Genomic DNA, 243,793 nt, shown 5'->3' on the forward strand with positions numbered 1-243,793 from the left:
AAAGGTGGCATGTTGTTCATAAAAATTGATGCAAGAAAATAAGTCCTGCCATTAACAGGTATGTGGATAAGAAATGGTATTTCCAACACAATTTGAATTCTTATGCAAAAGAAAAGCAAAATTGAGAAAACAGTCAAGTGGCTACGAACTTTGGACTCAGAAGTTGTTCTACAGAGCAGATATCACTGCAATAAGTTTCCAGTGCCTGACACATGTCAATAGTGTGTCGTTTGGCCTGGCGTCTCAACAGATCAGCAATTTTAGACTTGGCAAAACCTCAAAAAGGCATCCTGACGTTAGGCAGACGTAGAGGCTGGATATACAAATCAACCCACTGATGGATTTCCAGCATCTCTGAAAAGAACAATACCAAACTAACAGCTATGAGGAATGGAATGACAAATAAATGGGGCAGTGTAGGGCAAGCTAGATAGATGTCCTGAGTTTGGTGGCATTCATCCGTAAATTTGAATTAAGCAATCTTCTACCTGTCACCATTACAAATTAGAATATTCATATTTTCAAAAAAATCAGAAGACCCGATTCACAGACAAGTTTGCTTTACCAAAGTTTTTATTTTGAAAGTGGAGCTTATAATAGGATGAAGAAAGACACTGAGCTCTCCAATCCCCCTTAGGAGACTGAAATTTGAAGAATTTATGTTTAGGTGGGATTCTAACTTAGAGGTGTTCTGTTATAATTCTATTGAAGGTAGCTTTGCACCATTAGCTCCTCAGCCAAGGACATCCTGGTTCAATGAGGACTGCAGAAGGACATGCCGAGAGTAGCACCAGACATTCTTAAATGATGAGATTCCAAGTAATAAAGCTGCAATACAGGACATCGTGTACATAACAAAAAAAGTGTGCTATGCGATCTCACAAACAGTTCAGATTGTAGATCTACAGCCCTACCACATCTAGTTGTAAATGGTAATAGATAGTTGAACAACTAACACAGAGAGGTAGCTCCAAGAATATCTCCATCCTCAACGATGCTACGGCCCAGCATATGACTGGTGAAGAAAGGGTGAAGTATTCACAAACATGTTCAGCCAGAAGTGTCAAATAGCTGATCCATCTCAACCTCCTTGTGACACCCACCTTCATAGAAGCTAGTCTCCAGCAAATTTGATTCAAGAGAAGCCACAGCTGGAGTACTGCATGGAGTCCTGGTTGCCACACTTTAGGACAGATGCAAAGGCACTGGACAGGGTGGAGGGAAGATTTACCAGATGTTGCCTGGGATGGAACGTTTCAATTATGAGGAGAGGCTGGATTTGTTTTACATGAAGCGAAGCAGACTGGGGAGGGACCTAATCGGAGATGCACAAAGTTATGAGGGGCATAGATAGGTGGATATTGAGAAACTTTTTTCCCATAATGAAGATGTCTAAAACAAAAAGGCATAGTCTTAGAGTGAGGAGCAAGAGAGTTAGATAGGATCTGAGAATTTTTTTTATAAGAAACTTAAGAGTGGCTGCAATCTGGAATGCACCACTTCAGAAGGTAGAAGCAGATACTCTCACATTTAAGAAGTACCGAGATGAGCACTTGAACCACAAATAGAAGGCTATGGACCAAGGGCTGGTAAATGGGATTAGTGTAGATGGGTACTTGAGGTCAGCATTTATATGATGTGATGAAAGGCCTTTTATGTGCTGTATGGTTCTCTTAATGGCTAAGAGCACTAGATACAGCAAAGACTATGGAACCAGACAACATCACAACCATAGTACCGAAGATGCATGCTGCAGGATTAAAGGTGCATCTGGATAAGCCGCCCTAGTACAATTATAACATGACATCTAACCAAGAATGTGGAAAATTGCCCAATTATATCTTGCTCATATGATGAATGCAATCTGGCTAACTGCCACCCAGTCAACTCTCAATCACTGCATCAGGATAGTTTATATTAAACTTTTTAAAATTTAAAAATGTATTTACAATATCAGCGAAACTGAATTAAAACATTATTCTCCCCAGCCAGGCTGTACTCAAAAGCCTGTCTGTGCCCACACATGCCAGTGGGCCTCTAGAGAGCCTGTGAACCCACCCCCCCCATGCTCTCTTTCCAAAGATAACCAGGTATGAAAATAACCAAAGAGGAAGCCCCCCCCATATCAATTACTCAACAGGGACTGAAACCTCATGCTGTTAACAAGAAAGGATCACTTATGTAAAGTTATAGTTTTCTGATAATAAAATAATGGTCAAAATCACAGACACAATGGCAAAGAAAAAATACTGCACATCAGAAATGGCCTTAAGTACGTTTTCAAGAGGATTATTAGACGCTGGAATTAACAATTAAAATGGAAATCAGTACAATGGGTTGAAACTTGTCCCAGTTCTGGATGTTAAGAGTGCAAAAAGCCACAATGAAAGATTTTAAAAATATTTAGAAGAGGAATTAAATTTTTTTTTCTTTCTATTTTAAACCAACTTGTGTATAATCAGTTAGAGTAGGAATTTTTGAATCCTACCATGATACATTATTTTTAAAACAGGACACAATATAGACCTTTGTAAATAGATTTTACATCACATTCCTCCCAAGGATACATCTATCTGAAATTTAAAAAATCATATACGTCAGTTCTTTATCGACTATTTGTTAGTGTTGTTAAAATACCTGCATTAGGGAACTCAAATTTACAACAATATTGTCTGGCATTAGGATAAAGTACTCAGATCTGTTAGCAGCAGAGGATTCCCATTTTTACTAGGAAACTTGATTTAAGATTCAGACACCCAGGTTTGCAAAAAAACATCGGCATAAGAATGTTCTTATATATTGTCTATTTGAAACACCTCCGCCACCATCACTTTAAACGAAGTCTTTAAAACAGTCTCTTTAAATAAAATCTATAGTGTACACAGAAAAGGAAATAAGCATAATTGTAGAATATGTAACATTCAAAAGGTACCTGGACAGGTACATGGATAGGAAAGGTTTCTAGGGATAGGGGCCAAATGAGACTAGCTTAGATGGAAATCTTGGTGAGCATGGACCAGTTGGACCGAAGGGCCCATTTCCATGCTGTGCGACTCTATGACTGTTCACTGAAATAATTAGAACTGGAAACAATTAATTTTCAGTCACCCAAGAGGGACCTGCATTGTGGGGAGCTTTTGTTTCTTGCTAACAGTAGCCTCTCTGTCACTGAGCATCTTTCCATTATCTATGGATATATACTCGAAAGACCCACCTGCCTCCTTATCCATATTTTTAATGGAAACCTCTAACTCCCTGAACCACTTAGTGCATTCAGGCATCAAATCCTGGATACACCAAAACCTCCAAATGAATTTCCGTAAAATTAAAGCTATCATTTTTCATCTTTGCCACAAACTCCATCTTTCTGCCATCCTGTGTTCTTCAGCTATATTTGTTTCCTTCCCATGTTCTTCATTTCTTTGATTCAATCTTCTACTCACAACGATGGTATGGGAAAGGTTCCCAAAGCCCAAAAGCTTTGCAGCTATAAATGCTTTCATAAAATTCTTTCACAGGTATCCAAATGTCTCAAACAAAAACCTAGCTGTTTTTGAGCATCATGTGGCTAGAGTGTTTAAGGTCAGGGAAAAGTGTCTCAGGATAAGGAGTAATCTAGTACTCCAATTAAGTAATAATTTCTTAATAGGTTTCATTTTTTATGGAATTCTCTACTCCACAGGGATGCGAACAATAAAAGGAAAGTTTGATAGGTTTTTGGTTTGGACAGTAATGTCAATCATCTACTGAGTTGCAAAAAAATTTAAGAGTATACCTATTTATACCTGAAAATGAGTTTCCAATCTCAGAAAATTTCATAGTTAACATTTAGTCTACTCCAACATGTCACCATCGAAATAAGCTGAGAAAATGCTAATAAGGTATCTTCCTCTAAGGGCATGCAAAGTCTGGATATTTTTAAGGCAGGGTTAGATACATTCTTGGTAGGCAAGGGTGTGATAGGTTACCAGGAGAAGGCAGGAACGTGGAGCTGAAGTTACAACTGGACCAACCACGATTTAATTGAATGGGCGATAGCATAATTCTGCTCCCAATTTGTACATCTGGGATACTAATGTTCCTCAATTCTCTGGTTCAAATTCTATGGATAACACAATAATGGAATAGTTAAAGAGGGAGGAAATTTCAGTATAAATTAATGTTACGTTCTTGTTCAATGATAGATTAAGACAGTATGGTTAACATGCAAGGAAGGAGATTTCAAGAATACCAACTCCCACAGATGAGTGTCAAACCTGCATTGGTTCATAATCTCCAGGTATTACAGGGAAAATTTGACCCTTTCAATATGCACAAGTTTTAAGCATATGCCAACTCCCTTATTGGAACTCCTCCATGAGAAATCTATATTTGGATACATGGCTTAAGAGGAAACATATTATACATTATTAATGAGCTGACTGACATGGTTGGATCCATGTCACACACTGCTCCATTCCAAGTTAGGAAGCTTAGGTTACTCACTCCCAGCACTACTTAGTATCATACTAGCAATGTTAACAGGGGATAAGAAAACAATTAAACACACATATGACAAGCCTACCGAAGCAATCTGTCAGTACAGTATGTCTGCATACTAAAAGGCTTGCAGAAATAGTGGAGTGCTGCAATTAAAAACCGTATTCCGTTAAACTTTAATAAAATCAAAACCAAAAAAGGGAAATAGCACCAACAGATTTTGTACAAAGACTAGCAAAACTAGGTCATACACAAGTAAAATCCATTCACTGCAAGTCAGTAAAGGTCTTTAATTGGTTTGCTCTACACTTACAGCAGAGTACCTTTCACATTGCCGCTAATCAATAGCGGGTTAAAAATCCCAACCTACAAGAATAACTTCTTTACAATAAAACTGTACTAGCTTTCCAAACATATGGCAAACTCTGTATACATGGATTTAACCATAAAGGAGCAACAATGGAATAGTAAATATGGACCTAATTGATTAAAATAAAGCAACACAAATATTTCAAAGATTTTCTCCCTACGTCACATGTTTTCAAATAATACCCCATCATTTGCCACCAACTGTTTATCTCCTCTCAACAACTGACAAGAACTAGAACAGACCGCTGGCGATCTTGTGCTTTATATCAGGATTAGCTTCAGACCATGCATCAAGTCATTACCAAGAATGCCTATTTCCTCCCTTGCACTGCCAGAATGCAAACACAGACCGTTGTTGCCTCTAGATTCAGATCTTCATACACACTCTTCCTTATACAGCTCTCCAGAAACCAAGGCATTCAAAACTGCTGTTGATGTCCTAACATGCCTGGGGCAGTCACGATAGTGTAGCAGTTAGCATAACACTATTACAGCGCGGGCAACCTGGGTTCAATTCCAGCCACTGCCTGTAAGGAGTTTACACGTTCTCCCCATGACTGCGTGGGTTTATTTCTTTTAATTTGGTTCTTAAACTTATCCCTTTCACCAAAGTTTTGATCAACAGCCCTCACATCTCCTTGTGGCTCAGCATTAATATATTATCACTAACAGTCCTGTGAAGATCCTTGAGAGATGTTTTAATGAAATTAAAAGCTCCCATATAAACAATTGCTATTTTATTTTGACCTTTCAGTCTTCAGATGTGCAACTTTTTATTATCCAATTATAGTCGTCAACTTTGCATAGTGATCAATTCTGATTGTCTGATCCCTTAGTCTTGGTATGGCAAAATTCATTTCGCACAATGATTAATTTCTACAAATTGCAGAGATAGGGAGGTGGGTGGAGAGAACAGAAGGAATGCCTGAGATGGATGGAAAAGAAAACTAGTTGAGTAACATTTCCATTTCTAACTAAACCAAAAGTAAAAGAAACAAAAAAAAACATGTTGAACTGTAAAATGCAGAATTAGCAGCTGCTAGAAATTTGAAATAAAACAGAATGCTGGAAATATCCAGATCAGGCAGGATCTGAGAAGAGAGAAAAACTTAAGTTAATATTATAGGTGGATGACCTTGCTAAGAAGTGGCCAGTTTCCTCATGTACAGTATGTCCTTACAGATCATGGAGGAATAGTCCATCACTTTTCTGACTTGAACCTGTACCAGCACAGACTTAAAAGCCAACTGCCATCTTCAACGTTGTTACTTTTTTTTGCAGCATCTTCTTCATTCATTATAACATTCTTGAAACATTAACTCTTTTTCTCTCTCCACAGTTGCTGCCTAGCCTGAGGAATATTTCTAGTATTTATTATTTCAGATTGCCAGCATCTGCAGTTATTTGATTTTCAATTAGTTACTGCATCTTCAATTACCTCTACCTAAGTGAAGGAATTCCCTCACTAAAATTATGTGTTGCTACCTCTCCCCCTTAAATATACCCATCTTTAGTCATCTATCTTAATGTTCCAGTGTAATGCAGTGTCAAATTTTGCTTTCCACATTTTGCTACATTGAAGGCACAATACGTGTTAATTATGGCTGTTTTCACCTATTACTTTAACCACTGGAAGATTTTCACTTTCAACTCTAGAAAATGTTTTCAGTACCTCACTGACATTCAGTAAGGTGTTGAAGTTTCTTTGAAACAGTGCAAGAGACCAAACACAGGTCAGAGTAGGATGGAAAATTAAAGTGACAGGCAATTGGAAGCTCTTACACACTGGAGATGTTCTGCAAAGAGGTCATCCAACCTGCATTTAGTTTCTCTAATACAGAGACCACCACAATGTGATCACTGAATGCACATAAGAAAATAAGTACCTCCAGAGATCTAGCCTCCACAACCCACCCAGGTAAAGAATTCCAGAAATACACCTCTGCAAGAAGAAATTCCTATGTACCTCAGTTACAAATAACTGCTGCTTGTTCAAGAATTTTCCATTGGTTGAAACATCTCAACATCTATCCTATCATGTTCTCCATAGGATCTTCTGTGTTTTAATAATATTGCTTTTCATTGATCTAAACTCCAAAGAATACAGATCTAATTATTTTAGCCATGTGTTGCAAGGCAGCCCTCTCATACCATTAGTCCAGTAAATCTCTTCTAGATTGCCTCCCTAGCTAGTAAATCTTCCTGAAGGGGGTGAAATTTGCACATGATACTCCAGGTGCAGCTTCACTGGCACCATGTACAATTGCAACAACACTTTTCCATTTCTAAACTCATCCCCCTTTGCAATAATGGCAAATATGCCATTTGCCTTCCTACTTGCTGCACCTGTTTACAAACTTCTTGTGATTCATGCAAAAGAATATCCATACACCTCTACTTGACTCATACCCAATAGCTCTCCATTTAGGTAATAATCTGCCTTTGATTCCTCTTACTGATGTACATGACCTACCACTTTCCCCACATTAACCAATCCTTAGGGCAGCCCACAAGTTACAATTTTCCAGTCTCAAAAAAGAAACATTTATTCCTACTCTATCTTCTATGTGATACCCAGTCTCTAATTCAGGTTAACCAACTTTCCCACCGCTGTGAGCTCTTACCTTGTGTATCTGCCTTTTCTGTGGCACTTTTTTCAAATGATTTCTGCTTACTCAAATACATAACATCTTCAGGCACTCCTCTACAACTCTGCTTGTTATATCCTCAAAGTACTTCACAAAGTTGTAAAACTTCATTTTCCTTTCCCAAAACCATGCTGACTTGGTTTGATTGCATTAAGCTTCTCTGAAGGGAACGTAAATTTGCAGATGACACCAAGATTGGTGATATAGTAGCCAGTGAAGAAGGTTATCTAAGGTTACAAATGGGAAGTGGACAAGGGAATGGCTGACGGAACTTAAATCAGACAAATGTGAAGTGATGCATTTGGGGAAGTTAAACTAGACCAGGACATACACAGTGAAATGAGAGGCTCTGGGGAATGTTATTGAACAGTGAAACCTTAGGTACAAAGTACACAATTCCCAAAAGTGGAGACACAGGTAGACAGAGTGATGAAGATGGCATATGGTATGCTTGTCTTTATTGACCAAAGCATTTAGTTTCGGAGTTGGGCCTTGTGTTAAAGTTGTGCAGATCGGTTAGTTGTGCAATTCTGGTCACCATTCTATAGGAAGGACGTGATTAAGCTAGGGAGGGTGCAGAAAAGATTCATAGGAATGTTACAGGAAGGCTTGAGTTATAAGGTGAGACTGGATAGGCTGGGACTGCTTTCACTGGAGTGAAGGAAGCTGGGGGTTTATAAAATTAGAGGTTTATAGAATTATGAGGGGCATACACAAGGTAGATAGTCATTGTCTTTTTCCCAGGGTAGGGGAGTCTCAGACTAGACAGGATAGGGCTAAGGTGAGAGGAGTAAGATTTAAAGAGGATCTGAGGGGCAAATTTTCCATAGAGGGTGGTGGGTATATGGAACAAGGTGGTGGTAGAGGTGCGTACGATTACAATGTTTAAGAGACATTTGGAAAAGCACATGGATAGGGAAGGTTTAGAAGGATTTGGGCCAAATGCAATTCGCGTATATAGGCACATTGGTCAGTATGGATGAATTGGGCCAAAGGGCCTTTTTCCGTATTGCATAACTGTTATGAATCTATATTTTCCTTGATTAAAGATTTCAGCATCTTTTCAACAAATGTTAAGCTAACTGGCCTGTAGTCTCCCCACTTTTTGATTCCCTATCTTTAACAAGGGAAACGTATTTACATTTTTCCAACCCTGCTGAAACATTGACTTTTGAAAAACTTCAACCAATGGCTCTACTTTTACTGCAGCCTCTTCCTTTAAAACTCTTGAATGCAAGCCTTCAGGTCCTGGCAACATGTCAGCCATTCATCCCATTCATGTTTCCAATACCTTATCCCTTACGATAGGGATTGTTACAAGTTTGAGACAAGAGGGAAATGGACAGTCGACACAAGAGACTGCAGATGCTGGAATCTGGTGTAACACAAGATGCTGGAGGAACTCAGTGGGTCAGGCAGCATCTATAGAGTGAAATGGACAGTTGACATTTTCCATTTGTTATCCTTGTGATATTTGCAGCGTCTTCCACCATGAGGACTGATGCAAAGCATAGTGTAAATTACCTGTGAATTCCTTGTTTCCCATTAACAATTTCCTGTTCTTCCTCGACAAGGATCCCATACTTAATTTAGCTACATTCTTCCATCTTAGTATCCATAGAAGCTCTTCCTGTTTATTTTGATATTACCTGCTAGCTAACTGTCATGATCAATTTTCTGTCTTCTTAGCAACTTCTCAGTCTGCTGCTGTTGGTTAACCACAAATGTTCATGTCTCTAATTGGGTCCCTCTTTCAAACTGCAATAAATTTCTACCCAGTATCACAAAATATATGCAAAGTATAAGTGAATGGCTGCTTCACGTGGATGGACTGCTTTGCTCCCTTAGTGGGTAGGAAAGAGGTCGGAAAAGGCAGTTATTGTACCTCCAGCAGTTGTATGGGAAAGTGCCGACAGACAGGGAATGATTGGGGGAGGTGGAAGAGCATTGCGGGAATTGCAAAGGGAGTGATCTCTTTGGAATGCTGATGGGAGAGTAAGTATGACCTAGTAGTGGAAACCCACTGAAAGCAATGGAAATTGCAGAAAATGATCCATTGAATGCGAAGGCTATTGGGATCAAAGGCACGGACAAGGGGAACCTTATTCTTATTCTGTGGGATGAAGACAAGGTTTCTTTATTAATCACATGTACATCAAAACAGTGAAATGCATCTTTTGCGTGGAGTGTTCTGGGGGCAGCCCTCAAGTGTCACCACGCTTCCGGCGCCAACATAGCATGCCCACAACTTCCTAACCTGTATGCCTTTGGAATGTGGGAGGAAACCGGAGCACCCGGAGGAAACTCATGCAGACATGGGGAGAACATACAAACTCCTTACAGACAGCGGCCAGAATTGAACCTGGGTCGCTGGTGCTGTAATAGCGTTACGCTAACCGCTACACTACTGTAGCTGCCGAGAGGGAGATGAGAAAAGTGCAGCAAATAGGTCTCTCAACCACATCTCTTCTATCAACAATGGTAAAGATAAAGCCATAGCTGAGGAAAAGGAAGACATCTCAGAGACACTGTTGAGGAAAATCTCATCATTGGAAGTGATATGACAGAGCTGGAGAAACTGAAAGAATATAATGAAGTCCTTATAAGAAGCAGGTTGAATGGAGGTCTTGTCAAGATGGCTATGGAAGACTGTGGGGTTGAAGTGGATACTGGTCTCCATCTCTACAAATAGACAGAAGTCAAGAAAGGGAAAGGAAGAGTCAGATATAAACCACATGTAGGAGACAGGACAAAAAATCTGAAACAAAAAGAATTCTCCTGGCTGAACTTGCATTCGTACAAAGCTTGAAAATTTTGTTTTCACCTTGCTCTCACTTTCATGTCTGACTCTCCACAATTTAAAATGTTTGTTTTCAAGTTTTCCAGTTCTGAAGAGGATTCATTATCTGAAATACTGAATCTGTTTCTCTCTCCACAAATGTTGACTGACTTGGTGAATGTTTCTTCAATCCAACCAACATACCAGCCTCACCATAAAGTGGCGGCACTATGATAATACCACAAAGAATCTTCAACATCGAATCCAGACCTCATTCAGTCCCATGATATTGTTAAACCTCCTCCTGATCATATCCTCCTTCAAATGATAAATTGGCACTGTGTGTTGAATAAGACTTGGAAAAATGCACTTACAATTATCAAGAACACAGAAAGTACTTTGGATGGGGCATTCAGTGCTTGTCACCAAAACTGGCTTGATAGCACAACCACTGGCTATGTCCTGAAGGACATAGTTGGGTCTGAGGTGAGTTATGAGTAAATCAACAAGGATAAACTTAAAAAGCTGTCTTCATCAATCAACCTGCAACAGAGGTGCAGGCATCTGTTCACAACTGCACTGGTAGAAGCAACTAGCACACAAATCATTCACCGTGTTCCAGTGCAATTGTACAAAATAGGATAGACTGAAGATCAACCTGGCTCTCAAAATTGGTATTCATAAGGTGCTATGAGCAGCAGCAATAAACATCACCGCCATCTGTGACCTCATGGCTTGGCATATCCTTCACTCTACCAATACTCTCTAGCCAGAGAATCTTGGTTCAATCTGGAGTGCAGAAGGGCATACTGTGACACCACGGGAAGACCTAAACATTAGGTGCCAACCTGAAGTTGCAACACACAACTACAAACATTCTAAACAGCAAAAACAGTATGCAATGAACTGAGCTAAGTAATTCACAACCAACAATCACATCAAAGCTCTACAATCCTGCCAAATCTACTCCTGAATGGTGAACAATTAAACTGCTAGTGGCAGGAAGTGACCCCAAAAACATCTCCATTTTCAACACAGGCCTCAGCATGCTTTAACAAAAAGGCTGTGAAGCATTGAAAGTAAGCTCAGCCAGATGTGTCCATTGGTGCTTCTTCTTGAAACTGTCTCCAGAAATAGCTGCTCCTCTGGATAACCTGTTACAATATAGCTATAACACTGGAATTTATCTGAAAATATGGAAACCTGCCAAATATGTCCTGCTTTTTGGGTGAACACAGCGAGTCCAAACAGGCTAACTACCAGCTGATCAGTCTGCTGTCAATAATCAGCAAAGTGGTGGATGATGCCATTGACAATGCTATAATGCAGCACTTACTCACCAATTAATCTGGTTACCAATGCACAATTTGGGTTTCACCAAGACTAATCAGCTCTAGACCACCACACAGCCTTGGTCCAAACATGGGCCAAGGAGCTGAATTTCCAGAAGTGAGCGAGAATGATTGCCTTTGATATCAAGGGATCACTTGACAGAGTATAGCAGTAAGGAACACAGTAAAACTTAAAATTAATGGGCACTGGGGAGAATACATTCATTGGCTGGAGTCATACCTCATACTAAGGAAAATGTTTGTTGTTGTTGGAGGTCAATCATATCAGCCCCAGGAAATGCTGCAGGAATTCCTCAAGGCACGTCTTATAGTTGTTTCATCAATGACCTTCCTTTCATCACAAGGTCAGAAAAGGGGTTGGTTGCAGATTATTGCATTATATTCAATTCCATTCACAACTCCTCAGCAATGTGCAGCAAGACCTAGACAACATTCAGGCGTAAACTGAAAAGCAGTTAGTATTATTCATCAGAAAAAGCATCAAATAATGGCCATTTCCAACAAAGGAGTATCTAACCACCTATCATCGACATTCAATGGCATCGTCATTACCAAGACCCTCCACCATTAACATTCTAGGGATCATTATTGACCAGAGGCCCAAATGAACCAACTACCTAGGTAATACATTCACTCATTTGTGGTTCCATTACTTGCCACAGGCTGGGCGTCCTGTGGCAAATGACCAGCCTCTTGATTCCACAAAGCTTTTCATCATCTACAAGGCAAAGTCAGTAGTATTTTGGAATTTGTCTGGATGACTGCAACTCCAGCAACATTCAAGAAGCTCTACACCATCCAGGACAAACCAGTCTACTTGATTGGGACTCCTTCCACCACCCTAATTAATTCATTCCACCAGCAATACACAGTGGATGCCGGGCATGCCAACAACAGAACGCACTGCAGCATCTGCCTTGGCCACTCGACTTCTATCACTGAGGACACTGGCTTCAGGTGCATGAAAATAACACAACCTGCAGGTTCCACTCCGTTCTACCTTGGTGACAATGAAGTTAATGCAATTTATTTCTGTGTCTAAATTATGGAACTTCCTAGCGAACAGCACAGTGGGAGTACTTTTGCTAGAAGGACGGTAATGGTTCACAACCATCTCAAGGGCAATTAGGGATGTGTAGTAAAATGCCAGCCTTGCCCTAAACCTGAAAAATTAATAGGAAAAGCAACACAGGAAGGTACTCACTGCCTCTTATCAGGGAATCTTGGTTCAATCAGAAGCGCAGCAGGGCATACCGCGACACCATGGGAGGGGAAAAGATAGGAACTTACAATGCAAAATCTACAGTGGGCAATTCCAAAGCAGCTGAAGGCAATGGCTGATAAAACAAGCAGATGTAAACTCACAGCCCAGCTTGAGGAATGACTTTAACCAGTATAAATATCAAGCTGGAAAAAATAAAATGCATTAAGAATCAAAAATCATATTCAAAAGCACGAGAAATAATTGCACTGGTGCAAATTTTCAATTTTAACAAATCATCCATTACGTAGTTGAAAATAAAAAACTGCAGATGTTGGAAATCTGAAATAGAAAATGCTGAAAATACTCAGGTCAGGCAGCATTCTGTGGAGAGGGATACAGAGTTAACATTTCAGATCAATGACTGTTCATCAGAACTGGAGAATTCTTCAGATCTCAAATGTATACTTCAGTTCTACTTCATTTCTGACGAAGTATAAATAACTTGAAAAATTTATACTTTCTTTCTCCACAGAATACTTCCCAACCTATTGAGTATTTCTATTACCTTGTTTTAATCCATTATAATTCATGATAGGTCTGCACTAACAATCTAAATTCTTGCCTAAATGCAGTAGCACTTAGTACCCAAGATTCCCTGCTTCCTATCAGGAACCAAGCATCTACTCAAGCATGAAGTGTTGATACACCAAAGATCAGAAACATACCACAAGGTGAACAATAAAAGACAGTAGAAAGTGCCCAAAACCAATTTGTTATATCACCTAATACATGCTTAAACTTATTGGTCAAATGTAATTTCACTTAAAATACAGTACAATTTTTTCCATCCAATACTAATAAAAATGAATTACTACAAACCACCACAGTCCTAACTGATCTCAATTAAATCAGAATACAACACAATATAATTTTTCAGGTGTAGGGGCATTGGCAAGTTGACTGTCAGAAGTTGTCACATTCCACCACTCTGTAATATACTGAATTTGAATATTGACCACATACAAATATACACTTCCTTAGAAGCTATTCAGATGCTCTTTAGTGACAGTTGGTAATAGAGTAGAAAATGCAGTAAAAATCCAGATGTATGAAAACTTTCACAGTATTCTGCAAAAGGTGGCATAATTACTTTTGTCTTCCTGTATTGTGATTTGGGTGCAAATATGGTTAAAAATGTTAAGTTTACAAATATTTAAATATTTCTTCTTAAATTTACTCACTTATTTATTATCACTGGCAAGACTATAATTTATTGCCATAAATGGCCTTGAACCGAGTGGCTTATTGGGCCATCTTAGCAGACAATTAAGAAGCAACCAAGTTGCTGTGATTGTCAAGTCACAAACTGGCAGCTTTCACTAAGGAATATTAGTGAATTAGATACAGTTTTAAGAACAATCTAGTTATTAGTTAGCATTACTAATACATCTTTTATCCCAGACTTATTTAAGCAAGCACAAAAGCCTTTTCCACTGCCAAGATTTGAAAGTGAACTTCCCAATTACCAGTCGAGTAACACAATCACTATACTACCATAACCCCATATAACGTTTTCCAGATCAGTGCAGTTTCAACGTACATTATATGCTGCCAATCAGAACAGGGAAGTAGGCAAACTTATAAATTTATGAACAAAATTAACGCACACTTGATAAGTCTGTCTGTCCTAAAAAGATATTCTCCTCAACCATTTGAGTTCTTACCGGTAAATGTACCTCATTTACTTTAGAATTCGAACGTTAATTGCGTCATAGCATAGAAGTTCCAATTTGAATTACTAAAGGTTACTGGCCTTTAAAGTTTAACTCTCGTTCCTCTCTATTCCCTCCGTAGATGCTTCCTGGAGTTCTTTGTATTTGAATTCAAAACTTTTAAGTTATTCTTTATACATGGACCAACCAATCTGACACACTTCATCAAATAGTGGCGGGTGGCGGCAACCTTCACTAATAGTTCATGTACAACTCTGAAAGGAAATTTCCTAGTGTATTAAAACTAAACCCCGCGAAGTATGCACTCTTCCACAGATTGTTACTAGTAGCCAATAAACCGAATAATTTATATTAAATTCGCAAGAACACTCCCCACTACAATCTTAAACTCCTTCACATCTGCGAAGAGGGCATATTTAATCCGATCCACTCCAGTATTAAATGATGAGATTAACCCGAATAAAATACGAGGGCCATGAAACCGTGACGGGAGGGGGTGGGGAGGCTTAATGGAGATCTATCCCCGTCTACGCCGTGGCCTATTTACGCCAAACAATCAGTATAAAGGGGCAGCAGTCTCCTGGGTGACCCACACTCCACCACAAGCCCACCGAAGCGAACAGCGAGGCCCGCGGCTCGGGCCGTTCCCACACTGCGTTGTCGCCGGGCCTGCGCGCGGCCTACACCGCGCCCAGGCGCCTGCCGCCCTATTCCATGGCCCCGGGACTACTCACCTTATCTCAAAATGCTCCCACCGTCCGCTTCACTACACTCCGTGTTGTGCTCCCGGATAGCCCGCAGCTCCAGCCTGGTCCGCGGTCACCTTCGACACGCGGCCACGGCCAACACCGAGCTCAACCGGGCAATCAGCGCCATTCCACGCAGCGCACGTGACCCGCAGGCGCCGCACGTAACCGCCGAGCTCTGGGAGGGATGGTGAAGAGCGCACAACACCCCAACTCACCTCACTGCAGCAACAGCAAAACACACACCAACTCCAGCATCTGGGAATGCTCAGTAATATCAGCCTGCATACGGGCAAGGAAAAACACGCATCAGGCAGAAGACCTACAGATTATTTCAAACATTTTCTTTTGCTACAGATTTTCAGCATGTGCTCAATTTGCTCAGGGTAAAACCTCCCCACAAACACCGGAATTCTTGACTGCAGCCCGCTAAGCAAAGATATGTACGTACTAACAGCACCAAAAAAGTAATAAATCCGGAATAAAAACAGAAAATGCTGGAAATCTTCAAGTCGGGCAGTATCTGTGGGAAGAGAGAGTTACATTTTGGGCCTTTCCCTGAAACTTAACTTTCTCTTTCCACAGATGTCAACTGACCTAAGTGCTTCCAGCTTTTACTGTTTTTATTTCAGATCTCCAGCATCTGCAGTTTTCTGATTTTCATATACTGTAATAAATGCGGATAGGCTAGCTCAGTCAGATGATTTTTTGCACTAAATTTATTTAACGTCCACAGGTTAATCAAAAATTTTGAAATCCAGACGTTTTGGAACTACAGCTACTTAATTTATGTTGGTGGTGATCAGAAATTTCACTGGGAAAAGTGCCACAATGGACAGAAGGTCCTCTGAAACATTTATTGCTACAAGGAGCAGTTTTAGTCATTACTACCATTGATGAAACAAACGGCCAAGAAAGCTCACCAGCGCCTCTACTTCCTCAGGAGGCTAAAGAAATTTGGTTTGTCCCCTTTGACTCTCACCAACTTTTACCGATGCACCATAGAAAGCATCCTATCTTGATGTATCACGGCTTGGTATGGCAACTGCTCTGCCCAGGACCACAAGAAACTGCAGAGAGTTGTGGACACAGCCCAGCGCATCACGGACACCAGCCTCCCCTCCTTGGACTCTGTCTTTACCTCTCGTTGTCTTGGTGAAGCAGCCAGCATAATCAAAGACCCCACCCACACAGGACATTCTTTCTTCTCTCCTCTTCCATCGGGTAGAAGATACAGGAGCCTGAAGGCATGTACCACCAGACTTAAGGACAGCTTCTACTCCACTGTGATAAGACTATTGAATGGTTCCCTTATACAATGAGATGGACTCTGACCTCACGACCTACCTTGTTGTGACCTTGCACCTTATTGCACTGCACTTTCTCTGTAGCTGTGACACTTTACTCTGTACTGTTATTGCTTTTACCTGTACTACAACACCAATACCATCTGAAACAAACTTGAAATATTCAGCAGGTCAGGCATGCTAAATATTTCCAGTATTTTCAATTTTTATTTCAATGCAAACGGTCTAGGAGAGTGCTCGAACACCTTAGTGATTCGGACCTATTTACTGCAAAATTTAAAAGGGAGAAAACAAGAAAATACTGAGGGAAAAATGTTGGAATCTATAATAAAGGATATGATATCAACACGTATAAAATACTAACCTGATTGAGCAGAGTCAATGTGGAAATGCATGTAACAATAAGGATGCAAAGCAGCTTCAAGGAGATAGAGATATGCTCCATGGGTGGACAACACGGCAAATGAAATGCAATGAGGAAAAATGTGAGATTATCCACTTTGGTATAAAGAACCAAAGCTCTTTTCTTTAATGGCAACAGATCGAGAAATGTCTATCTTTGAAAGGACCCAAGAGTTCTTGTACAGTGGTGCTACAAGCAGTGCTGCTGTCTCACTGCTCCAGTGACCCACGTTCAATTCTGACCTCTAGCGCCGTGTGCAGTTTGCACATTCTCCCTGTTACCACATGGGTTTCCACTGGGTGCTCCAGTTTCTTCCCATCTCCCAAAGTGCTGGTTGGACAGTTAATTGGCTATTGTAGGTGGGTAGTAGGAGAATTAGGATGGAATTGAAAGGTATGTGAGAGAGAATAGGTTTTTAAAAAAATGAACAGGAGAATGGGTTTGATGGGATTGAGAACTGGCACAGACTCCCTGACCTGAATGACCTCCTTTATGTCATAAGAAAACAAGTTACTAAAGGTAAGCAGGCATGTGCTCAGCCAGTTAGGAAGGCAAATGGTACGTTGCCTTTTGCTGCAAGAGAGTTGAGAGTAAAGATGCCTTACTACAATTATGCAAAGCCACAGCTCAACCACATATGGAGTATTGTATATAATTTTGATCTCCCTACCTAGAAAAGGATATATTCACTATAGAGTGCAGTGAATGTTCACCGGGACTAACATTATGTTGGTGCACATTTTGTAAAGGCTCAATCTAATGAAGAGAGGAACTGAAATGAAAAGAATTGGAAAAATTAAAATAAGTCCTGGAATTGAATGCAACAAGAAGATTGCATTTATTGCCTATTACTAGTGCCTTGAGATGTCAGTATTGTGACTTCCCTTTTAACTAATCAAATATATTATTTTAACAGCAATAAATGTCTCTAAGGATAATAGGCAACTTGAAAATTTAAAGTGTTCCTACATTGCTGCTAGTCCTTGGTAAACCAAGTTAAAGAGATGTAACCTTAATGAGCAGGCTACCTGTATAGAGTAACAGCACCCCGTGGCAGAAAAGGAGATTATTAAGTTTGGAGCAGCAGTATTGAGCGGTCAAATTGATGAATCACTCCTGGAGAGTGTTGAGATTCTTATGTTCTTTCATATTACATTCATCCAGATCATGGAGGAAAACTCCATGTTTCTGGCTTGAACTTTGTGACTGCACATAACTGAAAATCCAGATGACTTCATTCAGCACTGCTCCCATTTTATGCAAAGACTTCTTCATTATCAGAAGAAGTATGAATGAGCAAAGCACTGTGAAATAGACTGGAAACAGCCAATGTTATAAAACACAGTTGATTGATAAATCAGCCGAGAACAAATCCAGCAATAATGCTTTTGGGCTGGGTTAACACCCAAACATCACAATCATCATCATGTCAGTCTAATAACAGCCTTTACCATTTGGGGAGATGGCTGTCCTACCTTCATTATACAATAATGATGCACCACAACCTAATCATTCCAAAATTTCTCTGTGGCTCAGTGACCCCCTTCCTGCCATACAATTCTTCTAGATCTCTGAACTCCTCAAATAATGGCATCTTTCACATTCCTGAATTTCACACTTGCACCATAAGTAACCATGCTAAAATAAAAATGGAAAAGTGCTAGAAATACAGAGGCAGCATCTGTGGAGAGGAAAACAAAATTAATGTTTCGGTCAACGTCAAGAGCATCAGTGCAGTTCAATCAAATTGATGAATCGCTGTCCTGCAGAATCAGAATTATTATCACCGACATGATGTGAAATTTGTTGTTTTGCAGCAGTAGTACAGTGCATTTTGAGTGTTGAGATTCTTGCATGTACGTCCATCCAGATCATGGAGGAATACTTCACATTTCTGACTTGAACCTGTGCTAGCACAGACTCAAAAGTCCAAATGCCTTCCTTAAATGCTATTACTATTCTGTGCAGGGTCTTCTTAATTCATTATAATATTGACCTGAAACTTTAATGCTACTTCTCTCTCTACAGTTGCTGCTTAACCTGCTGAACATTTCAGGTTTCCAGCATCTGCAGTTATTTGATTTTCAATTAGTTACTGCACCTTTAATTACCTATGCCTAAGGAGTTCCCTCACTATAACTATCTGCATTGCTACCTCTCCTCCTTAAATATACCCGTTTTCAGTCAATGTTCCATTATGAGGCAGTGCCAAAATTTGCTTTCCACATTTTACTACATTAAAGGCACAACATACGTGCCAATTATGGTTGCTTTCACCTATGACTTTAACCACTGGAATATTTTCACTTTGAACAGCAAGTGATCTTGATATTACTAAGACTCCTAAGTGCCATAATTTATCAAATATCCTTGTAGTGACGGCACATGTAAAGTTTAAAAAGCAGTTCAATTTAGCAATAATATTAGGTAATCCAAATTAATTTGACAGGATAAACTTGTTTATGACAGCAATCAGTCGATGTAAGACAAATAGGACCTCTGGAGGGTGACAAGCAGAATTGTACAAAAAAACAAAAGCATAACAGAAATGTTGAAGAGATGCTTTTCAAGGACTTTTTACCTTATACACCTGGTGAGAAATAAATCTCAAAACACTTTGCTCATCCTAAAAGGGCACAAGCTAGAAAACATTCTTTCCTAGAAATTGAATCACAGAGATTATTACTGCTGATGCTCCAGAACATATTTTCAATAGCTCACTGAAAGTTAGCAAGTGTTGATGACTGGATGAACTTGTCTATCAATGATGGATGAAGATGTTTTGTAAATGTGGAAAGTTGTACATTTTCAACACTTTGTTCAATTCAACCTTTGGTTTAAAAAAAATTACAACCCAGAAACAATGATTTAATGTCATCAACTTGCAACTTTTTAAAAAAACATTGCGTGAAGCCTCATTGATTAATAACTTTTGGAAGATTTTGTATATTAAGAAAAGAAATTACATTATGCCACTAAGGTAAAAACAGGAAAGGATCTTAATCACTGTAAATTAATCAACAAGATAACATTGTGTTTTTCATAATTTCAACCCTAATCTCCTTCAAATTACTGCAAGTAACAAGGATTTACCAGTTATATGGTTACATAATTTAACTGCAGGAACTTCCTGTCAGTCATGTCAGGTGTTACTCTGTGAAGTCACTTTCATGTTCATGTTTGGATTAATTTCACATTCATAAAACAAAATGTCAATGAAGGGAAAAATCTACAAATAGAAAAGGAACCTATATTAGTTTTCAGTGTCCTTTTAGCCACAATAAATCACTCTTGCCTCTGAACACGGAGGAAATTCTATCAAAGAAAATCCTAAACCAATCAATCAGATTTGCCTCTAAATTGTCTTGTGTTGGGATTGCCAACTTGAATGTTTCACCTAGCTAGAATTTCACAAGTAGAACAACAGAATCTATTAAATCTAGGCATGTGAAAGACAAAAGGTAAAATCTGAGCACACAGGAACAGGAATATTTAATCATTAAGGGCACTATTGTACTTTTTTTAAAAAAAAACAGGAAAGAAATATCAAATCTTTTCCCCAAAAAAATGACAAAAATCTCAAAACATAAAGGTAATTTTGCTTATATGGTCATTAAATATATATCACACACACCTTTGCTGTACAACAAAATACCCACCAATTTTGAATGAGCACCATCACAGCAACTTCTATTCAAATTACTGTATGTTGTAGGAGAAATTCAGAAACACCAAAAGTATTTTTTTCTGCTTAATACTTATTAAAAGAGCTGAGCTTGTGTGGTAGTAGTATCTTCAGAGGGGTTCACAATCACATTCATGCTACAAATTCAATTTTCTACATTGTTGTACTTGGGAATTTATTGCACTTTTTGAATCCTTTTGATTAGAACATTTACCTCTTTAAAAATCATCTGCAATAAGTATTGAAGGGTTTTGCTTTTGTTCTCAGTCCCTTCCCAATCCTACAGCTTGCTGAACTTCTTTTTGCTCTTGGATAGAAAACATCTGAGACTTTTTCTGTGAAAAGTGACATGAAAGATGTGTTTAACACATTACGAGAAACAAAACCAAAAAACTAAATTTTGTTAATTAACAATAACAAAATGTTGGAAATATACACCAGATCAGCCTGCATCTATAAAGGAAAAAAAGACAGGTTAGTGTGATAGGCTTACACATCGATTCTAATTTAGGTGATTATATACGATTGAGACTAGCTTGGAGATATGGTGAAATTACTCAGTTAATGAATAAAATAAACTTGAAATCACCATGGCGCAGTAGGGAGTGCTGCTGATTCACCACGTTGGTGACTTGGATTCAATTCTAAACTCTAGTGCTGTGTTGTGTGAAGTTTACACGTTCTCCCTATGACCTTATGGATTTCCCCTGGGTGCTCTATGGCTGGTAGGTTAACTGGTTACTGTAAAATGCCCCAGCATAAGTGGGTGGTAGGAGAACAAGGGTGATGTTAATAGGCAGGTGGGAGTCCTTGTTACAGGAATGGAATTGCTTTGAGAGCCAGACTCGGAAGCTAAATTCTCTACTTCTATGTTTTAAGAAAATATGAGAATATGACAAACATTAATAACTTCTGGAGGAAAGGAGCAGTTATGCTACAAAGGGGACCTTAACCTACAGAAGCAATCAACTTGCCAAGGTAAATAAATATTTATAAATAATAGGATTAAGGCATTCATAAAATTAAAAATACTATGGCTCATTTTCCTGGTCTTGTGCCACACACAACCTCATCAGCTCTTGGGTATAGTCAATAATTAGAAAAGCGTTACATTGCTCTATTGGAAAAGAGTTAGCATGTAAAAATATAAGGACACCAAACATGAAGTATTGTTTCATTTCCTAAATCAAGAGTATTTAATTGTCATTGAGCAGCTACAACAAAGGCTCACTCAGATTAGGGGATCATCCAAAAAAGACTGTGGAGAATAATCTCTGGAATTTAGAATGAGGAGAGATTTCAATGAAATATTTGAAACTCTTCAAACTTTTAAAAGATAGATGGTGAGAACCTAAAACCAGGGGTCATAATCTCAGGGAACAGGGCTAAGGCACAAGGTAATCTAAAACTAAACTGCCCATGTTCAAATTTATATTGTCTTGTTCTGGGTTCACCTTGTGTTCTGTCTTGCATTTGATTTTAACATTCTGGTCTTGTTTTCAAATCCCTTTACAGCAGGCAGCAATGTACCCATGTCCCCAGGCCCTCCTTCCTAACTACCAGCCTTCTGAGATATCTGAGGTCCTCCAGTTCTGGCCCCTTGCAGATCCTCAATTTTAATGGTTCTCCAGTTGGTAACTGTGTCTTCAGTGTGCCTACTTTTCTGTGGAAAAGTCCTTTTAATCCACCCAAGAACAGATGTGGCCTTGGTTTAATGTCTCAATAGTGCTAAAACTAATACAATTTTTTGTAGGATTCTCTGTAATCATATATCATATCAGAGTGCCTTATTTAGGTCAGGTTAGATTGCCCTTAGACTGAATTGACAGATTATTTGGTGGTTATTCTCAGGAAAAACTTTCCTAAAACAGGACAGTGAAGACCCTGAACTCACTGTCTATAAGGGTAACAGAAACAGAAGCTTTCAGAGGGAATTGGATATACACGAGGGAAACTAATTTGCAAGAAGGTAGGTTAACTGTAACAAAAACAGAATGCTGGAAGAACTCAGCAAGCATCTGAGGAGGCAGAAGGAAGTTGATATTTCCAGGTGAGCCCCTATATCAGTTTAATTGTAAGGGGTACCAGAGTGAACAAACTGTGCCAACTCCCTTTAGACCAGATTTGAAGGGACTAATAGCACCCTCTGTACCAATATAACTGGTAAGACAAAAAACATAAGGAATAAAGGAGGTAGACCATTCAGCCCCACATGGCTGCTGTAACGATCTTACCATTCAGTAAGACCATGATTGATACTACTTTTCTCTACCAACCCATATCCCTGGATTTCCTTGATGTCCAAATGAAGACCACCATAACGACCCATCATTGAGAAGAGGGTGTGGAGCTGGCCCCTATGTAGTGAAGGTGTGCCTGAGTTCCAGGACATGGAGGGACTACAGTTATTTCCCAGTCAGGATGCCACGTGGCTATTGTGAGGGGGTGGAAAGGAAATTTTGTGACTATGGATTTAGGTGCAGAAACATTTTAATCACCACGGGCTTCGGGCTGCCAGTATCAGGTGGCTCGGAGCCCGCCAGGTGAGGTGTTGCCCGTGACAAACCCAAACTTATTCACGCTTGAATGCACTTTTCAGTCACACTCATTTCGCCGCGTCCCCAAATAAACCAAAATCGTCTTGAGCTGATCGGCTTCGGCGAAGTTTTTAAACGGAGTCCGCAAAATTCCGGACAAACCTTGCGCACGGTCGCAAACAATCACAACATACAAAGTCAGCTTTGCACACTAACAAATTCAACCCATATTTTTAGTGTCCTTACCCGATGTACGAATAAGTTTACCTCATAAATACATGCATGTATATCTATAGCCCGTTTAAATTTAGACTGCGTCAGCGCGGCTCAAACCGCCTCGGTAGAACAACAAGCCCGACGACGAGCGCCCACCGCACCACGCATGCGCGGCGCTCAGGCGGGGCGGGGCTGGGCCGGGAGGTGACGGGCGATCAGCGGGAGGGAGGGAGGGGGCGGGGCCGGGAGGTGACGGGCGATCAGCGGGAGGGAGGGGGCGGGGCCGGGAGGTGACGGGCGATCAGCGGGAGGGAGGGGGCGGGGCCGGGAGGTGACGGGCGATCAGCGGGAGGGAGGGAGGGGGCGGGGCCGGGAGGTGACGGGCGATCAGCGGGAGGGAGGGAGGGGGCGGGGCCGGGAGGTGACGGGCGATCAGCGGGAGGGAGGGAGGGAGGGGGCGGGGCCGGGAGGTGACGGGCGATCAGCGGGAGGGAGGGAGGGAGGGGGCGGGGCCGGGAGGTGACGGGCGATCAGCGGGAGGGAAGGCGGGAGGGGGCGGGGCCGGGAGGTGACGGGCGATCAGCGGGAGGGAGGGAGGGGGCGGGGCCGGGAGGTGACGGGCGATCAGCGGGAGGGAGGGAGGGGGCGGGGCCGGGAGGTGACGGGCGATCAGCGGGAGGGAGGGAGGGAGGGGGCGGGGCCGGGAGGTGACGGGCTCAGCGCGCGAGGCGGGCCGGCTGGCCGTTGCTTGGGCGCCTTTTCAAACGGCGTGAGGGAAGGCGGGGCGGGGGGGGCGGAGCGCGAAGGCGCGGCGCCGCTGCTGATCGGCTGATCGGCAGCCCGGCGGGGGTGGGGAGGGGGGAGGAAGGGTGAAAGAGGCCTCGTCCCCCTCTTGTTATTTCAGTGGTCGGCGTTCGGCCCCTCTGGCTGTGGCGACCCGTGTTTTGTGCGGTGACATGGGCTGGTTGTGTGGGCAGCTCGCGGTTCTCCGGGGGTGAACCCGTGCCCGGGTGGACCGGGCGGGGGGTGTTGCCCGCCTCGTGGCTCGTTTGCTCCGTGTGTTCGCCACACTTTTCCCTCTCTGCAGATTTTATTTTAAATATATATGAGAAATAAGCCGCATCGAAGGTGCCTGGAAGGTTGAGCAGGGAGAGTGAGTGGGTCACCAGTACATGGAGGTGGTGGTGCACGACGGTTGTGTGTGTGCGTGTGACTTCACCATAGCTTCTGAAGGAGGGACATTATCCTAGGGTTTTGTATTTAAAGTTTGTGTTTCTGAAAATAACTTTAAACGTTATGGAAAGTGGATAGTATATTTGTTTTGAATTGTTTTTTCCCTTGGTGTCTGGTGTTAGTTTTGAGGGCGCCTATTGACTTAGATGGGTGAAGGTGGTGCTGTCAAAGTGTACCCTGCTTTGGTTTTTGCCGCCCTCAATCATTGTAGAAGTGAGCAAGTTTATTTTTTTACTTCTAACTGGATGATGCTTTCTTCTGAGGCCACGCCAGAGTCGCTCCATTCCCCATCTCATGATTCCAGGTCCTCGGAGCAAACCCCAACCACTTGTACCTCCACGTGCCCCTTTACAGAGCCGGGATTGAATTTCACCAACTCCGATCTTGGCCTCGTGGACATGAGCGAGGTTGAATACACCCAGCTACAGCACATCCTATATTCACACATGGAGTCGCAGTCAGGGGAAGGTGAACTGGAGACTCGTCTGAATCCTACTTTGTACCAGTCCACCAATCCTACCAACCAGGCTGCATTTTCAACAGCCAACTCAGTTAACCAGGTTCCTTACTCGACAACCAACTCTGCTAATCAGAATCTGCACCCTGTCACCAGTACTACGAACCCCACCTCAGATTCTCACTATGTGGGTAACAACCAATGTTTAGGGCACATTGATTTCCAAGAGTTAAAAATGATGCTTTTGAATGACCCTCCACTACCTATTAACAGCACTAATAATTTGCAAAATATGGAGAAATTCTCCCAAAATTCTTCTGCAGAAACCACCCGACCTAATGGACTAACACTGAAAAATAGAGACACAACAGGTAATTCAGACAGGGAGAAGATTTCTGGGGACAGCTCAATAACAGGACAAGAATCAAGGTGTAAAACTGGACCTAGAGTTCGTCTTGAAGATAGATTTAATGCAGTCCAAAACGAAAACCAGGAACGACAGGAGCTGCAGGATTCTGGAATTACTTTTAACAAGTGTGTTTCTTAAGTGTCAACATAAAGATATGCAATCTACTGGGTATTTAGATACCGGTTAAGAATTGTACAACGAAATGCATCCATAGCAAATACTCTCTCTTACTACAAATGCATGTCTGATTAGATAGTATTTAACATTTATTCCAGACAAGTAGCCACCATAAAATTAGATTCATCTCAAAGCCTTCTGATTGGTAGGGCCATAGTAAATTAAAGCATGCCATAGCAATAAATCATAGTAAATTATTCTGTTGGTAACTTCTCTCCATTTGAAGAAGTCCTTAAAAAAATTTCACAAATTTACACACAAGTTTTCACAACTAATATAAGTGTTTAAGTTTTGCAACATTTTCATTGATTAAGACATGCACATACCAGGGTGTAATATATATGTACAATTTGTGGACTTGTTAGATCAACCAATTGGCATCTTAATTAAGGTAACTGAATTTTTATGTGGGTATTATGATTAACATGTACTTGGACTTTTGTAAGGCCCTTGACAAGATCCCCACATGGGAGGCTGATCCAAAAGGTAAGGGCCTATGGAATCCAGGGAAATTGAACAGATTGGATCCAAAATTGGCTTGATGATAGAGGCTGAAGGTTATCTTGTTGGGTTGTTTTTGCATTTCGAAGCCAGTACCAGTGGTGCACCATAGGGATCAATAATGTGGCCCTTGTTTGTTGTATGCATTAAAGATCTGGATATGAATGTAGGAGATATGATTACTAAGTTTGCAGATGACGTGAAAATTCATGGTGGTATTGATGGTGAGGAGATTAATCTTCAGCTACAGTATAATATCAATGGGTTGGTAAGAATGGCAGAGAAATGGCAAATGAAATTTAATCCTGAAAGAAGTGAGGTAATGTAGTTTGGGAAGACTAATAAGGCTGAGATATACACAGTGAATGGTAGGACTCTGGGAAGTGCTAAGGAGCAGATGAACCTTGGTGCCTGTGTCCCAGCAGCACAGGTAGATAAGATGGTTAAGGAAGAGTATGGGATACTTGCTTTCATTAGTCAGATCTGAAATATAAGGCAGAAGGGTCATGGTACACCTGTATAAATTGTCGGGCCACAGCTGAAGTACTATATTGCCATTCTGGTTGCCACGTTATAGGACGATTGTAATTGCACTGCAGAGGGTGCGGAGAGGATTCACCAAGATGTTGCCTAGCATGGAGTATTTCAGCTAAGAGGTGAGACTGGATGGAGTGGGCATATTTTCCTTGGAGCAGAGAAAGCTGAAAGTTGACCTGATAGAAGTATACAAAATTAGGAGAGGCACAGCGTGGGTAGATAGTGAGAAACATTTCTCCTTGGCAGAAGTATCTATAGCTAGATGACATGACTTTATGTTAAAGAGTGAAAGATTCGAGGACTAATTTCTTTAGCAGACCATGTTTGAAATCTGGAATGTACATTTGGAGAGGATGGTAGTGGTAGCTACTTGCAACATTTATTTAGCTGATATTTGTAATACCATGGCGTAGGATACAGGACTGAGTGCTGAAAAATGGGATTAGTTTTGATAGATACTTGATGATTGCCATGGACATGGTGGGTTGAAGGGACTGTTTCTGTGCTCTATGATTCCTGATATTAAATTTATTCAGCAGAAGGTAACATATTTCAAATTTCATAAGATTTATATACCTGATTTTAAAAATTCATTTAATTAATCAAATGCCTAGAACGTATCCACCATGTAAAGCAAAGTTTATTTTGAGAACTGATGGTGACAACTTCTTTCAGTTTGTTAATGTTTGTTAACAACAACTGGGGAATCTTAATATTATAAGTAACAAACAAATAATAAACTATTTGTTAAAACACTAAATGGGTACTACCTAAACTAGTATTTTGCTTATTAGCCAATCCTTAGCTTTGCATTTCCTGTATGTTAAATCTTGTTTTAAGACAAGTGCTTCGTACTAAGGTTCATAGACCCTGAATCACTGTTCCACACTGCAGGAAAATATTTTCATACGTTTAAATTTAATCTGCAGTTTTAATTGTTGACAGAATGCTACATGTCACAAACATTATTACACCAATAAATACATTGTATATATTTTTATAATACATTGACAAACTTTAGATTGTTCTGTTAGCAAGTCTTTGTGATTTGTGATGATTAAAAAGCTTATGGGTTAAAATTTGTGGAATTTTGGGGAAATGTAATGCAGCCCATTACATGTCAAGAAATATATATACGTATTTTTCCCCCTTCATGTTTCTTTAGTTTGGTTGCTTTGATCCGGCATCCTTCAGAGTTGATGGGGATACCTCTCCATCCACAACAAAACAAATGTACTACTTTAGTCAAAAGCAAGACTGGGACTTCTGCTTTGCAATTTGCATACCCTTTATATACACCAAATACATGTACGCCAACCGGCAGTACTAGCTCTGGTCAAACTCAGGTAAGAAAATTGCTTAATTATATTGTTAAGATAAAATTCTCCTTATTGTTTCTGTAGAGCTTGGTTCAGTTTAACATAAGTCATTGGATTTAAAATTGCCCAATGCAATGCTCGTTTCTGGAGCTGTGGAAAAGAATAGTTTAATGAGTAGGCAATATAAAGCATTATAGCAAACAGTAGGATTTCCTGCATTATATACAGTAGTGTTTGTTATGTGCAAATTGAGCAGAAGCTGAGTCAGAGTGGGCTCTAATGGATCTATAACTCTAAATCTATTTGCTGCGGAGCAAATGTCAGATATTGGACTATTTTGCCTACTCTAGATATTGCTTTCCAATCATACCACCATAAAGTGTTTTATTACACTTTCTTTATAACAATCACAGAAGTCTTTCTGGAAAACACAGAATGATTTTAATAGTAATTATTTTACATAGTTCAGAATTACTTTCACCAATTAAGTTGTGCATTCTGTTTTTTTTTAATGCCTTGTTAATCAAAGTCATCTAACTTTTACAAACCCATGTTGGCTCTCCATAATTAAAGTTCTCCAAGTGCCTGTTAACTTTTTTCCACAATTATTGTTTCTAAAACTTACCCACCACTAATGTTAAACTAACTGGCCTACAATTAAGCAAAATGTCCTTGCACCATTCTGTGACAAAGGGTTTCACATTTGAGACCTGCAATAGGACTGAGAGTGTAGAGGGAAAATATCCAGTATGTAAAACTGAGAGGCTGGTAGATGATGGGTGGCAACATAAAAAAAAGAAAATTGTCAGCCAGTTGTAGGCAGATAGAACCAATCGGGGAAGATAATGAGTCTAAGCAATCAGTTGGAGAAGGATGGAACAGAGAGACACTGGGTGGACTGGTGGGAGCAGGAAAGGAACGTTAGGGGAGTGGGTTACCTGAAAGGGACTGGGTTTTCAGGCAACCCATTTTCCGTGTTCCTTTTTGACTCCCACCAGTCTAACAAATGTCTCTATACCTTTGTTCTCCTTTTCTGTCCTCCCTCCCACCCCCCGCCACCTCGTTACCTAAACTTGACACAGTCCTGTAACTGGTTCTATCTGCCCATCATCCACATTCCTATATACCTGGGTTTCTTCTCCCTTGGCTCGCGTTTCCTATTCATCCCCACCTCCCCCTCCCACCCACCCCCCCCCCCCCCAAACACGGTTCCACTGCCCATCAACCCTCCCTATTCTGGTTCCCTATTCTGCCCACCAACCCTCCCTATTCTGGAGTGTCTTTGTCTCCCCCTCCCCCCTCCCCTCTTCCCCCCTCCCCTCTTCCCCCCTCCCCTCTTCCCCCCTCCCCTCTTCCCCCCTCCCCTCTTCCCCCCTCCCCCCCTCCCCACTTCCCCCCTCCCCTCTTCCCCCCTCCCCTCTTCCCCCCTCCCCTCTTCCCCCCTCCCCTCTTCCCCCCTCCCCTCTTCCCCCCTCCCCTCTTCCCCCCTCCCCTCTTCCCCCCTCCCCTCTTCCCCCCTCCCCCCTCCCCCCCCCCAATCTGGTTTCATCTATCACCCAGCAGCCTCTGTCTCACTCCTCCTTCTCATTTCTACATCCTAACTCTTCCCTCTACAATCCCAGTCCTAATGAAGGGTTTCGACCCAAAACGTCGACCATCCCTTTGCCTCCCAAATGCTGCTTGACCTGCTGAGTTCTTCCAGCAGTTTATTGTTTGCTCCAGATTCCAGCAGTCTCTTGTGTCTCCAAAGATACCATATTTGCCATTGGTTGTCGAGTAACGAACCTGGTTAACCGAATTGGCTGTTGAAAATGTCGCTTTTCAATTCTCTGACAGCTTCCCTATACCTAGAGAAGATTGAAAGTTATCTTTCCAGCTATCTCCATGTGTGCTTCCTTTAACAGCCTGGGCTGAAAACTATTGGGCTAGTTGACTTAACCACTCTAAGCATAGCCAGCTTTTTCAGTACATTCTCCCTAAAAGATTTTACCCCATTTACTAACTTTACCATATCTAGTATCAGTATTTTGTCAGCATTTTCCTTAGTAAACATCAATACAAAATTACCTAAGTGTACATAACCTTCTTTGTCTCCAACAAGTTCCCTCCACTCTCTTGTTTCATTATTTTCATGCCATTAGAAGATTTTTGGGTTCGTTTTGTATTCATTGCCATTCTGTTTTCAGATTTTTGTCTTTGCTAGTCCTGTTTTCCTTTTCCCTTCTTGTTGTATTTAGACAGGTTGTCATTTGAAGAGTTCATCCATCATAAATCAAACCTACCATTTTTGACCACCATTAATTTTTTTTCCCATGTGCAATGATCAGAATAAGCTCTAGTTGTGAACAAGCAGTTGATAATACAGAGTTTTGGTTTAACTTGGAGTTATTTAACTGGTTATTTTAATTGGTTTAATAGGGCGCAGGAATCCAAACACATGTGCTAGAATCTGCCAGCCCACAGGAGCTTGCCCTGCCAAGAGCATTTTCTTTATGTTTCCAGCAGGAACTCCAATCAGCCAGGCAGGCACTGAGTAACTGCAACAGAAACAAATCTTTACCTGAACAAGTTTGGATTAAAGTAGAAGGTAAAGATGCAATTTAGTAAGCTTTAGCAGGTAACAGTATAATTAAATAAAGGCTACCGTGATAACTGTCCAGCTTGTAGGCAAGGATAACCAAGAGAATATGATTTGTCTAGCAATGTTTTTATTGTACTGGTGGTAAATATGATATGCAAAAACAAATTTTCTGTAATATGCTCCTTGATTGCTCAGGTTGTAAATGTCCAAGATTATGAAGCTGAAACATTTGGATTCAATCCCCACATTTCCCAAATTACATAATCTTAGCTGGAGCAGCACCATATTGGTTTCAGACTAATGAAAAGGAAGAACCAATTCCTTTTGAAATATGAAAATAAGTAAGACTGCAGAAGCTGGAAATATAGCAGGTCAGGGAGCATCTGTGGGGGAAATTGGACTTAATGTTTCAGGTTAAAGATAATCAGAAATGGAAAAGAACTTCTGAAGTGTCTTCAACCTGAAATGTTGTCTTCTTCTCTTTCCACAGATGCTGTCTGACCTGAGTATTTGCAGCATGTTCTATTTGTTTTTTTTGAAATATCATGGTCTGGATGTTAATATGATCTGCTTTGATTGATTCTCCAAAATTGAACAACCTGATGACAGTCATTCTCTGAGATCATACAAGATGGACACTTGCAGGAAATTCTGGAGTGTTGTGGGTACTGTTGGTGAAATAGAAACTTCAAGAAAAGATTGGCGAAAAGTATGGAGATGGGATTAAATTTATTACCATTAATTCTTCTCAATGGAACATCAAGAGCTGGTCTGAATTAACTGCTTAAGTAGGAGCCAAAATACAGATACAGGCTGATCAGACTTGATCTGTTTCTGTATTGTAAATTGTGAGATTTTAAATAAATAACAGTAGTTCCTTTTCCCTCCATAAATAAGAAATTTGAAGCTTTTTGAAGCAGGAAATTTAGAATTCCATTTTCTTTTCCAATGGAACTATGCAACTTATACTGACAAATCTGGCAACCATAAGCTAAAGAGTTAATCCATGAAAATTTTTTTCTGTACTAAAATGGACAAGTGGCAATCACACAGTAGAGTTCACCTGTTAATTTCAGTCATTCTGTAAACTGGTGATAATGGGGAAATTTCACATCTTGATTTTTTTTTAAACAATATGTCAACAGTGTCACGGGTGGTTAGGGTAGTTAAGAACACTTATGGGATGTTAGCTTTCATAAGTCGAGGGGTCGGGTTTAAGAGCCGCGAGGTAACGATGCAGCTCTATAAAACTCTTGGTTAGACCACACTTAGAGTACTGTGTCCAGTTCTGGTCACCTCATTATAGGAAGGATGTGGAAGTGTTGGAAAGGGTGCAGAGGTGATTTACCAGGATGCTGCCAGGTTTTGAGAGTATGCATTATGAGGAGAGACTAAGGGAGCTAGGGCTTTACTCTTTGGAGAGAAGGAGGATGAGAGGAGACATGATAGAGGTGTACAAAATATTAAGAGGAATAGATAGAGTGGACAGCCAGCACCTCTTTCCCAGGGCACCAATGGTCAATACAAGAGGGCATGGCTTTAAAGTAACGGGTGGGAAGTTCAAGGGAGATATCAGAGGGAGGTTTTTTACCCAGAGCGTGGTTGGGGCATGGAATGTGCTGCCTGGGGCAGTGGTGGAGGCAGGTATATTGGTCAAATTCAAGAGATTACTAGGTAAGCATATGGAGGAATTTAAAATAGAGGGATATGTGAGAGGAAGGGGTTAAATAGTCTTAGGTGAGGTTTAAAGGTTGGCACGACATTGTGGGCTGAAGGGCCTGTATTGTGCTGTACTGTTCTATGTAACAGTTCAAGGAGCTAGTACTAGACCTTGTACTCAGGAATGAGCCTGGCCAGGTGATTGATCTTTCAGGGGGAGCAATGATCATATTTTGTAAGTTTTAAGATAGTCATGGATAAGGATAAGACAGGTCCTCGGGTGAAAGTGCTAAATTTGGGGAAGACTAATTACAACAGTATTAGTGGCAACACGAGTGGATAGGATGATAAAGAAAGCATGTGGCATGCTTGCCTTCGTCGATCAGTTGATTATAAAAGTTAACAAGTCATGTAGCAGCTTTATTAAACTTTGGTTAGGCCACATTTGGAGTATCGTATACAGTTCTGGTCACTGCATCACAGGAAGGATGCGGAGACTTTGGAAAGGGTGCAGAAGAGGTTCACCTGAGTGTATTAGCTATAAGGAGAGGTTGGACAAACTTGGATTGTTTTCTCTGGAGCATCGGAGGCTGATTGATGACTTGATAGAAGTATATAAAATTAAAAGAGGCATAAATAGGATAGATCGTCTCAGGAGTCTTTTTCCCAGGATGGAAATGTCAAATACTAGAGGGTATAAGTTTAAGGTGAGAGGGGAAAGTTTAAATGTGACGTGCATGGCAAATCTTTTTTACACAGAGTGGTAGGTGCCTGGAATGCATTGCAAAGAGAGGTAGCAGAATCAGTTACAATAGCAACAGGCAGGGAATAGAGGGATATGGACCATGTGCAGGCAGATGGGATTAGTTAGATTGGCATCATAGTTGGTGCAGATACAGTGGGCCGAATGGCCTGTTCCTGTGCTATACTGTTCTATGTTCTATCATTTCACTGGTAGCAATACATATTTTTTGTAACATGGCAATTTTACATCAATTAGAGAGGTTTGAATATCCAAAAGGTGGAATTCCCACTATATTTAAAACCTTTGGCAGTTTACTGCCAAGTAGTATGTAGAAAATATATAAAGGACAGATACAAGAAGTTTCATAATTTTTTTCCCTGTACAGATGAAACTCTTCGTAAACAGGTAGTGAATAAACGCTGTCGTAGTCGCACACGGCAAGCCAGTGTAGAAATGGAACACAAAGTTCTTAGTGACCTTACCAACATGACAGAGAATCAAAATGCAAATATTGCCCCAAGTGGACAGTGGCAAACTACACATCCAACCACCCCTGGCCCAGCCCATGGAAACCAACAGGAACTGAGTTGCCAGCGCAGAGAGAGACACAACAGAATGGAGAGAGATCGCAGGTGAACCCTTGATGCGGTAGGGCAGATAGCAGTTTTTGTCAATGTGTCTTTAAAATTCAGGAAAAAGTACTAGGCATTTAATGTTTTTCCTTATTAACTAATATCTATATTTCATCTTTGTTTCATATTTTGGAAAAATGTAAAGGGATTTAAATTGGTCTGTATTATACCATCTTAAAATGGTTTTTATTCTGTCATCAGGACATGTGTTTTTACTTTACAATATGGAAAGAAATATCCCTTTTTCCAAAGAAAGGACTGTGGTGCAACATCTGTAGATTTTTTTCTTCTCTATACTAGAATGTCACAGCCCTATCCCCAGACCATTGTTGATTTATTACAACACTCTTGGCTAGTGAGAAAAATACTAACAAAAAGTAAAAAAAACAAAGGAAATGTTAAAATTTATCAGCTGAACAGTTTAGCAGTTACCCTGCTTGCTGAATGCAGCCATCTTGAATGTACTTTTCCGGTAAAAGAGAACACAGTAAGTTATTGTTGTCTGCCAGTGTTCACAAACAATCCTTGTAAGGTTAGCTATTCTACAAATATAACCAAGCTGAAGTCACACTCCTATAACTGTACACTTCTAATTAGAACAATGCTGAATTCCACCCGCAAAGAAACCAGAAAAGGGGGTCATAACATTAGTCAGTGTTAAATTATCAAGATTACATCAATTGAATATGGTGTTAGAAAAGAAATTTAATTATGACTGATAACTATTAACAGAAATTTAATAAACAAAAAAACGTAAAATGCCAAACTTAAACCCTCTGGCCAAAACAACTGAAATGCTTGCATTTAAGCACCTACAATCCATAAGGAAGAACTTAAGTGTTGGGATGGCTTGAAACAGGTGAGTGCCAGGTGGACATTGGATGAGATTTCAAGTTAGCTATGTAATTATCCAAAGAATTTTGAGGAATCCAGATAAGATAAAAGCTTCTAGTATGACCACCACTTAAGTTAATGCTGCAAAATTAACTTGTTCAAACTGCAGTTTGTTGGAGAAGATAAAGAGCGGGTTATGTACATGGGTGGAATGTCAAACACACTATACCTTAAAGGCAGCTTATGATAATGGAGAAAACCAGGAGTATCTTCACAAGAGGTTAAATGACCAACAACAGTGATGATCACAGCCAGCTGAGGATGGTTATTCAGATTTAAACACTGCAGTAACTTGCAAGTCATTCCTATCTGTGATGAACCAGTAAGCACTGTCAAGCCAGCAGTCCAGGAATACCCTGAAATGCTCAAAGACGTCATCAGGTGTAGCATCTATCCACCAACTCGTCTTCAATGTAAATGGGACAGGCCTTTTTTTAAGAAAAGGATCCCATCACATTCCTTCATCTCCCAAGAAGAAAAGTGTTAATCTGGACGTAACGCCACAGAGACATCAGACACTCCTGTAGGGGATAATGCTTTCGGGAAACCTTGTGCTGAAACCCATGTTGGTCTACTCTGCAGAAAATCTAAGAGCACTAAAGGAGTTTTCTGAAACGCATCTGGCTGTAATCTGGAAACAAACAAGAGCTTGAGTAACAGTTGCCACCTTCCAGCACAGGTTCCTTTCCTATTTTTGCCCAGCAGTTAAGCATTACTGTGAGGAAAATAACTTTTAACATAATGCACTGTTGGTGTTTGACTGTGGCTCAGGCTACCCCCTGCACCTTGATAGCCTCCTAACCTGCTTCCCGGTAGCGATGGTGTACTTTCTACAAAACACAATGTTTCTTATTTTGCCAATGCACCAGGATGTCATATCCAATTACAGGTCTTAATACCTTCAATGCATCTTCAAATAGATGGTTGGAAAAACAAATGGTCAAGATACGCAGTTAATAAGGGAATTCTGGAGGTCATACGACATTATGAAGGCCATTGTCGACATTGGTGCATCCTTGGAAGAAGTCACCAACATTTGTATGAATGGTGTCTGGCAGAAGTATTGGCCACAGGTAGGTGGTGATGATGTGGAATTTGAGGAGAGATAACAGGCGATTCCTGTATCATTGTCCAGGACTGGATGGAGTTTCTCTGACGATGTGGCAGAGCTTACTGCAATCTCGAGCAGATAGTCTAACAAAAGATGAACAGCAAGTTAGAATGTTCATATGGAGGGTGACTACATTGAAACAGTAGAAACTCCTGTTGAATGAACCCTAGCTTTTGATGGAAGGCTTTAGTAAGATTGAGGGGGGAATGGAGCTTTTTTTTTCCCTGAAAATAACCCAGAACTGGTGCACAACTCCTCAGCATAGGAAATTGTCTTTGATAGTATTTCCTAATACAGAGTAATACACTGTGAGAAGAGGCAGACAACACAGTTAACGCTGGATCTCTTTAAAAAGAGAGTCACAATCTGGCCCATCTTCCCAACAGGGCTCTCCCTTCTCTCCCCACCGCTCTGCCTGGCTGTACCCTTTTCCAATTTGTCCCCTACTCCTTCTGCTGCACTAATATATTTGAGTTCATTTTTGTCAGTTTACATTTTATTCTGTATTATCTATCATTGTATGTTAACCTTAGATAATGTTAATCTATTATTAATATATCCTCAATGAAACTCTCATGTTGTTCATTAGTCGAGAAGTATCGCTATCAGTTGCACATTTCCATATGTATAATGATATAATGACCACTTTTAGAGCTTGATTCAGCTACCACTCTGGTGCCCAGTAACATGCCTACCCTGCTGTGAATTTCCAGCACATTCTGTTTTTGTATTTGAAAATCACAGGTCTGCTATTACTACTCTCTTCAATTTTCTAGTGCTAATTTAGTTTCATTCATTGTTTTATCAAGTACTTTACATTCCTAAGTATTTAAATTAATTTGCAATTTTACTTGATTGCCTAATCCATTTAATTCCTTCAAAACTTCAACTATATCCTCTCCATATTGCTTTCATATTTATTCTGATCAGAAGGTTTGACAAACTCAAAGCCAAAAGAACTTGATTTGGATTCACATCACTTACAGTTACACTGAACAATAAGCCCGCTATGCACAGATGCATCAGGGGAGAAGATAAGCTATTTGATCTACTAGCAACTGGTATGAAATACATGAAAATAAGTGATTCTGTTGGTGAAGAGAACAGGTTTGGATGCATTTTAATTGCATTCCTAAATAAATAATGTTGATTGAAATGGCACATCATTTTAATCAACAGCTGATATCATACTTTTAAAATTATGATTATTGCATTAAGTATACTATGTTTGAGACAGCAATTATTTAAATACAGATAAAGGAGGAGTGAAGTATTCTCTTAATGTACATCAAATAACTCCTGATATGTAGAGATTTTTTAAAAAAATTATATAGTTGGAATTCACTGAAGCTTGCATTTATTTGCAGGCGCAGGATCCGTATATGTTGTGATGAGCTGAATTATCTTGTTCCCTTCTGCAATTCTGAAACTGATAAAGCTACAACGTTACAATGGACCACTGCGTTTCTCAAGTATATTCAGGAAAAACATGGCGATATACTAAAAAAGGTAGGTTAGGCCTTTTCCAGTCTCCTCCTCCCCCCCCCCCCCCCCCCCCCAAAAAGTATTCTTTACTAGTCTCTAGAAGACAGTGAATAACAGTAAAATATAATTACATGAACACTGCATAACTACCATACCTCTCCATAAGACCTTTAATCATACCTGAGCTGTGGCAGTTTGGTGCTGATGTACCCAAGCATCAGCACCAAAAGACCTTGATTCTTTCCTCTCAATCAAGCATACATTTTCATTACCAAGCACAGCCCACTGAAGAATTCTGATTTGGCTCAGCACTGCCTCGCAGGATGAGTTTATTTACAGGACCACTAAGGGCAGTAGTCTAACTGTGCTGAAGAAGAAAATGGTGACAAAATCAGAATATTAGAATAATAGATTCCATACTAAACCGCATGCGTTGACGTTCACTGAGATGCTGTCTCAAGTTTTCTCGTACATTGGGTCATGAACACGATTTGTACGTAATAATTTTGCTAATGAAATATTCTTAAATCTGTACAATCAAAAGTAGTAAGTAACATTTAAATATAAGAAAATTGAATGCCACACTCATTAATTCAGCTAAGCAACTGAACTATACTTATTGAAACCTAGATCATCAAGGATCCCACAAAAAAGCAGTTACACGGTCATAATTTTAGCTTTATTTCTAAACAGACTGAAAAATAATATATTATTCATATGTGTTCAGTGTGTACATAATTCAAAGCATTTGTAAGATAGGTAATTTTTTTAAAATGAAGCTCAGTGGGGAAAAAAATCAAGAGTTTTCATTCAGTTGTCTCCTTTGTTATCCCCATTCCCAGGTTGCATTTGTTTTCAGAAGCTTGTGGCTTGGGTTCAGCTGTTCCAAAGCTGAAATATTACTAGGGCTTGGGTGTGCAGAACATTTCTAGGAGTAAGGGAAAGTTATGTATATATCCAAGGAAGATAATTGTGGTGTGTTCCTGCAGTGCTCCTCCAGAACTATAATAGAACTTATAACAGCACAGTAACAGGCCTTTTGGCCCACTATGTCTGTGCCGACCATGATGCCAATTTATACTATTCCCATCTGCCTGCACGTGGTCTATATCCCTCCATTCCATGCCTGTTCATGTTTTTTAACATGATTTTTAATTGCTTTTAAATGCATTTTAAATGCTTTTTAAACGTTGCTTTCGTATCTGCTTCCAACACTTCCCCTCGCAATGCATTCCAGCCACCTACCACTCTGTGCTTTAAAAAAAAATTGCCTCGTAAATCTCCTGCAAACTTAAAGCTGCGACCACTTTTTCACCCTGGGGAGAAAGACTCTGACTATCTACCCTATCTATGCCTCTTATAATCTTATATACTTGTATAATACCCAAAGCATATATGCTATCCGTTAATCCAAGAAATAATAGAAGTAAGGTTATGTGAAAAGGATATTTTTGTGAATTGTTGTTTACTCTTTCCAGCTACGGAATAGGAATACTCAGAAAACTATGTATGGTACAACCTAGCAATAAGTTTGAAATAGGCATTAAGATTTGAGGCCCAAGAGGGCTTAAGAGATGTTCACAATTATGGGACACAAACAGGATGAATAAGGAAAGTTTTCTTCCTGTCACAACTGAATTTTGTAAAGTACACTGGAATCTTTAGGCAATCTTCTTGCTCTGGTTTGTAGACTTCAAATATTCTTATCAGTCTATACAATCAAAAGTGATCAGCAAAATCATTCATTGCAAATTGTGTAATTAATTTGTGCATGACCCACTATCTTTTTTATATATATATATATATATATATATATATATATATATATGTATATATAAAAAAAAAGATTTTTGGGAAAAAAATTACTTCCAAATATAATTAGGTGATTTTAAATATAAAGCAAGTTAAACGATGACCACTTTTTGAATGAAGAGAAAATTGAATTCAGTTGGTTAAAGTCAAAAAACCAAGTGAACATTGGAATGGTGGAACCACAAATATTTTGTTCATTGTCCCATAGCATCAAAATTCAGTTGCATCTGAGATCTTGTTTGCAAATTATTAGGAATCATGCATTTTCTTAGTCAAAAATGTGCCACCCAATCATCCCTACCTCCCCCAAGTTGAAGCTCAGGAAATTGGCCACAGGCCAATTTGGAGTTGAGCAGGTAGATGGTGAGGGGTTGGGGGCCTTAGATCAAGTTGTTGCTGGCTGCAGGGCTCTGGTACTGTCACCTTGTATTGTTCGGGGGTGGGGTGGGGTGGGGGGGGAACGTGCGGGTGATGTTACTTGAAGAAGGGCTTGAGGTTGCAAGAAAGGGCCCAGGCACACTGCTACTAGTGGATGGGAGGGAAGGGACTGGAGACACTGTGACTGGGAATTGAAGAAAATCAATCCAGCATTTGAGAGTTGGAGAAAGGTGGAGAGAACAGGTTGGCACGTTCTGGCAGATAGCTCCAGAGCAGGGCTGGGAGTAATGGAGAAATGGCAAAGGTGGAGCGCAAAATGTTACTATCAGGATTTAAGAGACTGGCTGAAAATTGGGATGGGATGGGGGGGAGGGAGGGTTTGTTATTTTAATGTGGGTTACCTGAAGATCTAGGTAGATACTTTACTTATCTGAAGCTCTACCAGGTTTTGTGTTAAGTGGATTACGACCAGATTCTCCTCAGAGTTCCTTACAATGGGTACCCTTCCCCCCCCCACTCCCCCCCAGGACAAAGTGGTCCATGTTCCCTTAAATGCTCCAGAAGGAGTATTTCAACAGGAAAGACATCAGAAACCATCAAGTTTGCAAGGGTGCCTCATGATAGGAAGTGCCTGATTGAATTTCACAATTGCTGTGATTTGACCTGCAAATCAGCAATGTAGAAGGAGGACCAGGTCTAGTTTTGATAACTTCATGGTATAGGCTAAATTTTAAAAAAAGGTAAAACTTCAAGCTGAAATAGAAGTGCCTCTTTATAGAAAATTCATATCTGGTCATTGGTGGAAGTCTGCAATTTGAACCACTGAAGTAGTTGTTGAGAAAGCAGATCAAGTAAATTGGTCAGAATAATAATGCAAATTAAGGATTAGGATTATTATTTTTAGAGAAAGTTAAATGTATGCACTAGAACCATTACTAGAGTAAGTGGTAAATATCCTTTATCTTCAAGGAATTTGAGAGTGTTTTCTGTGGGAAAACTGGCAGACGATTGAAACAACCAAGAGTAGAAGCACCAGTAGATCACACTGTAACTGCCAGTGTACACAATCATGGTGTGATGGATGGTAAATGAACTCCAATATGAGTGAAGTTACGGTTCCAGGAGAGGGACAAAGTTAGATACATCTCCCTGATGCACTACATCGAAAGTCAGGATCGAGAAACGGAAAAGGATAGCCAAACAGAGCAATAGACCATTTGTCATCCCAGCATAGTGGTTAGGTGGTATTATCACTGGCAATGTTCAGAACTCTAAACATGCACTGTAAAATCAAAGATGGTGGCAGAAAATTTGAGTCCACCATGATGTGTGCCATATAACTATTTCCCAGATCCCTAGAAGTCCAGGTGTCTCATTTAGCTGTCCATCATCTTTTATTTGTACTTTATTTCTCATTCAACTTTTTTTGTTGGAGGGAAGGAACATTCCACCATATGAGCAGGCCGATAAACGAATGCTGTTCTTGTTTGTTTTGTTCAGATATATGCTTATGGTGAATAACCTATCATCAGTGATGTTTAAGTTTGGCTGAGTTCAAGGCCCAAAATGATTATCAGACCACCCATGTAAAATTTTCAAAGTATTTTAGTGTGTGTTATAAATAATATAAATGTTTTAATACATGGTATTAAAGAAATCACAGTAGAATCATATTTTCCCTACCTGTCTTTGATATTAAATTGAATGCAGTTGGAGCAGTGATGTTGCCCAATTTTCAATGGTATGATATCTGAACATTGTATAAATGGATTTTTATTAACCAGAAACTGTTGACAACAGCAACTTTAACACACTGGACAACTCTACACCCAAATGCTGCTAATAAAGTGAAAATGCAGTTAGAAAGACAGTATCCATTTATAAATGATCAAACATCCACAACTACAAAAAGTTCTTGGTGAAAGCTAGACAAGCTAGGAGAAAGAGTGCATAAACGTATATGCTTTCACATACTGAAATGTCTTTTTTTATCACAGTACGAACGGTTTGAGAAAAGAAAAAGGTATTTTCACAAGACTGAAGCACTTTAATAAAGCATGCTAATAGGGTTGTTAAGTTTTATATGTCATCCAGTGTGTGGCAAAAAGAGGATGCTGTCCCTTTACTGGAAACTGATGGTTAACTACTATATAAGCTTTAAAATTTTGCAATATATTTAAGGTACAAGATATTTATAATCTTTAACAATACAAAATGATTCCTTACTCTTAAAAAAGAGGTTTTATTCATTAAATGAATCTGTTTGGTTTTATTTCAATGACCTGTTAATTGTTGATGGTGCTATTAATCTTTAAAATAAAGGATGACCAAATACTTAACTATAAATTTGTTTCATAATTAATAAACCATACATTGCCTATATCATTTAAGTACATTTAATATTTATGTTAAACTGGATAGCTTTTAGTTGATATGTTCAAAATAAATATACACAGTAATCCTTGAAGGGTTTTCTATCAATTTAAGCAGTATGTAAATAACAAAGCTAATGTATTAACGAAAGATGTTTCACAATACATTAAAGATTTCTGATTTTAAAAAAATCTATCAGTAATATTAAAAATTAAAACACATTATTTGTATTTTATCTTTGAGCTAATAAAGGTATTCATCCAATTATTTTTTTGTTGAATTTCTTTGAATTGTAGGGAGATGTCAAAAAATCTCTTAAATTATCAAATTTTTACACTAGTAAAATAAAACTCTGATAGTCTGCTATTTGGCAATTGAAAATCCTATGATTTGGCATCTGGCTCATCAGGTGCTGATATCTGTGTTCCCTTTCACAACACTGGGTGCCGGTACCCATGTATGCATCCTTTTATACACTGGTCTCAGGCACCTTTTGGCATACCGTCTCCCTGATTCCTGCAGTCCCTTTAAACTTACCGGGTTCACTGGAAACGTAAATAACATCCAATCTGCAAACCCAGCATTATCAAGATCCCAATTGTGCCAGCTTAACAAACTTTTACTGTAAATAGACTTAAGCCAATCATAACAGACTGCAATTATCATAATTCACCACTTTTAATGAGCAGAATATGGCCCTCTTGAATCTTTTAAGAAACAAAACTTCTGGAATAGCAGAAGGTTTGCCTTCATTATTCAATGGGGCACCATTTCCAAACAGCATGTTGCCAAGAAATAATGTTTAAGTGAGGAAGTTGGACCCAAAATAGATGTAGGGATAGAACTCCAGCAATAATGCTGCAGGGACAGGAAGAGACACCACTTCTGGAAGTACTTTAATTAAAGCTAAGTAAATAAGCGTAGAATGGAACAGGTTTAGTTCCACTGAACAGGAATAAGAGCAGGAGGAAAGGCATGGTGTGGTTAATGGACTGTCCCAGTGGTTGCAGAAAGGTCACAAAGGATAATGCAATAAAGTCACAGTTACTAAAGGCTGTCACCCATTACCTTGAGCTGTTCTGGTGTTGGACTGAAAGCAGCATTGGAAAAACTAGAACCAAATTATGGAGGAAGATGGGCACTAAAATGGACATCAAAGTTTCGTGGTTTATGATTGACTGAGTGGTAAACCTTGTTGAATTAAACCTTAGCATTAGATTGGATTGCCCACTATATGCTGATCGCTAACCTGTGTAACATGGGCTCACTTGTCTAGAGGATATGCCATTAAAGATAAAAAGCTTTGGCAATCAAAAGTATCAAATAAAATATATTGCTCAATGAATCAATCCTCCTGAGGCAGACTTAAAAATCTATATCATCTGAGCTGGGTGGGGCCTTATTCTTGGCTGACAAGTTACCCTAGCTCATTATTCGGGCTTGGGTTGGTTCTCGGGCCTGGAATTCTTCTCCCTTGGCTCCAAGTAACTTGGATCGATGTCTTAGCTATAGAATAAGTAGGAAGCTCGTCACCTGCGAAGATATGTAGTCTTAATTAGTTACATATCTGAATTCCTAAGCTTTAACTTTTGACATCCACTACCAATACTCTGGAAATCAAATATGTTATTCTTCAGTGGGAAAAAAACTTGCACTTTGCATCAGATAAGTCAAACCACACCTGCATTGATGTTTTAGCAGTGTGGCTTGTACACGGTGTATGGTTTCTACATGTCATGCATCTAGCTGAGAAAATGTTAAGTCAAGGTATTGCGAGGGAGAATTGATCCATCTGTAAAACCTTTTCCCTTTCCCTTTGAAAAGGGAAAAATATAATCATAACTTTTAAATGAAATTGGATAAATATTTTTGTTTTTCTAGAAGTTTACCACAAAATGCAAAGGAATAGGATTAATTGAATAACTTAAAGCCAGTACTGAGAAGATGAACCCAATGGCTACCTCTGTGTCCTATGGTAATTCAAAATAAAATGTACTTTAATTAGCCAACAAATAGTTTTACAGAATGTTCCTGCCGTCTTCTTTCTCCAACGTTTCAACTCAGTTTATTCTCAGGCAATGGTCAGGTGTAATGACAAACAGCACAGGACTTCCACTTGAAGAGAATTCATTGACCTCATAGATAACCATGCCCAAGCCTTGTCATTTATTACATTGGTAGAAATATCTATGGCTGAGAGCACTCTCCTTGCCTAGAAAAGAAATGTGTCATGACAAGTGACTCAATTAGACAGTAAATTCATGTGAAGAAGCACTGTAAAAAAAAACTGTCCATTCTTTCCAATTCTCTTTGCCATTGGATTATAGTAACTAAGTTTGTGCAATGATAGCTTAGCTGCGCCACAAAGCAGAATTGCGTTACCCTTGTATTTATGTAAGTGGAGTATAACTATTAGGAAAAAAATATTGTGTCTGTAGCCAGGAAAAATCTGTTGGTCTGTGGAACTGCTACAGTTACAGTTTGGTCAGTGTTGTATACTCCTAATCATGTAATTCAATTATTGAATAATTTTTAAAGCCCTAAATTCTCTCATTCCTGAGTTATTTTTTATTACAGTGTAATTATTAGAGATTTTTTAAATACTTAAAAAGAAACAGCTTTGAAATAGGAGTTGATTCTATTTGTTTGGCTCTGCTTATATATCGCTAATATAATTGTATGCATTATTATTGCATTAATCTGGTTTATTACTGTAGTCTGATATACTTAAAATGTGATCGTTGGTGTCAATCCCAAACTGTCCACAGGGGCACTGATACAAAGACTCAAACCATCTTGTTGGGTTTTTAATTTACATTCTCTTAATCACTGGTTTAGTAATAACCAATAACTTTGCAAAGTAATTTATATTTTTGCCATTGCTGCCTTAAACAGGAGGCACATTGGCATTGAGGTTATCTTAGGTCAAATTTAACCATAACTGTGCAGCAAATGGCATGTGGCTTGCTAAATTTGCTCGGATTACTTCCCCTTGCATTGCTGTAAACTCACTGCAGCTTTTTGGTCTGGTTTCCAAATGGACTTTTCAGCTCCCTGCCCAAAGATAATGGGGTTTTTCAAATTTTCATCTCAGGGTCTGACCATGTCTGGGACAGCTGATTGTGATTTTAGCCCTGATTTGAGCAGGAAAATCAATGCAACTTTCCAATCAGGATGAACCCAGTTAGAACTAGCAACAAGGCGAAGGGATGTTGATTAGGATGCATTTTACTCTTCTCTATTGGGACGTGGGGAGCAGGAGTGTTTCACTGAGTCCTGCATGCAAGGTTCAGGCCTCCTCTGTCCCACACTGATCCTCCCTACCAAAAAGGGAGTGGACCAAACAGGAGTTATAGTACAGGTTTGATTTCAGCCATGCCACCTACATAAAGTTAAAATCAGTTGAAATCTAAACCTATAGTCCAACCATCTTAATAAGTCTTCTCCAGACTCACCCAGTCCAGTTTGTAGCAATCAGAATCAGAAGGAAGACTCATACCTGGTTCAAATCTCTGCTGGACCACTGCCAATAATTCAGGATTGCTCTTAAATGTTTGTGGTATCCCAATATTAAAGTTTCCCATTTGCATGCTGTGCTCTGTTCCCAAAAATGATGCAATGCATACATCTTGAGAGCGTGTGTAGAAGCTGACAAAACGTATGCTAGCCATGCAAAACACTACCAAAGGTCAATGGTGACTGCCTTTTAGACAGCACGTGGTGTTTTATGAATGGTGTGTCAAGCTGGTGAGAGAGACCTGGTGGCATCTGATTAATAGGGTCATACACATCCCACAAAGAAAGCTCTCCAGTTAATCCCGCAGCCCTGCAAACCTTTCCTATCCAACTATTTATCCAATTGCTTTTGAATGTTATTATTGAATCTATTTTCCCCACTTTTTCAGGCAACACCTTCCAGATCATAATTAGCTGTGTTTACAAAGTTTTGCTCATCTTGCTACTGTAAACACTACACAAGCTGATCTGGTTGTGCAGAACTGCCTTCTTGTCTAAGCTGGAACTTAGTTCAGATTGGCAATTGCTGGGACTGAGTTAAATTGTATTTTTTTTCTGAAAAGTGGCTTTATTCATTATCTTACAACAGATGGTGGCAACAGCTTTATTTTACAGACAACAGGCACCCACAGAAAAATAAATATTTTAAGTCAAGGTTACAGCATCATATTTAGTGGATGCAGGAGTTTGACAGGGATTTATTCATTTATGGAAAATGTTACACAAGGGGAAGGAATAAGATAACAACAAGCCATAAATTGTTTGGTAGAATTTACAAAAACTATTGCAGTTTCTGTACACAAAATGTGTTAAACTAGGAGTAGCACACATTGAGGGGTAGGTATGATCAACCATACTTCTGTTCAATAAAAATGCACATGGGTACAAATGGTGTAAATCTCTTTTGCCCCTGACTTGGCATAAAATTGGGAGGTGTTCTTAAATCTGGACTTGGGTTACTATACAAAACATTGAGCGTTAAATTTATATCATATGTACAGTGTAACCCCTTACAGTTGAAATACTTTAACACCAAAAATTAATAAAGGGTGCTTCTTTGAGGTAAGCATTAATATTTGATAGTATTGTTTAACAGACAATGACAAGAAATAGTGTAACTGAATTAAAGGGACTGTTTAAAAAAATGTTAAAAAATTCTAACCAGACAAGACTAACTGCAGATAAATCTTTACATATCTCAAACAGAATTAAAAATGATCTAGAAACACAAGATTAAAAGTGAAGTGTCAGTTTTTAGCACCTTCTCATGAACATATAAGACACTTTTGGTACCAGGATCCGAAACATTGATCAATTGTCTTTTTTTTTGTTGTCTCTTTCTATTCATTCAATCTCAGGGCTGTGCTTCAAGTTTTCTTATTTGCTTCTGTGATCATCCACTTCATGATTTTTTGGAAGTTCCTGCTTTTACTGCCGCAACAGCTCCCTGACAGGCGGAGGTGTCGCAGATTCCTGGGGTTCCCATAGCGCCGTTCCTCCCGGGTCGTCCTGGCTCTCCTGGATAGCCTGGGTCTCCTTGTTGCCCATCACGACCATTTTTACTGAGTCCCATTGCGCCTGGGGGACCTAGAGACAGGAAAGAGATGGAAAGTCACAGAAAACACTAGGAATCAAACCCTTAGAATAGGTAATAGAGTAAAGGAAAATTTTTGCAAATTTACAGGTCATTTAAAAGTTGGTAACAAAATCAAATAATACCTATATTAGCAGCTTTCAAATGGGCAAATATTCCAATAACCAGTCAAATATCCCAGTCAACCAAAAATGGCCGTTACCAATTCCTTAAGGATAGACCCTAGCATGTTCCCTTCTTCTGACAATAGATTAACTGGTCCATAGTTTAATTTTCTTTTTACTATTCTTCCTTTCTTATGTAGAGTTCTATTTGTTACCTTCCAATCTGTGGGAACCATCTTAGGATCTATAGAATTTTGGAAGATGATAACCGGTGCATTTGCTATCTCCAAAGCCATCTCCTTCAAAATCTGGTCCTGGAAATTTATTGCCTTTCAGTCCCATTAGTACTAAATCTTTTACTAATACTAATTCCTTTGAGCTCCTCATTTACTCTAGACCTGTAGTTATCCACTATTTCAAGGAGGTTTCTGAGCCGTTTTCTATTTAGTAAGGCATTTGACAAGATCCCATGTGTAGGCTGGTCCCACATGTAGACTGGTCCAGAAGGTTAAAGAATGTGGGATCCAGGCCAAGCTGGCTGATTGGATCCAAAATTGGCTTGGTGATAGGAGGCAGGGGGTAGTGTTAGAAGGATGTTTTTCTGATAGGAAGTCTGTGAATGATGCTATTCTGCAGGGATCAATGCTGGGACCTTTGCTATTTGTGATATATATTAATGACTTAGATGTGATTGTAGGATGTATGATTAGTAAGTTTGCAGATGACACAAAAATTGGTGGTGGTGTGTAAGGAAGATTTTCTAAGTCTGCAGCAGAATATAGATCAATGGAAAGTTGGGTGGAACATTGGCAGATGGAATTTAATCCTGACCAGTGTGAGGTGATGTATTTTGGGAAGTCAAATCGGGCTAGAATGTATACAGTAAATGGTAGGGCACTAAGGAATGTTGATGGACAGAGAGACCCAGAGGTCCAAGTCCGTGGTTCCATGAAAGTGATAACATAGGTTGATAGGGTGGTGAAGAATGTATGTGGCATGCTTGCCTTCATACGTCAGGGCATAGAATATGAGAGACTCAAGAAACTGCAGATGCAGGAATCTGGAGCAAAAACAAACTGCTGAAAGAACTCAGCAGGTCAGGCAGCATTGTTGGGGGTGGGGGAGGAATTGTCAACATTTTGGGTCAAGACACTGCATTATAGAGAGTTGGGACATTAAGATGCAACTTGCAAGACACTGGTTCAGCCACACTTGGAGTATTGTGTGCATTTCTGGTCACCACGCTATTAGGAAGGATATGATTGTGCTCGAGAGATTCCTGTAATATTCACCAGGATGTTGCCTGGATTGAAGGACTTTGGTTATGGGAAGAGATTGGACAGGCTGTGCTTATTTTCCCAGCAGCGAAGGAGACTGAGGGGTGAGCTGATAGAGGTATATAAGATGAGAGGCATAGATATGGTAGATAGTCAAAATCTTTTTCTCAGGACAGGTTTAGCAAAAAAAGGTGGCACAATCAGATATAATTACTACATTAAGAGGCATTTAGACAGGCATTTTAAATGGGCAAGGCATTGGAGGATACGGTCCTAATGTGGCAAATGGGATTAGTGTAGATGAATTAAAAGGTCAGCATGGGCATGATGGGACAAAAGGCCTGTTGCTGGGTTATACAACTCTGTGACTCTAAGACATCAAATAATTGTTTAATTTTGCTGTCAGTTCCTTATTCCCCAGTGTAATGTTTCCTGTCTCAATCTGCAAGGGCTATCTAACACTAACTTTAGCTGATCTTTTCCTTTTTAAATATCTATAGAAGCTGTTACAATATGTTTTAATGTTACTCACTAGCTTATTCCCTCACTCCAGTTTCCCCTTCCATATCAATGCCTTAGTCCTCCTTTTCTGAATTCTGAATTTTTCCCAATCCTCAGGTTTACTGCATTTTTGTCAATGTGTAAGCCTTTTCCTTTGGACATAGAATTGTACTGCGCAGAAACAGGCCCTTTGGCCCACCAAGTCCATGTTGACCATTTTGCCCATCTACTCTGACCTCATTTGCCTACATCAGGTCTGTATCCTTTTACAGCATGACACTTTGATAACCACGTCTAGATTATAGAACATAGAGAACACAGAACAGTACAGCACAGTACAGGCCCTTCGGCCCATGATGTTGTGCCGACCTATATAAACATCTACTCCCCGATCAATCTAACCGTTCCCTCCTACACAGCCCATAACCCTCCCTTTTACTTACATCCATGAGCCTATCTAAGAGTCTCTTAAATGTCCCTATTGTATCAGCCTCTACCACCAGCCCTGGCAGTACATTCCAGGCACCCACCACTCTCTGTGTTTAAAAAAAAAACTACCTCTGACATCTCCCCTAAACTTCCCCCCTCTGAAAGAAAAGATCACTTTTCTTGACTGATTTTTTTTGCCTTAAAAGTTCATACATTATTATGTATTAATTATTTAAGTACAAGACATTGCTTGATTATTGTCATACCTTTTAATATATTTTCCTAATTTACCATAGCCAACTTTTGGTTAGGCCACACTTAGAGTACTGTGTCCAGTTCTGGTCGCCTCATTATAGGATGGATGTGGAGGCATTGGAAAGGGTGCAGAGGAGATTTACCAGGATGCTGCCTGGATGAGAGAGTATGGATTATGAGGAGAGACTAAAGGAGCTAGGGCTTCACTCATCGGAGAGGAGGACGATGAGGGGAGACATGATAGAGGTATACAAGATATTAAGAGGAATAGATAGAGTGGACAGCCAGCGCCTCTTTCCCAGGGCACCAATGCTCAAAACAAGAGGGCATGGCTTTAAGGTAATGGGTGGGAAGTTCAAGGGAGACATCAGAGGAGGTTTTTCACCCAGAGAGTGGTTGGTGCATGGAATGCGCTGCCTGGGGCAGTGGTGGAGGCTGATACGTTGGGCAAGTTCAGGACATTGTTAGATAAGCATATGGAGGAGTTTAAGATAGAGGGATATGTGGGAGGAAGGGGTTAGATAGTCTTAGGCGTGGTTTAAAGGTCAGCACAACATGGTGGGCTGAAGGGCCTGTATTGTTCTGTGGTTCTATGGCTTTGTTGTTTGCATTATTTAGATATACAAAATTAATGCAGTGAAGCTCATAGGGATATACTGGCATGAATTAAAATTGGTTGTCAGGTAGGAAACAGAAAATAGGAATACATGGGACTCTCCTAGGGTGGTAGGCAGCGATGCAAAACTGGATGGGGTTGTGAGTTCTAAGGAGGACGTAAGGGGGCTTCAAGGCTACACGGACATGTTGAGTGAGTGAGCAAATACATGACAGATGCAATATAATGTGGAGAAAATAGAAGTTAGAAACTTAATTGGGAAAAACAGAATGGAAATATTACTTAAGTGGTGATAAGTTGGGAAACGCTGATGTACAAAGGGATCTGGGTGTTGTCACTGAAAGCAAACCACAGGTGCACAAGCAATTAAGGAGGAAAATGCTATATTATTTTTCATTGCAAAAGATTTTGAGTGTCAAAGCAAAAGTATCTTGCTACAATTATACAGGGCCTTGGTGAGACCACACCTAGAGAATTGTGTGCTGATTTGGTGTCCTATGGATGTACTTGCCACAGAGGGAGTGAACAAAAAAACAATGGGAAGGTAGGACATATGAGGACAGATTGGGTCAACTAGGCCTGTATTCACTGGAGTTTAGATGCAACTCACTGAGACAACACCTTTCAAACCCATGAACTCCACCAACTACAAGGACAAGGGCAGCAAAAGCACAGGATCACCACCACTTAGAAGTTGCCCTCCAAGCCACACATCATCCTGACTTGGAAATATATCGCCGTTCCTTCACTGTTGCTAGGTCAATATCCTGCAACTCTCCCTAGCAACATTGTGGGTATACCCACACCTCAAGGACTGCAGCCTTTCAAGAAGGTAGACCATCACAACCTTCTCAAGGGCAACTAGGGATGGGCATTTAAATGCTGCCTCAGCCTGCAAAGCCCACACTCTGTGAATGAATATACAAAAAAAGAGTGAGAGAGAATCTTATGAAAACACGCAAAATACTGACAGGGCTAGACAGACTAGATGTGGGTAGGATTTTTCTCCTGGCTGGGGAGGTCTAGAATGAGGGGTTATGGTCTCAGGATCAGGATTAAGACATTTAGCACTAAGATGAGGAGAAAATTCTTCACTCAGTTGCCTTTTTAGTGTCTTGCTGCACCTTCATGCTGCCTTACAGTGACATGTTACATGGTTCCTTTGAACTTCAACATTATCGAATCTCTTACCACTTAAAACAAAATACTCTGCTTTTCTGTTTTGTTCATGAAAGTGGATAATTTTACAAGTTTCCACATTATACTTAAGTTAGGAATTTCTTTAAGAAAAGGAATTCCTAACTTCTGCCTTCCCACCCCAAGGACTTAAGGATGAATGTAGAGTTTAGCAAGATTTTGGGTCGCAGCAAGGTTCTCAGTTCAAATCCTGATCAGTGCCAAATTACTTTTTAGTCATAAAGTATATTTAAGACAACCTTTGGTCCTACATATACAAATGTTTCTCTTACATGTGCACCAGGCATTACTCACATTGACAAGCTATTATCAGTTGGATTTGACCCCTCAGATCAGGCACAGTCAATGGGAAATTTTCTCTCATTTTTAGCAGCTTGTTATGAGAAATTATCTGATCCTTTTATTGCCTTTGCTTTAAAATGAGCAACAGTCTTCTGTCATTTTTTTTAAAGGTCAGTATTAAAGATTGGCAAATATTCTAATGTAGTAGTCAATTGTAGATTATTCAACAATGAGATTACAACCAAGTTAAATGGAAATTCAAAAATGTTGTTGACGGATACAACCAAATTAATCTTGGCAGGAGTTAAACTCCAATCTTACAAGCAAATTTAAGATTCACTTTTAGATCTGCTCCAAGTAAACAAAGCTTTGGGTTTACAAACTTTGGAACAGGATGAGGCATTTAGCTCCTTGAGTCTGCTGCCTCATTCACTTATATACCAGCAGATCTGTTCCTTAATTGCATTTACCTTCCTTGGATCCATAACTCCTAACTCTTAACCAACAAAAACCTGTCAATATTAATCTTGAAATTTCCTGTGAAACTGCAGACTCAACAGCTTTTTGGGGGAGAGACTTTTGTGACCTTTGTGTTTCACTGTGGGAAATGCTGGAATTGTTACAGCCTCTACCACGAGTGATAATTACATTCTAAAGAACTGCTGTAATAATACCAACTATGTTAAGGTGTGATCACATGAAGATTCACTTCTAAAAGTACTGTTGCAACATTGGTCTCTATTCCTTTAGCGCCTTTCACAGTAAAATGCCCAAGGCACTTGACAGACAAAAACCGACACTGAGCTAGAAAAGGAGAAATGAGGACAGATGGCAAAAGCTAGTGAGAGAGGTGCGATCTAAGAAGTTCCTTAGAGGCAGATAGATTTCAGGAGAAAACTGCAGAACCTGGGGATCAGGCAGATAAAGGCACTGCCACCAGTGATGAAGTGAAGGAATTCAAGGAATATTCCGGAATTGTTCCAGATATTCCAGAAGGCGGTTGAGCTGGAAGAGGTTACAGAGATAGAAAACTATATTTATCTGATTTATTTTGTACATTAAATTGCATATTGCACATCACAGTAAGTACTTGTTCTTTAAACATTATAATGATTAATATAATAGCACTTTCTTTAATATATTAACAAACAGGAAAATTATACAGGGTCCACACATAATCTGTCGTTGGAGGAGAACAAAGTTCTTTGATTAGGAGTACAAATTTGTAATTTATTGCAAATAAAATAAATTTACGGCATACCTGGAGGTCCTTGAGGTCCTACTAAGCCATCAATTGCTCGGCCAATAACACCCTTATCTCCCTTTATACCAGGATCACCTTGAGATGAGCAAACAGAAAGACTCAGAGTGAGCACAGTTTCATTCAGCGGAGTTTTCAGAGGCTGAAAACAATTAATGATTACTACAGAAAGCAAACTGCTGGAGGAACTCACGGGTTGAGGAGCATCTGTAGGGGGGAAAGGAATTGTTGATGTTGAAAATGTTTTTAATCACAAAAAAATTAACATCTTCTGGACGTCTACCCCATAAACCTCTTCCTTAACCCCAATGAAGTCTGGTCAATCCTCAGCTCCCTCTTTTACAAGCAACAGTGATGCATGGTTGACAACACTTCAAGAATTCCCTCCTCCAACTTTCAGGGTAACTAGGACAGGCAGGAGATCTGAGGCTATGGTGGTGTAATGGTGCTGTTACTGGAACGGTTATTCAAAGACATGGACTAGCAATCCAGAGAACCAGGTTCAAATTTCAGGAATTGTGGAACTTAAATCCAATGATTTTTTTTACATTTAAATAATGAGCTTATATCAGAAATGATAACCATGAACATCGTAAAAATCCAAATGGATTTGGATTAAAAATGGAGAATGTTCTTACTCCAGTCTAATGAGATACAGTACCATCTCATTGGGACTTGAACCTGCAATGTTATGGCTCAGAGATGAGAACACAATCACTGAGCCAAGGCCAAAACATACTGGCTTCTGTAGAGGTTGTACACAGAGCCAGGGGTAGTGGTGGAAGCAAACAAGATAGTGGCATCTAAGAGGCATTTAGACAGGCACATGAACAGGCAGGGAATGGAGGGAGATGGACCATGTGCAGGCAGATGGGATGGGTTTATGCTGGCAGTCTGTGGTCCAAAGGGCCTGTTCCTGTGCTATACCATTCTATATTGTATAGGTTTAGTTTAATTTGGCACCATTGTCAACACAGATGTCATGGGCTGAAGGGCCTGTTCCTGTGCTGTACTGTTCTATGTTCTAAGTCACAGAATACACAGATTCAGGAAATCTTGCAACATGTACCCAGTGTTGTTGTGCTCTGGGTATGGACTCCAACTGTAGCTGGTTACACACACACACACACACACACACACACATATATTGTTGTTTGTTCTCTAACCTGTTCATAGATAAACGTACATTGTCACATAGAGGATAAATTGGACAGTTGGTCTACCTAATCCTAATCCACTGTATCTGAGTTTGAATATCTTTAAAGATAACAATAATATTTTCAGACTGAAGCGACTCACCGTCCGAGCAAGCGAACCGGCTCGGCGGTCGGGTCGCGCGTCGTTGAAGCGGCGAGGCCCTAGATGGCGATGGGCCTTCGTCTTCCCCGAGCGACAGGGAGAACCCGCACGCGGGAAAGGTTTGATGACGTGGCGTATACGTCATTGCCGTTTTGAGTGGGCAGGAACAGGCTCTCTTAAAAGGCCTGCACAAGGCGGGAAAATAAACCAGTTCTGTTCTGAAACTCTACGACTAGTGTCTTGTGTTCATTCCACAGTAGCAACTGCTACAAGACGGAGTTTGACCAAAAAATTTTAAAAATACATCAGGTTTTCTGCTTTTGATTATAAACCCCACAAAGAAAACAGAATCACCCAGTCTTTGGACTAAAACACCAAGAAGCACCAGAAGTCCCAAACTCATGGAAAGGAAGAACCAAAATAACTGTGGGTTATTGTGATCAAAGGGTGGGTGAGGGCAGGGTCAGGCACTACTTTCAGAAGGGAACTGGATAAACACTTGAACAGAAAGAAAATGCTGGACTGTGGGGAAGGAAAATGGGAAGGATAGCCCTAGCAGGGAGTGGGCTAAATGGCCTCCGCCTGCACTCTGAGAACGCCCCCATCAACCTAAAACCAGGGCCGTGGGCGGCTCTCACAGATTCCTCAGAGTGGATCCAAGAATGTGGCTCGCTTCAAAACACGCAACGTTGTCAAACCTTTCCTGATCACCTGGCTGGCTGGTCCGATGGCAAATGCTTCCCATTGTCTCTGACCTTATCATCTGTCAATAGGAGTCAACCAGTACTGTTGGGCTTAAATTTTGGCCATTTAGTCGAGGGCAAACTCTTTTGGTCATCAAAGTCCACTCTTCTTGATGGTGTAAAACATTACACTTGACTGGACCCGATATTCCCCCCTTCCATCACCGTCTCTCTGTGGGGACGGACACACCATCCTTCATCACCAGAATGACTGCATGATTCAAGAAGGTGGCTCACTACCACTTTCTCAAGGGCAATTAGGGATGGGGCGATAACTGCTGGCCTTGCCAGAGATGCCCAGATCCTGAAAAGTAAATAAGTAAGTAGCTTGCCATGTTATTTGAACAACATATCCATCCCCTGCATTCTCTTTCACTGAGGTGATCAAGGTCACAATATCTTGGGTCACTGTCATTTTCCATGGTGCTGAATGTACCCAGTAGCTGAGAATATTGGTTAGATTTTTGGACACTGAGGGAATCAGGAGGCATGGGGACAAGGGGGGGAATGGATGGGGGTCGGGATCAGCCATCTTGTCATTAAATGGAAGAGTGGGGCCTGAAGGCAGAAGGGGCCACTTCTATTCCTGTTTGTAAGCACAAAGCTGCAGCCAATGCTTTTGTATAGTTAGCGCAGGCAATCAAAGACAAGTTTCTCCCCCGTGTTATAACTTTACACATTTAGATTTGAGGTAGACTTGGGAACCCAAACAGTCAGACTCGACGTGAAGTTAAAGCCTTGCACCTTGCTCTTACCTCGAGGGCCTGTGTCACCGAGCTCTCCTGATGGTCCACTCAGTCCCGGTGAGCCTCGCCTGCCCGGGTGGCCAACTTGGCCCTTCGGCCCTGGCGCGCCTGGAGGACCAGGGGGTCCACGTCGCCCTATCATCCCAGGAGACAGTGGCCTCCGCAGGTTGTTTGCTAATAAGGCAATTTGACCTGGAAGAAGAAGTAATTAAAAACCATTGTTAAGTTTTCATCGTTAACTGAGCTTTACACGAAGTTCCTATGCTTATAGGTTGTTGGCATACGTCGGGAGTGTGAGGGAATATTCTCCACCAACAATCCTCAGGAAGCTCGACACCAGCCAGGTTGAAGCAGCTTGTTTCATCAGCACCTCATCCATCACCCTAAACATTCAGTCCTTCCATCACCAGCACACTGTGGTGATATACAAAATACACAGCAGCCACTTGCCCAGTCATCTACCCAACAGGTGTACGGAAATTCCACAGAATCCAAATTCCGTCCATGTCACAGAACGTACTGACTTGGAAATCTGTCACTGATTCCTCATTGTCACTGGGCCAAAACCTGGAACTCCTTGTCCAATAGGAGAGTGGGGCAAGCTTCAGCACACAGAATGCAGTGGTTCAAGAAGGTTGCTCAGCTCCACTCTCTCAAAATCTGGCCTTCCCAGCAATGCCCATATCCCATAATTGAATAAAAAACCTACTGTAAACATTTCTTACAATTCAGACTTTTCATTGTTGCAAGGTAGTTAAGAAGAATTATGTTACTGTAATCCCTTTCATATTTTCATTATGTCCGTAGTGCTTCACAGCCAGTTAACTAACTTGAAGTGGACTGTTATGAAGTGTGAAGTCTCCATTGTGCATATGCAATCCCGAGTTGCAACAACAGGATTGCAACGGAGAGACAGCCACCCTTCAGCTGATGGTGACTACTGTGGGGAAGATGTTGGCCAACTCATCCCTGCTCTTCTGTGAGCGGCGGTGTGTGATCTTTTACACCTACCTCAGTTTAATGTTCACCCAAAGGCAGAGTAACACTCCTTCGGCATTGCACGAGGTGAATGATGACTCCAATTGTGGAATAAGGGCTCGAACCCACAAATCTCATGGTTAGCCATGGCCATTGAGCCAAGACAGGCACTCAGCTTCACTGCATCAGTGCTACAATTTGGGATTAGCCTTGCATAACAGTTCAAAGTATTCTGTGTTAATCTGGTGGGTTTGTGAATCTCTGGGTTTTGGGTCATTGCTGATTATCACCAGACAGCAGAGAAGGTGAGGCAGAGTCTGGATGGTATCTGAAGTGCAGGGGGAACAAAGACCGAGGGAGGAGAGGGGTTCCGTGTTTGAAATCCTAACAATTACAGCAGGAGATGAAGAGCTGATTCTCATTTTCAATGCCTTCTTTATCTGGTTAGGAGCGCATGTCACATATTTGGACTTGAAGAGAACCTAGATAGTGGTCAAAGTCGAGTTTATTGTCATTTGCGCAAGTACGTGTGTGCACAGGTGCAATGAAAAACTTACTTGCAGCATCATCACAGGCACATAGCGTCAGTATAGGGTGAGACTGAACATCATGGTGGAGAGACTTCAATTTATTGTTAGTTCAGTCAGAATTTAAACCCTTGCTAAGTAATCTGAACTGTGTAAATCTGCCAATTAAATTGCATGGTTCTATAAAGTTATCCCAGCAGAACATTTCAAAGTGCAATGTTAGTTCTGAATTAGGACCAGTGACTAGACTGGGGCTTTATCACTGACTTCACTGGGAAGTTTCCCCAAGTACAGGGGAATAGTACTTCAAACTCTCAACAATGATTCTGGGCTGATGTGTTCTATAAAAACAATAACCTAATGTTTTAAAACCCATTTACACAATGCTACATTAATTTTCAAAATAATAACGTCAAGATATTAGGTTTTAAAAATGATGAAATAGTCGTGTGAAGTAGATTAATGTTTTAATTTGACAAATTCCCTCAGTAACTTGTGCAGAGCACATGGTATATGTCCATGTATCATATTTGCTGCTCACAAATAACTCCCAGTTACAGCAAAGTTTACCATTGTAAATGCCCAACATTTGCAATGAATTTTTGTCAAGTTAACCTGCACAATGTGGCTGGCCATTGGGTCCTCAGTGAAATCTTTACATATCTACAGGCTAGAAGGAGGTTATTCAGCCAAACATGCCCACCCTATTGCCCATGCTTCACACGATGCCCCTCTCATTCAAACATTTATTTACAACTTGCTGACAAAGTCCAAAGCTTCCCCCCCCCACCCCAAATAGCCATCTAATTGTATCTTAAAGAAAAAACATCCATCAAGTGACCATGAACAGTCTCACTAGTGAAAAATATTTTCATAAAAATTAATTCCATTGGCAAAACAAAGCAATTAGCAATTTGTAAGCAATGAGAAAAGATCGTGGAAGCAAAGAGAAGGGAGAACTATTCCTTTTAGAGTCATAGAGTCATACGGCATGGAAACAGGCCCTTCAGCCCAACTTCTCCATGGCGACTAAAATGCCCATCCAAACCAGTCCCATTTGCCTGCATTTGGCCCATATCCCCGTAAACCTTTCCTATCCCTGTACCAGTCCGAGTGCCTTTTAAATGTTGTTGTAGTACCTGTCTCAAACACTTCCTCTGGCAGCTCGTTCCATATACCCACCACCCTCTGTGTGAAGAAGTTGCACCTCAGGTCTCTTTTAAATCTTTCACCTTTCACCCTAAATCTATACCCTCTAGTTTTTGATTCCATTTTCATGGTAAAAAGATTGTGTGCATTCACCCTAGGTATGCTCCTTTTATAAAACAATAAAACAAACCTCACAACATTCTTATCCTCAATGCAAGGTACAGTCTTGAGAACCCACATTTGGGTGTCCATCAAACATACCTGTAGTATGAAAGGCCAGGGGTCAGATGACAGTGACAACACTACTGACCCCCATGGTCGGATGATAGCATTGCCTATCAGGTCGGAAGCTATACCACTGTCAATCAGGGGTCCGGCTCCGCCCCATTAGGTAAACACCTTTGTCTTGCTGCACCACTCCGACTGGTCTATGCGAGCACCTTTGTTCCTGGCCACATCTACTATTGGCCCGTTTAAAACACCTTTGTCCTTGCTGGGCTACCCAGCCCCCCAGCAGCATAAAAGTGCAGCATGTTTGGTTTGTCTCTCTCTTTTTCTGTGTCCAAGGATGTTGAGGTGAGCTGTGCACTACTCCAGGGCAGTTAGTTAAGGACTCCCGAGACCAAAGAGCCAATGTTTGTCCAGAATCAGGGTGTCCAAACATTGTATAGTTTATTCCTTGATCATTTGTACCCAGTTATTGTGTGTGTGTGTGTGTGTGTGTGTGTGTGTGTGTGTGTGTGTGTGTGTGTGTGTGTGTGTGTGTGTGTGTGTGTGTGAACCTCACCCTCTGTCACGATTTCCCTCCACATTCATGATCTCCTGCTTGAGAGTGTGCGAGTGTGCATCCATTCCCATTCATTCTGTCCTGCATTTGTCTTTGTTAATAAACCGTTTTCAAATTACAAAGACTGTGTGTCCAGACCTTTATCTTTAAGATACCAAAAGAAACTTTCTCACAACAATACCTCACCCATACTGAGGTTGGTGATGTTAGTTAGTTCGGAATTGCTGGGGTTCTGCACATCCATCAAAATTCTGACATTACATGCACACCCTGATGAAGGCCAGTGTGCCAAACACCTTCTTCACCACCCTATCCACCTGTGAGGCCGCTTTCAGGGAACTCTGCACTTGCACTCCTAGGTTCCACAACACTCCCCAGGGCCCTACCATTCACTGTACAAGTCCTACCACAATTTGATCTCCCAAAATGCAACACCTCACATTTATCTGGATTGAAAGCCATTTGCAAATCCTCAGCCCACAGACCCAGCTGATCAACATCCCCCTGTAATTTTTCATAACTTTCTACACTGTCTACAACACCACCCATTTTAGTATCATCCGCAAACTTACTAACCAGGCCTTGTACATTCACATCCAAATTGTTTACATAAATTACAAACAACAAAGGTCCCAGCACCGAGCCCTGTGGCCCACCACTGGACACAGGCCTCTAGTCTGAAAAACAACTCTTGGCCGTCGCCCTCTGCTTCCTACCACTGAGACAATTCTGAATCCAATCCGCTATCTCCTCCCCCAGGTTGCCATAGCCTCTGGTGCAACATTGAACATTTTAATTGATTTATTGCATCCGTGCAATGTGCACACCCCGTCCACACTCTGAGGTGGATGGAAAGGGTCGCTTGGCAGTATATACAAGCTCCTGGGCTGGTAGTTATCCCACACTCAATGTCACCAATTGCCTGGTCATTAACACGTTGCTGTGTTTGGGATCTCACTGTGCACAGGTTGGCTGTCGTTACATTACGTGAGACATGCAAGGCTAGACTCACCGTGGATGAGGCTGTGGCAGAGTTCCCGGATCCGCTGCTCACTCGCCAGCTTCCCCTGTAGGTCAATGAGAAGTGCGTAAAACAACTAGCTGCCAGTGGGCATAAGCAAAGAGATTGTGGGACAGTGAAGTACAAAGTGATGAGAGCATCTGTGGCTTTGTGGGTAGCATTCCTGCCTCTGAGACACAAGGTCCTGGGTTCAAATCCCTTTCCAGAACTCAAAAATCTAAATAGCACTGAGGGAATGTCATTCCCAGGCACCGTGTGCCCCAAATATATAAGATCCCATGGGATTATTTTGAAAAAGAGCAGCGGGGGGGTCCCTCTTGGATCAATAGTTGTCCCTCAACATTGCATTGTTAAGCCACAGAAGGAGTCCATCTACTGAGACATCATACATGAATGAAATGGTGGGAGAGATGGCGAATACATTGATGGTGATCACCACAATTCCCTGGAAGCAGAGGAGGTCCTAGAGGATTGGAAAATTACAAATGTAACATGACTACTCAAAAAAAAGGAAGGAAGCAAACATCAGGCCAGTTAACCTAACATCTGTCATTGGGAAAATGCTGGAATACAGTAAGGAGGTAAGATCAGGACATTCAGAAAATCACAAGAAAATCAAACACAGAAAACTTAGTTTTATGAAAAGGAACGTGTTTGACAAATCTGCTTGAGTTCTTTGAAGATGGAAGCAGGGTGGATAAAGGCGAATCAATAGATGTAATGTAATGAATAGAAGACATTCAATAAAGTGCCACGTAAAAGGTTACCGCAAACAAATAGTGTGAAGGGGATGGGTGGTGAGGGGGAATATGTTGATATGGAGAGGGGATTGGCTAATTGAAAGTAAGTAGAGGGTTGGGACAATGGGTCATATTCAAATCAGGAATCAGAAACTGGTGGGTGCTGCAGAGATCTGTGCTGAGGTCTTGACTACTTACAGTCTACATCAATGGCCTGGAAGGAGGAACCGAGTGTACTGGAACTACATGTGATGTTGTTGATGCAAGGAGACTAACGCACACAAAATGCTCAGCAGGTCAGGCAGCATCTATGGAGGGAAATGAACAGTTGACGTTTTGGGCCGAGACCCTTCATCCAGTCTTGGCCCGAAACATCGACTGTTCATTTCCCTCCATAGATGCTGCCTGACCTGCTGAGTTCCTCCAGCACATTTTGTGTGTTGCTCCAGATTCCAGCAACTGCAGTCTTTCTTGTTCTCCTTGATGCAAACAGAGGTGGGTTAGCAAGCTGTGAGTAGGGCACAGAGCTGCAAAGGGACGTGGATGGGTTGGCTGAGAAGCAAGAGGTTGGCAGATGAAGGATAACGATGGAAAAATCCAACGTCAGCTGACACTGAATTATCTTACAGAACATGTAGGTTACTAGTAGCCAAAGTACTGGACCACTGACTCAGAGACACAAGTCTGAATCTGGAATTAAAGCTAGCCTCAGTAATGGGAATGATTTTCAGCATGGTTAGCCACTGCAGGACTCTGTAAATTGTTGTCATCGATGGCAGTCAGTTACAGGCAAACTGCCTGGATTATATTGAGACAGTGAAGGCTAATCACAAGTTGTAGTCCCCAAGAATTTACATCCTGGGTCGGAGATACTGTGACTGAGTTTCTTGTAATGTTAACTGTAGTTTCTTAGACTGCTGGGGAGTGATGGAACCCTGCAAACATCATCACCACCCACAGGGAGGATGTCACGATAATCTCAGGGCAAGTTAGCTCACAGTTCTCACAAACTATTCCTCAAGATAAATGATCTGGGCAGTAGTTGGGTAGGAATTGAAGAAATTCCTCTTTTCACTCAGTAAGTTGGATCTAGAATACACTGTCTGAGACTGGAAGCAGGTATATCGGCAACTTACAAAAGGGAATTGGAGAAATGCTTAAAGACAACAACTTGTATTTGTATAGCACTACTAACTTAGTAAAACATCACAAGATGTTCATGTAAAATTTCGAACTGGACCACATACGAGTGCTTCACTAGCGGGAGAGTCAAGGGGTCATTGCTACAAGATAAAGGGTTGGTCATTTAAAACTGAGGTGCGTAGAAATGTCTTCTCTCAGACAGGGGTGAGTCTCTGGAATTCTCTGCCCCTGAGGGTGGTGGAGGCCGGATTATCAGATATACTTAAGGTGGAGATTGATAAATATTTTAACGATCGACAGATTGAGAGTGATGGGGACCTGGCACAGAAGAGGAGTTGAGGCCAGCATGAATCAGCCATGATCACATTGAATAATGGGGCAGGTTTGAGGGGCCTGGTGCTCCTGCTCCTGTTTTCTTATGATCTTGTGCTGGTGGAACAGTTCAACTGTTCTTTAAAAGAGCCACTGAAGAGCGATTGACAATGGAACCATCGGAATTGGGGATCACTAGAGAGCAGAATGGAGATCCTGGGAGCTGGAGAGGAATTTGATGTATGAGAATTTGGGAAGTGAGGTGAAAGAAGGAGTTTGCAGGTTCGAGGGATGGGAAGGGAGGTGTGGGGATGGTCTGGGCCATCACAGTTAACTGGGCTGAATGGCCTCTTTCTGTGCTCAGGGGTTTAATCACATCAGCAAAGGGGCACTGATGAGATAGGTCTTGTGACTGACTTATGGGTGAGCTTTATCGGAAAGTCTCTGTGTAATATGGGTGGCGTTACTTTCTTCTCATCAAACACTCTACAGTTGATAAAATTATGAGGGGCATTGATAGGGCAGACGGTCAGAATCTTTTCCCCAGGGTGGAAATGTCGAGTACTGGAGGACGTGCATTTAAGGCGAGAGGGGGAAAGTTTACAGGAGATGTGCGGGGCAACTTTTTTTACACAGAGAGTGGTGGGTGCCTGGAACGGGCTGCCAGGGGTGGTGGTAGAAGCAGGTATGACAGTGGGATTGAAGAATCTGTTAGATGGACACGCGAATATGCAGAGAATGGAGGGATGTGGATCATGTGCAGAGATTTGGTTTAATTCGGCATCAGATCCATGTTCGGCGCAGACATTATGGGCCGAAGGGCCTGTCCCTGTGCAGGACTGTTCTATGTTCCACTAGTGCCCGCCCCAGCTGTACTGCAGGTTACTCACCGGAGGACCCCTTTTACCGGTGACACCGGGGACCCCGCGCTCTCCGGTCAGGCCCATTGGCCCGGGAGGGCCTGGGACTCCATCTGCTCCAGTAATGCCGGCTGGCCCACTGTTCCCTTTGGGCCCCACCTCACCGCGAGGTCCTGGCTACAAACCGGAGAACAGGAAGAGGATTAGTGAAGGGTCCCTATGGGATCTGCCGAAAGATCCAAGGTCAGGGCCGCTGACATTGAATTATTTACCGAATATTTGACCTCTAAGTTACTGGACTAATAGCCAGAGTTCTGGACCACTGATCCAGAGACATGAGTTCAAATCCCACCTGGGCAGATAGGTGGGGAACCTAGGTTCAATTCTATAGAGAAACCTGGCATTCAAGCCATTTTTTGGTAACATTGACCATGGAACCACCAGTAGCTGTAAAAGGCCAGTGAGCTCGGCAATGTCCATCACTGAACACAATCTGCCTTCTGTACCCTGTCTGCTTTATATGTGACTCCTCACCCACTAATTCAGGGGTCATGGCTTTGCCAGTGAGTCACATCCAATAAGCAGATAAATAAGTAAAAAGTATATAAAGATTTCAACATATTCATTCTTTCTTCCCCTGTCCATCTGCTACACTGGTGGTCCCACCCCAATCCTGGACCATATTGGTGCTTCACAGAGGATAAGGGCACTGACTGCCCTTCGAGTCCCCAACTTGCCCGAATACTGAGGGTGAACAGAACGGGTCACCTTGGCTGCCCGACTGCCATCCATTCAATCCTTTCAGATGGATGGTAGGTGGACCTTGTCTGTGTTTTAGCGGAACAGTATCCGAGTCAGTGAAGACATGGTGTATGGTGAGTGTAGCAATGGTTAACATTCTGCCTCTCAAAGCTCCCCAGGGGAGTGTTGCCACTTCTCTGGTGACCTTACCTCTCCCTTCTGTCCCTGAGGTCCTGGCTGGCCCTGAAAGGAAGACAAAGAGAGTGGTTAACGTTCATTACATCAGTGAATGTTCTGATGGAAGATCATTGATATGAAAGGTTAACTTTGTTTCTCTCTCTGCCCAATACTTTCTATAACTTCCAGTTTGTATGTCCTAAATCCATAGTGTTTTACTTTAGTTTCTCAGTGGTCACCCCTCCAAGAGATGAAGTGTGTTTCTGGTGGTGAATGGCAAGGCCTTGGGGAGTGTTGTAGAACAGAGGGACATAGGGATACAAGTACATGATTCCCTGAAAGTGGCATCACAGGTAGGCAGGGTGGTGAAGAAGGCATTTGGCACACCGGCCTTCATCAGTCAGAGCACTGAGTATAGAAGTTGGGACATTATGTTGCAGTTGTACAGGATGTTGGTGAGGTCAGACCTTAAGTACTGTGTGCAGTTTTGATCATCCTGTTATGGGGAGGACATCATTAAGCTGCAAAGATGCAAAACACGATGATACTGGAAGAACTCAGCAGGCCAGGCAGCATCCGTGGAGAAAAGCAGGCGGTCAACGATTCGGGTCAGGACCCTTCCTCAGGACTGAAGATGGGAAAAGGGGAAGCCTATCTTCAGTCCTGAGGAAGGGTCCTGACCCGAAACGTTGACCGCCTGCTTTTCTCCACGGATGCTGCCTGGCCTGCTGAGTTCTTCCAGTATCATCGTGTTTTTTATCTAGATTCCAGCATCTGCAGTCCTTTGTTTCACTATTAAGCTGGAAAGATTGCAAAGAAGATTTACAGGAATGCTGCCAGGACTCAAGAGCCCAAGTCATAAGGAGAGATTGGGAAGGCTAGGACTTTATTCCTTGGAGTGTAGGAGGCCGAGGTGGATGATCTTATGGAGGTGTATGACATCATGAGGGGCATAGATGGGGTGAATGTGCACAGTCTTTTTTCCAGGAAAAGGGAATCAAAAACTGGAGGGCATAAGGTTTAAGGTGAGAGGTGAAAGATTTAAGAGGGGAAACTTCTTCATGCAGAGAGTGGTGTGTATATGGAATGAGCTGCCAGAGGAAGTGTTTGAGGCAGGTACAATAACAACATTTAGAAGATACTTGGTCAGGTACACCGATAGGAGTGGTTTAGAGGGATGTGGGCCAAACGTGGGCAAATGGTTCTAACTTAGATAGGCATCTTAATCGGCATGGACCAGTTGGGCAGAAGGCCTGTTTCCGTTATTCTGTGACTCAATGACTCTATGGTGGGGTAGCAGAAGCGAGCATTGTCTCGCACGAGCGCTCACACACCAGCTGCAAGCCCAGACAGCTGCCACTGGTAGGTGTCATGTGAGCATGGAGAAGATAACCAGAAGAACCTGACGCTCCATGCGTGTGAAGTAGGGAAGATGCAGAAGTTCAGCACGAGCATGCTCCCGTTGATTGTGCGTGCAGCGGGTCATTTGTCTGGATGTCTGTGCACTAATGGTAATGATCCCCACATTGTAACCAACTGCAGGAGGTGGGCAGGGGAGCTCAGTACTTGCTGGGCATGGAGAAGCTGGTTCTCACTGACACCCTGAACCTACAACCTTCTGCTCCTCAGAACCCTTGGTTTATGGGTGGCAGCATCACAATCTGACCACCTCGGCGGGCAAAGCTTCATGTCCCACTCGTGGGATTTCCACCCAGACATTTTCAATGCCAGAGCTGTGAAACAGGAAACCATTAATCCTGTCTCCACAAACGTTCCTGAACAACTAACCAGTGCAAATCGCGGTGTGCCAGACTCTTTCCAGATTGGGGTGTTCTGACCTGTTCAGTGCACTCCAGTCCCTCAACACCATCACAGCTGGCATTTGGATCAGAGTGTCTCAGGTCTGCAGTGTGTCTCCAGCAGAGACCTGTGCCCAGGACCCTGCCCCAGCAGCTCATCAGCACATTGCAACCAGCATTTCGTTATCATATTACATCAGCATCTCATCATCAAAATCAGCAGCTCAACATAACACAAGCAATACCTCTGTCTACACTTCTCGCTGCCTCGGTGAAACAGCCAACATTATCAAAGACCCCAGACATTCTCTCTTCTCCCCTCTCCTATTGGGCAGAAGATACAAAAGCCTGAAAGCACGTACCACCGGACTCAAGGACAGCATCTATCCCACTGTTATAAGACTATTGAATGGTCCCCTAGTATGATAAGATGGATTCTTGACCTCACAATCTATCTTGTCGTGGCCCTTGCACCTTATTGTCTACCTGCACTGCACTTTCTCTGTAACTGTAAAACTTTATTCTGCACTCTGTTACTGTTTTCCCTTGTACTACCTCAATGCACTGATATGATGAAATGATCTGTATGGACGGCATGCAAAACAAAGTTTTTCACTGTACCTTGGTACATGTGACAACAATAAACCAATTTACCAATTTATATTGTGGCCAACATATTGTCAAAATTAGTAGCACATTATCATAATATAAGTAATATTTCATTACCACAATACAACAGCAGTTAATTATCATATCATAACTATAGTTTAATGCCATAACACAAGTAGCATCTTATTGTCATATTCTAACTAGCATCTCATTATCATGTATAGTTATTATACAGCTAATTTCCAATTAGCATGTTACTATTAACACTTTATTATCATATTGTAACCAGTGCTTATTATCATTATACAATCCTCATTACCTTTATACAAGCAGCATCTTGTCATTAGATTACAACCAGCACCTCATTATTATAATATGTATCACCTCATTAGCATATTACATGGAATATGATAATATTACTTGACCAACATGTTCCAAATCAATCTATGCAATCAGATATATATTATAGTTTGCAAAAATTCTTTCTCAGATCATAACTGGAACCTCAATAAGGCTGGACAAACAAGAAAATATAAAAAAAAGATCAGTAAGACTAATTCCAGCAGTGATCATTATTGTTGCTTTAGTGATGGGTACATCACATGCGGGCTCACTCGATGCCTGCAGTGTGATGATCTGCACAGTATTGGTGTAATGGACTTACCATATCTCCCTTCTCCCCCGGTAACCCATCAGACCCTGCGAGTCCCTGTAAAACAGCACATTGCATAGGGCTGAACAACACAGAGGGAAGTTAAATGGAGAAAAAAGACTGTTAAAGATCAAAGGGAAATAATAATTGCTGGAAGCCAGGCAACAAGTGGTGGAAATGTCCAGCGAGTCACAAGTTATTTATAAAATGACAACGGTTTTGGGTCTTGATTGATTTATTGACTGGCATTTAAGCAGTGTTACATCTTGTACCATGTTCCCAGAAACATGGACCCTTGTTCTCTGTCCACCTGTTGGGTCTGCCAAAAGTTTTCTGTTTTTATTTCGGATTTCCAGTATCTACAGGATTTACAAATCCAGTATTAAACTTGGGTCAGAGTTTGCAGAAAGGGACGAGACCCCAAAAATGTGTCAGCCAGCAACATTTACGAAATAGTCCCAATTTTTACTCTGGAGAGACCATTTAGCCCTTCAAGCTAGTTCTACTAATTTAACTGGATTATTATTGATTATCTTCATTTAAAAGTAGAGGCAAAAAATTGGCAACAATTTTTAATTTTTAAAGGAGATAATCCCATTGTTAATCTTAGTGGGAACTTGTGAATCAAAGGGAGTGACTTGATCAGTGAACGGTTGGTGGGCTCTTGGCCTTTTACAGCTCAGTTTATTTCAGATTCCCACATGTGCTTGGACAAACTGAGAAGTCTAAAAGAAGCTGGAGGTCAGGTACTAGAGATGCCCAACTCCTGCCCCACACTTGGCTTGGCACTGAACCCAGCACCGCAGCACTGATGGACTGGACGTCCCAGTCCTGGTATACAGACATCGAGTCAAGTCAGTGGGAAAAGTTCTGTCTTTGAATTACTTTATTTTAAATTTTTGTAATTATTTGTTAACATTTTATGATGTTCTTAGTAATTTTTTTAATTTTAATCTTTCCAGAATTCCTCTGATTAAGGGGGATGGCCATTTCAGAATGAGATCAGGAGTTACTCTTTCCTGCACAGGTGGTAAACCTTTGGAATTCTGTATCTCAGAAGGAGATGGAGCCTTGGTCGTTGAGTTCATTCAAAGCGGAGATTCCTGGACATTAAGGGAATCAAGGGACATGAGTTCAGGATAGGAGACTGGCGATCAGCCATGATCTTGATGAACGGCTGCTGGGTTGAGCCCTGCTCCTAATTTTTACGTTCTTAGTTAAATCTATTTGAACTGTTTTTAAATGTCTCTGAGTATCGGAAATTTAAAAGCAGATGAAACGGCCCCAGTGCCCTGCCCACTTACGGGAAAAGGTAATGATGGTTGGAAAAATGATTCTGACTGGTTCATGAAGGGATGAGTGTGACCACAGGTCCAACTCTACATGGTCCAATTTTAGAGTTCTGAATGGTCCAGCCAGTTCTTACAGTCCAGTGACAAAACCCTGCTGTGTGGAGGCTGGCTCCCAGCTCCAAACACAACAGGATCTGCCTACGTGCCTTGTGTGCTGGTCTGGCTAGCTTTGAAAAGGTTGTGAGTGCAGGGACTGGGCTGTGATCACACTGGGTGGCACCAGCAGCTGTCCATCACCAGAGGATTGGGGTCCAAGTTCTAACAGCTGGACACAGGGACTGGGAACATTGCTGGGGGTGGTTGCGTGCATTCTGTGTGCCTGACCATGGCAGAGACTCATGGGGTTTTAATTTTCTGAACTCAACTGCTGCCCCAGCACCTCGATCTGAAGAAGAATCCAGGGGATGGTCAGTAAACAGCGGCCTGGACTTCCGCTTCCTCCCTTCTTGTAGGCAGTCCCTTGGTACTAGGATAATTTGCTCCCTCTCCGGTTCACTGTACCTGTTACACCCAACTCCACAGAACCCAACTGTTTGGTTTGGCATCAAATCAGGATCTTTTAACCCTTAAACCAACAAATGATTCAAAAACGAGGTCAGTCAGTTGCACGAAGTCTTATTGTTGGGTACATTAAGATGGCTGGGTCCATGAGACTTTGATCCAACTGGAGTTTTGGACAAAAAGTATTAAATTCCACACCTCCCAATGCAGATTTAAACAACCAGGCTGCAGAATTAATGAAGGAAACCTCACTGGTTCAACAGAGCTGATGTGAAAGTGTTCCGGATGGGAACAGGAGCTGGCTGTTCATCACCCTTTCCTGAGCTGTTTCAGTGCAATCGTGGGTTATCGGAGCTATAATTCCACACACCTGCCTCTCCTCCACATTCCTTAGTACCACTGGTTAACGTGCAAAGGCAAAACATTAACTTGGCATCAGCTCCTGCTGGTCTCAGCTACCCACCGCCCTGTGTGTGTCAAAGAGTTTCCCAACCATACTTGTGAAAGGCCTGCTCTAATTTTTAGACTCCCACCGCCACCCCCTCCCCCACCCCACTGTCCCAGTGGAAACAGTTTGTTCTCTCTCTCTACCCTATCCATTACTTTCTTGGAAACCTCAACACTAAACTTTATAACTTCAAGGCAAAACAACCCAACATTGTGGAAAGACTTTCAGGTGCAGGTACTACACTTAAGAGTCATTTAGACAAACACAAATAGGAAGGGCCTGTAGGGTACAGTCCTAATGCGGGCAAATGGGATTAATGTAGACGAGCAAACAGGTCAGCATGGATGTGATGGGCTGAAGGGCCAATGTCTGTGATGTACAACTCTATGACTCTACAAGCACGTTCCAGTGAATTATCTAGACTTTCATGTACAGGTAAAGAAATGTTAGCTCAATGCATTATAATGATACATGCTTGAGGAGAGTTTGGAAGGTTCTGGCCAAATTCAGGAAACCTTCGGAGAGAATTTTGGGAACGGTCCTACAGCTGAGGTGGACAACACATCCAGGTTGTCCTAGACCTTCCAGGGATGGGGAAGAGTCGGGTTTCCAATTGGGAAGGTGGGCGATGACTTACAGGAGCATGATAGACAGGTCCAGTGACCAGTGTGATAGTTGAAACAGAAAGGGCATGTGATAAAACCTCCGGAGATGCCAACATGACCTGAAACCGGGAGCTCGTGGTTGAAAGGAGCTGCAGTGGATGAAACCCTCTCCTTACCTGGTTACCTTTGGGACCGGATGGTCCAACAGGACCCTGAGGAGGCAAAAAAAAACAAGTTGTTAGCTGGTGGTGGTGAATTCACAGAGGCATCATCAGGTTCTGCAATCACCACCCGAGGTGGGACAATTGGTCCTTAGCATTGGGTCGTTGGTCACTACTTTTGTAGCACCAATTGTCCAATTATCAACACACCTCTCCATCGGCAAACCCTAAAATGGAATCTCACTGCACAAAACAGATCGTTCTACTGTTGAGCTACAAACAATCTGCTGGAGGGACTCAGTGGATCGAGCAGCATCTGTAAGAGGGAAAGGAACTGTGGACATTTGGGGTCGAAACCCTGCATCAGAACACCTCTGTCTGCAGTCTCCTGTGTCTCCATTCTGCTGCTGTGTTTGTGCTGCCTCTTTCAAACAGCTCTCCAAATACTCCCAATCATTGTCTTTCTAGTTTTCAAACAATCTTAACCCTGTGACCTCTGATTTCCAGCCCTTCCGCCAGCTAAAATACTTCATCACTATCCACCCAATTAAAGCTCTTCAAAATCCAATCATAGGATGTGGGCCTTGCTGTCAACATTTATTGACCATTTCTAATTGCCCTTGAGAAGGTGGTAGTGAGCTGCCTTCTTGAAATGCTGCAGTACTTTTGGTAAAGACGTTCCCAAGGTGCTGTTGGGGAGAGTGGATTTAGACCCAGTGTTAATGATGGACCAGCGATGCATTTCCTGATCAGGATGGTGTGTGTGCCACTTGGAGGGAACCTGCAATTGGTGGTGCTCCCATGCACCTGCTGCCCTTGTCATTATTAGTATAGAGGTCATGGATTGGGAAGTACTGTTGCACTGGCCTGGACGAGTACCTGCAGGGCAGTTTGTAGACGGGGCACTCTGCAGCCACTGTGACAAAGGGAATGGAAGGTTAATGGAAGAATAAATCTCCCCCTAAGCTGGGTCCAGTGCTGAGCGCTGGGCAGATCAACCTGCTGAGTTCCTCCAGCGTTTTGTGTGTGTCGCTCCCACTACTCTCCTCTCTTCCCTGAGGTATTGTGGGAGCGAGGGTTGGGAGTTGACTGCTTTGGCTTTCCTTTCTCCAATAGGTGCTGATGCCTGAAGTCAGCCTTGGAGGGCCACCAGCCGAGATAACTGGAGCACCACGCCTGTGAGCACATAGCATTGGGCGGGATATTCAGGAGACAGCGGCGAAGGGAGACTGGGGAGGTACCATTGTTGCAGAAACCACCCCGAAACGTACTTTGTCCCCGGTTGGGAAACAGTGATGCACCTTTGCTAAGAGACCAAGTCCTGGTCCACAGCTCCAGCAGAATGTCAAGCCTCCCCTTGGGCACCAGCAACAAACCTTGATGTACGTGTTGGGGAGGGGGGAGGTGGTTGCTGTGGGGTGGGTGTATTTGTAACAATCAATTAACAGGACTAGAATTTAAACCATCTGACAGGGGACAGTAAATAGTTTCTGGGAAGGCCCATGGTGACCTGGTAACCTGGCTGAGGCTTGGAGAACTGCTGCTCTGCTACTGGACAAATAAACCAGGGGTCTGGAGAAATACACTGGAGACATGAGTTCAAATCCCACCACGGTAGCTGGGGAATTTAAATGTGGTTAATTCATCTGGAATAAAAATCTAGATTTGGTGACCAAGAAATGGCCCTTCAATGAACACCCTTTGGTGAAGGAAATATTCTGTCTTCACCCAGTCAGGCCTTGTGTAGGTGAGTGGTAGAATCTGGAGGGAGTTGATGGGAATGTGGGGAGAAATAAAAAGGGTTAGGGTAGGATTAGTGTAAATGGGTGCTTGATTGCTGGCATGGACTGAGTGGGCCGAAGGGCCTGTTTCTGTGCTGTACCACAATGACTCACTCTCCTATCATCCAATCACGCAGTGAAGATTCTGCTTGTTTTCCAATTGGCTGCAGCAAGGGTTCTATGAAGATTGACATGTTGGGTGACCAATGATGGAACAGCAGGGGTGGGGCAGTTTTAGGAATCAGGTCACATGATGGCACTTCCAGGAATACGTCCAACTGAGGTTGCCAACCCTTGACTGCAGTGATTGTTGTCCCGGAAGCTTTGGTAACTGGATCACTTTTTCAAACAGCCAGCACCTGTATATTCGTGCAAACAGCCTTCTGTGGATGATTATAATGATGCTTCACTACTAATCTCTCTGAATAACTAGGAATTTGCAGCAAACTCCAGAGGTGCTCACCACCCAAGAATGAGCAAAAAGAAAAATAATCTTTTGATGTTATATTTTCAAACCTCTTTGCCCAGCTGCAAATAATTACCATGTAAAGAAAGTTTAAATGACCTTTTTCCCCTAAAATCTTCATCCCAACCCCTGTCAACTATTCCCACATCTCTTCCTTCCAACAGGAATCTGCCAAAGGGAATGTGTAAAGGATGCTGTAGGCTCCGGGGATAGAGCAGGGGGACTGGGGCTAATGGCCAAAGGTGTCAAGGGGCTACAATGGACTGAATGGCCTTGGATTCAGTGGGGTAGAAACATGTCTTTGGTTTTGGTGCTGACTGCTGGGGAGAACCACCAGCTCCAATCTGCTCCCCACGTTGAGCTGGGTTGAAGACAATGGAATCAGTAGAGTACAATGTGCAGCTGACGCTGTAAAGAACGGGCGTAGTTGACCAGAGGATTCACAGCTGAGATGATTCTGTGTTCACCATGTTGGACGGCCAAGGGTGAAGTTCATTAGGATCCAGGAGCAAGTGGACCAAGAGCGATAGATGTGGGTGTTGCTGGCAAGGACAGCATTTATTTCCCATTCCGAATTACCTCTGAAATGGGAGGCCACTACAGAGGGCAGTTAACACTACTGAGAGGTCCAGAGATTCGATGTGGGCAGCAGAATCCCTTCCCGACCATCCCAGATCCCGTGGTTTCTTCAGGAGAGAAGGTGGGGGAGGGATGTGTAGAACACGAGGAATGACTCAGAGATATTCCCTTCATTTTACCCACCCTTCCCCCATCTTCTCTCCTACTGAAAGCTAATAGATTTTCTCTTTCCCAGTTCTGTCCAAAGGTCACAGACCCCAAACATTGACTGTTTCTCCCTCCACTGATGCTGCCTGACCTGCTGAGTTTTTCCAGCATTTTCTGTTTTTATTTCAGATTCCCAGCATCTTTTTTGATTTTCAGTTACTGTGGTTTCTTCCTCACTTTTACCGAGACTAGTTTGATAATTCCAGATTTGTTTAGTTTTACATAATTTAAATCCCCAGCAGACTTGAACCCTTGATCAGGTTTTGGAGCTACTGCTCCCCTGCGCCACCATGCTCACCGCAGAGCAGCAACAGAAAACTTTAGTGTCCCCGTACATTGGTCCCACAACTGGCCTCAAGGATGCTGTCGAGGATGAGATGCATCGGGCAGACTTACCCTCTCACCGAAATCGCCGCGGATTCCCGTCGGCCCCGGCACACCAGGTTCACCACTTTCACCCTTCTTGCCCTGCAGGAAACCAGTCATTTCCATTAACAGGGGTGAGGCCGTGGAGAGGGGAGGGGAGGGGAGAGGAGGGGGAGCAGACAAGAAGGAGGAAGGAGGAGAAGCATGGACAGGAGGGTGGATAGTAGGAGGGAGGGGAATGAGGGGCAGCAGGGAGGGGAGGTGAGTGGGAGGAGGGAGGGGAGGAGGGGGGAGGGGGGAGGAGGAGAGTGGGGAGGAGGGGAGGAGGGAGGGGAGGAGAGCGGGGAGGAGGGGAGGAGGGAGGGGAGGAGAGCGGGGAGGAGGGGAGGAGAGCAGGGGGAAGGAGGGAGGGGAGGAGGGAGGGGAGGAGGGCAGGGGAGGAGGGGAGGGGGGGAGGAGGGGACGGGGAGGAGGGAGGGGAGGAGAGCGGAGGGGGAGGGGAGGAGAGCAGGGGAGGAGGGGAGGAGGGAGGGGAGGAGAGTGGGGGAGGAGGGGAGGAGGGAGGGGAGGAGAGCGGAGGAGGAGGGGAGGAGAGCGGAGGAGAGTAGGGGAGGAGGGGAGGAGGGAGGGGAGGAGGGAGCGGAGGAGGAGGGGAGGAGGGAGGGGAGGAGAGCGGGGGAGGGGGGAGGAGGACAATGAGCAAGAAAGGAAATGTGTGGATAGGAAACAAGAGTTAGAAAGAGCGAGAGGAGGCAAGGCGGAAGGGGAGCTGGCGGGGCAGGATAGGGGGAAAGGAAGATGTAAAGGGACGAAGGGAGGAGGGATGGGGGAAAGGGGCCGAGGATCGTGGAGAGTGTGAAGAGTGGGAAAAGTCTGAGGCAGAGGAATGGGAGGAGAAGGGAGGTGACAGGGCAGCGAGAAGCGAAGGGGTGGGTGAAACGTGTGGTGGGGGAGAGCTAATGAAAGAGAGGGGAGGCGTGCGAGGGGAGAGAGGACGAGCAGAGGGGGGAAGGAGGGGGACAGGTAAGGTCACGTGACAAAGGATGGAGTTGGAACTGGGAAGGGTGGGGGGAGATAGTGGATGGTAGAACGGGACCGAGGGGAGGGGGTGAGGAGGTGAGAAAGCCGAGGGAGAGGCAGAGTCCGGGGTGGGAAGTGGAGAAGGGAAGGAGAGAGGAAGTGAAGAACCGGAGACGGGGTGGGGAAGGTGCAGGGAGAGGTGAGGATGGACGAGCAAGACGAGAATGATTGCACGTTACTACAATGTTCTACAACTGCAAAACTTCCATGCAGAATAATTTTTATAACTGATATTATATTTAAACATGAGATCACCATCAAGATTTGTATATTTTGTCGAATCTCCCTTACATAAATCTATGGGAGTGTAGATAAAGAAATGCCCATTTTCAAACATAATATGTAGTAACCCTTATAAAGCAGAGGATGAACGTGGTGCCCCCTGGATGGGTAGACCAGGGTTATAGGAAGAGGCACTGTTTCCTCTCATTCACAGCCCCTGCCTACTCAGCGTGGCCATGGTCCCTTCCTGGTGATCAGCCTACCCTGTCTGGTCAATTCTGCAGAGGGATGCTCCACAGTTCCCTCAGAATGACAGCATTGGTAGATGCGGTAGGTCAGGGCATAGGATATAAAAGTTGGGATGTTATGTTGCAACTTTACAAAACACTGGTTAGACCGCTCGGAGTATTGCATGCAGACCTGGTCGCCAAAGTTGAGTTTATTGTCACATGCACAAGTCCATGTGTGCACAGGTGCATCGATAAACTTACTTGCAGCATCATCACAGGCACCTAGCACCATAGAAGCAGCATTCACATTACAGGAAGGATGGGGTTGCGCTGGAGAGAGTGCAGAGGAGATTCACGGGGATGTTGCCTGGATTGGAGGAGTTTAGCTATGGGGACACTGGACAGGTTGGACAGAGGAGGCTGAGGGGCGACCTGATAGAGGTGTATAAGATTATAAGAGGCACAGATAGGGTAGATGGTCAGAGTCTCTTTCCCATTGTAGGGGCATCAAAAAAAGAAGCCTTGGGTATAAAGTGATGGGTGCTTTAAAGGGGATCTGAGGGGTAAGTGTTTTCCACAGACAGTGGGTGATAGCTGGAACTTACTGCCTGAGGAGGTGGTGAAATCAGGTGCAATCACTGCGTTTAAGGGACACGTACTTAAATAGGCAAAGCACTGAAGGATATGGACTTAATGCAGGCAAATGGGATTAGAAAAGATTTGCAAAAAGGTCGGCATGGACACGTGGGACCCATTTCTGTGCCGTGTGATTCTGTGACTGCTACAGTGCCACTCGGGACTGGCAGGGGGAGCCCCTCAGCAGTAAATGGTCACCGGAAGTGTGATATCAATGACCCAACTCTCTTGCCCAGGGTAGGTAATTGATTCAAGACCCGTGGGAAAGAAAACACTCACAGAACTGTATAACTCTATGACAGTGACTATGCCAAATACAGCAGAGGTACGTGGGACTTTGATTCAAAATTCAGGCAGACCCTCCCAGTGCAGGACTGAGGGCGTGCTGCATTGTCAGTGGAACCAGCTCTTGGATGCAGTCAGTAAAACATGGCTCTCGCTCTGCACTCTCGGCCGATGTAAAAGGTCCCTTAGGCCTTATTGGAAGAGCAGCGTCGATCCAATTTCCTTCTGAAATCAATGATCGTCTCCATGTCCACCGCTCTCACAGGTACTGTTATCCCTCGGCTGACGTCACCAAAATCCACGAGCCCAAATCTGCGGGATTTTGCGGAGTACGAATGTGTGTTCCCGTCAATACAGAACCTCACAAGTATCTCACGGACCGCGCCAGCAGGTGAATATTTTTACCCCGAGAGCTCCTTACCTGGAATCCCCTGCGGCCCTGCACTCCACGTACTCCTGGTGGTCCCATCTCACCCTGCACAGACCGGGAAAGGAGAGGTGAGTGAGCAGTGACCAGCAGACACAGCAACCAGCAGGTATGTCCACATGCACGGGATCACGCAGAGATGCACCCATGTGAACACACACACAGAAGTGTAAGGTATACACACAGATACACAAACAGGTGAAGGTGGGCGCAGGTGTACTCAGGAGCCTACACAGTAATGCTAGAGGGAATTCTAGCATCGGAGGAGGACATTTGGCCTATTCTGTCCCTGCCATCCCCATGCAGTCCTCTGCTCCCCTCTCGTGCTGATCCAATTTCTGTTTGAAATCAATGATCATTTCCATTTGTATCATCCTTGCAGGCAGTTTGTTCCAGGACATTACCACTCACTATGTATAAAAGTTCTTCCTCACATCTCCTCTGTATCACTTATCCCAGACAATAAGTGCATCTCTATTAGTCCTTGTACCTTAGGCTGTCAGAGTCTTGTCCGCTCTATCATATCTCCCCTCAGCGTCTTTTGCTTCAAGGACAACAACCCAGCTACTCCAACCTCACTGTGCAGTCATTCTTGGAACCCTTCTGCTAAATCTCTGCAGATCTTCAGGATCTTCACAGGTGTGGTCACCATAAGGGGCAGAGACAGGGTGAATGCACACAGTCTTTTTCCCAGGGAAAGGGAATCAAAAACTAGAGGGCACAGGTTTAAGGTGAGAGGGGAAAGATTTAATAGGAACCTGAGGGGCAACTTCTTCACACAGAGGGTGGTGGGTGTGTGGAACAGGCTGCCAGAGGAAGTGGTAGAGGTGGGTACGATAATGGCATTTAAAAAACACTTGGACAGGTACACGGATAGGAAAGGATTAGAGGGATATGGGTCAAACACAGGCAAATGGGACTGGCTTAGATGGGAACGTTGATCGGCATACACACCAGTTGGGTTGAAGGGCCTCTTTCCTTGCTGTGTTACTCTGTGACCATATGACCAGAAATGGACACTGTACTCTGGATGTGTCTTCACCAAGTTCTGTTTATGGACTTAAAACCTGTAGTTATGAAGCCAAGATCCCACTTGTTTTGTTAACAGCTCTCTCAATATACTCTGTCACCCTCAAAGATGTTTGCACACGAGTCCTCAGGTCTGTCTGTTCCTGAACACTCTTCGGACATGTGCCACTAAGTCTACATTCCCTCTCTCCCTCCTTCTGCCAGAATACATCACCTCACTCTTCTTTGTATTAAAGTCCATTCCACCAGCTTATCCAGGTCCCACTGCAGTCAATGGGTCTCCTCTTCATTGTCACATGCCCAAAGTTTGGTTTGATTGGTTGATGCTTAGATTTGTGTATGAAATATTCAAATCCTTCTACCGACCCTTGGGAAGCATCACCAACCACTGTAGCTCATTGCTTTCTGTCCTCAGACCAATTCTTCATCCATGCTGACACTGTCCTCCTGTTCTATGTATTTTAGTTTTGTTAACCAGTGATTTATGTGATGCTTTGTCAATTTTTTTTACATAGACAACATTAACTGCATTTCCTCTTTATAACTTCATCAAAAATTACCATGAGGCTCATCTGACATGATCCACTTGTTACAAGTCCCCACAGGCTCTCCTTCATTAACTCAAAGCTCTCCCTGTGTCAGTTAGACTTCTCCAGAACCACACCCAGCAGCTTGGTTAAACTGACCAGCCTGCGCTTGCTCGGAGTGTCCTTCTGTCTCTCTTTGATTGAGGGGGGTCATATCTGCCACTTTCCAATCCTCTGGCAGCTCCCTGATGTCCCCCAGCAACCAGGGCTAAGGCCACGTGGAGCTGGTGAGCTGCACACTCTCGGCGACACCAGCCTGCCTGCCTCCCCCGTCTATCACCATTGTCACCACTGCTTCTACTGATATTTTGTCAGCATTAATGAGTATTTTATATTGATGCTTATTAACTATTCTGTCCCCTAAGTCACCTCCTATGCCCCGACTTACCACCTCCCCTTTACTACCCATTCACACACTGGAGAAGTTTCGGGTCTCTTCTTTATTAACGGTTACTCTATTCTCCCCTCCTTGCCAGCCTTGTTTTTTTCCTTCACTTCTCCTCTCTACTTATTGCATTTAGCCTGATTCTTGACTGAAGAATTTACCTGCCCTGTGTCATTCTCTGTATTTCCTTGTTTCATTGTATTCTCTCTGTGTGCTTCACTGTCTAAGGTTCCTCATCACTCCCCTGGTGGGAATGGACCAAGATGGGCTGCAAGCACAGATGGCCATTATTTGTAACTAAGTGTATCTGGTCACGTGCCTACCATGTGCAAGTGCACATTCTGAGACCCTCAAACAAGCCAACACACCTTCTGGAACTCTATGTTTTGCTGCGCACTACCCTCTACATTCTGCCTGTTAGACATTGGTCTGTGACCCCACGAGTATCGTAATGGCACACAACACTGGTAACGAGGAGGGGACTGGAAAAACTGAAGCTGCCCTATGACAGAGGGACAAGGGATCTTCTCCTTGTGGTAGGGCACGTCAGAAAACTCAGGATTAGTCATTTCAATGTGCAGACTTGAGTCTCAGGATTCAACACTTGAGAAATAAAGTGTTGTACATGTTGTATAAGTGGAAGGAAAATCAGACCCAATCCAACTACACTGGGAGTGTTGGCCTTTATGATTAAGGGTGCAAGGCCTTCAGTTCTTATGTGGAATGGATGGAGATGTCCTTCAGGGCAAATGTATGTATGAAATTGAGGTTGAAAGTGGGCCTGCTGGATAGAAAGCCATAGGCGAGCGTAAAAAGGTAACAGTACTGATAGAGAGGAGCTTGGAGAGCTCTTGACACTTCAGCAAAGCTCCTGATGCATCACAGGACAAAAGTTGTTCCATTCACTGAGCTGATAGATTACAGAGTCACTTTAGTTCTGCACCTTTGGGTGTCACAGAGAGCTACAAATTCAGGACCAGATAGCAAAGGTCAAGCAAGACCATTGGTGATGATACAGTGATGTAGTTGGATCTTCTCAACACTGTAGCTCTGGACCTTCCTCATCAGGTGCTGAGGAGCAAATTCAATCTAAGTTACCAAATCCAGGAGATTTAACGCTTGAGTGTGCGTATACACATTGAAGGAGGTGGCTTCAAAAAACATTGAAAGACTTCAGCCAGGGTTCGTGCTAATGGCGGCTATGGAGAAAGGTAATGTAGCAAAGGGCAGAGACCTGACTCTCAGCCCCAGGCACAGGAGCAGATTTGGTGGGACTGGTGGTGTCGTGAAGATCACCCATCACAGCTGTGCTGGAGCAGCTTCAACTGCAGAAAGAAAGGACCCAAAGCCTTGGCGTGTAAAGATAGACCCAGAAACACAAGTCAGAATAATGTTGGCTGAGTAAGCTGTCAATACAAGGAGAGCACCTGAAGCATAAAGCTACAATGCAGGGACCTGCACAACATGGATGAGCCACTTGAAGAGCAAAGCTCACATTGCATCTACACCTCTAGCAGTAAAAAGGATAAATGCAGCAATCTTAAAATCAAAGTGAAAGTTGATGATTCAGTGTATTAAAATCCACATTGATTCAGCTACTGACTCCCTGATTATAGGCAGAAGTATGGACATCGAGACTTTCAGCAAGGTGCTGTTAACAAGTGACGTCACGAGTCTGAGGCGTGCTCTGGTGGGACATCAAGAATCCCGGGTCAGGTGTGATGTGTAGTTTTTCTTAATGGTCACAAAGGGAAGCAACCGATCAGAGCAGCTCTCCCCAGTGGCATGGGACCAACATTCATCCTTCTCTCAACATTACTACAGCTGATTATCTGGTCATTGTTACAACACTGTTTGTGGGAGCTTGCTGTGTGCAGATTGGCTACTATTGCATGCAGTTCCAGTTTTCCTCATTACAGGAAGGATGTGAGGCTTTGAAGAAGAGATTCACCGGGATGCTGCCTGGATTAGAGAGTATTAGCTATAAGGAGAGGCTGGACAAACTTGGATTCATTTCTCTGGAGCGTCGGAGGCTGAGGGGAGACCTGATAGAAATATCTAAAATTATGAGAGGCAGGGATAGGGTAGACTGTCTGAGTCTTTTTTCCAGAAGTCAAATACTGGAGGGCATAGCTTTAAGGTTAGAGGGGGAAAATTTAAAGGAGATATGTGGGGGCAAGTTTTTTTTCCAACACAGAGAGTGGTGGGTGCCTGGAACAGGCTGCCAGGGGTGGTGGTGGAGGCAGATACAATAGTGGTGTTTCAGAGGCCATTAGATAGAGACATGAACAGGCAGGGAACGGAGGGAGATGGATCATGTACAGGCAGATGGAATTAGTTCAATTTGGCAACATGGTTGGCACAGACATGGTGGGCCGAAGGGCCTGTTCCTGTGCTGTAACGTTCTATGGTTTACGTGTTCCCTACAGCAGGAAGTGCTTTATTGGCTGCAGTATCCCAAGACCATGAAGGCTGATATAGAGAGGTATGGCTCACTGTTGGATCTTGTCTGGTGAGGCTCCTCCAAAGCACCCTGGGACATTTTACGTTAAAGGTGCTTTTTGTCCCCAAACTAAAGTTGTTGTTGTATTTTAGCACCACCTTGCCATAAACATCGATTTGACTGAACTGTGGCTGTGTGCCTGGGATTTATCCCAACGTTGTCAGCCCTGCCAGCTTCTCCGCCTCTCAAGCCGGTTTCTGGAACATTCCTGCAGGATCCCAGGTACTGAATGGAGTATGTGTCATTCACTGTTCCTGCGACTCTGGCCAGGAACCCTCCCCCACGCAGGAACTATGCAAACATCAGACCCCGGCTGGGTCAAGCAACCATGCAGCCTTGCACAGATCAGCAAACAATAAGCCTTTGAGCGAGCTAGACAGACGGACCAGTCTTTCTAACAACTCAGAATAACCAACTCCCTTCCTGTAAAAGGTAGTGAAATAACTTCAGGATAAGTTCAGGTCCTTGTGAAGGGGCCACAGAGCAGGGGGCTGCCTGCTTCTGTATGGAGTCTAGTCTCTCCAGCAGGAACGGTGGTGGGGAGGGGGGGGGGAGGGGTGGGAACGGGGAGGAATTGGGGGCCAGAACAGTGGCAGTAAGTCGTGACCTCGTCTGAGCGGTAAGGTTTAAGGGGCGGGAGAAAGGAGTGAATGTGGGGAAGAAGGGGTATAAAGATCGAAGGGAAGGGGACAGAGGAGGAGGAAGGGAGGGGAAGAACAGGGGATGGGTGTAGAAGAGGGCAACGCCTGCCCCACCAGACACAAAAGGAATATTTCCGTTGCAGTTGGAGATGGGGAGGGACCCGACCACACTGACCTTCAGCAGTTCCACTTCCCGTTAACGCCCTCAATGTGTGTTCTGTGCAGTGGGGACAGCTGAGAGTCAGCCAGGGCTCTGACCTCTGAGCCAGAAGGTGCTGGGCTCAACTCTTAGAGCACCCAATTTCGACTGGCGTTAGGTGTGGTCCTGAGGCAGTGCTGTGGTGTCGGAGGTGTTGGCCTTTGGACGAGATGTTAACCTGAGACAAGCAAGTGTGACTGTACCTCTGGGAATTGAATGCACCTTGTAGTATGACTTCTGACACTTTGTTGTTACCAGATACTGCTGTCAGTCCAGAGGTACTGTCTTCAGTAAAGGGTGTTGATTGGTTCCTGTGCCCCTGCTACTTTCCTGGGAAGATCCAATTCCAAAGAGCCTACAGACACCTCTCTATGGTGACAGATCCCATTATGAAGAAAAAAACCATGGATTTTTCCCTGTTTTCATGGGCAACACTTCCACTTCGACATGCAACACCGTGGCAGATTATTTGCTCATTCTCCCATCACTGCTTGTGGGAGTTTACTGTACACAACCTGACCAGTGAAATTCCTGTATTACAACAGTGATCTAGAAGATACCTTCTGTAAAGCGATCACTGTTGAGGTACAGGAACTGGGATGTCCTGAAAGCTGCTGTAGAAACGTAAGTGTTAAACTGCCTGACAATAAACACAGGTCATTTCTGAACCAAAATATTTAAAGCAGTAACTGTGAAACCACACACACGTGCACATACAGTGACATGTGAAACCACACACACGTGCACACACAGTGATGTGAAATCACACACGTGCAAGGACAGTGATATGTGAAAACACACGCAGTCAGTGATACACATTCACACATTTACCAGTGCACACATACAGACACCCCCCGCACAATCACTTGTATACACAATTTAACACCACTATCAGAGCTCACTCCTCATTCCCCGGCCCATGGTGTTGGTCCTCCTGTTTGTGTCTCTGCAGCCGGGAGCTTCCACAGCTTAAACCAGTGGCATGAACGGAGGGGAGATGAGGGACTATTTTTTCACGGAGCAAGAAAGGGCCAGAGGGTGCAGATTTAACAGGAGCTTTACAAAGGGAAATGGGTAAATACTTGAAAGAAAACAGTTTCTAAAGGTTAAAGAACACAAGAGGGACGCTGAGACTAATTCTAGGACCCTTCAAAGAGCTAGCAGAACAGTCCCCTTCTGAACTTTGTTTCTCTACAACTCTGGAGGAGGAGAAGCAACTTGCTCCCTGTGATGGTGAGAGGCAGGGGGAAGATCTCCAGCATCAACTTCATCAGAAGCCTTGGTCAGTGTCACAGGGGCACAGGGAGAAGGCCGTTCAGCCCATCAAACCTGTCTTGCCTTTCCAGAGATTCAGAATGATCAGTCCCTCAGTAACTACGTTTTAGTAACCTTCTGTTCACGAGTTGTATTGTCACTGACAGTGCCAGCATTTATTGTCCATTCCTAATTGCCTCTGAACTAATTTTATTAAACTAGAAAGAGTGCAGAAAAGATTTACCCGGATGTTGCCTGGACTTGGGGGCCTGAGTTACAAGGAGAGGTTGCTGAGACTAGGACTTTATTCCCTGGGGCGCAGGAGATTGAGGGGTGATCTGATAGAGGTGTATAAGATCATGAGGGGCATAGACAGGGTGAAAGCACACAGTCTTTTTCCCAGGGAGGTGGGGTGCTAAAAACAAGAGGGCATAGGTTTAAGATCAGAGGCGAGAGATTTAAAAGGGACATCAGGGGCAGCTTCTTCACACAAAGGGTGGTGCGTATTTGGAACAAGCTGCTGGAAATAGTGGTTGAGGCAGGCACGTTAGCAACACTTCAATCCATCTAGATAAGTCCACGGATAGGAGAGGTTTAGAGGGCTATGGGCCAAATGTGGGCAGATGGGACCAGCTCACTGGGCAGCACAGTTGGCATGGATGTGTTGGGCCAAAGGGCTTGTTTCCGTGTTGTGTGACTATGACTCGAACTGTAGAGCTGTCAGAAGTCATATCTAGGCCAGAGCAGGTGAGGGCAGCTCATTTCTTTCCCCACATTTAAACCAAGTGTGTCATGGCATCAGTCTATTGTTCTCAGGTGTTGAGTCAATGATTGTCATGGGTAAGCGCTTCCCCAGATAAAGAGCTTGAGCCTCTCATGAGAAAAAGCGGCTGGTGTGGTGGAGAAGTGACCTAATGGAGGACTTTAAATTGACAGAGGGAATGTTTCCACTGGTGTGGGAGGAGCAGCACCAGAGACCATCGGTTTCGGAGAGTCCGCAAGATATCCAACCCGGAATTCAGGAGAAACTCATCTCCCCATGGATTTCTCCCGCATGGGGAGGGGTGGAGGAGAGTAGGATCAATGCATTCAATGCAGGCTGGATTAGGAGGGGATGGAGGTTCACACTGATAGTTCCGAATGGAAGGAAAGGTTCCAGTGGAGCAGTATGGGTGGACTGGGCTATTTCTGCACGTTTATCATCCTGCCTAACCCTGCATAACCTGATTCAGAATTTCCACCATCCTGTGTGTTTCCCACTTTCGCACTGAACGCATCTGCCTGGACTTTTAGACTCTGCTTCCCAGTCCCAGACTCTCCGACCAGTGGAACCAGTTTCTCTCCCTCCACCATCTCCCGTCCCCTTCGTATCTTGGAAACTTCAAGCAAGTCAACCCTTAACCATCGAAGATCTGGAGAAATGCAGGGCAGGTTGCTGTAGACCTCAGTGCACTCTAGGCCCTTCAGTAACTCTTGGGCAGGGCGACACAGGAGGAAGTGGAGCTTCAGGTGGGCACAGCAGTTTGAGGAGGTGAGGAGATGTGGAGCTGAGACCAGATAAACTGGTAGGTCTGCTGCACCTGGGTATGAAGGGGTGACAGAGCGGTGGGAAGATAATGCAGTCAAGGTCCACATTGGGGAAGCCAATCACAAAGGCAGGTGAGGTCCAAGTTAAAGACAGTTCAGGGAATTAGGAAGGTGTCACAAGGCTTCTACATTTCCCCAGAGAACCATAAATGGCTGTTCTTACAGGGAGCTAGGGAATTATGAGGAACAAATGCCTTAAACCTAGTGTCGAAGATGACTGGTCTGATTCCCAGGAATGAGAAGGCAGTCCTGTGAGACACTGTGCCAGTGTTCTCTGGAGTTTGGGAAAATGAAACTCATGAAGTCCTTAGAGACCTTCATGAAGTGGATGCTGAGAGATATTTTTACCTCTGGCTGGGGATTGTAGAACAAGGGAGAATCATCCATTTTCTCCAAGGAGGACAATGGGCAGCAGGTGCATCACATCTGCCAAGCTAGGTGCGATCCTTACTTGGAAATCTGTTGCCTTTACTCCCTCATCACTGGGTCGGAATCCTGGAACTCCCTCCCCAACAGCACCATGGGGAAACCTTCAGCAGAAGGTCTGTGTGGGTCAAAAGGGCGGCTCATCACCACCTTCTGAAGGGCAGCTATGGATGTACAATAAATGCTGGGTTTGGCGGTGACACCCACGTCCTGTAAATATAACAAGTTAATAAAATTAAGACTGAGGTGAGAAGTGGTTCTTGCAGAAGATGGTGAATCTTCAGAATTCTCTATCTTGGAGATCTGGGGATACCCGGTGACTGCATCCAACATTGAAATCCATACATTTCTGTGGGAGCTAAAGGATACGTGGTAGGACAAGTAAGTAGGTTGAAGGTCGGCCATGATCGTAATCAATGGTTAACAGGATTTATTGTGCCAAATGGTCACTTCTGGACCTATTAAAATAATTAAGGTCCTGAGGGACCTTGAGAGGATGGACACGGAGAGATGTTTTCTCTTGTGGGGTCACTGTTTAAAAATAAGGAATTGCCCTCCTAAGAGAGAGGTGAATTTTTTTCCTCTTAGAGGGAGGTGAATCTTTGTAACTCCCCTCCCGAAAGGATGGTGGAAGCAGAGTCTTTGAATATGTTTAATGCGGAGGGAGACGGATTCTCGATAGCAAGGATGTGAAATGTAACTGTGGCTTTAAGGGAATGCAGAGCTGAGGTCACAGACAGATCAGCTGTGATCTCAATGTAACAGAGGGGCTTGAGCAGCTGAATTCAGATGATCTGATATATTTACACCAACTGTCCTTACAGTGCCCTGTCTCCCCCTTATGCTTCCCTCTGTCTAGGGAATTCCAGCAATACCGCTATCTCCAGGTCTTGATATTGTGACAGGATCCAAGAACCCATGGTTCCCCATTACATGTTATACTCCTGTCTGCTCTCCCAGGCTCTTCACTGAGGGAGTCCTGGGAAATCTGGGGCAATAAAAGGGGCTTAGAATAGATTTACCAACACTCCAATCCCTTTGTCCTGACCTTTGCACCAGACCTGGGGCAAAGGTCAGGTACAGAAGCCTCTGAATGTTTTCAAGGCCGATTGTTCCTGTATCCTAGGTCACACCTGTCAGGGCAGAGGGCACGATGGGGTTATGGCTGCAAAGACTGAGGGCCCAGGATGGGGTGGACGGATGGTCAACGTTAGCCCGAGGTTTTCTGTTGCTGCCACTTACGTCAACACCCCTTGGTCCTCGCTCACCCATGTCGCCAGAGTCACCCAATTCTCCCTGTGAAGTGAATAAAAAACAGAACATTTAAAAGAGTGACAAAGAAACAGGTGAATGCAACAATGACCTGATACAGGTGTACCCAGTACAGGTGTACCCGGCCCAGACCCGGTACAGGTGTACCCGGCCCAGACCTGGTACCAGTGTACCCGGCCCAGACCCGGTACAGGTGTACCCGGCCCAGACCTGGTACCAGTGTACCCGGCCCAGACCCGGTACAGGTGTACCCGGCCCAGACCTGGTACAGGTGTACCTGGCCCAGACCCGGTACGGGTGTATCTGGCCCAGACCCGATACGGGTGTACCCGGCTCAGACCCGGTACGGGTGTACCCGGCCCAGACCTGGTACGGGTGTACCTGGCTGAGACCTGGTACGGGTGTACCCATCCCAGATCCGGTACCGGTGTACCCGGCCCAGACCTGGTACCGGTGTACCTGGCTGAGACCTGGTACGGGTGTACCCAGCCCAGACCCGGTACAAGTGTACCCGGCCCAGACCCGGTACAGGTGTACCCGGCCCAGACCCGGTACAGGTGTACCCGGCCCAGACCTGGTACAGGTGTACCCGGCCCAGACCAAGTACAGGTAAGCTCAAAAAAACCCAGAAAATACCAGTAAAACTCAGCCAGTCAGGCAGCATCTGTGGAAGGAGAAACTTACATTGTTTTGCATCTGTGACCCTTCATCAGAACTGGGAAAGGGAGAGAGGTGAAAGTTACTTTTCAGTGGGAGAGAAGATGGGAAAGGTAATGTCTGTGTTAGGATGAATCTAAATGGCTTCTTGGCAGTAGTTACCTGCATATGAAGCTTATAGGTCTCTGTGATGAATTGATAATGGTAAGGTGGTGGGACGTGCCCTGTGTGGGTAAGATGAGAAAAACTGAGCCACCATGAAAATGGAAAAAGCTGGAAAAACTCAGCAGGTGGAGCAACATTATGTGGAAAGAGAAACAGTTAATATTTCAGATTAGGGGCGTTTCAACAGATCTGAGAGAGAGAAATAACGTCTGGGTAGCTATCTGAAGTTGGAGAATTTGATACTGAGTCCAGAGGACTACAACATGCCCAGACAGAAGATGAGGTGTTGTTCCTCAAGATTGTGTTGGGTCTTGTTGTAACAGTGCAGGTAAACACAACATTGACGGGACGGGTAATCCCAGCAGTACAGCAGTGACCCAATACAGGCATAGACAACATCACCCCAGTGCATTTAAACCCTGTGTTGAGTATGAACTGGTGAAGACCCAGAGCAGGTAAAACAAAGGTGAAACATTGTGGATGCTGAAAATAGAAATGCTTTAAACTCTGGTGGATTTACCTGAACCATTGATTCTGCTTCTCACTCCCCAGATGCTGCCTGACCAGCTGAATATTCCTTGCAATCTCTGGTTTTAACTCAGTACTGGTGGAGCTGGGCTGATTTAGTCAGTTACAGGCAAACTGTCTGGTGACAGTGTACCTGCTGCCTCTAGTGTTATGGGAGACATTACGAGCAACGTTGCCGGGGCCTGACTCAGAAGCGAACTCTGGCACTGGAGGACTTACCGCACTCCCAGGGGGTCCCTGGGGTCCTGGAGCTCCCATTGGTCCTTGGCTTCCCTGTGTGGGAACAAAAGGAACAAACCATCAAAAACAAACCCGGGAAGAATATCAGGCAGACCAGTGAGACCATGAGCGATACATTCACACACATCAGTTCCTGATGTCCCAACCAGGCCCAACGTCAGGGAGACTGAATGGCTGAGGGTTCTCCCAGTCCAGGTGTACCTGGCCCAGACCCGGTACGGGTGTACCCGGCTCACACCCGGTACGGGTGTACCCGGCCCAGACCTGGTACGGGTGTATCTGGCCCAGACCCGGTACGGGTGTACCTGGCCCAGATGCGGTACGGGTGTACCCGTCCCAGACCTGGTGCAAGTGTTCCCGGCTGTCAAAATGAGGAGGGGTTGGACTGGATGAATGTGGGACTGTGAGAGACACCAGAACCGGTGACCATAAAATGGCCGCCAATGAAAGCAAAAGGGAATTCAAGAAACACGTCTGTCCCCAGGGGTCGCGGGAATGAGGATCTCGAGCAGCCCGGGGGGAGGTGGGAACGGGGTTACGGGGAAGCAGGTTAAATACACAAGTGTGAGAGGAACGTAAGGAGGTGGTGATGGAGACGGAGGGAGTGGGAACAGCCTGGTATGGATCAGAACCCCCAGCACAAGGCCCAGTGTTCTGTTTCAATGCATTAAATTGTGTGTAAAATTATGTAGCTTGTCCCATAGTGAGCAACGTTCTCCTCTATTCAATGCAGAATAAGCCCCGTGTGTCAACCGGTGTCTGATGTATTTAATTTCAGGTTGTGGATTTTCAAACCTCATGGGTTGCAATGCTGTCACTAAACCATTCATGTGAGGCCTGATTTCTACCCGTCAAGGACAATCAGATGCTTTCCCTGACATACAACATCTACGCACACAGTCCGATCACCAAGTGATCGTGTTGAAAATTTACCCCAATCCTGCACTAATGGTTAGGCAACTGGTGCATCGCATAGCATCTGTGCTGCGTGGGAGCAGCAACAGAGCTGCATGGATCCAGTTATAGTGCCGCATGGGGCCAGCAACAGTGTTGCTGGGGTTCATTGTGTTGCTTGGAATGTGTGATTGCACCGTACGGAACCAGTGTTGTGCACTGCGTGGTATTATTGACTGTGTTGTGCAAGGCTGCTCACCTGTTCACCAACAGCTCCTTTATGTCCTGGCTTCCCAGGTAATCCCTGAGGTTAATAAAAAGAGGTAATAATCAGTTCATTACGTTGGAGATATAACAAAGATGTAATTGTGATTTACACCAGCGGTCCATAATGTTCTGACCATGATTGGGATCAATGTTTAATACGTAAAATAGAGAGCTCAAAAGACAAAGAGCCTGTCTTGGCACTTGGTCTCAAGGAACTTTTCTATGTTATGACAGACGTTTTGATTTGTATTGAATCAATTCCACTGATGTCAGTGAGCTCCTGGAGTCCTGGTGTTACACATGTAGGTCTCAGGAAGGTGACATCCATCATCAGGGATCCCACCATCAGGGCCGTGCCCTCTTCTCGATGCTGCCATTAGGCAGGAGGTACGGGAGCCTGAAGACCCACACCTCACGGTTCAACAACAGCTTCTTCCCCACTACCGTCAATTCCTGAAAAACTCTAATACTACCTTAGATGATATCTCTTTTTTCTTGCTCTCAACTTGCACTGATGTTGTTAAGTTTATTTTGTTGTGTAAGTTATGTATAATTTATGTTAATTTAAGTTTATGTAATTTATGTTTGTAAAGTACTGTGCTGCTGCTGCAGGAAGTAACTTTCATGGCATTTATACCCTGGGTATGTGTGTCCATGACAATAAACTCAATTTGAAACCTTTGATGCTTTTTCTTGGGATACTCAATACAATGCACTCCTGACCCAGCAGCCCTGCTCCTGGAAATATTTGACGTACCCATTCCAGCAACAAATATGTTTCAGGGAGTTGGATTCAGCACATTTACCTGAACCTACACTGGGATCTGGGATGGCTCAATCCAACTACAGGGTGGAGGTAGACCCGGGTCCTTCAGGAGGTTCACCAGTTGAGTCAATTATGTTTGAGACACAAGGGACTGCAGATGCTCTAATCTAGAGGGAAAATAAATCTGCTGGAGGAACTCAGCAAGTTGAGCAGCATCCATGGGGGGGGAAGGAATTGTTGACAATTCCTGCCGAGACTCTGCATCAGGACTGAGAGTGTAAAGGGGATATGGCTGCTATAAAGAGGTGAAGGGGGTGGTGGTGAGGCGGGAGCTGGCAAGTGATATGTGGATCCAGGTGAGGAGGGGTTGATGGGCAGGTGGAGCCAGGTGGGGGAGGGAGGGGAGGAGATAGTGACGGAGGCTGGGAGGTGGTTACTGGTAACTTCAAAGGACTGCATATTATGGAATCTGAGGAGAAAGGAAGGTGATGTGTGGAACTAGATAAGGGAAGGATGCTGGGCAGATGAAACCAGGTGGGGTAGCAGAGAGAAGCTGGGTAACAGGGGGCAGGGTGGAAGGATGTGTGAGGGAGGACCTGGGTGGATCAGGATGAGAGAGAAAGGAACAGAAGAGCTGCGGGTTACCTGAAATTGTAGAATTCAGTGTTCGTGCCCTTGGGTTGTAGACTACCCAGGTGGAAAATGAGGGGCTGTTCCTTTAGTTTGTGTTTGGCCTCACTCTGGAAGTGGAAGAGGCTGAGGACAGACAGGTCGGTGTGGGGATGCCGAGGGGAGTTGAAATGGCCGGCAACCGGGAGCTCCAGACGGCGGACAGAACGCAGGTGCTTGGCAAAGCGGTTGCTCAGTCTGCACTTGGTCTCGTCGACATGCAGGAGGCCACGTAAAGAGCACCGAATGCAATGGACGAGGTTGGAGGAGGTGCATGTGAATCTCTGCCTCACCTGGAAGGGCTGTCTAGGTCCCTGGATGGTGGTGAGGGAGGTGGTGCAGGGACAGGTGTTGCACCTCCTACGGTTACAGGGGAAAGTGGGGACGGGTTGGGTGAGGAGGGATGAGAGGACCAGGACCAGCGAGGGATGAACGGACTGGGGAGAGATGAATGGACCAGGGAGTCACAAAGAGAGCGGTCCCTGTGGAAAGCAGAAAGGGGTGGGGAGGGGAAGGTGTGACTGGGGGTGGGATCACATTGTAGTCAGTGGACATGTTGAAGAACGATGTGCTAGGTGTGGAAGCTGGTGGGGTGGGAGGTGAGGACCAGGGGAACTACATCTGTTCGGTTCAGGAGGAGATGGAGTGAGAGCAGGAGTGTGGGAAATGTAGGAGATGTGGGTGAGGGCTCCATCAACTGCAGTAAGAGGAGAGTCACATTTCCTGCAAAGGGAAACATCTCAGATATCCTGGAGCGGAAAAACCTCTTCTGGAGAACAGATGCAGCAGATACAGAGAAACTGAGAGAAAGGGGTGGTGTCCTAACAAGAGACAGGGTGAGAGGAGGTGGGAGTTTGTGAGTTTGTAGTAAATGTCAGTGTATAGTTTGTCTCCTGAGGTGGAGACAGAGAGATCCAGAAAGGGGACAGGGGTGTCAGAAGTGGCCCAGGCAAATTTGAGGGCAGGGTGGAAGTTATAGCAAAGCTGATAACTTTGAGGAGTTCTGCACGGGTGCAGGAAGCAGCACCAATGCAGTCGTCGATGTGGCGGAGAAAGAGTTGGGGAGGGGTGTCAGAGTAGGTTTGGAACAAAGACACCTCCCAGCCTCTGTCGCTATCTCCGCCCCTCCCTCCCCCACCTGGCTTGGTCTGCCCATCAACCCGTTCTCACCTGGATCCACCTATCGCTGGTCAGCTCCCGCCCTCCCCCCTCCTCCTCCCTCCTCCTCCCCTCTTTATACTGCCTATCTCCCCTTGACACTCTCAGTCCTGATGCAGGGTCTCAACCCGAAACATTGAACATCCCTCCGCCTCCACAGATGCTGCTCGACCTGCTGAGTTCCTCCAGTAGATTCTTTGTTGGTCCAGATCCCAGCACCTGCGGTCTCGTCTGTCCTCCTTTAATCTCTCACCACTTTCTTTTCTATCGAAGTAGATGACTCACATTTTTCCTATTATGTTCCATCTACAGTGTCCTGTCCCGTTCACTAACCCGTCTATGTCCCCCTGAAGCCTCACAGCCCACATCCCGTTTAGTATCATCAGCAGACTTGGATATATTACACTTGATGCCCTCATCCAGAACATGGAACATGGGCTACAAGAGCAGGTCCAAGGCTGGGTATCCAGCCGTGGGTGACTCACTGCCTCTCCAGCATCTACAAGGCATAGGGGTCAGGAGCACGATGGAAGGATGTCAATCACTGGAAGCAGTCCAGATACAGGATGTTTTAGGTTGGACAGGTGAGGCTTTTATCTGCTGATGTTTAGAGAGAGAAAGAGGGGATTTGATGATAATATTGAAGATCCTGAGGGGTCCTGACAGGGTGGATGTGGAGAGGATGTTTCCTCTTGAGGGAGAATGTAGAACTAGGGGTCACCCTTTAAAAATAAAGGATCTTCTATTCGAGGCAGATATGAGAAGGAAATTTTTCTCTCAGAGGGCAGTGAGTCTTTGGAACTCTCTTCCTCAAGGGGTGGTGGAAGCAGAGGGAGATGGATTCCGGAGTAGATGGGAACCTGGAACTGAGGTTACAATCAGATCACTCATGATATTGTTAAATGGCAGAGCAGGTTTGAAGGGCCGAGAGGTCCACTCCTGCTCCTAATTCATTGGATGATCACAGCTCCAACTTTTCTCAAGAAGCTTGGCACCATCCAGGGCAGAGCGACCCACTTGATTGGCAACCCATCCGCCACCAGCACACAGTGGCTCCGATACACTGTAGTTACTCACCCAGGCTACTCCGATACCCAGGCTACTCCGACAGCACCTCCCAAACCAAGGTTAAGTGAATGGGTGAACACATCCCAGAAAACCCACGAACTCTTATCACCAAGAATGACAAGACCGCAGGTCCACCAATGGCAGGTTCCCTCCAAGTTCCGCACCACCCTGAGATAGAAATGTATCACCGGCCCTTCATTGTCACTGGGTCTAAACTCTAGAGCTCCCTATCCAACAGCACTGTGGGAGCACCTTCACCAGAAGGACTTCAGCTGTTCAAGAAGTGGCTCACCACCACCTCTTCAAGGACAAGTAGAGATGTAAGTGAGTAAATAAGGGCAGCAGTGGCCAGATCTAGAGAAGTGAATGTAAAATAATATATATCGTGAGGAGCTGAGACATCGGTGCCAGTCCCTGCCACTCCCCACCAGTCACCGCTCAACCTGAAAATGATCTGTTTATTCAGTTTCCGTCTGTGAACCAGGCTTATACATTACCCTCAACACTGTGTGCTCTGATTGTGGTTAATTGTGGCATCTTATCCAAGGCCTTCTGAAGATACACCACATCAAGTGGCTTCCCCAAATCTATTCTGCTAGTTACAACCTCAAAAATTTTACAGGTTTGTTAAACGCAATTTCATTTTCATAAATCCACATTGATTCTGCCTTATCCTGTAATTCACTTCTAAACTCCCTGTTAGCACATTCTTGCTAATAGATTCTGGCATTTTCCCCAAAACGGCTATCTGTAGTTATCCATTTTCTCTGCCACAAATGACCCTCTACTCTTTCAGTTCTGATGAAGGGTCTCAACCTGAAACATCGACTGTCCGTTTCCCTCCACAGATGCTGCCTGACCTGCTGAGTTCCTCCAGCATCTTGTGTGTTGTTCTACATTCCAGCATCTGCAGTCTCTTGTGTCTCCAAGTTATATTTGCTACCTTCCAACCTGTGTGAACCATTCATGGACTTCTGGAAGATGAGAACTATTGTCTCCTCAGCCACCCCCTACAAAACCTCACAATGCAGGTCATCAGGTCCTGGGGATTTATTGCATTTCGATCCCATTAAGTCCTCCGGTCCTATATTCGTGGAAGTTTAACAAAACAGAATGACTGGGAACAGGAGAGGTCACAACGGTCCCTGCCCTTTGACCATGTCTGTCCAATGAAATGTTCAACTTAAACCTAAATAGTCATGGCAGTCTCTTAGAAAATATTTCTCATCAAATCAGGAGCATCCAATAACTTGTGAATCTCATTCGTTGTTACTGGGAATCTTCAGTATTCTGCAAAACTTTGCCTTCAGGGATCTACTTCTGAAAGGACAGGATTCCGATTCCTGATCCATACGGGGAGCCTGATCCGTGGCAAGTCGGGCAATTGGAATGTGTGTCCGGGGCTGTTGAAGGAAGGGACAGGCAAAGATCCTCCCCCAGATCACAGGGGCTGCATCTGAATGAGAACTAGAGCCCCGGCATTTCCTCCCTGAGAATGCAGTGCAGTATTCAGAGGCACATCAGAGAGGTGGTCACTTGGGTGTGGTCCTGGAGCCTTAACTGTGGAACTGGACTCTGTCTGTGCAGGGAGAGGAGCACTGGGAGAAGATACAGGTCAATGCAGGGAGCTGCCTAGTTTTAAGACTCTGTTAATTGTGTTATTTTTCCGATTACTCACCCTGGCTGCTGTTGTGTGCTGTAATAGTGCTCTCATTCTGTTATCTGTGTGCTCTAATCATGTTCTCATTCTGGCCTCTGGTAACCGTGTGCTCTATCTCGTTCTGACCTCTGTTATCTGTGTGCTCTAACCATGTTCTCATTCTGGCCTCTGGTAACTGTGTGCTCTAATTGTCCTCTCCTTTCCTTTGCACTCCTCCACTCAGCCCTCTGTCACTTAGGCAGTTCAATACTCACAGGCTGCCCTACGGGACCTTTCTCTCCGGGAACCCCGTTACGTCCAGGTTCGCCCTGTAACACAAGAAGCACATCACACTGTCAGACTGAACACATTTCAACGAGTTATCTCCATCCTTCTCCTTGTACTGAGAACCACTTGGTCTTGTCACACTTTTGTTTAACAGTGGCAAATTTACTTTGTGAAGATAAAAGGTGGACTCCTTACCTTCTCACCGTTGGTCCCCGGATTTCCGTCTCGCCCATCCCGGCCCGGAATTCCCTGAAATATTTCAGAGCATTCTTAAACCTTGTAAAAGCAAGTCAATTCCAGAAGATCAAAATTCATCAACGAGCCCTTAAAGGTGTGAAATTAAAGAACATGATGGAAAGTTTAAATGGCCTGAAGGAGTTTGTGTTCCGTGCGCTGAGCCTCACCAAAGTCACCCAAAAACACAGTGCTCCATCACCCCCACCCCTCCACACCTCTTCTGCTTCTGATCGGTCCCAGTGTTCGTTCGACACTCAGTGCTGAATGAGCAGAAGTTTTGTCCGATGCTGAAATCCCTGGTGCCTGGAACCGTTCTGGAGAATCTTCCAACTTCTTCACATTCTTCTTATAAAGTGAGGCCCAGAGTTTTCAGTTAATTAAGCTACAGTTGAGGCAGCATTAATGTAACCACTTTACTTTTTTTATATACTTTGTGCCTCTGGTAAGTCACCTTTCTAATCACTCTCTCTACATGTCTTCCCATCTCCAAAGGTTTGATCTGCAGCATCCCCAGGGCTCTTTGTGCCTGCAGTCCCTCTAGAAATGTCCTGAGATTACTTATATTCCCTCTCCTCAGTCTCCCCAGGGAAAAATGCACCACTTCACCCATTGTCCTGCAGCCTGTCCGTATCATTACCCTCCCTGCAGTTTACACTTGTGTCATCTTGTAACTGTGCTCAAGATGCCCTGCAAACTCAGAACCAACCCTCAAATCTCTGCCCCAACCCTCAGATCTCTGACCCAACCCCCAGATCTCTGACCCGACCCCCAGATCTCTGACCCGACCCCCAGATCTCTGACCCGACCCCTAGATCTCTGACCTGACTCCCAGATCTCTGACCTGACTCCCAGATCTCTGACCCGACCCTCAGATCCCGACCTTCCCCAACAGAATCAAGGGAGATCATTTGAACTGACATGAATTCAATCTGCTTAGGAACTATTACTCCTGTAAAGTAACGTGAAAATGCTTTTGTTATTTGAGGACCATAAATTTTCAAAGATTTACTGCCGAAAACGTTTTTGGCCTAAGTCAAATCTACGCAATTTGATGTCCATGGATTATAATTTTCCCACAAGAATATTTTAAAAGTAAAGGATTTCACAATTTTATTTCAACTTTCACAGAGCTTTTTTGCTATATTTTGGCTTCTACTGTAATCATATGGATATATTCCAACTTTTAGTAAGCACTGGAAAATGTTTAAGAGGTCAATTAAAATTATACTTTCTTTCCCTTTGATGTTTGCCTGTGAGAATTCTTTAACGTGATTGGCTGCTCAGCCAGTTTTTGGACATTTAAGCTGTGGGGCACCAGGCTTGAACTGACCACTTGATGGTCAGAACAGGGATGACCCATACCTCAGAGGTAGTGGATCTTCAGGGACACTTTCCAGCGACATTGCCTCTCCCCTGACCACAAGTTCCAGGACATTCATTTTGAATTCCATGACTGCTGACCCAGTGACTGTGTGAGAGGAACAGATTCAATCAAAGCAAACATTCCGGAAATACTTACTGGCTCCCCCTTATGTCCAGCAACACCAGGCAACCCTCGTGGGCCAATCTTCCCCTGTAAAAAGAGCAGAGAGCAGTTAACAAACCCTTAACCATTTCTGATCATTGGTGCCTCAGCATCAGTGAGAACACTATCCAGGTATGGCAAGTGCTCTGCCCGGGACTGCACAAAACTGCAGGGTTGTGGACACAGCCCAGCACATCACGGAAACCAGCCTCCCCTCCATGGACTCTGTCTACACTTCTCGCTGCCTCAGTAAAGCGGCCAACATAATCAAAGACCCACCCACCCTGGACATTCTCTCTTCTCCCTCCTCCCATCGGACAGAAGATACAAAGGCCTGAGAGCACGTACCACCAGGCTCAAGGACAGCTTCTACCCTGCTGTTATAAGACTATTGAACAGACCTCTTGTATGATAAGGTGGACTCTTGACCTCACAATCTACCTCGTTATGGCCTTGCACCTTATTGTCTGCCTGCACTGCACTTTCTCTGTAACTGTTACACTTTATTCTGCATTCTGTTATTGTTTTCCCTTGTACTACCTCAATGCACTGTATAATGAGATGATCTGTATGGATGGCATGCAAAACAAAGTTTTTCACCGTACCTCAGTACAGGTGACAATAATAAACCAATTTATCATCAGCTGCCAAATCAGTGGTCAGCAATATCTGGCCCCCAGGATGTTTGATCCTGGCCTGTCAGACTGGCGGTGAGCCACCATACTCACCCACCGCAGAGATGTGGTCCCTGCATCCTGCTCCCGATTAGCAAGTCCTTACCCCTCCCCTGCAAGCCCTGCCCCCACACTTCCCCTGACAGACAGGTAAGCCACACCCCCAGACTTATCAGCTGCCAACAGACCAATACACACAAACATAGAAAACTGTTCAAAACTGTTAAAAAATTAAACACTTTAACAAGAATGAAAATGAACACAATTTAATACATTTAACAATTACATACACTTAAATTACCTCAAATCAAAAGCCATAAATTACCCAAAGCTTGCCTCTCTCCCTCACATCCGTTCCTCTCTATTGAAATGATGGGGTCACTGAACAGGTTCCCGGGTAACAGTGGGGAAACTGCAGGGAGTTGGCCTCGGCCGTGGGTTCCATGTTGGGATGACAATGGACATCTCAGGAATGCTGGGTGTGGTGTGCGTGTAGAAGTGGTTTTGATTGTCACGTTGATCTTTATTCAGAAGTACATGAAACATGCTCTCACGGGGAGGGGTTGAGGTGAACAGCAAAGGTTCATTATAGAGGAAGCCAGACAAAGCACTTGAGTGAGCAGGGGATAGGACACCACACTGTTAAGGTTAGGTGAGGGAAGAGAGGTGGGGGCTTGTGGAACCTGAATTCCAGCATGGACTAGTTGGGCCGAATGGCCTGTTTCTGTGATGTAAATTCTGTGTAAACCTGCAAAAAAGGTTGTGCACCATTTTGCTCTGCTAGGTAATGAGTGAGATTGTGTACCTAAGAACTGTCACCCAGGACTGCCTTGCTGAGGAACCAAGGATTGTCAACAGTCCAGATTTGCCCTGCAATCTCCTGGAATGAAAGTAGGATGTGGCTGAAGCAAAGTCCAGGAAATGTCATTGGGAAACCAACTTCTTTATTAAAACAAATATTGGTAAGGAGAGAAAAGAGGTATTTGAGCAAAAGTCAAGGACTGTCCAATCAGGTAATGAAGATTATGTACTCTCTTTCCAATTGGCTGTGGAAAGATAGGGTGAGAGTGTCAGTGACCAATCGCAGGACACCAGGGGTGGGTCAATAAGTCATGTGTTGTGTCCTGTAAAAATACACTCAACCAGAGCTGGCAGCCCCTGTGGAGATCTACTGCTGTACTTGTTTGGTGAACATGGCAGGAGTCTTTGTCGGTGTGGTGCAGAGCAACTCCTCATCTCCTACGTCACGCCATGGAATCTTACGAAGGTAGTTAGGCTGCTGCCATCTCACAGCTGCTCACTGCTTCCCTCAGTCCCTTGCCCACTCTATTCATTCCACACTACTCTGCCAAGATTCCCCAATCTGAATAAAAGGGTTTATGCTGGAGAAGGAGGCCATTTGGTCCAGTGTGCCTATGCCAGCTTTTTGTAAAGACTCATCTAATTGGTTCTTTGTCAAGACTCATCCAATTGGTTTTTTGTCAGGAGTTGTCCAATTAATCTCGTCCCACTTTTACACTCCAAATCCCTTACAAACTCTTTCTTTTCTATTCTGTTGGAAACTTTAGTTTGATCCAGTCCAGTTCAATAGCTTGAAAAAAAAATCTCCTGTGACTGCCACGAGCTGCTGCCACTGGATAGTCTTGTCCATGTCCAATGCAGAGGTCGATCCCAGACCAGGATATGTTGACTGACCAGCTTCCTCACAACACCCCTCCAACACACGAAAGATTTAAGTATTTTTCATCACATTAACCCTTCTATAAATCTGGACCTAGATGGATTTATTTTTCCTCACGTTATTCATCCAATTCCCTTTCCTATTAACCAATGTGTTAATTGGTAGTTCCCTCCGCACTGAGTCAGGAAGTTCCGTGTTCAAGTCCCACTCCAGAGACTTCTACTCCAAGCCAGCAGTGCCAACCTTTGGGCTGCGACCCAGTTTGGAGATGCAAAGGTGAAGAATGGGGTCAAAGAGACACTGCCACATTTTTTAATGTGTATCCAAGATGTAGTTTGTGGGCCGCAGAAATCTTCCAGTGTTTAAGTGGGATTCCTGTGCTTGAATGGGCAGCCTGCCTGCTCTCGTAGTTGGACATCAAAGACCCGAGGGCATTATTTCCAGGAAGGGCAGAGGAAGGCTCCCTGAAGTGCTGGATTTATCGCCCAGTCAATATCCCTACAAACAGACCATCCAGTCACGGTCACATTACTTCCTGGCTCTGGGAGCTTGCTGTGTGAATGTTGGCTGGTGTGTTTCCTACATCACGGCACGGACTACTCCTCCAAAGGCTCCTTCAGGGTGGCACAGCCAGTAGTAGCACTGACCCACAACTCCAGAGAGCCGGGTTCCATGCTGACCTCTGGTGCTGTCGGTGTGAAGTTTGCACGTTCTCCCCTTGATCACATGGGTTTCCCCAGGTGCTCTGGTTTCCTCCTGCATCCCACAGGTGTGCTGGTTGATAGGTTAATTGACCACTGCAGATTGCTGCTAGTGTGTAGTTGAGGGGTAGGATCTGGGGTGGAAGGTGGGGGGTGGGGGGTAGTTGCTGAGAATGTGGGGAGCATTAAAAATAAAATGGGATTAGTGTAGAATCGGTGTAAGTGGGTGTGTGATAGTCGGCACGGACTCGGTGGGCTGAAGGGCCTATTTTTGTGCTGCATCTCTATATGACTTGTGGGGATGTCCTGAGATTGGGAAGGTTGACATTTCTTCACTGCCTGTGACATGACTCGAGGCTCCAATGGTTTTTATCTCACTTACTCTGTAACTTATACTGTACATTGAGTACAATGAGCGATGACAAATTAAAGTAGGATCACGATTGAAGATAGCTGACCGTCACTTACCGGGCTTCCCTTTGTTCCTGGGAATCCAACATGTCCCTTTGGACCTGCATCTCCCTGGAATCAACACCAGACAAACCATAAAACAGCAGCAGAGACAAACCTTCTCACTGCACTCACTCACTAAGTGTCACAGGATACTGGTGCTCAACCAGCCCCAACCAGAGAGCTGCAGCCAGTCAGCCTGTCCCACACCATGCTACCTCGACCGACCAGCTCCCTCACTCTCCCCTCAAAGATTGAAGTATCATCCATCACATTAACCTTCTCCAAGTCTGTGCATTGGCCAGTGTTTTTTAGTAAAAAACTTTTCTTTTGAAAGACTTTTACATGTTGTTATGTTATAGATATTGACAGTTGCTTAACATATTGATTCAATTCCTGGACCATTGACAGTCGACACGAGTTCAAATCCCACCATGGCAGCTGGGAATTTGAAATTGGTTAATTAATTACAATTAAAAAGCTGAAATATGAACACTAGTATCAGTAGCAATGATCACAAAACTACTGGACCTCTATAAAAACTTACCTGGTTCATGAATGTCCTTTAGGTGCGTGTGGGACCTGTACCCCAGTGAGTCAATGTGGTAGAGTCATCACCCACAGAGAGGCAGTGTGTGTGGGACCTGTACCCCAGTGAGTCAACCCCTGTATGTGACTCCAGTCCTACGACAGTCTTGCTGAAACATTTCAGCGAGCCACTCAACCGTCGCAAACCTCTGCATACTGTTCGAGATGACACCTTCTCAGACCATTAGGAGCAGGCTATAACGTTGGTCTTGTCAATGATCAGCCCATCCTGTAATTACATGCAACCTCCATACAATGAGGCTCATTATGTCACGGTTTCAGAGGTACTGTGGTGATTACCATACCCCGTTGGATATGTTTTATTTCATTGCAACATCCAGGGCAAAGGCTGCAGTCCCTCACATGTGGGTGTGTCATGTGTTGGGCTCCCTACTTATATTATCTTTACCGGAGTGTGTTAGATTTACAAAGAGTATGAAATGGCTGGGCAGAGTCTTGGCATATGGATATAATACAGACAAATATGGAATCGCAAGAATCAATGCCTGTAGGACCTGTAGCCTGGTGAGTCAATGTCTGTAGACTTGTCACCCAGAGACATGGGCACTGTGTGTGGAACCTGTACCCCGGTGAGTCATCGTATCGAGACCCTTACTCCAGGGAGAGGCAGTGTGTCCTCAGTGTGTTCTCTGTGCTCATTACCCAGTTATTCCAGGGCCACAGGGAGGCCATAATATTCCCAGCAGGATGGAACAGACCACAGTTGTGAAAGTCCCTCTGACTGACAGGGGAACAATATCGGATCAACAGTCCAGTGCTGGGGATCTGTTCTACAAAGTGGAGAGAATGTCTGTGTGTGTGAGTTTGTGATTGTGTGAGTGTGAGAGAGAGAGAGAGAGAGTGTGTGTGTGCAACTGTGTGTGAGTGTGTGTGTGTATGTGTGTGTGTGTGTGAGATTGTGAGTGTGTGAGAGTGTGTGTGTACGACTGTGTGTGCGAGTGTGTGTGTGTGTACATCAGCATTGGTGAGGGCAGTGGGGTATGGGGCCCTGTGTTAGAAATGGAACTGAGGTGCAGATCTTTGAGAAGGGGTTCCAAAATGAGGTAAACGTCAGTCTCACTTATAACACCGGTGTTAGAGTTGTCCCCGACACCCGTGTTCTATGGAGGCTGCACCGTCATTAAGCGAGTAGGTATTCCATGTGTGAGCTTCGGATTGGAATCTTGAAGTCTGCTTTTCTATGCGATCTATGGATGTGCTGGAAGCTTGGACCCGGTGTTAAGATTTTTTTACCATTTCCACATCTCACTGACAGACTCCCACCCTACACCCCTTTTAGCCACATTTAACCCCATTCGATTTGAGGATTTAATGAAAGCACCCAGCAGGCCGAGGGAATAGCTACATTCCCAAGTCATAGAAGAAAGGACACATTGATACAGAGGGTGCACATTTCTTTAGAACATAAAGCCCTGATCAGACTGGAACTGAGTGACTGGACTAGGAGGTGGGCCAGAGGATAGGTCGGTGGATTGACTGGATGAATGCCACCACTGAGGTGGAGCGAGTCGAGCTCTGTGGCCACTGAGAGCAGACTGCAGTGGCTGCTTCCAAGAGGGAAGAGTCAAATTGGAACTGAGATGTGGTAATCGGTCCAAATTATGTCCAGTTGAAGGCTGGTGTTTGAGGTTAATGTTGGACAACTCAACCTGTCCCCACAGGACTTGCAATTCATGTCTGTTGTGGGGAGCACTTCTGCCTCTGTCTGATAGTTGTGGGTTCAAATCTCGTGCCAGAGTACATGTGATGCCCCGAGGGAGTGCTGCTTTTTTGGAGGTACCGCCCCCCCACCCACCCCACCAGATAGACATTACAATGAAGCTCCTCCTGCTCTCTCAGTTGGATTTAAGACCCCATGCACCATTTCACACACGTGATTTACCCAGGGCCCTGCCCAATATCCCTCCCTCCATCAATGGCATCAATAAACATATCACCTGACCATCATCTGTGCCAGTTCCCCATCACCCTCAATTCCTCCATCTTTCAAATATTTACCCATCTCCACCTAAAATACATCAAATGATCCGGCCTCCACCTCCCTCGGGGGCAGAGAACTCCAGAGATTCACCCCCCTCTGAGAGAAGACATTTCTACACACCTCAGTTTTAAATAACTGGTCCCTTATCTTGTAACCATGTCCCCTTGTTCATGACTCTCCCACGTCTGGAAACATCTCAACATCTACCCTGCTGCCCTTTGAGGGCTAGAAGAATGCTTGAGTAAGGTCACCCCTCATTCTTATAAACTCTGAGGAATACTGACCCAAACTGTCCAGCCTCTCTGGATAGGACAACCCTCTCATCCCAGGAATTACCCTGATGAATCTCCTTGGGACTGTCCCCAATGTTACTGTGTCCTTTTATAGGTAAGGGGGGAGCCGGAGCTGTGCTCAGTATTCCAGGTGTGGCCTCACCTACACCCTGTACAACCAGAACACAACCTCCTGATTCTGAAACTCCAACCTCTTCGCAATATTAGGGGCGGCACAGTAGTGTAGCAGTTAGCATAACACTCTTACAGCGCCAGCGACCCAGGTTCAATTACCACCACTGTCCGTAAGGAGTTTGTACGTTCTCCCCGTGACTCTGTGGGTTTCCTCCGGGTGCTCCGGTTTCCTCCCACATTCCAAAGACGTATGGGTTAGTAGGTTAACATGGGTGTAATTGTGGGCCATTGGGCCAGAAGGGCCTGTTCCTGTGCTGTGTAAGTAAAGTTTTAAAAAAGGCCACACGTTGTTTGCCTCCTTCGCTACGTTGGACCTGCCTGCTCAACCAAACCCACTCCATCCAAAGGCATTAGAAATGAGGGAATTTTAATCAGCAACCCTCTCCCGCCCCCCCACCCACTCCTGACCCACACACTTCCCCCCCCCACCCCTCACCCCTTTACTTCCCACCCCACTCATGCACATTTGCCTCTATGCCCCTCTCCCCACCCTTTCCCCTCATATTCCCCACCCCTCACCTTCCTCTCCCCAACCCTCTCCTTCCTCCGCACCCTTCCCCCCAACAGTCACCACCCTTTACCCCTCCCACCCTACTGACTCTCATCTGAGCCAACATTAGGAAAATATCCCGCCTCATCCCATGACAAGGGTTCAGACCATCAGGAATGACTGCCGGATAGGACATCCCAACCCGCTCCGACTCCACACAACTGCCCGCAAAGCCCTTCAGCCTGTCGCTCGGAGAGGATGCACCCGGTGCTATCATACTTACAACTTTCCCAGGGGGCCCTGGGGGGCCGGCAGGTCCAGGAAATCCGATCAGACCCTGCGGGAGAACGGGAGAGTCAGCTCCAAGGTAGCGCACAGGTGCCGGTGATGGTCACTCACTCTGCACCATCAGCATGTCAGTGACCCAACAGACTTCTACCCTGTCACTGGGTGTCCACGGGGAGGGACAGAGGGTTCTCCTCGAAGACCAGGCCAAGCTCCAGAATTCCCCCAGAAGCTCCCAGTATCCCTCCAGCGACGTGCCCCGTGGGTAGTCCCTGATCACTGGGTCGGCCATTGTGGGATCACATCCCACTCCAGGACCTGAGCACTTGTGAGTGGGGGTGGGATGGAGGTGGGTTCCTGCACGACCCTGGACCAGCAGAGGGAAGCCCCGCCTCACTGGGGCATGGGCAGGAACGACCACTGACCACGGTTACGTGGTCTGGTGCACGTCCTTCAGGAAACCACTGGTTACTGGGGGGTAGAACAAGCCCCTGTCAGCCTTACCCCTGCTCCTGGGTCTCCCGGCCAAAGTTAACCCTTCCCCTACTGGTTCTTAGGGCTGAGTGGTCTACGGGAGGTTATTGTGCTCAGCTGGATGCTGCATTTCCTACAATGGTGACCACACTTTAGATTGGGATGGTTTTATTGGCTGTGGGGATTTTGGGATGGTGAAGGGCGCTGCAGAAATTCAGCTCTGTTTTTCTCTCCTCCTCTGAGGCATTTCTTAAAACCACTACTTCCCCCACCACCTCCCCCCCCCCCGCCCCCAACCCTCAGCCAACATCCCTGCCCCTTCCCTGGGCTATGGGCTCTCTTCCTATGGGTGCTATACGAATGCAAGTTGTTGTTGAAGGGCAGAATCAAATGGACTCCTCGCATGGACTCACCCTGTCACCAAGAGGGCCAGGTTTGCCAGGGAGGCCTCTCAGTCCTCGAGGACCCTGCAGAGTGAACAGAACAGCCCGAGGTAAATCATGCTCGCCACAGCCCCGTCAGGAACAACACTCCCTCTTTCCCATGCCCAGACGCGTGCCCCAGATCCATGGGTTTTAATAGAATTACAATGCAAATCATTTTCCTGGTTTTAGATAGAGTCATAGAACAATACATCACGGAAACAGGCCCTTCGGCCCAACTTGTCTATGCCGACCAAGGTGCCCACCAAGCTAGTCCCATTTGCCTGCCTTTGGCCCACATCCCTCTAAACCCCTCCTGTCCATGGACCTGTCTAACTGTCTGTTAAATGTTGCTATTGTACCTGCCTCAACCACTTCCTCTGGCAGCTCGTTCCATATACCCACCACCCTCCGTGAAGAAGTTGCCCCTCAGGTCCCTTTTAAATCTTTCCCCTCTCACCCTAAACCTATGCCCTCTAGTTTTTGATTCCCTTTCCTGGAAAAAGACTGTGCTCATTCACCCTATCTATGCCCCTCATGTTTTATAGATATCTATAAGGTCACCCCTCAGTCTCCTACGCTCCAAGGGATAAAATTCTATCCTGCCCAACCTCTCCCTTTAACCCAGTCCCTCGAGTCCTGGCAACATTCTCATTTTGCACTCTTTCCAGCTTAATGGGATCTTTCCTATAACAGAGAGACCAAAACTGAACACAATATTCCAAATGCAGCCTCTCCAACATCCTGTACAACTGCAAGATAACGCCTAACTCCTATACTCAGTGCCCTGACTGATGAAGGCCAGCGTGCAAACATCTGGTTCATCACCCTGTCTACCTGTGACACTGCTTTCAGAGAAACATCTTCATTAGGGATGGACAATAAAGCCTGTAACTTTAAAAATTAATAAGCAATATTTCAGTAACATTCCTCAAGGGGCTCACTTTGACCTGCAGTAAACAAAGGGCCCAGCTTCAAGGGAGAACTTCCTCTCGTGGTCACGAGGTGAAGGCTTTGACCTCTCTTCTGCGATTGAGAGGGGTCTGGCTACCCAGACTAGCCCAGGAGTTGAAGCCCCACCTCTGGGTCTCAGGGGTGATCTGGACCTCAATTCCAGGCAGCCCTGGGCTGTGGAGTGGAGTGGCTCCAAATACTGAGCAGGGAGTGGGGGCGGGGTGAGGGTTCTGTGACTGACCCTCCCTCTCTCTGAGAGGAGCAGCCCCAAACCCTTGCTCCTAGATGTGAGTCAAAGAGGTGCATTCATTTGCTGCTCTAGAACTCAATAATCCAGGCTGAAGCTCCGAGTGTAGTGCTGAGGCAGTGCCACATGTTCCGTGATGCCGTGGTCACCGGGGTAGCATCCAGGTTAATAACACACAATAATGACTTTTAAAAGACATTTGGACAGGTACGTGGATAGGAAAGGTTTAGAGGGCCAAATGTGAGCACATGGAACTAGCTTAGTTGGGCACCTTGGTTGGCATGGATGAGTTGGGCCGAAGGGCCTGTTTCTGTGCTGTATGACTCCATGACTCTATGGAGACTTGACTTCATATCCCACCACACCAGCTGAGGAATGTAATCTCTCTCTCTCTCTCTCTCTCTCTCTCTCTCTATCTCCACAGATGCTGCCTGACTGCTGAGACTTTCCTGCATTTCTGTTTTTTATTTCAGAGTTCCAGCATCTACGAGACTATGATTTTCCTGTACTGTTGTGATAACCCATCTGGTTCAACACATCGCTGGCTGAGTTGGTGTTTGGGAAGTCGGGAAAGGCAGGCCTTACTTCCGGGGATAGAGGGGCTGGATTTGGTATTGGTAGAGAGCAGCTTGCAACGAATCACCATGCTCCGGCGCCATCTCGCAGGAATCCCTTCCCGGGACACGATGGTGGTTAAACTTTCACTGATCTGGAATGTGACATGTGCCAGGGGTTTGGATTGACATTGGCACAGGAAGAGTCAACTGCCTGCAAGCAGCATCAGTCAATTGCCCTGGGCCGGTAAAGTCTTCCTGCTCCTTAATCTGCCATAAAAAACCTCCAACTGACTGAGTGACTCCCAACTCCCCTGTTGAGGAAACAGATTATGGATTTCCACCTGCAGGACTTCTCTGTATGAGCAGCATTGGTCCTCAGCTCACTGACACACTCACTCCCCACTCACAACCTAGCTTTCAAATCCTTCTGCGGCCTCAGCCTCTGTCTCGGCAATCTCCTCCCGAGATCTCTGCGCTCTTCCAATTCCATCCTCCCGATCATCCCTGGATTTATTTTCTCCACCAGCAGTGGCTGTGCCTTATCTGACTGGGCCTCAGACTCTGGAATCCCCTCCAGAAACGTCGCTGTTCCCTCGATGCGACTCCTTGACCAAGCGTTTGTATACGGCTGGATGTCATTTTTTTCTGACTGTTGGTATCGGTATTGGTTTTGGTTTATTATTGTCACTTGTACCGAGGTACCCCTGAGGAAGTAGAGGGGCTGGTGAACTTTCTTGGCCGTGGCGTCTATGTGATTGGAGCAGAAAGGCATTATTTCCATAAAATGCCTTCAGACATCTTCACTACATCAAAGGCAGTAAATTGAGCACTGAGTGAGATACTGCATCAATAATGGACACAGGGATCTCTGCCTCCCTTTCCTCCATATGTCTCCCTGGTGCATAGCGTCACAGAGGTGTACACCATGGGAAAAGGCCACCTGGCCCATACCTGTCCATGCCGACCAAGATGTACATTCAAGCTAATCCCCTTTCCCAGCACTTGGCCCACATCCCTCTAAACACTTGTCATCCACATACCTGTCACCTACCTGTAATCCACCCGCCTCGCCACTGCCTCTGGCAGCTGGTTCTCTATATCTGCCATGCGCTGTGTGTGTGAAAAAAAGTTGCCCCTCAGGTTCTTATTAAAACCTTTCACCTGTAACCTTAAAACTGGCCTTTTGGTTTCGGTTCCACAACCCTGGGAAAAAAGACCGTTCACCCTATCTATGCCCCTCCTGATTTTATACACCTGTCCGAGATCACCCCTGAGTCTCCTGTGGTCCAAGGAGTAACAGGCTCAGCCTGTCCAACCTCTCCCTATAACTCAGTCCCTTGAGTCCTGGCAACATCCTTGTACATCTCTTTTGTACCCTTTCCAGTTTAATCACATCCTTCCTAATACGGGGTGACCAAACCTGAACAAGTTCGGCCTCTCTAACGTCTTGTACAATCGCAACATAACCTCCCAGCTTCTATACTCAGTGCCCTGGCTGATGAAGGCCGGCGTGCCAAACGCCTTCTTCACTGCTCTGTCTACCTGTGACTCCACTACAAGGGAACTATGCACCTGTACTCCAAGGTCCCTCTGTTCTACAGCCAGGGCCCTTCATTTCAATGTAAAGGCATCTCCAGAGAGTCCTGAGAGATTGTACCCATTCCCTGTGTCTGGCTCCAGGTACCTCATTGCACAGGAGGTCGCACAGAACAATATCCCGGAATCAACAGCAGCCGGGGCACCTCTGTTATTTTCTCCCTGGACCAATCATTTCTCCGGAGCTCCCATGTTTTTGGTACCTCCACAGCACACATCTCTTTGGCCCAGTGTTCAATCCTGCCAGAGGAAGGGTCAGTGACTGAAGGTGACTGGGGACTGAGCAAACCCTCTGGGCCCGTGACACCAGGTGAAAATAAGTAGGTACACGCTGGCTTGGATAATGCACTGTGGCTGATGTGGTCGGTACACAGGAATCAGTCACAGGAGTGGTGGCCTGAATTGTGAGAAGAGGTCGGTTAGGCTGGGACTGTTTTCCCCGGAATGCAGGAGGCTGAGGGGGTTAGGGTTTATAAAATCATGAGGGGTACAGATAAGGTGGAGGGTCACAGTCTTTTCCCCAGTGTAGGGGAGTCTAAAACTAGAGCGCGCAGGTTCAAGGTGAGAGGGGAGAGATTTAAAGGGGACCTGAGGGGCAAGTTTCCCCACACAGAGGGTGGTGGGTGTGTGGAACGAGCTGCTAGAGGAAGTGGTAGAGGCGGGGACAATTGCAGTTGGACAGGTTCACGGATAGGAAAGGTTCGGTGGGATTACGGGTCAAACCCAGGCAAATGGGACTGGCGCAGATGGGCATGGATAAGTTGGGCCGAAGGGCCTGTTTCTGTGCTGCATATGGAACTAAAAGAGGGTTAAATTGTCAGTATTAGTGAGACAAGCATCCCCATCTGAAATGTCGGATCAGCTCTGGGAAACAGTGGTGCAGTCGGGAGCTCGGAGAGTGGCTCCTTGTTCCTGGTTCCTCCGCAGCTTTGGAACTTTGACCTCATTTGGGGTTTTAAGAGTAAATACCATTGGCCCCCCCCCTCCAGTCAGGACAAGCTGCTCCTACCTGTAATCCAACAGGTCCAGGAAAACCTGGCACACCTGGATGTCCGGGATCACCCTGAAATTCCAAACAGTCAACGATTAGAAGGTGGGTTAGAATCAGGGCAGCCTCAATAACCAAGCCTCATTCAATCTCCTCTTCAGAGCTTCAAGGAATTAAAGAGGGGGCAGAGTGGTGCAGCGGGTAATGCTGCTGCCTTACCGCTCCAGGGACCCGGGTTCCATCCTGACCTCGGGCGCTGTCTGTGTGGAGTTTGCGCATTCTCCCTGTGACCGTGTGGGGTTTCCCCCAGGGGCTCCCATTTCCTCCCATGTCCCAGTGCGGGTTGGTAGGTGAATTGGCTGCTGTAAATTGCCCCCAGTGTGTGGGTGAGGGGTGGAGAAATCAGTGATGGGGAATGGGATTGGTCTAGGAGCCGGCATTGATTCAATGGTCGAATGGACTCCTAGATCGCAAGCAACTATGAAGTATGGAATAAATCAGCTCAAAAGGCTAGAGATGGTAAAACCCCTCTGATTAACTAATGTTCTTCAGCGGAGAAAACTGCCAGTCTGGTCTCTGTGTGACTCCAGACCCACCTAGGTGGTTAACTCCTAACTTCCCTCTGAATTAGCCCAGCGGAGCACTCAGTTCAAGGGCAACTCAGGATGGGCAATTAACGCTTGCCGTGCCAGTGGCGCCCAGTCTCAGTAACGAGAAGGTCGCTCATCTGCCAGGTCTCCTCACTGTCCCACTCCCTCTGGTCCAAACCGCCGGAGATTTACCTTTGCTCCGATCTTCCCAGGTTCTCCGCGTTCCCCCTTGTAGCCTGTGTGACCCTGGAAGGGAAGAGAGAAACAATTAGTGGCACGGGTGCACCAACGGTGTTAGCAAGAGACTCAAGCCAGCAGCAGCACCCTGCCCAACCGAGACACTGCGGAACGGATCGCAGATCAAATGATTGGGCAAAATGGGCCAAGGCTGAACATATCACAAGGGTCACAGAGAACAACAGTGATCTCACTGAGTGAGGAACAGGCGGCAGAAGTGAGCGCTCTCCGCCCCCCCCCCCCCCCCCCCCGTTCTCTTTACCAATGGAAATCACTATCTGAGTTGTGATTCACTGGAATGAGGGAGACTAATGTCCCCCCTTCCCCCTCTTGAACCAACTGTTGGTTAGTCGGAGATTTCACTCCATTTATCTTCCTGCTTTCCATCGATGCTCCTGGATCACTGGATGGATATTGGGCGGTACGGGAGAGGAATCCACAACTCCCATCTCTCTCACAAAGCCTTTGGTAAATTTATTAACTACCACATTATCAACACAACACATACATAAAGTAATGTATGCACACACACAGCAATGGTTAGTGTATAGTAGTGTTTACACACACAGCAATGTTCACCCACACAGCAGGGCTCACACACACACAGCAGTGTTCACCCACACACACACAGCAGGGTTTACACACACACAGCAGTGTTTACAAAAGGCAATATTTACACAAGGCAATATTTACACACAACAGTGTTTACACACACAGCAATATTTACACACACAGCAATATTTACACACAGCAATATTTAGGCATACACAGTTTACACACCCAGCAGTGTTCACACACACACACAGCAGTGTTCACACACACAGAAATGTTCACACACAGTAGTGTTTACACACCCAGCAGTGTTCACACACCACAGAGCAGGATTTACACACAACACAGCAAACTGCTCCACGAACTGTCATACATTCATCTCTCACTGCTGCACAGTAATTATCCAGTCAGCATAAACTTTTTCAGGTGGAATTTGACAACAGGAAGGTGGGGCTTTCTCTGGCTGACGGATGGAAACCAGTACATCAAGAGCATTTGCTCACCTTGAATCCAGGCATTCCAGGAGGGCCGGGTGGACCAGCGGGGCACATTGCCGGGCACTGCAGAGAGGTGGACAGAGGGAGGGCGTCAGCAATTTTCAATACAGATCAGAGTCAATCACTGTAAGTTGTTCAATCAATTTCAGAAATCAGTATCAATTATCAATCAGTTATCAATTCATGTCAGAAATCCACTGATCTCAAGTAACAAACTATTAGCTGTCAAGCAATATCAGAAATTAATCACCGTCAGCAATCAATCAACTACTATTGTCAATAAGTATTTGTTGTCAATCAATAACAGTGATCAACAATCATTGCCAATCAATATCCACCGTCAATCATTACCAGTTACGTAAGATGTCAACCAACGTCCGCTGAGCACTCATCTCACTATGATGACTATTCATTAACCCTGGGGGGTTTTGGGATGAAAGGTGTTGGGGCGGTTCTGGCAGGTTGGGGCAGGCGGTGTTTAGTCACCCCCAATCTTCCCCCAATCAGCCGTACATCCAGGATGAGGATGTGCCTCCCTCCACCACTCGACTCCAGGTGGATCCAACAGCAAAGTCTGCTCACGCTGGGATTCCTCCACTGTGATCCCTGAGATGGGGTCAGGGATTTGGGTGGGGCGCTGGTTACTGACCTGGGGTTGGGACGAAGGAGGTTCACTTATTTAACTTGAAATTATTTTAATGACTCAAATACTTATTGGTAATTTATTGTTCCGTAATGCATTACATTTCTTTTATTTTTATAAAAGGTTAATAGTTAACATTTTAAATTTTGTTTAAAAGCATTTACTTTAGTTTTTAAGTGTCTCTGTAGATCAGACCTGAAATCTCTTACGAAGCCTTCAATTTCTTTTTTCTGACGGGTGTCACAATGGCACAGCGGGTAGAGCCGCTGCCTCACAGCAACAGAGATCCGGGTTCAATCCCAACCTCTGCCGCTGTCTGTGTGGAGTTTGCACGTTCTCCCTGTGACCGGGTGGGTTTCCCCCGGGTGCTCCGGTTTCCTCCCACATCCCAAAGATGTGCAGGTCGGTGGGTTAACTGGCTGCTGTAAACTGCCCCCAGCGTACAGGTGAGGGGTAGAGTTTGGGGACGAGTTGATGGGAACATGGCGAGAATAAAACGGGTCAACACACACAAAATGCTGGAGGAACTCAGCAGGTCAGGCGGCATCTGTGGAGGGAAATAAACAGTTGACGTTTCGAGTCGAGACCCTTCATCAGGATCTCGACTGTTCATTTCCCTCCACAGATGCTGCCTGACCTGCTGAGTTTCTCCAGCATTTTGTGTGTGTTGCTCCAGATTCCAGCATCTGCAGAATCTCTTGTGTCTGAGAATAAAATGGGCTAAGGTAGGATCAGTGTAAAATGGGTGCTTGATGGTTGGGTCAGACTTGGTGCGCAGATGCTCTGTATGACTCTACGAAGTGGCTCAGCTTCTCGGGGTTTCCAGGGTAGGACTAGATCTGTCCACTGACTGCCAACACTGGGATTCGGGGACCCAGAACAATTGAAGGCAAATGTCTGGATGAGGTTAGATTGGATGTGGAGAGGGTGAATCCAAGGAGCAGATCAAACTGAGAACCATTTGACTCACAAAATAAAGGCCGGCAGATGGTACGTTGGCCTTTATTACTTGAGTACTAATGTTGTTCTGTAATTGTCTAGTGCCTTGTCAAGACAACATCTGGAATATTGTGGACAGTTTTGGTCACCCTACCTGTAAAGTGAGAAAGGGAATGGAGCAAAGGTTCACTGGACTGGTGCCTGGCACGGTGGGGTTGCCCGTGAGGAGAGATCAAGTAGATTGAGCTTGTATTCTTCAGGGTTTAGAAGAATGAGAGGTGATCCTATTGAAATTTTTAAAAACCCTTACAGGACTCGATAGGGTGGCTGTCTCCGCTGGTTGGGGAATGTAGGACTGGGGGTCATCGTCTCAGAATGAGGGGTGGGCCGATCAGGACAGGGATGAGGAGAGATTCATTCACACAGAGGAATCCTCTGCCCTGGAGACCTGTGGTGGCTCAGTCATTGAAATCGTTCCAAACAGAGACTGATAATTTTCTGGATATTAAGGGAATTTCAGGATATGGGGATAATGCAGGAAAATGGTGCTGAGGTAGACCAGCCATGGATGATGGAGCAGGCTCTGGGGACCGGATACCCCCTGTTGCTTCCATATCTTATGTTCTTACATCCTTCCTTGTCTTCCCAGCTGTAAGGATTGGGACACCAGCTCAGGTCACTCACAACAAACCTACAGAAGGTGTTTACATTAGCGCGCGCGCACACACACACACACACACACACACACACACACACACACACACACACACACACACACACACACACACACACACACACACACACACACACACACACACACACACACACACACGGACTGGAAAACTTACAGAAAAGTCTCCACTTTCTTCTCCTGTGTAAAGTCCGGGCTCACCCTAGGACATGAAAGAATGAACGGTCTGAGGACAAGTTCTGGCTTAATTACATAAAAATAAGATTCATTTCTCAACTGTTACGCATCACCTCCCAGAAGACGAGGACACATCCCAGGGTTCCAGCTCTCTGGAACTCAGCCAAGTGCTTGGACTGTAGGTGTGGCTCTCGACACCAAGCATCACCTGGAAAGGCACTGAGGCCAGCCTCAAATGGGCCATGATCTCACGGGGTGGATCAGCTTCCTGATCTCCATTCCACTCATCCCATTCAACTTCTTCCCGACCTTTGCGGCCTCCGGAATTGACTACTCCCGACTGGCCTCCTCCATTCTGCTCGGTGTCAGAGTAATACTGCACAGAAACAGGCCCTTCGGCCCAACTCGTCCATGCCGACCAAGATGTCTACTGAGCTAGTCCCTTTTGCCTGAGTTTGGCCCATGTCCCTCTAAACCTTTCCTATCCATGGACCTGTCCAGATGCCTTTTAAATGTTGTAATTGTACCCGCCTCTACCGCTTCCTCTGGCAGCTCGTTCCACACACTCGCCACCCTCTGTGTGAAGGAGTGGCCCCTCAGGTCCCTTCTAAATCTTTCCCCTCTCTAGATTTAGACTCCCCTACCCTGGGGAAAAGACTGTGACCACCCACCTTACCTAGGCCCCTCAACAGAAAGCGTTCCCACTTCTGACCTTATAATGACAGGAAAGTCATCTGAAGATAGTTGGGCTCAGGACACTTCTCTGACGTACTCCTTCAGCGAGAGCCTGTGGCTGGAACCATTAACCTCCCAACACCAACCTGACTCTGTGTGAATTGTGACCCCAATGACTGGAGCGTTTTCTCTTGATGCCCTTTCTTGCCAAGGTTCCGTGATGCCAGACTTTGTCAAATGGTTCCTTGTACCCCCCAGACCTTGCACCCAGTGATGTTCACAAACACCTGTTCTCAATGAACCAGCCTGGCTCCTCTTTAAGTAAAGCCTTAATTTCAAATTTCTCTCCAGTGTTTTCAAATCCCTCCACCTCTGTAACCTCCACAACCCTCCAATACGTCTACTCTCCTCTGAATCTGACCTCCTGCAGATCCCAAAATTACTTCACTCCACCTTTGGCAGGTCATCCCTCCTGCTGCCGTGTCCTTGAGTTCTGAAGTCCTGAACATCTCCTCCTCTACTCCCTCTCATCTCCCCCTCCTGACTGAGCACCCCATCACCTGCCCCCAAATTCCCTCCCGTGGTTCTGTGGCAAATTCTGGCTGGTTATTGCTGTCACCAGCTAAGTTCAACGTGTGAGGTGGACGTGAGTGATTGTTGTGACCTTCATCACGATGGGTGGCAGGTGTTCCCAAACCTCCTCAAGTTGGCTCTGGTGTTTCAGACAAAACATGCTGAATAAGTGTCACACCTACCGGAGGACCAGGGGGTCCGGGGGGTCCAGGAAGCCCAGTTAGACCATCTTCACCCTGAGTGGATACAGAGAACGTTAACATTGGCGGGTTTACATCGTTCAAGTGGGCATGTTGCATTGGGAGTGGGCAGTGCCACTTAGCAACAACCTGTGCCCTCACTGAGCAGCTATCTGCTCCGCCAAATTCTCCCCATTGGGGAAGGGGACGGAGAGCCGAGCTGTTGGTCAGTGGGCATTACTGAGGCGTGGCCCAGAGTGGGGGCCGCTCTTGCTGCAGCTCTGGGCATTTGGTGTTAGGGTAGGGACCCAGGGCAGGGGAAGGAGACTTGGATCAGTGGGAATGGCCTCAGCTTTGAGACACATGGTCACGGCTGCAGGCCTTGCTGGAAACCCAGTCCAGGCCAGTGTAGTACTGAGGGAGTTCTGCATTGAGGGAGTCTGGTCTCATCTGTATCCTCAGGTGGACATGAATGGTCCCATATAACCTGAGGGAACGTGCACCCTGTCCAGTGCAACCAACATTACCCAAAAAAAGACCCAATGAGCTTCACTTTGCAGTTCGTGGCAGCTTGCTGTGCACAAAGTGGCTGCAGCATTTCCTTTCTGTTGAATGCACGTTGGAGAATTGGCTATGGAACATTGGGAGTTCCTGCACTGGAGAAACACAATGTCTTTCTTTCTGAAACATGCTGAACAGTTTCTGCTGTTCCTATTACAAAGGGATTGGGTTGGATTGGGGAGAACCTTTATCCGTGGGAGCAGGCTGAACTGGGGATGCAGTTAGGTGGCTCTCCCTCCTGGTGACATCAATGACATTGACTAAGTTGTGCCTCCCTGGAGTTCGTCTCCCACTGACCTTCATTTTAGATTTGTTGGACTGACCTCCTGGGCCAGATTCACCAGGATGGTGACTCTAAGTGAGGAGAAAGACCAGGTCCCCACACAGCGCCTGAAAGGGATGGAACTTACAGTCTTTCCTCGTTGGACCAGGAGGGCTTTCAATCCACAGACTGAATCACAACTTTGCCAGGGCACACCCTGCCTCACAATGATGAACAAGGGCAGCAGGGGTTGGGATGTCACCTGCAGGTTCCCCTCCGGGTCGCACACCATCCTGACTTGGAAATACATCACCAGTCGTACATCCTCACTGGGTCGAAATCCTGGAACTCCCTCCCAAAAGCACAAAGGGAGCACATTCACCAGAAGGGCTGCAGCAGAACAAGGCAGCTCACCCCCACCTTTGTAAGGGCAGTTAGGGATGGGCAATAACTTAGGGATTGCCAGCAGTGCCCAGATCTTGAAAGGTGCGTAAAAGCAGGAGCCTTTGGGCAAGTGTGACCGTGTGTGGAATAGCCACAATATGTTGTAGGATATCGTTCACTTACCCTGGGACCACTTGGACCCTGGGGACCTTCCAGTCCGATATCTCCTTGAGGTCCCTGGAGAGGTTTAATGCAAAAACTCAATGATTTTCATATTCAAACCATAAACCATTTTCAGACAACATTGGGACCGTTATTTCCCAGAACATCCCAAATCCATTCACTTCTCTCCACACTGCCCTTCAATTAAATGGTTAGTGTCACATTGTCAAACTGAGAGAGGTAACTCGGATGCTGGGAAAATACGACTCCCCTTTTCCCCACCCACTCTCCCCACAGTCGAGATCCAATCCCAGTCTTACATCAGTGATGGACAGGGACCGTTGTTCTAATGCAATACGAAGGCTGCTTGTCCTGCTTTTGTTGGGAGCAAGACCTGGATATCCAGGAGTTGGCTGCCTGACCTCTGCCCCTGCTGACCTGGCTCCATGTAAATCGCTGCCTGAGTCCTAAGTTGCACCAAGCCTAATTGAGGCATCACCGTGTGCGCACTGACCCCCGGCGCGCTGACTCCCGGTGGCTCCCAGCTCAGTCACACCTCAGTTTTAGAATTCCCATCCTAATTTTCTAATGTCGCCATGACATTCCCTCTCCTGACAAACTGCATCCCGACAGTCCCCGGCATCGCTGCACATGTTCCAGTCTGGCCCCTGGTGGATCCTGGATCCCTTCAATCCTCCTCACTTCGGTGCCCCAAGCTCGAGAGTTCCCTCGCTAATCCTTGGCGCCTCCTTTCAGACACTTCGCGAAGCCTACTCTTGTTGAGAGGGTTGATGGCCATTGGTTAACAACCAACACAGAAGCAGTGGAGTGCGCTGGCCAAGTTTCTGGCCTGACACAGGATCACAGAAATGGTACAGCATGGAAGCAGGCCATTGGGCCCAGCGAATCTCTGCTGGTCCACTGCAAAGCCAATCCTACTTCTCTCTCACACACCTCTGCCCATTGCCTCAATAGGAGGACCTATCCATCAACGTTTTGGGCACCACACTGAATCTGCCTCTATCACCCCCTCCTCACCACACCCAGACCATACATTGTGGAAAAAGTTTAATCTCAAATCACTTTTGGATCTTTTGCCAATAACCGTTCTATATCCTTTAGTTCTTGACCCCTCTGTCAAGGGGAACAGTTTCACTTCGTCTACTCTGCCTGTATCCTTTGTGATCTTAAGTTCCTCTAAATCTCTTGTTACCTCCTCTGTTCCAAGGAGAAGGACCCCAACTTCTCCAGACTATTCACAGAACTAAAGGCTCTCATCCCTGGAATCATTCTGGTAAATCTCTTCTGCACCCTATCTAATGCCTGCATAGCAATGGATGATCTGCCATAAAGCACTCTGTCACACTTCATAGAAAAGTACAGCACAGGAATAGGCCCTTCAGCCCATCATGTCTGTGCCAAACACAAATTAAACTAAATCTCTTCTGCCTGTACACGATCCATATCCCTCTATTCCCTCCATATTCATGTGTCTGTCTAACAGCCTCTATTGTATCTGCTTCCACCAGCACATTCAGGGTACCCATCACTCTCTGTGTAAAACACCTGCCCCACACGTCTCCTTTGAACTATCCCCCTCTCACCTTAAATGCATGTCCTCTAGTGTTTGACATTTCTACCCTGGGAAAAAAGATTCAGATGCCTTGATATCTTTGCTAAAGTTTGGGACCCAGAACTGGACACAATCCTCCAGTTGTGGCCAAACCAGAGCTTTAACAAGTTCCTTCGTGACTTCCTACTCTTCCTCTACTTATAAAGCAGAAGATCCCTTGTGACTTTTTAACCACTTACTAAGAACATATGTTACTGGAGTGGGAATAGATTACAATGAGATCCCAGCTCTACCTCTGTCTTAACTCTGCCTTACGTTGCTGAGTTCCCGCTGTAATGTGATGTTTGATAATTTAGTGTGGCTGAGAGTTTAATTCAACAGACACGATGCACTGTGAAAAATCAAACAAAATGCTAATCCTTTCCTTGTCATTGAGTATGGCTGGTGCTCTGTAGGGAGAGGAAGCCCTTCTTACTGAATAACAATCCTCAGATGGTTAACCTTCTCCCTCAAACTCTCAATATCTCATCAGTGAATGCATGTGAGTTTGGGAAGGTTGGGTTTCAGTTTCCTCTTGTTAACCTCCAGTGGTGGACACTCCCACAGGAAGAACAGTGCAAGCCTTGTGGAGACAGCTACCGTGAAGTGTCACAGCCCAACCGCTGGTGTCCAGGGATGTGGGTCACTGCCGTTGTCCATGGGTCTGAGTCACCGCTGTGTCCAGGGATGTGGGTCCCTCTGTGCTGACATGGGGATGTAGAGTCAAGAGGAGGCCATTCAGCCCATTGAGCCCGTTCCACCATGGTTGATCTGTATCTTAGCTCTCTGTAGCCACCACTGCTTCCTCTCCCTTGGTACCCTGGTCCAACAAACTCCTGTCTATCTCAGTCCTTAAGGTTAAGGACATAAAAACATCAGTAGCAGAAGCAAGGATAGGCCATCTGTCTTCTCAGGCCACTTGTCACAGCTGAGGCATTTTTGGCCTCAGTATCACTTCCCTGCCCTCTCCTCATACCCTCTCAACTCCCTTAGATATCTCCACCTTACTTTAATCTGGACAAGTGTGAGGTATTGCAGTTTGGGTCGTCCAATACTAGCTGGAGAGGTACAGTAAATGGCAGGGACCTTAGAAGCGTTGATGTACAGAGGGACCTTGGGGTGCAAGTTCATAGCTCCCTGGAAATAGTGACACAATAGTGAGAAATAGTGGGTAGAGTAGGGAAGAAGGCGTTTGGCTTGCTTGCCTTCATAGGCAGGGGTATTGATTATAAGAGTTGGGACATCATGTTGCAGCTGTATAAGACATTGGTTAGGCCACACTTGGAATATTGTGTGCAGCTCTGGTCACCACACTAGAGAAGGGATGTGGTGGTGCTTGAAAGGGTGCAGAAGAGATTCACCAGGATGTTACCTGGAATGAAGGGTTTTAGTTACAAGGAGAGATTGGGTAGGCTGGGATTGTTCTCACTGGAGCGCTGGAGGCTGAGGGGGATAGAGGTTTATGAGGGGCAGATGGTCACACTTTTTTCCCAGGGTAGGGGAGACACAGGTTTAAGGCGAGAGAGGAAAGATTCAAAGGGGATCTGAGGGTCAAGATTTTCACACAGAGGGTGGTGGGGATGTAGAACGAGCTGCCAGAGGAGGCGGTGGAGGGAGATACAATCACAATGTTTAAGGAACATTTGGGTAGGTACATGGATTGGAAAGATTCAGAGCAACGTGGGCCAAATGCAGGAAATGGGACTGGTGTAGACAGGCACCTCGGTCAGCATGGATGAGTTGGGCCGAAGGGCCTGTGTCTGTGCTGTACAGCTGTATGACTTAAATATAATTAATGACTCCGCCTCCACAGCTCTCTGGGGTATAGAATTCCAAAACCCTCTGAAAATAGAAGCTCCTCATCTCCATCTTAAACAGGCAATGCCTTATCCAGAGCTGAGCCCCCTGGTTCTGGACCCCAGAAGGGGAATCAATCCTCTCAGCATCCACCCTCCAATCATCTCAGAACCTCTTCACTAAGGTCACTGCTCGTTCTTCTAAACTCCAATGAGTACAGACCCACCCTGCTCAACCTCCTCACACGCCAACCCCTCCATCCCAGGCATCGACCCACCGAGTCTTCTAATCACTGCCCCGGTGTAAGCACGTCCGTAAGTATGGAGACCAAATCTGTGCACGGTTTTCCAGTTGGTTCTCACCAGCTGCCTGTAAAGTTGCATCAAACCTTCCCTATCTTTGCCCTCCACCCCCCCCCAAAATAATTCCCAACATTCTCTTCATTACTTGCACTACCTGCACGTCACTCTTTGTGGTTCATGCACTTGGAGCCCAGAACCCTCTGTACTGCAACATTCTGTATATAACAATTTGCTTTTACACTCTTCCTTTCAGAGTGGGTAACCTCACGTTTCCCTGTATTATACTCCACCAACTCCAATTTCCTGCCTATTCACAGCCCCTCTAGTATGTCCCTTTGAAGTTCTTTGTATCCTCCTACCTTGCTTTGTACCACCAGCAAACCTGGTTCCAGTTCACTCAGTCCCTTCACCCAGGTCATTGATATATAGACTGTAAATAGTTGAGGCCCCAGCACTGATCCCTATGGTACCCACCAGTTACTGGCTGCCAGTCTGATAATGACCCATGTATCCCTAGTCTCTGTTAGTTAATCCATGCTGACATCACCTCCTCTGGCAGTGAGTTCCAGATATCAACCACTCTCTGTAAAAAAACTTCCCTCACACCTTATGTTCTGGGCCTAGGTAGCCTACAACCCAATGGCATGGACTTCCCAATCCATGCTGACATATTACCCCAAATCATGTGCTGTAACCTGTTAAGCAGCACTTTATCTAATGCCTGCTGGAAATCTAAATATACCACATCTACTGGTTCCTCTTTATCCACCCTCTTTGCCACATCCTCAGAGAACTACAGCAAATTTATCAACACCATTTTATCTTCATAAAACCAGGTTGACTGTCTTGTGATTTTCTAACTGTCCTGCCATTAGCTCCTGAGGACAGAAAATCTCACACCCTGGAGGATATTAGAGATAAAGGCACAGATTTGAAAAGTTGAGCCAAGTCTTTGCAACCCGCAGGTTAGTTGGGACTGGGCTTTGGACAGGGTGCAGAGGGATGAGGGACTTCAGCCTTGTGGGGAGAATGGAGAAGTTCTCCAGGGAAGGTTTGGTCCTTAGGAGGGAAAATCTCCAGCAGCAGGGGTGCTGGTGTCCAGAGCAGAAGGGAACGGGCGAAGGAACCAGGGAGGTGGGGGAGGTCCTTCTGTGCAGTGAGCTGCTGTGACTGGCAGCATTAATGACTCTCCGCCGGGAAGGTCAGTGGAAGAAGATCCAACTGGGTAAGTACCTGAGGGAGAGATTTTGGGGAAAGAGCAAGGGATGGGATGAACTGATGAGAGGGTGGGAGGTGGGGAAGGTGGCTCCTTCAGGGCACAGGTCGGGAGAGAGTGAGATTAGAAGCTGCTTCTTTGAGACGCCAACGCAGAGAGAAAACTCACGGCTGGCTTCAGGGAGGGTTTGGGCTCTTGCCTCAGGCCTCATGGTGTGCCGATGGTTATTGGTGTGTGGGGCTGAGATCCTGAGCCCAAACACAGGCCCTCTCCATCCCTGTGGAGCTGATTCCTTTCCCTAGAGTGGTACAGCACAGATACAGGCCCTTTGGCCCATCACGTCCATGCCGACCTTTTTGCCCGTCTACACTAATCCCATTTGCCTACATTAGGACTGTACCCTTCTCTGCCTGGTCTGTTTAAGTGTCTGTTTAAATGCCTCTTAAATGCAGTGATTGTATCTGATTGATCGCCTCCTCTGGCAGTGAGTTCCAGATATCAACCACTCTCTGTAAACAAACTTCCCTCACACCTTATGTTCCGGCCTGGGTAGTCTACAATATTGGGTTTTCCAATTTTAGGTAACTCCCCCTTTCTTTCTCTCTCCTCCCACCCCCATTCCCCCCCCCCCCCGATAGTTCAGTCCTCCCATTTCTGTTCCCCTCCCCACCCTCCCCCCCCCAAGACCCCCTTCACCCATCTTTGTCCCCTCCCCCCTCCTGGTTCCATCCGCCCACCTCACACGCAGGTCCCCCCCCCCCCACCTCCCCACACCCCTCCATTTGGGTCCAACTGCCGTGCACCTCTCCCCTGATGGATCCCGTTCTCGCCTCCGTGACTTACCCGAATCCAGCACCGGCAGCACTCTGTGCTCCTGCTGATCTCCCTCCAGCAGCCGTCGCCACCTCCACCCTCCCCTTTCCCCCTCCTCGCTCCATCTGTTTATTTTCCCTTTTTCCGTGCTCTCTGTCTGCCTCCATCTATCCTTCACCTGCCGCCGTCTCCCAACTCTACCCCCGCTCCCCTCCCCTGCCTGGCACCATCCGCCCGTCGTCTTACACCCCTCCCTAGTCCTCCAATCGCCTCGGACTCCTGTCCCACCGCTCCCCCTCTCCTCCTTATACCGGCCATCTCCCCCCTCCACTCTCAGTCCTGATGCAGGGTTTCGACCTGAAACATTGACAATTCCTCTCCCCCCAACAGCTGTGGCTCAACCCGCTGAGTTCCTCCAGCAGACTGTGTGTTGCTCCCTATCAGGCCCCCTTTAAATCTTCTCCCTCTCACCTTAAACCCACGCGCTCTTGTTTTTGACTTCCCTACCCTGGGGAAAAGATTCTGACCTCTACCCTGTCCGTGCCTCTTGTGAAAACCCATCTGCCGCAAGTCAGAATGGGCTTTCAAAAAACGTTACCAGCTAACTGGATCGAATCAATTGAAAATTATGAATTAAATTTAATCACAGACATATAGTCATCAACAGGACCAGGGTCAAATCCACTGTGGTCCATCTCAACAGTTCCTGGCTCACTAGGTGCTGCGTGGTGTGAGTGACTGTTCTGGTTCAGAGGACCAGATCCGGAGATTTTAATTCACTTTAATTCCCCATCTCACTCCCACTCTGACCCCTGTCTGCAGCTTCCTGCGCTATTACAAGGAGACCCAACAAAAGCTTGAGGAACGACACCTCATCTTCTGTCTGGGCACGTAGCAGCCAGCAGAACTCAATGCTGAGCAACAAACAATCTGCTGGAGGAACTCAGCGGGTCGAGCAGCATCTGTGGGGGGAGCATCTGTCGACGTTTCGGGTTGAAACCCTGCATCCAGACTCAATGTTGATTTCTCCAGATAACTTGCTCTTTCTCTCTGCTTATATCAGAACTGGACATTTTTGCATCAGTTTGGCTCAGCTTTTCCTTTTTAAATCATTTTTTTATCCTTTTTTTTGCATGTTCTGGCTAGTTGGGCATGTCCCACTGGGCCCAGTTACACAACATTGAACAGAGAATACAACATCAGCAACATGTTACAAAAAGTAAGGAGCTTAACTGCCTTCTTACCGCCCCATTTCAGCCCCCTCAAGAGAAATTCCCATTGTTCCGCCCATCCCTCTGCCCCACTTTACCTAGAATAACTTGTTTTCTCTCCCACTTCTGGTGGAGAATCCTGAACCTGAAACCTTGGTGGTTTGTCTCTCCACAGACGCTGCCTGACCTGCTGAGTGTTTCCAGCTTTCACTGTTTTCATTTCAGACAGTAGAGAGTCTGGAACGATCAGCCATGTTACCATGAAGTTCCTGAGTCTGTCCAGTTCCCCACCCACAAGGTTACACAACCATACTGGATAAAGAGGTTATAAGAACCTTTTACTTATGGTGCTCACTAACTGGAAACACGCCACAGATTCACCACGAATGTAAGGCAGTAGATAGTCTGTCAGCCAGCCAGGACAACAGTCCCGTCACCCAGAGCTAACTCTGGTCTCCCTCACCAGAGGCGCCCACAACCTGGAGGTGTCACAGTCAGAATGGAATCCTTCCCCGTTAACTGGGAATAGAGGTTCCAGAGGTTTGATCATTCCCACAGGGTAACAACACTCGAGCTGTAAGGGGACTATATTTCCCTCAACTTACACTGATGGCATTACGGTTATTTTGTCATGTAAGTTATGTGTAATTTATGTTAATTTAAGTTTATATAATTTATGTTTGTAATGTACTGTGCTGCTGTTGCAAAGAGCTAATTTTCATGGCATTTATACCTTGCGTATGTATACCCAAGACAATAAAGTTGAACTTAAACTTGACACATGAGAGAGAGAGTGAGAATGAGAGATAGATAGAGAGAGAGGTAGAGAGAGAGAGAGATAGAGAGAGAGAGAGAGAGAGAGAGAGAGAGAGAGAGAGAGAGAGAGAGAGAGAGAGAGAGAGAGAGAGAGAGAGAGAGAGAGAGAGAGAGAAACAGAAGGGGTGGAAGGAAGCTGGAAGGAATAAACACCAGCACTGAACAGACGGGTTGAATGGCCTCTGTGTAACTCCATGCACTGAAAACTGGAATTGCCGAGTGGTGCAAGAAGGCAATCAGCTCCATGTGACTGCCACAATACCTCCCCGTCACCTCCTCACACTGAGATCCACATCCAGTGAAGTGCACACTTACCGGGGGTCCAGTCTCTCCGGGTTCCTCTGACTGAAGGAGAAAAACACCACAATGAGCTTCACTGTAATAATCCAGCAATCGGAATAATACCCAGTCCTTCGCAACTGGCTCAAACCCATTTCAACACAGGCTACACCACTCTGACCGTGGTCTTCCCACGAGACCCGAGCTTGTGAGCCATGTCGGGATGGTTGACCGTGACAGGCTTCACAACCAGGTGGGTCAAACCTTCTGTGGAAGTGGTAGAGTGATGAGGAGGAAAGGCCAAGCTAAAGCATCCCTGACCCAGTGCAAATGTTCTGAGTTTGGTTGAATCGATGTTAGCTCCCATCAGATCCCCAGCCTGTTGAACACCCTGGCCTGGGGACTGAGTGTTGTTCTGACCCGGCGGTTTGAGACTGCTCCTACACAGTAGGCAGCACATTCACCTCCCATCAGAAACTTGTGGGTTCACGACCCACTCCAGGGACGTGAACATCAAGTCTGGACTGACCCTCCACAGTACAGACTGTACCGCGGAAAGGGCAGTGAGGGAGGGTCACACTGTGGGAGGGACGGAGTTGAGAGAGACCCTCATGAGGGGATGGGTGGTACTGTCGACCAGTAGGAGGGAGGGTACTGGGGTGCTCAGTGGGACAGGCTGTCTTCTGATTGATATCAAAGAGCCTGTTCACCCCTTCTGTTGTAAAAGAACCCATGGTACTTCATTCACGGAAAACGAGGGAGTTATTGTGTCACTGGGCCAGTGTTTGTCTCTCAACCAACTGGACTCCGAATTATCTGCTCATTGTTGTGTGAAGTCATTGTGACACCAGAACTGGAGCAGACCCTCGGGGTAAGCAGGGGTTCAGGGGGGTTACTCACCACTAGTAAGTCCTCACCAGGGGGTCCAGGTGGTCCTGGGTCTCCCTGTGAAGAAACAACGTTACCAGCTCGCAGTCAACGTCATTAGGCTGCTGCCCCTTCCAGCCCCACCTTGCACGGAGCTCACCCTCTCACTCCAGCGTGGGGTTCGAATCCCGCTCCTGTCCCCGAGCTGTACTCCAGGCTGAGGGTCCCGGTGGGGTACAGAGGGGGTAACTGCTCTGTTTGATTGGCTGAGAATTAAACTGCGGCCCCGTTGGCCTCTCAGATCATTCAGCTGGATCACTGGAACAGTGGCAGTGTTCCCCCGCACTCCCTCAGCACGTGCTAGCTCTTAATACCTCCAAAAGCAGGTGAACTGGTAGTTTACCCATTTCCTCTCTTGTGGGATCTTACTGTGCACCCTTTTGCCCATGCTTCTGTGGGGGCTACACCTCAAAAGTCCTCAGCTGCTGAGGGGATTCTGTCCAGTGCCCAGGGACTGTATTGGAGCTATTGACAAGAGCATGGAGGTGGGGCTGAGGCTGCATTTGGGGCAGTGACCACTACCCCACACACAGCGGTGTGTGAGCTGCATTCACACCTTGTCGTTCAGGCGTCAGGGAGACACTAGGTCCCTGAAGGGCATCCTCCTGTAAGTCAGCAAGCAACAGCCCACATAGAGTGCCGTGTGCAGTGTGAGACTTTAATGAGATCACTGATAAAAAATTTACCCCTGACATCCCCCTTATACCTTCCTCCAATCACCTTATAATTATGTCCCCTCATGTTAGCCATTGTCGCCCTGGGAGAACGTCTCTGAAGTATTTTTAATGGCCCAAGTGTGGGTTCCCAGCCCTGCCACCATTACTCGGAAGAGGGTAGGTGGAGTCTGCCACCTCCTTGAACCGCCGCAGTGCTTCGGGTGAAGGCGCTCCCTCAGTGGTGTTGGGGAGCGGGTTGCGATTTAGACCCAATGACGACAAAGGAACAGCGATATCTTTCCACGGCGCATCACTGACTTGGAAGGGAACCTCCTGTTGGAGATGGTTCCATGTATCCACTGTCCTGGTGTTTCTGACTGATGGCGGCTGTGGGTCTGGGAGGAGCTGATGGAACAGTGGCCATGCTGGTGGGTGAGGCTGTGTTGCAGATTCTCCCATCCGGGCAGGTGGAGGGTGTTCCATCACACCCCTGACTGTGGCCTTGGGGGTTTCAGGAGGGGAGTCACTCACCACAGGATCCTCAGCCCCTGACCTGCTCTTGTAGCTGCAGTGTTTATGTAGCTGTTCCAAGTGAAATTCTGGTCAATGGTAACCCCAGGGCATTGATGGTGGGGACCTGGTGATGGTAATGCCATTAAACGCCAAGGGCAGGTGTTTGGACTTTCTTGTGATGGAGCTCGTCATACCTTGTCATTGTATGTGGATGGCGGGAATGTGACTCACTGTCAATCAGCAGATTGACTGCTGCCATCGGAAATTTCACGAACAAACTTTACTTTTGGTAACAATGACCCTGCCTCCATGGTCCCGGCAGTTAATCTCCCCTCTCCTACACCCCCGCTTCCCCTTCCCACCATGCTGGATTCGAAAGCTGGAGGAGGAACATGCAAGAGATCTGATTCAGAGTCCTGTGGTAAACATTGGATTTAAACCAGACAGCCCCACCACATCTCGGTATCAGCGGGGCTGCACACGAGCAACGGCCTGGAGATTCTGCAGAAGGTTGACCTCACACCTTGCCGACGGCCCTCAAACAATCTCACAAAGTGTCCGCTGCGTGGTCTGTGTTCACGTTTAGTCACGTCGTCCGCTGGGGGGGGGGGGGGGGGGGGGCACAAGTATCCCTACATTTGAGACGTCTGCAACCTCTCCCCTCGCCTAAACCTCACCCTGGGGAATATGATGCCCGGACAGCTAGTGGTTTAAAGGTCAGAGCGTACCGTTAGAATCGGACTTACCCTTTCACCCCGGTACCCGTCAGCACCTGGTGGCCCGTCAGGTCCGGGTAAACCCTGCGGAGGGAAAACAAGTCATGAGTTGGGCTCAGCTCACCCTTCCCCCCCACTTGCCCCATCCAAACAGTGCAGCCCGTCATTCCTTCACAGGATGGGCGCATAGTGAGGCCAGCGTTTATTGCCTGTCCCTGGTTGTCCCCGAACAGCACAGTGGCACAGCCAGTGGAACCGCTGCCCCACAGCTCCAGGGACCCTGGTTCGATCCTGACCTCCGCTGCTGCCTGTGTGGAGTCTGCACGTTCTCCCTGTGGCTGTGTTGGTTTCCCCCGGGCGCTGCGGTTTTCTCCCACATCCCAAAGACGTGCGGGTTGGTCGGTTAATTGGCCGCTGTAAACTGCCCCTAGTATAAGTGGGTGGGGGGTGGTCAGGGTGGAGTTGATGGGAATGAAAGTGAGAATAGGTTACAGGGATATAAGTGGGAGAACGGGACTGATGGGATTGCTCTGAGAGCAGGCATAGGCATGATGGGCCAAATGGCCTCTTTCTCTACTAATGGAATGTATGAAATATACATGAGATAATTTTAAGTTATGCCCCTTGTTTGGGACTCCCCCAGTACTACACGTGATAAAGTCCAGTGTTTACATAGATTTGAGAAACTGAGAGTGTTTTCTTGTAGAAGACCGAGGGGAGATTTAATGGATATAAGAAGATGAGGGGAGGCTGTTCCTGTTGGTGGAGGGGTCAAGGACCAGAGGATCCAGGTACAGACTAAAGGGAATGAGATCTAAGAGTGACATGAGGGAAAGTTTTTGATGCAGCATGTACTTGGAATCTGGAACACACTCGTGGTGGCAGCTTCCACTGTGGCCTTAGAGTCAGAGGCATAGAGTACCTACCAAACATTGAAAGGCCTGGATAGAGTGGACGTGGAGAGGATGTTTCCAGTAGTGGGAGAGTAGTGGGAGAGTCTAGGACCAGAGGGCACAGCCTCAGAACAGAGGTGAGGAGGAACTTCTTCAGGCAGAGGGTGGTGAATCTGTGGAATTCATTGCCACAGACGGCTGTGGAGGCCAAGTCATTGGGTGTATTTAAAGCGGAGGTTGATAGGTCTGTGATCAGTGAGGGCATCAAAGGTTACGGGGAGAAGGCAGGAGAATGGGGTTGAGAGGGAAAAATAAATCAGCCATGATTGAATGGCGGAGCAGACTTGATGGGCTGAATGGCCTAATTCTGCTCCTATATCTTATGGTCTTATAGTCATACAGCACGGAAACAGGCCCTTCAGCCCAACTGGTCCATGCCAACCAAGATGCCCATCCAAGCTCGTCCCATTTGCCCTCGTTTGTCCCTCTGAACTGCATACCCGTCCAGGTGTCTTTTAAACATTGTGATTGTCCCCACCTCTACCACTTCCTCTGGCAGCTCGTTCCACACACCCATTTTCCCCTCTCACCTTAAACCTGTGCCCTCTAGTTCTTGATTCCCCAACCCTAGGAAAAAGACTGAGTGCGTTCACCCTATCTATGCCCCTCATGATTTTATACACCTCTGGAGGGTATTATACGCCTTCTAGGGAATTGGACAGACGACATGATTGAGAAAAATTTGCAAAGCTACAGAGAAAGGGTCAAACAAGTTAGTTGCTCTGGTAGAGAACTGGTATGGTTATAATGGGGCAAATGGCCTCCTTCTGCGATGATAACAGATTGGGGAATGCAGGTGTGGATAGGGTCAAACAATGCCTTCACCAGGGAATTGGATGCTGGACACAGGTTGGTCTAATGGTGGCTGGCACAGATGATGGGTCAAATGGCCTCCTTCTGTCCCATAACAATTTTCTGAGGAAAGATCCCCACCATTAGTCGAAGAAGAGCTGAGGACTTCCTTTTTTTACCCTCAACCAACTTCACTAAAAGGACAAATTATCAGGTCACAACCTCACTGGTCTTTGTGGGTTCTTGCTGTGTGGTAATTACACGCTACAGTAATTACACGCTTCATTGGCTGAGAGGCACTCTGGGACGTCCCAGGCTCGTGCGTGGCAATGACGCGAAGGGCAGTCCTGTCCCTTCGGCCTTCATTCCAACTGCTGGACCATCCATTGGGATAGTCTGGTATCATTTTGACACGTGGTCCCCAACACCATTTCCCCACAACTATACAGTTCTGATATTTGCAGCTCTCCTTATACTTTCCCTGCTAGTGGTGTGTGGGACCAGTCCCCCCACCAGTCTGGGTAGGAAACGTCTGCACTCATTTGGTTAATGGCCATCACAGTTGGAAACATTGGTCATTAAATAACTCACAGTCACTGAACAATGCTTCCATAAGCACTGGGTACTGAAGTCCCTAATTACATTCTCAAATCCAGTGACCTGTTAGGTGGGAGCCCTTTCCCACTACACTGTTAATGAAGCCCGTTCCAACAATAATTTTCATCTTTACCAATTTTCGGTAACTTTGTATATTTCTTGACAGAAGCCAATGTAGAGGTCCTGTTTCCAGTAATGCCACATTTAGCAATCACTGATTAAATGATTTAATTCCTAGTGCCATTAACTCCTGGAGAACATATTTCAAAGTTCCAGAATCTGTTGTTTTCTTTTGCTTTTGTAATAACCTGCCAGGTTAGAATGGCGATCTGAATCCAGGGATAGGGCCTGTGTTCACAACTTCAAGATGTTTCAAAGCGCTTTACTGTCAGGGAGATACCTTCGTAACACGGCAAAATGATCAGCCAAGTTAAACACAGCAAGCTCCCACAAACAGCAACGTCACAGAATAATCTGTTCCTCTTATGTGTTCTTGGATAAATTTCAGCCAGATACTGGAGAGAACTCACTGGTTTTTAGAAGGACTTGGATTTACATCATGCCTTACAAAATTTCAAGATGTCCCAAAGTGGACTGAAGTACGTTTTAAGTGTAGTTGTTATTGTAATGTTGGAAAAGGAGCAGACAGCTGGGGACAGAAAGCTCCCATACACAGCAATGTGATAACCTTACTTTCAGTGATGCTAATTAAAGGACAAATGTTGGGCAGGATTTTATGTTCCGGGTAATCTTTAAATTACATCCACCTTAGAGAAACTGGGATTTAACATTTCACCCAATAAAAGCATCTTTAACCCTGCAGTACTCCCTCAGTCCTGCATGGGACTGTCAGGATAAACGTTGTGTTCAGTGCCTAGAATGGATATGGACCCTAGACCTTCTCACTCAGGTACCCAAGATGAACTCTTGATTTCCCAATCTACCTCATTGTGGCCCTTGCACTTTAGTTGTCTACCTGCGCTGCACCTTCTCTGTAACTGCAACACTATGTTCTGCATTCTGTTTTCCTTTTTACTGCCTCGATGGACTTAGTTATGGACTGATCTGTCTGGATGACACGCAAACAAAAGCTTTTCACTGCATCTCGGTACACGTGACAATAACAAACCAATACCAATTCCAATTACAACTGACCCCTAGGGACACTGACTGGTTCAACTATGTCCTGCAAGGAAATGCCAAGGCTAAGCCTGATAATATGCAATGGAAACATCTAATGGTTCATTAAGTTTCTCAGTTGATGGAGAGCCCTAGTTTTGTTCTGGGAAATTAAACTAAATTAAACCAGTCACTGGCATTGGGAACCTGGTCTGTGCTCACCCGATAGAGCAGCTGCTTCTGCTGCCTCTGTGGGGTATTGGAGAAGGGGAGGGGAGTTCAGTGGGGATTCTGCAGAAGCTGTGGCTGTCCTCCCTAAATCAGAAAAGATCAGGAGGACGTTTAATGGAGTGGTTTTAAAAAATGTGTTTCTCAGTGGAATCACTTGGGGGAGATTTTGTGAACTGGGAGGTGCTGCTGAATGGGGGTGGGGAAGATGCAGGAGGAACTTTCAAACCCACTGGGTTAAACCTGTAAGGGGAGAAATGCAGAGGGCAATTAGCTGGTGAGCTCTTGTAAAGGGCCAGCACAGGCATGAAGGGCAGAATAGCCTTGCCCTGTGCTGTATCATGCTGGAGTTCAGAACAAAATAGAATCATAGAGTAACTCGGCATGGCCCTTCAGCCCAACGTCATGCTGACCAAGATACCTATCTAAACCAGTCCCCTTTGCCTGCGTTTGGCCCATTTCCTTCTAAGCCTTGAGCACAAACAACCTGCTGAAGGAACTCAGAGGGTCGAGCAGCAAGTCCTGATGCAGGGTCTCAACCCGAAATGTTGACAATTCCTTTCCCCCCACAGATGCTGCTCGACCCGCTGAGTTCCTCCAGCAGAATGTTTGTTCACCCAAAAAAATGAACCTGATCATGTATACAGTTGCTGCTTGTGAGATCTTGCTGTGCATGCATTGGCTGCCCTGTTTCCCTAAGTGACCACAGTGACCACACTTCACACCTACTTCTGTGGCTGTAACACACTTCAGGACATCCTTATGGCGTGAACATTGAACGGTGTCCCATTCTCTGCTCACCTGGAGCAGGTTTGGACTTCAGGAGGAAAGCAGAAGGTTGAAACGGTACTTACGTCTATTCCTGGAAGTCCTGACAGGCCTGGGATTCCGGGAGGTCCTGGGTCTCCTGGTTCACCTGGGAAGCCCTGGAAGAAAATCAAAGTGACGGGTCACCCCGTAAAATGGTGGATGTCATTCCGCAGATCTCCACAGAAAACTCTCCAAATTGTTCTAATTAATGTCATCAACTTACCAGTGGACCTGGTAAGCCTGGTGGACCAGGTTCGCCCTGTTAAAAGCAAAGGAGATAACTATTAGTTATACTTGGAACTAACCGATCACACTCTGTGGCATTTGGTTTTACAGAGAAGACAGAACAGAGGAACAGGCCACTTGATCCATCTGGTGTTTATTCTCCACATGTATCAACTTCTGGTTTCTAGAATAATTTGCAATAAGTTACTACTGACAATAAATAATTCTCTGCACGTTCCTCTACCACTTCTGCTTTCACTAACTGGGGCTCCCCCCACCACAAATTACCCAGTCACATCACTAACTGGTTTATTCTGCCTCATATCCTCAACAAGTGCAATAGGTCAGCAGTCTTTGTTCAAAATTCAAGTCTTAATGCTGTCTTCTTCAAGCAAAATTTGTGGTTCCCCGTGGCCCTCAACTCTCTTATCTTTCAAAAACGTGTCTAATTCCTCTTTAAATTGAGGAGATCCAGCCTCCTGGAGTGGAGAACTCCAGACTGACCCACCCTCTGCCAGAAGTTCCTGTGCAGCCTAATCTTGTAACTACGTTTTCTCATTCACGACTCTCCCACTAGTGGAAACACCTCAACACCCACCTTGTCAAGCTCCCTTAGGATCTTACATGTTTCATTAAGACCATCCCTCGTCCTTCCAAACTCCTAATATAGATCTAATTTCTTGAGCCCCTTGTGATGGACAATTCTCCCATCCCTGGTAATAGTTGAGTGAATCTCTGCTAGACTGTCTTCAATGCCTGTACATCCTTTCTTAAATGAGGGGGCCAAAACTGTGCACAGTACTCCAGGTGTGGTCTCACATCAATGCCTTCTCATTTGTGAGTCAGGCAGACTCATAACTGAGAAGGCAGTTATGAGCCAACCACTCAGAACTGGTGGCAGTCAGGGACGGACAATAATACTTAGCATGCCAGTGACGTCCAAACTCTAAATAACAATAGGGACAGCATTTCAAAAAAGCAACTTTGTTGGTATTGGAATGTGCTAAAGTTGTGAAACCTTTCACTATCTTCATCCATCTCTGGAGAACAGGTCATAGAACAACTTGAACCTTCATTAATGAGCATTTTCAAACAAACTCTACAGCTTATTTATATCTCAAGTATCTCAAGTAGCTTCACAGAGGACAGTGTCAAATAAATTTGACCTTGAGCCATGTAGGAGATGTTAGGGATGGACAGTCAAAGTCTCAGAGTCATAGAATTATACAGCACAGATACAGGCCCTATGACCCAACTCGTCCATGCCGACAAAGATGCCTATCTGAGCTAGTGCCATTTCCCCGCATTTGGTCCATATCCCTCTAAACCTTTCCTACCCACATGCCTGTCTAAACGTCACTTAAACATTGTAATTGTACCCGCCTCTACCACTTCCTCTGACAGCTCGTTCCAAATACCCACCAGCCCCTGTGTGGAAAACTTACCCCTCAAATCATTCCCTCTCACCTTAAATCTATGTCCTCTAGATTTAAACTCCCATTCCCTGGGAAAAAACTGTGACTATCAACTGACTCTCTGCCCCTCATGATTTATAAACCTCTGTAAGGTCACCCCTGAGCCTCCTTCGCTCCAGGGAAAACAGTCCCAGCCTATCTACTCTCTTAGTCCTGGCAAGGGACAACGCAACGACACCAGGAACATCTGCACCTATGTGTGAGTCTGCCCATCCCCCACAAACCACGGATGGAAGGTCCTTATCCAAGCATATCTCTGCTGGTCCTTTGCCAAGGTAGTGAATAGTAAACCCATTGCCGTGTGCTCCCTCTAGAGCAGACAGTTATGAACCGACTGAGCATTCGTGATTCTAGATAATTCTTCTATTTGCTGTTGTCCAGAACCTGACCTGGTTTCCGTACGGTCCTAAGCCAGTAGTGAGGTATCGGTGATGACCAGAGGCTGTTTCAGCACAGGTAACCCCTTGCAGCAGTGGAAGGGCAGGTATCAGTGGTGAAACAGCATGTCTGAGCTCCCACTGCTGGTCGGGTCTACCTCCCCTACTCTTCCCACAAGGACTTCCCCATCCACGTGTCAGGTAACAGAAGGGTGAGAGGGGGAGCAACAGACTCCCCACACCCATCTCCCTCTACCCAAGAAAGCAATGTTGGGCAAGAAGGGGAGAGGGTGGGGAAGAGATAACATGGGATTAGCCCAAGCACCCGAGGACCCACTGCTGGTCACTCCTTGGGCTGCACTCTCCCCCTGACATCTGGCACATGCTGGGGAGGGAGGGAAGGAAGGAAAGGATAAATGAAGAGAAAACAAAGACGGAATTGAGCCAATGAGGTACTGTTGTGATGTCCAAAACTTCTGCACAGCAAGCTCCCACACCCGGTCATCAGAGGGTTGTGGACACAGCTCAGCACATCACAGAAACCAGCCTCCCCTCCAATGGACTCTGTCTACACTTTTCACTGCCTCGGTAAAGCAGCCAACATAGTCAAAGAGCCCACCCACCCGGGACACTCTCTCTTCTCCCACCTCCCATCAGGCAGAAGATACAAAAGCCTGAAAGCACGTCCCACCAGGGTCAAGAACAGCTTCTATCCTGCTGTTATAAGACTATTGAATTGTCCTCTAGTACGATAATCTACCTTGTTATGACCTTGCACCTTATTGTCTGCCTGCACTGCACTTTCTCTGTAACTGTAACACTTTATTCTGCATTCTGTTATTGTTTTCCCTTGTACTACCTCAATGTACTGATGCTGTGAAATGATCTTTATGATGGCATGCAGAACAAAGTTTTTCACTGTACCTCGGTACGTGTGACAGTAATAAACAAACTTACCGGTTTAGTTTCTCTCTCCACACACTGCCTGATCTACTGAGTTTCCTGTCTTTACATGGCCATGTGTCAGTGCTCAGTTCGTCTGCTTCAGTGAGAGGGAAGACCAAGTGTCATCCCCAGTTAAACTTCGATTCTAATCACTTGTGATTGGGAGTATTTGGTTCTGTGGAAACGTTGATGAAGATTTAATTTGATGTTCCCAAGAATAGTGCAAACAGTGGAACAGCCAAAGGGAAACTCCTGAAGAACCACGCAGCAGCTCTGGGGAGACAGTTCCAGACTCACCTTTCCACAACCCTTTTCCAATAAGGAAGAGCTCACTAGAATCACCCTTAAATGGCCAGGCTACAGTTTAAGAATCTGCCCCCTTGTTCTGGACTCTCCTCATTCTGGTAAACTGTCTCAATCTGTCCATCTTACCATCTTAAACATCTCAAGTACGTGTTCCCTCGATGTTCAGTACTCGAGGGGGTTATAAACCCTGTCTGTGCAGCCTGTCCTACAATCATTTATCTGTTCGAATTCCGGTGAATCTGCACTGCATCTGCCTCACAGCTCCAGTGTCCCAGGTTCGATCCTGACCACTGGCGCTGTCGGTGTGGAGTTTGCATGTTCTCCCTGTGACTGCATGGGTTTCCCCCGGGTGCTCCGGTCTCCTCCCACATCCCAACGATACGTGGGTTAGTCGGTTAATTGGCCGCTGTAAATTACCCCTCGCACACAGGTGGGTGTTGGAAGAATCGGGAGGGGGGAGCTGATGGGCATGTGAGAACGAATAGATTACAGGGAAATAGTGGGGTGATGGGATTGCTCTGAAAGCTGGCATTAACCCAATGGGCCAAATGGCCTTTTCCCATGCTGTCTGTGAATATAAAATACAAAACTTGGGTTTTGCCACATCTACCTAACCATAATAACACTTCTGCCTCTTTGCATTCCATCCCTCTCAAGTTACGACCAATGTTTCCTTAAAGTTTTAAATCACCTTTACTTTGAGTGCATAGCTGTGTCAGAGTGCACAGATTCCTACATGTACATGGCTCCCATTTTACAGTTGCTGCAATTGTCTGCAGCTATAAGTACACTAATGTTTCATTTCAAAGCTCAAATTTCCATTTGTTTAACAAGCTCTTAAATGGGTAAAAAGAAACTAGTTAAACTCTGAGGTAAAACTGCTTTCCATGTCTTTTTAAACTTACGATCTGATCTGGGCATCGCTGGCAATGCCAGAATTTACTGCCCATCCCTAATTGCCCTGGAGAAGGTGGGGGAGAGCTTCCTCCTTGAACCGCTGAAGTCCTTCTGGTGAAGGCACCCCCACAGTGCTAGTGGCGAGGGGGCTTCTGGGATTTAGACCCCAATGCAATGAAGGAATGACGACATGTTTCTGATCAAAATGGTGTGAATGTTGGGTTAGGGAAACCTGTAGGGGTGGGGCTCCTGTCTATCTGCTGCCCTTGTTGCAGAGGTGGACTTCACAAGTTTGGGTGACTTGAGCAAAGAAGCCTTGGCCTCAGGGAGTGGCGACAGTTCATCTTGTAGGTGGTTCACCCCATGGTGATTAAGGGGAGTGAGATCTTAGCATGATCCTGACACAATCCCGATGCACCTTGCCTCATCCAGACACGTGGAATGTATTCAACACACTCCTGACTTGTGCCTTGCGGAAGCTGCAGAGGCTTTGGGGAGCCTGGGGCTGAGGCTTCACCCCGGGATTTCTGGCCTCTGACCCTGGTCTAGCAGTGAGAACATTTATAGAGCTGGTTTAGTGTGCGCCTGGTCAACAATGACCTCCAGGGACAGGACATTTGATGATGGTCACAGCGTTGAATATCAACAGGAGTTGGCTGGACTTTCTCTTGCTCGATACAAACATTACCCAGCACCTGCCCATCACAAATATTATTTGCATTTGTGACAGATCATGGGTAAAATCACCATAAGATATCCTACTCCAGTGTGACTCAGCCTGAGATTTCTACACCCACACTGTGCTGAGCAGGCAGCAGCAGGGCGCTATGTGTCATGTCATTGTGGCTTCAGGAGGATTTAACAAAATAGCTCAACAAGTTATTCATCATTAGTGACAGGTGAAGTGTTGGAAGACTGGAGGGTGGCTAATGTTGTGCCTTTCTTTAAGAGCCACAAAGAAAAAACCTGGGAACTATAGACCAGTCAGCCTAACATTTGTGGTAGGTAGGTTACTAGAGGGGATTCTGAGGGATAAGATATACAAGCATTTGGAAAGACAGGGATTGATTAGGGAAAGTCAGCAGGGCTTCGTGTGTGGGAGATCATGTCTCACGAATTTGAGTTTTTCAAAGTAACCAAGAAGGTTGCCGAGGGCAAGGGCATCAGACATAGTCCATATGGACTTCAGTAAGGCCTTTGATAAGGTTCCACATGGTAGACTGCTATGGAAAGTTAGATCCCAATGGATCCAGAGATAGCTGGTTAATTGGATACAGAATCGGCTTGATGGTAGGAAGCAAGAGGGTAACGGTGGAAGGTTGTTTCTCGGACTGGAGGCCCGTGACTAGTGGTGTTCCCCAGGGCTCGGTGCTGGGCCCATTGTTGCTTGTCGTCTATATCAATGATTTGGATGAGAACATACAAGGCATGGTCAGTAAGTTTGCAGATGACATTAAAGTAGGTGGTGTCATTGACAGAGAAGACAGTTATCAGGATTTACAGAGGGATCCTCATCAGCTGGGTAAGTGGGCTGAGGAACGGCAAATGGAGTTTAATTCCGATAAGTGCGAGGTGTTGCATTTTGGGAAGATAAATGAGGTAGAACTTTCACAGTGAACGGTAGGGCCCTAGGGAGTGTTGTAGAACAGGGAGACCTAGGAGTAAAGTGCATGATTCCCTGAAAGTGGCTTTGCAGGTAGACAGGGTGGTGAAGAAGGCGTTTGGCACACTGGCCTTCATCAGTCAGGGCACTGAGTACAGAAGTTGGGATGTTATGCTGCAGTTGTGCAGGATGTTGGTGAGGCCACATTTGGAATATTGTGTTCAGTTTTGGTCTCCCTGCTACAGGAAAGATGCCATTCAGCTGGAAAGAGTGCAGAGGAGATTTACAGGGACATTGCTGGGACACAGGGGACAGTTATGGAGAGAGGTTGAGCAGGTTGGGACTTTTTCATTGGAGCTTAGGAGAATGAGGGGTGATCTTGTAGAGGTGTATAAAATCATAAGGTGCATAGATAGGGTGAATGTACAAAGTGTTTTTCACAGGGTTGGGGAATCAAGTACTAGAGGGCACAGGTTTAAGGTGAGGGGGGGAGAGATTTAATAGGAACTTGAGGGGCAACTTTTTTACCCAGAGGGTGGTCAGTATATGGAGTGAGCTGCCAGAGAAGGTGGTTGAGGTAGGAACATCAACAACATTTATAAGACATTTGGACAGGTACACGGATAGGAAAGGTTTAGGGGGATATGAGCCAAACGCGAGCAAATGGGACTAGCTCAGATGGGAATCTTGGTCGGCATGGACCAGTTGGGCCAAAGGGCTTGTTTCCGTGCTGTCGTGCTGTATGACTCTATGACTCTAAAAGGATTCCTAAACTCAACGAGAAAATTCCTTGGATTTACTTGAGAACTGCTAGCAATTCTGCCTAAATGTAAAGGTCCCAAACATCCTGACAGGCCCTCACCAGAGGTTTGTTGTCTGCACGCTAATGGTGAACTTCTCCTGGGGTCCAGGGATAGACCTTGACCTTGCTGCTACCCTCCTGCACTTCCACTGCCCTCCTTTAGGTGCAGGGTGTGAGTATTTATTGTCCATCCCCTGTTGCCCTTGGGAAGGTGGTGGTGAACAACTGCAGTCCTTCTGATGAAGGTGCTCCCACGGCACTGTTGTTAGACCCAGTGACGGTGAAGGGCCAGCGATATATTGTATAATGCGATTTGGGGGGGGGGAGGGATCCTCAGGCGTTGGTGTTCCCTTGTCCTTCTCATAGGTACTGGTCTTGGGTTGGTGACACATTTTCAAAGAGTTTCTCTGATTATTTCACATCAACTTGTCTCCAAGTTGATGAGATGGGCTGGTGTGTCTCTGGATGATCTGAAAAGAGCAACGTTAATTGTGACCATGTCAGTGTGACTGAGCAGCACCAAGTCTGTCAATTCAGCCAAACAGCTGGTGCAGGGACAGGAGGCAAAGCAAGATCTCCCTCCCTAAGCTGGAATAAAAGTCTTGCAGGATGACCACTGGCCAATCAGCAGTGACTTAATACTCAGATTGATTTCCTCCCCTCTTCAAGTTGGCATGGGAGAAAGAACTTGGTGAGAGTGTGGCACGGTGATGGAGCAGCCAGCATTGCTGCCTCACATCTCCAGGGAACCGGTTCGATCCTGACCTCGGGTGCTGTCTGCGTGGAGTTTGCATGTTCTCCGTGTGACTGCGTGGGTTTCCCCAGGGTGCTCCAGTTTCCAGTTAGTTAATTAGTTCCTGTAAATTACTCCTGAGTATGGGCAAGTGTCAAGGGGGAGTTGATGGGCATGTGTGAGAGAGAATAAGTTGTAGCAGTACAGGGCGATAACAAGAGGGGAGTGGGACGGATGGGATCGCTGTGCTGGTACCTGGCGTGGACTGATGGCCACTTTCCTGTGCTGTAATAAAGTGGGTGATTGTCCATCCTGTCGAAACATACGGCAGAGGTAAAATGATGTATCAACCTTGCTGCGTAATAGTTGGAGTCTGGATTGGGAGCAGCATGGAAGCAGCCCTCAGTTATTCCACTCCTTGAGCATTCAAATTTTTTTAAAAATTTTATTTACAGCGTGGTAACAGGCCCTTCTGGCTCAACGAGTCCACGCCGCCCATTTTAAACCCAATTAACCTACCCGTACATCTTTGCAATGTGGGAGGAAGCCGGAGCACCCAGAGGAAACCCACGCAGACACGGGAGAACGTACAAACTCCTTACAGACAGCAACGGGAATGGAACCCCGATCACTGGTGCTGTAATAGCGTCGCACTAACTGCTACGCTACCGTGCCGCCCAAACACAAGGAGGAGAACCAAACAAAAGAACATGATACTTTCCCAGGTTCCCTCTGAATGGTTCCTACTTGGAATTGGGTGGGCAGCTTTCATTTTGTTTATTCCTTCTTGGGATGTGCTTGCTGGATATTTCGGAGGGCAGGTTAAAGTCGGTCACCTTGCTGAAAGGCCGGGTGAGGAGCATTGATGAATGAGGTGGGTTTGTACAACAGTCCTGTAGTTTCATGGGCACCATCATCAGTGACAGGTTGTCAGCTGGAACCCCCTGCTGCCCTGATAGGACTCGATCTCATGTCTCAGATCAACAGTTCACTGCATACTAACCAGTGACCTAACAACAGCTCCACTGGCCCGTGGTATTGAATAAACCCAGCTCCATCTTTTGTTTTCAAGTAGTTGTGAAACTTTAATTGTAAAACATACTGGGAAAAGGGTTAAAGGATTGTGTGGCTAATGTAAACCAAACCTGCACTGTTGTTTCTGGTAGCAGTGATAAGGATCTTTGGTTTGGAAGAGGGGGTTGGCAGTGAGTGTGGGGAAAGGCCTGGGACCATTGCTTTACTGCCTGCAGGATATGGGTGGATGAAGCTTCCTCTGTCAACACCTTCTATAGCCTGCACACTCAACACATACTGCAGCAGGGAAGCAATATTTAGCTATTATCAGGGTCAGTGGGAGTAGGGCAGAAGTTTGTCCAGGGACACCTAATGGGGTCAGTGGGAGAAGGGCAGAGGTTTGTCCAGGGAAAACCACTCTTCCCTCTGTTCCAGGCACTTGACTCCTGTTACGACCATTCCTGATGGGAGATGGATTCATGGAGGTGATGTTGTGACCAATTACTGAGGATGTCCAGGGATGTATTTGAGTGAGATCAGGAGGCAGGGAACTAATCAAGGTATCTGGTGTGCACTTGTTCTGCAGGATTAAGGGGCCTGTTGGCTCTGGTTGTTCAACCACAAGCTGTCAGAGGTTTCAGCACCAATCCACAGGCATAGGGAGGCCCTCCCCTCCTCAACACATGACTGGGTTTGAACTCAGGGGTAGGGAGAGATCAGAGGGAACCCACAAGCCCATGAAGCAATATACCCTTCCCATAGTTCCCATCTAACACCATTTGCAATTGGAATTGGTTTATTATTGTCACATGTACTGAGGTACAGTAAAAAAACTTGTCTTGCACACTGTTCATACAGATCAATTCATTACACAGTGCATTGAGGTAGTACGAGGGAAAACAATAACAGAATGCAGAATAAAGTGTTTCAGTTACAGAGAAAGTGCAGTGCAGGCAGACAATAAGGTGCAAGGTCATAATGAGGCAGATTGCGAGGTCAAGATTCCATCTAATCGTACTAGAGGACAATTCAATAGTCTCATAACAGTGGGATAGAAGCTGTCCTTGAGCCTGGTGGTATGTGCTTCCAGTCTTTTGTATCGTCTGCCCGATTGGAGGGGGGAGAAGAGAGCCTGTCCGGGGTGGGTGGGGTCTTTGATTATGTTGGCTGCTTTACTGAGGCAGTGAGAAGTGTAGACAGAGTCCATGGAGGGGAGGCTGGTTTCCGTGATGTGCTGAGTTGTGTCCACAACTCTCTGCATTTTTTTGTGGTCATGGGCAGAGCAGTTGCTGTACCAAGCGGTGATGCATCCAGATACGATGCTTTCTATGGTGCATTGATAAAAATTGGTGAGGATCGATGGGAACATGCCAAATTTCTTTAGCCTCCTGAGGAAGTAGAGGCGCTGGTGAGCTTTCTTGGCCATGATGTCTATGTGGTTGAACTGGGCCAGGCTATTGGTGATGTTCACTCCTGGGAACTTGAAGCTCCCAACCCTCTTAACCTCAGCACAGTTGATGTAGACAGGAGCATGAGTACTTCCCCTCTTCCTGAAGTCAATGACCAGGTCTTTTGTTTTGCTGGCATTGAATGAGCAGGTGAAGTGTGCATAGGAACCTCCCCACTGGTTCACAAGTCCAGGAAGTCCTGGAGATTAACTACTGCTTTGTGCACTCTGACCAAGGCCACCCCGCAGTGAGGACCCATCACTGGGGAGGGCCCTTCAATGCAGCCAGTGGCCACCACAGTCCAACTACAGATTAATCCTCCACCTCAGAACTTTTTTTCAATAACTTCCCTACCACTGAATCACCAATCTGTAATTACCTGCTGCCCTGTTTGAATAAAGATACCACACACTGTCCTCCAGTCATCTGCACACCTCACTGTTGGCCAGTGGAGATTTAGAGATCTCCGTCAGGGCCCCAGCAATCTCCTCCCTTGCGTCCCATAGCAGCCTGTGATATATCTCATCAGGCCCTGGGGATTTATCCACCGTTAATCCCGCTGAGACATCCAATACATCCTCCCTTTTAACAATAACATGTTCTACAATTTCACTGTTCCCCCTACCCCCCCGAATTCTCCAACTACAACGTCCATCTCCTCAGTGAGTACAGATGAGAATGATTCATTTGAAACCTCACCCACATCCTCTGCCTCCATGCACATATTGTCACTTGGGTCCCAAATGGCCACTCACTTTTCTTTGGTTTCCTTCTTGCCTTTAATACACTTTATAACATGTTTTGGGATTTTCTTTGGTCTTGTCTGCCAGTGATATTTTGTGCCCCCTCTTTGCCCTCCTAATTTCCTATTTAGGTTCCCCCTAAGCTTTCTATGTTTCCCCCCCCCCTCCCTTTTCAATTTTCTATCCTGCCACTACTCTCTCCTTTACCCAGCCCCAACTCCTTCAACATCCAGAGATCCTTGGGCTTGCCGTCTGGACCTTTCACCCTCTGGGAAGATGCAGGCCCCGGGCACTCTCTGAATGACTCCCAGTTGTCAGAAGTAGACCTACCTGCAACTAGCTGCTCCAAGTCTATTTTCCCCAGGTCCTGTCTTCAGATATTGAGATCGACCTTCCCCTGATTTACGACCTTGATTTCCACGCCACCCTCATCCCCCTCCATAACAACCTCGAAGCTTAGAGTGATGATCACCAACTCTGTAATGTTTCCGCACTGACAGTTTAACCACCTGCCCGGTTACATTCCATAAGATCCATAATTAAATTAAGAGCAGACGGCCAGTACCTTTGTCATAGGGTTGAAATGTCTAATACTAGAGGGTATGGATTTAAGGTGAGGGGGGCAAGTTCAAAGGAGATGTGTGGGGCAGATTTTTTGGACAAAGAGAGCACTGGGTGCCTGGAATGTGCTGCCAGGGGTGGGGGTGGAGGCAGATACGATAGAGGCGTTTAAGTGGCTCTTAGACAGGCCCATGAATGTGCAGAGAATGGAGGGAGATGGATCATGTGCAGGCAGAAGGAATTAGGTGTCATTAACTTAATTAATTCAGCACAACATCTTGGGCTGAAGGGCCTGTTCCTGTGCTGCGCTGTTCTATGTTGTAATATTAAGTTGAGTACCTGCCCCTTCCCTAGCAGGGCTATCAAATACTAGCTCAAAAATCTCTCCTGGGTGCACCCCCTCTAGCCCTTTCACACTGAAGGGATCCCAGTTAATATTGTTGAAGTCTCATATTACTTCAATCTTATTACCCTTCCATCCCCCTATGATGTGCCGACGTATCTGCTCCTCGATCTCCTCCTGGCTGTTAGGACATCTGCAGTACACCCCCAGCAAAGTGATGACACCCTTTTTGTTCCTACGGTCTACCCATGTGGCCTTAGGACATCCTCCCTCATTACTTTACGACTCATCAATCAATACTGAAATGTCCCCTCCTCTTTCACATGCCCCCCTTGAAGATTCTAATGGCCTCAGCCTCACATATTCCCCAGAAATGGGACAATCTACTCCACGTGACCGACATCCATCAGTGGGTTACTGGGCTGTGGGACACTTCCTGTGCGTTAGTGGATTGTAGGAAGTCACCCTACACCCACCCCATCTCCACCCCCCCCCCCCCCCCCCAAGGGACCAATGGCCACCATGCTCCCTCCTCACCACCTCAGCCACTGGGATTTGGAGCTTCTACAATCAGATGTGGATATCGTTTAACAACAGACCAGCTCACTGCCTCTTATGACGATGTCTGGGGACCACCCTCACCAATGGCCCCTTTTCCATCTCCCTCATGTCCTGGGAGGAAGATCGGGTACATGGTTCTTCCAGTCATGTGCAGGGAATGGCAGTCACTGCCTTACTGAAACAAGTGCTCCAGTACAGGGCTGCCATTCCATTGGCTGGGTTATTGTGGTGCCAACCGACCTCCCAACACCCAGTGTGTGTGCAGTCCCTTTATCACTTAACCAATGACGGCTCCTCTGATGAGTAGGCCTCCTATGTGCAGTGTTACCATGGTTACTCTTGGAGACTTTGCGGAGAAGACAGACCCTGTGTTGTGTGGGGAAGTCAGAGTCACGCAGCACAGAAACAGGCCATTCGGCCCATGTCCATGCTGACCTTTTTGTCCATCTACACTAATTCCATTTGCCTGCATTAGGTCCATATCCCTCTGTGCCTTGTCCATATAAGTCCCTGTCTAAATGTCTCTTAAATGCAGTGATTGTATCTGATTCCACTGCCTTCTCTGGCAGCGTGTTCCAGATATCACCCGCTCCCTGTGTAAAAAAACTTCCCCCTCATATCCCCTTTAAAACTCCTTCCTCTCACCTTAAACCTCTGCCCTCTTGTTCTTGACACCCCTACCAAGGGGAAAAAGACTCTGAGTATCTTTCTTGTCACCCTTCAGCCTCCTTCACTCCAGGGAAAACAAGCTCAGCCTGTCCGATCTATCCCCATTACTAAAGCCCCCCATCCCAGGCAACAACCTGGTGAACCTCCTCTGCACTGTCTCTAGTGTAGTTTAGTCAGAGCAGATGCAGGGCAAATACTGGGACCCAGGAGGCTGCAGCTGGAGGTTAGATGGGGGAGGAGGGTCCCTCCCAGAGTGGGTACAAGTGACACCAAACACTCCTGTTAGCACAACCACAAAGACCACAGAGCTCAATCTTGACCACTGCTGTTGGAAGAATCACAGGTGGTGATGAGTCAGTTTACTGGAGTGAGGTAGGACACCACAACAACAACCTCTCGCTCAACACCAGTAAAACTAAAGAGCTGATTGTTGACTTCAGGAAGGGGAAGGAGGGCGAACATGTGTCAGTCTACATTGGGGGATCGGCAGTGGAGAGGGTCAGCAGCTTTAAATTCCTGAGCATTAACGTATTGGATGATCTGTCTTGGGCTCAACGCACAGATACAATCACAAACCAGCGTCGTTACTTTCTTAGAAGGTTAAGGATGTTTGGCATGTCACCGAACACTCTCACAAACTTCTACAGATGTACTGTCAAAAGCATCCTGACTGGTTGTATCATGGCAATTGGAATGTGCAGGGACATAAGAAGCTGCAGGGAGTAGTGGGCTCTGCTCAATACATCACGGGCACATCCCTCCCCACCATCGGCAGTATCTACAGCAGGCACTGCCTCAAGAAGGCCACATCCGTCATCAAAGATCCCCACCATCCGGGCCATGCCATCTTCTCACAGCTACCATCGGGCAGGAGGTACAGAAGCCTGAAGTCCCACACCACCAGGTTCAGGAACAGCTACTTCCCTTCAACCATTCAGTTCTTGAACCAACCGGCACAACCCTAATCACCACAGTTTAGCAACACCGTGACCACTTTGATCACTTTGCACTAAAATGGACTTTGATTTTTTTTTAACTGTGTTCTTTCTTGTAAAAACTGGGTGTAATGTATGTTCAATTTATGTGTTTCTTGTGAATGCTGCTTATCTGATGCTCTGTGCCTGTGATGCTGCTGCAAGTAAGTGTTTCATTGCACCTGTGCACACATGGACTTGTGCAGACGACAATAAACTCGACTTTGACAATATACGACCCACCTATTACTTTCCGTCCCACAGTGTTGTCCCATGTCTGGATAGCCATGGGAACCACATGACATTGACCCACCAGGGTATCTCCCTCTCGGGCCTGAACTCCTGATGAGGGTCCTGGACCACTTGATGGAGAACCCCCACATCCCCAGCTCCACCATGCTGTCCTATTTAGCTGCCAAGTTGGGTTGGTGCCGACAAGAAACTAAACTAAGTGAATTGGAGAATCAAAGACTGGTTGCATCACGGCCTAGTGTGGAAAGTCCAATGCACAGGAAGGCAAGAAGCTACAGAGAGTGGTGGGACTCAGCCAGCTCCATCACAGGTACAGCTCTCCCCACCATCGAGGACATCTACAAGAGGCGATGTCTCAGGATGGTGACATCCACCATCAGGGACCCCCACCATCTGGGCTGTGCCCTCTTCTCGATGCTGCCATTAGGCAGGAGGTACAGGAGCCTGAAGACCCTCACCTCAAGGTTCAACAACAGCTTCTTCCCCACTGCCGTCAGGTTCTTGAACCCACCTGAAGAACCCTAATTCTACCTTTGACTGTGTTTCCCTCAACTTGCACTGATGTTGTGTTTATTTTGTTGCTTGTTATGTATAATTTATGTTAATTTAAGTCTATGTAATTTAAGTTTGTAACGTACTGTGCTGCTGCTGCAAAAAGCTCATTTTCATGGCATTTACACCCTGGGTGTGTGTGCCTGTGACAATAAACTTGAATTTGAAAGAAACAAATTAAGGCACAATTTGATAAAAAGGCGCAAGCATTTGATTACCACGTGGGAGATAAAGTAATGGTGATGAGTTAGGCTGCAAAGAAATTGTCAGTTGGTCTGTTTTACATCACACACACGGAATCCAGTGTGTGTTTTTTTGTTCTGCTGCAGAGTGAAGGGAAAGCTGCACTGTGATGGCATTGTGTCAGTCAGTAGCAAACTGTGAAGGATTAAATACTATACACTTCTACAGGATGTCACACACACCCCCAACAGTTGGAAAAGACTGGAATGTGGCAGGAAAAGATAATTCCCAGATGAGATCGCGAGGATTGAACTCGACGTATGCCTGCTGAGAGTGGTGCTGTGGCCCTCTCCCAGCTGGGGGAAAAGTACACGGACCCCAAAGGGCCAATCCTCACCAGGGAACCCAGTGTGTTAGGAAGGAAGGTGAACCTCATGATTCAGTAACAGAAACTGGCCCTTGGGGCTATCACTCCACAACCACCCAGGGTTACACCATTGTAGAAATAAATGTGACCTCCTGGACAACAAGGGAGCCTCATAATGTTCATAAGCTCCCAGGAAGACATAACATTTGTTAGGTTTGCAAGAGAGGTAACACAAGTACCAAGTAACACAAGTTCTATGTTCTAAGTAGCTTGTCCAGAGGGCATTTCCTCAGGTGGATTAATGAAGAATATCAGGGTATAACAGTAATACCCCATCATACCCCAGGTTCTCGGCAAATGGTGGATGGACACTGGTGGTCACTATTCTGGTACATGGACTGCTATCACACAGAACTGTCAAGATCAGGGTCAGAACAGCTGTCCAAGGCCTTTCCCAACAGCTGTAAAGTTGTGGGCAGATAGAGATGAAGGTGGGATGGGGTTTTGGTGGATGGTTGTGTCTGAAGGAATGGGAACAGGGGTCCAAAAACACCAGGCACTAAGGTGCAGGAGAGATGCAGGTCCCTTCCACCTCTGCAAACCCCACTCAGTGACACACCAGGACCTTATCACACCAAGAATCCCAGTCATGCCCTTTTAAAGAAGGCACCTTGTCTGGAGTATAGCATGGGGTTATCCCAGTAATGCCCAGACCTCACTGGGTGTGGGGTCCCGGGACAGAGACCAGGTGGTGGTGCCTGATGTGGGAGATCATGCAACAATGGGCAACTCAAGCAGCCATGGCTCAAAACATTGACGCATCACTTACAGGGATCTCTAAAGGTTGACCAGGAACAAGGAGAGCCATAAAGAAGATGGAAGAGAGGTTTGATTATTGATTATGCAGCAGTTTTAATTCAAGGTATCATTGGTAGACAGTTTGGGGTCAGACGGAGAATCTGAAAATCAGATTAGAAGTGATATGGGGAGGCACTAAGGCTAAGAAGAGCCAACCAGGGCCAAAGGGTGACCAACCATTCAACTTCTGGGGGCAGTAAAAGATTAGAGAAACAAACTGGACCATTACCACGCTGATTCTGCAGCCTAGGCTAGAAAGGATGTTGCTGTTTGTGTGTGGTTCCTGGGTGGATGAGCAAGCCGGAGAGAACAAGCAGCAACTACAGAGAGGGGAGCTCCTTCCTGGATGGGTAATAAACATCTGGATGTGTTAGGACATTACTGAATTAACATATCCAGATGTGAACATCTCTGTTAGCTGTGGACAGTTGGAAGAGTAAACTGACCAGCATTGGCACATATCTGTGCCTCCTGATCTTTCCCCAATTCGCATGTGTAGAGCAGAAAATACTGGAATCGTACAGGGCGAAACACATGCAACAACCTGACACTTTCCTCTACACATGAACCTGGGAGGGTATGTGAAAGAAACTATAATACACTATAAGGGTGTAATAACCGTGGAGGCACAGTATCCTGTTGAGATGAATCAGTGCATGGGTTCAATAATACAGGAGAAGAGGTGGATTGCACCAGGCAGGTTGTTAACACCATCATGAAACACATTAAGGTAGTCTACATGGGCAGGGGGACTTCTGAGTCACCATCAAACAATGAGTTATCAATGCAGTGGGGTAACATGTCCTATCACCACCTTTGCTTCATGCCCCTCCATTCAGTCAAAGAAACTGTGAATATCTCTAATCATAGGGTGACCACTCTAGACATGAACCGGATGCTTAAAGGAGAACCAAGACTATATGTTTATCTGCTCTGTTGTTAGTCCACCTCTACCTGAATACCCAAGCAAATCACAAGACAATATAACAATCTCAAATGCTCCATCATAGCCATTTATAAACATTGAAGGCAAACTGATGATATTCTAGAGACCAAGTAGTGGGACATCGGCACAAACGTTGTGGGACTTCGCTGGGTACAGAACACCTCCATACACTAACTCTGATGTAATTTTTGGTACTGATTAGACTGCTGATATTCACTTGTTGCCTGAAAAGGTTAATTTGAGAAATGCTAATGAAATAGATGGCAATAAGTGTCCAACAATGGTTCATAGCCAAACTATCCAAACCATGGTGATGTAAGGTGCAAATAAGTGTTGTTAGCCTTGTCCAGATTAATACCCCTATGGCCTACAGGCAGCATGTCTGATGTCAGACTAATGAAGAGGTTTCACCCTCAAGGTCAGGACTGAGGATTGACTAGACCCCTCCTGACCTTTTATTTGCAAATTGCTCTAATATTGTAATCATATGTCATGTGGGAAGCTCGGCTAAGTAAGTTAAATAAGTTGGAGATTTGTGCAGATATTAAATGAACCATACACATGCTGTGGTTTCTGTCGACTGCGATAAGGATCATTGGTTTTGTAATTACCTGAACTGAGAACTGTGTGTGTTTGTTTCTCTGCAGTAACTGCTGGTGTAACCAGTTGCCAGTTTATTTGGAAAGATGATGAACAAAGGGGCAGACCAAGGCTGTTGGGTATTAAGTTGGCGGAGACAAGTGTGTTCATGAGGTCGGAGATGTGCAGGGGGAATGTGGTGTTAACAGACTATGGAGCAGCAGTGGAAACGATTGAGTGGGGATGGGGGATTACAGAGAGGACTAATGGACTTGTGGTGGAAAGGGCTGAAGACTGGCAATGTTGAACTGAGTGGAGTTGGGACCTCTTTAGACACAGCTGAGAAGGCAGACAGTGGACAAGGAACACAGCAAGAATGGATGGTAGTGTCCCAGAGTTCTGCAGCACAGATACTGTGGCAAACTTCACTGATAACCTTGGGCCAGTGTTAAGTATTTCCTTTGTATACCTTGGAGGAAATTTATTACTCTATTTTCATCATTATTTAGGAGGTTAAGGAGGTTCGGCTTGTCACCGAACACTCTAACAAACTTCTACAGATGTACTGTTGAAAGTATCCTGACTGGTTGTATTATGGTCTGGTACAGCAATTCGAATGTGCAGGAATGCCAGAAAATGCAGAGGGTAGTGGACTCTGCCCAGTACATCACAGGCACATCCCTCCCCACCATAAATAGTATTTACACGAGGTGCTGCCTCATGTAAATGCTGCCTCAAGAAGGCAGCACCTATCATCAAAGATCCCCACCATCCAGGCCATGCCATCTTCTTGCAGCTGCCATCGGGCAGGAGGTACAGAAGCCTGGAGTCCCACACCACCAGGTTCAGGAACAGCAACTTCCCTTCAACCATTCAGTTCTTGAACCAACCGACACAACCCCAATCACTACCTCAGTACAGCAACACTGCGACCACTTTGCATGACAATTGACCTTATTTTTTTGTTCTAATTGTGTTCCTTCTTGTATAATTTATGTTTAATTTATGTTTTTTTGTGAATGTTGTGTATCTGATGCTCTGTGCCTGTGATGCTGCTGCAAGTAAGTTTTTCATTGCACCTGTGCACACATGGACTTGTGCAGATGACAATAAACTCGACCTTGACTTCAACTTCAACTTCAACTTCGAATAAACCTCAGCTTAGTCTGCACCTAAAAGGTCGAAGCCGACGAGAACCCATGAATTCACATTACCCCAGTATAAACTGCTGGAGGGGGTATTTGGTGACCCCAAGAGAGTCTCTGAACCATCAACCTCTGGTTTCTTTGTTCTGATGAAAGCTCTTGAACCTGGTTCTCTCCCTGCAGCTGCTGCCTGACTCACCGAGGATTTCCAGCGTTTTCTGGTTTATTGGAAAAATTCACTTTCTTGCAGAAACTCGGCATTATTCTGGCCATTCCACAAGCGGTTTAGTAATTATAAATGTGCAGACACAAGACAGTGCAGACGTTGGAATCTGGAGCAGTAAAACAAACTGCTGGAGGAACTCAGCGGGTCGGGCAGCATCTGTGGAGGGAAATGGACAGTCGATGTTTTGTGTCAACACCCTTCATCTGGACTGCTGCTGTGATGGTATAGGAGACAGTGGCCTGATGGTCACTGGTCAAGGGCAAGTATGAGAGCTACCACCTAGCCACGGCAAGGTACAGGTCAGTCCTCCAGACTACAATGGCAATGGCCAGACTACAACTGTAAGTATGTTTGTCCTTCAAAAGCAATCTTCCCAAATAAATATCCCACCATTGATCCAATCTAGAAGACCCCGTGCATTGATTTGACGCATAACTGCAGCAGAAACTCTACACCGTACCTGAACAAATTAGGAGACAATCAAATATTTGATGCACAGGGGAAAATTTAAGGATTCTCCCCTGGGCAGTTGTGATCAGCCAGCATGGAGAAAGGTGCAGACAACACAGCTCCCAGAACTGCAGTAAGTATGACATTGGGTCTGCAGTGTTGAACAACAAACATCCCCCTAAAATTTGAAAACCAAAATTTGAAAACCTTCTGGGCCACAAGCACAGTCTTGGTGGGATTCCATTGTTTTACTCTGGGGAAGATCACCCCTCAGATGTTGGGTCTGGTTAAACCAGGCATGTTCCAGGACCCTGGTGATTTCAATGATGGTTGCTGTGGTTTGAATTAGGAAGGAAAAGGGAAGGTTAATGCTTTTTAAAAAGTACTTTCCTTCTGATTAATGGCTTTAATTATTTATTTGTTTTAAGCATTCTTGTTAACTAATTTACTATTTTTTTCTTCATTTTACTTCTAATTTTCAAAATGTTTCTGATTTTCAGATATTTAAATCCCTCTAGAAGTCTTTACAGCCAGTTGAGCTGAGGAGGAAAGCTTTACTAGCTGTCAAAGACCATCAAGATGTTTTGGAAGGGTGGGACTTTCCTGACTACACTGCCACAGCTCAGGCGACACTGCGAGACTCCAGCGTGAGCCAGCAAGACTGACAGTTGTCACCTCACCCAGGTAAGTACGGATGGAGGTTGGAGGGGGGGAGGGGACCACTGCAGTGTCCCTGGAGGGCAGAGGGAGGGCCTGAGCCAGTAAAACCTGGCCCAAGAACACCTGAACCACACTGATGAAGAAAGCACCACCGTGGCACACCAGTGGCACTCTGACCTGTCCGTCTGGTTCAGCTTCCTTCAATGTAAAATATCAGTTGCTGTTCTCCAAAGCAGGAGTCAATTCAACCTTAAATAGGTCTTTGGATAATGTTTTACAGGCATGTGATTATAGCACAGAAACAGGCCATTCAGCCCAACACTAGCCGAATGGAGATGGAAGATATAGAAAGTTGAAAAAAACAAGTCCAACTACAGGCTGTCCCCAGATTATGAACACCCGACTTATGGACAGTCCGACATACGAAGGAGCTCCCATAATGTCATTAAACTCCAAGTCTGACATTTGTACACGTTTATTCCTTTGAACAGCAGAACGTTTCCTCTCTCTCCCCACTTTTAGCAATTGTTCTTTCTCATCAGTCTTATGTGTGTTTGATGCCATTCCTTACAATACTGTGGAGACGCGTTTACCATGTCGACTGATTTTTGTGTATTTTTCAACTTACCGACATAATCAACTTATGGACGTCCGTAAAAACGGAACCTGTTCATTACCTGAGGACAGCCTATATTTAGAAAATTTGCGTTTACTTAGCACTGGGAGAAAACATTTTAAATTCAAATAATTTCTTTGTCATTGTCAAACTTACTCGCAGCAATGCTTCCTCTCTGTAATTCCCTCCCTAAACCTCTGCACCTTTCTCTCTTTAAGGTCCTCCTTAAAACCGACCTCTGATAAGTAACTCAGCATCAAACTTTGTCATGGTAGCAAGTGGAGCATAGGGTCCAGTTCTGGGCACCTCAGTTTATGAAAGATGTGAATGCTTTGGAGAGGGTGAAGAAGAGACGTATGCTGGGATGAAGGACTTTAATTATGTGGAGAGATAGGGGAAGCTAGGGTCCTCCTTGCAAGAGAAGAGGTGCGAGGGGATCTGATAGAGGTAATTAAAATCAGAAAGGGAGCATACGGGGGAGAAGATTGGGGAGGGGGGCAAGAAGCCGTGCACAGGGAAAGAAGGTGAATTGAAAAGGAATCAGAAGCGACTTTTATGTAGCGAGTGGTTAGTCTAGAACGCACAGTGAGTTTCATTGCACTTAGTATGTCACCATGGTGACAGGATTAGCAATACTTCAAGCAAGAGGTATGAAAGGGACTTGATGTTTGATTTATCATTGTGGAAGCAGATTCAGCTGTAGCATTCGTAAGGCAGATGGTAGGTCAAGGAAAGGAAAGAATTGCATCTCTATAGAACTCTGGTTAGGCTGCATTCAGAGCATTGCGTGCAATTCTGGTCACCTCACTATAGGAAAGATGTCAAGGATTCAGAGAGTTACAACCTCACCCTATCACTGCAATTTTTGGTTTACCAAGGATAGAATCTGGCCATCTATCTGCCTCCACTAACCGTATGATTGCCTTTGTTACATTAACGGCCAAACGATCCATTTTGCTTAAGTGGAAGGATCCAATACCCCCTACTACTTTTCAATGGTTCTCTCAAACTATATCATGTTTAAACTTGGAAAAAATTAGAGTGGTACTGTTGATCCTTCGCTTAAATTTGAGGGAGTTTGGAGTCCATTTATTCAATATTTTCACATGATATAGATCCCCTTATAATAACCTTTCAATTTAGAGGAACCGAGTTGATGACATAATATCGCTTTGTTTCTATTGAGAAATTTTAGTCTAGTTTTTTTTCTGTCTTTTTTTGAATTTTTTTTCTTTAGCTTAGTTTGGTTTGATATATTGTTCATAAGTTTTCTTATTGTTTTGGGGATTTTTTTTCTTTCTTTTATATTTTATAATAAATCTTTTTCTTCTGTATTATATTCATTCATTAACAGATCGTTGGATCTACAGATTATTTTTATACTTTATTGTTCTTTATGATTATCCATGTCATGATTGTTCTCCTGATCTCTTAGTACAAGTATAAACATTGATATATTAATCTGTATTAATTTGAAAACTAATAAAAAGATTGAAAAAGAAAGAAAGGAAGATAAGAGGATTCAGAGAGGGTGCAGCGGAGGTTTACTAGGATGCTGCCTGGATTAGAGGGCATGTGCTATCAGGAGAGGCTGGACAAACTTGGGCTCTTTTCTCTGGAGCGGTGGAGGCTGAGGGGTGATCTGTTGGAAGTGTATGAAATTATGAGGGGCATAGATAGGGTGGACAAGCAATATCTTTTTCAATACCAGAGGGCATGCATTTAAGGTGAGAGGGGGTAGGTTCAGAAGAGACGTGAGGGGTAAGTTTTTTACTCAGAGAGTGGTGGATGCCTGGAATGTGTTGCCTGATAGGGTGGTGGAGGCAAATTCATTGGGGATATTTAAGAGGGGCTTGGATGGGCACATGAATGAGAGGAAAATGGAGGGCTATGGGCATTCTGTAGGTAGGAGGGATTAGCTATGCCAGCACAACATTGTGGGCCGAAGGGCCTGTTCTGTGCTGTATTGTTCTATGTTCTATGTTCCACGTAATTTGCAGGGCTGTGGGGAGAAGGCAGGGAGTTGGACTGTCTGAATTACTCTTCAATGGAGACAGGACAGATACAATGGGTGAACAGCCTCCTCCCCCTCCTGGGATTCTGCAGTGGAGTGGATGGTTGTTGCTTGAATACAAACTTGCTAGGACCAACAGAACTACTTGAAAAGGTCTATTTTACTAAAAGGAATTTCACGGTAAGGTTCAAATAGACACAAAACTTCCAGTTCTCCAACACAAATAAAGCAGAATGAAAAGGAAAACAGAGTCCAGTCAGATTAAAAACTCTATCGTGTGCTCTAACTAATAGTTAAATGTCACTAGTCTATTAGTTAATTAGTTAACATTCACTTAGTGAGCATGAAGAAAGGCAAACATAATTAACCAGTGTTAATTGGCCAAATTACAAATCTGACTGACTCTGTGATCTGTAGTGAAAACCCCTTCCTTCCAAAGGACCTTTCTGTTCAAACACACTGACTAACAACACACGCACCCTACAGTCCACCTCCCCTCCCCTCCCCTCCTCCCCACCACCCACAGGCCTGTGCGGTGTGTGCATGTGAACAAAACAGGGTCACGGGTTAATGAAAAGTAAAAGCCCAATGCTGAGTTCATGTTCCTGTGAAGGGGAGAGTGTTGGGCTGATGCCAGTGTGACACTGCCCTGCAGAGTAGGCTCCCCACCGCATTCAGAGATGCTTGAACTGCGACCAAAGCCTGCTTGTCTTAAAATGAAGGGCAAGGTTTAACCTCAGCATAGCCAATGGATTAAGGGGGATTCATCCATCTCCCTGGCCATCCCATTGTTAAGCCATCTTCCCGAGTTCTTCTAATTCCTTTTCAATTCATATGCTATTTAATTTCATTCTTAGCTGTTATACTCCACCATAGTAGTGCAGGGGTCTCACAGCTCCAGAGACCTGAGGTCATTCCTGACCTCGGGTGCTGTCTCTGTGGAGCCTGCACATTCTCCATTTTTCCCAGGTCCTCTGGTTTCCTGCCACATCCCAAAGGTGTGTTGTGAGACATGGGTTAATTGGCCACTGTAAATTACCCCTAGTGTAGTAACTGGGTGACAGGGTGACAGGACAATTGCAGGAGGGATAATTTATGGGGACGTGAGAGGGAAAATGGATGGATACTTGATGGCTGGTGAGGGTACAATGGCTGGAGGACCTGTTTCCGTGCTGTGTGATTCGATCTAGTTCTACATTCAAAAATTCTTCCTTCCCCAATTTTGTCCACCGAACTTTCTTTGAGAACTGGAGCTTTCAATAGTGCCATTCCCTCTATTTACACAATTTGAGACCCAGAATCACACATGAAAATAAAGAATCCAATTTAAAGGCAACACCTAACCCCCTCATCAATGGCCCCCTGCAATCCACAAACCCTGTTAGGTAGACCTGGTATGGTCTTTGAGTGGTTGAAACATTAAACCAGGCTCCCATCTTCCCTCTCAGGCATTGATGAGAGAGACAATATTGCTCTACAGTAAACCAAAGGAGTTCCTCCTCCACTGCCAATAACCTCTGCCCCACCCACTCCAACCCCTGCCACTCCCCCAGTTGCCTTGCTCAGTAATTTTCCCTCAATCAGCATCACCCGGGCAGTCCCTCCTTTCCATCCTGGCCATTTCCACATCCCTACATGTGGGATCACGCTGTGCGTGCTTTGGCCGATGGATTCCCAACATTGCAGCAGTACTGATGCAGGGTCACAGCCCAAAATGTCAACCATCCCTTTGCCTCCACAGATGCTGCCTGACCTGCTGAGTTCCTCCAGCAGTTTGTTTTTTGCAACAGTATCTCATAGAGATAAGATTTCTTTATTAGTCACTTGTACATCGAAACACACAGTGAAATGCATCTTTTGTGTAGTGTGTTCTGGGGGCTGCCCGCAATCGTCGCCACACTCCGGCACCAACACAGCACGCCCACAACTTCCTAATCCGTACGTCTTTGGAATGGGGGAGGAAACCAGAGCACCCGGAGGAAACCAACACAGTCACGGGGAGAACGTACAAACTCCTTACAGACAGCGGCCAGAATCGAACCCGGGTCACTGGTGCTGTAACAGCATTACACTAATCACTACACTACTGTGCCTGCCCATTCACTACCGTGCTCATTGGTTGTAAGGCTTTTTTGGATGCCCTGAAGTTATGAAAGCAGCTCCAGGAATGTAAGCTTTTTGCATCTTTTCCTGGAGAGAAATGGGGGTGCCTTGTAGTTGATTGGCAACACTACAGAGGCCTGTAAAGGATTTGATGTTTGTTCTAGGTCACAGGCAATAAAATTAAAGGATGCACCATGGATTATGATTGGTCATTGGTCAACTGCTGTGAATTAGGATTAAAGTATTTAAATACAAAAAGGTGTGAGTTTCATGGAATGAATACAATTGTTAGGAGTCTTGTGTGAATGTTGTTTCAGGTCAAGTCTTTGCTGCTTGTTCAATAATTAATTAAAGATTAGGAAGGGAACGATATTCCTTCATTATGCCATTGTGTAATAGTCAAAGAGTTAAGAGCCATGATTGGTGGATGGGGTTGATGTTCACCACATGGTGATGTTGTCCCCATATCACAAGAGTGACCACAATCCTAGAGGATTTCATTGGCTGTAACATCCATTCTGAGATGTTCACTAACAATGCTATGGAAGGATCAGTCACCAAAGACGCTTACATATTTCACTCTGACTGGTTGCATCACCGCCTGGTATGGAGGCTCCAAGGCACAGGATCGCAAGAGGCTGCAGAGGGTTGTGGACTCACCCAGCTCCGTCATGGGCACAACCCTCCCCATCTTCAAGTCGGTCCCTCAAGAAGGCAACATCCATCACCAAGGTCCCTCACCACCCAGGACACGCCCTCTTCTCGTTACTACCATTGGGGAGGAGGTACAGGACCCACACTCAACGATTCAGGAACAGCTTCTTCCCCTCCGCCATAAGATGTCTGACGGTCCATGAACCCATGAACACCCCCTCATTATTCTGGTATTTTTGCTCTATTTATTTAATTCTGTAATTTTATGTCTTTGTACTGTACTACTGCCCCAAACAACAAATTTCACATCACCGAAGTCAGTGATAATAGACCTGATTCTGGTCCTGACCAGTCTCCCTTTTTGACCACTGGGTTGGTCCTCGGAGAACAGTCAAGGCAGCTCCCAATCGCCCCCTTCAAACCCATGTGACGTCATCGAAGAAGGCGGGGCCTCCGGGTGGGAAGACAGCGCCTCCTGTCGACCATCTGCTGTAACAGCTCCATGCCCCACCAGCCCTGAGATGCAACTTTAAAACAACTTAAGAAAAGTTACACCAACCCCCACCTGGGACACGCAGGACTGAGTACAAAATGAAATTTTCCTTATTTTCTGATAGGATTGTCAAAGGTAGAGTTAATTTTAAATTGTGCTTTTAATTTAAATTAAGGAAAATGAATGAATTGATTCAGTGAGACAGTTATTCATCACGCCTGACGATACTGGGTCCCAACTCTTCCCTTGGGCTACTCACGTCAATACCGTCTTGGCCCGGGGATCCCGGAGGTCCGTTTGGGCCGAGAGGAGCTGTCGGGTCTCCGGTGACCTGCGCCTGTGAGGGGAAGAAGGTGATCAGAACAAGGAAACCCACAGAACTCGGTCCAGGCGTCACCTCAAGTGGTTAGAAAGATCCCACGGTTCCCGAACTGAGACCCACACCCCGGGATACAAACACGGAGAGGGGGGGGGGGGAGAGGGTCCATTACCCGGGGTCAAGGGGGAGGAGGCCAACCACATCTGTTCTTCTCCCCTAACTCCGCTGAGCTGGCGACCAGGGTAGGGAGAGGACAGGACGTCCGGAGATGGCTCTGGGGGTCTGGTCGCGGACGCGGTTGAAGTTTGGGGTGGGGTGGGGTGGGGTGGGATGGGGGGGGGGTCCGGTCGCGTTGACCCCCCGGGGGGGGGGGAGGTGGTGGGTGGAGGGCGGGAGATCAGCTGTTCAATATTAAAGGCGGAAAAGAATGTTTTGGCTTGGGAAGAACCCGACCCAGGTTGGGATTTTATTTTGGAAGTTGGGAGCCGGCGAGTGTCTCCTCCCGGGTCCTGGGCTCACTTGTAGCCTCCAAGAAGGACAATGTCCCTGCCTGCCGACCCCTGCCTGGCTCCGGCCACCAACGCTTGCCCCTGCCCTGCCCCAGTCTATCCCCCTGTCCCGTTCCTGACATAGCCTGGGGTTGATCCCTGGTGTCCACACACACTCTCACACAGGGGGCTCTCAGTCCAGAACCCGCAGCAGATGATCCGCCCCCTGGTGAAGTCGCAGAACCCGACCCCGGGAGCTGTCTGCGTGGAGTTCGCACGGTCTCCCCGTGCATTGGGGGGTTTCCCCCGGAGTCCCCGTGGGGTTCCCTCCCATATCCCAAAGGCATGGGTTGGGAGGGTTAATTGACCGCTGTAAATTGCCCCCGGTGTGTGGGGGAGGCTGTAGAATCTGGGGAGGGGGGTGTTTTTGGGATTGCTCTGAGGGCTGTCCTAGACTCGACGGGCCGAATGGCATCTTTCTATGGACACACAAGGTGCTGGAATCTGGGGCAACAAACAATCTGCTGGGGGAACTCAGCGGGTCGAGCAGCGTCTGTGGGGGGGGGGGGGGGGGGAAGGAGTTGTCGATGTTTGGGGTCGAGAGCTGCTCGGTTGATGTGGTCGGGACGCCGGAGAATCAAGTCTTGTTGCCAGTGGGATAACTTAGGGGAAACGTCCGGCGCTCGGCGGGGGAACGAGGGAAACATTGAAGAAGAGTCTGGATTTATATTGGAAGGTGCCGTGTGCTGGGGAGCAGGCAGGAGAGTACGGACTCGATGGTGCGAATGGTCTCCTGCAGGGAATGCTGGCATGGTCCGGTCCGGGAGCTTCCCCGAGCGTCTCCCGGGCTACAGCGGGGAGGAGGGAGCCAGGTCCGTGATGTTGTCCCGGGTCAAGTCCTGGCGCCGCCGGATCATTCGCATTCCCCCAGGCGGGACGGGGCTGGGGTCCCCGGGAACAAAGGTGTCATTGTCGAAGGTGGAAGCAGAGCGGAACATTGAAACACCACCCCAGCCGCAAATCCCCAACACACCGAGTGAGATGGAGGAACCTCCCGCGCTAACCCTAACCCACTCCCGGGACACTCGAACCGCTCGCATTCACGTTTTACACCCCCAATCACCCCCCCCCCCCCCAAACCCCCGGCTCTGGGCTCCCTCCGCCTTCCCACAGGACAATCCCAAATCTGTGCCTCTTTCATTTCAAGATGGGACTCCCGCCGGACATTTCCACCGCTCCGTCACTGGGATTCTTCCTCTTCTAGCATGGACACGACGGGCCGAGCGGCCTCTTGCCTCCTCGGGTACCAGGTTGGGGGGGGGGGGGAGGGTGGTGCTTTCCCCAGGGGTGAGTGTGGGACTTGCCCCGCTCTCCATCCTCCCCCCCCCCCCGGACCCCTGCTCAACGGTCCCCCCCAGTTTCTAGCCGCGGGCTCCGAGGTCGGTGGATCGTTCCCAGCCCCGCTCCCTCACCTGGGCTCCGGGACAGGCGAGGAGGTGGGTCAGGACGAGCAGCCCCAGCACCGAGAACGCAGCCATACTCTTTCCCCCTCGCTCGTCCGTCCAGCTGCCGGCTTCAGTGACTTGTAGACGAGATCCAGATAGAACCCAGGTTCCAGCGGCAGAGATCAGCCCGTCTCCCGTCTGATTGACAGCGTCCCGGGGCAGCGGCGAGAGGCGGGGGCTCAGCAAAGCTTCAAAGCTTCACGCAGCCATCGCCCCTGCCTCCACCTCACACACAGCAATCACCAGCATTGAGGTAGCACCTTACGTTGCGGCAGCTTGTCCCAAGGGGCGCTCCGCAGACCAAGTCAACAGCGAGCTCCTAAAACATCGGGAGTGACCTAACTCTGGGGCAGAGGTGGTTTTTAGGTGGGGGGGGGGGGGGGGTGGTGGAGAAGTTTAGGGAGGGCACTTCAAGTCTCTGAGCCCGGTGTCACTGACGCTCGCCCGGCAGTGAGGTCGCTCACTTAGAGCAGTTTTCAAAGTTGAAATCTGTGCAAACCTTACACACTCAGTGGTGCCAGAACACCGCGATCAAAGACACTCTAAAATATGCCGTAGATCCCCTCCCTGGGGGCTGGTGTGGACTTAGGAGAAGGGGTAAAGGGAGGGGGGAGGGTGGGAGGGAGGGAGTGATAGAGAGACTGGAAGATTGGCAAGTTACTACAAGGTCAATATCTCACCTCCTTTAGTAAAGATTAGTTCAACACAGTTCATAGGGAGGGCTATGGAATTGGTCCGTGTTTACTGGTCAGCATAGACTCTGTGGGCTGAAGGGCCTGTTCCTGTGATGTATCTCTCTATGACATCTGGATTGTTGCCTTCAATTCTGGTTGCCCCATTACAGGAAGGATGTGGAGGCTTTGGAGAGGGTGCAGAAGAGGTTCACGGGGATGCTGCCTGGATTAGAGGGCATGAACTATAAGGAGAGGTTGCACAAACTTGGGTTGTTTTCTCTGGAGCGGCAGAGGCTGAGGGGAGACCTGATAGAGGTTTATAAGATTATGAGAGGCACAGATAGAGTAGACAGGCGATATCCTTTTCCCGGGGTTGAAATGTCTAATACTAGAGGGCACGCATTTAAGGTGAGAGGGGCAAGTTCAAAGAGATGTGTGGGGCAAGTTTCTTACACACGGTGGTGGGTGCCTGGAATGGGACCCCTCTTTTTCCCTCCTGAACTTTGACCCATCCCCCGGTGGATCTGCTCTCCCCTCCTCCCCCGCACCTGCCCATCACTATCTCTTACCTGCATCTACCTATCACCACCTTGTGCCCACCCCGCCTCCCCTCTTTTGTCCACCTATCACTGCTCTGCTTTTCCCTCCTATATATTGGGCTTCCCCTTTTCCTACCTTCAGTCCCGAAGAAGAGTCCTGACCCGAAACGTTGACCGCCTGCTTTTCTCCAGGGATGCTGCCTGGCCTGCTGAGTTCCTCCAGCATCATCGTGTTTTTCATGCTGCTAGTACTGGGAAGGAGGCCGTTCTGCCCGATGGGGCTATGCCTGCTCCTGGTGGAGCAATCTCTTCACTTGCATTTCCGCACTCCTTCCCCCAGCCCCACAAACTAAAAGCAGAAAAACGTTGGGGGAAAAAGCTCAGCAGGTCAGGCAGCATCTGTGGAAAGAGGAACAATTAATGGTTCAGGTCTGGGACCCTTCGCCAGTTCTGGACATGAAATGTTAACTCTATTTCTCTCTCCACAGATGCTGCCTGACCTGCTGAGTTTACCCAACATTTTCTGTTTTTATTTCAGATTTCTTTGGCAGAAGAGATTTAATTTAATATTGTGTTTGGCACACACATCGTGGGCCGAAGGGCCTGTTCTTGTGCTATACTGTTCCATATTCTATGTTCTATTTCCAACACCTGCAGATTTTTTGTTAATTTTGTCCCACAAATGAATGTCTCTCCAGTGCCCATCCAATTCCCTCTTGGATATGTTGATTCTGTTTCCACCCCTGCTACCAGCAGTGAGTTACATATAATCAGGCTCTGTGTATTATTGGGATTAGAACGGCCCAGATCCTGAGAGAGGTAAACAAGAATGAGACCTTTCGTTTGGAGACACTGATTAGAGGGAGGTGGATGGTGTATGACAACCAACATAGGTCAGCAAGGGTGGGGCCAATGCTTGTTTGGGACATGGTGTGGGCTGTGGTGTTTTGGAAGAGTTGAAGTCTTCGAAGGATGGGATGGGAGCTGTTGTAGAAGAACATTGGAATGCTCGAGTGAAAGGCATGGAGAAGGGTTTGAAGAAGAGGCAAAGATGGACATTACATGTGGAAATAGGAAGTGGTCCTGCTGCCGCAGGGTTGAAACTCAGTGTTTGGTACAGTGTGCAGCTGTGCTTGGTGTGTTACAGGAAGGATTTGGACACTTTGGAGAGGGTGCAGACGAGGTTTGCCAGGATGTTGCCTGGATTAGAGAGTATTAGCTATAAGTAGGGAACATAGAACAGTACAGCACAGGAACAGGCCCTTCGGCCCAACATATCTGTGCTGACCAAGATACCAAATGAAACTAATCTCATCTGCCTGCACGTGACCCATATCCCTCCACGTCCATGTGTCTGTCTAAATGTCTCTTAACCACCTCTATCGTATCTGCCTCCACCACCACCCCTGGCAGCCTGTTCCAGGCAACTAACACTCTCTGTGTAAAGAAAAAACTTGCCCCACCCATCTCCCTTAAACTTTCCCCCTATCACTTTAAAGGTGGGGAACATCGGAAGCTGAGGGGTGAACTGACAGACGTATATAACATAATGAGAGGCAGAGATGGGGAAGATGGTCTTTTTCCCGGGGTGGAAATGTCAAATACTAGAGGGGATAGCTGTAAGGTGACAGCTTAAAGGAGATTTACGAGGCAAGGTTTTTTACACAGGGAGTGGTAGATGCCTGAAACACTCTGCCGGGGAGCTGGTGGAAGCTGATTATGATAGCAATGTTTAAGAGGGATTTAGATTGCACAGGCAGGGAATGGAGGTAGACCATGTGCACAGTACAGGCCCTTCGGCCCACAATGTTGTGCTGACATTTTATATGCTGTAAGACCTATCTAACCCTTCCCTCCCACATAGCCCTCCATTTCTCTGTTATTTATGTGTCTATCTAAGAGTCTCTTAAATGTCCCTAATGTATCTGCCCCCACAACCTCTGCCAGCAGTGTGTTCCACGCACCCACCGGTCTCTGTGTAAAAAAAAAACTTATCCCGACATCCCCCTTATACCTTCCTCCAATCACCTTAAAACTATGTCCCCTTGTGTTAGCCATTGTCGCCCTGGGAAAAAGTCTCTGACTGTCCACTTGATCTATGCCTCTTATTATCTTGTACACCCCTATCAAGTCACTGGGGGGATCATTCCAGCTAAAACCCTTTTCAGCTTGAAGAATAGCCTGGCAAAATCTAGGCAAAAACATTTAAATCTAACGCTATTAACTATTTCCCCTCTGGAGCTGTGTATTCTCCATGTGTGTCCAGTAATTATTTCTAGCTGCATTCATTGACCAACATTTCAGGGAAAGGCTGGGTGAGGTTTTTGGGAATTTGATGTCTACGTGCTTGCCTGGTCCTAGTTGAATCAGCAGTGGCTCGGCAGGGGTCATCCTCTTGCCTCCGAGTGAAAGTTCTACTCCAGCAAATGGAATGTAAAAGTCCAGGCTCATTACCACACTGAGCTAGGGGTACATTATTGGACGATGCATATCTGCTTGATTTTGTTTTGAGGATGTAACAGCGCAGATAAAGGGGAATTAGTAAATGTAGTATATTTGGATCTCCAGAAATTATCATGGAAACCAACCTCCCTTCCATGGACTCTGTCTATACTTCTCACTGCCTCAGTAAAGCAGCCAACATAATCAAACACACCCTGGACATTCTCTCTTCTCCCCCCTCCCACCAGGCAGAAAATACAAAAGCCTGAAAGCACCAGCCTCAAGGACAGCTTCTATCCCACTGTTATAAGACTATTGAACAGTCCCTAGTACGATAAAATGGACTCTTGACCTCTCAATCTACCTCGTTATGACCTTGCACCTTATTGTCTACCTGCACTGCACTTTCTCTGTAACTGCTACACTTTATTCTGCATTCTGTTATTGTTTTACCTTGTACTACCTCAATGCACTGTGTGATGAATTGATCTGTATGAATGGTATGCAAGACAAGTTTTTCACTGTATTTCGGTACATGTGACAATAATAAACCAATTTATAAAATGCCACATAAAAGGCATGATAAAAGTGCAAGGGATTGGGGTAATAAGAAATAGGAGCAGGAGGAGGCCATCTGGCCCATCAAGCCTGCTCCACCATTCAATAAGATCATGGCTGATCTGGCCGTGGACTCAGATCCACCTACCTGCCTTTTCCCCATAACCCTTAATTCCCTTGCTATGCAAAGATCTAACTGTGTCTTAAATATATTTAATGAGGTCGCCTCTACTGCTTCCCTGGGCAGAGAATTCCACAGATTCACTACTCTCTGGGAAAAGCAGTTTCTCCTCATCTCTGTCCTGAATCTACTCCCCTGAATCCTGAGGCTATGTCCCCTAGTTCTCGTCTCATCTACCAGTGGAAACAACCTTCCTGCCTCTTTCTTATCTATCCCTTTCATAATTTTATATGTTTCTGTAAGATCCCCTCTCATTCTTCTGAATTCCAGCAAGTATAGTCCCAGATGACTCAATCTCTCCTCATAGGCTAACCCCCTCATCTCCAGAATCAACCTGGTGAACCTTCTCTGCACCCCCTCCAAAGGCAGTATATCCTTCCTCAAGTAAGCAGACCAGAACTGCACGCAGTACTCCAGGTGCAGCCTCACCAGTACCTTGTACAATTGCAGCATAACCTCCCTGCTCTCAAATTCAATCCCTCCAGCAATGAAGGTCAACATTCCATTTGCTTTCTTGACAACCCTGTTGCACCTGCAAACCAACCTTTTGCGATTCATGCACAAGCACTCCCAAGTCCCTCTGTACAACAGCATCCTGCAATCTTTCACCATTTAAATAATAAGCTGATCTTCTATTTTTCCTTCCAAAGTGGATGACCTCACCTTTACCAACATTGTACTCCATCTGCCAGACCCTTGCCCACTCACTTAACCTATCTATATCTCTCCGCAGACTCTCCACATACTCTGCACAATTTATTTTTCCACTCAATTTAGTGTCATCAGCAAACTGAGATACGCTACACTCTCCTCTTCCAAATCGTTAATGTATATCATGAACAGTTGCAGGCCCAACACCGACCCCTGTGGCACCCCGCTCACCACTGATTGCCAACCAGAGAACCACCCATTTATCCCAACTCTCTGCTTTCTACTGGTTAACCAATCCTCTATCCATGCTGATACATTACCCCCAACTCCATGCCTCCTTATCTTATGGATAAGTCTTTTATGTGGCACCTTGATCTCATTCTTAATCAAGAGTGCTACCCCACCTCCCTTACCTTTCTGCTTATCCTTCCATATTACCTGATGCCCTTTAATTCCCAATCATCTCCACCCTGCAACCACATTTCTGGAATGGCCACTAAATCATACCCCTTTGTACTGATTTGGGCCCAAGTTCACTGACCTTGTTTCGAATACTACGGGCATTCAGTTAAAGTGCCCTTACACTCATTGTCCTTTTAGAATCTAGTAAGCTTTGTGTCTTTTGTGTTCAACTTATCTGTACTCCACTCTTACTTTTCTCCTTTCTAACTTTTGCTCTGGTCTCTGCTTTGCTTCCCTCTGTCTTTCTGCATGGATTCCCATCCCCCTGCCATAATCTAGCAGTATGGGTAGAAGAGTGATTAACTAATAGACAGCAGGGAGTCAAGGCGAATGAGTCACTTTCAGATTGACAACCAGTATCTAATGGAGTGCCCCGGGGTCAGTGCAGGGACTGAACAGTTTATATTCTATGTTAATGACTTGGACAAAGTGCCCGAGTGTACTGAAGCCAAATTTGCTGATGATACAGAGAAAGATGGGTCAGCAAGTTGTGAGAGGGAGTCTGCAGATTGGGCAAAAAGTTGGCAGATGGAATATAATGTGGGGAAGTGTGAGGTAATCCACTCCAGAAGAATGAAAAAGCAAATTATTACTTAAATGGAGTGAGCCCACTAAGTGTTGCAGTACCAAAGGATCTCGGGATGGATCCAAGTGCCTGCAAAATATCAAGTTAGCATGCAGGCAGTGCAAGTAATTAAGGGGGCTAATGGAATGCTGACCTTTCTTGCAAGGGAGATGGAGCATAAAGGTAGAGAGATTTTGATGCAACTTTACTGGGCGCTGGCGAGACCACACCTGGTATATTGTGCCAAGTCTTGTTTTCTATATTTAAGGAGAGATATACTTGTATTGGAGGCAATGCAGAGAAGCTTTTCTAAGTCAATTCCTGGCATGAATAGGTTGATGGATGGGGAACATTATGCTCATACATCGGAAGACATTCGGGAAGCTCAAACATTCCGAAGGCCGAGAAGTGATCTTGTTGAAACATCTAAGATTCTGACAGGGTGGACGGTGAATGTTATTTTCTCCTTGAACAGGGTTATCTAGAACAAGGGGTTACCCATCTCACATGGTGGAGGGACTTTGCCTCTCAGAAAGCCATGATGAACAGACATTGGAACTACAAGCAAGTCAATGGGTATGAGGGAGAGACCAGAAAAGTGGTGTTGAGACCAAGACTGGTTCAGCCATAACCTTATTGAATGGTGGAGCAGGCTCGAGCCGTTGACCAGAAAACTCCTGCTCCTTTCTTATGTTGATAGCATTGTCAATGGCGAGAGGAGACTGATTGGGTGGTAATTAACAGGATTGTACGACCTGCTTTTTGTGAACGTACGATCAAAAGTGAAGAAGGAAAAAGATGTGAGAAAATATTGGCCTGTTTTAAAAAAAAGTTAAAGGAATTCCAAATTTCTTTTATAATTACAAGAAGATCAAAAGGATAACTAAGACCAGGGCTCATTAGGGAGCCTGTGTGTGGAGGTAGAGGATGTGGGTCTGTTTAATGAACATTTTGATTCATGAAAGAGTAAAGTGGTGTCCATGCTGTAAATGATGGGGATAAGAGTGGAATATTGAAAGGTACACACACATAGTAGGAGATAAAGTACTAGGGGATTTAGCATCTTTGAAAGTGGGTGAGTTGCCAGGTCTGGATGAATTATCTTCCAGGCTGTTAAAAGCAGCAAGAGAAGAAATTGTGCTGGCTCCAACAACAATTTTTCAATCCTCCCTGGCTACGAGAATAGTGCCAAAGGATTGGAGGACTGCTGATGTCATAGCTTTGCTTCTGAAGGGAGGAGAGGATAAGCCAAGCATTTATACACCAATTAGTTTAACTTTGGTGGTGGACAAATTATTGGGATCGATTCTGATGGACAGCATAAACCTGTATTTGGAAAGGCTCAAATTAATCAGGGGCAGTGAGCATGGGTTTGCAAAAGATGTGTCTATTGATTTTTTAAGGAGATAATGGGCAGGGTTGAATAGGGTAGGACGTCCGATGTGGTCTACATGGGTTTCAGCAAAACTTCTGATAGGTTCCACACAGCAGGCTGCTCAAAAAAGCTCATGTGATCTAAGGGAGAGTGGCAATTGGATCCAAAATTAGCTAGGTGGTAGCAAAGGGTAATGGTTGACAATGTTTTTGTGGCTGGAAAACTGCTATCATTGGGGTTCCACAGGGCTCAATACTCAGTCCCTCACCTTTTTAATATATGGTAATGATTTTGATTTAAGATGTGATACAGAAGTTTGGAGATGATGCAAAAATTGGCCATGTGGTTAACAGTGAGGAAAGCCTCAGACTGCAGAAAGATTAAGATGGTCTGGTCAGTGAAAAATGGAAGTTAATCCAGAGTGTGGGAATGTATTTGAGGAGTTAGGGCATGGTAACACACAATTAATGGCAGGAGGAATAAAGGAAGCTTGGAGTGTCAGTACAGCACCCTCTCCAGTGCAAACATATCTTTGCTGTAATGTGGAGACCAGATCCATAGACAGTACTCCAGCTGTAACCAAGCCAACGCTGTATACAGTTCAGACATGATGTCCTTGCTTTTGTGTTCTGTGCTTTGGCTACTAAAGGAAAACATCGCCTGTGCCTTTCATGTCATAGGTCAGTGATAATAAATCTGATCCTGATTGTCCTAACATTTGGAACATAGAGCAGAAAACAGCACAGCACAGGAACAGGCCCTTCGGCCTACCAGGTCTGTGCCGACCATGATGCCAATCTAATTAGTCCCATCTGTCTGGACATGGTCCATATCCCTCCATTTCCTGCCTGTTCACGTGTCCGTCTAAATGCCTCTTAAACACTGCTCCCCTACCTGTTTCTACCACTTCCCTTGGCAGTGTGTTCCAGGCACCCACCACTGTCTGTGTAAAACAAAAACTTGCCTTGCAAATCTGCTTTTAAACTATCCCCCTCTAATCTTAAAACTATGCCCTCTAGAATTTGACACTTCCGCCCCGGAAAAAAGATTCTGTCTAGCCTATCATAGTTTTATATATTCCTATCAGGTCTCCCTCCAGCCTCTGAAGCTCCACAGAAAACAACCCAAGTTTGTCCAATCTCTCCTTATAGCTAATACTCTCCAATCCAGGCAACATCCCGGTGAACCTCTTCTGCATCCTCTCCAAAGCCTCCACACCCTTCCTATGGTGTGGCAACCAGAACTGCACACAATGCTCTGGATGTTGTCTAACCAAAGCTTTATGCAGCTGCAACATGACTTCCTGACTCTTATACTCAAAAAACTCATGTTAAAGTCTTTTATAGAGTTGTTTCAAGTTTTGTCTGATAATAATCCTATGAGTGCATTTTAATATAATAATAACCTGCTTTATAAAGGCCAATTGTAATCCACAATACTATCTGGATATGAAATATTAGTTGTAAACTCACCAGTTTACATACACACTCGTTTCAGATGCTATGGAACAGCAGTCACAGAGGAACACCTAGTTAGAATGTGGTAAAAATATGTTTATTGTTCAACTTCCTCTACAATCAAAGTTATATTAAGAAAATCAGCGACATGTGTTTTTACACACTAAATTCCAAATTCAGTCTCTGGGATTCGAAGGGTGATGGGACAACAAGCTAATTCACTCCCCCAACTCCTAACCCTGTGGAGTCCTGTGGCGTCTGTTTGATGTCACCGTTTTTGATGCACAGGGACTTTCTGCTCCTTAGCAAAATGGTATCCTAAACTTCACAGCGTGACAAAGCCAAAAACCATCTGCCTTTCTCCCAGCATATTTAAAATCTAATTCCTCCATTGCTAATTATCTTTGCCTCCAGGTCATTTAATTATCATTTTCTTTCATTTCAATATCTTTTTCTCCCTGGCATTCATCAGTAGGTCTTGCCTCCTGAATTTCCATCTCTTCCCCAGAATCGCTGTCATTTTTAGCAGAACTCGGAGTCCCACTTTCAGGGACAGATTGTTTGTCTACTTCATCCCCTGCTGATTCAGAGAACGTATTCTGGTCCATTGTTCCTGTATTCCTTTTTGTGTCTTCTTCTGTGGGTCTTTCCTCTCCTGTGATGTTTGGTCCTGGTCCTGGCTCGGCTCTCTCATCCATTGCCCCTGTTGCTATATTCCCAGTTTTGCTTCCTTCTGTTGCACACTTGTCATCTTCAGCGACTGCTGGTTCTGCTTCAGCTATTCCATCCGTCAGTCCTGTCGTGTCTTTCCTGACGTGGCCTTGTGTTGTAGTTTTATTCTCTTCCACGGTCATCAGGTTGGGTTCTCCTGAAGATGTCACCTTGTCTTCGGATTTCATTCCTTGTTGACAGCCAGTTTCACTAACCGTGACTTGGGTCACTGACAATGACAAATTATCTTCACTTTTCTGTCTGAGGCTGGTTTCAGAGTCCTTTAGTGGTGCGATGGGTTCGCTGCCTTTGGCGATATCCTCTTCCTGATCTTCAGTTTGTCTCTCAATATTTTCAGGAACTGGAGGTTTCCCATCACAACTAACCTTTTCTTCAGCATTGCAGTGTTCCTGACTTGAGGCTGTGTCAAGAGTTCCAGGCGTTACAAGATTTTCAGATCTTTGTTCAGTGTCCTTTATAAAGGCTGCACTCTCCTTGCTTGAATCTGGACAACTTGGTCTCTTTTTCAGAGTCTGCTCTTTGTCTGCCTCTGATGGCACATCAGTGGCTTTAGTTAACATGTCTTCATCCGAACATTCCTCGCCCTGTTGTTCAACCATTTCCTTCTTCAGTTCTTCACAGATGTGGCTGAACCGGTGTTCCGTTCCTTTGGGAGGTCCCCAGACAAATTCGGAAAGAGGCTGATAATACTGCTGAGCAAAAAGTATCAATTTTCTCCTCTCAGATTTATTTCTAATGGTGTAAAGAAAGTAGTCCAGTACACTGTCCTTGACCTGAGGTAACTGCTTATTGATCAGGGTTTCTACAAGAAAGAACCTGACCAGTGGGGTCTGATAGTGCTCGAAGCCCAACTCTCCAAGACACTTCAGTATCCGTGTGATGCGTAGATTATTGTGCGAGTGTCTGAAATTGGAAAGAAAAGGAATCAAAATCAAGACCAGATTCAGCACCACGAACTTTGTAACAGCAGTCCTGGAACACAGACGTTTCCAAACATCCGGTTTAGAGCTCCTGCAAAGTGAAGGTGCAATTCCTTCAAAACAAAAGCCTTTATCCCTGAATTCACAGCTTTCACTTGCTAAACCACTCCACTCATTTTCAGTACACTCACTCCGGCAGTGAGACACAACCGGATATAAGCTCATGAAGGGCATAAATCAGGTGAAGGGTCACAGTCTTTTCCCCAGGGTAGTGGAGATTAAAACTAGAGGACAAATTTAAGGTGAGAGGGGAAAGATTTAAAAGGAACCCGAGGTTAGAAACCTTTTCCACACAGAGGGTGGTGGGTACATGGAACAAGCCGGCAGAGAAAGGGCAGGTATATAGATAGAAAGGGTTTAGAGGGATATGGGCCAAATGCAGGCAAATGGGACCTGTTCAGATAGCCATCTTTGTCGGTGTGCACGAGTTGGGCCAAAGGGCTTGTTTTCATGCTATGTAACCCTATAACTGTATGACAGCCTAAAACCGCTGACAAAGTCTTTTATCACTGGCTCTTGTATCTCCTGTGTGTCTCAGCATCAAACTTTGTCCATTAACCCCTGCGTGAAGCATCTTGGGCATGTCTTGAAGGCACTGTATTAATGCAAGACAGTGTCACTGCTGCCTTGGAGTCTGTCCCACAGAAAGTATGGGTTCAAATCCTGTGTCAAAGGCAAGTCACAACAGTACTGAGGGAATGATGTACAATCGAAGGTACCAGCCTCAAGGACAGCTTCTATCCCACTAAGACTATTGAATGGACCCCTAGTACGATAAGATGGACTCTTGACCTCACAATCTACCTTGTTATAGCCTTGCACCTTATTGTCTGCCTGCACTGCACTTTCTCTGTAACTGTTACACTTTATTCTGCATTCTGTTATTGTTTTCCCTTGTACTACCTCAATGCACTGCTGTTATGAAATGATCTGTATGGATGGCATGCAAAACAAAGTTTTTCACTGTACCTCGGTACGTGTGACAATGATAACCAATGATTCATTTTGGATGAGACATTAAGCTAAATCTGCCCCTTGACTGAATGTTGAAGATCTTATGCCACTAAATCGAAGAACAGGGGGTTTCACCTCCATACATTGGCTGTTGCATTCCCAATGTTGAAAGAGCAATGTCATTTCAAAATTTAAAAAGCAGTTCAATGTAAAATGCCTTGTGACATTCAGTTCCAGAGAAGTAAAAGCCTTTGATTGCACTCACATATTGAGGTTGTGAAACCGCTGTTTCCAGTGATGGGCCCGCTTCACCTCTCCTGTCTGTTCGTTCACCAGCTTAATGCCATAGAAGTCCAGCATCATCTTGTATGCTTCAATTAGCCTCACTTTTGCAACATCCGATTGTCTGAATGACTGTTGATAGTGAAAGATATACTTACTATATTTTTGCACACAATGATTTAAAAATTCCAGGATAGTGGCATTTAATACAACACAGGAAATAACAAATGATGTACATCAAACTGCCGCCTTGCTTTAGTGCTTCACATACTTTTCATTGATCATCTCTAGGCAGTGATCAAGACCTCAGTCAGTTCCTGAATCACTCGTTCTAGAATCAGGCCAAACACGTCCGGTACGATAGCATGGTGGCTACGTTCCAGGACGGGCAACGCAGAGGGTGGACTGATGAGTTCAAAACTCACCACAATTGTCTTCGGTTTTGGTCACCCTGCTATAGGAAAGATGTTATTAACTGGAAAAAGTGCAGAAAAGATTTACAAGGATGTTGTCAGGATTTGAGGGACTGAGTTAGAGGTTGGACAGGCAAGGACTTTATTCCTTAGAGGGTATGAGACTGAGAGGTGATATTATAGAGGTGTATAAAATCATGAGGGGCATAGACAGGGTGAATGCACTCAGTCTTTTGTTGGGGAATCAAGGACTAGAGGGCATAGGTTTAAGATGAGAGGGGAAAGATTTAATAGGAACTTGAGGGGCAACTTTTTTATGCAAAGGATGGTATCTATGTGGAATGAGCTGCCAGAGGAAGTAGTTGAGGCAGGTACAATAACAACCTTTAGAAGACAGTTGGACAGGTACATGGGTTGGACAGGTTTAGAAGGTTAGGGGCCAAACGCTGGCAAATGGGACTAGCTTGGATGGGCACCTTGGTCGACACGGGCCAGTTGGGCCGAAGGGCCTGTTTCCGTGCTGTATAACTCTATAATTGTTAAATTCAGTTAAATACATAATTCTGGGGGGAAATGTGGTAACGACGAAACAAAAACAGAAACTGATGCAAGGAAGTATGCAGCAGGACGAGCACCAGCTGTGGGAAGAGAAACAGTCGATGTTTCAGATTCCCAGCAGTTTTCCTGATTTTCCTGCGGTAATGATGTGTTGGCAGATTGCTGTTAGAAAGCCCACTCATGCCAATTCAGCAAAAGTGGAGCGAGACATTGAAAAGTACACGAAAATCAGAACAGGACAGTAGCCCAGCAGGATACACAAAAGCACAATATGACAGCCTCTACGGTATGTAAAAAATGAAAAAAAATACACACTCAAGTTACAGACCTGGACGGGAGAAATTATACTGCAGAGTAAGGGAAGGTCAGAGGAATGAAACTGAATGTTTTGTGTCTGTCTTCAAAGGAGAAAAGTCTCAAAGAGTGCAGGTAAAAGGTCAACAATGAACCTGCTGAACAGGCTCTATTTCTTATGTTCTTTGGGTAGGAAATCAATTGTCTGTAATTCATGTGGCACACAGCAATGTAGCTGGCTAGTAACGTTGTCATTCAGCTACTCTGGAGTACAGATCTGGATGGGGTGACTCCTTAAATTTCAATTAAGAACATTTTTATAAATTTGACTTAAAGTTTCTGGAGAGTACACTAGCAAAGGATTCCATTGCTTCAGTTTCTGCTTGTTAAGAAACCTGTAATCTTTTCAGCTTTGTACGTGCTGAATAGTAATCACAGACTAAATAAAACATTGACTGTGAACACGGTGGAGTGGGGAAAATGGATGAGGTGAACTTAGGGTTGCAAGTTTTTATCTTCTTGTACTGCCTGAAAAGATTGAATAGTTGCTTTCAAAGGGAAATTCGATAAAAACCTGAAGCGGTAAATCTTTCTCGGGTTATGAGAAGAGGAGGTAGAAGTGGAACTAATTGGATTGCTTTTTTAAAGAGCCAACCCAGGCACAAAATGCTGAATAACTTCTATCTGCATTGTGAGATTCCATGTTCTATTTGTTGTCTTAAAGAACAATACTTAGCAACTGTGGCACTGCGGCTCAGCTGGTAGATCTGCTGTGCCAGTGACCCAGGTTCAATCCAGACCTTGGGTGCTGCATGTGTGGAGTTTGGGTGCCCTGGTTTGTCCCCACATCCCGAAGACGTGTGGGATGGGAGGTTAGCTGTCCACTGTAAAATGCCCCTGGAGTGTAGGTGAGTGGTAGGGAAGTTGATGAGAATGTGGTGAAAATTTAAAAAATGGAATTAATGTGGGATTACTGTAAATGGCTGATCGATGGTTGGTGTGGACTCAGTGGGCTGAAGGGCCTGTTCTGTGCTGTCTCCCTCGTTGACTCTATAATAGAGGGCAATGTGGAGAGCACTGAGTAACTCTTCATCACCATACAGACCTTGATTTCTTGAACTGTCAGTTCTTTGGCCCACCAGTTCATTCCAGGTTCTCGCAACGGAAACAGCCTGAAAACACAACCCAAATGATTAGAAATTGGGATGAAATCAGACATGCCGGCCAGAAGTGATGACTGCAGTTATTTACATATATGGAGAATTTAGTAGCATGCTTGTTACATCAGCAGTGTCAGTATGCAAGGCAGGTTTGATGGCCCACTGTACAACAAAATGACACTGGGAAGGAGCTGCAGAGTTGGAAAATACTGGACTTTAGTTATGACATTGATTCCAGGACATCTAAAGGAATCACAGAACCTTGCAGTACTGATGGAAGATTCCGTGATTCCACAACCGATTGTGCCAATCCTGACACCTTGAAAGGCCTATCCAACTTAGTCCCAAACGCCACACACTCCCCTGTAGCAGAGCACTTCACTCATTTTTGTGCCCCTGTCCAATTGCTAATCTGATTCTCTCATTCTCGAAAGTGGTGTGTTCCAAAATTCAACAAACCTTTAGGGCTAATAAAAAATCTCTTTTCCCTTCATTCTTTTCTCAGTTGTTTAAGACTTGTGATTTGTAGAGACTTCCCACAGACCATATTTCAAGAAAGGAGAGAGACAGAAAGCAGTTAGTCTCACATCTGTAATTGGGAAAATTTGCCCTCTTCAAATACGTACCACTGGATGTATGAATGGTTCCTCTCCAAATGTTCGTACTTCCCCTTCCACTTCGTTAACATCTCCAATATTTTACAACCTAGTAAACAAAGAATTTATTACTCAATCCTCCGTTGGTATTTGAGAGTTTAAACAAAAGCGAAGGAGCAATAGACATATGAAGCAATAGCTTGTTGGACACGGTTACAGACCGAATCAAACTCTGTTATACTGGGTGTGATTGGGCAATACAGTCTCTTCTAGATCTTATCCCCCTGGTTGCAAAGAAAAATGAAACGCTGACAAACGTGTTGAAAATCTGCCAACTATGAATTCCTCAATGGAATTAGTTTGGTGACTTGCACTGCAATGACAGAATTCCACAGGAGATTAACAGTCATTCCCAGTCAAAGTTTTGGGTTCCAAGGTCTATTCCACGGACCTGCTGACACAACAGTGCGGTACTGAGGGAGTGCTGCACTGTTGGTAGCACCGAAATTTAGCTGGGATGTAAATCCGAAGCTCTTCTGACCTATTGAGTGGATGCAAAAGATCCCACAAAAGAACAGGGAACTCTTGCCCAGAGTACTGGGGTTGAATACTTATTCCTTAATCAATATCCACAATTATCACATTGCTGTTTGCAAGAGCTTGCCAAGTTCAAATCGGCAATTGTATAGTCACTTAGATGGCTGTAAAAAACAGTTGGGACATTCAGATAAATGCCAGTTCCTTCTTTCTATTCTATGGGAGTGAGTAGAGATTAGGTAGACGTTTATCTGAAGGCACCATTAGAGCAGAGAGGAAGCTTCACGCTGATCTTCCACGGTGCTGCTTCTGATCAATCCTTCTGGCCCAAGTGTACCTGACATCATCAAGTTGTTGATCACCTGCAGTCCAGGGAACCTCCACCACTCTCTTCTCCTCAGTTCATCGCTCTATTTAAACCCTCCTTGAGATCAAATACATGACATGCTTTGCAACAGGTTAACCCACTGGGAATGGATGCTTAACTTGGCTTCCCATGCAAACTTAAATCAAGTGGTAGAAACCTGAAAGGTTACACTCCTGAGCCATCCTGAGCACTGAGGTGATTAAGGTGTTCCATAAGAGCGTACACGGCGATCCTGGCCAGTTATTTTGTGGGGATAGCACTGGGTACATTGTCCATTCCTTCATTATCACTGGATCAGAGCTCCAGAACTCCTTACCCACAGACCTTGGGAACACTTTTGCCATGGGACCACGCCATTCCAGATAGCAGCTCACTACCGCAAGCTCGGATGGATAGTCAATACTGGCCTTGCTAGTGACACCCACCATCCCAATGGATAGAAGGATTAAACAGCAGGCAAGGACTTACCATTGGGCTGAGAGCATGTCTTGTTCATGTAGAACATAAAGTTGACGTTGCTGTTGTGCTCTGCATTATCCTTCAGATCCTGTTGGGAACAAAAGAAGGATCAGTGTTGGAAAAGCACTGGTATCTACAGATTCCAGCATCTGCTGTCTCTTGTGTCTCGGGAATTCAGGAGAAATTTCTTTAGCCAGACAGGAGCGAGTACAGAAGGAGTGGGTGAAGTGAGAAGCGTAGATGCGTTTCAGGGAAAGTTAGAAAAGTACATGAGAGAGAAAGGAACACAAGGATGTACAGAAAGGTAGAAGAGGGGTGCGAGGGAGTTGCTGTTGTGCTAAGCAACCCCATCCTGTTACTCTCTCTAAAAAAAACACTCAGAACTTATGCAAAGCTATGTAGCTTTTAACCTAGTTTCCTTTATTATAAGCACACTCACCCTGGACATAACACCTGAACCATTAAAGCAGGAAAGTAGAATTGTCACTCCTGACTATGTAACACTCAGTATCGCATTAAGTTGTCAATCAGAATATCTGCTGCACATCCGAGAGCAAAGCATGTACCCACAACTCTCTAACTCAGAGGCCAGGAGGGGAAATCTGGATATTTTATTGACTTATTTAGAGCTCGGTAAAAGTCAGACCACCAAATGTACCCAGGGAAATACTAATGGGAAGTCACTACATGTCACAGAAGGAAATTTAGAAAGATTAAGATAAGATGTTGTTATTAATCACATGTACATCGAAACACACAGTGAAATGCATCTTTTGCGTAGAGTGTTCTGGGGCAGCTCGCAAGTGTCACCATGTTTTGGGCGCCAACATAGCATGCCCACAACTTCCCAACCCGTACGTCTTTGGAATGTGGGAGGAAACCCGAGCACCCGGAGGAAACCCACGCAGACAATGGGGAGAACGTACAAACTCCTTACAGACAGCGGCCAGAATTGAATCCGGGTCACTGGTGCTGTAATAATGTTACACTAACCGCTACACTACTGTGCCTGCCCCTGATTAGTCAGGACAATAAGCGCTTTGTTGATGGTAAAACACTTTAGGGGGACCCAAGATTGAGAAAGATGCTAGAAAATTTCAAGATTTTCTTTAAAACCTTTCAACTAAGCTTTGGCAAGGCGCATCTGAAGAGGGGCATCACTAACAGAGCTGCACTCTCTCAGTACTGCCTCAGAGGTTCACCCTTGCCAACCAGTTCAAATTTGAACAGGTAACCTCTCACCTCACGTTACATGAGACCCATTCAATTGATTATAAAGTTCCCGGGCAGTGCCCCTCTCACACTCACAGGGTAATGGTGCCGATATCTCTGGAGGTCCATCGCTGCTCTCTTACTTCGCCGACGTGGCTTGTCCTTAAAAGACAAAACACTTGATATTTAATATAACCTAGAACACAGAACAGTACAGCACAGGAACAGGCCCTTCAGCCCACTATGGTGTGCCGAACTAATTCAACTAGTAATTAAATGCCTAACTAAAGTAATCCCTTCTGCCTACACAATGTTCACATCCTTCCATTCTCTGCACATTTGTGTGTCTAAGAGCCTCTTATTTGCCTCCGCTACCACCCCAGGTGGTGCGTTCCAGGCACCCATCAAAGTTTAACCACAAGCCTAGGCTTGGGACCAATTTCCTCATCCTCCAGTCCCTGGTCCATTATCCCCCGACCCCCTCTGATCTCTCCCCTGCAGTCCCTCTGTTCTGATCCCTTGCCTGTTCTGTTCCACACAGTCCGCTCCCTCCCTACGCCGACACCCCCACTGATTCCCCACCCACTCCTTCCACCCCCTCCCCCCTAATCTTGTCTAATCTGCCCACTGGTCTACACATCTCCCCCCACCCCCAACATCTGCTTCCCTCCAGCCCCCTGCCTTCTCGCCACTCAACCCACCACTCCCACAGCCTCTCCCTCCCCCCAACAGCGTGCCCCTCCTTTCCCAAACCCCCCTCACCCCCACCCTCCGCCCACCACTCCCCACTCACTTCCCGCTATTTCCCATCTCCTGTGCCTCTCTGATCCCACCCCCTGATTTCTCCCAAACTCTTGCCCCCTGATATTACTCCGCCTGGTCATTCTTCCCCCCCCCCCCATGACTCTCCCCACTCTGCTCCTCTGATACTTTGCCACCGACTCTCCCTGTGCTCTCCCGCTCATCTCTCTGCACCCTCACCCACCTTCATCCCTCCAACCTCCCCCCACCTGCCCCACACACCAGTTCCCCACCTGATCTCTTCCCCTGTTCACTTGTCCTGCCCGCTCCCGTTTGCTCTTCCCTCCTCTCCTTGCCTGTGCTCCAGGCTGGCCACATGGCTAGCAGCAAGGGAGGACACGTGAATCGTGCCTCGGGATCTGGTTGAGCACATGCACAGCTTCAACCAGATCTTATGTTGTCGGGATACACCAGATAAATGCACAGCATTTGTGTTGTGGTACCTACATAATCCCGATTTTTCTTCCACATACTTGATTCTGACCTGGGCTTCTGTCGGTCCTCCTGCAGAGTAAAGCAGATGCCCTTTAATCTGACGTTATCCAATAATAATATATTTTAAAAAACTGCTCACCAGCCTCAGCTTGGCTATCACACCAAAAAGGTTAATACAGTTCTTGTGTCCACTGACTTAAAGACCTGGTACTATTCAGTCCAAACTCTCTTGCAGAATTCCCTTTTCACTATGGTGTGTGACATTAATTTTATATTCTTCAACGAGGTCACCTCTCATTCTTCCAAATTCTAGACAACATAGGTAATTGCCTCCCTCTTTGCATCCTCTCCAAGGCAAGTACATCTGGTTACAAAGCGTACAGCACTCTGTATGCCTTCTCCCCGGACCTCGATGTATTGGTGAAAGTCTTTCCCACTCTAATACTCCAATAACATTGCAATAAAAACATCCATTGCATCTTGCTTCCCATTTGCTTTCTGTTTCTACAGAAGCAAGAGCAGGAATAGACCACATGGCTTCCTCAAGTTACCTCCGCCATTCAATAAAATCATGACTGATCTGATCTTGGCCTCAACTCCACTTTCCTGACTCCTTGTCATTGTTCCAATATCTGTAAATCTCAAATACTTAATACTCAGTATCTACAGCCCTCCCAAGGTAAAAATTTCCAGAAATACCCTTCTAGGTGAGTCTTCAGTGGGATATAGACAGGCTAAGTGAGTGGGCAAAGACAAGGCAATATAATGTGAAAATAATGCGGTTTTCCACTTTGGTTGAAAAAATAGGAAGTAGAGCATTTCTTAATGGTGAGAGATTGAAAGGCGTCCCTTTGTACGAATTACTGTACATTAATGTGCAGCTTCAGCAAGCAAATAGATGGGTAAATGATATGTTGGCCTCTGTTACAAGAGGATTTAAGTACAAGAATAGAGATGTCTTGCTCCAATATTCCTCGACATGGTCTAACCATTGATATGGATTGTAAATAGCTGAGAATGAATCACGTGTCTCCTTTCTTGTGGTTGGTATTGCAAGTGTACCTGATGTAACTGTCTTCCTCTGGGTTTGATATTGACAACAAATCTTGTCATGGCAATCCCCCAGAGTTCTCAGTCTTGGCTAAGTGGGGAATACTCTTACGACAGTCTGAAGGCTCAAGTCCTGCTCCACGGAACACAAGACATAATCCAGGCCAGCACTCAGAGCAGAAGTGATGCATTGCTGGAAGGACTCTATCAGAGTAAGAGTTAGAGCGAGGCTCCATCTGCTCTGTTGGAGCAAATAAAAGAGCAGGTATGTTATGTCCAGTGTCCTGCCTAATATTTATTCCAGAATCAATATCCCTAAAAACAGTAAATAATACTGCAGACACTGGAAACCTAAAACAAAAACAGAAAATGCTGGAAATACTCCGCAGGTCTGGCCGCATACGTGGAAAGAGAAACAGAGTTAAGGTTTTGGGTCAAAGACCTTTCCATTCCTGGAAGAGAAGTGGCAGTGAATTCAACAAGTAAGCAAAAAGAAAAAAAACTGCAGATAGTGGAAATCTAAACAAAAGCAGAAAATGCTGGAACCACTCAGCAGGTCTGGCCACTTCTGAGGGATGAGAAACAGTTAAAGGTTCAGGTTGAAGGATCTTCAACCCGAAATGCTAACTCCCTCATTACAGATTATTTGGTCATTATCTCATTGCTGTTTGTGGGAGCTTGCTGTGCACACACCAGCTGCTGTGTTTCCATATTACAGCAGTGATTACTCTTCAAAAGCCATCCCTTTGAGTGTAAAGCACAGGTCATGGACGGTGCTATAGAAATGCAAATCTTTCTGAAACCAGTGACCACTCTCAAAAGCCACAGGTTCAGCAAGCAGAAAGCACCGTGTGCTTTAAATGGTTCCAATCCAATTCTGCAGCTTCAGTTCTTAAAAAAAAAGTGAAAAGAAGAGAAAGAGAACTCACCTGGGACCGATTTGGAAAAAATGGAGAGGATTAGGGCCCACAACCACTGCAGAAAATAAATCTGAGGGATGGCAAACGGAGAAACAATAAAGGGGAGTATGTTCAAGAAAATAACAAGTTTGGTGTCATAAACGTATGTCCATAATCACACAGGCAAAAGCAGTGTAAGCAGTCCCATTACAACTTCCATGGAGGGAAAATGTCTCAAGGAAATTTGCAGGAGCATTATCAAATAACAATCGATGGCCAGTCACACAAGGTGATATTAGGGCAGAAGGACCAAGGATTCAGCAAAGAGGCAGGAGCAGTTTACAGAGAGAGGTGGGTGGTAAGTGTTAGTGAAGGAATTCCAGAGGAATGCCTTGCTTCTGAGGACACAGCTGCCAATGGTAGAGTGGTTAAAAACTGGAATGATCAAGGAGCCAAACAATTGGAAGATTACAGACATCTCAGAGGATTGCAGAACTGGAGGCAATTACAGAAATGAGGGGTGAGATCATGGAGGGTCTTGGATAAAAACAATGAGATCTTTTCTTTTGTTAGCAAGTCCAGGCAGCGTTTAACCAGAGGGCAGTCACCTCAGACAGGACTGAAGTACAAGTGCAAGTGTCAAAGAGAAGCAATGACCTTCGCTAAGAGGTTCCCTTACAACATTTCATGCTGTTGGCCAAACTGACGGAAGGAACTGGAGCTATGTATATACATACATTTTTAAAATCTTTGTGGTTGAAGAGAACTTAAATAAATATCTCAAAATATCAAATACAACACAGCTGGTGGTGTTCTCATATTTCCTTACAACACAAAAAGAGACCATTTGGCCCATCAAGTATATGCTAGCTCTTGCAGCAATCCCATCAGCCTACATTTCCCATAACCTCTTGTTCCACACGGGCTCATTAACACTCCCCTGATTCCCCTACCACTAACCCCAAATCAAGGGTCATTTACAGCAGCCAATTAACCTAATGACCAGCTTATCCTTGGCAATGTGGGTGGAAACTGAAGCAACTGGGGGAAGAACTTGCAAACTCCACATAGACATCACTGTTGATCAGAATCAAATCAGGATCACTGGAACTGAGATAAGATATAAAATCAGGGAGGTTATTGGTATTGGTTTATTATTGTCACTTGTACCGAGGTACAGAAAAAACTTGTCTTGCATACCGATCGTACAGATCAATTCATTACACAGTGCAGTTACATTGAGTTAGTACAGAGTCCATTGATGTAGTACAGGGTAAACACAATAACAGAGTACAGAGTAAAGTGTCACAGCTACAGGGAGGTGCATTACAGGTAGGCAATAAGGTGCAAGGTCACAACAAGGTAGATTGTGAGGTCAAGAGTCCATCTCGTCGAATAAGGGAACCGTTCAATATTCTTATCACAGTTATGGTACAACTATATAAAACATTACTTAGGCCACAGCTGGAGTACTGTGTGCAGTTCTGGTCACCTTTTGGAAAGGATGCAGAAGAAAGTCAGAAGGATGTTGCTTGGTATGGAGCATTTCATCTACGAAGAGAGACAGGACATGATTTGGAGCAGAGATGACTGAGTGGGGATTTGATTGAGGTACATAAAATGATAAGGGGGTAGATTGTGAGAAACTTTTTCCCTTAGCAGAGGTGTCTGAAACTTGGGGGCTTGGGTTTAAAGCAAAGGGTAGAAGAGAGATTTTATAATGAGAGAGTGGTTCAAATCTGGAAGGTACAGTTTGGCGAGATAGTGGAGGCAGCTGCTCTCACATTTAAGAAGTATTTAGATGAGCACTTGAAGCACCATGTCATTGAACACCATGGCCGAGTGCTGCAAAATGGGTTTATTGTAGATAGGCACTTGATGGTGGCATGGACACAGTGGGCCGAAGAGCTGTTTCCCTGCTGAGTTGCACTACCTGCTGCAACCGTTGTGGGGTGTTGGGGGAGAGGTGGTTGGCTCCTGGTAATTTCCTCAATAATTTTACTTCTCTTGTGTCAACTCTGGCTGCAGAGAGAAGACTGGTGGGTGGAACCACATCCATACCGAAATTTAAAACAAATCTGTTGCCAGAGAGAACTCACGATGAACAATTCACAATAATAGAAGAACAACACTTTATATTCCACCTTGGTAGTCTCCAACCTAAGGGCATCAATATCGAGTTGTCTAACTTCTGGTAACCCCTTCCCCTGTCCCCCCCCCCCTCTTTGGTTTTCCCTTATCCCTCTGGTCCCTTTACCCCTTGTCTTTCCCTTCCCCCACCCTCACGACAGCCCTTCACCCACACCTTCCTCCCTCTGGTTCCCCACCTCCTTCCCTTTGTTCTATGGTCCACTGTCCTCTGCTATCAATTCCATTTTGTTCAGCCCTTTGCCTCTTCCGACCTTTACCTCCCAGATTCCCCACCCTCCCCCCCTCATCTGGACTTACCTATCACCTGCCACTTGTGCTCCACCCCTCCCCCCAGCCTTTTATACTGGTCATCTCCCCTCTTTCTTTCCAGTCCTGATGAAGCATCTTGGCCTGAAACATCGACTGTCCATTTCCCTCCATAGATGCTGCCTGACCTCCAGCATTTTGTGGGTGTTACTCCAGATTTCCAACATCTGCAGTCTCTCTTGTGTCTCCAATTCACAATAATATTCCATTTGGAATGAAGTCTTTTATACATCTAAAAATCAGGCTGAATGATTTCTCTTTCCTGGTACAGAGTAAATTCTGATGTAGACAGTACTCTGTTGCGATGCAGCACAGTCTAACCCCATCCAGTGCAGCGATAATCCTGGTTTACCACACTTTCGGGATACTTTATGTTGGACAGCATGGACACATTTTAAAAACTCAGCTACCATTACCTGACAGACAGCTGTTCTGTCAATGTCAAGTTATACATAAATTTTCTGCAGGAACCCTTGTTGAAAGTTTTCAGATCTGGAATTTCACCCAGGGAGCAAAGCAGAATTTACACATGAAAATGGCCAAGGTAACAATCAAACTTCTTATGAAGCTCACAAAAGTAAAACAAGCAGGTAACAGCAAAGTCAGTTGGAGCCTGGGCTAAACACCAAACTCATACCTCGATTCAATTAAAGTTCCAGCTCATTTTAACCATATTTAACTAACACTGAACACAGTGCAATTAAGAACCTGAAATCAGGGAAGCTTTTATAGATTCTTCATGTGCATGGAGTCATAGAGTAATACAGCATACAAAAATGCCTTTTGGTCATCCATGTTGACCATGGTGCCCACCAAGCTAGTCCCATTTACCTGTGTTTGGCCCATATCCCTCTAAACCTTTCCTGTCCACATCCTTATACAAATGTCTTTTAAATGTTGTTATTGTACCTGCCTCAACCTCTTCCTCTGGCAGCTCATTCAAAGGCTCTTGCAAATTTCTGCAGATGTACGGTGGAGAGCATTCTGACTGGTTGCATCACCGCCTGGTATGGAGGCTCCAATGTGCAGGATCGCAAGAGGCTGCAGAGGGTTGTAGACTCAGCCAGCTCCATCATGGGCACAAACCTCCCTGCCATCGAGGACATCTTCAAGAGGCAGTGCCTCAAGAAGGCGGCATCCATCACTAAGGACCCTCACCACCCGGGACATGCCCTCTTCTCGTTACTACCATCGGGGAGGAAGTACAGGAGCCTGAAGACCCACACTGAATGATTTAGGAACAGCTTCTTCCCCTCCACCATCAAATTTCTGAATGGTCCATGAACACTACCTCGTTATTCCTCTTTTGCACTACTTATTTATTTTGTAATTTATAGTAATTTTTATGCCTTGCACTGTACTGTTGCCACAAACAACACACTTCACGACATACAAGTCAGTGATAATAGACCTGAGTCTGATTCATTCCATGTATGCATCACCCTCTGTGTGAAGAAGTTGCCCCTAAGGTTCTTTTTATATTTTCCCCTCTCACCTTAAACCTATGCCATAACCTTATGACATTACTGATTTCATAAATGTATATTCAAAGAAACAAAGAACAGAGGTTTCAACAAGAGATTCAAAACTGAGTTCAACAAAAAGCAGTAAAATTACTCTATTCCTCAACAGAATCTGATGGCAATTTAAACATACCAAGAAAGTGTAGACTCAGGGAACTCATGTGTCAGTGTTTGGTAATGACAACAAGAAGTGATTTGGATGTAAATGCTTACACCTGCAGTCCATTCATCTCAGAAAAATCCTTTAGCTTTTGTGAACCTGATGTCACAAGGATATGCTGACAGGAAGTTCTAGGCATTTGAATTTGAAGCCAGCAAACAAAGTTGTTTTTTCCCCACTTTAGTTCATTGCTTCCTCTAGATTGTTGTGCTTGGGGAGGAGAGGATTGTGTACCACGGCTTGAGCTCAGCTCCCTCACTTTCTCCCTGTGAGGCCTGAGCACCAAGCTCCTGGCAGACATTAGTGCAGTAACCGAGCAAGTGCCACATGATCGCACTTTCAGATGAGGAGCTAAACTTAGACCACTTCTGCCCTCAGTTATGGAGCATGGCAACAGGCCCTTCAGCCCACCAAGCCTGTGCTGAGCATCGATCACCCTTTAACACTATTAACATTTTATTCTCCCCACAGTTTTATGCCCATTTCATACCCCATCACAGGCACAACCCTCCCCAGAACTGAGGACATCTTCAAGAGGCGGTGCCTCAAGAAGGCAGCATCCATCATGAAGGACCCTCACCATCCAGGACATGGCCTCTTCTTGTTACTGCCATCGGGAGAAGGCCCACACTCAACGATTCAGGAACAGCTTCTTCCCCTCCGCCATCGGATTTCTGAACGGTCCATGAACACTGCCTCGTTATTCCTTTTTTTTGCACTATTTATTTATTTTGTGATTTATTAGTAATTTTATGTCTTACACTGTACGGCTGTCACAAAACAACACATTTCACGACATATAAGTCAGTGATAATAAATCTGATTCTGACATTCCTGTCAAACCTCCCCAGTTTCTACCACTTGCCTGTACACTAAAGGCCAATTTACAGCCAGCGACCCAGGTTCAATTCCCGCCACTGTCTGTAAGGATTTTGTATGGTCTCCCTGTGTGTCTGTGTGGGTTTCCTCCGGGTGCTCCAGTTTCCTCCCACGTTCCAAAGACGTACGGGTTAGGAGTTGTGGACATGCTGTGTTGGTGCTGGAAGAGTGGCGACACTTGTGGGCTGCCCCCAGCACACTCTACGCAAAAGATGCATTTCACTGTGTGTTTCGATGTACATGTGATTAATAAATAAATATCTAAAATATCTAGCTAATTAACCTTCTGGATGTGGCAGGAAACTCATGCAGTCACAGGGATAATGGTCAAACTCCACCCTCACACAGCACTGGGGGTCAGGATTGAACTCAGGTTGCCAGGCTTGTGTGGTAGCAGCTCTACTTGAAGAGGTGCAATCAGATGATTTCAAAGAGTAAAGGGGGGGGGTTTCATTGTTATTCTGGGTAATATTTATCCCTCTTTCAACTGCATGCAGTTCTGGTCACCCCATTACAGGAAGGATGTGGGGGCTTTGGAAAGGGTGCAGAGGAGATTCCTGGAGGGGAGAGTATTAGTTATAAGGAGAGGCTGGCCAAATCTGCATTGTTTTCTCTGGAGCGTCGGAGGATGAGGAGGGACCCCTAGAAGTATATAAAATTATGAGAGGCATGGATAGACAGGCCGGGTAGAAATGTCAAATACTGGAGGGCATAGCTTTAAGGTGAGAGGTGGAAAGTTTAAAGGAGTTGTGTGGGGCAAGTTTTCTTTACACAGAGAGTGGTGGGTGCCTAGGATGCACTGCCAGGGGTGATGGCGGAAGCAGATAGGATAGTGGCGTTTAAGAGGCATTTAGATAGGCGCATACAGGGCAGGGAATGGAGGGTGTTAGGCCATGTGCAGGCGGGAGGGATCAGTTTAATTTGCCATCGTGGTCGGCACATACACTGCGGGCCGAAGGGCCTGTTCCTGTGCTGTTCCGTTCTATGCAATAGGATTGCCGTCCAGGGCCGGACGGCTGTTTCTCGGTCCTGGTACCGAGTTTCCCCACATTGCAACAGTGGCGTCCGTGCCCAAAGTGCTGGTCAGCTGTGCGGGGAACTTGTGAGCGGTGCCCACGCCTTGAGTGGCAGCTGCTGGTCCGCCAACTGAAAGCCAGACTGCAGGCAGATGCACCTCAGCCGAAGCCTGGCGGGGCTCAGAACCCGGCCGCGGGTGCCGGCAGCAGCCCGACACACGGCGCTCTGCCACCCCAGCCCCGGGCGCTGTCAATCAGGCAGCGGGAGGGCGGTTCGGTGCCGCTGCAGCAGCCGGCGACGCATCGCTCTGCATCTCGCCCCCCGGCGTCTTACCGCTTTCTCCAGCGCCGATCCACCCTTCTCCTGGGGCTCCGGACACCTCGCAGGCGATGGCGGCCGCCCCGACTCCTCTTCGCTCTCCACCCAAGTGGAGTCATACTCTTCCTCCTCCTCCAGCATCTCCCACCCGGGCAGAAGAGAGCGCACTGCAATAAAACTTTACCCCCTCCCCACAAAAAAAAAATCCGCAGGGGCGAGGAGATTGGGAATAAAGGCGAACTGTTTAGTCAAGGCAGTGGGAGGGAGGGAGGAGTCTCCGCCTTGAATATCAGGAAATGCAAACAAAGCCGGGTTCTTTCGTCTGGTTCAGTGGTTCCCCTTGCTGAGGGGAGAATTGTACAATTGTCCTCGGCTGCAGATATAACATGCAAGGATTTTTGACAGCAGATACTCAGCGGGTCAGGCAGCGGCGGGGGGGGGGGGGGGGGGGGGGGGAGGGGGGCAGAGACAGATAGTGTTTCAGGTCGATGATCGACACACGTTAGAGGACACAGGATGCAGGGGAAAGAGGAGTGGGGGGGGGAGGACGAAGGAGGTCTGCAGGAGGGCAGAAAGCAAACAAAGAGCAGATGCTGGAAATCTGAAAGAAAAAAATGCTGTAAATACTCAGCGGATCAGGCAGCATCTGTGGAGAGGAAACACGTCATAGTCATACAGCGTGGAACAGGCCCTTCGGCCCACTGGTCCATGCCGACCAAGATGCCCATCTAAGCTAGTCCTATTTGGCCAATGTCCCTCTAAACCCTTCCTATCCATGTACCTGTCCGAGTGCTTGTTAAATGTTGTCAATGTACCTGCCCCAACCACTTCCTCTGGCAGCTCGTTCCATATACTTACCGCCCTCTGGGTCAAGGAGTTGCCCCTCGGGTCCCTATTAATTCTCTCCCCTCTCACCATAAATCTATGCCCTCTACTTCTTGATTCCTCCAACCCTGGGAAAAAGACTGTGCGCATTCACCCTATCTATGCCCCTCATGATTTATACATGTCTATAAGGTCACCCCTCATTCTCCTACGCTCCAATGAAAAAAGTCCCAACCTGCTTGGCCTCTCTCTAGAACTGAGTCCCTCGAGTTCCAGCAACATCCTCTCAAATCTCTTCTGCACTCCTTCCGGGCACGTGTGTTTCAAATTGATGACTTCAAATTAACTCTGCGTGTTATGAGTGTGGAGGCTGTGAGTGTCACTAAGGCAAATTTCCAGTTTCTCATTTTAATTGATTTATAAATATTCATTGGAATAGGGGCTTCACTGGCAAGGCCAGCACTTATTCCCCACCTCCAGCTTCCTTTAGAGTGAGTAGTAGTGAACCACCAGTGTGAAGGTGCTCCCATGGTGCTGTTAGGTCGGAAGTGTCAGGAGTGTATCATTCATTTGGTATTACCATTACAACTGTGTATTTCTCAAATGTTACTGGCCCTCTGTTGTATCACTCACTCAGTACAGTGTGCCTCTCCAATGGTGTATCGTTCACTCCATACTGCCATTCGAGGGTGTATGGCTTACTTGGGGTACTGTCCCTTGGACAATGCATTGCCCACTCAGTACTGCACCACCCCTGACTGTATTTCCAACATATTAACCTCCTGATGCTGGAATCTGGAGAAAAAAGCAAGCTGCTGGAGGAACTCAGTGGATCAGGCAGCATCGGTGGAGGGAAGTGGACAATTGAGATTTTGGGTCAACTTGCCAAAGTATCACACCATGCCCTGTTTGCCTTGCCGAAATGCCTCACCTCACACTTCTCCGAATTAAATTCCATTTTGCCAGTTCAGTGCCAACCTAACCAAGAAGATTGGCCTACACTCACTGGAGTGACAAGAATGAGAGGTAAAATCTTTGAGATGGATAAAATTCTCAGCAGGATTGACAGGTTAGGTACGAGAGCCTGTTCATCAGCTGGAAAATGTACAGCTGGGGGCTATGGTCTCAAGGTAAGAGGTGTAGCATTTAGGCTTGAAATGGCAAAAAATGCCTTTACTCAGATTGTTATAATTTTTTGAATTCTCCAATTTAGAAGACAGTGGATACTCAGGGTTTAAGTGTAGTTGAAATGGAGATCAATAGATACACAAGAGACTGTAGATGCTGGGATCTGGAGTAAAAAGCAAACGGCTGGAAGAACTCAGCGGGTTAGGCAGCATCTGTGGAGGCAGAGGGATGGACATCGTTTTGGGTCAAGCACCCAGTCAGGAGACCTTTAGATTTTTGATCACTGCAGGTATCAAGAAGTATGGCGATCAGGCAAGAAAGTGAGTCAAGGTACATGAGCAGCTATTATAGCAGATTTGAGAGGCTGAATGGTTTACTCCTGCAGTTAAGTTTTAATTCTTATTTTAATCGACAGGGGATTTGTTCTCTTGGAATTCTATTTATCTCGTTTACTGAAAAATACCTAGTTTCTGAATGTGTCAACAGCAAGCTCAGAGCTTCCAGGAAATCGAAAATGAATGTGTCTCAGTTTTGTAATCATGTTTCAGTTTCAGTTTCTCTCTGCCTTCCTTTCCCTCTCCAGGTTTTCCTTCTCCAGAAAATACACTTGCAGCTCCCTCAACTCATTCTCATTACATTGCTTATAAAATTATAGGAGCTGGGAACCATTTGCCCCACTGTGGCCATGCCAGCTAAAATAAGAACATAGGAAACAGTGCAGGCATAGGTCAATGAACTCACAAGAGATGCCGGAATATGGAGCAACAACCTGCTGCAGGAACTCAGCAGGTCAAGCAGCATCTGTGGGAGGTAAGGAATTGTTGACGTTTCGGGGCAAGACCCTGCATTACTACCTCTTGGTCCTGATGCAGGGTTTCAATCCGAAATGTTGACAATTCCTTTCCTCCCACAGATGCTGCTCGACCGGCTGAGTTCCTCCAGCAGATCGTTTGTTGCAGGAGAAGGCCATTTGGCCCCTCGTGCCTGTTCCGGCTTCAATCGATGATCAATTTGCTGCACTAAACCCATATCCCTTTATTCCCGTGATATATGAAGACCTTTAGGGTATTTCCACCCGACCCACTTCTCTTCCCCAACGTCTCCCTCCCGGCCTCAGCAGCTGTGCCCTCAGAACCACCTGCCCCGGGACTAGAACATATACAATAGGGACTGGAGCTGGCCATTTGGCCCCTCAAGCCTGCTGTACCATTGAAGAAGACCTGGGCTGGTCTTGGCCTCAGCTCCATCTTCCTGCAGCCCTGGCTCTGCCGTCCTTTCCCGCCCACCCTCTCCGCCCCTCAGAGGCTCCAGCTGCCCCTCTGGCCCAGCCTTGTCCCCCTGGTGAGGCGGGGACTGGGCCTTGGGCGGGTGGCGGCAGGCCGGGCGCTAGGCAAATGCAGCCGCTCGTTGTGTCCTTGCGCCGGCGCCTCAGTGGTTAAGGAGGCAGGGCGGGGCCTCGCCTCAGGCCGAGTCCGTCCCCCCCCCCACCTCACCGCACCCCAGTGCTGGCGGTTCACTTGTGCCAGGCCCCGGCTCACGGCAGGTCGCTCACCGCCTTAGGCCCCGGCTCCAACTCCAGGCCTCGGCTCACACCGCGCCCACAGGCCTCCCCTCCCCTCCCTTCCCCTCACGCCGCCGGGGCCCGGGACAACCGCCGCAGGCCGGTCGCCCGATCACCACCCCCACCCCGGTGCCGGATCCTACCGCGGGCTCCTGGCGTCGATGGCGGCCCGCAGCCGGGGCTCGGGCCCTCAGGCCGCGGCGGCGAAGCTGAAGGGCGCGGGCAACGAGTTGTTCCAGCACGGGCGCTACGGAGAGGCGGTGGGCCGCTACTCGGAGGCCATCGGCCGGCTGCAGGAGTCCGGTAATGGGGGCGGGGGATGGAGGGGGAGGGGGTAGTGAACCCCCCCCCCCCGTCCCGACCCCCTCCCCCCCGTCCCGACCCCCCCTCCCCCTCCCCCCCGTCCCGACCCCCTCTCCCCCTCCTCCCCCCCCCCGTCCCGACCCCCTCTCCCCCTCCTCCCCCCCGTCCCGACCCCCTCTCCCCCTCCTCCTCCCCCCCGTCCCGACCCCCTCTCCCCCTCCTCCTCCCCCCGACCCGACCCCCTCTCCCCCTCCTCCTCCCCCCCGTCCCGACCCCCTCTCCCCCTCCTCCTCCCCCCCGTCCCGACCCCCTCTCCCCCTCCTCCTCCCCCCCGTCCCGACCCCCTCTCCCCCTCCTCCTCCCCCCGTCCCGACCCCCTCTCCCCCTCCTCCTCCCCCCGTCCCGACCACCTCCCCCCGTCCCTTCCCCTCCTCCCCTCTCCCCCTCCCCCTCCTCCTCCTCCCCCCGTCCCGAACCCCACTCCCCCGTCCCGAACCCCACTCCCCCCCCTCCCGACCCCCTCTTCCCCTCCTCCTCCTCCTCCTCCCCCCCGTCCCGACCCCCTCCTCCTCCTCCCACCCCGTCCCGACCCCCTCTCCCCCTCCTCCTCCTCCCCCCCGTCCCGACCCCCTCTCCCCCTCCTCCTCCTCCCCCCGCCCCGACCCCCTCTCCCCCTCCTCCTCCCCCGTCCCCACCCCCTCTCCCCTTCCTCCTCCCCCGTCCCCACCCCCTCTCCCCCTCCTCCTCCCCGTCCCCACCCCCTCTCCCCCTCCTCCTCCCACGTCCCCACCCCCTCTCCCCCTCCTCCTCCCCCGTCCCCACCCCCTCTCCCCCTCCTCCTCCCCCGTCCCCACCCCCTCTCCCCCTCCTCCTCCCCCGTCCCCACCCCCTCTCCCCCTCCTCCTCCCCCGTCCCCACCCCCTCTCCCCCTCCTCCTCCCCCGTCCCCACCCCCTCTCCCCCTCCTCCTCCCCCGTCCCCACCCCCTCTCCCCCTCCTCCTCCCCCGTCCCCACCCCCTCTCCCCCTCCTCCTCCCCCGTCCCCACCCCCTCTCCCCCTCCTCCTCCCCCGTCCCCACCCCCTCTCCCCCTCCTCCTCCCCCGTCCCCACCCCCTCTCCCCCCTCCTCCTCCCCCGTCCCCACCCCCTCTCCCCCTCCTCCTCCCCCGTCCCCACCCCCTCTCCCCCTCCTCCTCCCCCGTCCCCACCCCCTCTCCCCCTCCTCCTCCCCCGTCCCCACCCCCTCTCCCCCTCCTCCTCCCCCGTCCCCACCCCCTCTCCCCCTCCTCCTCCCCCGTCCCCACCCCCTCTCCCCCTCCTCCTCCCCCGTCCCCACCCCCTCTCCCCCTCCTCCTCCCCCGTCCCCACCCCCTCTCCCCCTCCTCCTCCCCCGTCCCCACCCCTCTCCCCCTCCTCCTCCCCCGTCCCCACCCCCTCTCCCCCTCCTCCTCCCCCGTCCCCACCCCCTCTCCCCCTCCTCCTCCCCCGTCCCCACCCCCTCTCCCCCTCCTCCTCCCCCGTCCCCACCCCCTCTCCCCCTCCTCCTCCCCCGTCCCCACCCCCTCTCCCCCTCCTCCTCCCCCGTCCCCACCCCCTCTCCCCCTCCTCCTCCCCCGTCCCCACCCCCTCTCCCCCTCCTCCTCCCCCGTCCCCCACCCCCTCTCCCCCCTCCTCCTCCCCCGTCCCCACCCCTCTCCCCCTCCTCCTCCCCCGTCCCCACCCCCTCTCCCCCTCCTCCTCCCCCGTCCCCACCCCCTCTCCCCCTCCTCCTCCCCCGTCCCCACCCCCTCTCCCCCTCCTCCTCCCCCGTCCCCACCCCCTCTCCCCCTCCTCCTCTCCCCCGTCCCCACCCCCTCTCCCCCTCCTCCTCCCCCGTCCCCACCCCCTCTCCCCCTCCTCCTCCCCCGTCCCCACCCCCTCTCCCCCTCCTCCTCCCCCGTCCCCACCCCCTCTCCCCCTCCTCCTCCCCCGTCCCCACCCCCTCTCCCCCTCCTCCTCCCCCGTCCCCACCCCCTCTCCCCCTCCTCCTCCCCCGTCCCCACCCCCTCTCCCCCTCCTCCTCCCCCGTCCCCACCCCCTCTCCCCCTCCTCCTCCCCCGTCCCCACCCCCTCTCCCCCTCCTCCTCCCCCGTCCCCCACCCCCTCTCCCCCTCCTCCTCCCCCGTCCCCACCCCCTCTCCCCCTCCTCCTCCCCCGTCCCCACCCCCTCTCCCCCTCCTCCTCCCCCGTCCCCACCCCCTCTCCCCCTCCTCCTCCCCCGTCCCCACCCCCTCTCCCCCTCCTCCTCCCCCGTCCCACCCCCTCTCCCCCTCCTCCTCCCCCGTCCCCACCCCCTCTCCCCCTCCTCCTCCCCGTCCCCACCCCCTCTCCCCCTCCTCCTCCCCCGTCCCCACCCCCTCTCCCCCTCCTCCTCCCCCGTCCCCACCCCCTCTCCCCCTCCTCCTCCCCCGTCCCCACCCCCTCTCCCCCTCCTCCTCCCCCGTCCCCACCCCCTCTCCCCCTCCTCCTCCCCCGTCCCCACCCCCTCTCCCCTCCTCCTCCCCCGTCCCCACCCCTCTCCCCCTCCTCCTCCCCCGTCCCCACCCCCTCTCCCCCTCCTCCTCCCCCGTCCCCACCCCCTCTCCCCCTCCTCCTCCCCCGTCCCCACCCCCTCTCCCCCTCCTCCTCCCCCGTCCCCACCCCTCTCCCCCTCCTCCTCCCCCGTCCCCACCCCCTCTCCCCCTCCTCCTCCCCCGTCCCCACCCCCTCTCCCCCTCCTCCTCCCCCCGTCCCCACCCCCTCTCCCCCTCCTCCTCCCCGTCCCCACCCCCTCTCCCCCTCCTCCTCCCCCCGTCCCCACCCCCTCTCCCCCTCCTCCTCCCCCCGTCCCGACCCCCTCTCCCCCTCCTCCTCCCCCCGTCCCGACCCCCTCTCCCCCTCCTCCTCCCCCGTCCCCACCCCCTCTCCCCCTCCTCCTCCCCCCGTCCCCACCCCCTCTCCCCCTCCTCCTCCCCCGTCCCCACCCCCTCTCCCCCTCCTCCTCCCCCGTCCCCACCCCCTCTCCCCCTCCTCCTCCCCCGTCCCCACCCCCTCTCCCCCTCCTCCTCCCCCGTCCCCACCCCCTCTCCCCCTCCTCCTCCCCCGTCCCCACCCCCTCTCCCCCTCCTCCTCCCCCGTCCCCACCCCCTCTCCCCCTCCTCCTCCCCCGTCCCCACCCCCTCTCCCCCTCCTCCTCCCCCGTCCCCACCCCCTCTCCCCCTCCTCCTCCCCCGTCCCCACCCCCTCTCCCCCTCCTCCTCCCCCGTCCCCACCCCCTCTCCCCCTCCTCCTCCCCCCGTCCCCACCCCCTCTCCCCCTCCTCCTCCCCCGTCCCCACCCCCTCTCCCCCTCCTCCTCCCCCCGTCCCCACCCCCTCTCCCCCTCCTCCTCCCCCCGTCCCCACCCCCTCTCCCCCTCCTCCTCCCCCCGTCCCCACCCCCTCTCCCCCTCCTCCTCCCCCGTCCCCACCCCCTCTCCCCCTCCTCCTCCCCCCGTCCCACCCCCTCTCCCCCTCCTCCTCCCCCCGTCCCACCCCCTCTCCCCCTCCTCCTCCCCCCGTCCCCACCCCCTCTCCCCCTCCTCCTCCCCCCGTCCCCACCCCCTCTCCCCCTCCTCCTCCCCCCGTCCCCACCCCCTCTCCCCCTCCTCCTCCCCCCGTCCCCACCCCCCTCTCCCCTCCCACCCCTCTCCCCTCCTCCTCCCCCGTCCCCACCCCCTCTCCCCCTCCTCCTCCCCCCGTCCCCACCCCCTCTCCCCCTCCTCCTCCCACCCCGTCCCGACCCCCTCTCCCCCTCCTCCTCCTCCCCCCCCGTCCCGACCCCCTCTCCCCCTCCTCCTCCTCCCCCCGTCCCGACCCCCTCTCCCCCTCCTCCTGCTCCCCCCCGTCCCGACCCCCTCTCCCCCTCCTTCTGCTCCCCCCGTCCCGACCCCCTCTCCCCCTCCTTCTGCTCCCCCCCGTCCCGACCCCCTCTCCCCCTCCTTCTCCTCCCCCCGTCCCGACCCCCCCTTCCCCTTCTCCTCCTCCCCGTCCCGACCCCCTCTCCCCCTCCTCCGCCTCCCCCCCGTCCCGACCCCCCCTTCCCCTTCTCCTCTTCCTCCTCCTCCCCCCGTCCCGACCCCCTCTCCTCCTCCCCTTCCTCCTCCCCCCCCCGTCCCGACCCCCTCTCCTCCTCCCCCCCCCGTCCCGACCCCCTCTCCTCCTCCCCCCCGTCCCGACCCCCTCTCCTCCTCCCCCCCGTCCCGACCCCCTCTCCTCCTCCCCCCCGTCCCGACCCCCTCTCCTCCTCCCCCCCGTCCCGACCCCCTCTCCTCCTCCCCCCCGTCCCGACCCCCTCTCCTCCTCCCCCCCGTCCCGACCCCCTCTCCTCCTCCCCCCGTCCCGACCCCCTCTCCTCCTCCCCCCGTCCCGACCCCCCTCTCCTCCTCCCCCCCGTCCCGACCCCCTCTCCTCCTCCCCCCCGTCCCGACCCCCTCTCCTCCTCCCCCCCGTCCCGACCCCCTCTCCTCCTCCCCCCCGTCCCGACCCCCTCTCCTCCTCCCCCCCGTCCCGACCCCCCTCTCCTCCTCCCCCCCGTCCCGACCCCCTCTCCTCCTCCCCCCCGTCCCGACCCCCTCTCCTCCTCCCCCCCGTCCCGACCCCCTCTCCTCCTCCCCCCCCGTCCCGACCCCCTCTCCTCCTCCCCCCCCGTCCCGACCCCCTCTCCTCCTCCCCCCCGTCCGACCCCCTCTCCTCCTCCCCCCCCGTCCCGACCCCCTCTCCTCCTCCCCCCCGTCCCGACCCCCTCTCCTCCTCCCCCCCGTCCCGACCCCCTCTCCTCCTCCCCCCCGTCCCGACCCCCTCTCCTCCTCCCCCCCGTCCCGACCCCCTCTCCTCCTCCCCCCCGTCCCGACCCCCTCTCCTCCTCCCCCCCGTCCCGACCCCCTCTCCTCCTCCCCCCCGTCCCGACCCCCTCTCCTCCTCCCCCCCGTCCCGACCCCCTCTCCTCCTCCCCCCCGTCCCGACCCCCTCTCCCCCCCCTCCTCCCCCCGTCCCGACCCCCTCTCCCCCTCCTCCTCCCCCCGTCCCGACCCCCTCTCCCCCTCCTCCCCCCCCGTCCCGACCCCCTCTCCCCCTCCTCCTCCCCCGTCCCGACCCCCCTCCCCCTCCTCCTCCCCCCGTCCCGACCCCCTCTCCCCCTCCTCCTCCCCCGTCCCGACCCCCTCTCCCCCTCCTCCTCCCCCCGTCCCGACCCCCTCTCCCCCTCCTCCCCCCCCGTCCCGACCCCCTCTCCCCCTCCTCCTCCCCCCGTCCCGACCCCCTCTCCCCCTCCTCCTCCCCCCGTCCCGACCCCCTCTCCCCCTCCTCCTCCCCCCGTCCCGACCCCCTCTCCCCCTCCTCCTCCCCCCGTCCCGACCCCTCTCCCCCTCCTCCTCCCCCCGTCCCGACCCCCTCTCCCCCTCCTCCTCCCCCCGTCCCGACCCCCTCTCCCCCTCCTCCTCCCCCCGTCCCGACCCCCTCTCCCCCTCCTCCTCCCCCGTCCCGACCCCCTCTCCCCCTCCTCCTCCCCCCGTCCCGACCCCCTCTCCCCCTCCTCCTCCCCCCGTCCCGACCCCCTCTCCCCCTCCTCCTCCCCCCGTCCCGACCCCCTCTCCCCCGCCTCCTCCCCCCGTCCCGACCCCCTCTCCCCCTCCTCCTCCCCCCGTCCCGACCCCCTCTCCCCCTCCTCCTCCCCCCGTCCCGACCCCCTCTCCCCTCCTCCTCCCCCCGTCCCGACCCCCTCTCCCCTCCTCCTCCCCCGTCCCGACCCCCTCTCCCCCTCCTCCTCCCCCCGTCCCGACCCCCTCTCCCCCTCCTCCTCCCCCGTCCCGACCCCCTCTCCCCCTCCTCCTCCCCCCGTCCGACCCCCTCTCCCCTCCTCCTCCCCCCGTCCCGACCCCCTCTCCCCCTCCTCCTCCCCCCGTCCCGACCCCTCTCCCCCTCCTCCTCCCCCCGTCCCGACCCCCTCTCCCCCTCCTCCTCCCCCCGTCCCGACCCCCTCTCCCCCTCCTCCTCCCCCCGTCCCGACCCCCTCTCCCCCTCCTCCTCCCCCCGTCCCGACCCCCTCTCCCCCTCCTCCTCCCCCCGTCCCGACCCCCTCTCCCCCTCCTCCTCCCCCCGTCCCGACCCCCTCTCCCCCTCCTCCTCCCCCCGTCCCGACCCCCTCTCCCCCTCCTCCTCCCCCCGTCCCGACCCCCTCTCCCCCTCCTCCTCCCCCCGTCCCGACCCCCTCTCCCCCTCCTCCTCCCCCCGTCCCGACCCCCTCTCCCCCTCCTCCTCCCCCCGTCCCGACCCCCTCTCCCCCTCCTCCTCCCCCCGTCCCGACCCCCTCTCCCCCTCCTCCTCCCCCGTCCCGACCCCCTCTCCCCCTCCTCCTCCCCCCGTCCCGACCCCCTCTCCCCCTCCTCCTCCCCCCGTCCCGACCCCCTCTCCTCTTCCCCCTGTCCCGACCCCCTCCTCCTCTTCCCCCCCTGCTGCTGACCCCCTCTCCCCCTCCTCCTCCTCCCCCCGTCCCGACCCCCTCTCCCCCTCCTCCTCCTCCTCCCCCCCCCAATGCCGACCCCCTTCACCCCTCCCCCTCTCCGCCCCCATCCCCCTCCCCCTCTTCTGTTCTGGTGGCCTGTGTACTGAACGTTGGTGATGTGAGTCTTTCTGACCTTTTGTCTTCCTCCAGGTGCAAAATGGCCAGAGGAGTTGAGCGTTTTGTTCTCGAACCGAGCTGCATGTTATCTGAAGATTGGAAATTGCAGTGATTGCATAAAAGATTGCACTGCGTATGTATCTGAGCTAATTGTTTCAATAACTAGAGAAGTTCTATTGAAGATGTTACAAAGGACAGTAATACAGGATCAATAACAGGAGGGCTTCTACTTAATATCAGCAACCTGGGGCCAAGAAGTGGGAATGAAATCGGGAACAAAGCACCTGATGCACACAAGTGGTTAACTGCTCTGGCCCCCAAAGTAAGCAAGCTGGTTGCAATTCACTAACTGGGCTGACAGGCATTGCTGTTTCACTTGGGTATTAGGGGGCTTGCACCAAGAACGTAGAACATTACAGCATAGTACAGACCCTTCGGCCCACGATGTAGTGCTGACATTTTATCTTACTCGAAGGTCTAGCTAACCCTTCCCTCCCACATAGTCCTCTGTTTTTCTATCAAGCTTTTATCCAAATGTGTCAGGAGCAGGGTGACCAAATATCTGACAGGAATGGAATGTGGTCGATAATGTAAAAGTGGAAATTCTCTGCCAATTAACTCCTCCCCTGACTGATCTGCATCTTGTTCTTAATCAATTAGAACCTGAGTGGCCTTCAATAAAAATACAGTAAACTACAATAAAAGATAGCTCTTATTCTGTAGAAAAATCTGACAGTTTGCATGTTACATGTTCAACACAATGTCTCAGTAACTGCTTCTCTTAATCTTTGATCCTAACTGGGAATTGGAGTTGGTGTTTAAGGGAAGTACATGGACTTGACAAAGGTTCTTGGTGTAATGTACTAAACAATTCAATTTGGTAAAATCACCTTGTGAATAACGTTAAACTTGAGTGAGCATAGTGACCTGAAAACTGTAAAGGAATTGCATGGCTGGAGGCTTCAAAGTGAATTGTTCTTGAAATTGTACACCTTGATTGCTTGACCAGAGTAGAGTTGTAGAGTTACACAGCACAGAAACAGGCCCTTTGGCCCAACTCATCTATGCTGATCATGATGCCTTCCTGAGCTAGTCCCATTTGCCTGCCCTCTAAACCTTTCCTATCCATGGACCTGCCCAAGTGTCTCTTAAATGTTGTAATTGTACCCGCCTCTACCACTTCCTCTGGCAGCTCGTTCCATATACCTACCACCCTCTGTATGGGAAAACTTGCCTCGTGGGTATCCTTTAAATCTTTCCCAGGTACAGGAGGCCTGAAGACCCACACTCAACGATTCAGGAACAGCTTCTTCCCCTCTGCCATCAGATTTCTGAACGGTCCATGAACACTACCTCGTTATTCTAGTCTTGCACTTTATTTTTGTAACATGGTAACTTTTATGTCTTTACATCTTGCACTGTACTGTTGCTGCAGAACAACAAATTTCATGACTTATGTCAGTGATAATAAACCTGATTTTGGGTTCTCTCACCTTAAAACTATGCCCACTAGTTTTAGACGTCCCCTAACCCTGGGGAAAAAGACTACAACAATCCACCCTATCTATGTCCCTCATGATTTTATAAACCTCTATAAGGTCACCCCTCAGCCTCCTTTGCTCCAGGGAAAACAGTCCCATCCGATCAAATATCAAGCCCTCCAGTCCTGGCAACATCCTTGTGAATTTTTTCTGCAGCCTCTTGAGCTTAATCACATCCTTCCTATAGATCTGATAGAATTATGAGGGGCATCGATAGGGTAGACAGTCGGAGCCTTTTTCCCAGGGCAGAAATGTCAAGAACTAGAGGACGTGCATTTAAGGTGAGTGGGGTAAGTTTGAAAGAGATGTACAGGGCATGTTTATTTTTGCACAGAGTGGTGGGACCTGGAATGGTCTGCTGGGGGTGGTGGAAGAAGATACGATAGTGGTGTTTAAGAGGCTGTTTAATATGCAGGGAATGGAGGGGTGTGGACCGTGTGGAGGCAGAAGAGATTTAGTTTAATTTGGCATCGTGTTTGGTGTAGATATGGTGGAGCGAAGTGCCTGAATCTGTGCTGTACTGTTCTATGTATGGCGGCCAGAACTGCGCACAACACTCCCAAGTGCATTGGTTTAATGAATGCTGGTCTCTCTGCCTTGTGATTCTCCCACCAGGTCTTTAGAGCTTGTCCCATTCGCACTGAAGCCTTTGATTCGTCGTGCTGCTGCTTACGAGGCTCTGGAGCGATACCGCCAGGCTTTTGTGGACTATAGAACGGCTACCCAGGTGGATGGCAGTGTTCAAGCTGCACAGGATGGCATGAACAGGTGAGCAGTGGACAGGTGTGTGTCTGCGAGGGGGTGAAGCAATCAATAAAATTACAGGTTGATTCACTGTCTTTTTGATTTTAGTCTTTTCCGTTGCAATCTTCAATATGTTATGCAGAGAGATTTGAGAATCAAACAAGAAGCTGGAGGTCAGGCAGCATCTGGATGGAGGGTCTCGCACCAAAACGCCGACTGTCCATTTCCCTCCATGGATGCTGATTGACCCCACCCCCACCCCCCCGAGTTCCTCCAACGTCTTGTTTGTTGCTCCAGATTCCAGCATCTGCAGTCTCTTGTGTCTCCAGAACATTTCCCTAGCTGGCAACTCTACGTGTGACTGCCTAGGTTGGGTTTTCCTTTGGAGCAAAGTTGAGACGTAATTGAGGTTTGTAGACTTGAGAGGCTCAGACAGGCCAAAGGACAAGGACCTGTTTTTCCTAGCAGAGTCTCGGTAAATGGGGAGCAACTTGGTATAAGGGTTAGAGGGCTGCTGAGAAAATTTCACTCAACGAATCGTGGTGGTCTAGTACTGGCAGTCTGAAAGGGAGGTGGAGGTAGAAACATTTGTCACATTTGCAAAGTACTTGGAAGTGGGACCCGCTGTCCATGGACTGAGAAGTGGAGACAAGCTATAGTCCATTTTTGTCAAGTAGGGAGCCTGTGGGCTGAATGGCTTCCTGTGCGGTAAAGTTCTTAGGATTTTTCCCAAATGAAACATCATAATTTGTTTCTGGCCACTGCCTCAGAAAGGGTTAATGAGGGTCTGGTTGTGGTTTTCCTTGTTTCTTGTCCACTTCTGCTGTTCCCTCCCCTCCCTGATTCTGGGTCATTGTCATGGAGTCATACAGCTCGGAAACAGGCCCTTCAGCCCAACTCGTCCATGCTGACCAAGGTGCCCACCAAGCTAGTCCCAGTTTTCTGTGTTTGGCCCTTATCCCTCTAAACCTCTCCTATCCATGGACTTATCCAAATGTCTTTTCAATGTTGTTATTGTACCTGCCTTAACCACTTCCTCTGGCAGCTCGTTCCATATACTCACCATGCTCTGTGTGAAGGAGTTGCCCCTCGGGTCCCTTTTTAAATCTTTCCCCTCTCACCTTAAACCTATGCCCTTTAGTCTTTAAGTTCCCCTTCCCTGGGAAAAAGATTGTGTGTGTTCACCCTATCGATGCCCCTCATGATTTTATACACCTCTATAAGATCACCCATTCAGTCTGCTACGCTCCAGGGAATCCTAGTCCTAGATTGCCCAATCTGTCCCTATAACTTGGCCCTCGTAAATCTTTTCTGCTCTCTTTCCAGTTTAATGGCATCTTTCCCATAACAGGGTGACCAAAACTGTCCACGATACTCCCAGGTGCGGTCTCATCAACCATGTCATTTGCATTTGTTTGTCCTCCGCTCCCTTTGTAGAATGAGGAAGGTGTTGATGGAGAAGGATGGGAATAATTGGCGCGACAATCTCCCTCCGCTGCCATCGGTACCTGTCGCATTTCAGCACAACTGGAGACCCAATGCTCCTGGAAACACAGGCACAGGGAAGACAACCATGCAGCAGAATGGAGATGTCACGGGTAAGAGGATCAGACCCTACCATTCTGGTAGTTTTGTCAGGACAATGCCTGGGCTCCAAAGGTTAATTTACACCATCTAGAAATGCACTCTGGAATTTAGATTAAGGGATGAGTTGATCAGAGTTCTTAAGATATTGTCCAAACTGGATAGATAGAGATAAACTATTTCAGTTAATTGGGGTGTTCAGGGCTAGAATTTGCATTCCCATCAGGAGTGACGTTAAACACTTCTGCACACACAGTGTGGTAGGAGTTTGGAACTGTTCTACAAACTGATTGATGCTGGGTCAGTTGCTACCTAACTTTAAATGTGAGATTGATTGATCAAAAATATTAGGAGATTTGGGGAAAAATCCATCGGTTGGGTTAAAATTAGTAATCGATGTAGCAGGAATTGCTGTCTGGAGCTAAATCAATGTCAGGCATAACCTTACTGAGAGGTGGCACGTGAGCTTATTAGTCAGCCACTGTTCCGATGCAGCCCCCACCTCACGCAACCGCTCCCAGAGGGGGGAGAGTTATTGAATCGTTCTCTACGGCACGTTGCAAATTTCCTACAGGACAACTTCCTGTTACCAGCTGTCGGTGAGAACATCACGACACAATTCCACTGCCAAGTATATCCAAAATTTTTTTTTCCCTCCTGGCAATATAAGAGTCTAACAGCATTCTGGTCTGGTGGGTGAGAGAGAGAGACCGACTGACCTCTGGGAGCTGAGCATTGAATCTCCTTGACAACCCTGATGGTTATAGAACAGCAAACTCAGGCTCCTGACCACCTAGCCATCTGTGTGGCAATTCTTAGGCAAGTAAGGAGATGACTGTGTGGAGAGTGCACAGTCATGTTATTGGTTTATTATTGTCACTTGTACCGAGGTACAGTGAAAAACTTGTCTTGCATACCGATCGTACAGGTCAATTCATTACACAGTGCAGTTACATTGAGTTAGTACAGAGTGCATTGAGGTAGTACAGGTAAAAACAATAACAGTACAGAGTAAAGTGTCACAGCTACAGAGAAAGTGCAGTGCAATAAGGTGCAAGGTCACAACAAAGTAGATCGTGAGCTCAGAGTCCATCTCATTGTATAAGGGAACCGTTCAATAGTCTTATCACAGTGGGGTAGAAGCTATCTTTAAGTCTGGTGGTACGTGCCCTCAGGCTCCTGTATCTTCTACCTGATGGTAGAGGAGAGAAGGGAGAATGATCTGGGTGGGTGGGGTATTTGATTATGCTGGCTGCTTCACCAAGGTAGCAAACGGTAAAGACAGAGTCCATGGAGGGGAGGCTGGTTTCTGTGACACGCTGGGCTGTGTCCACAACTCTCTGCAGTTTCTTGCGGTCCTGGGCAGAGCAGTTGCCGTACCAAGCCGTGATGCATCCAGATAGGATGCTTTCTATGGTGCATTAATAAAGGTACAAGGTAAGATGGGGTTTTGAGAGGGTTCATGGGTTGTAAGGAGTGCGGGAAGTTTGAGGTGTAAGGACATTGCAGGGATGGGTATGATACAGAGAGGGTTAATGGGCATGGGAGGACATGGAAGGTTCACCTGATGTAAGGAGTAACATTGGGCACCCAAAGCAGCCCAGGTTTTGACTGGCTTTAGAGTGAAGCCCCTTCAACCAAGTGTGAGGAAACCTGGCACGAACAATACTAATTGGTTGCTTTTGTCAGCCTCCTCCAGTCTTGAACAAGCCAAAACTTTGAAGGAAGCAGGGAATGTGCTGGTGAAGAAGGGAGAACACAGGAAGGCAGCGGAGAAATACACTGCAAGTCTGCACCTGAACAGCAAGGAGTGCACCACCTATACCAACAGGTACGTGAGCAGAATCTGGGGCGTAACCCAGTGACGGAACCGGCACACAACTAGTCCTCACCTTTGTGTTAATTCAGGCAAACCTCTAATCTAAGGATGTGGGGTCACTGCAAAGGTTGCGTTTATGGCCCCTCCCTCATTAGGAACTCCACCAGCCAGTGGTTCTGGTTTTACCTGAGCTGGTCTGTGATGTCTCCTCGGCAGGGCGCTGTGCTACCTGAACCTGAAGCAGTATCACGAAGCGGTGCAGGACTGTACAGCCGCGCTATGTTTGGATCCCAAAAACCTGAAGGCCTTCTACCGACGCGCACAAGCTCGGAAGGAGCTGAAGGTAAGAAAAGTGCAGCAAGCAAACTCTGATTTATAAACCATTTAGTTTATATTTTAATTACTATATATTTATAAGTTCTTATTTTATTATATTATATACGATACTGTATAATGTACACTTTATAATTATCTTAAATTATATTTATATATAATATAATTAAATATTACCTTCAACTGCCCAGGCGTCATGGCCCTTGCACTTTATTTGCCTACCTGCACTGTACTTTCTCTGTAGCTACAACACTATATTTTGCATTCTGTTTTTCTTTTTGTTACCTCAATGCAGTTTATGTGTGGAATGGATGGGTGGCAGGTAAACAAACTCTTCACTGTATCTCAGTACATGTGACAACAATGAACCAATACCAAACTCTGATCAGAATCAGGTTTATTATCACTGACTTAAACGTGTGAAATGTGTTGTTTTGTGGCAGCAGTACAGTGCAAAGACATAAAATTACTGTAAATTACAAAGTAAATAAATAGTGGGGAAAAAGGGAATAACAAAGTAGTGTTCTTGGGCTTATGGACCATTCAGAAATGTTCTTCCTTAAACCACAACTCACCTCCACAAGAGCCCTTATAACCTACCTCTCTGAGCTTTTGTTACTTGGATTAATAGCTTTTACTTTTCAATTTAAGAACAGCACTTCTAAGAAGTACAGTTGAATGTTTTATTATATCAATAAATAAAAACTACATATGCTGAAAATCTGAAAGAGAAACAAATGCTGGAAATACTCAGCAGGTCAGGAAGCATTTATGGAGAGAGAGACCGTCGGCGTTTCTGGTCTGTGATCCATCGTCAGTTGAAGATGTTTCAAGACGTTGACTGTTTCTCTTTCCACAGATGCTGCCTGACCTGCTGAGTCTAGCATTTACTCATATAAAATGCAAGTATATTTTCGGTGCTATTGATTCTGATTAGTTGAGGGAAAGAAATGCTTTTGATGTACAATGTGGCAGAGGTGGAGGATTTTTAAAATTATTGCTGGTAGGCATGGAATCTCTTTACAAAGAATGTATAGCACTGAACAGACTATTCAGCCCATTGGGTCTCCTCCCTCCCAACCCTCTCAGCATGTTCTTCTCCTTCCTTCCTTCTCCCTTGTCTTTATCCCATTCCCCCTCAGTATAATCAAACAATAACAAAATAGCCTGCAGATGCCTAAAATCTGAAAGAAACTCAGTGGTCTGGTTAGCAGCTTTGACTATGAGGTGATGTTTTGTCTTGTAAACTGATGGTAGGAAGATCGTCGACCTAAAATTTTGATCCCTCTCCACAGATGCTGCCTGACCTGCTGAGCGTTCTGTTTTTATTCCCGTTTTAATATAACTGGGTGTTTAGTATTTAAGCATAGAACCATAGAACAAAACAGCACAATACAGGCCCTTCGGCCCACCATGTTGTGCCGACCTTCAAACCACAACTAAGACTATCTAACCCCTTCCTCCCACATATCCCTCTATCTTAAATTCCTCCATGTGCTTATCTAACAATCTCTTGAACTTGACCAACGTATCAGCCTCCACCACCATCCCAGGCAGTGCATTCCATGCACCAACCACTCTGGGTGAAAAACCTCCCTCTGATATCTCCCTTGAACTTCCCACCCATTACCTTAAAGCCGTGCCCTCTTGTATTGAGCATTGGTGCCCTGGGAAAGAGGCACTGGCTGTCCACTCTATCTATTCCTCTTAATATTTTGTACACCTCTATCATGTCTCCCCTCATCCTCCTCCTCTCCAAAGAGTAAAGCCCTAGCTCCCTTAGTCTCTCCTCATAATCCATACTCTCTGATCCAGGCAGCATCCTGGTAAATCTCCTCTGCACCCTTTCCAATGCCTCTACATCCTTTCTATAATGAGGCGACCAGAACTGGACACAGTACTCCAAGTGTGGTCTAACCAGAGTTTTGTAAAGCTGCATCATTATTTTGCGGCTCTTAAACTCGATCCCACGACTTATGAAAGCTAACATCCCATAAGCTTTCTTAACTACCCTATCCACCTGTGTGGCAACTTTCAGTGATCTGTGGATATGAACCCCCAGATCCCTCTGCTCCTCTACACTGCCCTGAATCCTGCCATTTACCTTGTATTCTGCCTTGGAGTTTGTCCTTCCAAAGTGTACCACCTCACACTTCTCTGGATTGAACTCCATCTGCCACTTGTCAGCCCAGCTCTGCATCCTATCAATATCCCTCTGTAAGCTTCGACAGCCCTCCACACTATCCACAACGCCACCGATCTTTGTGTCATCTGCAAACTTGCCAACCCAGCCTTCCACCCCCTCATCTAAGTCATTAATAAATATCACAAAAAGTAGAGGTCCCAGAACCGATCCTTGTGGGACACCACTAGTCACAGCCCTCCAATCCGAGTGCACTCCCTCCACCACAACCCTCTGCTTTCTACAGGCAAGCCAATTCTGAATCCACAAGGCCAAGCCTCCCTGGATCCCTTGGCCTCTGACCTTCTGAAGAAGCCTACCATGTGGAACCTTATCAAGTGCCTTACTAAAATCCATGTAGACCACATCTACTGCACTACCCTCATCAATCTGCCTGGTCACCTCCTCAAAGAACCTTATCAGGCTAGTGAGGCAAGATCTTCCCTTCACAAATCCATGCTGGCTGTCCCTAATCAGTCTATGATTCTCTAAACGATCATAGATCCTATCTCTTAGAATCCTTTCTAACAGCTTACCCACCACAGACGTAAGGCTCACTGGTCTGTAATTCCCTGGACTATCCCTGCTACCTTTTTTGAGTAAGGGGACAACATTCGCCACCCTCCAATCCTCCGGTACCATCCCCGTGGACAACGAGGACTCAAAGATCCTAGCCAACAGATCAGCAATCTCCTCCCTCACCTCCCGAAGCAGCCTGGGGAATATTCCGTCAGGCCCCGGGGACTTATCTGTCCTAATATTTTCTAACAGCTCCAACACATCCTCTCTCTTGATATCTACATACTCTAGAACATTACCCTTACCAACACTGTCCTCAGCGTCATCAAGACCCCTCTCCTTGGTGAATACTGAAGAGAAGGATTCATTGAGAACCTCACCCACTTCCACAGCTTCCAGGCACATCTTCCCACCTTTGTCTTTAATCGGACCTACCTTTACCCTAGCCATCCTTCTGCTCTTCACGTACGAGAAAAAAGCCTTGGGATTCTCCTTAACCCTACTCGCCAAAGCCTTTTCATGTCCCCTTCTCGCTCTCCTCAGCCCCTTCTTAAGTTCCTTCCTTACTACTCTATATTCCTCACGAGCCCTATCTGATCCTTGCTGCTTACACCTTATGTATGCTACTGCCTTCTTCTTAACTAGTTGTTCCACCCTCTTGTCACCCATGATTCCTTCACCCTGCCATTCTTTCTCTGCCTCACTGGGACAAATTTATCCCTAACATCCTGCAAGAGATCCCTGAACAATGACCACATCTCCATAGTACATTTCCATTCAAAAATGTCATCCCAATTTACACTCTCAAGTTCTCGCCTTATAGCCTCATAATTTGCCTTTCCCCAATTAAATATCTGTAGTATTGAATTCCATGTTTTGAACACACCCTGGTTTGAAAAAGAAATTTATTCTGAATTCCCCATTAGCTAAATTTCCATGTTAGAAGCTTCAATGTTAAATCTTGTAGAAAATGTGACTACAGGTAATTATGCAGGAAGTGTGTATAAACAGTCTGAAGTTTAATTCAGATAAATGCAAGGTGTTGCATTTTGCTAAGGTAAACCAGCGCAGGACTTGCACAGTTAATGGTAGGGCCAAAACTAGATGACGTGGGTTTGAAGTGAGAGGGGAAAGATTTAAAAGGGACCTGAGGGGCAACTTTTTCACCCAGATGGTGGTCTGTATATGGAACAAGCTGCCAGGGGAAGTGGTAGCGGCAGGTACAATTAAGACATTTAAAAGACATTTGGACAGGTACATGGATAGGGAAAGGTTTAAAGAGATCTAGCCGAACGCAGTCAAATGGAACTAGCTCAGTTAGGCAACTTGGTCAGCATCAACCTGTTTCCTGTGCTGTACAAGTCTATGGCTCTTGTAACATTGCACCCAGTGAATTTACCAATACAGTTTCCCCATTCCTCGCCTCTGCTGCCTGTATGTTGCTTTGTCTGTTCCTCTGGGTGCTCTTGCTCTCCCTTTACAACTGCTTAACTCTTCTCTCCTTTGGGTGTTAGGCGGGGGATGTTGTCCCACAAAATGGAGTGGGGATTGAACCCCAAACCTTGCGATTTGGGTGAAGTGGAAACCCACGCTGGTTAAACATGTTGGACTAAGCCTTCGGAATTCTGGCTCAGGACGGAACTGGGAAATTGTGCTGAAAATGGGTTTATCCAGTAAAAGGAAGCAGGATGCGAGTAGTCAGTTTTAAAATCAGTAAAATTTATTACACTAAACTATTGGTGCATACTAGCCAAAAATAATTATCGTTTGATGTGAATAAACTTTTAAAATGCATTCACTAGCGCTGTGAACATTAGCAATCGAACACCAAACATGTCTATTGGAAGTCTTGGATTTTGAGGCACTTTTATGGTCAGATTGTACTGGAATGCAGCTGTAAATCCAGTGGGAATGGTGTCACGGTGTATGAGGCAACATGTTCAACAGTGCTTGAGTTTTGTTTGTCTTGCAGTATTGAATAGGGACAATGAGGAGTTCTGTGGAAATAGCGCATTAGGTAATTCCTTTTATTTCTTCAGGATTACAAGGGCAGTGTTGCCGATCTTCAAGAGATGCTGAAACTGGAGCCAAGCAACTTGGCTGGACAACGTCTGCTGAACGAAGTCCAGAAACTTGCTAGATAAAAGCTCGCTAGTGTGGGAGCCTTGGAACCGACCTGAGGAAACCAGCTCGGAACCTGTTCATCAGAGAGAGGCTTGAGCAGGTTTTGAAAAACCTGTGCTTGTATCTATATGTGGGTCTGTTTGTTTTGCTTCTCAAGGACCTTTCTTAAAACTAGTCTGACACCAAAGAGTAAGTGGGATTAAACTGTCTTTAGAATTATAGTTGGTTTGACTCAAGTTGTGCCTGTTCTCACACAGTTGGGACAATTGTAAATATAGACGGCTCCTACACAGCCAGAATCTTCCACAGAACTTGCATCAGGATCCTACACTTGAAACAATCCAGGATTCCACAGTTCATTACTATAAAGCTAAGAATATATAAATGGCAATAGCCTTTTTGCGAATTGTTTGAGAAGCAATACAATGTTTTAATTTTTTTTACAGCTTTATTTGGAAAACTGCAGCATTTGTGTTCCATAGCCCCTTGGATTACATCTTGTTTCCCCTCTTCTCCCTTGTTTTTCCAAAGGCTTTTGGCTCTGTATAATTCCAAGTATATGTCTCCTAGAATTCCAGTCACTATCAGGCTCAGCTTACCATATGCCCAATTGTGCACACATTCACACAATGGATGTTATTACCCAGTCATTGAAACCTTCAAATGTTCTGGGTTTTTTTTAATAGTGCATCCTTGCTGAGGGGGGAAGCAATTGTCTTTGTTTACTTGGTTCATTTAATCTCCTATCATCACTGTGTTTTCACCCACCCCTTTAGTAACCTCAAGTTAGCTGCTTGTGTGTTGATTGCACTATTGGGATGCACCTCTTTTGGGAATGATCCTGACTGAGAAACAATACATAGAATATAATGGCAGCATGAGAGCATGTATATATAAAAACATATTCCATGTTTGGAGAATAGCCTACAGGGCTAGGATAGAGAAAGTGGGAGAACAAGTCCCAAAAAAGAGGTGTTGAAATACCATTAACACTGGAAACATGGAATTTCCTAGGATTTTGGTCACTATTTCAGCAGCATGAAACTGTTGATTCATCAATGAGTTTATGCTGTTTTCCTGTTGTCAAACTATTGGAAGAGGTTGGAGACTGGGTATTTTTTGACCCACCATTAATAGGTGGAAAGACACACTATTCTTGGCTCTCTTTCACACACTCCTGGGAGAATAAACCAGTCATATATGATGTTGGTTGTTGTGTTGCAGATGTTAATTGTCAAATTGAGGACCAGCTCATTTTTCCTGTTCTCCAGGTGACCTGGCTCTGAGCAAGGGTGGGTTAGATTGTGGGTAAAACACTTCCTCATGAGTCCAATCTTTCAGTCAGGAATTTTGTTTTGCACAGTTGTTGAGCTTGATGGATTAAGTAGTGTTGAGAATACAGAACTTAGTATAGATTGAGGAAATTTGACAGCATTAGAGCCAGTGTTGTATTTAACAGGGAGGAAGAACCTTTGCTAAAAGCTTTGGAAAAGGACAAGCTTTTGATTGTTTACCTAGGGTAAATCAGAATGTCTCGTAATGTTTATCACTGGACTGTTAATAGCCCTCCTGCCTATTTAGGGCCTGAGGCTTGGTTTCAGATATCTCAGGCGTTCAGTGGCGTGGTTTGGATCTTGTATTGCACTGTAAATCTCCAGACTCAGGTATTAAACTCTGTAATGACAAGGGCTGTCTTGTTCATTATTCAAACAGATGTATTGCTAATACCCAATCTTGGGAGAGAAGTGAAACTACCACAGTCTCACTTGCTCAAATACCTAAGTATAAAGCAGGCTAGTCAGTTACCCTTTGGAAACCATGACTGATATAAACAGCCCAAGCACAAGGGTTGTGGTTCAAACCCAGCCAACGCGGCAGGTACTGTGCTGGGTGAGTGGGAAGATGCCATCTTCTGGAGATGTTAGCGCATGGTCCCACCTGCTCTCTCTGGAATGATCTTACCTCTGGGCCTGGTTTTATCACATTGGCATACAAATTGGCTACTGCTTTCAGAATCAGATTATCACTGTCTTATGTGAAATTTGTTTTGCAGTAGCAGTACAGGGCAAAGATAAAACTACTATAAATTGTCTGTGCACTACACTGCAAAACAAATTTTATGCTCCAGAATTTCTCAATGGGCATAAAGTGTTCCAGCACATACAACATAAATGGAGATGGTAACAAGGTGCCCTCTGCCAGAGGAAAACATTTGCCAAGCTTTCACCTTTTGATCAAATTGCAAAGAAATAAGGTCACTGATGTGACTCAGTCTCTGCTGTCACTACACAACCAACCTCAAAAGACTTGTTTCAGCACCTTTTAAAGAACATCCCAAAGCACTCAATGAAAATTAAAGTTTTTTTTAAAAAATATAGCCTCTTGTCAAAAGTTTAGCAGCCAGTTTTCTGCACAGCAAACTCTCACCTGGTACTATGTTGGTGACCAGTTATATCCTCAGGACATCTGTTGAGGGAGGAAATATTGGCCAGTTCAATGGCCATGGACTAAGACATTCAAGACTAAGCACCAAGGACATCACAACCAGTGTAGTTCTGGAAAAAGGCCCACACAGGAAGGTAAATAATAGGTGATTCGTTTCTGTGGTGGTAATGGACAGGGCATCAGTGATAACTACCCAGTTTTTCAGGAAGCGAGAGAGAGGGTTGAGTTTAGCTGTTCAGCCAAGGGTCGCTACCTATTTTCTGGCTAGAAGTGGGGCAGCAGTCTGAGCCGAATCTGGCTGAAAGGAATTTGGAAAAACGTTTAAACCTGGACAATGCTAGTCCAAAGGCTGTCCACAGTAAAGTCTCAGTAAAAGCAGGCTGGAATATGGTTATATTTGCTGCCCAGCTATTGCTCCACCACCTAAAAGGCAGCTTGGGGTAAAACAACATTTGCCAGCCAGGCCCTACAGTGTGTGGATGAAGGGGGGGGGGGGGGGGGGGGGGGGGGGGGGGGGGGGGGGGGGGGTGCAGGGTGTGGACTTCACCATGGATTCCCCCTTCCATTGGGTTTGGCAAAGATTTTACACGTGAAGAAAGGTTTCCAAAACTAGAAGCCTGAGAAACCACCTGCAAACAAACTGTACCCCATCCCAGTGGGGAAATCTGGGCTCTTGGACTTCCCACATTATCTCCTCAGTGACAAGAGCTGCACACACAGGGTGCAGAAGTTTCCTGGAATGGCTACAGGAAAGAGCAACAAGGTACATGGGGAAGCTGGGGTTGTTCTTGGACAAGAGATTGAGTGGTAAATCATGAAGGGTATAGACAGTAGGTGGAGAGAAACAGATCCCATTGGATTCTTGGGCCTGTTGAAGATGGAATGAAGTTAAAGGAAAAAACAAAAGTGGCACAAGGGTACATGTCTACTCAGGCCACCAGGGGTAGAGTGAAGGTAGATTCAATTGTAGAATTGAAAGGGGAGATGGATGAAGTATCAGAAAGTTGTAGAGCTTATAGCAAGGCAGCAGGGGAGTGGCACTAGCTGGATCTTCACTGATTTGTCAGGCTGAAGCAACCACTTTGGCCAACTGTACCAAAACTTTGTGGCTTAGCACTGGGTGCTGTTTGGGTCAACTTCATGCATCTGGAAGCACTTTGGACCTTTTCCTACATTAACTTCCATTTATAAAAAAGTGTTATGAGAACTGGTGAAGCAGAGAGTGAGGACAAAGGGGAAGAGAGAATACACCTTAATGAAAGGAAGTCAGAGTTTAATAAATGAGAAACTAATCTCCAACTGTAATCAAATTTCACTCCCAAAAATTGGTGTCTTCTCAACCCTGTCTCAATCAGCAAACACTCTGAACCACTTTCATTGGGTGGTGTCATTTTATAGGGAGAGCTTCCAGATCCAGAGCACATTTACCTGGAGAAATTTCTCCAAATTACTTACATGGAAAAGTAAATGAATCAAAGCCATCCTGGTCCACTTTCAGTGTTTTATTAAAGGTGACGGTAGGGCAGAGGCCATCCACACAATCTCAAAAGGACCATTATCCCCCTCAGTCTTTGCTCAATTTTCTCCCCATCTAAACTTCAATCATGCGAACAATTTATTCCAATAGTTTTTCCAAAGATTCTTCACGAGGCAGTTTTCTGGAGTGTCTCAAGCCTTTCCTGGAAGAAATGGAAAACTTGTTAACTGGTCACACTAGTTGTGTCAACAAACTGCCTCCCACAAGTTCACAAGACAACAGCTTAAGCCACAGATTTTGTACAAATGGCTCAAGACAAATTAAGAAAATGCCTCAATTTGTCCTCTGATGACAAGAGACACCAGCCAGGTTGTGGGTATTCCCATCCCTTGAGTTGGCCATGTACAGGGGCATTAGAATCATGTGGACTGAGAGCTGGTAGGACCAGGTGGTTTCCTTTTCTGAAGCACATTAGTGAACCAGTGGGTTTTGTTGTTCTAAGCTTTTGTAACCCCATTTCCATATTGTAAAAAAACACATGATTTTCCATGGGCAATATCAGAGTTCAACAGATTAGGAAGTAAAGACATCATATTTCAATTTACAGGCAAGTCCAAACCTCTGAACCATGAATAAAACATAATCACCAATAAATCATGTCACAGCAGTACTGCAAGTAGAACTGCTGCCTCACAGCTCTAGTGTACTGGTTCGATCCTGACCTCTGCTGCTGTCTGCACATTGTTTCCCCTGGATGCTCTGGTTTCTTCCAACATCCCAAAGATGTGTGGGTTGGGAGGTTAATTGGCCCTATGGCTGGTGGGGAGTAGGAGAACTGCAGGGTGATGGGCCAAATGGCCTACACAAGAGGACAGAATTTCAGAAGAAACTTACTCAAAAGAGAAGTTAGAACATGGAACTCATTTCCACAAGGAGTGGAAAAAGAAAATAGCATTGGTGTCTATAAAAGGGGACAGATAGGTTCATGAGGGAAGGGACTAGGAGGACAGTGACATGGAGGGGCACAGAAAACAGCATGGAACAGCTGGGTCAAAAGGCCTGAGTGCACTGTACATTTCTTGCTCGTGTAGCATTGGGAGGGGGAAGCCAGGAAGTGTGCAGCTTCAGTCCTGCTGGAAATGAGCTCAAGGCAAGGTCACCTCCAGCCACCAAGCTGCAGACATGGCCTCACCTGCTCAGTGCAAGGTTCCCTTCTTCTGCACACTGTCTTTAGCCTGGTGAGCCTGTAGAACAGCCACTGCCTCCTCCACCTGCAAAAAAGAGGAAACAAGACCAGGTTTTGTAGGTTGTAGCTAGCTCTAGGACATGACACTCAATACCCTTCACTAAATCCCACAGGAGAGGGGGAGGTGATTTGATTCCTCCAAATCTAGGGCAATGCAGAGCCCACTGGTCCTTGTCTGTACTGTGGATCTAGGCTGTAACAGCAGGACATTTGGTTTGGTCCAGATGGACAGTCCTCCTGGGACTCTGCTCCTCACCATGTGACAATGTGCATTCAAACAAAGACATCCTAGAGCTGGGCTGTCATGCCCCTGTGGCAGAATATGGGGGGTGGGGAGGGAAGAAGTTAAACATGGTTCTGTGCACTGTTTAAAATGCACATTGCAGGGAGATGTGGCTGTCCACAGCAAGATCCCACAAACAAATTAGCACTGATGATCCATCGAAGGATGAAAATTGGCAAGAGCACCAGGGAGATCTCAGTATCAGCTCAAGACTCAGCACATGCGACCAGAATAATTTAAAATGTCTCATCCAAGGGTGCGATGCTCCCTTGGTATTGCCCCACATCAGCCCTAGAATGGGACCCAATACCACAACATGTGGACCTGGAGTGTCGCCCTGAGCCGGTGTACATTGGGAAGTGACAATCATAGGAGGAACAGGCATGTCCAACAGAAACCACCAAATTAGAACCTCAGCCATTTTTTTTATTCTCCACTATTAATTCCTCAGTCTCTTCCAATATTTTTTTGGCTACTCTTTTCTATACACCTGCCTGTTGCTCCAAAGTCCCAAGGGTGCCAGATTATTAGAGTGGGGAAGAATCAAATCCTCTGCCTCCAGAAACCAGTAAATGGCAGGGCCCTGAGGAGTGTTGTAGGACAAAGGGACCTAGGAGTACAGGTCCAGAGTTCCCTGAAAGTAGTGATGCAGGTAGACAGGGTGGTGACAGTGGCACCTGGCATGCTTGTGCTCAATGCCCTGACCAATAAAGGCAAGACTTGGGAACATCAGGTTACAACTCTACAAAAAGTTGGAGAGACTACACTCAGTATTGTCTGGCATTCAGGTTGCCCAGCTATAGGAAGGATGTCATTAAGCTGGAGGGGGTGCAGAGAAGATGCACAAGGATGCTACCAGGACTGGAGGTCTTGAGTTACAAGGAGAGGCTGGGGCTGTTTTCCCTGGAGTGAAGGAGGCTGAGGGGTGACCTTAGAGGTTTATAAAACCACGAGGGGCATAGATAAGGTGGATGGTTAGTCTTTTTCCCCCCCAGTGTAGGGGAGTCTAAAGCTAGAGGGCACAGGCTTAAGGTGAGAGGGGAAGATTTAAAGGGGACACAAGGGTCAACATTTTCCCCCCACAGAGGTGATGGGTATATGGAATAAGCTGCCAGAGGAAGTGGTAGAGGTGGGTACAAATACAAAAAGTTTAAGATATTTGGACAGGTCCATGGATAGGAGAAGGTTTAGAGGGATATGGGCCAAATGTAGACATGGGCAAGTTGAGTCAAAGTGCCTGTTTTCATGCCATATAATTACGATTGTGACTCTAAACCAGGCAGGGTTAAAGTCTGGTATTGTGTGTCCATTAGTCAGTCCAGACTACAGGAAGGTGGTGACAGCACTGGAGAGGATGTACAGTTGGCCACACTGGAGAGTTATAATTGAGGGTCTGTCCAGGATGGAGACATTTTCTTTGGAATAAATGAGATGGAGGAGTTTAACTGAGATGCCCCAACACCCAAAGTCCCTATGTGATGAGCCTTTCATAGAGGGGGTTGAGGTGAATGGTGGGGGTCAGGAACTCACTTCCTAGAGGGGTGGAGGAGGCAGAAACCTTTACCTGGTCACCTGGATGTGCTTTTGAAGTGTTGCTACCAACGAACTAGGTTGGGATCAGACTGGTTAGCCCTTGTACAGTGGTGCAGACATCAGACTAATGTCTGTGAGGAGTTTGCATACTCTCTGTGACCACACGAGTTACCTCTGGTTCCCTCCCACATCCCAGAAGACTTGTGGGTTGGTAGGTCAAATGGCTGCTGTAAATTGCCCCTAGTGTGTGGGTGAGGGGTAGAATGGGGGGGGGGGGTGGTTGGTTGACAGGAATGTGGGGAGAATACAATGGGATCAGTGTGGGGTTAGTGTAGATGGACGATTGGTGGTGGGCATGGATTCAGTGGGCTGAAGGGCCTGTTTCCTTGCTGTCTCCAAGACTAATTGGCTTTAGCCTATGCTGTAAATTTCTAGCATTACAATTGGTTTCATTTGCAAACCCAGACTCTCATCTCATTAAAGGCAACATTCACAAAATGATATCATAACCCGGTAACCCCTCTCCTTGTGTGCAGATTACAGAATCCTTCAGCACACTGTCACCAGGGGACACCAGTGACCCTCTGCCATTCTCTCCTCCCCCACAAAACACCTGATGTGACACCTAACCCCTTTGAAAAACAAGGTCACCCAGACCTGTCCTACCTTAGAGCGAAGGGACTCCCGAGACTCAAACATGTGCAGGAGCTCAGAATTATCGATCTCCAGCAGCATTCCAGTAATTTTTCCAGCTAGTGTTGGGTACATACTGTGGATCAGCGGATAGAGACGCTCACCTGTTCCAAACACAAGAGCTCTGAAACTTGCCCAGTAATCAACTGCCTGCACATTTTAAGAGGCTAACATTTAAACATTTGCAGGGTATCTTTTGATTTAAAGCCAAAAATGATACCCATAAAAGAATTAGTCTAGTCTATGACTGGAAGTTAGGAGGTGAGGAGGGAAAGGTGGAGATGAAGGGGGGGTGAAATCTCATTGAAACCTACTGGATACTGAAAGGCCTGGATAGAGTGGACGTGGAGAGGAGGTTTCCATCAGTTGTAGAGTCCAGGATCTGAGGGCACAGCCTCAAAATAAAGGGACATCCCTTTAGAATGGAGATGAAGAATTTCTTCAGCCAGAGGGTGGTGAATCTGTGGAATTCATTGTCACAGACGGCTGTGGAGGCCAAGTCATTGGGTGTGTTTAAGGCAGAGATTGACAGGTTCTTGATCGGTACAGGGATTAAGGGTTAGGGGGAGAAGGCAGGAGAATGGGGTTGAAAAGAAAAATCAGATTGAATGGTGGAGCAGACTCAATGGGCTGAATGGCCTGATTCTGCTCCTATATCTTGTGGAACAAGACCATATAGTTCCCATTGCCAGAGAAACAACTGGGCTTCAGACTGAACAAGGGGCAAGAGTTGGGTGGGGTGGTGGTGAAGGTGACAACGTGGAAACAATTCAACATCTGGGCCATTTGGGGGGGGGGGGGGGGGGAGAAGATCAGTCAGCCCCAACTGTGGAGTATCCCACAGGAAGGAAAGCACAGAAGCTGGCCACTTTCATGGAACTGCCAGCATGGGCTGGGGGTGGTAAAGGGAGGGAGGTGAATCAAATGTGGAAATGAGACAAAAGCTTAATGCCAAACCAAAAGAAGAGGAGACAGAAGAGGTAAACTGAAGTTCTGTCACCAGATGGATTGAGGGGTGGGGACAGAGACCACCCCCACCCCTTTCCCATTTTAACAAAATGGGAACAGGGCCCCAAGGGTGCAGACCAATACCAGTGACCGATTCAGTCCCAGAGTAGGACACCAGTCCACTCTTATAATCTGGTACAGTGGTGCAGCGGGTAGGGCTGCCAGCGCCAGAGACCCAGGTTCAATCCTGACCTCCGGTGCTGTCTGCGTGGGAGTTTGCATGTTCTCCCTGTGTCCACGTGGGTTTCCCCCAGGTGCTCTAGTTTCCTTGCACATCCCAAAGACTGTGGCTCAGTGGGTTAACTGGCTACTGTAAATTGCCCCCAGTGTGTGGGTGAGGGGTTCAAATCTGGGGGGGTGGGTGGTGGTGTTAATGGAATTGTGGGGAGAATGGGTTACAGGGAAGATTAGTGGGGCAATTGGATTGCTCCATGACCAGATATAGACTGAACGACCTCCTCCTACATTGGAAGGAGGTACAGTAAAAACCCCCTGCACGCTCTTCATGATAGACACATACCCAACATCTGCTTCTGCTCCTGTGGCAGTGCAGCAGTTAACATGGAGGCCGTGAGTGGCATCTGACTAGGGACATGTGCAGCGGGCTGGGACACCTACAACAGCAGAACAGAAACAGTCAAACTCCAGCAGCAAGAGGTTAACCCTTAACGGTCAAGGAGAGGAGCCCCAGAGGGACTGAACACAATCAGCCCCTTCAGTCTATTCCATCAACATTAATGGTTACCTCCCCCCACACCACTTGCATTACAAGCTTGGTGGTAAACAGAACAGTGACTTCACATCGAATTAGATGAGCCAGCAGCAAATGTAGTCCTTCAGTAACAGTAACCACAGCACCAGTGGTTGTTGCTGAGACACATTTGTTCACCAATGTTCATCAAGGAAATAACGATGCCAGTCTCACTATTTCAGTGGTTAATTGATCCTCAAATGGAATAATTGGGGGGGGGGGGCAGAGAGAGAGAGAAAAAGAGGCATGTCAGCAAATGGGAGGGGGCAGACAATTTTCTGGATCACGCTGAAGGATGCTGCGGCTCTGAAAAAATGAAAACAGATTTTCAGAACCTGTGTTATCAAGAGGCTTAAACTGAAGCAGTTTGGTTTTGCCTTTGACAATGGTTACAAGTTAACTAAGGATACTTTACTCTCCAACTGAATGTCCAATACATGGAAAAACATCCAATCAAAACACTTTTCCACCCACTATCCGATAGGTGTAGAAGTCGACAACCGTTCCCAAACAGTTCGGCTGAAGCTTGTGCAGGAGGCCCTCGATCAATACCTGCTGTGTGCTGGGTGGGTGCTGACTACTGCGGACTCCTGACGTGTACTTGTACTGTGGCAGAACACGGACCATGGGCCCGGAAAGGACAGTGCGAGGGCCGACTGTCTGAGTTCCGATAGTCACTGCAGAACAGGCAGAGATCATTTGTAAAAAAGACAAAAGGGAGAGGTTAAAATGCACAAACAATGGGTCATTCCCCCAGGCTGGATCCCAGACCAGGAGTAACAGAACAAAGCAAAGAATAGTGATGTATTGGTTATATTATTGATTTGTAATCCAAAGAATCAAAGTCCAAACGCCACTGTGGTAATTTGTGATTATAAAGCACCCTAGAAATTAATCCCATCTGGTTCACTAATGTCATTCAGAGAAGGAGACCTGCTAATCTTACCCAGTCTGGCGTACATGTGACTGCTGTCCAACACTGACACACGACTACACATGGCTATCCACACAGGCAGAGGATGGTTGGGTTGGCCACATCAGGATGCCAGACCCCAGGTTGTGGTGGTTATTATGGAGATCAAAGGACGATTGACAAAAAGCTTTGATGTTAAACGCTGACCCCAGGAAGAGTTGATTTAAAAACTTGACAGGTTATTTGCAAACAACCACTTGCACCTTTTGAACAAGCACTTTACACTATTTTAACCATAGCACCTTCAATGTAGTAAAAGGTCCCAGTGTTTCATAGGGGCATGAACACCTGAGCCACATTGAGGGTGGGAGGGGGGCTCGATGCAGGGGATTGGAGGTCACAGAGAGGGGTCTTATGGAGAGGGGGTGGAAAGGTTAGGGAGGGAACTCCAGAATCCACAGCCAACAGTGGCAGTGCAGTGTAAACAAGTGAGAGATCAACAATGTTGTGACAGGAGATTCAACACGAGCCCAGTGGGAGGTGGGTCTTCATGTCCCATGGGGATTTAATCGGCCAGCAGAGACAGGGAGCGGCGGACGGACCAGACAGTACTCACCCATTCGCTGAGTGTTGGGCGGGTGATGGGGAACCTGAGTAGAAGCCTGCCTCACTGTGCTGATGGCTGTGGCTACTCTGCGGGGAGTGGCTCCCCTTGCTGTGGGCACCATGGTGTGGTAGGGAGCTGCAAGCACAAATCCAAACCTTGACTCACAGACCTGCAGATGATCACCATTCCCAACCCCTCCCCCCCCCCCCCAAAACAATGAATCTGGGGGGGAAAGACATCAGCTCCCAGTGTGGGGACTGACAGTCACACCCCACCCACAGCTTCACAATGGAGACACGAGACTGCAGATGCTGGAAATCTGGAGCAACACACACAATGCTGGAGGAACTCAGCAGGTCGAGCAGCATCTATGGAGGGAAGTGGACAGTCAACATTTCGGGCTGAGACCCTTCATCAGGACTGGAAAGAAAGAGGGCAGAGGCCAGAAGTCCCCAGCCTTTTATTCTGGCTTCTGCCCTCTTCCTTTCCAGTCCTGATGAAGGGTCTCAGCCCAAAACATCGACTGTCCATTTCCCTCCATAGATGCTGCCTGACCCGCTGAGTTCCTCCAGCATTGTGCATGTTGCTGCTTCATACTCCCCACCCTCACCAGCAAGGGGGCAGAGCATCCATTTCCATTGAGGTTCCATCTCCTGGAATCCTGATGTTCCCCCATCGGGCTCAGACAGGGGAAATCGGAGCACCATATTGGGATCTTGCCATGCCCCAGGTTGACCAAGTTTCCACCTCCAGAGCAATGTCACCAAACCAATTACCACGAGATGAAAGGTGAAGCCCTTGATTGCCTTTGCTCCTCAGTGGGGCAAGATCCAATGTCAATTGAGAGGCTCAGAGTGATCGACTGACCCCATTGGTCAATCTTCACCAATAGGTCTCCAAGAACTGGTCCCCTGGTGGGGAAGCCCAGTAGTTGGGGGAGGGGACTGGATCCAGTTCACAGTCTAGTTCCTTTTGGGTCACAGTGGTTGGGGGTCAGTGCCCATGAACCCTTTCACCCTCTACCCAAAAAAATCAGAACCATTTCAGGTAAAATCCTTTCCATACAAGATACAAAAGCAATCAGACAGTACAGGAGATGCTTTGGACCTTAAAGATTACACAGAAACCTTCAGAACATGCATCTACTGTGTACAAATGTTTCTGGAGATGTATGGAGGCATGTTCTTTTTTTTTAAGAAGGCAGGCACATTGTATTATAAACAAAGCAGCAAATGTTTTGGACCAGAAATAGAATGTGTGATCCTTCCAGTTTGACCCCAGTCTCAGAGGATGGGGACATGAATACTGAACATTGGGGTTGACATCTGGTGAATGCTCATTCAGTTGAGAAAGGAGTTCACAGGCAGTCAGCTATCCCTGGCAGTCCCACTCAGCCAGGCCATTCCAAACCAACTAGGGTCAGGCCCTGATCCCAATGGAATGCAGTCTAGCCCCACCAGGGGAGCCAGGCTCTGCCACATACCCCCTCACCATGCCCATCTTGGTAGGGAGTTACAGTTCATTGTAAACCCCTCTGCAACCAAATGCAAAGCACAAACATGGTGGAAGAGGTGGACTGTTCCAAGTTTGACAAACACAGAAGGCCACTCAGCTGCTCATGTTTGCTTTGCTGTTCATGATGTCCTTTAGTTTTAGATTCCCCTACCCTGGGAAAAAGACTGAATATCTACCCTACGTCCTTCATGATTTTATAAACTCCTCAGCCTGCTCTCCAATGAGGACACATCCAGCCAATCCACTCCCTCCTTGTAACCACAGCCCTCCATTCCAGGCAACATCCTCGTGAATCTCTTCAGCACTCTGTTGCTACCACATCCTTCCTCTGGTGTGGTGACCAGAGCTGCACACAATATTCCCAATGTAGCCTAACCAATGTCTTGTACAGCTGCAAGATGTCCCAACTCTTATACTCAATACCCCAGTTTATGAAGGGAAGCAAGCCAAATGTCCAAGTCACCATTTCCAGGGAGATATGAACTTGCAACCCAAGGTCCTTCTGTACATCAACACTTAAGGTCCCTGCCATTTACTGTACATGTCCAGCCAGTATTAGACAACCCAAAATGCAGTACCTCACTTGTCTGGATTAATTTCAAACTGCCACTGTTCTGCCAGCTTTCCAGCTGATCTGTCCCTCTGGATCCTTAGGCAACCATCCTATCTACAACTCCACTAGTCTGTGGTCAGCAAACCACAGACATTCTCATTCATTTATATACACAACAGACAAAGCTTCCAATATCAGGTCTCTCCCAGTCAGAAGAATAACCCTCCACTCCTACCAACCAACCTTGGATCCAGTTTGCCAACACACCTTGGACCTGATGCACCCCAACTTTCTGGACCAGCCAACTGTGCAAGACCTTGTCAAAAGCCTTGCTAAAGATCATGTAAACCACATCTACTGCCTTGCCTTCATCAATTTTCTTAATACCTCAGAGAGACAGGGGCTCCCCTGCACAAAATCCTACCGATTCCCCCAATCAGTCCCTGCCTTCGCAAGTGGTCATAAATTCTAACCCTGCCCCCCCCCCCCCCCCCAGTAGTTTCCCTAATACTGGAAAGGCCTGTAGTTCCCTGCCTCATCCCCACCACCTCCCAGAATACAGGACCATTAGCTGTTCTCCAGTCTCCCTGTACCTCAGGTGTGGCTAAAGGTGACCCAGCAATCTGTTGGTTCCCTGGGATAGATTTCACCAGGCCCTGGGGATTTGTCCACTTTAATGTGCATCAATATCTCCAACACTTCCTTTCCTGAGGAAGATGTCCCAGATTGTCAGTGTATACCTCCTCCAACTCTCCATCCTTCTCCCTGTTGAGAACCTTGTGAAGTATTCATCCAGGGCACCACAACACATCCCCTGGCTCCACACAAAGACTTTCCTTTTAGTCCATCAAGGGACCTACTCTTTCCCTAGCTACCCTCTTGCTGCTAATATATTTATCAAAAGTTTTCAAATTCTCTAATTCTGCTGGTAAAGGCCATTTCACATCCCCTTTTTGCCCTCTTAACTGCTTTTGCAAGATCTCTCCTGTTACCTCTAAACCTCAAAAGACTCGCTTGATAACAATTTCCTACACCCAACAGGTGCTTCCTTTTTCCCTGATTAAACCCTCAATTTCCATTAACCCAGATTCCCTAATCTTACCATATACGCTTCTTATATGGACATGCAGACTGAACTCTTACCATTTCACTTTTTAAAGACCTCCCACTTATCAGATGTCACTGTTCCCTCGAGATTTCTTGAAATAGACTCAATGATTGAACCACCGTAGCTCTCCAGGGTAGAGAATGCCAGATTCACCACCCTCTGGATGAAGAAATCTCTCCTCATCTGTCCCTTATTTTAAGTTACTCCCCTGGTTCTAGACACCTCAGCCAGGGGAATATCGCTCCCAACTCTGAATTACAAACCATTTCAAATCAATACCTATTCTCCATTCTCTCTCTGGTTTGCAGAGACCACCTTGTGGTGGGGACTGCCCTCTGCTGGTCTGTTTACAATTAACAATTAGCTTCTAAAAGTGGTCAGATAACTTTGGCCCAGATTTAATAATAGTGAACCTGCAGTCACTGTTAGCATCACCAGGTTATGGCAATTACAGGTTGAAACTCCCTGGTCCATCAGTGTTGTGACAACTCCTGTGATCCAGCAGGTTTTGAATTCATGGTACAGATCTACATTAATTAACTAACACTAACCAAGATGTACAATTGACCAAGATCTGTGCTGATCTGTAGCTAATTAACTGTAGCAACTTTTGTAAACTCAGCTGACAGCATTGCAAGTTTACGGAAACTTCAGGTTATGGACAGTCCTTTGAACCCTTACGTGACCCAGAGTGTCCAGAGAGTGCTGGAGAGCAGTTCTGCAGCTCAGTGGAAGGTGATTGGGGGCACTTTGTGATCTGGCACTGGTCAGGTCCGAAAAGGTGCTGGATTAGAGCATTTCAACCCATACTAGGATTTCACATACACTTGGTTCATCACGTAGGCAGCACTGGCACAGCTAGCCAAGCTGCTGCCCCACACTCCCAGCGACCCAGGTTTGATCCTGACATCAGGTGCTGTGTGGAGTTTGCAGGTTCTCCCCATGACTGTGTGGGTTTCCCCAGGTGCTCTGGTTTCCTCCCATGGTCGTGGGTTGGTGGCTTAATTGGCTCCTGTAAAGTGCAGATGGCTGGTGGGGATCCTGGGAGAATTGATGGGGACATGGGGGGGGGGGGGGGGGGGGGGGGGGGGGAGGAGGAAAATACCATTAGTATAAAATGGTCAGCGTGGATGGAATGGGCTCTGTGATTCTAAGGAACATCAAAATCTTGGCATTCCTGCCAGTAGTTCTGTTCTCTGCCATAGGCTGGCCATTACACAGCTTCCTCCACCACAGCCAAAGGAAATCACCAAAGTAATGAAGTTTAAAGTATGCACAACCAGGCTTGTGGTAAAGTAACCCAGAGCTACTGCAACAAACACTGGCTTTGCACAGCATACCTCACCCAGACGTTGCCTGGACTTGGGAGCCTGAGGTTCAAGGAGTTTATGTAGTCTAGGACTATTCCCTGGAATGTGGGAGATTGAGGGGTGACCTGATAGAGGTATACAAGATTATGACAGCCATAGACAGGGTGAAAGCATGGTCTTTCTCCCCCAGGGAGGGGGTGCTGAAAACAGGAGGGTGTAGGTTTAGGATCAGAGGCGAGAGATTTAAAAAGGGACATCAGGGGCAGCTTCTTCATGCAAAGGGTGGTGCATTTGGAATGAGCTGCCAGAAATAGTGGTTGAGGCTGGCACATTGGCAACGTTTAAAAGTCATCTAGATAAGTCCATGGATAGGAGAGGTTTAGAGGGCTAAGGGCCAAACGTGGGCAGATGGGACCAGCTCACTGGGATGAGCTGGTCAGCAGGGACAAGTTGGGCCGAAGGGCCTGTTTCCATGCTGTATGGCTCTACGACCTTACCTATTTCCCCCAAACACTAACTGCTTGTGGATTGTAGTTCCCTCAAGTATTTCAAAATTTAAAACAAACATTTTCAAAAGCAACTCATTCACAATCCACTTCTGAAATAATCAGAAAAGGAGTCCAGGATCTCACATCTTCAAACAGTTTCACTAAAGAACAGTAGTCATCAGAACGCCCACTCTTGCATCTGACATGTCCCATAACAGCTGGATAGAGGCTGTTATAAGACTATTGAATGGTTCCCTCATACAAGCTGGATTCTTAACCTTATAATCTCTCATCATGACCTTGCACCTTATTGTCTGCCTGCACTCTAACACTATTCTGCATTCTGTTATTGTTCTACCTCAGTGCACTGTTGTAACAAATTGATCTGTATGGACAGTATGCAAGTTTTTCACTGTACCTCAGTACATGTGACAATAAACCAATTTACCATCAGTTTATTCTGTGTACATCTGACCCAACCATATGCACACATTCTAATCTTTAACATGTTACAGAGCAATTAATATAAATGAAATCTGTGCTTTCTCCATGGTGTGCGAGGATTGTTTAATATAATTGGCTGCTCAGCCTCATGGCAGATGGATCCAGGGGACCGCGATCTCATGGCTAGAAATAACCAATTGGAAAAAAGGGAAAGTTTGTGCCAAATATTTTGGAACACTTGGGAATGTGTTTTTTTTAAAAAAAGATCTGTTGGTTTGCTGAGGTGGTTGCTCCCCTTTCCCAGATAAATTCTTAAGTTGCATCAAACCCTTACTTACTTGGAGGTCTAATGGGGTGAGCTGTCCATCGCTGGGATTGTCGGACAGGCGTCACTGGAGAGGCAGCATAATACGCAGTACGGTTCTGAACCTGGGGAAAATCAAGGGACATTTAACAGGGGACATGCAAGCAACTGAATCCTTAACTGACCAAAGGCACAAAGTGCATGCTCACTCACACAAAGGTGTGCAAGGAACTCAAAGCAGCTCATTCACCCCCCACTTCCAAAGTCATCAGTCCAGAATGCTGCATCTTAAAACAATTTCACTCAAGAACTGTAGTCACCAGACTGCCCAGACCAACACCAGCAGTTTATGGAACAGAGCAAAAAGGAGAGGGCAGGGAATGTTAGTGTACATTATACATGGCAGCACAGTGGTGCAGCTGGTCCTCAGAATCCCACATTCAATCCCGACCCTGGGCGCTGTGCGTGTGGAGTTTGCATGTTCTCCCTGCAACTGTGTGGGTCTCCTCCCACATCCTAAACAGTTAACTGGCCACTATAAATTGCCCCTCATGTGTAGGTGACCGATAGAATCCTGGGGGGTAGGTGGGGGGTACTGCTGGGTGTTGAGGACACAGCTCAGCACATCAAGGAGATGAGCCTCCCCTCCATGGACTAGCGACACTTCTCACTGCCTTGGTAAAACACCTAACACAGACCCCACCCAATCTCTCTTCTCCCCCCTCCCACTGGGTAGGAGATACAAAAGCTTGAGAACACTTGGTTCAAGGAACACTTGGACAGGTACATGGAGGGGTGGGGCTTGGAGGGATATGGGATGAACACAAGTTGGGACTAGCTGAGTGGGCACCACGGACTGGTTGGCCTAAAGGACCCGTATCTGTGCTGTGTGGCTCCTCACTCCATAAACACACCACCAGGCTCATGGACAGCTTCTATCCCCGCTGTTACCAGACTCTTGAACTGACCTCTTATCTGACAAGAGATGAATTCTTGATTTTGCCATCTACCTTGACATGGCCCTTGCACCTTATTGTCTGCCTGCACTTTCCCTGTAACTGTAATACACCATATTCTGCATTGTTTTAGTACCTCAATACACTGATGGACAGAATGATCTGTCTGGATTGCATGCAAAGCAATAATAAACCAATTACCAATACGCACTCCCCAACCCCTCTCAGACTGTCCTGGAGGGCATCTCCTCCCCCATCCCCACATTTACCTGAGGCAGAGCAGGCATGAAGTACCCTGAGGGGGGCAGATGCTGGAAGGAGCCGAGGAGGGGGCTGGGCAGTGCCCTCATGTTGGCCAGCCTCTGCATGTACTGGTTGGTGAGGTGGGCCTTCCGTTCCTCCTTGCGCTGTGCCAGGGCCACGTACAGAGGCTTGGTGCTGACGATCCGCCCGTTCATCTCAGTGACTGCCTTGGTGGCCTCCTCAGGCGACGAGAAGCAGACGAAGCCGAAACCTTTGCTGTGGCCTCCTTCTGTCATCACCTGAGTGGGGACACAAGGAAGAGGCTGACCCAGGCCCACACAGAGAACAGGCACACCCCTCCCTCACCTCCCCATGTGGAGGAGGGATCCCCAGCACCCACGATCAGGGGCACCAGGGGTCAGTTTACCTCCTCAGATGCCCTATTGCATCAGTTTAGCAACACTATGACCACATTGATTTTGCACTAAAATTGACTTTGTTTTATTCTAAATGTATTCTCTCATAAAAAGTGTATAATATGTTTTTCTTGTGAACGCTACTGCAAGTTTTTCATTGAACCTGTACATACGCAACTTTGCCAGAACTACTCCGTGCCCCTCCACCCCCCAGTGAGTTATCAAACCTGTTCCACAGCAGATTCCCTAGACCTTGCCGAAGATGGGGAATTCATGGCTCGTACCTTTGCACTGGTGATGGTTCCATAGGGGGAGAACTCCTTCCTCAAGCACTCATCATCAATCCCATCATCCAAGTTCTTCACGTACAGGTTCACTCCCTGAAAGATCAAAACAGAAGAATTTCAGGGCCGGGGCACGAGGAGCACAGCCAAGGGATGTTTCGTTCCCTAGTGCATGGACAGTTTCCTCAGGGGGCGGGGGGGGCACGTGGGTGGAGGAGGAGGCAGACAGTACAGGAGCATTTAAGAGGCTCTTAGATAGGCACACAAATATGCAGAGATGGGAGGGATACAGTCAATATGTGGGAAAGAAGGATTAGATTAATTACAAGTCATTGGTTTAGTTAGTTTGGCACAACATTTAAATTAGTTTATTATTGTCATATGTACAGAGGTACGGTGAAAAGCTTGTCATGCATACACTTCATACAGATCAATTCATTACACAGTGCATTGAGGTAGTACAAGGGAAAACAATGCAGAATGCAGAATAGTGTTACAGAGAAAGTGCAGTGCCAGCAGGCAATTCTGGCTACAACTCCTCTGGGACATCAGCATCAAGTGGGTTCAGAGATAAGGGACTGGTTAGGAATAGTGGACTCAGCCCAATACATCACAGGCACATCCCTCCCCACCAATGGTAGTACCTACAGGAGACGCTGCCTCAAGAAGGCAACATCCAAAGATCCCCACCATCTGGGCCATGCCATCTTCTCACAGCTACCACCAGGCAGTAGGTCTAGAAGCCTGAAGTCCCACACCACCAGATTCAGTTACACAGCACAGAAACAGGCCCCTCGGCCCACCTTGTCCATGCCAACTGTGTTCCCCAGTGAGCTGGTCCCATCTGCCCATGTTTGGCTCATAACCCTCTAAACCCCTCCTATCCATGTACTTATCTAGATGCTAGATGGCTTTTAAGTGTTGCTGATGTGCCCACCTCAACCACTATTTCTGGCAGCTCATTCCAAATATGCACCACCCTTTGTGAAGCTGCCCCTGATGTCCCTTTTAAATCTCTCACTTCTGATCTTAAACCTATGCCCTCTTGTTTTTAGCAGCCCCTCCCTGGGAGGAAAAAAAGACTGCCTTCACCCTGTCTATGCCCCTCATGATCTTATATCCCTTTATCAGGTCACCCCTCAATCTCCTGCATTCCAGGGAATAAAGTCCTAGTCTACACAAAGAGATTGCTCATGTAAAACAGAGGTGTGCAGAGATTTTTTTGGGGGGGGGGGGGGGGAGAGAAGTGAATCTCTGGAATTCTCTGTCCCCAAGGGAGGTGGAGGCCATATCATTGGATATATTTAAAGTGGAGGGTAGTCACTTTAAGGATCAGGTGATTGAGGGGTGTGGGGAACTGGCACAGAGGAGACTAAGCCTGGGGCAGGTCAGCCACGATCATATTGAATGGCAGGGCAGTCTCGAGGGGCTGAGTTGCTGACTCCTATTTTCTGGGGAGCGCCAGCGTGGCGGGGCTGCCAGTCCCCCACCTGATAGCGACTGTTGCGCTCCTGTTTCATCAGCTCAAACTTGCGCCGTAGCTCGTTCTGCCGTTCCGCCTTCTTCTGAGCTCGCCCCACGTATACGACCCGACTGTTGATTTCTTCCCCGTTCATCTTGGCCACGGCCTAAAGACATTGAAGAGCGATGAGCAAGAACCAGACTGGAGGCCCTCCTCTCCAACAATGCCCATAGACACAAGCGCACTCTCACAGTACAGCACAGGAACAGACCCTTCCGCCCACCACGTCTGCACCGAACACTATGTCAAATCAAACTAAATCCCTTCTGCCTGCACACAATCCATGTCCCTCCTTAAACATCACTCACATCAGCCTCCACCACCACCCCCGGCAGCACATTCCAGGCACCCACTGTTGTGTCAAATAAAACCTGCCCCACACACCTCCCTTAAACTCTACCCCCCACCCCACCCTTAAATGCATGTCCTCTACTATTTGACATTTCTACCCTGCGAAAAAGACAATCTATGCCTCTCAAATGAGAACCTTCTATCAGGTCTCCCCTCAGCCTCCAAGAGGACAACCCTAGTTTGTCCAACCTCTCCTTATAGCTCATACTCTGATCCAGGCAGCATCCTGGTGAACCTCTCCTGTACTCTCATTACTGGATCCCTCCAGTTTGCCAGCAAGGACTATCAGATGTAGTCAAACCCCGACAGGAGTGGGCCACCAAACCATGGCCCAAGGGGTGGCCACAACTTCTGCTCCAGGGGAGAGGGGTTGAAGGTCAGTGGCAAAATGAGGAAGTTTATAAATATACAAGTTGTAGATATGAAACAGGCCATTCTACCCATCATATCCATGGGAATCTACCAAGTGCAAACCCTACTTAGAACAGAACAGCACAGGAACAGGTCCTTTGGTCCACAATGTCAGTGCTGACCATGTCAAATTAAACTAGTCCCTTCTGCTGGCACATGGCCCATATCCCTCCATTTCCTGCCCATCTAAATGCCACATGAACACCTGTATTGGACTCACCAAGCATTGGTCCCATTGGTCAACAGCACCATTGGCTACAACACCAGCTCCTCTGGCACTTGTTTGTGATGAGGGTCTCTGTCTACCCCACTCAACAGGAGGCCAGTCCCAGATCCCCAGCAGGTTCTGGTGAACTTCCCCCACCCATCTTCCTGCCCCCCCCCCCCCCCCAACCCCAATTACTGACCCCTCTGATAAGGGGAAATCAATCCCTCCCTGACTGTGACCGTGTATAACTTGTGAGGAGCTCAGGGAGAGGATGTGGTGGTAGAGGGCTAGTTGAAAAGCTCAGGACTTCCTGAAGGGCTTCTTTCTGTACAAGGACAAGTCAGCCCACACAGGACACCTGGTTACATCGCAGCTTCAGGAGGTTTGTCACAATCCCTCAGTCAACCCCTTTGAACTGATGAGGTAGTCAACCTTTCCAGAATTTGGAGTCGTGGAGATGCACAGCACAGAAACAGGCCATTCAGCCCACTTAGTCAGTGTTGGCCATTGGCCAGACATCTGCTTCCAGCCCAGTTCCACAATCACGGAGACCAGCAGTGTGGACAGTTGTCCAGACCTGGTCTCACTGGGTCCCCCCAGATTCCCTCCCCACATCCTCACCTTGCGCGCATCTTCATGCTTCTCAAAGTTGACGAAGCCAAAGCCCCTGGAGCGGCCGTGCTGATCGGTCATCACCCGGACACTCAGTGTCTTTCCTTCAATGGGGGAGAAGTTATGGCAAGTCAGGTGCACAGTGGCAGTGCCCCATGGGAGCAGGGAGGGTTGGCAGATCCAAACCCTGCCCCATGTTATTATTTAGTTATAATAAAGAATTACAGTTCCCAGTAGGTAATGCAAGGGGTCACATGAGGGAACAGGAAGTGGCTGTAAAGAGGGAAAGCCAGCCAGCCTAATAAATGTTCAGGTGTTAAACCCACAAAGTTTGTCTCTTGTGGAGGAACAAACATAGCACGCCCCAACCTCTGGTCTCTGCCTCCTTGCCCCAGGGATCCCCCTCCTCTGCTCCTGAAACCCCATCCATGGGCAAGCCTGTGGTCCCTGGTCCTGATGTCACCTTGGGATGGCTCACCACCCAAAGAGGCACTACAGAAATGCAAGCCAGTGCTTGGTGAGACCACTACAGATGGCCATACTCCAGCAGAGGAGGGAAAAATCAGACTGGGAGAGGCAGAGGGGCTGGTCTGGAGGGACATGGAGATGAGGCGATAGCGGTGTGTTCCAGGTCATCTTCCCGCCCTGACTGGCATCTGGCACCCAAAGGGGCAACTCCCAATGTAGGACGTGTCAGGAATGTGGGGGGCTCCTGTTACTACCCTGCACCTCCCCCAGCTGGCCTACAGATCCTCCCCTCTCCCCCCCCCCCCCCAAACACTCACCTTCCAGACCCTCCCACCCCACAGATGTAACAAAACCCCAACCCAATTCCTTCCACACAAGAGCTGCCCCCTCCCACGTCAGTCATTAAAGGCAGGGAATTAAAACGGGTCTCAGGGTGAAGGGTGGGACAGACCCATGGCCACAGAAAACCCAGACCGACCGAAGACATTGAAGATCTCCCGCAGTCGGCTGCTGCTCATGTCCTCGCCGAAGTTCTTGATGTAGATGTTGGTGTACTCCAGAGCTTTGTTGCCCAACTCTGCCTCCCTCTCCTTGTGGGACTTGAAGTGACCCACGAATCTGTCATCAACATGAAGTCCACATTAGTAACTCACTTGAGGGAAATCAAAATAACTCAACATTAACAAACAACTCTTAACATTCCATCACAACCAATGTATTCAAGGACCCCTCCTCCCCTCACCAGGCAGAAGATACAAAAGCTTGAGATCACCTACCGCCGGGCTCAAGGACAGCTTCTATCCCACTTATCAGATTCTCCAGAAAGATGAACTCTCGATCTCCCAGTCTCTGTAACTGGGACACTTCTGTCTGCATCATTTTCCTTTTTAACCACCCTGATGTACTTGTGTTTGGAATAACATCCAATAGTCTGGAAGATCTGCCAGGCCACCAGCAAAGTCCCAAGCATTCCAAATTAAGAGGGTTTTAGTGTAGTTCAAAAGACACCCCGGCCCATCAGCAACCTGGAGGGTCCACAGCTCCCAGCAGGGGGACAGGCTGTTGACCCCAGATGTGGAGCAGGGCCACACTCCTAACATGGGTAGCTCACCCAGCACTGAGATATCAAACAGGAGTGATGACCTGTGGTTGGTCAAGGCCTTTCAGTTCACAGACCCAGCTGAATACCCAATGTCTACCTGCACCACACTTCCTGTACAACCGCAACACTAATCTGCATTGTACTACATCCAGGTAATTGTGTTTGGAACGATCTGTCTGGATGGCATGCCAAACAAAAGCTTTTCCACTATCTCAGTACATGTGACAATAATAAACCAATAAAGCAGATATGATGGTGGTGTTTAAGAGGCTTAGATAGACACATGAATATGCAGGGACGGAGGGGTGTGGATCATGTGCAGGCAGAAGGGATTCAGTTTAATTTGGCATAGTGTTCAGCACAGACATGGTGGGCTGAAGGGCCTCTTCCTGTGCTGTTCTGTTGTACATCTCAGTGTACATGGGTCATGTCATGGGTAACGTAAATAAAAGGAGCAGCAAACACTGGAGATCTGAAATAAACTGCATTAACCAGAGACAATGGATCAGTGCAGATCTGAAAACAGGGCAGACAAGTCAAATTTGGAGATAAAAACCCATCAACTGGAATAGGAAACGTCAGCTGCAACCATCGGCACACCCTCGCCTGCTTCTGATCTTTCCAAAAGGACAAAAGGACTAAAAAACCTCATTTAGTTTGCAAAACACAAGCACAATGGATGCAAATTCAGGGGCAGCAGCATGTGTTTGCAGCAGGGCTCAGTCTGCTCGGGCTCCACATCACTGGAGACTAACAGATCGAAGGAGAAGGGAGTTACACCCCACTGACATTGCCTGGCCAATTGGGTGCAGGTCTGCTCTGTGGGGAGGAGGAGATGGATCCCATTGAACCATCCCTATGTAGACCTTCGGCATGTGTCTCAGCACAGTGACTGAGAACTAGGCACCAGGACCTGTGCAGAGAATGTTGAAAACACCCAGCAGGTCAGGCAGCATCTGTGGAGAGAGATGCAGAGTTAATGTTTCAGGTCAATGACCTCAGAATTAGATTTCTCATCACTCATACATGATCTTTTGTCAGAATTGGGGAAAAAAAGGAGTCAATAGAAGTTCTGAAGAAAGGTAGTCACCCCCAAATCCCCGGAGGGGGTGGCCTGTCACCCCCAAATCCCCATTTCTCTTTCCACAGGTATTGTCTGGCCTGTTGAGCATTTCCAGTTTGTCAGGTTTCCAATATCTGCAGTTCTTTTGTTCCCCAAGCACCAAAACGGCACAATTCTCATGGTGAGAGGGGTTGTCCCAGTCAGGGCCTTCAGCCACAGCCACACTCCCAAGCCCACCACAGACTGCTTGCTTGCAGTGGTCTGGAGAAGGGAGGCAGTGGTCCTGGTAGAGGTTCATCCTGAGCAGCTGAGTAACACAGGTCTGTGCTCCACTCCCAGAGAGGTACACAGACATACAACAGCACAGGAACAGACCCTTTGGCCCACCTTGTCTGTGCTGAGCACAATGCCAAATTAAACCAAATCCCTTCTGCTGGCACATGATCCATATCCCTCCATCTTCATGAGTCTGTAACAGCTGCTTAGGTGTCACTATTGTATCTACCTCCACTACAACCCCTGGCAGCATGTTCTAAGCACCTACCACTCTCTGTAAAAACTTTTCCCCCCTCTCACCTTAAATGCACATCCTCCAGTACTTGACATTTCTACCCTGAGAAAAAGATTTGACTGTTTACCTCATCTAATCCCCTCAATTTTATAAATTTCTTTCAGGACTCCCCTCAGCCTCTGACACTGAGAAAACAACCCAAGTTTTCCCAACCTCTCCTTATAGCTCATGCCCTCTAATCCAGGCAGCATCCTGGTGAACCTCTTCTGCACCCTCTCCAAAAGCCTTCACATCCTTTCTGGAAGGGGGGGGGGGGGTGACCAGAACTGCACACAACACTCCAAACGCAACCCAACCTAAGTTTTATACAGCTGCAACATGACTGACTCTTGTACTCAATACCCTGACCAATGAGACACACATCAACAGCAACTGGAAGACCAACAACTCAGTGAGAGCTGCTCTCTCCTTGTGATGCTGGTCTGCCTGTGCAGGGAGGTCCCCACAGGAGAACACTGGGCAGGCACACTGAGGTGCAGGACTGCATGCTGAGGGACACACTGGAGCTCGATGAACCTTCACAAGGTTCTCTTGCCCCTGAAGGGCTGGAACCTGGAACATACATGAGGGAAAATTGATGTCCTGCTGCTATAACATGAATCTTGTCAGTGGGAGGCCATCCCCGGGTTACGGACAGCTTCTGTGTTTGAGGTCTGCAAGTTGATTTGTTCGTGTCAGAAAGTGCACAAAATTCACTCATTGTTAACCACACCGTTGTATTAAATGGCATCAAAAGCACACAAGACTGATGAGATCAATTACTAAAAGCAGTTCATAGGAATGAATGCATGCAAGTCAGACTTCTGAATTTAATAATGCTATGGGAATTCATTCAAATGTCAGGGTGTCCATAACCTAGGGACAGTCTGTACTGTGAATAGTTACTATTTTATTTGCTCAAGGGGTGTGGGCTTCACAGGCTGAGTCAGGACATTTAATTGCCCCTCCTAGTTGCCCATGGGAAGGTGGTGGTGGTGAGCTGCCTTCTTGAACTGCTGCAGTCCTTGAGTTGTGGGCACACTCAGTGCTATTAGTGAGGGAGTTCCAGGACTTTGACCCAGTGACGGTGAAGGAACAGTGATACATTTCCAGGTCAGGATGGGGTGTGGCTTGGAGGGCAACTTCTAGGGGGTGGTGTTCCCCAGGCTTTTGCTGCCCTTGTCTTTGTAGCTGGTAGAGGTGGTGGGTTGGTGAAGGTGTTGTCTGAGGAGTCTTGGTGAGTTGCTGCAGTGCCTCCTGTAGATGGTACACACTGCTGCTACTGTGTGTCAGTGGAGTGAGTGGGTGTGGATGGGGTGCCTATCAAGTGGGCTGCTGTGCGTTTATATATTGGATATGCACACAGGGCATTTTGGAAAAATTACCAAATTGTTCCTTTCAAAAAGAAAGTGGGGGGGGGGGGTCACATCAGACCACAGCCCTGGAGCATCTAGAAACAAATGACATTCTGGAGACTGGATCCGACAGCCCCTCACCCCCACTCTGGGACAACACTTACACTTTTCGGTCATTGAGCAACATCCCATTCATAGTCTCAATCGCTCGGTTGGCAGCTTCCTGCGTCTCGAAGTGAACAAAACCGTATCCTTTCGACCCACTCTCATCGCTGACCACCTAACAGAGGGAGAGAAAAGCTTTCAAGAGGGGATCTGAAGGCGATGGAACATTCATGCTTCTCCTCCCCAGGGAAACTATTCCAACAATCTTGTTCTCCTATAATTTTATCCCACTCGCCAGATGGGAACACCCACCAAAGGATCCACATTCCCACCTCTGATCCCTCCCACCCAACCTAGTTTCAGCCACTGAACGTTTTGACTGGACAGACGCAATTCATTCCTTCCACAATCTTAGAAAGATTATGGCTGTAACCGTACAAGTTTGAGGACCCAGAGCACAGAGTGGAAGTTACCTTCCTCCTCCACACCCTGTTAGTGTCCAGGACCGACAACCCCACCCTAGCCCCTACTTGAACTCTTACTTCATGCACTCCAACCAACCACCCACCACCGCTGCCGCCCCCCCCCCCCCCCCCAAATATCCCAGCCGGTATAAAACCTACAGCGCTTATTCCAATCCATGACCCATTGCACAGATGTGGACAGGTGCATCTGATTAGTAAATTAGTAGACCAGTTTATTTTTTGCTTTCATAGACTCATGATAGCAGTAGAAACGTTGAAAGCCTATGTCATAAAACAGGGGCCATTTGGCCCAAAGTGTCTGTGCTGGACAGAAAGAAGATCTCCAGTCTAATCTCACCTTCCAGCACTGGGTCTGTAGCCCTGAAGTCATGGCTCTTCACCTATACATCCAAGTACTGTTTAAAGGCAGGGAGGGTTTCTGCCTCTGTGGGGCAGTGGGGTCCAGACCCCCTTCACCTTGTAAGTAAAAAATATTTTCTCAACTTCCCTCTAATGTTTCCACTATTTCCTTTACATCACCTCCACTTTTTGACCCATCTGCAAGAGAGAAGCAAGTTCTTTCTATTTACTCCATTCAGGCAACTTGTACTCCCCTCTCAGGCCTCTGATCCACAGGAATCCACACCTCAGGATTACATTTTTCCAGGCTGGGCAACACCTTGTAAATCTCCCACACAATGTCTCCAATGCAATCACATCTAACCTGTAAAGTGGTGACCTAACTGTTGGTCATGTTCTTCTGAAACAAGTGCCCATGCCTCCGATATCACCACCGCAACCTTGCCTATGGTTGGGCAACACATCCCACCAGAATTCAATGGGTTACACATTGCTTAAAGAGTCAGAAGCCTGTGGGCTCAAACTTGACTGGAGATTGGAGGAGTGAATCGTGGCCAACACTTTACTGCAAGGCAAGACCTTCACGATGCATGGTGGAGAACCTTCGATTTCCAACCAAGCACTGAGGGTGGTTAAACAATACTCTGCTCAGTCCATGCAGATGGATATAAAAGGTCACATGGTAATCTTTACCATGACATGCCCAGAATTCACTTCCACACCCTGGCCCAGCCATCCCTCTGCCAACATCAGTACAGAGTGGTACAGCTGGTGGACCTGCTGCCTCACAGCTCCAGAGACCCAGGTTCAATCCTGTCTTGGAGTTTGCACCTTCTCCCTGTGACCATGTGGGTTTCCTCCCACATCCCAAAGATGTGCAGGATGGCATTAATTGGGTCCAGCCCATAGGTGGATGGTAGAATTGGTGGGAATGTGGAGGCAGAAATTGTGGGAGGGGAGAGGGTGAGAAAAGAGGGATTGCCCAGAAAGCAGGAAAATCCATGGGTCAAATGTCCTCCCATGTTGGAAGGAAATACGAGCATCAAAATGGAATATTCATTCATTTTGGTTCCATCTGTCAGACTGTAAAATTGTCTGCCGCATTATTACACTGCCTTCACCTTTACTGGTTGGACATGGAGGCTTGTCCCGAACACATCAAGGTAGAGGCTGAACCTTGAGTCATAGTGTCAGAGTCACACAGCCCAGAAACAGACCCTTCCGTACAACTAGTCCATGCTGACCAAGGTGTCCCATCCAAGCCAGTCCCATTCGCCAGCGTTTGGCCCATAACCTTCTGAACCTTTCTAATCCATGGACCTGTCCAACTGTCTTTCAAGAGTTATTGTACCTGCCTCAACCCCTTCTTCTGGCAGATCATACCACCTTGTGTAAAAAAAAAAGTTGCCCCTCAAGTTCCTATTAAATTTCTCCCCTTAAACCTATGCCTTCCAGTTCTTGATTCCCCAACCCTGGGGAAAAAAGCCGAGTGCATTTACCCTGTCTATGCCCCTCCATTCTCTGGGCTGTAAATGCTCCACCTACCATGGTCTTACCTTACAGGACAGAATGTTTCCGAAAGCAGAGAATGTATCGTACAATGCCTTGTTATCGATGGATTCATCCAGGTTTTTGATGAAGATGTTTCCCACCCCTGACTTGCGCAGGGAAGGGTCGCGCTGAGACCACATGATGCGGATAGGTCGTCCTTTTATGACCTCAAAGTTCATGGTGTCGAGAGCACGTTCAGCTGGAGATGGAAGACAGAGGTTACTTCTCCCACAGAGTAATTCTGTTAGTGCACCAACTGAACACTGGGGCATGTATAACCCACACCACGTCGCTGCACCTCATAGCAGAGGTTTAGATTCAGAGTTATATGACATGGAAACAGGCCTTTCAGCCCAACTCATACATACTGACCAAGGTGCTTACCCAAGCTGGTCACATTTGCTTGTGTTTGGCCCATATCCCTCTAAACCGTTCTTATCCATGTAACCCATCCAAGCGTCTTTTAAACTGCCTGCCAGCTCATTGCACATGCACACCACCCTCTGGGTGAAAAACTTGCCCCTCAGATCCTTTTTAAATCTTTCCCCTCTCGTCTTAAGCCTGTGGCCACTAGTTTTGGACTCCCCTACCCTGGGAAAGGAACCATTCACCCTCTCGATGCCCTTCATGATGTTATAAACATCTAGAAGGTCACCCCCCAGCCTCCTGTGCTCCAGGGAAAGTGGTCCCTGCCTGTCCAGTCTCTCACTATAACTCAAGCCCTCCAGTCCCAGCAACATCCCTATTAAGCTTTTCTGTAGCCTCTCTAGATTAATCAAATCCTTCCTGCGGTGTGGCAACCAGAACTGGACACAGTACTCCAAGTGTGGTCTCACCAATGATGCACCTGTGGACCCTGAATGGTGGAGATTGTTCAGCCCATCAAATCCCTGGTTCTTTGTCAGAGCAACCTGAAAATAATCTCCACGTTTCTTCCTGTCCCACTTCTGCTCTAACCTCATCTTCAACTGATGTATTTACTGGTAAGAGGTACAGCCATGTCTGCCTCAACTTCTGCTTTCTACGAGCTAACACACATTGCAATAAAATATTCCCAAGTCCCAACAGCATCAAACTGATATTGTAAACAGTTGAGTGTAGACTTAAGACCTGGCAGGGGTAGAAAACCATAGTTAGCATGAAAGACTGATTATTTCTATTGGAAAAATTGACAGAAGAGGGGTTTCATAGAAGATTGAGATTTAAGAATAGAATTGACAAAATAAAGGAAGATGTTTGAGTTTAGGACTTTGGATGATCCCTGTGGCACCCCATTGCTACACATAAGCAGCCAACATAGTCAAAGACCCCACCCACCCCAGACATTCTCTCTTCTTCCCTCCCCCCCGCCCCCATCAGGTAGAAGATACAAAAACCTGAAAGCACGTACCACCAGACTCAAGGACAGCTTCTATCCTGCTGTTACAAGACCATTGAATGGTTCCCTGGTACAATAAGATGGACGCTTGACCTCACAATCCATCTCGTTATGACCTAGCACCTTATTGTCTGCCTGCACTTTCTCTACAACTGTAACACTTTATTCTGCATTGTTATTGTTTTACCTGGTGCTACCTCAATGCACTGAGGTGATGAAATGATCTGTATAGATGGCATGTAATACAAAGTTTTTCCCACTGTATCTTGGTACATGTGACAATGATTTACTTCCTTCAAATGCACACGCTTCCTTACAACGTACAACTGTCATTTCAAGCTGCGTCAGAGCCATTCAGAGGGAAGTTAAAGGAAGGTTCTCTTTATCAGTAACTTGGACAGAACTATAGGTGGAAAATTAAACAGAAAACTGCAGGTACTGAAAACAAGAACAGAGCATTGGAAACACTCAGCAGGTCAGGCAGCATCTGTGGAGAGATGAACAGTTAACATCCAGTTGTCTCTGGTGAAGGATCCTGGACCCAAAACATTAATGGTTTAGACCACAAGATAAATTAGGCCATTCAGTTCAAGTCTGCATCGCCGTTCAATCATGGGTGATTTTTTTCCCCCAACCCCATTCTCCCACCTTCTCTCCATAATTCCTTACTGATCAAGGACCTGTCAATCTCTGCCTTAAGTACACCCAATGAGTTGGCCCCCACAGCCCTCTGTGGCAACAAATTCCACAGATTCACCTCCCTCCGACTGAAGAAATTCCTCATCTCAGTTTTAAAGGGATATCCCTTTATACTGAGGCTGTTCTCTCAGATCCTAGACTCCCATCCTCTCCACATCCACTCTATCCAGGCCTGTTTCTCTTTCTACTGATGCTGACTGACCTGCTGAGTGTTTCCAGCATTTTCTGCTTTTACAATAGGACTGAAGGCTTTAGCTGCCACTGTACAGGAGACTCTTGGTATCACACAAACAGTGTTATCTGTTCATTCACAGGGCGTGGGTGCAGATGACAAAGCCAACATTCATTATCCATTCCCAGCTACATGCGTGGGTCTGGAGTTACAGGTCAGCCACACTGGGTAAGGACAGAATTCCTTCCCCAAGGGACATTCATGAAGCAGGTGGGTTTTACAACAATCTGATGGTTACGTGGGCACTGCTATTGAAAGCAGCTTCATTACTTCAGGATTGATTTAATTACTCAAATTTAAATTCCCAGGTGGGATTTGAACTCCTGTCTCTGGATCGGTGCTCCAGATGCTAGTCCAGCAACTTACCACCATGCTGGCCCTCACTCACCATCAGCGGGCTGCTGGAAGTTGATGTAGGCGTATCCCAGGGACCGGCGAGTGACCACATCCCGGCACACCCGGATGGACATCACGGGCCCAGCAGGAGAGAACTTCTCGTACAACATTGCTTCCGTGACATCTTGGTGCAGGTCTCCGATATACAGAGAGGCAATGGGGTATCCGGGGCCAGCCGCGTTCATTCTTGGTGTTGGCTCAGTTCTGCAGGGAAGTTCAAAGGGACAAATAAACTGTGCAGGGGAAGTGGGGTCTCTAATCACAGTTACTGTGCCACAGGCAGGGAGTGGAACCAGGAATCTGTTCTGTAACCTTCCCATCTCCATCAACATCCTGGGGTCAACTCTTACCTGGACCCAGAACTTACCTGGACAATGGGGACAAGAACAGGACAGAGGCTGGAGAGCCACTGGTGAACAGCTTAATGACTTGGGTTCATGAGGTTTTTTTTAAAACAAAAAGACTTGTTCATTTACAGAATGTAGACCCCTCTGCCAAGGCTGATGTTTCCTCCTCATCTCTACTCGCCCCCAGGCTTGTGGTTTTCTGGGCCACGTTAGAGGGCAGTTAAGATGCAATCATCTGGTGGTCTGGAGTCACATATAGTCTGGACGAGGTATGGAGTACAGATCTCCTCCCCTGACAGACATTTGATGGAATACTCTCCCCAGTGCAGCTCCAAGTAACTCAGGAACCTCAACACCATCCGGGACAAAGTAACCACTTGATGACACCCCATCATCCACCTGCAGTGCACAGTGGCTGCAGTGTGCGCCAACTACAAAATGCACTGCAGTTACTTGCCCAGGCTACTTCGACAGCACCTCCCTGAACCCCACCACTGGGGACAAAAACAGGTGCTGGGAACACCACTACCTGTAGATTCCCCTCCAAGTTGCACACCATATCACAAGGCAAAAGTCATGGGATGGGTCTGTGGGAGCACTTCGAGATGGACTGCAGTGGTTAGAGGTGGTGGCTAGTACCACCTTCAGGGGTATCCTGGATGATCAACAAATCCTGGTCTTCCCAATGGCACCACAGGCCAAATCTACAAAGGCACTTTATATTTGGTTTTGGATTCTGTTGATCTTCTGGTGGACCAGATGTCGGGCAAAAGGGGAGATAAGCCAGTGCAAGATAGTCCCTGGGTCTCACGGGGAAGCAAAACTCAAGGCAGATAAACCTGATCACACCCCGGAGAACCTCCCTCGGTGAGAACAGGGTTAGTGTGAAACCACCCCCCCGCCAAACAATTGAACAGGGACCAATCACAACATCTCACCTGAAGAATCAGGTTGTTTAGCAACCGTGTTCCAGCAACTGAAACAAGACAGGAAACTGGGGATGAAAGTGCTCTACTGAACACACAAGGCGGCAATGGACACCCACTGAAGAGGAGACTCCTTGTCCAATCCAGTGAACAAACACTATTGAGCTACAGCCACTGGTCATTACCCCACACCGGGTACTGTGAACAAGGAACCCTCCGTGTTCCAGGCTCGGCACATTCACCAGAACTCAATGAAAGCTCCAAGTCCAGACTGAAGGAACATCCATCACACTGAACCTCCACAGCAGAGCAAACGGCAGACACCTCCCTGCCCCACGCTCGCCCCTGCCCATCCCACCCAGAGAGAAGACACCAGCAATTAGCTGCTTATCCAAGGGAAAGGATCGGAGGGATGCTCGGAACACCAGACCTTGCGTAAGGGCGACTCTTCCTGCCCCCTCCCTACTTCCACAACTGGAATAAACTATGGAAGGGACAAACGCAACCCAGGTACCTGGAACGAAGGCTTCAGTGCAAACAGCCCACGGTCTCATGGGTCCAACCCCAAGTTACAAAGGCGAGTGGAACAGCGGAGGGGATATTAAGGCGACCCCCTTGTCAATTATCCGCCACTCACCGCCTTTCCAACGCGCAGCGGACAGAGAGAATTCACCACCCTCCCGGACCAGGGGAGGGAGGAACACGCCTCTCCCCACCCTACCTCACCCCGGCCGCCTGGAGCAGCCCCTACTCCGGCAGGACACCTCCGGATTGGGAGTGGTTCTCCTGTCCCGGGCGGAGTCCGCCCTAATCGCTCCGCTCACCTCTCGCACGGAGTCTCTGCCCCCACTCTCCCTTTCCTCTCGACTTATGATTTATTTAGCCGACACAGATGCTCTTTATAAAGCCCCCGGAGGTGACAGGACGAGCTCCGGGCACGAAGAACCACTTGTCGGCGCTGGGAGAAGCGGCAGATCCCTCCAATGAGAGCAGCTCCCTCCAGAAGGGAGGGATCCTCGCATCTCCATCCGAAGGGATGGGAATTTTATTTGAGGACTGGCCAGTTCGTTCTGTTTTTGCGATGATTGCACCCGTATATTTACAACGGATAGATGAATATAATTGTCTATAAGTTTCACAGCAGCCCCCAGCTCTTGAGACGACTTTGTAAACTTGATGGTAATTCGACTTGGAAACCATCACAATCAGTAGTAAAATCAAACACCAGGTCCCACTGGCCACACCTGTTCAGTACAACCATTGCTGAAGCAACTCCTCCTGTCAATTGTTTAAAGATCAACTAATTAACACAGTAGAAGGGAGACCGGCTCAGTAATCGGGCTTGTTAGTAGACTTCATTAGACACCAACGTCTGCTCCTGAGAACGGGACTCCAGCCTGTCCTGACGCGCAGTGAGGTACCAGCTGGTCTCTACCCCAACTCTTGGCCAGCAGGTATTCATCCCCTCCGGATTTTTGACAGAGCATCTAGCGCTTTTAGTGGGAATCTCACACCTTCACCACCCGCTGTGTGGAGAACCGCTGCCTTCGGAATGTCTGGCTCCACAGTTCCCTCCAATCCAGATCCCAGTCCCCCCACCAACCCCACCTTCACTGTTGGTTATATTAGCCCTCGCCTTCAATATTCCAGAAATGTATTCCTAGGTTTTTTTTATTCCCCACGGAGTTCATCCATCGTCAAAGATCCCCACCATCCGGGCCGTGCCATCTTCTCACAGCTGCCATCGGGCAGGAGGTACAGAAGCCTGAAGTCCCACACCACCAGGTTCAGGAACAGCTACTTCCCTTCAACCATTCGGTTCTTGAACCAACCGGCACGACCCCAATCCCTGCAGTTTAGCAACACTGTGATCACTTCGCACTAAAATGGACATTTTTTTGTTCTAATTGTGTTCTTTCTTGTAAAAACTGTGCATAATTTATGTTTTTCTTGTGAATGCTGCTTATCTGATGCTCTGTGCCTGTGATGCTGCTGCAAGTAAGTTTTTCATTGCACCTGTGCACACATGGACTTGTGCATCTGACAATAAACTCGACTTTGACTTTGCCTCTGATGCTGCCACCTCAAATTGTTCCCGAGGTGGTGGTACAGACCTTGGTGGGTCAGGAAGCACATTTGGGCCACGTGGGGCAGGGGTAATTGAATTATGGATCAAGCACTGCAGTCTGAGGGGTGACATTGGATGATACTCACTACACAGGACCACACCTCAAGTTGTCCACTGACCTGGGTCACACCCAACCTGGTGACCAGCAGGAGGGAGACAATCACCGCTAATTTCAATTTACTAGAAGAACAGAAGAAACACAAGCAAGAACAGACTATCCCGTCCTTCAAGTGTGTTCCACCATTCATCTAGTTCATGGCTCAGCCGCTATCTCAATGCCATTTTCCAGCGTTATCCATATACCTCCAGATTCCCTTATTGGTCTCTGTCCTGAATGATCTCAGTGACTGAGGCTCTGCAGAATTCCTAAAATTCTCTGCCCTCTGAGTGAAGAAACCTTTCCTCATCTGAACAGCCGACCCCTTATTCACAAACCCCTGGTCCTTGACCTCCTCAGCCAGGGGAAGCATCTTCCTTGTCTTCGGCTTGCCAAGCCTCTGAGAGTTTTGTAAGTTTTGACAAGATCTTCTCTCGTTCTTCCAGGTACTGGAGGACACAGTCCCAGACTATTCCATCTCCCCTCATCCTGCCTTCTCCAGAAGCAGCTGAGAGAACATAGAACACAGAACAGTACGGCACAGGAACAGGCCCTTCGGCCCAGCGTGTCTGTGCCAAACACCATGCCAAATTAAACTAAATCTCTTCTGCCTGCACATGATCCATATCCCTCCAAATCCCTGCACATTCATCGGTCTGTCTAAAAGCCTCTTAAACACCACTATCGTATCTGCTTCCACCACCCCTGGCAGCCTGTTCCAGGCACCCACCACTCTCTGTGTGTAAAAAAACTTGTCCCACACATGACCTTTAAACTTTCCCCCTCTCACCTTAAAAGCCCCTCTAGTATTTAACATTTCCAACCTGGGAGAAAGACTCTGCCTGCCTACTCTATAGATGCCTCTCATAATTTTATAAACCTCTATCAGGTCTCCCCTCAGCCCCTGAAGCTCTAGAGAAAACAACCCAAGTTTGTCCAACCTCTCCTTATAGCTCATACCCTCTAATCCAGGCAGCGTCCCCGTAAACCTCTGCTGTACCTTCTCCACAGCCTCCACATC

At 46.8% G+C, this 243,793-nt stretch overlaps 6 protein-coding genes across 16 annotated transcripts in view; 2 read left to right on the forward strand and 4 right to left on the reverse strand.

The window, feature by feature from the left end:
* Positions 1–23,609, reverse strand: part of LOC127578673 (death-inducer obliterator 1-like) — a 113,253-nt gene extending 89,644 nt beyond the window's left edge. For 3 of the 10 annotated variants that reach the window (XM_052030940.1, XM_052030948.1, XM_052030938.1), the window contains exons 1-2: positions 23,489–23,609; positions 20,920–21,040 (exon numbers count right to left, since the gene is read on the reverse strand). In XM_052030940.1, coding sequence (XP_051886900.1) covers positions 20,920–20,934 — 15 coding nt within the window. In that variant the 5' untranslated portion in view covers positions 20,935–21,040; positions 23,489–23,609. Of the gene's footprint in view, positions 1–11,847; positions 12,072–15,298; positions 15,495–20,919; positions 21,041–23,488 lie in introns of those variants that run through there. The other 7 variants (XM_052030942.1, XM_052030941.1, XM_052030939.1 and 4 more) reach the window with 6 other exon arrangements.
* Positions 23,610–24,244: 635 nt separating this feature from the next.
* Positions 24,245–41,731, forward strand: LOC127578961 (transcription factor-like 5 protein). The gene is made up of 6 exons (XM_052031557.1): positions 24,245–25,682; positions 27,938–28,118; positions 30,510–30,678; positions 33,462–33,708; positions 37,081–37,222; positions 40,358–41,731. Exons 1-6 carry the CDS (start codon positions 24,838–24,840, stop codon positions 40,478–40,480), a joined length of 1,707 nt encoding a protein of 568 aa, XP_051887517.1. The 5' UTR covers positions 24,245–24,837; the 3' UTR covers positions 40,481–41,731.
* A 4,301-nt stretch (positions 41,732–46,032) lies between these two features.
* Positions 46,033–159,806, reverse strand: col9a3 (collagen, type IX, alpha 3). The gene is made up of 32 exons (XM_052031687.1): positions 159,515–159,806; positions 157,495–157,572; positions 131,685–131,720; positions 131,506–131,577; positions 126,993–127,046; positions 125,051–125,095; positions 124,187–124,216; positions 116,126–116,179; positions 114,739–114,792; positions 113,289–113,333; positions 110,865–110,921; positions 109,765–109,818; positions 109,004–109,057; positions 104,632–104,685; positions 103,743–103,796; positions 99,931–99,984; positions 96,401–96,454; positions 94,840–94,893; positions 94,632–94,685; positions 89,049–89,093; positions 87,875–87,928; positions 86,276–86,329; positions 76,417–76,470; positions 73,573–73,644; positions 70,159–70,194; positions 67,089–67,133; positions 64,050–64,082; positions 63,129–63,275; positions 60,035–60,089; positions 55,591–55,773; positions 52,794–52,871; positions 46,033–46,864 (listed from the first exon to the last, which is right to left on the reverse strand). Exons 1-32 carry the CDS (start codon positions 159,578–159,580, stop codon positions 46,680–46,682), a joined length of 2,064 nt encoding a protein of 687 aa, XP_051887647.1. The 5' UTR covers positions 159,581–159,806; the 3' UTR covers positions 46,033–46,679.
* An 8,739-nt stretch (positions 159,807–168,545) lies between these two features.
* On the reverse strand, positions 168,546–186,971 carry LOC127578820 (opioid growth factor receptor-like protein 1). Its single transcript, XM_052031295.1, has 8 exons — positions 186,550–186,971; positions 178,244–178,300; positions 177,092–177,157; positions 175,793–175,871; positions 174,451–174,529; positions 173,770–173,836; positions 171,383–171,531; positions 168,546–170,086 (listed from the first exon to the last, which is right to left on the reverse strand). Exons 1-8 carry the CDS (start codon positions 186,673–186,675, stop codon positions 168,871–168,873), a joined length of 1,839 nt encoding a protein of 612 aa, XP_051887255.1. The 5' UTR covers positions 186,676–186,971; the 3' UTR covers positions 168,546–168,870.
* Positions 186,972–189,936: 2,965 nt separating this feature from the next.
* On the forward strand, positions 189,937–209,556 carry tomm34 (translocase of outer mitochondrial membrane 34). The gene is made up of 7 exons (XM_052031222.1): positions 189,937–190,351; positions 197,058–197,157; positions 199,181–199,333; positions 200,747–200,907; positions 202,583–202,724; positions 202,929–203,055; positions 207,786–209,556. The coding sequence occupies exons 1-7, from the start codon at positions 190,210–190,212 to the stop codon at positions 207,888–207,890; spliced, it is 930 nt and encodes a 309-aa protein (XP_051887182.1). The 5' UTR covers positions 189,937–190,209; the 3' UTR covers positions 207,891–209,556.
* A 2,245-nt stretch (positions 209,557–211,801) lies between these two features.
* Positions 211,802–241,413, reverse strand: LOC127578783 (embryonic polyadenylate-binding protein-like). Of its 2 annotated transcripts, XM_052031228.1 has the most exons (16): positions 241,372–241,397; positions 239,267–239,478; positions 236,575–236,768; positions 234,254–234,369; positions 230,498–230,637; positions 229,561–229,655; positions 227,938–228,075; positions 226,448–226,543; positions 225,774–226,046; positions 224,583–224,673; positions 218,836–218,961; positions 217,859–217,983; positions 217,076–217,169; positions 215,521–215,651; positions 212,985–213,063; positions 211,810–211,994 (listed from the first exon to the last, which is right to left on the reverse strand). In XM_052031228.1, exons 2-15 carry the CDS (start codon positions 239,457–239,459, stop codon positions 212,989–212,991), a joined length of 1,887 nt encoding a protein of 628 aa, XP_051887188.1. In that variant the 5' UTR covers positions 239,460–239,478; positions 241,372–241,397; the 3' UTR covers positions 211,810–211,994; positions 212,985–212,988. The 2 variants fall into 2 exon arrangements, with proteins under 2 accessions (XP_051887189.1, XP_051887188.1); XM_052031229.1 differs by lacking the exons at positions 212,985–213,063; positions 215,521–215,651; positions 217,076–217,169; positions 217,859–217,983 and having other exon boundaries at positions 211,802–211,994; positions 241,372–241,413.
* Between the last annotated feature and the right edge of the window lie 2,380 nt (positions 241,414–243,793).

The sequence above is a fragment of the Pristis pectinata genome, chromosome 16 (assembly GCF_009764475.1).
Source record: "Pristis pectinata isolate sPriPec2 chromosome 16, sPriPec2.1.pri, whole genome shotgun sequence".
NCBI lineage: Eukaryota > Metazoa > Chordata > Chondrichthyes > Rhinopristiformes > Pristidae > Pristis > Pristis pectinata.

Excerpts from the sequence above, each read along its gene's own strand:
- LOC127578961 (XM_052031557.1), top strand. The coding sequence starts at position 24,838 with ATGGGTGAAGGTGGTGCTGTCAAAGTGTACCCTGCTTTGGTTTTTGCC. Across the intron at positions 25,683-27,937 it reads TCTGGAATTACTTTTAACAA|TTTGGTTGCTTTGATCCGGC; the intron begins GTGTGTTTCTTA and ends ATGTTTCTTTAG. Across the intron at positions 28,119-30,509 it reads CTAGCTCTGGTCAAACTCAG|GGCGCAGGAATCCAAACACA; the intron begins GTAAGAAAATTG and ends TTGGTTTAATAG.
- col9a3 (XM_052031687.1), bottom strand. The coding sequence starts at position 159,580 with ATGGCTGCGTTCTCGGTGCTGGGGCTGCTCGTCCTGACCCACCTCCTC. Across the intron at positions 127,047-131,505 it reads CAGGACTTCCAGGAATAGAC|GGTTTACCCGGACCTGACGG; the intron begins GTAAGTACCGTT and ends TTCCCTCCGCAG. Across the intron at positions 99,985-103,742 it reads CAGGGCCCCCTGGGAAAGTT|GGAGATGCAGGTCCAAAGGG; the intron begins GTAAGTATGATA and ends TGTTGATTCCAG.
- LOC127578820 (XM_052031295.1), bottom strand. The coding sequence starts at position 186,675 with ATGCTGGAGGAGGAGGAAGAGTATGACTCCACTTGGGTGGAGAGCGAA. Across the intron at positions 175,872-177,091 it reads GATATCGGCACCATTACCCT|GATCTGAAGGATAATGCAGA; the intron begins GTGAGTGTGAGA and ends TGTTCCCAACAG. Across the intron at positions 173,837-174,450 it reads AACCATTCATACATCCAGTG|GCTGTTTCCGTTGCGAGAAC; the intron begins GTACGTATTTGA and ends TTGTGTTTTCAG.
- tomm34 (XM_052031222.1), top strand. The coding sequence starts at position 190,210 with ATGGCGGCCCGCAGCCGGGGCTCGGGCCCTCAGGCCGCGGCGGCGAAG. Across the intron at positions 190,352-197,057 it reads CGGCCGGCTGCAGGAGTCCG|GTGCAAAATGGCCAGAGGAG; the intron begins GTAATGGGGGCG and ends GTCTTCCTCCAG. Across the intron at positions 202,725-202,928 it reads TGCACCACCTATACCAACAG|GGCGCTGTGCTACCTGAACC; the intron begins GTACGTGAGCAG and ends TCTCCTCGGCAG.
- LOC127578783 (XM_052031228.1), bottom strand. The coding sequence starts at position 239,459 with ATGAACGCGGCTGGCCCCGGATACCCCATTGCCTCTCTGTATATCGGA. Across the intron at positions 234,370-236,574 it reads GAAACATTCTGTCCTGTAAG|GTGGTCAGCGATGAGAGTGG; the intron begins GTAAGACCATGG and ends TCCCTCTGTTAG. Across the intron at positions 224,674-225,773 it reads TCATGCCTGCTCTGCCTCAG|GTTCAGAACCGTACTGCGTA; the intron begins GTAAATGTGGGG and ends GATTTTCCCCAG.